At 41.3% G+C, this 231,812-nt stretch overlaps 4 protein-coding genes and 1 pseudogene across 15 annotated transcripts; 4 read left to right on the top strand and 1 right to left on the bottom strand.

Moving 5' to 3' along the window:
• Positions 1 to 17,411: 17,411 nt before the first annotated feature.
• On the top strand, positions 17,412 to 19,890 carry LOC105865385 (signal peptidase complex subunit 2 pseudogene; annotated as a pseudogene).
• A 5,386-nt stretch (positions 19,891 to 25,276) lies between these two features.
• On the top strand, positions 25,277 to 70,937 carry TMEM156 (transmembrane protein 156). 3 transcript variants are annotated; one of them, XM_076001181.1, is made up of 7 exons: positions 25,277 to 25,439; positions 42,946 to 43,215; positions 46,791 to 47,051; positions 49,387 to 49,506; positions 51,785 to 51,868; positions 69,737 to 69,809; positions 70,733 to 70,937. In XM_076001181.1, the coding sequence occupies exons 1-6, from the start codon at positions 25,352 to 25,354 to the stop codon at positions 69,760 to 69,762; spliced, it is 849 nt and encodes a 282-aa protein (XP_075857296.1). In that variant the 5' UTR covers positions 25,277 to 25,351; the 3' UTR covers positions 69,763 to 69,809; positions 70,733 to 70,937. The 3 variants fall into 3 exon arrangements, with proteins under 3 accessions (XP_075857296.1, XP_012609443.1, XP_075857295.1); XM_012753989.2 differs by adding an exon at positions 67,654 to 67,759 and having other exon boundaries at positions 69,737 to 70,937; XM_076001180.1 differs by having other exon boundaries at positions 69,737 to 70,937.
• FAM114A1 (family with sequence similarity 114 member A1) lies at positions 49,334 to 180,090 on the bottom strand. 4 transcript variants are annotated; one of them, XM_076001177.1, is made up of 15 exons: positions 179,987 to 180,090; positions 173,222 to 173,574; positions 146,968 to 147,055; positions 134,971 to 135,084; positions 134,748 to 134,848; positions 132,325 to 132,459; positions 127,252 to 127,404; positions 121,942 to 122,059; positions 116,090 to 116,181; positions 113,869 to 114,030; positions 112,892 to 113,031; positions 110,492 to 110,564; positions 106,210 to 106,263; positions 104,352 to 104,494; positions 101,815 to 102,258 (listed from the first exon to the last, which is right to left on the bottom strand). In XM_076001177.1, exons 2-14 carry the CDS (start codon positions 173,564 to 173,566, stop codon positions 104,393 to 104,395), a joined length of 1,677 nt encoding a protein of 558 aa, XP_075857292.1. In that variant the 5' UTR covers positions 173,567 to 173,574; positions 179,987 to 180,090; the 3' UTR covers positions 101,815 to 102,258; positions 104,352 to 104,392. The 4 variants fall into 4 exon arrangements, with proteins under 4 accessions (XP_075857293.1, XP_075857292.1, XP_075857291.1 ...); XM_076001176.1 differs by having other exon boundaries at positions 101,815 to 104,494; XM_076001178.1 differs by lacking the exons at positions 101,815 to 102,258; positions 104,352 to 104,494; positions 106,210 to 106,263 and adding an exon at positions 49,334 to 52,401.
• A 7,882-nt stretch (positions 180,091 to 187,972) lies between these two features.
• On the top strand, positions 187,973 to 207,556 carry TLR6 (toll like receptor 6). 7 transcript variants are annotated; one of them, XM_076001170.1, is made up of 4 exons: positions 187,973 to 188,060; positions 190,857 to 190,918; positions 194,861 to 194,983; positions 202,943 to 207,556. In XM_076001170.1, exon 4 carries the CDS (start codon positions 203,006 to 203,008, stop codon positions 205,394 to 205,396), a length of 2,391 nt encoding a protein of 796 aa, XP_075857285.1. In that variant the 5' UTR covers positions 187,973 to 188,060; positions 190,857 to 190,918; positions 194,861 to 194,983; positions 202,943 to 203,005; the 3' UTR covers positions 205,397 to 207,556. The 7 variants fall into 7 exon arrangements, with proteins under 7 accessions (XP_075857285.1, XP_075857287.1, XP_075857288.1 ...); XM_076001172.1 differs by lacking the exon at positions 190,857 to 190,918; XM_076001173.1 differs by lacking the exon at positions 194,861 to 194,983.
• Positions 207,557 to 218,739: 11,183 nt separating this feature from the next.
• On the top strand, positions 218,740 to 226,182 carry TLR1 (toll like receptor 1). Its single transcript, XM_076001168.1, is given in 6 exon segments — positions 218,740 to 218,841; positions 219,355 to 219,440; positions 220,629 to 220,721; positions 222,613 to 223,209; positions 223,211 to 223,334; positions 223,665 to 226,182. Coding segments are annotated over 3 exon segments (2,361 nt in total). The 5' UTR covers positions 218,740 to 218,841; positions 219,355 to 219,440; positions 220,629 to 220,721; positions 222,613 to 222,679; the 3' UTR covers positions 225,372 to 226,182.
• The last annotated feature ends 5,630 nt before the right edge of the window (positions 226,183 to 231,812 follow it).

Genomic DNA, 231,812 nt, shown 5'->3' with positions numbered 1-231,812 from the left:
ACCTCCGCCCGGCCAATATCTTTGCATTTGTTTCACTAGTTACCCCAAACACATGGCACTAAAATTTCTTTTGTAATTAAAAAACTTACCGTTTGAAATACAAAATTAAGATTTCTAGCACAATGTTAAATCTTTCACTGTTAAAAAGAGTTGAGAAGGGCCAGGCGTAGTGGCTCACGCCTGTAATCCTAGCTCTCTGGGAAGCCGCCGGAGAATCGCTCAAGGTCAGGACTTTGAAACCAGCCTGAGCAAGAGTGAGACCTCGGCTCTATCAAAATTAGAAAGAAATTAATTGGCCAACTAAAAATATATAAAAAAAAATTAGCTAGTCATGGTGGCGTGTGCCTGCAGTCCCAGCTATTTGGGAGGCTGAGGCAGGAGAATCGCTTGAGCCCAGGAGTTTGAGGTTGCTGTGAGCTAATTAAGCTTATGCCACAGCACTCTAGCCTGGGCAACAGAAGTGAGACTCTGTCTCAAAAAAATAAAATAAAATAAAATAAAATAAAATAAAATAAAATAAAATAAAATAAATAGAAAGAAATTAGCTGGACAATTAAAAAAATATATATAAAATTAGCTGGGCACAGTGGCACATGCCTATAGTCCCAGCTACTCAGGAGGCTGAGGCAGTAGGAACGCTTGATCCCAGGAGTTTGAGGTTGCTGTGAGCTAGGCTGACGCCAGGGCAGTCTAGCCCAGGTAACATAGTGAGACTCTGTCTCAAAGAAACAAACAGATAAAGAGTTGAGAAATATTTCTGATTTAATCACTAAGTGAAAATTAAAAATAGATAGCAAATTAAAACTCAGCTGCAACAAGTTAAGAGATATGGCTTTGTAAGCCTCGTGGTAGATCGAAAACTCAGCAGTCAAGAACACTGGATATACATTGAAAATGGAGTATGGTTTCATGGTAACAGTCATCTAATATATGGATTTTATTTCCATATAAAATCCGTATATCCTAAATAAAAGTACTGTGATGTGTGTGTATAAGATCAAGGTAAAAAATGTGGAGTACATTTTAAACTAAATTATATCCCCTTACCATACCACTTATAATACAGGAACTGACATTTAATTTAAAAATTACAATATAACATGATAAAGATACACAACGCATGCATAGCATAGGCTAAGCTAGCAAGGCAGCTAAGATAGCTGCAGAGTTCAAAGATATATTTCCAGTCAACCTCAGATGAAGAAGTTGGCCCATTAAGTGAAAACATCAGTAACTGCAAAAATATTTACCTTTCCTTAAAGATGTTATTTTAACTTGAACATGTAAAATGCACATTAATTTACAAATCTTTTCATATACAGTCAATGCCATATATTTGGCATGGGTCCCCTACTGAGTGTGGGTCCTCTTCTTGCACAAGCCATGCCCATAATGACCCACCATCTATGATTTCCACTTAAGGTTTTCATGAATGGAAAGAGAACTTAAAAGGATATGAATAGGAAAGGATATGAATACAGAATCCTTTAGACGACTGGTCTGTCCACCATAGGAAAAAATTTGTGCCAGATTGTAAATTAATGCATTACTTTCTTCAAGGAGAAAGTCTTACCATGAAAAAAAAAATGTCAGTGGAACCAGTGTGCTTAGTGATGTAGTTAATTTACATTCTGGTGTGAGCTCAATAGTCTGAAGACTAGGTAGCTGATCGATGGACTTTGACAGGCACTGCTTTAGACTTTGATGACTTTTTCCTTAGTCTTTTACAATTATCCAGGCTTCATCCTATTTGATAGCAAGTTTTTTAATAACATATTTACACTGAGACATCCCAAAGCATTCAACTTAATTTTCATAGAAAGAATTCTCTTGTTTTTACACTTTCATTAATTTACATGTTTACTAATGTTTTATAATTACTATAACAAATATAATTGTTAAAAACAGGTTTGTGAATAAATACAACCAATTCTTGGTAAGCACCTAACTCAACAGGTAAGCACAGAAATGTGCAGGTCTGCTTACTTAGCCTACTTAGCCATGAGTGTTCAATTGGCCCTTGATATCAGTAAGTACATTTTACAGAGAGGAGAGGGCATAGGCTAAAGCCATGAGTCACTTCAAAGGTAGTTGGTCAAAAGTGCTTCTGCTGTTATTTTCCCACATTATCACTTATTAATGGTAGCCTAAGTGACACAGCAGAAAGAGCCTGAGTAGCTAGCTAAGCCACTCACCAGCTTGCTGTGTAATTTGGGCAAATCACTTCATCTCTCTGATCTTCAGATTTCTTTTCAGTAAAACAGGATTAAATAAGTAGCATGTGTAAATAATGACTAAGCGTCAGGATTTGTATCAGCAGCTACTATTTCCTAAGTGCCTAAGATAGTAGCATTTAGTGTACAAATAATATGTGAAATACTTTACACTGAATGGAGCATTTAGTTATCAGAAAAACTCTGGCAAACAGGTGCCATCCTCCCCTACCCTGCTTAGAGATGAGGACACTGGAATGAAGTGAGAGTAACTGACTTGCTTTAATACATATATCTGGTTGAGTAGTAGGGTTAAATTTGAATCCAGGATGGACTCTTAAGACCATGTACTTTCAAGCACACCACATTGCTCCTTGCTTTCAAAATATTCTCATTTGCTACTCACAACTACCTTGACAGTCAGGTAGAGTAGTTATTGCCCCCACTGTACAAACAAGAAAGCAGACTTAGAGTACAGGGACTTGGACAAGGTTATATGTCTAGTAGAGAGAGCTGCAGAGCAGACTGGAATTCGTTGTTGATAATATCTGACCAAACTAAAACAAATGAGGCACTGAGACAAAACAAAATCAAAAACAAAAAACAGTACTTGAGGGACATATCATTTCTTATATAACAAAACATTAAGGTCATCATAATTGCAATTAAATGCCAAAATACATTTATTTACCAAGTACAAGTGCTTCACAGATTTTTCCCTACTTGGCTCCCTTCCAGTTTGTCACTATTTCTTATAGAGCAAGTGCTGAACTAAAATAACATCAAAAGTACTGTTTTATCCCTCAACTACCTATCAGCATTAATATCTGGTAGTAAAGCAAAGAATATTTGTATAAATCAGCTAAATTTATATAGCCTTTTTTCCAAGTTTACCTATAAAAGTTACCACAGTTGATACTATGATGACTATAATATGATTATAACAAAATATTCACTTTTGAAAATATTCTGGCTTCATAACTGGTAAAAAACAAAGGTTCCCTTGCTACCTACTCCTTAGATTTTGTGAATGTAAATATATATTTGTGGTAGCACAAGGATAAAAACTGAAATTCTATAAAGATGATGGGAAACCACTGCGAAATTCTTGCCTGATCTATTATAGGTTGGCTTGTGCTTGAGATACCCTATCTTATGTGCCATAAAAAGTAACAATCTGGATAACCATAATTTTGTCTTTTACTGACCTGAATCAAATCCAGAAGTATTTCTGTCTTGCATGTAACTTTATGGTGATGGAATTGCAAAAATTATCAATCAGTACTCTCTCAACACAAAAATAATCAATCAAAGTTGCCTGGGCTCTCTTAACACATAATGAGCCAACCACAGATCAATTTGATTCTTCTGCAGGATTAATCAAATTTTATAAATTATATATTTATGTTAGAACAGCATAAATTGGGTAGGGAAGGGGTAGTAAAGGACAATGTTAGTAATCGAGAGAAAATGTGAAATGCTGTTTCTCAGTTGCTCGTAATTAGAAATGGTTAATTACTACAAATGTCCATTAAATCAGTTAACCATTAAAGAAACACCCTGGCTTGTCCTAAATCTAGACCTAAAAAAAAAAAAAAAAGCCACCAATAAACTGTTGTATATAATTTAACTCCAGCAGAAAGCAAAATAAGGGATGCTCCTGGTCAAATGGAGGTCAGTGGAAATCAGTGCAGGAAATTTCTCAGTGTTAATTGTACATTAAATTAAATCCAATGTTCTTAGGAGGCACTTCAGGGTAGTCATCCCAAATTCCAATGGGAAGAAGGAGATGACAAATTTACGACAAACTGGTTCAGGCCCCTCCATAGAACCATGCTGAACCTGGCCAGCAATTCTAAACTTCTGTAGAGCACAGACTTGAGTATCCCTTCTCTCTGCTTATCAGAGAAATATCTACCCAACGAAAGCCAAATACTAAGTAGAAATGAACTAACCACCCTCAAATCTAAATCTCCTTTTAACTGTTTTCCACACTACAGCCAAAGTAACCTTCGAAAGTGCAATTCTTGACTACATCACTCTGTTTAAAACTTTTTGTTTTTGATCACCTACAAGATAAATAAAAACCAAGATCTTCAGTATGGAATTCAGAGTTTTTAATGATCTAGTAGTCCTTGCCTACTTTTCTGCCTCACCTCCCTTCAACCTATTTCACACTTTATCCATTATAAAAAGAGTTAAAACACACTACGTCAAAATAAGCAAAATAATTATTGAATAATTCCCAAATGAAAGTATAATTCATTCACTGTGGATAATATGAGTTAAGCTTCAGTTAGTTCTCTTGGCTCTCTTCCCCTGGCAATCTGCAGAATTAGGTGTGTAAACTATGTTACTAGGCAAGATTGCTTATAGTAAATTTGCATCAGGACTCAGGAACTATAAATACCTCATATGGAAGCTATAGCTTTGACTTCTCTGACTGTGACGGCTCTTTTAATTGGCATATCCTTTCCAGGGACTTTGGAAGGTAAGTCTGTGGAGCTGTATAAGAGATATTGGATCCTATGGGACATGGATTTTGTTTTTTTGAGACAGGGTCTTGCAATATTGGCCAGGCTGGAGTGCAGTGGTATGAACACAGCACACTGCAGCCTGGAACTTGTGGACTCAAGCGATCCTCCTACCTCAGTCTTCTGAGTAGCAGACTTATGGGACTACAGGTGTGTGCCACCACTCTGGATTAATTTTTAAATTTTTTTTGTAAAGACAGGGTCTCACTATGTTGCTCAAGCTGGTCTCAAACTCCTAGCCTCAAGCAATCCTCCTACCTTGGCCTCTCAAATTTCTGGGATTACAGGTGTGAGCCACCATGCCTGGCTCGGACATGGATTTTTAAAGCAAAGGTGGCTCTTATACCCACCTATTATGAGCTTATTCTGAGATGCCGCCCAGATGGCTATGTGAGCTGCTTGCATGGACTGCTGTGAAGATCACTCCCACTGAGGAGGAACATGATTTCTGTCTGATAGCCTTCTGAGCAAACAGATCTATGGTAGTTTTCTGAATCTGAATGTTTAGTTGAACCTAAGAAGACCCTTCATTTCCATAGCTACAAGTCTTAAAATGACATCCCAAATCTTCTACAATGGGAATTCAAACCCCTTTCCCCTTTTGTCTGCTCCTTTAGTCTAACATATATCCCTAACAAATCCCACCTAATCTTACACACAGCATTTACTTACCTTCCTCTGTTGTTTTCTTTTTCCAGGGATCCCTGTTCCAAGTAACATATACCACCCTCCCCATAGTTCATCTTTTGGTTACTGATGAGGTGAAGCTAAGGATATTTTTCAAACAGGAAGAATGGAAATACTGCATAGTTAAAGAATGCAAGGGAATTTTGTTAGTGAAGCTAAGTAAGTACAGCTAACAGAAAAAGAATGGAAATTTACTGAGAATAAAATTAGACTGAGTTGAAGAGATACGGTAATAGCATATTAAAGTGTAAACTGTCCATATAAACAGTGTCTAGGAGAGCAGTCTGGATGGGAGAAAAGAGCAGAGCTAGGTAGTATATTAAGTACTTCCTTCTTCCTGCATTATAAACCATGAAAAGCCAGGAAGCCCTGTATCAGGATCAAAGCAGGTGAATTGTTCAGAACTAGACAATTCAGCAGTCTGTACCCTGGGAGAGGAAGAAGGGATAACAATGGAGAAGGTGTTTGCCAGTGTTTGAGGAGGGAATATTGATTATAGCTACAAGTCAGCTCCAGTTCCACCTTCTTATCCTGATTATCGTAACCAGCCTATGCCACTAGAATTTGCAAGCTGATGTGAATTGTTCAGAACTTCAATGGCATCTCAGGTTTCTTTGACTGCAAGCTGTTAGAACTGCCTCCTTCTCTACTATAAAGTTGCCAGTCACCCTAACTTGATATACCTTAGGGCCAATCGCATTATTTCCAAAGTCTGATAGTGGTTAACTTAAGAGATTACCAAGATGTAGCACTTTAAAAAGTGTAGATCTTCTAAAATTGCTAAAGCCCTGTAGTTAGTTTCAAGTTTGTAACATGTAACAGCAAATAGAGAAGAATTAGTCAACAGAGAAAAAGAAGAATGAGGTATATGTGCAGAGACACTAGCAAGAAATAATATAGACCTGCAGAGAGAGAAAGTAACCCTAATTCCTAATTTTTTGATGCCAGTTGCCTCTGAGACTCATCGGCACTTCTTGCCCTTGGACTCCGTGACATAAAGCTATATTCATTTTCTAACAAAATGCTCTTTTTGCTTAAGCTAGCTGAAGTAATTTTGTTTGTGATGAATTTGTGAATCCAAAAAAGGTGGGCGGGACAAAGTGTAACAGTTTATACATATGCACACACACACATATTTTCAATCATATTGAAAAATTCTGTTAATGCTGCCTTAAAGAGAAAGAGAGAGCAAACTCAATTATAGCTATTTTCTATCGGGACTGTAAACTCCCCATTCATCTTTTTATCCTCACATGGTGCCTAACACAGTGCATTATACACATTCAACAAATGTTTACTGAATGGACACACAATTCAAAAGGAATAAAATTCACTTGGTCAAAATAGTAAATCTAATTATGGAATTTTCCAAAGCATTTCATTTCAAATTAATAAAAGACATTCTTTATAATTCTCATTAGCATAATTCTGTTTAAACATACACATACAAAGAAATGCTGTTTGCTATTTTCTAAATAGAATATTGTACTGGAAAACATAATTTGTGTTTGATTTATTCAGATTTTGTGTTAATTCATGAGATTGCATAATAGTAAGACTGTTAACAGACTATTCCAGTTCTCCAACGTCTAGAAACATGGTAGAACTGCATTTCCCTACCTCCCTGAAGTTGGATGCAGTCATGTGACTTGTATGCCCAATGAAATGGCAGCGGAAGTTACACCTGTCACTTCTAGGTAGAAGCTTTTACAAGACAATGTTCAATTTATCACATCCTTTCCCCTGTCCTAACAATCGTGGAACCATGTGTTGAGATGCAGCCTCTGAGAGCCTAGGGCTCCAAACGACATGTAACAGAGTCTCCAGCTGACCCTCACTGGACATGAAATGCAACAGAAATAAACCTTTATTGTTCTAAACTCATAAGACACGAGGGCTGTTTGTTACCACAGCATAACCTATCCTACCTGATATACTCAGCAAACCCCTTTCTCATATATGCAGTGAGACAATGAATAGCTCTGGCCCTCATTTTCAGAACGGTAACATTTTGTATAGCAGTGCATCATTTAGAGAATACTTTTGTATAGAACCCTCCCTCATTATCCAAACACAAGAACTGAATGGATTCAGATAAATTTTTAAATCAACCCTTATTCTCTCAACTTTCAGTACTTGCCATCTGAACTTCAGGAACCAAATACACCTGGATAGGTGCTATCTCTTGCCTTCCAAATTCTTGCCATCTGCTCTCAGGAATGGAATACATTTAGACAGTGAAGGATTCTTGATACATTATTTCATTTGCACCCTTCAAACAGTTTTTCAACTACCCAGTACCTAGTAGATGCTCAACATTTATTCCACGAATGAATTGTGTGCTGTCATCATTCTAATTTTACAAATGAGGAAACATTCAGAAAGGTTCATAAACTTGTTGGAAACAACCCTATACATTAGTGGCACAATCCCAAATTTTCCAGCTCCAAATCTTTGCTCTTTCTACTATGTACTGTGCTTTCTTAGGTTTCTTACAGCTACAGAATTTAGGATTTGATAGTAAATTGCCCGAATAGTGTTTTAATAAAAAAGAACATGTCAATCGCATAGTTATATCCAAGACATTATTCAAGGATTTTTTCTTGTCTAAACCTAGTCTAATTCACAAAGTACCATGAAGCCCTAGGGGCTCTTTGGTCCAATAAGCAACCTGCAAAAGAACAATGAAGAAACATGAAAGAATTCAGGGGGAAAGTAGCCTTCTCCTTTGATACATATATATAAAAATCCTGATTTCTAGATTACCTTCACTTTGGTCCTTACCAAATCAATTAACCTTAAACTCTTTGCTATCTAGTTCTCATTAAACCTCAGTTGTAAGAAATATGAATTGCTGAAGCATAGACAATCCATCCATTTTTATAGTTTCAGTGGTTCTCGATTTGTGTTCCATAGTCAAATAAATTTGGAAAAGATCACAAAATATATTCCTCTTTAAAAGAGCAACTGGAATATAAGCATAGTAAACCTTCAAGAAATTCTGTAGTAAAATCTGAAGTTTGTCTAACCCAGCTATCTCAAACTTATTTGAGCTCAGAATTTATTTCAAGAAATAAAGTATTAATTTCTCATTCCTTAGAACAGTTTAGGAAATAGTTTTAGATCATTCTCAATGTTATGAATGGATCAAGTGAAGCCTTCAGAGAACTTGTCTGTAGTTTCGTTACTGCTTTATAGTAAAAAAAAACACTTGTGCAGAATTCACTGTTTTCTGTAGAGATATTTTAAAGATGCTGTCAACTGCATTATGCATCTCCCTTTTAATTAGGGCCCGTGAGAAAATATTCCTCTCAGACCTCATTACTAGAAAAATTCCTTGCTTAAGCGAAACTGGTTTGTTTTTATCTTGGAGTTAGAAACACACTGAAACTTACTTGGTTTCTTTTCTCTACTTCCTGCCTCCTAGGAATCCCAAAGCCCAAAGTGTTAGGCATCTCTAGTACAGGATCTTGTAAGTATCCACTTGGTATTTTCTTTTCCCTTGACTTTGTATTCTTTTTTCCTGCTCTACCTTAATTTTCTCAGTTTGTTTTACCCTATGGTACATGGACACTAACTTGCTTCAAATCATTTTTGTAACTACACATTGCAGATATTAAGTCCTCTCTTACAATTTCGTGTTGATTCCTCCGTCCCTGCCTCATTACCCCCAAAATTTCAGTGCATTCACCTTTGTGTAAAAGTCTGCACGTAAGTCTTAACAAGCCAATAGAACACCATACACACTCACAACGCAGTCAAACCTGTCAATGCTTAAAACCAGAAAAAAAAATGTCATTATTGTCTCTTTTCAGAGATCTAATAACCAGAAAGACTTACTAAACTGTTTCCTAAGAGGAAGGAGAATTCACATTTACTGCGCATCAGTAACTGCAAGGCGCTTAGTAACAGCAGCTCCATGTTTAAAGGAAAGCAGGAGGGCATCTGCATACACTTAATCTCTGAAGGGACACACGAGCAACTGGTACACTGCAAGGGTGAAGGGGTGGGTGGGAGACTCGGTATATCCCTTTTGTACTTTCTGACGGTTGTGAGTGCGTCAACAATTCAAGACTATTTTTTTAAAAAATCAAATGAAACAATAACGCTCTACTCTTTGACACAGCAAACTTTTTCCGCCAATTTCTGATCCCAGAGTATGCACAGAAAGAAATAACTAAATGCAAAAGTTCCCACCTGGCACACCAGATCTCATTAAAATAAAGTCCTTTCCTTATTCTCCACACTCCGAGGGTGAGGCCATTATGTAAAGACAAATGGTTAGGAAAGCCTGCAGGTAACGACGAGGAAAAGACCCGAAATGGTTTCCACTTTGTTTTATTAGCAGGCACAGCCCGCGAACGCAGCTACAACGGCGACTGCCGCCCGCGCCTCAGCCGCAGGCCGACACCGCCGCGGCCACAACTTCGAGCAACTCCAGGCCGCCCGGCCGCGCCTGCAGGCTCAGGCTGCGCGGCAGGCGGCCGGGACGGGTTCGAGCCCCGGGCGCGGCTCGGGGAGGCCCCGCTCGGCCCAGCCCCGCCGCCAGGGGTCTCGCGCCCGGCCGCGTCGCGGGTCGCGGGGCGGGCAGCCCTCGCGGCGCGGTGGGGGAAGTCGCACTTACTGCGTCGGGCTCCGCGGCGCCAGGGGTCACGGCGGGCGGGGGAGGGGCGACGGCGGGCGGGGGCCGCGAACGCGCGAGGGATGCTCAGCCCCACGCGCGCCCCCAACCCCTACCCGGCAACCTCAGCCCGGCGCCGACCCGGAGCGAGCCACTCCCGCTCTGTCAGGCAGCGCCAGGCCGGGGTCAGCCGGGCGGCAGCCGGGAGGCGGTCGGGACCCGCGCTCGTCAGTCCCGGCGCAGCGCGCGGCTGCTGCCCCGCCCCTCCGCCAGGCCCCGCCCCTCCGCCAGGCCCCGCCCCTCCGCCAGGCCCCGCCCCTCCGCCAGGCCCCGCCCCTCCGCCAGGCCCCGCCCCTTGCGGCCGCCTGTCCAGGCTAGCGGTTTCTTTCCCCGCGGCGTGCGTCGGCGACCTGGGCCCGGCGCCGGGGGCGAGGGGCGCCGCAGCCCGCGCCCGGCAGAACCGGACCGGGATTCGGTTCTGCCCGCCCCTCGAAAAGCGGCGGCGGGAATTCCTGGGGGTGGAAGTTGGGAAGAGGTCCCTCTGCAGGGCTGGCGGGCGGGCGGAGAGCGGCGCCGCTCGCCTCAGCTCTGAGGAAACTCGCCGAGGGCCGTCTTTCTTCTCCAGTCCCTGCAGCCCTCCTAGCTGGGATCCGGTGATTGCGGTGCTCCAGGCGGTGGGTTTGTGCCATCGCGGTCACAGTCCTCAACGGTGTGGCCATAATCTTTGTTTTCCAAAGGTAGATAGTAAGAACCTCAAAAAGTAGATTCTTTATTCATTCCTCTAGCAACGGATATTGGGCTACGTGCAAAGTTGAGAGAATGACAACTAGTCAGTTCAGCGCCTCGATGGCGCTTTACATGTGTGGACTCGCTCACCACCAGGGGTGAGCGAAACACCTGTGGTCTCTGCCGCGGGGAGCTCGTGGTGGATAAGGGAGGGAAGAGGTTTCCTTACTGTCTCAGAGTGATGTGTAAACGAAATGCCCACCTGCTTTTGGTTCTCAAAGTAAACATTTGCAAATTCAAATAATACTTTGTTTAATTATTTGCTACTGTGAACTACCTGTATGCTCCGCGATGGTCGAGTATGGTCATTTCCCCAAATGATACTTGCTCAGGAGATTTACATACAGTATGTCTCCATAAGAAAAACCCCATGCAAGCAACCCAAGTGGTCCAGACGACTGATAATCGAATAACCAAATTGTGGTAGCAGCCTGGGGTGGCTGAGAGATCTATTTAGGGATGTACTGTGCACTCCCACTTGGGGAAGTGGTTAGAAAAAGCAACATAATTGAAAACAATGAAGCATTGACATGGACTGCTGGTACAAAGGGAAGCGGATGGGATGATTTAATATCGTTACAGTCAGGAAGGGGATACATCACAAACTTTCTAGGAGGGCTACAACCACAAAGCCCAGGATACATTTTGTATCTGAGCCATGTGGAAGAAACACCTTTTCACCCTCTATGCAATGTGATACCTACACACCTAGGTAAAAATTACTTCAGTAGCATTGTCTTTAACTACAAAAAACATTTGTGTAAACAAACTCATAACCTGTATTTTTGAAATTTGGTGTTGTGTTTCAGTCCTCGTTTGATTTTTCAATGTTAACATTTGTGCACACTAACAGCAAATGACATTCTTCATGTTTTTCTTTTTCTTCCTGTTCATACTTGTTAAGTTTTAGACTTTTAATTCAATATTTTTCTTTTAGATTTATAATGAGAAAGACTAGAAAAGTATTGCAATCAAATCAGATTCAAATGGCAGTAAAACCTAAATCCTAATTTAAGAAATAGGAATTCCCACACACCCTCTCCTTTTTGCATGTTCAATATATTGTTTGTCCTATCCTGAAACCTGTTCTCTTTGATTTACTAATCTGTATTTTCTGTTTATTTGCTTCATTACCTAGTAAAAGCAATTAAATAAAACATCCCTTGTAATCTGGCTCCCTGGGGCTGGCCTCCTCGCCCATTCTAGTAACCTTTTAAAATAGTAGTACAATAGAAAACTGTACTCCCAACACTGGCCACCTTCCTCTTTGCCAACAAGGCAAGCACTTCCTGTGCAACCTTTGCATGCCCCTTGTCTGGTAGGCTCTTGGCAACTCAAACAACTGGCTCTTCTTCAAAAACGTCACCTTTCCTGACTATCCTATGTAAACCTGCAAACCCACCACACCCCATCTCCTCACTTCTCACCTGACGTATTTCTGTTTGTCTTTTTATTCCCACCAGAATGTAAGCTCCATGACAGCAAAACTTTGTTTTGTTCACTGTTACATCTCCAGTATCTATTACTGTGTTTGCCACATAGTACACACTCAAAAAATATTTTTTGAATGAATGTATGCCTTCACATAGGAGAGAGAATTTGTATTCCTTTATGTAATGGCCAATGGGTTTTCATGCAACTCATCTTTTAACTGAGTCATAAGATTTAGATGGATTAATAAGATCTAAAACGCAGCCCACTTTTACTGTATTTAAAGTTAGAATTTGAAAAGGCTTTTTATCTCTCATTCTGGCAATACTAAGGAGAAGGATTTGAAGAAACATTCACAGCTATGAATTTATGCTGAGATGTTACAACTTGGCCCAGAAATGGATCCAAAGAATCAGAGAGTAGTGATGGATCAATAAATGCTGTGAAAGTCTTAATATTTCTTCCTGAGAGGAAACAGCAATGATCGGAAGTGGAATAATTGAACCTAAAATTTCATTACTCTACTGATAATTTGTTAGATGGTGTCAGCATGATGTCTTTTCTGAATGCTTAAATAATTTTAATTGACAATAATCATGAGGGTAAGGTTAACAATTAATGTTTTAATCTGGTTCAAGTGTAGTACTGATAGTCAGTAAACAGAACTTACCTCTAATGTGTAGATGCCCTTAATAAAGAAAGGGTTTGACTTTTCATTTTCTGCTCTGCTTACTGAGTATGTGGGTGGGGAGGATTAAAGGCTTAAACTACGATTATATACAGTATATAAATCTGGATCCCAGGAATGTGATCTCTTTAGGGGATTTAGGATTTCTTTTAGCAGTATTTCTGCTATCCAAGTTTTGACATGAACAGCCTCATTAAAATACAGAGCTATCTGAGGCATGACTAGATCATACCCCTGGAAGGAGAACCTCCAGACCAGGAGAAAAAGGTGGCTGAGTAAACTCAACTAAAAATCTGTCCCCTTGAAGTTTACCTCAGATTCTCACTCCAGTTTCTCTTGTTTCCCCAGGATAATTTGTTCCTCCAGTCAACTTGGCACAAATATTTAAAAAAAGAAGAAGAAAGAGAAAATCTCCTTGACTGTCTTTACCACAGCTAAGCCAATCTAGAATTTTCAAAATGAACTTTACTAAAATGTAAAGAAGAACGAAAATGAAATTATTATGGAAAATATAAGCAACACCAATAACTTCATTCATTTGTTCAGCTACTCTTCTCCAGTTTCCATTCTTCCAGGAACAAAATTCCATCCCCAAGGGCAGGTATAAATTTGCAGGCAATGTGCCTGGTTTCCTTCCCTCTAGGCTCTCTTTCTTTCTCTGCATAGTAAGGTCATTTTTCTGTCTTCCCCTTGGGAGCTACAGCCTGACCCAATCACAGCCAAAGCTAAAAGTCCCACTTGCACTCCCGTGCCATTCTTACTTCTGGTGGGAGGAGTATGGCCTCATTCCAGTCAAATTGCAGGATGGTGGTGACTGATACAATGGGTTGAGACTCCCTCTTTACCAATGTTGGGAAGGTCATTACCAACCCACTGGGAGGCCAACTCCTTTGCAGTCCCCAGAGCAATCCTGTAAGAAGTGTCCAACACAGTGCTGGGGGCATGAGCTAGGAATGTGCATTCTCTCATGCACGTATTTCCATTCACCCATTCACAACTAGGTCTCCTATAATCAGGCCACACTTTCTGACTGAAGAAATGGTTTATGTAAAATGACTTTTACTACTTCCTGCCAGTCTCTCTCACCTTTCTGAAATACAAACCTAATTCTGTTCATCCTCCAGAACCCTGCTTAACTCAGTTTAGTGGCTCTCCATTGCCTTCAAGGTGAAGTCCAAACACCTTAGCATGGTTATAAGGCCCTTAATAATCTAACCTCTGCTTTTCTAGCCCTGTGCCCGTTCTGAGCTATCTGCAGTGTCCAGAACATATGGTGTGTCCCACAGTTGTGCCTTTAAATGTTTCCTCCATCTGGAACACCCTCCTTTTCCGATGTCTGCTGGCCCTCAAGACCCAGCTCCAAAGTCACCTCCCCTGGCAATGTTTATCCTGAACTTTCTGGGCTGAGAGTTCCTCCGCTGTACTCCCATGGTTCCCTGGGTGCTCCTTGATTCTAGCAGCTACTCAGTGGGCTGTGAACATTGGCTGTCTCTTTCTCCGACTAGCTTGAGAAGTCTTTGATGGCAGGAACTCAGAAATGTTTTCTGAATGAATGAATGAATGAGTGGAAAAAAAAACCCTTCCCTACAAAGCTTTGAGAAACAACAACTTATTTCAGTATGGTCATATTTTTGCTGAGCATTATAGCATATACAGAGAGGACCTTCCCTCTAATTTATAGTATCATGCTACCAGTTTCATGAAACTTTAGAAGGTCTTTAATTTAGTATTCCAGAAACTTACAAGTGCAAGGGAATGAACAGGAAGTACTTGTATTTATTTCCATGCATTTAAAAAAATTCTTCTAGCATCTTAATATACTTGTTTTACATTTAAAACTAATAGTTGCAAGACAACTAATTGATGTCCTCCTGGGTTAAAATATTGTTCCACAATGTATCTCTGTATTTGATGTATTACTTCCTGATTCACTAACAGATAGGAACCACTCAATTTGGCTTCTATTTTCATGTTCTCAGAGAACAAATTCATAACCACTATACAAGTTTAAGCATTTAGGTTTGTTACTGTTCTGATGGTTTGCTTATGGAATATTCATTCAACAATATTTACTAAATACTATAAAGAGGCCTACAGCATGGAAGACACTATGCTACTTCTTTTGGGGGAGAGAATGAACAAAGATGAATCAGATAGATATGAAAACTGAAAAGCTCTTAACAGTCATTATGCTTCCTCTTCTGCCTCCATTTGGTTCATCTTTTTAAAAGCACCCATCCTCTGTTCGCACTTGCATTCTATATTCGGTGACTATACCTAGCACAGCCTTCTTGGGGAAAGATTCTGGCTGAGTAACAAGCAGTTGACCTGAGACAGAAAAACAGTGAGTGATTAGAAGGTGGAATGCATTGAAAACATTTGAAGACATTCAAAGTCATGATCTAAGCCATGTAAAGAGGGGGAAAAGCAAGCATTTCATTTTCTTCCACTCTATACCCAATATAATCAAGAATAGTATTACTTAGATTCAGATAGGCTCTCCTGTTGCAGTCAGTTCTTTCTATCTGAGACTGGAACTGTTGGACCGAATACTTTCAGACTCTGAGCAATTGATTTTATTTTATCTCCTAAAGAGTCAAATATTGTTATATTTAGTATTAGGAAGAATGTTTTGATTATGCTTTTCTTTCTCTTTATGCATGTAATAAACAAGATAATGAATTTCATTGTTAAGTTGTCAGACACTTTGTTCCCAGAGTCTGAAATACTGCAGTGGTCCTAGGAATCCATTTCAGGTGGTTTTCCCTTCGTGCCTCCCCCCTCTGAGTGTACCTGCTTGGCAGACAGGACTGACTCATAGTCCTTTTAAGGAAAGTGGCTCCAACAGGTTATTTCTTGCATAGGCTACTGTCTTGGTGCAGCAGGTTTTGTTAGTAGAAACGAACAAATGGCCTTTCCAGTCACAGGTGATTGGGGTGGGATCAGTGTTGGCTAAGCAGCCACTTAGGGGCTGGGCACCAGCCACCTCTTGAGTGTGAAGGCCTGGGGTGAACTCTGCCCAGTTCTAAAAATTCTAAATCCAGTTAAGGCAGATCAAAGCACATTTGCCCCTCTGAAGAAGAAATGCATTAAGTGAATGAAGAGTGGGCAGCTCAGTGGACCACAGCCTGCGGTCTGAGCACTGCTGAGCTCCTTTTCTGGTTCTCTGAGGGGCTGGCTGTCTGCCCCAGGTTGGCCTGGCTGGCTTGATTTGGCTGCTGAAGGGGTGACCTCTTGTGTGCCCTCATGCCTGGGGTGCATTGCAGCAACCTCACCACAGCCCCTGGAGGTAAGCAGAGAAGTACCAGGGCTGTCCAGAAAGCATCCAGGCATTGTGAATAGAAAGAGAATGCTATTACCCTGCTGGATGCTTCCTGCCAGCCCTCGTAAGCAGAGGCATCGTGGCCATCCCCTGCTGGCCTGCTCCGAGGCTCTCTCTGGGTTCTATTAAGTTGAAGCTGCCACCCAGGGAAGAGCGGCCAGCCTCAGAGACACCACAGCCCCTATCTCAATTATCTCTGTTTCTAAAATACCAAAGAGGTTATATGAGAGAGAATTGTGTTTATATTGAGTTATAACTTAATATAGTAAAATTCACCCTTTTTATGGTCCACTTCTAGAATTTTGACTAACATACAGTGGTATAATCACCTCCATAATCAAGATATAGAACATTTCCATCACACTAAAATTCCCTTGTGCCCCTTTGTCATCAACCCCTCCCTCTATCCCCAGCCTCTGGCAACCACTGATCTATTTTCTGTCCCTGTAGTTTTGCCTCTTCCCAAGTGTCATATTAATGACAAGGCCTTCACTAACATCTTTATGTAAGCCAATATGTGTCCTGCCCAACTCTGTGCTAGCACGTCACACCCTCATACTTTGCCTTATTTTTTTCAGGACACTTAACATTAATTGAAATAAATTATTTTCATTATTTACTTGATTATTATCTCTCATTGGAATGTACATTCCTGCCAGAAAGTGAGGGCAAGGACGTGGCCTGTTTGCTACCAGCTCTCCAAGGTGTAGACACTGCCTGACATTTTGTAAGTGTTCAGCAAATATTTGTCAAATGAACCACAACATGAATGAAGAGATTGGAACTTTCAGGCCCTCTCTCCATACTCAGGCAGACCTCGTTAAAAAGAGATTATATTTCTCCACAAAATGTGTTAATCTAAGTATTGCTGTGTTGCCAAAGTAGATGGTTATCTGCCAGTAACAATTAGAAGTAATTAGGCTGATCCGGATTATGGATTGTCTTTTAAATTCACTTTCTGGATGATTAGATCACCTACAATAGAACTGGCCTAAAGTGTGTAAAATGGAAATAATGACAGTAATGAATTCATAAGGTTGTTATGAGAATTAAATGACCTAATATAAGTGAAGTGTTTCATGCAGTGCCTTAACTGGGAGCTCTTTTGTCCACCCAGGGACATCTGGCAATGTCTGGAGACTTTCTGTGGTCAAAATTGAGGTGGGGAGGGCTGCTGCAGGCTGAACATGCTACAGTATATTGGACAGCCCCCGTGACAGAGCAGGACCCATCCCGAAATGTCAGCAGTGCTACCAGTGAGGGCCCTGGGTCGGTGCAGTGTCGGGCACATTGCAAAGCTATATTTGTGTTTGCTATTATTGTTTTATAAGTGACCCTTCTTAGCAAATTTTCTCACCCAGCCTGAGGGTGGAGATGTAATTTGGTACTGGGTTGAGAGCACTAAGTCTGCATTCAGACTCTGTGGGTTTGAAACCTAGCTTTACCCTTTATTAACTACGTGATTCTTGAGCATGTTACTTAACTTCTCTATATCTCATATTCTTTGTCCGTAAAATTGGAATAATAACAGTAACTCCCTCAGAGAGTTGCTGGGGGATTGAATAAAGTAATCCATATAACACATTCCATACTGCAGTAGCACATAGTAAATGTTCAATAAATGTCATCGATCATTGCTGCTATTGCTATTGACCCCAAAATAGATCTTTCCACAGACTATAGTGAAAAGATTGAGGATAGTTTCAACTAGGGGAAAAAATAGAAAATATTTTGCTCATATAAAGTATATACAAGTGTATATTTCATATAATAATAGACAACTACATAGAAGTTAAATTTAAACTATCCTTTTTAAGTTTGCTATTTATTATTTTCTAAAAAGTATATTGCTCTTGCTTTTCTGGTAGATTATCTCTTGAAATAAAAGATTCTTTCATTTTAAAAATTTGTATATAGCACACGATGTATGATTATTTAATTAAGACATTAAATCTTGGTTAGAAGTATAAATACATTAAGTATTTAGAGAACCTGGATCTCAGATATGAAATGTAAGACCTGGGAAAGTTAAACAATGTAGTAGAAACAACCTCTTGTGTTTTAGGTTTATTAATCTCTTATTCCTTGATTAAAACAGAAGGGAGACGCTCACAGTGGGTAAGTAATAGCAGATTTGTAGCCATTTGTAGCAGTTCCTAGATTTTGTTTTTATAATCTTACGTTTGTGAAGGTGCTTGGAAATTGTAAGAAAAAAGAAAAAACTCTGAACACGAGACGCCGAGGCGAACAGGCCGGCGGCGGAGGCCGTGGCGGGGCTGGCGGTGGTCCCGCTGCAGGGCGGGCAGTAGCCGTAGCGGCTTGTTGGATAAGTGGAAGATTGATGACAAGCCTGTAAAAATTGACAAGTGGGATGGATCAGCTGTGAAGAATTCTTTGGATGATTCTGCCAAAAAGGTACTTCTGGAAAAGTACAAGTATGTGGAGAATTTTGGTCTAATTGACGGTCGCCTCACCATCTGTACAATCTCCTGTTTCTTTGCCATAGTGGTTTTGCTTTGGGATTATATGCACCCCTTTCCAGAGTCCAAGCCTGTTTTGGCTCTGTGTGTCATATCCTATTTTGTGATGATGGGGATTCTGACTATTTATACCTCATATAAGGAGAAGAGCATCTTTCTCGTGGCCCGCAGGAAAGACCCTACAGGGATGGATCCTGATGACATTTGGCAGCTGTCCTCCAGTCTTAAAAGGTTCGATGACAAATACACCCTGAAGCTGACCTTCATCAGTGGGAGAACAAAGCAGCAGCGGGAAGCCGAGTTCACCAAGTCCATTGCTAAGTTTTTTGACCACAGTGGGACACTGGTCATGGATGCATATGAGCCTGAAATATCCAGGCTCCATGACAGTCTCACCATAGAAAGAAAAATGAAATAGCCAGTTCTAGAAGCAGTCCTCTTTCTGCTGGGTCATGCCGAATTACCGGGTGGGTGGGGAAAAGAAACAGAAATTAAAATGGGTAAAGCAAGAAATGTTAAAAAAAAGTCCCTGTTTTGTCCTGAAATTTTAGTCCATTCTGGATGAATGGGAATTTTCTAGCACAGATATGAGAAGTTGTAGCTCTGATGTCTAGCTGTAGCCTCCTTGGTCTGCTGATTGTGTTGTTTTGATTTGCTTTTCTAGAAAAGCATTTTTGCTAAAATCTGTACAGACTTTTCCTTTGAACCTAGTAGTACTTTATATAGTATAGCTTTGTGCCATGCAGCATTTGAAGACTCACTTTAAGAAAATTGTCAACACTGTTGCTGACTCTGTGTTAATTCCTATTTCAACAGCTATTTCCCTTGAAGAATTCAGGATACAACTTCTTGTGTAGGACAGCTTTCCTTCACACACCATTTTTGTGGGTGTGTATAAATCTGACTTGAGGAGAATTTAACAAAAAACACAGCTTTTTAATTTAAAACAGACCTTCTGCCTGTTACATTTTGTGCTCTTAACCAATTAAAGAAGCCAATGGCATTTTTAGTTTTATATTGTCTGTTTTCCACCAATATATCCCTGTTGATTTGTTTGTGCCCTTTATTAACTGCCATTTTCTAAAATTTTTTTCAATAAAAGGAAAGAAGATGTGAAAAAAAAAAAAACTATGAACATGTGCTATTAGCATTATCATCAACACTACCAAGTTATTAGAGAGTGAAATGTTTCCACTGCAAGGGGTAAGGCCAAGCTTTTTATGTTTGTTAGTATGTGTTCCAGGCAGCCAAAATCAGGCTGCAAATAGATTTTATATTTAAAAATAAACAACTACTTGTTAAATAACTACTGATAAACTATAAATTATTTGATACAATATTATAAATACAATGAGGAACTATGTTTCTCAGCATAACACTTTTAGGTACACAAACCACCGTGTTTTGTAATGTGTTACAAAATAATTGGGTGGGAAAACTCTACCGTATACAAAATGAAGAGGCAGATGACAACCTGGGGAAAATGTTTGCAACATAGATGCAGAGGACACAGTCTCAATAGAGAAAAGAGGCCTTTAACTCAACAGGAATGATATGAATGCTCCAGTAAAAGACATGAACAGGCTATTTGCAAAAGAAGACATTAAAATTGCCAGCAAATATGAAAAATGTTCAGAATTACTATCAAACAAAGAAATATAAACTAAACACTTTCTTTTCTTTTAAATTGGCTAGTGGTAGGCTGGGCATAGTGGTTCATGCCTGTAATCCTAGCCCTCTGGGAGGCCGAGGCGGGTGGATCACTCAAGGTCAGGAGTTCGAAACCAGCCTGACCAAGGGCAAGACCCCGTCTCTACTAAAAATAGAAAGAAATTAATTGGCCAACTAAAAATATATAGAAAAAATTAGCAGGCATGGTGGCTCATGCCTGTAGTCCCAGCTATTGGGGGTTGGGGGAGAAGGCTGAGGCAGGAGGATCGCTTGAGCCCAGGAGTTTGAGGTTATGTGAGCTAGGCTGACACCACGGTACTCACTCCAGCCTGGGCAACAAAGTGAGACTCTGTCTCAAAAAAAAAAAAAAATCGGCCAGTGTTGAAGTTTGGTGATATATGGGCTCTCGTACGTGGCTAATAGAATGTGTATAGACACAATTTTTCTGCAAGTCCGTTACAATATGAATTAAGAACTTCAAAAACCTTTATGCTCTTTGTCTCAGGATTCTACTGTATAATCAGACTCACACAAAGATTTGTGTGTGTTCACATTGTGGTGATATATATAAAATTTGAAAAATGACATAATTAGAATATGGTTCAAGGAATTATGATCCATCTGTGGGCCATTAAAAATTGAACGCAGTCCTCAAAAATAACTTCTGCATTTTTCAAGTTTGGGTGACTGAGAGATATGGTACAGGTAACAGAGGTTACTGGAGGAGGAGAGCACAGGTGTAAGGGGATCCATCAAAAGAAGAGTGCCAGGCTCGGGGGTGTGGCCCACACTTGTAATTCCAGTGCTTTGGGAAGCTGAGCCAGAAGAATCCCTTGAGGCCAGGAGTTTAAGACCAGCCTAGGCAACATAGTGAGACCCCATCTCTCTAAAAAAAAAAAATAGCCAGGTATGGTGGTGTGTGCCTGTGATCCCAGCTACTAAGGAGGTTGAGACAGGAGGATCTCTTGAGCCAGGAGTTGGAGGTTGCAGTGAGCTGTGATGATGCCACTGCTCTCCAACCTGGGCAGTGGAATAAGACTCTGTATCATAAAAAAAAAAAAAAGAGTGCCAGGCAGCAGGGGAACCTTTGGCCCTTGGCTGCCCACAACTCCTCGAGGTAAATATGTACATTAAATTCTAACAATAACCCAGAGTCATACACTTAAAGGTTTAGCATTTTCTACAACTCTAATCTTCATAATACCTAAATCAAAGCCATAAATAACATTGTTAAAGAAAATTTCTTACAAAACAAGAAACTTTCTACTCCAGGTTTATGTTTATGTTTCTTTTCCGTTGCTTCAGTTTTATCTTCAAAATAAAATAAGTTAAGTAAAACAAAGGTTAGCACAACTTATGTTTATTTATTTCTGAGGCACTATCATTTTAAGATGGATTACCTACAAGAAACTGCAGCTTAATTCTTAAATTTCTGGTGTTTCAAATGCAAATATTTAATGATGTATTTTATGTGTTTAGTGATTTCAGTTGTAAAACATTTTAGTGGATGAATTAGGATAATCAGAAAAAAACAAGACATTTTGAGCCTTTTGTTAGTGGATAAAAAGCCAAATTCTGTAAAATAATTTAAAGAGGTTTATTCTGAGCCAAATGTGTGTGACTGGCTCGGAGCACAGGCCCGAGAGGTCCTGAGCTGGATGCAGTTTGGTTTCGTGCCTTCACGGAGACAGGAACTGCATGTAGGGCCCTAAGTCAATACGTGGAGGGCATAGATTGGTTTGGCGAGAAAAAATGGGACATCTCAAGGAGGGAGGGAGTTACTGGTTATAGGTGGGTTTAAAGATTCTTTGATTTGTAATTGGTTAAAGAAATGAAACTTCATCTAACAGCTTGGAGTGTTTTAACTTAAGATAAGGATGTCTGTTAATCAGAGACAAGACACTGGACATTTAACGAAACTCAATTGACCTGTTGGGTAAATTGGTGGCCTGCAGGTATGGTTTAAGCTTTGTCTTGTGTAGCCTTAGGCCTACAAAGGATGTCTCCAAGAAGGAAGGGACGCATGATGAGGCCTGTCTGACCCCCCTTCTCATGTCAGCAACTCAGCTTTAGGGTATTTCTAAGGCCCCCTTGGCCAAGAGAGTCAGTCAGTTAGGAGGCTTAAGATTTTATTCTAGCTCATACTTTAATTTTAACCTTTGTGATTGAATCTTGGAAGATTTGACCCAGCATATATTTGAAATTTGTCATTAGCTATTATTCTGTTAATACTTTAAGCAGTTAGTAACTGTAGGCATAAGGATCAAAAGTATTTCTAAAAATTGGATTAGTGTTAGAGTGGGGAGCTTAGGGTGCAGGCTGAGAAGGAATTCTTGACACAAAGATTAGAATAGTTTTAAAGAAAGAAAGTTTATTTACTCCCCAAAGGAAGTAAAAAGGAAGGGCCAAGCACAAGAGAAAAAAAAGGAGAGGTGCTGGCCCCCAAGGCTAAGGGGCTTGTGTTTTTTTATCTGGGCTTGTGAAGGGTAAAGAAAAATGTATTGTTGTAGGCTGATTAGCAGGAGACAGCTGTGAGATGTTAGGATGTTCATTTTTTTTCCCCTTGAGGCTGTTTTATCAGTTGCCTCTGGAATGTGGTCTGGCCAGTCTGGCCTGGATGTCCAGGAGGAGGATTTACACTCCCTTTCTGTCTGCTCAGATCTTTTCAAAAGCTGTAAAACACAATCTCCACAAGTGGTTAATCTTAAAGACAGTGATTTAAGACCCAGGTGGTTAATCTTGAAGACAATGAGTTACTGTGTGTAACTCTTAACAGCCTGTTAATCCAGGCTGTTACTCAAACATGGGGCAGTGTTACATAATTTATTTTTCTCCATTAGACAGTTTATTAGCAAGGCCATCCTATCAATTAGCACTCTATAGAACAATTGTGGAAAATAAAAGATTCCTGAAATATTTGAGGGCATATCATAATTTTCTCATGATTTGCTAAATCAGAGATGACACACTGATGTCCAGCAAGTGCAGTACAGGCTGACTGTGAGATACTGATTCCTATATCTGCAGAGCAGCCAGGCTGGGGCCTGGGGTTTAGGGTCCCTGGGCTGCTCTCCTGACATCCACCATTGACATCACCAGAGAAGCCAGCTGCAGAGCACGCGGGCCAGCCCATCAAAAGCAAAAGGCTGCTAGGTAAATTTGTCTTCCAGGTGTCCAAGAATAGGTGTCAAAGTGACAGGAAGTGTGTGTGAGGGTGTAGATTTGGAAGAAATACTACCACACACACACAAAAACCCTTACAAATCAATAAAATTTGATATGGACAAAAGAACTAATAAACGAACCAAAGTATTGTTGGAAAATTTACACAGAAAAGAATAAGTACTAACAAAACTAATTTAAAAAGTAATCAAAATGAATTAAAAACTAGTGAAAATTAACTAGAAACTAAAAATTAAAAACTAATCAAAATTAAAATGGAAAAAATAGAAGTGGTTTTACTACCTTTTAAAGAAAATTGATCAGGAATTAAATTGAATTAATGGTATTAAGTCAGTACTTTCTTAATAAATTTCATTTCATTGGCAAAATTATAGTTGTAATGTTTATTTTAAAAAATAAGAGTCAGAATGCCTGGGGAATCGAAACAGGGTCAAATGGGGCATAGATTATTCAGTGACCACTTGGTGAAAACTCGAAAATGGGGAAGGATTAGGGGACAGGGCTTCCCACCCGTCTCCATCAGCATTTCCACAGAGACCACCACCTGGCCTATGTTTCTCATTCAGTATACATTGCAAGCCATGACTCCCAAATTCCTCCCCTCCTTAGAGGGGTCCTTGGTGCTGTTCTTAAATTAAGTCAGGTTTGAAGTCCTTCTCCCATGTTGACCGTTCTTAGACTCAGGCCCTACTGTCTCCTAACCTGTGATTCCCATCTGTCCATCAAATTGCTGTGCCCAATCAGAAGAGAACACAGTTAATTCTTACTTAGTCTATTCACAGCACGCCTTTATCCCCTGCGTCCTACTCCCTATCCACCCACTCTTCCATAGAGCCCAGGTTTGGGTGAGAAGAAATAGGATAGTTAAAAGATGGGAGGTGGAGGTGCAGGAGTCAGTGAGCAGGGAGAAAATGATTAGAGATATTTGTTGCCATTTTTTTTAAGACCAGGAAACAAGAACAGTGGAAACACTGGATATCTGGATTTTCTAAGTAAAAATATTTGTTTGCATATACACTTTATTCACCACAAATTTTCCCTACCCTTAGTATTTTATTTCACTGGGATTATCATAATGAAAGATCTTTTTTTGAAATAGGAACTGACAATGTGAATTTTATAACAATAATCATAGTGATTATAGGCTTAATGTTAATGAGTTCTATTCTATTGCTGTATACAGTAAAGTACAACCAAAATTTTGCATGTGCCTTTAGTTTATCCTCACATTTTGTACTGTTTACTGTCTTCTACATATACTGTTTTCTGAACACCAGAATTCAGCACAGCACCTGGCACTAAAAAGGGATCAAAAGTCATTTAATAAGTAAATAAATGTGTGATATCCATACAATCTAGACATGACTGACATTGATCATCTTATTTTTGGTAAGTATATTGTGGGTTTATATTACTCACACACATTGGTAAACATAGGGAAAGAGCTTCAGATTTCTATGAGGACAAGACCCCCTTGCTTCTTGAGATCATTTATTTTTCTTGTTTAGAAGATAGTTTGAAAGTGCTTATTAGAGGGTAGTTTTTTTTATAATGGAAAGTGGCTCAAAAGTGAAGTCTCAGTTTACGGCCTCTTTTTTCTAAAGACTTACCCAAAAGGAAGTAAGTATGAGGTGAATTGCATTAACTGGAAGTACCGCAGAGATGAAACTTAAAACAGGAAGCCACATACCATCGATGTACTGGGTGGCAGCACATTTGTGTCATGTGAATAGACATGACAAAAACAGCCCTCCTTAAATTATTTGTGGCAATAGTGATCACATTCATTTTAATTTTGCCGGAATATTTCAAGACATCAGAAGGTGAGTGTATGATTATAATCTAGCTTTCCTTTCTTAATTTTTAAAAATGGTTACAGCTGATGGTTACAGGAAATATTTTTGGGTTCACGCTACATGGGCTAAAATTCTGTGTCTGAAAAACTAATAAAACAAGATTGCAATTTTAGTTACCTGTTAAATAGCACAGTAACCTTATTCATAGTACTTAATTAATGTAGCATACATAAAAATGAAAAGAAATATTTAAAGTCTGGAGTCTTAGATTTGAAACATTGAGTTTACAAAATCTTATCACATGATTTTGCTCTTTGAAAGTTTCCTTCGAAACAGTTTTAAGTATGATTTTATATTGTGGAATTATTTAACAAAGAAAGTAGCATTTATTACATTAAAATTTTTTGAATTCCTTTGCCACAACTATTTCACACAAATAGTTTACTGTCAATTTTTGAAAAGTAAGAGTATTTACATATTTTGAAATAAGGTGAGTGCAAATTTAAGCAGATGTGCATGTGTATTTGTGACTAGAGAAAAATGGAACAAAAGTAAATTCTGTGAACATTTCTGAAAATTGTGATATGATTGCTGAGACCTAGATTATGAAAAAATATATATAAATTTAAACTATTTTTATATGTTAATAGAAGATTTGAAAATGTATTAATGTGATTGTTTGGATGGCAGTTGTGCTCCCTCATAGTTTATAAGGACAAAAAGTAAAAAGAAAATGCTGTATTCTAGCCTCGAATTTTTATTATATGAGCATGATTAAAATCAGAGAAAAACTTATATTTAATGACTTACTGCAATGAATATTTATTGTTGCATATATATGATGCTAAGTAGCCAGATAAAAATATTCTTGCTAATTATATTGATGACATATTTCAATGATTATTTAATGTTGCATCTACATGATACTAAGTAGCCAGATAAAAATATTTTTGCAAAATAAACACTATGACTGCAATTTGGTTTTCTGGCATTATATTGCTTAGATTAAGTAATTATAGCACATATTTTTAATGCTTGATTTCACTGGGTGAAAATGTTACTACAGTAATAGTTAGAATAAAGATAATCTATTTTTAAGATATTGTGGGCTGAGAGTAAGCTCATTTAATAGTTATCGAAGGTAGGTCCTATATATATACATACATATACATATATCTATGTATTTATAGATAGAGAACCTACAGATAGATATAGGACCTCTCTCTCTCTCTCTCTATATATATATATATATAGAGAGAGAGAGAGAGAGAGAGAGTGTGTATATATATGTGTATATATATGATGTGTGTATATATATATATACATACATCACCTCCAAAAAAATCAGGTTGGATCTAATGAAAACTGGGTAATCATCCCCAAAAAGATTTAATAAACTTATTAGCTAACTATTGGCTAGTATTTTATAAGAACTGGTGCCTATAAGAGCATGTAAAGATTTTCCTTTTGGGGGCGGACATATTTTTTTTTAGTTCTTATTTCTCAAAGTGTGAGGCATGGCCTTCTGGGCATGGAGAGCAGAAAGAAGACATGAAACATGGGGAAATTCATAGGAAGGGACAGGTGGAAGCTGAAGCAGCACCTGGTATTGGTGGGTAGAAGATAGAGCTCTTATAAAATCTACCTTAGCCAAATTTCCTTGGCTTAATAGTGTCATTCTTCATTTTGACAATAGTTACCCATCATTTATAGTGATGTTTGTTCTCCTTTTAGTAGGTTCATGACTGATGACGTCAGCTCCCAATACTGAGTTTACTGCCTTCCCCCAAATTTAAGATAGCTGTTTCTCTTTTCCTGGTCCAAGAACAGCATAGATATTTCTTCACACTATTCTTGGGGTGATAGTTATTTTTGTTTGTTTGTTTTAAGAAAATAGGTCTCACTATGTTGCCCAGGCTGGCCTCAAACTCCTGGGCTCAAGCAGTTCTCCCATCTCAGCCTGGCAAGTAGCTGGGACTACTGGCCCTTACCACTGTATCATGTTGGATTTATTTGGGAATTTTGTTTCAAAGAAGCCCTGCTTGAGGCTAACAAACAAAAATGTTTGGAAACCATTGCCTTCTCTTATATTATTTAGTGGGAGAAATTTTGCACAGAGCCACCATAAACAAAAAGTTGATTTAGGAAAAATGTTTTACATATGCAATCATGTAATAATAATGCTTTATATTTTTATAATGGCTTATGGATCACCAGGAACATATTTCTATAGCCTCGTTTCGTATAGTCCTATATTGGTTAAATTGAGGAGACATAATGAACATAATTGTTTTGCTTTTTTTTATTCATTTTTAATCACAGTTCTAGTTGTGATTAAATGAAATGAGTTGAATTGTCAACCAATATATTTCATAAATATAGTATCTAGTAAAATTATTTGATGATAAGCTAAGAATGTTCTAAAGTGTTACAATTAACCTTGTGAAATTCCCGTTTAGGCTTACCCTATCAGTTTCTTGTGGCTTTCCCCCCCCATTTTTTCTTATGTTCTATTCACTTTAATTTCTAAGATAAATACTATAAAATGATTTTGACTTATAAATTATTCACTGATATCCTGTCTTTAACATGTCAAATGAGTTCGAAAGGAATCTTAATGAGGAATAATGTATTCACAAGGTTTAATAGATTTGATTTCAAAATAATAAACCCTCTGAAGTCCTAAGTTAAAATTAGAGCGCTGTGTCTGATCATTTTTCATTAAGGATGTATCTGAGTCTCTGAATAATCTTTAGTAGGAATATTCAATTATCACAATTACACAGAGTAAGCTATTAATATTTAGTCTAACTTTACCAAACAAGGGGAACTTCTTTAATGTTTGAAAGTTTTAATGAGTTTGCATTAGGTATGCACTACTCACAAACTAACCCATTCTACGGCAGTGTTTTTAACCTTTCAGTGTATTTTAAAGGCAGATACAGTAGTGACTGAAATGGTTCAATACACTTATGTTGCATGTAAATAATGGAGATACAAAAGGAACAGGAGATTTATTTTGATTCAGAGCTTCTCAAAATTAAGGGAGCTATGTTGCTCCAAAATACAAGATTTTACTAACCTCTTTTTGTTGGACTTAAGTTTGAGAGAGACTTGGTTAACCCTCGTGTAAATCCAAGTCATCTTTTATTTATTAATTCTTTCACTTATCAATAGTGTCCACCTGTACTAGGAATCTGAGACCACAAAAATGAAAGGCAAGTCTTCCTTCAAGGAGTCAGGGAGGACTGACTGGCAAATAATTAAATACAAGACCTATGACTAAAATAGGGATGTAAACAAGGTGCAGTGGGAACATAAATGCTCCTTCAAGGTGTGTCTTGGGAAGGATGTTCCTTCTATTTTCATTTGCAAAGAGACATAACCACTGTCAGAGTTTAAATGTCCACCTAATATTCCTCCTTACCTACTTGCAGAAGCACTTTCCAAGAGAGGAAATAATAATTATTATTGATTTTAAAATAAAATGTTCTCATATCAATATCTCAAAAGTTCCAGAAGCTAGAAATTATGGTGAGTTACATAAGTGTACTCCCAGGGTTTGTGGCAATGCAGGACAAGAACAGCACAGATGAAAACACCTCAAACCTAATTTTATCTAGCTATTTTGACCGCCTTACTTTCTCTTAAGAGACAGATTGACATAAACTATGTTCACCTGCTTTTATTTCCCCTTCTTTTTCACACGTTCTGATGAAATGGTAGTATAATGAACAGGGAAATTGAAGGAAACAAAGGATAAAAGAACTTTAAACCCTTAGCAACTATAGGATAACCCCTGATTGGTATGAGCAAGTGTTCACATTATTTATGTCTATGTAAAGACCAGCATATCAAGGGTAACTGAAATTCATTTCCGGAAAGTGTTATTCCAGCTCTCAAAAAGGAGTACTTTATTTTCTTCTCATTGACTGGTTCATAAAATTTAATCAGAAATCCCCAGTTATGACTATTTACAGTTTTTAAAAATTTTAACAAATGCTCATATTTACATGTACCAGGTACTATGTATTGTGCCAAGTATTTTTACATATAATAACTGATTTTAATTCATTAAATATTTCAACTTATGGTGAATTCTCAAGAATGTTCTAAGCACCTTCAGAAAGAAGGAATAAAACTAGATGGATAAATTTACTTTGCTATAAGACTTCACTTCTTACTGAATTTTCTGAATCATTATAGTTTTAATATGGTTACTAATGGAGATGATACTGCTATGTATATATTTTAGACAATATGTGCTGGCAAAAAGAAAGAAAGAAAGAGAGAGAGAGAAAGAAAGGAAGGAAGGAAGGAAGGAAGGAAGGAAGGAAGGAAGGAAGGAAGGAAGGAAGGAAGGAAGGAAGGAAGGAAGGAAGAAATGTGCGGAATATAATGATTTATTGCTTTAGGAGACCTGGCCTTACTCTTTAATCTGTCAGATTGCAATAGCAACAAACCTTGCTTGGGCTACTTACTACCTGCTTGTCTCATTGTTTTGGTGGATAAATGCTATCTTAGGATATCTTTTTTTTTAATTTTTAATTTAATTTTCTTATTTTAGTGTATTATGGGGGTACAAATGTTAAGGTTACATATATTGCCCATGCCCCCCTCCCCCCTTGAGTAAGAGCTTCAAGCATGTCCATACCCCAAATGTTGCACATCTTACTTGTGGTTGTATATACCCATCCCCTCCTCCCCACTCCCACCCTCCCAACACCCGATAAATGTTACTCCTATATGTCCACTTAGGTGTCCATCCGTTAATACCAATTTGCTGATGAGTACATGTGGTGCTGGTTTTTCCATTCTTGAGATACTTCACTTAGTAGAATGGGTTCCAGCTTTATTCAGAAATATACAAGAGATGCTATATCACCATTGTTTCTTAAAGCTGAGTAGGATTCCATGGTAAACATATACCACATTTTATTAATCCACTCATGAATTGATGGGCACTTGGGTTGTTTCCACAGCTTTGCAATTGTGAATTGTGCTGCTATAAACATTCGAGTGCAGGTGTCTTTTTCATAAAGTGACTTTGATCTTTTGGGTAGATGCCCAGTAATGGGATTGCTGGGTCAAATGGTAGATCTACTTGTATTGCTTTGAGGTATCTCCATATTGCCTTCCACAGAGGTTGAACTAGTTTGCAGTCCCACCAGCAGTGTAGGAGAGTTCCTCTCTCTCCGCATCCATGCCAGCATCTGTTGTTTGGGGACTTTTTGATAAAGGCCATTCTCACTGGAGTTAAGTGATATCTCATTGTGGTTTTGATTTGCATTTCCCTGATGATTAGAGATGTTGAACATTTTTTCATATATTTGTTGGCCATTATTCTGTCTTCTTTTGAGAAGTTTCTGTTTATGTCCTTTGCTCATTTTTTGATAGGGTTGTTTGATTTTTTTCTTGCTGATTTTCCTGAGTTCTAAATAGATTCTAGTTATCAGCCCTTTATCAGATGTGTAGCTTGCAAAAATTTTCTCCCATTCTGTGGGTTGTCTGTTTGCTCTCTTGACAGTTTCTTTGGCTGTGCAGAAGCTTTTTAATTTGATCAGGTCCCATTCATTTATTTTTGTTCCTGTTGTAATTGCCTTTGGGGGTCTTGTTCATAAATTCTTTGCCTAGGCAAATGTCTAGAAGAGTATTTCCAATATTTTCCTCTAGGATTCTAATAGTTTCACACCTAAGGGTCAAGTCTGTTACCCAGCATGAGTTGATTTTTGTGAGAGGTGAAAGGTGTGGGTCTTGTTTCAGTCCTCTACATGTGGCTGTCAGTTTTCCCAGCATGATTTATTGAATAAATTCTTTTCCCCAGTGTATGTTCTTGTCTGCTTTGTCGAAGATCAGTTGGCTATATGAGGATGGCTTCCTATCTGGGTTCTCTGTTCTGTCAATGTCCCTGTTCTTGTGCCAGTGAAAAGCTGTCTTAATTACTACAGCCTTGTAGTATAGTCTGAAGTCTGGTAAATTGATACCTCCTATTTTGCTTTTATTGCCTAGGATTGATTTTGCTATACAGGGTCTTCTCTGGTTCCATACAAAGTGTAAAATTATTTTTTCTATATCTGTGAAAAATGATGATGGTATTTTGATCGGGATTGCATTGACTCTGTAGGTCACTTTGGGTAGTATAGACATTTTAACAATGTTGATTTGCCAACCCATGAGCATGGTATATTCTTCCATCTGTTTACATCCTCTGCTATTTCCTTCTTCAGTGTTTCACAGTTCTCCCTGTAAAGGTCTTTTACTTCCTTAGTTAAGTATATTCCAAGGTACTTTATTTTTTTGTTGTTGTTGCTATTTTGAAGGGAATTGAGTCTTTGATTTGGCTCTCACTTGTGCAATATGTTGTTGGCGTATATGAATGCCTCTGATTTCTGTGTATTGACTTTGTATCCTGAGACTTTACCAAATTCATTTATCAAATCAAGGAGTCTCATGGTTGAATCCTTGGGGTTTTCTAGGTATAATATCATGTCATCAGAAAAGAGTGAGAGTTTGATCTCTTCTGATCCCATTTGAATGCCCTTAATTCCGCTCCCTTGTCTGATTGCTGTAGGGAGGACTTCCAGCACTATGTTGAACAGAAGTGGAGATAGTGGGCAACCTTGTCTTGTTCCAGTTCTAAGTGGGAATGCTTTCAATTGTTCCCCATTCAGTATGATATTGGCTGTGGGTTTGTCATATATGGCTTGTAACATTTTTAGGTAAGCCCCGGCTATGCCTATTTTGTTGAGTGTTCTTATAATAGGGTGTTGAATTTTGTCATATGCTTTCTCCGCCTCTATTGAGAGGATCATATGGTCTTTGTTTTTGCTTCTGTTTATATGGTGAATTACACTCATAGATTTGCATATGTTGAGCCATTTCTGCATCCCTGGGATGAAGCCCACTTGGTTGTGATGAATTATTTGCTTGACAAGCACCTGGATTCGATTGGCTAGGATTTCGTTGAGAATTTTTGCATCTATATTCATAAGGGATATTGGTCTGTAGTTTTCTTTTTTTGTTGCATCCTTTCCTGGTTTTGGTATCAGGGTTATGTTTGCTTCATAAAATGTGTTGGGGAGAATTCCATCCTACTCGATGTTGTGGAATAATTTCTGCAAGACAGGCACCAGTTCTTCTTTGTAGGTGTGGTAAAATTCAGGTGTGAAACCATCTGGTCCAGGACGTTTCTTTTTAGGAAGGTCTCTTATTGCTATTTCAATTTCAGTACTTGATATTGGTCTTGTCAGAGATTCTATTTCTTCCTGGTTGAGCCTAGGGAGGCTGTGTGTTTCTAAGAAATTGTCCATTTCCTCCACATGTCTCAGTTTGTGTGCATAGAGGTTTTTGTAGTATTCATAAATTATAGCTTGTATCTCCGTGGCATCAGTTGTAATTTCTCCTTTATTGTTCCTGATGGAGCTTATTAGAGATTTTTCTTTTCTGCTTTTCATTAGTCTAGCCAATGGTGTGTCAATTTTGTTTATTTTTTCAAAGAACCAACTTTTTGTTTTATTAATCTTCTGTATAGTTTCCCTGTTGTCAATTTCATTTAGTTCTGATTTGATCTTAATGGTTTCACTTCTTATGCTGGGTTTGGGGTTGGTCTGTTCTACTTTTTCCAGCTCTTTGAGACAATTCATTAGGTTGTCTATCCATGATCTTTTTGACTTTTGGATATAGGCATTTATGGACATAAACTTTCCTCTCAGGACAGCTTTAGCTGTGTCCCAAAGGTTTTGGTAACTTGTGTCACCTTTGTCATTTAGTTCAAAGAATCTTTTGATTTCCATCTTGATTTCCTCGTTTATGAAGTGATCATTCAGCAGAAGGTTGTTTAGTTTCCATGACTTTGTGTAGAAATGAGAACTCTTGTTAGGATTGATTTCTACATTTATTCCATTGTGGTCTGAAAAGATACATGGTATAATTTCTATTTTTTAAAATTCTTTGAGACGTGCTTTGTGTCCTAGGATATGGTCAATCTTAGAGAATGACCCATGAACTGATGAGAAGAATGCCTGTTCAGTGGTTTTGGGGTAGAATGTCCTGTAAATGTCAGTCAGGCCCATTTGTTCTAGAGTTCTGTTTAAGTCCATTATTTCTTTGCTGATTTTCTGTTTGGAGGATCTGTCCTGTGGTCTCAGTGGGGTGTTAAAGTCTCCGACTATTATGGTGTTGTTGTTTATCCATTTGTTTAGATCAAGTAGAGTTTGATTTATGGATCTGGGTGCACCAAGGTTGGTAGCATATATATTTAGAATTGTTATGTGTTCTTGTTGAACTGTACCCTTCACCATTATATAGTGACCTTCTTTGTCTTTTATTACTTTTGTTGATTTAAAAGCTAAGTTATCTGTAATCAGCACCACCACGCAAGCTTTCTTTTGTCTTCTGTTTGCTTGTAATATTGTTCTCCACCCTTTTACCTTTAATCTAACTGCATCCTTGCAGGTTAGATGTGTTTCCTGAAGTCAGAAGATACTTGACTTGTATTTTTTTTATTCATTCGGCCAGCCTATGTCTCTTGAGTGGGGAGTTCAAGCCATTCACATTTATCGAGATAACTGATAGGTGGGGCAGATGTCTGTTCATTATGTTGGGTTGAACTTTGTTGCTTTTTTTTCTCTCTTGAGCCATTGTAGTATCTGTGCTTTGTTCTTTACCTTTGAGTACATTTACATTCGTGAGTGTTTATTGTGCTGATCCGTGGGTAACACTGTTTTGAGTACTTCTTGAAGGGCTGGTCTTGTCTTGGTGAATTCCCTCAGTCTTTGCTTATCTGAGAATGTCTTGATTTCTCCTTCATATACAAAACTTAGTTTTGCAGGGAATAATATTCTAGGCTGGGCATTGTTCTGTTTCAGAAGAGTGAGAATGGGGCCCCAGTGTCTCCTTGCTTGTAAAGCCTCAGTACAGAAGTCCGGTGTTATTCAGATTGGCTTTCTTTTGTATATTACTTGCTTCTTTCATCTTACAGCTCTTAGAAGGGCCTCTTTAGTTGATATTTTGGTCAGTCTGATGACTGCATGTCATGATGTCTTCCTGTTTGCATTGAATCTCCCAGGGGTCCTCTGAGCTTCTTGAACTTGTATATCGAGATTTTGAGCAAGGCCTGGGAAATTTTCCTCTATTATATCTTCAAATAGCTTGTCCAACCCTTGAGTGTTGTCTTCTCTCCCTTCTGGCAACCCTATGACCCTCACATTAGGTTTCTTCACATAATCCCACATATGTTGTAGGCTTTGCTCTTTTCTCTTGTTTCTCTGCTCTATCTCTGTGACTGATTTATTTAATTGGAGGGTGTTATCTTCAATCTCTGAGATTCTTTCTTCTGTTTGATCTACCCTGTTCTTGAGGCTTTCCACTGAATTTTGTAGTTCCCTGAATTGATTCTTCATTTCCAGGAGTTCGGTTAAACTCTTCTTCATTGTATCAATTTCTTTAGTGAATTTTTTTTCCAGGTCCTGGAGGATTTTTGTGGTTTCTTTGTGTTGGTTATTGAGTTGTTCTTGCAGGTTGTTGAATTTTCTTATGATCCACATTCAAAATTCCTCTTCTGTCATTTTGGTTGCCTGATTTGGGTTGGTGTCCGTTTCTAAGGGGCTGGTGCTCCTCTTTGGGGGTGTGTTTTCCGGTTGGTTCTTCATATTGCCACAGTTCCTTCACTGATTTCTTTTCATGTCGATCAGTTGTTGCTTCTTTCCTTTAGGTTTTTGTTTGGGTGTTCACACGTCTTGTTTAGTTTCTGTGCCAGAAGGTGGTGTCTGTGTGCGAGATTCGACCACTCCCTGTATGATGGGTCAGTCAGTGCCATGAAAGGGGTGTGCAGAATGTCCTCCCTGTCAGTATGTGGCGCTTGCTTGGAGGAACAGGCTATGCTGTTGTTTTTGTGTCCTGTAACCAGCTCTTGTTCCTCTAGAGAGGCACTCTAGTGCCTCAGGTGGTCGGTTCCACGTGTGTCCTCTTCTCCCCCTCAGTGAGGGCTGGTCTAGGAGAGAGTCTGGGTGGAGCTGGGTTGGGTAAGCCTGCCCTCAGGCACCACCAATGCCATTAGCAGAGGTCAAAGTTCTGTTCTCTGCTTCCGGGAAAAGCTGTCAGGGAGGGGCTGGAACGGCCCAGCTCAGTCAGAAAGTCTGTGTGTGGGGGTGGGGCTGTCTGAGACCCGCAGTCTGGAGCAGGCCTCGCTTCTTTCCACCCTCCCCAACTCCGCAGCTACTCCTGGGCCTCTGCCAGCAGGCCAGACCACACGCCACCAGGCCTCCCCTGGCTGTGATGCCGGCCAGGAGGTTCCCTGTTCAGGAACGCCACCTGGGCTGGGCGCAGGGCCTCCCTTTGGGAGGAGGGTTGCCCTCTAGGACGCTGATCTGCCCCTGAAGGCACACACACCTCAGCAGGCTGTTCACGAATATCCCTTCTGTGCCCCAGTTAATGTGAGACCTCGGTGCACAGGATCTGGTCTGCTGGTCTGACCTCTGGGTCCCAGAGTTCAAACTGTGTCCCCACCAGTGAGAGGAGTGCTGGTCTCAATTCACCCACAGGCAGCCCAAGCTGGGTCTATGTCTCTCAGCCTCAGGGTCTTCCCCGTTCTCCTGGGATCACCAGGCCAGCAGTACCTGGGAGGGCTGGCAGGTAGGGAGCTCACGGTCTGAGTTCCCCTCAGTCAGCTGTAGGGCCCCAAAAGGGAAAGTCCTTTTCCCTGGAGGTGCCTTGGCTGGTGTCTATATTGTCTCTCTCGGCAGCCGCGGATAGGGTCGGCAAAGGGGAGAATGAGGCAATAATGCACCTGCCCCACGGCCCTGGTCTGTGCACAGGGAGGTGCCCTGCAGGAGTTGGGAGCCTGGTGCCGCGTCCGCTACAGGCTCACCGCTCGCTGGCGGCGGCCGTCTCTGGGCTGGTGTCCGCAGGTCTCTCCATCCGCTGGGGAGCCACCAGCTGTTCCAGATGCAGGGGAGGGGAAGTTAACCACTGCACCTACCCTTCCCGCTGATCTCCAGGCTGCTCCGGAGGTTTCTGCTTCCAGTTCTCCTCCGTGACCTCCTCCCGTGGAGTCTCCCGTCGTCTCAAGTACCCCTCCTTCCGACCCTCTTCCAATGCAGGCTCGTCTTCTTGCTTCTTTCTTCTAATTTCTGCTAGAATCTGTCTTTTCTGCAGAGACACTCTGTCTGGCGGCGTTTCTCGTCAGCCGTCTTGATCTTCCCTCAGGATATCTTTTTTGCCATTTTTTTTGAGAGAGATGGGGTCTCCCTTTATTGCCCAAGGCTGCATTCTAACTCCTGGGCTCAAGTGATCCTCCCACCTCAACCTCCCACAAAACATCGTTTTTGCTTTTATAGAAAAATATCATTTTCTTGAAGACATTCATATGGTGATCTCTCTTCCCCTTATACTGTTCTCTTTTCTCTTATCACCTATGTTTTATCACCCACATAATTTATTATTATGCCATTTTTTGGTCTCACTTGTCCAAATGGAAGATAAGCTCCATGCAACTGAGGCTTTTGTCTGTTCACTGGTGTATTTCAGGCAGTTAGGACAGTACCTGGCCTATTATGGGGCACTCAGTGAGCATCGATTGAGCAAGTTTTCTGAGTCATGGTGTTAAGGAAATAAAAAGAAAAGCTTTCAAAGGAAGCATTTCTTATCTGATCTTCATAACCATCTTGTAATTTAGGCAGGCCAAGTGTTAGCCGCATCTTTTTTTCTTATAAAGGTAAAAGTTCATCACAAACCTAGAATTTTAGGTTGTGCAGCCTATGCATTTTATTTTATAGAATATTTTACTTAGAAGATACTTGCCTCTTTACCCTGAGTCATTTTCCTGCCATTTTCTTTATCTATGGGGAATTTTGTAATGTGCTTTTACTTTCCTTATTTTGACAAGTAAAATGAGCAGTCTCTTTCTCATGTTTCAAACCTGTCTTTCAAATACTGCTGCAATAAGTTAGAAGTTACCCACAACTTTGCTCCCTGCCTCCAGCAAACACTTTAAATGGTCTTCCCCAAATGTCCTATGAATAAATCCATACCCTCTCTAGAGTCCCTTGGTCCTGATCTGTTTGGCTCCACAGATATGTCACCCATACACAACATGATATATTTCCCCCCTTCCCCCACTCAATATTACCAAAGAGGGTTCAACTGTTCCCCCCAAACTGAGATATAATTATGTCTTTGCTATTTAAGTTGATACCCTTTTTGACTTTATGCCAATTGTTAAAGAGGCAGACCTGTGACCAAAGGAAAACAGCAAATGTTAACTAATGTCTCTCTAAATTAGGCAGCTAAACCATAGGTTCTATCCTATTAAGGCAGCTAATATTTTTAAATTTCTGAAATATGCTATAGAATATCCAAGAATGATAAAAGATCTTTAGAAACAATTGGCTATGTTTTTAAAAGGCATAATTTACATATAATAGAGTGGAAAGATCTTAAGATTCAGTTCCATGAATTTGACATTTGTGTGCATCTGTGTAACTACTATTACACACAAGGTACAGATTTATACCACCCCTAGAGAGATTCCTCCTGCCCTTTCCTGTCAAATCTTTTCCCGTAACCACACGACAACATTCTGACCTGCATCACCGTAGATTAATTTTGTCCCTTCTTGTGTTTTGTATAAATGGACTCATCACACAGTATCTATTTTTGGTTTGGGGCAAGAATCACCAAGACACTCATAAGAAAAAGAACAAGGTGAGAGGATTTTTTTCTATCAGATATACAAATGTTTATAAAGCAAAATTAGTTAAATCAGTATAATATCTTTGCAAAGGCAGAAAAATGGACTAGTAGAACAAAGTCAAAAACCCAGAAACACACTCAGATATACGTGGAAACTTTATATTTGATAGAGGTGTCTTTACAAATAAGTGAGGAAAAAATATACTATTCAATAAGTGCTAGTATCATTGATTATCAGTAAGGAAAAAATAATTTGGTTCCCTGCCTCACACTGTATACAATTACAGGTGTATTAAGAGCTTAAATATGAAAGGCAAAATTCTAAAATTTTTGGAATATAGGTGAAGATCTTTTTAACTTTAGGGGAGAAGGGGCTCTTAAACAAGACACAAAGCTCAAATTATAAAGAAGAGGATTGATACATTGACTACATTAAAATCAAAAGCTTCCTTTAACTAAAAGGTCACAAAGAAAATGAATAGACAAGGTACAAACTCTGAGAAGATATCCAAAATGTAAAGAACTTCTTCAAATTTTAAACTGAAAATTTAAATAACTTCTGGACATTAATAAGAAAAAGACAACCTAACAAACAATGGAGAAACAGAAAAAAAGAGAAAATTGGGAAAACATACACTTAAACCATGATGAGATTTTATTTAACACTCACCAAATTGGCAACACTTGAAAACCATTGTCCGTAATGTCAATCAAAGAGAACCTTTGTACATAGCGGGTGCTAGTATAAACTGAGACAACCTCTTTGTATAATGATTTGGTATTTTCTAGTAAAACTGAAGATGCACTTATAAAATAGCCAGCTATTTCACTATGCTAGAGACATGTTCATGCATATTCATAGTAGTATTATTTTAAAATAAACATCATTGAGATATAATTTATATATAATAAAATGCACCCACTTTAGGTGCATTTAGTGTGATGGATTTTTTTTTTTTTTTTTGGAGACAGAGTCTCACTCTGTTGCCCAGGCTAGAGTGCCGTGGTGTCAGCCTACCTCTCAGCAACCTCAAACTCCTGGGCTCAAGCGATCCTCCTGCCTCAGCCTCCCAAGTAGCCCTTTTCATATTGTCAATGCAGTTTCTATTTTCTTGAATTTCGCATAAATGGAATAAAACAATATGTAGTTACTTGTGCCTGGCTTCTTTCACTTGTCATAATGCCTTCGAGATTCATCCATGCTGCTGCTTGTTGTCTCTCCCTTTCCGTTGCCGAGTGGAACCCTATTATATGGAGACGCCAGAAGTTGTTTATGTATTCATTAGTTGTCAGGCGTTTGAGTTGTTCCCAGTTCTTGGCTATTATAATTTTAAGAGCTGTCATAAAAATTCATGTAAAGATCTTTGTGTGGACATATGTTTTTATTTCTCTCGTGTAACTTTCTAGGAGTGGAATTTTTGGGTCATATGGTAAGTATATGTTTAACTTGTAAGAAAATCTTTTTTCCAAAATGGTTGTACTATTTTACATCTGTACCAACAATGTATGTGAGTTACAATTCATAGCAACATTATTCAAAACAACAAAAAATGGAAACAACACAAATGTTCACTCTTAGAAGAATGAATAAATAAATTGTGGCATATCCATTCATAAGAATACCACAAATAATTAACAACTACAGATCTATGCATCAACATGACTATAACATATTAAGCAAAAAAAAAAAAAGAAAAAAGAAAATCATAGAAGAATATATACAGTATATTCCGTATGCATGTATATATTTCTAAAATATGCTAAGCTGTAGGGGTGGGAAGGGATGAGATGCATCAAAGATATTGCTAATATTCTGTTTAAATCTTGGTATAGGTACTTGGGTGTTTGTTATTTTTATTATTCTTTAACTGGCACAGTACATTTTATATAGATATGTATGATATATTTTTATAATGTAAATTAAAAAATAAAGATAGTTAGTATTTCTCTAGTTTTACTATTTGCTTTTCTTTAAAAAGAGAAAATAATTGACTTTGGCATTTATCCTATCTTTTCATATATTTTCCTACTTTTATTTAGTATTCTATATACTTCCCCCATAGTATTCTATATATTTCCCCTAAAAGGCAGCAGTCTTATTACTGGAGTAATTCTGGAATGCATTTCCATCTCTGAGAGTGAGAATGTAGATGTCAGACTTCCAGCAATATTAATGACAGTAGTTAAATTCATAAATCCTTATTTATGGAGATGAGAATATAGCTCACCTGATAGCAAAAATGATTAAGTAGAATTTATTTCTTAAAATTATACCAAGGAATGATGTGTCCTCTATTTCTTTTCCAATTTAATTATTTAAAACTAAAGTTTAAAAACCATCATAAGATGACCTCACAGCCAAATATAAAGGATGTATCATCAATTCTAGAAAGCCCAGTTGGTCACTTATTAGATAAGAAGACTGCAATATTGACAGTAAAAATTTTCTATCTCCCTTCTAGGTCATATCATAGCAATATAAATTCAAGAAGTTGAATATTTCATAAGATAAAAAGTGCCAGTAAGGAAAATGGAAAGATGGCAAGAAATAAGTTTTTCATGTATTTTAGTGATATTAAAAAAGCAATAGATTACAGAGTTCCAACAGATGGTGCATTTTCATATCCTCCTGGGACATTACTGCTGAATACAATATTTTTTTATTATATTTACAATTTTATTACAACTTTGATTATAAATATATTAAGACAATAAGATTGTGTGTTTGAGTAATTTTTTTATAGCTGGAAATTAAATGTGATTGTTACAGAAGGAATTTTAAATATAAAGGGCTAGTAAATGAGCCTTTGATCACATAGTAAAAAAAATCACCGTTGCCGGGCGAGGTGGCTCATGCCTGTAATTCTAGCACTCTGGGAGGCCAAGGCGGGCGGATTGCTCTAGATCAGGAGTTCGAAACCAGCCTGAGCAAGAGCGAGACCCGTCTCTACTATAAATAGAAAGAAGTTAATTGGCCAACTAATATATATAGAAAAAATTAGCCGGGCATGGTGTTGCATGCCTGTAGTCCCAGCTACTTGGGAGACTGAGGTAGCAGGATTGCTTGAGACCAGGAGTTTGAGGTTGCTGTGAGCGAGGCTGACGCCACGGCACTCACTCTAGCCTGGGCAACAAAGCAAGACTCTGTCTCAAAAAAAAAAAAAAATCACCGTTAATTAAACACTTATGGAGTTACTATTAAAATACAAATTCTAGAAATTAAAAATATGCTTTAGTGCCAATCACTAGCTTGATTTTCTTTTCTTTCAAATTTGAACCACAATGTATGACTAGGAGTAATCATTCTAAAAAATGAAGTCATTCTTTTGTTGTGCTTCACATTGTTTAGAAACCTTAAAAATATGTTTGCCCCATATGGTTATATAAGAGATGGTAAAGAAGCCACATAAAGGTAGAATTGACCATGTCAGTTATTTTCTCGTACTAACAAATAACTGTCAGACTGTGATCTTCTGAAAGAGAGGTCACCTATTTCTTAGTTGATCATTATTGCTAAATAGGAATTCACAGTTTTTACATCGTGAGGTTTGATTATTTATGTGAATTAACCACAGATAATCCTATCCTAAATGAAGGATGAATTTTTAATTTTTACCTTGAAATGTGAGTTTGCTTTTTAAATTATATACATTTTGTACAAAGTTCTAAAGTGTTTTCATATTTACTGTACCACTTAGTGCTACTATAACCCCCTGAGGTTAGCAGGATCCAGAGTTATTGTCTTTATTTTGCTGGTGGGAAAACTAGACTCATGGAGATAAGTAAGTTGTTTAAACATCTTGGCTAATGACAGATATTACAGTCTTCATCTTTTGTTCCTGAACTCAATAGTCTTTCTTTTATACCATCATTTCCATAGCTGATCTCTGCCTTCAGACAAAGGTAAAAATTACGATGTCATCTTGTAAAATTTCATCTTTGGAGGGTCTGGTAGGCTGAATAATGGCTGCCCAAAGATATCACGTGCTAATCCTTGGAACCTGTAAATGTTACCCTATAAGGAAAAAGGGTCTTTGTTGATGTGATTAAATTAAGGATCCTGAGATGGGAACATTGTCCTGGTTACGAAGAGGGGATTATCCTGGTGGGCCCTGAATCCAGTCACAAATGTCCTTTATAAGAAAGAGGTGGAGGGAGAGTTGACACAGACAGAAGAGTAGAAAACAGAGGAGAAGGCAATATGACCACGGAGACAGAGAGATCAGGATGCTATGGCCACAAACCACGGAATACTAGGAGCCACCAAAAACTGGAACAGGGGTAAGGAGCAGATCCTTCCCTAGAACCTTCAGAGGGAACACAGTCTCGTGGACATCTAGATTTCTGCCTGTTGAAACTGATGTTGACCTTCCGGCCTCCAGAACTGTGAGAGAATGAATTTCTCTTGTTTTGAATTAGCAAGGTTGTGGTAATCTGTGACAGCAGTGCTAGGAAACTAACACAGAGACACTGTCCACGGTTTTCATTCCCTGTTCAGCTCCATGCATTTGAGTTGAGTCTCTATTTTAGAACCGATGTATTCAGAAGAACCTAAGGTTTATCCATTAAAAATTCTCCAAATAGAGAATGGTTAAAATACTAGTGTTTCCAAGCACTTCTCTACAAGGAAATCTGTTCTCTGAAAAGTATTAGGGAATGTTGACAAGTTTAAAAAAGAAATTCTTAAATGCAATATGGTTAATTCATGTTAAAAAAAAGGTCTTGACACTGACAAGCTGAAATATACTAAATCCTAAGAAAAACTGGGAGTGTATCATGTATTTATTTGAATGCCCAAAACTCAAAGTTTTACAGTAAAAGAAGTTTTTTTTTTTCTTTGCAGAAAGAATTTTGGAGCTATCATGTCTGGAAGTGTGTTTACAACCTAATTTCAACTATTCTCTCTCCTACCTAAATTTTTCCTTTGTAACTTTTCCACAACCAGTAAGGGAAACTCAGATTATCATGGGAATCTTTCTAAATCACTCCAACTGTCAAAACTTCACTAGGATTTACCAAGACATCACAAGTGAATTTAAAATGTGCTCCTCGTGTTTGGTTTGTGAATCCAAAGGAAACATGGATTTTATTTCTCAGGAACAAACATCAAAAGGTAAACACAAAGTGAAAATGAGAATAAAATGTATCAAGTCTAAATTAACTTATTCTGTTACAAACATATTAATAATACATTCCATTTTTAAACTCATGGCATTGGAACACTCTGTGGTGTGGCTGTTGATAAATGACCTGCTGGGCTTCGGGATATTACTCATTTTTGGTTTACTTTGATTTATTGATAACAAAATATCTATTCCTAAAATATGTGAAAATGCCACTACAATTCTCATATGTTTGATGGTTAAAGGATTATTTAGCATGTTCTCTTTAAAGGTAGTAAGTTAAAAAAAGAAAATTCTAAGTAAGCCTGTAGTTTCTTATAGTAAAATCAAACTTTGATTCTTCAAGGAATTGAACCCTTGATGCATTTGTACTTGCTCCTGCCTAACATCTATCCACTGTATATGAATTGGTTTTTTTACTTGTTTGACTCTCCCATGAGCCTATGGAGGGCAGGGCCTTTGTCTTGTTTACTACTATATCTCTAGCTTTTAGCATAATGCCTGATGTAATACATAGTGGATACTCAATACATTTTTGTTGAATGAATGAATGAACAAATAAAAGAACTACATATTAGCTACAGTGCCTACCTGAACTTTGCATTTATTATGAAATCAATATATATTATTTAAGTTGAATCAAATTGGATCATTAAGAAATTAAATAATTTATATACAGCCATAAAATATGCTGGTGGTCGCAAGTGCAAGCATCAAATACATTGCTTATACCTATTCAGAGAGGTTATCTCTAATATCACTAGATATTGGCACTTTTTCCCATTATTTGAGAATAGGAGCAAGATTTCTTGCCACTGGCTTTGGATGAGGTTCTTACTCAGGTAGTGCTGTAACTATTCCAGGATTCTGGGTTGAATTCATCAGAAAGCAAATTGTGGAAATGCCTCTATAATGAGAGAGAAATAGGAAGTGTTTTAAGGGTTGCTAGCTCACAGATGTTACCTCTCTGCCTCCTTGAAAAGTGAAAATATTGCATTCACAAGTTGTCCCAGTTGCAATGGCTATACAAAACTCATCGGCTTAAAACAACAGCAACCATTTTATTAATTATTTTCTTTTTATGTGGGTCAGGAATTCAGAATAAGCATAGCTGGGCATTTCTGGCTTGGGGTGTTTCATACTGTTGGAGTTAGACAGTAACTGGAGCTAAAACAGAGGGAAGCTGGAACAGCTAGAGACAGGTGGGCATCTCTCTCTTCATGTGGTCTCAGTTTTTCTATGTGGTATTCTATTATTATTCTTGATTATTATATTTTTTTAGAGATGTAGGTCTCACTCTGGCTGGAGTGCAGTGGCACAATCAAAGCTCATTGCAACCTCCAATGTCTGGTCTCAAGTAATTCTCCTGCCTAAACCTAACCAAGTAGCTGGGACTACAGGTGCATGCCACCATGCCTGGATAATCTTTAAAATTTTTTGTAGACACGAGGATCTTGCTATGTTGCCCAGGCTGGTCTCAAACTCCAGGCCTCAAGCAATCCTTCTGCCTTGGCCTCCCAGAATGCTGGTATTACAAGCATGAGCCACTGCACCTGGCCTTGTTATTCTTATTGTGGTAAGAACACTTAACGTGAGATGTACCCTCTTAACATATATTTAAGTGCAAGGTGCAGTACTGTTAGCTATAGGCACAATGTTGTACAGCAGATCCCTAGAACTTACTCTTTTTGCATAACTGAAATTTTATACTCATTCAATAGCAACTCCCCATTTCCTCCTCCTCCCAGCTCCTGGAAACCACCATTCTACTCTCTGTTTCTAATAATATGACTACTTTACATACCTCAGATGTGTGGAATTATGAAGTATTTGTCCTTCTGTAACTGGCTTATTTTACTTAACAAAATATCCTTCAGTTTCATTCATGTTGTTGTATCTGGCAAGATTTCGTTCTTTTTAAAGGCTGAATAATATTCCAGTGTGTGTGTGTGTGTGTGTGTGTGTGTGTGTGTTTGTGTGTGTGTGTGTGTGTGTGTGTATTATAGTTTCTTAATCCATTCATCTATCAGCGGACATTTGGGCTGTTTCTGCATCGTGGCCACTGTGAACAACGCTGCAGTGAATACGGGAGTGCAGACATCTCTTCAAGGCCCTGGTTTCAATTCTACCAAGAAGTGGGATTGCTGGATGGCAGGGCAGTTCTGTTTTAAAATCTTTGAGGAACTTCCATAGTGTTTTCCATAGTTTGGATGGGACCACTATACATTCCCACCAACAGTGCAACAGCACCAGTTTCTCCACACCCTAACCAACACTTGCCTTTTTTTAATGATGGCCACCCTGACAGGTGTGAGGTGTATCTGACTGTGGTTTTGTTGTTCATTTTCTTGATGATTAGTAATGCTCAGAACCTTTTCACATTCCCTTTGGCCATTTGTATGTCTTCTTTGGAAAAATGTCTATTCAAGTCCTTTGCCCATTTGTTAAGTTATTTGGTGTTGTTTTTTTCTATTGAACTGTAGGAATTCCTTATATACTCTGGATATTAACCTTTATCAGGTATGTAGTTGGCCTTTTCACTCAGTTGATTGTTTCCTTCATGTCATCTTTCTACTTGGGCTACTTCACAGCATGGTGGCCTTAAGTTGTTGGACTTTTCCACAGTGATTAAGGCTCCAATGCTGGTGTTCTGAGGATCAAGGTGAAAATTGCTTCTCCTTTTCAGCTTAGTCATGCAGTGTCACTTTCTCTGCATTTGACTGGTTATAAGTGAGTCACCAGCCCTCCCAGATTCAAGAGCAGAGGAAAGGAGTTAGGCTCCACTTATTATGGAGAGGATGGAAAAGTTTAGAATAACGTGTGTGTTGTGGATTGAATTGTGTTCCTCCAAAATTCATATGTGGAAGCTCTAACCCCTAATACCTCAGAATGTGACATTATTTGGAAATAGGGTCACTGTAGATGTAACGAGTTAAGATGATGTCATTAGAGTGGGCCCAAATTCAGTATGACTGTTGTCCTTATAAAAAGGGGAAATTTGAATGCAGACACGCACACAGGGAGAATGCCATGTGAAGGTGAAGGTGGAGGTCAAGGTGATTCTTCTATATGCCAGTGAATGCCAAAGATTGCCAGCAAACTGCCATTATCTAGGAGAGAGGCATGGAATAGATTCCCCTCACAGGCCTCAGAGCGAAATGGCCCTGCTGATGCCTTGATTGCACCCTTCTAGCCTCTAGAACTGTGAGACAAATTTCTGTTCATTAAACCACCCAGTTTATGGTGCCTTGTCATAGCAGCCCTAGAAAACTAGTACAATGTGAGATGGGAAGTATTGTGACCACTTTGGAAAAATGCACTCTGTCCCACAAGTCATCAGGGAAATATCTGTATTTTCTTTGAGATGCTCCAGTACTATTTTGACCCTACCACCACCTGGTTTTCATGACCTTAAAAAATGCAATCACTTTAATAATTATTTTTAGTGCAGGTAACTTCTTATTTCCATTTTCTTGTATAGAAAGGAGATTTAGTTTTGAATTGAATATGTTTTCTTATTATGTATTAATATTGTGCAAATAACATTTTCTTAATTTCTTTCTAGTTCTTATCATGAGAGGATCAACAGAAGTGAAAGCAAATGATTTTCATTCGCCTTGTCAACATTTTAACTTCACCGTAGCTCCTCTAGTTGACCACTTGGAGGAATATGACACTTTCTGTAATCTAAAATCCCACACTAGAAAGTCAGCAATCATGGAAGAAGAGCCAACCAAGGAAAAACCTACAAACGATACTTGTAGAATTACGAAATACCTAAACAATTGTATACATGTTTCTTTGCACCTAGAAATGGATGTAAAAAGTAAGTTTTTAAGGAAATGAGAGAGAAAAGGAATAATCAGATATAGGCATAAAATTAAGTTTTTTATTGTTGAAATGATATGACTTGAAAGAATGTTAGTCTTTTTATCTGTTTATTTTTCTTTCAAAATGTGACTTTTATGGGGCCCAGCTGTAACCTGAGGCAGAGGAGGTCTTTATGGGTCAGGATTTGAGGGCACTAGAAAGATGCTCTGCCCGGCAAGAACTTCCGGACACTCCTATTAGCCATGCTTGAAGTAGTAATACCACCACACGTGGTACTAACGGGTGAGATTTCTTTTGAAATGTAAATATCTGTGTACATTGTAACGTACTATTAAATTTTTATTTTGGGTTGATTTAATATGTCCTCTGTTAGAGCTGAGAACCAGGTCTAGATGATATGGGATTTTTGACGTAATGCTGGGAAGAGGGTGAGGTACAGATTAGGTACCTGGAGTCACTAGATGACTCTGCAGGAAAAGTCGGAGGCTGAAAGAGAAATCTTACATGTATCTTGATTCTGTTGAAGGCTGGTTAACTTCCTAGTTTACCCTATTCTGAATTATCACAATTTATCCTTTACGCTAAGCAGTGAAACCCCACTTCACCCATAAAAATCCACTCTTGGAAAGCATCTTATGAGATATTCATTTAATGAGTGCCTGCTGTATGCCAGGCAGCGTGGTAGTCATTGGAGACGCAGAGTTAGATGGACGTGAAAGAATCTCGAAGAGGCAGGCACCTCACATACACGAGCAAGGGCCCCCAAGGCCACAGTGCTGTGGGGGCGTGATATGCCATCCTTTTTGGCGTTCCAGACATATGGAAGTCTTTCACATTGCTTTAGAATGCTTATCTAAAGCTTTAATTATTTTAAGGGTAATTCTTTCAAAAATACTACATTTATTTTAAAGGAAACAGAAATATGTAAAGTATATGCATTTTTAAAGTAAAGTATGACTTCAAAGAAATTTCTCCTGTGAGTTAGTTTGCCCAGGGCCCTATAGCCTCTGCAATTGAAGGTTGTTTCAAGGTGCCTGTCTGGCAGGGGGTGTGGAGGAGGATCTGAGAAGACCTGAACAAGGAGGTCTGTTCTCTTTGGTTCAGAAGTGAGGCTGGGAGGTGGATTAGAGAAAGTGACTATAGTGAAATCTGAAAGATACAGAGGTTTGGATTATAGATATGAAAAACATTTTTTCAATGTTTTCATGTTTTCAGTTAAATGTATTCATTTAATTGCTTTTTATATTTTTCTAAAACATAAAGAGAAAATAAGCACTCCTGTAATTATGAATTTAAGAGACTTTTGTGTTAATGACAAAAATTCATAAGTTCTAGATTCAGAATGAAATGATAGTTAACAGCTTTTGGGCATCTACAACTCAGAAAGATAACAGTGGTACACAAATATGTACTGTTGTGTTCTGGTAAAAGTATATCCATTTTGCTATGTGTAGGCTAAAGATTTATTCATAGTTTACACTGCAGTGTAAAGACTAATTTGATCTCCTTTAGAAAAGCCCTCTCCATTAGGAGGTGAAACTAAATTCAGTCCAGTCTGGTAAATTCACTCTGAAACAATAATTTAAACTGTCCCTTTAGATTTTTTTCCAGAAGGCTGCAGAAGTGGGTGGGCAGCCTGGGAACCAAGGGAGACTGTGCTAAGCTACTGATTGATGGTGACCATCCTTCCCATGTTGCCTCACTATCATCCAAATGAACACGTTTATACCTGTATTCTTATTAAATTTAGGCCAGGGCAATCATGTTTAATTAATGCATGCACTATGTAATCATTGTCATGCAAGCCAGTGTACTGCCTATTACCCTGTGGAAAGGGGGTGTGATTATTCCTCTGCTCTGGCCATTTACACATGTCGGTCCAATCCTTTGTCTTTGCCTGCCCTTCTCTTTCCTCCCTATCCTCTTTGTACTCGCTGCATCTTTTTTGATTGGAGGACATATTTTTGGGCTGCTTGGTCTAGGGCCAAATTGTTAGTGACAAATGGCTCTGATTCTGGTACTCTGTTGTGCTGTGGTCTTACGCTAGTGATAGCAATGATAGTGAAACTAATATCAGTACAACCTGTAAGCAGAATTAATCCAATAATTTTGGAACTAAACAGGTCCCTGGAAGCTACGGGGTCAAGTTTCCCCATTTAACACATCAAAAAAGAATTCAAGAGATCAAGTGACCCTGTCATAGGGACGGCCATACAGTCAGATTCCAGCTCAGGGAAGAATGTATAGTAGAACTCAGCTACACCACCACTTTGCCTCTTACCTGTTACATAATTTTATTGTATTTTTATAGTATTTTTTTTCCTTTACAGATGTCATTTGTTCCATGAAGATCACTTGGTATGTTTTAGTTTTATTAGTTTTTATATTTTTGATCATCCTCATTTTCCACAAAATACTCGAAGGCCGCAGGAGAGTGCAGAAGTGGCAGAGTAAGTATTGAGAAATAAATCTGTCGTTCAGGATAAACCATTTAGTGTTAAGCATCTCCTAATATTCTCTATGGATTTAATTTCTTTCTTAGTTCAATTTAGCATTTATTGTGCACCTACTGTGTGTAAGTGGCGATCTAGGTAATTGAGGAATAAAAGTGTAAGACACAGCTCTGGCATTCAAGGAGCTTCATGTGTCTGTCTTCTACTCAGAGAAGTGACTAGGAGGGAGCAGCGACTGGGTGAGCAGGAAGAAGTTGGCGGGCTGCATGGCAAGCAGGGTCTTGGCAGAAGTGAGGGCAGAGAGAGGTGGGAGAATAGGAAGTGGTGAGAAAGAATTTCAGAGTTGGAGATCTTGAACACCGTGGTTGTAGGTGAGGAGTGTAAGCCAGAGTTAATCCTTAGTAAGTGTGAGCCTGTCAGTAGATTTTCAGCAGGGCAGAATTATTCCTTTTAAGGAATAATTGGAAATCGGGATAGTAGGAGTAAAGTTAAAAATATCTAACAACGGCCGGGCGAGGTGGCTCACGCCTGTAATCCTAGCACTCTGGGAGGCCGAGGCAGGTGGATTGCTCGAGGTCAGGAGTTCGAAACCAGCCTGAGCAAGACTCCATCTCTACTAAAAATAGAAAGAAATTAATTGACCAACTAAAAATATATATACAAAAAGATTAGCCGGGCATGGTGGCGCATGCCTGTAGTCCCAGCTACTCGGGAGGCTGAGGCAGGAGGGTCACTTGAGCCCGGGAGTTTGAGGTTGCTGTGAGCTAGGCTGATGCCACGGCACTCTAGCCTGGGCAACAAAGTGAGACTCTGTTTCAAAAAAAAAAAAACAAAAAAAACCCTAACAACTAGTGTGACACAGGTACCCACCTATCAGGATGGACACTGATTGTAAACTACAGGCATGGCACTACTGGTGTTGACCCACGCAAATAATGGCTCTGCTGGTGTGCCCATGCATATAGTGGCTTAATACCAGGACTTATCGACAGTTCATAATCTGAATAGTTGGTCTCTTACAGACAGTATAACATGTACCACTATGAGAATAGGCTTTAAAGACACATGGACTTACGTTAGAGTCCTATTACTACCACTTACTAGCTATGTGATATGGAGCAAATTACTGTATCTGACTATCCCTTTTCTCCTCTGTAAAATAAGGATGATCACTATTACTACACAGGGTGAGGTAAGGATTGAAATAAAGAGATTACTTAAGAACGTTAACACAGTGTGTCTAGTGTATAATTAGTTTTCAATAAAGGACAGTAGTGTGGTGGTTGTATTATTTCCCAAGTCTCTTCTGGGCTATATCAGGCAAGGCTGTGTTTGTCATTTGGTAGGCATAACAAGTGTAAGTGGCTGCCTCCAGGTTTGAGTAAAGCTGCCATTAATTCTTTTGACTACATATTTGTTGCAGATAATTTTGAAGGCAGTTTCATATTGTCTTGTCATTGATAATTTAGTAATAAAGCCATTAATGCAGTGATTAATAACATTATCAATACTGTATATTTGTATAACCATTTTCAGTAATTATTAAAGTACAGAGTATATGCTCTTATTTTCATTTTATAGAGGAAACCCCCCATCCCTGAAACTCAGAGAGGTTAAGTGTTTTGTCTAAAGCGATACATCTAGTAAAATGTCAGAACTAAGACCCCGAGTCTTTATAGTTTTGAAAATTAAATTATTTTAAATAAATCTGTGTTATTTGTAAATAGTGCATTGTTCTGAGTTTCTTGACGAATTTGTCCATGTGAATACATGTTAGGAAAGAGACGTGAGCCAGAAGAGATGTCTAGAAAGAGACCAGTAGTGGGGAGTCACATTAAATTCTTATGAACATTTTCCCAAATGATAGACTTAATGTCTTTCAAAAGCTTGCCTTGCAATCCAAGCATATAAAGTAATGAAAATTTCACATCACTTAGGACATTATATATTATTGAATATTAAATATACATTAAATATTCTATACATCATATCTATGCATACAATAATATAAATAATACTCTGTACATAGAGCTAATGCTTTCCATCAGAGAAGATGGCACAATGGCATTTATGGTTGTGGAGAAGCCACTGGTGTTAGAAAGAAACTGACTTTGTTAATGGGAAATAACAAAGAAAAGCTCTTAGTGTCCTGTTACTCCGCATCCTGTTGTGAATGGCCCATTCTTCTTGGTAATCCTTTGAACTGACGTGGGGAATATATATTAAAAATGTGCTTGTTTATCATCTAATTATTTAATTTCTTTTTGGGGAATAGGTCATCGATACAAAACTCCATCCGTTCTCTTAAGAGGAAGTGACTCTGAGAAGCCGAGAGCGCGCGCTGCGCGGGTCGCCCCAGGTGAGCTCCGCGCCGGCCGCCGAGCGGCGCTGCTCCGTTCCAGAGCAAACCGGAGGTCTGAGATGAGCCCATTTAAATTGGCCTTGCGTTTGGAATAGAGGAGCTGTGGGCACAGGAAATCCAGTTTAATATGCCTTATTATCAGGGGATGGTCATGGTCCACACTACCTCCTCCAATAATGGAAAGTTTGCTTAATTGGCAAGAAGAAATTCATGTGGGTAGGCAGAGGAGAGAAAGCAGTAAGGAATAAGCCTCAGATTTATTTTTAAATGAGACGAGTTACCATTATTCTTCGGAATCGCAAGAAGTATTGCAGAGTGAGTGTGGCTTTGGCCGCAGCCTTCGGTCAGCAGAGGTGTCACTGTGTAAAGGGAGCCGAATGGCGCCAGGTAGAAAGCCCCTTCCCTCCCGAGGAGAGACGGAACCAGGGACTCCCAGTCGGAGCAGCTCAGGGGCTGCTGGCACAGGTGCTGTGGTTCAGTCTTTCTTCTAATTGTGAAGCCTCCTTTTGAATCCAAGCTGTCAAATCACACTTAAAAAAAAGAGAGGGAGAGTGTGAAATGGACAAAGCCTGTTCTTCATCAGAGAGAAATAATATCCTTCACTCTGAAACTCACAGAACCATGAGTGACATTACTAAAGCTCCTTGTACACGGCCAGTGCCAAGGCCCCTTCGTACTTTGTGAGACGTTAGAAAAGAAAGGAAGCTTCGCGTCTTGTGCGTAAACAGCTTCAAAAACGAAAGGACACCGACAGCGCGGCGCCGCCCGCGGCCGGGAGGCCGCACGCCGCTCCGCTCGCGCTTGGCGGGGCCTCGGCCCTTGCCAGGGCCTAAACCGCAGGTGATCAGACTCCTTGCTTGAGAAAACATTAGATTGGGTGTGCCTAAAGAGCTCAATTTTTAAAAATTTAGACGTTTTACTCAGTGTTATCAGTAAAATGATTATGCTCTGGCTGATAATAAGCGTTAGTTAAATAATCATTTGATGCCAGTTAAATGGGGGGTAAGTGGATGGAAATTCTGTGTGATCAATGAAAATTTGTTTGATTAATAAAACAAAAGCTACGAAGTTGTTTTAAATGGCAAATGCCCAAACTCCAGGAATGGTTCTGTTTCAACACAGTTCTGTTGGGCTTTATGGTTGCCTTAGGAATTCTGGTCATTTCTTTTTCAAGTCATAATTTTGAGCACTGCAGTCTTGTATGAGAAAAAGTCCATAGTTCCCCTGTCAACCTGTCTAATTGAGGGAAACACAAATTTTAAGTGCTGGCTACCCACAAGTCTAACCTCACAGGTTGCTTTTATGAGCCTGTGATTTTCATTCATAAAAGAAACCTGTCTCAGCCACCCTTTCCCTTTGACAGCTAGCACTAAAACTCCTCTGGCTTTATTACCAGTGATATAATATTAATGTTTAGTGCAGGCCAAGGGGTGATGGCGTGTTTTTAAAACCAAGAATCCTTTTGAGGCTTAGCATGGTAAAGGGGGAAAGAGGCATATTCTTACTTATTTTCCTTTAACCTAAGTGTAATCTCCCCCCCCCCATTATAAATTGCTCTTTCTGAGAGAAAAATGGAAAAGAAATCATGTCTCCCTTGAGTGCTGTTTTTAGTGATGTGTTCCTCTCTTTGTAGTGATGGGTTAGAGGCAGCAGTGAGAATGTAAGGAACAAATGTGCCAGCATGCTTCTCTGGAGAGGCAGTTACATGGGCATCTATGAAGAGACATGGTTCAAAGCGGCAGTGACTGTGCCTCGCATTCAGCAGAGCAGCTTGTTCACTCCAGCCAGACATCCCAGAATGTCTATCCAGTTGTTCACATGTTATAAAGTTAAGTGTTGGTACACACACACACACACACACACACGGAGATACAGATAGGCTCACCCTCTCCAAAAGAAGTTGATTCATTCTCCCAGGGAGAAATATGGACAGATTACCAGGACGCTGGCAACGCATTCTGCCTGGCACATACTAGGGCACAGTGAACACTGATAGAGCTACTGTGGCTCATTGCTACAGAAAGAGAGGTCATACAGAATCAAAACCTGGCCTTTTATATGTCTCCAACATTTTCCTTCTTGCTTCGAGGAGTGTGAGAGCTTATGTTGCCTGTCTGTGCATTAATACACTTTACATCTTATTCATTCAACTATTATCTTCACACAGCTGCCCACTCTGTCTTATTCATCTTTGTATCCTTGTCCCTGGCATAGTGTTTGGCACATAGTTCATGCCAAGAAAAGCTTATTAAATGTCACAAGTGCTCGAAGGAAATGAGTATAAAGTAAAAAGAGCAGATGAGCAAGCAACGGATCTGAGGTTTGGGAAATGAAGAAATGAAGTCACTACCGGGAACGTGATTCCACCCCACTGAAGAATGTGTAGCACACTGTGTGAAATTGCTAAGGAGGTCAAAGAATAATGCCATCTTAAGGAAAAGATTTAAGATCTATATACAAGTGACTTTAAAATGTACCCCTAGAAAGGGTGCTTAATAGGGCGGCCATATTGGGGAGCAAAGGCCAGGGGCAGGAGGAGTGGACTAGAGCCTCTGAATCACTGGACACAAACAATAGAAACCAACTTGATTGACTACAGAGAGGAAATTTATTGGAAAACTGGTAGGTAGCCCACAAAAGCAATAGGCAGGTCAGGGAATCTGAACTTGGAAAATAAACAGGCATTGAAGAGGCCAGGAAGCCAAAACACAGTGCAAATCGCACCGCAGGAGCGGCTCGGCGTGAGCGGCCCTACTGGTCTCGCCTCATTGGAGGTCGCTCCGAGGCGCTGGGGCTGCCCTGGCTGCCTCGCGGCCTGCTTCTCTGCCTGTGGTTGCTGGCCCAAGGGCAGCATCTGATTCACTGAGCATGGGCCACAGACTGGTCCTCTGCCTGCCAGGAAGCAGGGAGAGGGAATACCCGACCCCCTGGCTTTCTGCATACTTGAGATCACCTCTGACATGTCCTCACGGTGGACAGGCAATAAATAAATATCTGTAACATCAGGTTTCTGGAGTCAAAGCTCTCACTCCTGCTGCATGGGTCCATGAAGGGGTCATTTCTTATCCCCCCTCTATTCTCCATCAAAAAGAGTAAAATCTTTAAAACTTGAAATTCTTCATCTTTAAATATTCAACATAGTTTATTGGACACTGACTATGGGCCAACCACTATGCTGAGCACTGGCGCTGCAGTGGCGCTCACCCTAGGCATAGGCCCTGCCTTCATAGACCTTCCGGCATGGTTCAGGAGACTCTACCCCTGCTTGCCGCAGGAGAGGGAAACCAATGTCTCCTTAAGCACCTTCCACAGGCAATGTGCTTTTGCGCACATTTCATTTAATTTCATAAGAACTTAACTTTTTTTCCTGATGAGAAAACTAAAGCTAAGAGAGTTTAAGCAACTGGCTCACAGCTTGGTTCCTACCAGAGTCAGGGTTCAAACTCAGTTCTGTGCAATAGATGCACTTTCTAGCACACCACTTAATGGCACTAGTGAACTGGAATCTGCTGGTTCAAGCCACAGATGAAAACTCTTCATGCTCTTTTACACTTAAAACTGGAAACTGAGATGAAACATCTTCTTTATGTAAAGTTGTAGGAGCTGTATGTGACAATGTGAGTCATCTGCAAAGAAACATTTCAACATTGGCTGAAATATATTTTGCAGTTAAGGTGGGTGGGTTCTCAGGGAACATGAAGCAAAGAATACGGAATTTTATTGTGAAAGAGAATTACTAAATGTCAAAAAGAAGTGGATGACCCAATAATTTATATTACCCAAAATAAAACTACTGGCATTGTAAAATTATAGTTTGCAACATGTTTATATGGCCAGCATAAGAGAGAGTAAGCAGGTTTCAATTTCCTACAGAAGAAGAGATAAATTACAGATGTCCTGCAATGAAGCAAGATAAGATGAAACTTTAATTTTTACTTGCTGAACTATCATAAATATCACTATATTCTTAAAATATAGATTTAGGTTCATAAAATAAGAAAGGTTACAGCCATCTGCTTGGTTACAGAATGGCTCAAAATGAAGAGGATGGTTCTCTTTGCAGGAAAACATTCACCAGCATGAAGACTCTATAGGCAGAATAGGATGGTTTATTCTGTTCATTCATTGAATACCTTTATGTGACAGCCATTTATTCGAGCTCTGGAAGAACTTACAGAACACATGCACAAATGCAACTACTCTGTCTGTAAACAGAGTGTCCCTGCCAGGACCATCCTGCCTCCCCCATGACTCCCTAGAAACCTCCCTCCTGCCACCCTGACTTTGTCTAGTTAACTCCAACCTCCCCTCTGATCTTAGCTTAACTAATACTTCTGCAGAGAAAGTCATCTTGGACCTCCTGGACAGGTGAATGCCCCTTATTACACACCCTTACAACCCTGAAAATCTGTCTTTGTAGCAATTATCCCTGTCGCTGTTTGACATTTTTGTGTTATTTGATTGATGTCTCTCCCACAAGCCAGTTAGCTCCTTGAGGTCAAGGACACTGTCTGATGACATTTATCACTGCATCCCCAGCTCATAGTGTAGTGCATATTTATAGGCACATAGTAGGTACACAGTCAATATGTGCCAGGTAAATATAATTCTACATTGACCATGTTGAAAGAACAGCTGTTGCTGTCTCACAAAGACCTTTCAAAATACTTTCCCTCCCTAAATCATAAATAATAAAAAAGAAAATGGCTAAAGACTTCATCAGTTTTATTCCTTGGAGTAGTCTTAAGGATATCTGCAGTATTAATTAACTAGGAACTGAGTCAATTCTCAGAATGTTGGCAGATGCCAGTTCAAGGAGGTTTTTTATTATATTTTTCTTTTTCCCTTCAGTTGTTAATTCTAGATCATTTTGCAGTCATTTATTTTCCATCCTCCTTTGATTTTCACATTGACCAGATTTGGAGCAGATAAGTTTGTTTTAGGATCATTGTTAATAACAGATGGAGCTTTGGACATAGTAGGGAGTTGGCACCTTGAATAATAAAATCTAATTTAAGCTGCCATAATTGGTTTTGTTGGCCCTAACAGGCTGCTAGCTATCTTGGGCTTGCACGAAAATGCCAATGTTTTTATGTGATGAAAGGTCAGAATGATATATAGCAGTTCTAAATTCCTATGACAATATGAAGAAATAATTAAGACTGGAAGGTTTTTTGAAGCCCGATTAGAAAACTGAATAAGAATCACCAAATGGTCTAGAAATTTCTACAGCTGTCTTGACCAACGTAATCTGTGAAGGTAACCTGAATTCCTCCATTTTTGGAGAAGCTCTTGTGAGGAAACCAAGTACTTTGTGGACAGCAGTTTAGATATTCATTACTACTGTTTCCATCAAGAGTCATGATGTAGTGCTGGAAGTCCTCGCTACAGCAATCAGACAAGAGAGCGGAATTAAGGGCATCCAAATGGGAGCAGAAGAGATCAAACTCTCACTCTTTGCTGATGACATGATATTATACCTAGGAACCCCAAGGATTCAACCAAGAGACTCCTTGAATTAATAAATGAATTTGGTAAAGTCTCAGGATACAAAATCAATACACAAAAATCAGAGGCATTAATATATGCCAACAACAGTACAAGTGAGAACCAAATCAAAGACTCAATTCCCTTCAAAATAGCAACAAAGAAAATAAAGTACCTTGGAATATACTTAACTAAGGAGATAAAAGACCTCTACAGGGAGAACTATGAAACACTGAAGAAGGAAATAGCAGAGGATGTAAACAGATGGAAGAATATACCATGCTCATGGGTTGGCAGAATTAACATTGTTAAAATGTCTATACTACCCAAAGTGACCTACAGAGTCAATGCAATCCCTATCAAAATACCATCATTATTTTTCACAGATATAGAAAAAATAATTTTACACTTTGTATGGAACCAGAGAAGACCCTGTATAGCAAAATCAATCCTAGGCAATAAAAGCAAAATAGGAGGTATCAATTTACCAGACTTCAGACTATACTACAAGGCTGTAGTAATTAAGACAGCTTTGCATTGGCACAAGAACAGGGACATTGACAGAACAGAGAACCCAGATATAAAACCATCCTCATATAGTCAACTGATCTTCGACAAAGCAGACAAAAACATATACTGGGGAAAAGAATCCTTATTTAATAAATTGTGCTGGGAAAACTGGATAGCCACATGTAGAGGACTGAAACAAGACCCACACCTTTCACCTCTCACAAAAATCAACTCATGCTGGGTAACAGACTTGACCCTTAGGTGTGAAACTATTAGAATCCTAGAGGAAAATGTTGGAAATACTCTTCTAGACATTTGCCTAGGCAAAGAATTTATGAAGAAGACTCCAAAGGCAATAACAGCAGAAACAAAAATAAATGAATGGGACCTGATCAAATTAAAAAGCTTCTGCACAGCCAAAGAAACTGTCAAGAGAGCAAACAGACAACCCACAGAATGGGAGAAAATTTTTGCAAGCTACATATCTGATAAAGGGCTGATAACTAGAATCTATTTAGAACTCAGGAAAATCAGCAAGGAAAAATCAAACAACCCTATTAAAAAGTGGGCAAAGGACATTAACAGAAACTTTTCTAAAGAAGACAGAATAAAGGCCAACAAACATATGAAAAAATGCTCAACATCTCTAATCATCAGGGAAATGCAAATCAAAACCACAATGAGATATCACTTATCTCCAGTAAGAATGGCCTTTATCAAAAAGTCCCAAAATAACAGATGTTGGTGTGGATGTGGAGAGATAGGAACACTCCTACACTACTGGTGGGACTGCAAACTAGTTCAACCTCTGTGGAAAGCAATATGGAGATACCCCAAAGCGATACAAGTAGACCTACCATTTGACCCAGCAATCCCATTACTGGGCATCTACCCAAAAGATCAAAGTCACTTTATGAAAAAGACACCTGCACTCGAATGTTTATAGCAGCACAATTCACAATTGCAAAGTTGTGGAAACAACCCAAGTGCCCATCAATTCATGAGTGGATTAATAAAATGTGGTATATGTTTACCATGGAATCCTACTCAGCTTTAAGAAACAACAGTGATATAGCACGTCTTGTATATCCCTGGATAAAGCTGGAACCCATTCTACTAAGTAAAGAGTCTTAAGAATGGAAAAACCAGCACCACATGTACTCACCAGCAAATTGGTGTTAACGGATCAACACCTAAGTGGACATATAGGAGTAACATTTATCAGGTGTCGGGCAGGTGGGAGGGGGGAGGAGGGGTCGGGTACGTACAAACACAATGAGTGAGATGTCCAATGTTTGGCGAATGGTCACGCTTGAAGCTCTGACTTGAGGGGAGGGGCAACGGCAATATACGTAACCTTAACATTTGTACCCCCATGATATGCTGAAATAAAAAAAAGAGTCATGATGGCTGAATCTGCCGAAGTCGGAAGGAGGGGAGGGAGAACTGAGGGCCGTCGTTTCTGCAGCACTCCCAGATGAGCACGTATATGGGTCTCAGCAAATTCCGGGCAGACTCCTTGAAAGGGCTTAAAAAGATGCTGGTAAAAATATTCTGTTTTGTACTTGGTAAAGCTTCCTATGTTTCAAAGTATATAAAAATCCACCTTTCTCACCTCATTTTATCCTTACCTTTATTTTCCTCCTTTTAGCCTCAAGGTAGCCACACTAGTTTTGCTAAAATCACAGGGAAATGATCTCAGGAGTGCAGGTGTCAGGACCCACTGCCAAAACTTAGAGCAGAGTGTGTGGGGCAAGGCCAGCGCCCTGCCAGGATTGGCTGCCTAGCCTCTGCCCCCCACAAGCCACACAGGTGCCTCATGGCAGTGAGCTTTCCTTTGCATATGTGGGCTGAGCCCCTACAATGGCAGCCCATTAAGAAGGATCCATTGTATAACCCAGCTCACACCAATAGGTTTCTAAAATCTGAAGGCAAATGTATTAATTCACAAAGGATGATCCAATTGAGAAAAATATGGGCCCAAATGCTTCTGCCAGCAAACATGTGTATTCTTTCTCTTAGACAGACAGAACCAGGTGGGAAGGCAAACTACAGACAAGAGGTGTTTGGTGGCTTTAAAATGCATTCCTTTGCCAGATAGCATGAGACCTTCCTCCCCACCTTATGGGTAGACTGACTGGCTCATTTAACATAGCACTTTTAAGATTTAACAGGTTTTGGATTGGGAATAATTTTTTTTGAAGGTGACTTTGTGAGTTTGTGCTGTGATCATGGATTGATTTTATAGGTTAACTCTCAGAGGACCATGTATTTTCCTTACTCTCAAATTCCTGGGCAGCACTCCAGAGATGGTTTCTTGTACTGCCTGGACCTGTGCCTGGTTATTCAGAAAAGTGAGGCATAAAAAGAGGAGTTGAATGGCGTTCTTTCAATCATTCAGCACATATTTATTGAGCACTTATTATGGGGTCATGCTTTAAGATGGGTTCTGAGGAATAAAACAGTGCATAAAACACAATCTTTCTGCTAAAGGAGGCAGACAGATGAGTGGTTATAATAGAACAAAGTGGGGAAGTCCTCTATTGGAGAAGTGGAGGGCACAGAGAGACACCTGTTGTGCAATCACCTAAACCTATTTACTCCTTATTTTGTTTTGTTTTTAGCTATTTTCTGCTTTCCAGTTTAATAACCAAGTAAAATGTAGCTGAACAAGCAGTTTCAAAATTAAGAATATAAAAAATTGGAGGGGAAATTCCCGTAGTAGGCGAGGGAGGCTGGCTAGGGTGAGGAAGTTTTAGATGTGCCCTCATGGTGGAGGATGGACCTTGTCTTTGACATGAAAATCATCAGAACCAAAGTGATGAAAACACCCTGCAAGTTTTCATTATTCGGTGGGAATCAAAAGTTACTTTGGAAAGATGAATTGAGGTTAGATACCAGATATTATGGATATAAAACACCTTTGAAAAGCAATAGAAATCCTTAAAAAAAGAAGAAGAAGAAAAAAGCAGCATCAGAGGGGACCTGGATATTGTCATGGATAGTGTGATAGAGGCGCTATTTGAGAACATAAGGCATGGAGTTTTATTTTTAACCAAAGTTTCTATTGCTGGAAATCCATTTTATTCACTAAATTCTGTCAGGTCAAAATTCAGACTGGAATTCTTTTTAATTATTTAGGCTTTTCTGAAGTTTCTGGGGAAAAAAAGGTCATAGACATGTTTGGTTCAGAGATTTGACAAATGTGTGAAAATACTCTTAAGTTTTAGAAGATTTCTGACTGTTCCTTCTGCCTTAACCAATATTAGTGAATTAATATTATTTGAAAGAAGCTCTATTTCCCAGTGTAGAAATATATTCTACCTGTTTAGCTATTCTGAAGAAGGTATTAAAATGACATATATCCTACCTTTTTTTTTTTGCCTTTTAATCAAGTTTTTAGAAGTTTTGCTATTACCATATAAGTTACATGACTTTGGATACCAGGAGAAACTGAAGATAATGCACCACTAGAGAATTACTTCAGACTACCCATCATTTTGACAGGTAATAGCTTGCCATAGTAAATTGCAGTTATACTATGGTATAAAAGGTGAGCAAACCAAACGAATAAGCAAATGATGAGCGGTTTCGTTTTCCAACCAAAAGAACCCTGTTAATTTCCTTTGATAATTAGTTAGTTTCTTGAGTGGGCCCTTCTGATATTTTAACCTTTAAAAAGAACAATCCCCAAATCTCAAATTCTGGGTTATAAGATGCTGTGTCAAAGATTGTCTGAGCAATTATTTGCATTGAAAATTCATTCTGAAGCTTTAATGTGCATCAGAATCAATTGGGATGTCTATAAAAATTCAGGCTCCCAGGCCTCTACGAAGGGAGATTCTGATTCAACAGATCTGGGGTAAGACCCAAGAACCTGCATTTTCAATTACTTACTACCTCTGATGATTTTCAGGCCAACGGCCTGTCGATCACTCTATCAGCTTTCTGTAGTTGTGTAACCAATCAGCACAAACTTAGTGGCATTTATTATCTCACAGTTTCTATTAGTCAGAAGTCTGGGCACAGCTTAACTGGATCCTCTGCTCCGGGTCCCATAAGGCAGAAACCAAAGATGTCACTTGGGCTGCATTTCTCATCAGGAGCTCTGCTTGCATGCTCATTCAGGGTGCTGGCAGAATTTATTTCCTTGGGTCTGGATACCAAGGGCCTTGGCTTCAGGCTGGCTGTCTGTTGGAGGCTGCCCCCAGGTAGTGGAAGCGACCTGCCTGAGGCCCTCCACAGGCAGTTCAAAACATTCCAGTTTGAGCCTTTAAATCCAGCAAGAATCTTTCTGGCCTAGTGTCTCTTTCAAGGGCTTTTACCTCTTTAAGTCAGGCCCACTCCAGGTAGTCTCCCTTTTCATTGATCTGGTATGTTAATTACACCTGTAAAATCTCTCCGTCTTTGCCTTCTAACCTCATCACAAGCCAGAAATCCCATCCTGTTCACACTCTGGGGGAGGAGGTTTTCGGAGCATGCATAGCAGGTGGGAGTCTTGAGGACCACCTTAGGGTTCCGCTTACTGCAGCCATCCTTTGAGAAACATGGATTTAGAAAGACAAAAATCACAGACTGCTAGGAGCTTGCAGTGTGAGACTGGGCTGGCAGAGCTAGCCCCATAGGTGTGTGTGGCACTGAATAACAATGAAATAGAAGTCGAGGGTGCTGCGGGCTCTAACAACGAATGTGCGAATGTGCGTGGAACAGCACAGGTGAGGGGAGCTGTGCGCCCAGGGGAAGGCTGTTCTCAGGGCTCATTGTCTCGCCTGTGCCCTAATCAGTCAGGGAAGTTTTGTCATTTGCCCTTGAGGAGCCTAAATGCTGTGTAGGAAGAAATTCTGACTTCAGTGGTGATTTTAGCATTTCCATAGACGCACTGAAGCGTCCTCCTTATCTGCTGGAAATGGCCTATCTATTCCTGTCCCCTAAAGTTACTATCTTAATTTTTAAACTCTTTAGTTAAAATAAATAATTTTCTGGGAAAATTTATAAAACCTGACACCAAAAGAAAGAGAAAATGTAGACAAATCAATGATTGGCATAGAAGAAATAGAAAAATATTTTAGTTATTCTTCAAAAAGTAACAGGAAGAGCAGTTCCCAGAAGAATTTTACTAATCTCTAAGAAATGGATTATTCCAATGATATTTAAACTATTGCAAGACCAAAGAAACAAAGAATGTTTCCTAATTCTATTTATGAAACAAACCTTAATAGTAATATTCAAACCCAAGAAATACTGAGTCTAAAATGAAACCATCAAGCAATCTTATTTATGTATATTCATGTAAAAATCCCAAACAAAATATTAGCAAAAGCATCCAGTAGCACGGTTTTAAAATAGTATGTACATATACACATACACATATATACTTGTACCCCTACCGTGATCAAATGGGGCTCATCCCAGGAATACGAGGACAGTTTAGCATTAGGAAATCTTTAATGTCACTCATATTTATAGATCTAAGGGGAAAATGGTTTGATTATCTCTATAGATGCTAAAAATGCATTTGACAAGATAGAATGTTCATTCTTCATTAAAACTTCCAATAAAAATAAGATAAATATATACTTTCTTAACATGATAGAATACATTTGTTTCAAACAAACAAAAAGCCCAGATATATGCTTAGAAAAGAAACACTAAAAGCAAGCCTAGCTAAAGCCAGAAATTTCCAAGGATGTCCACTATTGCCACTTTATCTATCACTCTATTGGAAGTACAAGTCAACACAATCAGCTAAGAGACTAATAAAAAGTTTCAAAATTTAAAAGAATAGGTAAATGATCACTTATTTTGCAGATGATATAATTATATATGTGGAAAATCTAAGATAATTCCATAAAAAAATCTTTAAAAGATTCAGCAAGGGACAGGGTACACATTAATATTAAAAAATCAATAGGATTCACATATTTAAACAATAACCAGTTAGAAGATACACCGCATTTAAAACAACTACAAAAAGATAAAGTAACTAGGAATCAATTTAGTAAGAAATGCACAGGATTTTTCCAAAGAAACTTCAAAAGAATGTTCCTGCAGGACATAAAAGTGACTTGTGCACAAGGAAAGCTATGCCATGTTCTTGAATAAGAAGGTGAGTACATAAAAATGTCAATTCTTCCTCAAATATTAATAAATATAATATTTTCGAAATAAACAAGTACATATAAGTATTCCTATAAAAATAAACTGTCAATAATAGACAGGAAAAAATTGAAATAGAAGAATAAAGAGAAGTAGTCATTTCAGCATGGTTTTGGTACATGACTAGATAAACATATCAAATGAAAAACAAGAAAGTTCAGGACTTTAGTAAGTGATCAAAGTGGCATATTAAATCAGTAGGAAAATGAAGGATTACTTAATGAATGATGTTGGGATAACTGAATAATCATTTAAGATAGAAAGTTAACTTAATCCAGATCTTGCAGTAACGTTAAATTTCAAACGGCTCAATGATTTTAAAAATTTATTATCTTTTATGTTTTATTTTTAATTTACTTTTTATTCTTAAATATTATAGGTACATAATAGTTGTATATCCTTACAAGTTACATGTGATGTTTTGATATGGGCATACAATGTGAATTAATCAAATCAGGGTAATTGGGGTATCCATCACCTCAGGCATTTGTCATTTGATTTTAATGGAAACATGAAACCAGAAAAGTAATGGAAGAAACAACAGTAGAATTCATTTATAACTGCCAAATTGACCTTTCTAATCATGACACAAAACTCAGATAAGAGTCTGATAAATTTGACTATGTGAAAAAGTATACACACCAAAGCCCATCACAAGCTAAGTGATAAACAACAAGCAACCAATGGGGAAAATTATTTGCAGCTCATCAAAAATAAGTAGATAAATCTCTATCATATACAGAGCTTCTATTATAATAATTGATGACGAAAAGACCACAGGAGACAAATAGGTAAAGGGTGAGAATGGACTGCTTACAGAAAAGGAAAACAAATGGCTTTTAAATATATGAAAGATTGCTCAGTCTCACTCAGAATAAATTCTTTCAAAAACAAATTTTTTTGTGCCTACAATGTGCCAATAATATTGGCCTTCTGGGTACAGAAGACACAGCAGTGAACCAAAGAGAGCAACCAAAGATCTTTGTCCTTGTGGAGCTTACATTCTGGTGCAAATGCAAATTAAAGCTATACTGAAATGCCATTTAATTAATTTTTTGAAATGTAATTTTTTAGTGGACAAGATTGGCAATATCCAGAAGTTTGACTAACATTCTCTGGCAGAGCACAATAGCTACTCACATAATTTATGCATCGGAAGGTCAATCTGTACGACGTCTGTGACAAGTCATTTCTCAATAACTATCAAAGCTACAAACGGACAAGCCCTTTGAGCCAGCAAACCTATTTCTAGGAACTTATCTTATAGACATGCAAGAGAGAAATGACACATGTACAACGTTTACTGCTAGAGTGTTGCAATATTAAAAGATTAGACACATTCTAAATAGGAGGCTGTGTAACCACTCTGGTACGAGCGTCAGCTACAGTCGGCAGCCACAGATGAACTGAGCGGCGACTGTGGCCGGCAGCCGTGATATGACTTTCCTAATTTTTCATTTATCAAAATTGTGAACATTTAAAAATAATGTAATGAAAACATATATGTATATGTTACCTATTCTGATTTACATGACAAGTAAAGCTGCCTGTGAAGTAAAACAAGCTTCAGTGCTTTCCCGCTTCCCCACCACCCGAGAGCAAGACGGACCGTGGCGCATGCGCGCGCAGAGCGCTGCGGGCTGGGCGCGGCTGTGGGCCAGGCTTCGCGGCCGGTGAGCGCCGTGCCCAAGTGGTTAAATGCTCGATGACACATCTGTGCAATGAAATACCAGGGAGTTGTAAAAAGGAATGAAAAGGTGCTTATGTGGAAAGATCTCTAAGAGATATTAGTAAGTGTTTATATGCATATGATATGCTACCAATTATGTAAAAAAGGATCAAAATAACACACATATAAGCATAAGTTATATATACAGTATATAGATTAATATTATATATGCATATACAGTGTATATACATAGCATATATATAGACATATACACCGATTTAAAAAACTAATAACCTGCTTGCCTTTGACAGAGGAAGATTAAATCCGCCAAATAAAGTTTTTGTTATTAAAAGAAATTTCCTAATTACCATGTTTCCCCCAAAATAAGACAGGGTCTTATATTTATTTTTCCTCAGGAAGACACCCTAGGGCTTATTTTCAGGGGATGTGTTATTTCTTTTTAAGCACGGTACAACAATCTACATTTATTCAAATGTAGTTAAGTCGTCTTCTTCTGGAACATCATCATAACTCCCCAAACCCCGAATTCCATCCTGAATTTCTTGCGACTCTATTTCCTTTAGAACCATTGGCCCCAATCTCTCATGTGGAGCAACAGAGCTCTCACGGGGCAGATGAGAAGGGCTGCTCGTCTTCTTTACCGCTTCGCGACTAAATGCACGGGTTGTGCAGACACACTGCGTAGCCACACCCGTCACTAGGCCTTATTTTCGGGGAGGGCTTATATTGTGCAAATGCTTAGAAATCCTGCTAGGGCTTATTTTATGGGTAGGTCTTATTTTCGGGGAAACACAGTAAAAGAAAAATTTCTGAGAGAAGGTTCCTTAGTATTTCTATTTGGGTAACCTGTACCAGTGTTTGATCATCTTCATGGAGAAGCAGCATTTTATTTTTGAATACATTTAAGTACATCACCCACACTCCCCTCCTTTTTTTTGAGACAGAGTCTCACTCTGTTGTCCGGGCTAGAGTGCAGTGGTGTCATCATAGCTCACTGCAACCTCCAACTCCTGGGCTCAAGTGATCCTCCTGCCTCAGCCTCCCAAGTAGCTGGAACTACAGGTGCTTGCCACCATGCCTGGCTATTTTTCTATTTTTTGTAGAGATAGTGTCCCACTCTTGCTTAGGCTGGTCTTCAATTCCTGGCCTGAAGCAATCCCCCTGCCTCGGCCTCCCAGAGTGCTAGGCATGAGCCACTGCGCCCGGCCTTAATTCCTCCTTTCTGATTTCTCTTCTTAAAACTTCTCTTTAAATTGTAGGTCATTTCATTTCCACACATGTTCAGGACTTTGTACCTAAAGCAGAAATGTCTATGAAAGAAAAACTACATACAATATAAAAATGAGAAAACCAAGACCCCAGATTTCAGGTGAATGAAAGAGTTGCTATAATGTAGAAAATAAAGTTTCATCTTCTACCTTGAAGTCAGCTGAAGATAATATTAGAAGAATTTTATAAAGCAACATAATCACAGGGTAGGAAAACAGATGATAATTCATCTAATATGTAAGTTTGCTTCTTGGTAAAATTGTCCCTGAAATCAAGGATGTTATTAATGTTCTACTTAGGGACATATTTCAACAAAATGTGATAGAACAAAATGTTTGCAGTCAATTTCCAAACTGAGATTCTTTTCTTGCTACTTGACATTGTACTTGAAATTTTTTCCCTATGCTGCTCCTCCTTAATTATGCTTTAGGTTTTATGCCCAGGAAATGGGATGAGCAGTTGAGGGAAAGAATGAAGGGAAAGAAACAGTTGAGAGAAATAGGTTTAAAAGTGTCAGAGTTGCAGCCAGTTGAGCAGTAGAAACAGCCCCACTCCTTCTAGATGTGGGCCAAGCTTTTCCTACTACACTTAGTACATTAGAATATAGCAAGCCTCTTTTTGCATTGCTATTAACTAAACACAGACTAAAACAATTCTTCTTCTTAAACAGTAGAGACCACACAGAGGCTGCCTTTGGCTCATGTCAAGGAAAAGCTACCCCCATTACCAGAACTATAAGTCGCTTCCACAGTGCACCAGCGAGATCAATACACACGGTGAGTGACGCTTGGGCCTTATTGACTATTTGACTTTACTCGCTACAAATAGAAGTGGGTTCAAGGAGACACAGTTTACCTCAAACTACATTTCTATCTGTGGGTAAGAGGTAGAAAGTGATAATTTGCAAAGTCCATTCATTGAATTAAATGACATGAAATAAAATCACTATTTTATCCAAGATCTAGGAAGGATTAAGTGAATATCTCAATTCATTAAATAACTAATCTCTTAGTCTGTTACACTGGACCTGAGATGTCAGCATATCACTTGGCACTGTTTTTCCTGGAGTTGAGTCATCATTTAGTCAGAGCATGAGAAAAGCGAGAATGAGATGTATAAAGTAGAAATACCTCCCCCGTTACTGAAATAAGAAACTCCAAATCTAACATTGATTTCAACATATTTGAGTCTAAAACTGTGGTCAGAGGGTCTTTGACAGTTTTTCACTCATTCGACAAATATTTATTAAGCAGATATTATGTTATAGGTATTATGAAGAGCCACTGTAGGGAGTATAAAATATATAACAGGGAAGAGAAGGGAAACTAGCATTTATTAGTACCCTCTTACTGTGCTTGGCGGTGACTGGCTATATCATTTACTCTTCATGATAACTTGGGTGGTTATCAGTCAAAGTCCTATCAGGAGACCGATGTGGTACTCAAATCGAATAATTTGAGGATAGTTTAATGAAAGGTGTATTGAGACAGGGTGTGGGAAAGCTGAAAGGGAGAGTGTAGCACTCTAGGACTAGCCATGTGGGACTGTGCTGCTGTTCTTAAGACTAGAGGGGCAAGGCACCCAGGGGACACAGACAAAGACAGGCAGACACACAGAATGACTATGCAGGGAGGGTTGTCTGACAGGAGCTATGGTCTCGGGCCAAGGGATACTACAGCCTGTGTTCGCCATGAAGAGAGAGGATGAATATCCCCACTACGCGGGCACTAGTGTATGTGCTGCTGCTCCCCACTGGCCAAGCCCGGCCAGAGCCAGAGGGCACTAGAGCCTCACGGAGGCAGGCGTGCAGGCTGGCCTCGCAGGCACCACGCAGGTGAGGCGAGCGGAGAGCCCGTCAGAAGAGACAACCGAGGGATCCAGCAGAGGTCAATAGGCCAAGGGTACATTTGTGCTCAGAACTAAAGTGAGGTAAGTCTTAGTGTGTGGGTCTCAGTGAAACCAGGCTCTACTGTTGGCTCAGAGATCCCTAGGTAGACTTATACTGTAGTCACACGGTTGTGTCAATGAAATATCCCTGGATATTATGCTTGATGGCTCTCATTCTGGTTTTCATTCTTGGATTGCTCAACTTTGCATTTGAAGAGCTCCCCTTTGTTCATTCTCCAAATGATTTTTGAGTACCTATGTGTGTCAAGAGTTCTGTTCATTGGCAAAAAGAACAACACAGTCAGTGGAGGAATCAGATTAGGGAACACCTAACTGTAACAAAAAGTGTCAAGTAACATGGCAGAGGAATTGACAGAGGACTAGGAGAGTGTATCAGAGACCCTCCTTCACTGGGAATGATGCCTCACGTCCACCAGGTGTTCAGTAAGTATCTGTTGAATGAATGAATAAATCACAATTTCTGTGTCTCTCCACTAGAATCATGAAATGTTATATCAGAAAGAAACCTGCATGAACACTTACACTTTAATAGATGCAGAAAACAAGCTGAACATACTATAGTAGTAGAGGCTGGAGGAAATGCTAGGTTTCCTACATGCTGGGCTGAAAAGTTTATAATTACAAAGCATACACTGTCTTACTGTCTTCTTAGGGAGTTTTTCCACCATGTAACAGGATCAGAAAGTACCCCGCATCAGTAACTTGAAGTTTTTTGGTGTTCTTATAATAGACAGTTTTAATAAATAGTTTTAAAATTGTTCTCTACCAATTCTAATTCAGGTAACACTTAACAAAACTTTTGTGTGAATAATATTTGCTTGCTTTTTTTTTTTTTACATCTTCAGACTATCCCTTGGAAAATTTGGACTGAAGCCTTTAGAAGAATACTCATAATTTATTTCGGGAATGACCAGACTGGTAAATGTTTAGATGCACCATAGGAAAGCAGTAGAAATGCTACTGATTAATGAAAACTAGCTCAAGAGCATTCATTTGACCCGTGAGATCAAGGGAATATGAGCTTTTTCAAAAACTCCCTTATGAGTCATGGAAAACAAGCTGATGAAATTCATGGAAACAGCAAGAGAATGCATACTCTCTTTTTTTTTTTCATCTACCATTTTACAGCTTAGAATGGACCTAAGATTTAGTTTTGAGGAAACAAAAAGAGGATCAAAAGGATGAAAATCTTTTCTCTCATCGGGCCACATTGCAGATGCTGATTTGATGGTTTTTCCTATACAGATGGATTGTTTCTATTAATATTTAGCAAATGATTTAGAAGAGCCTGGGTTGTTTGTTTACACATTCATTTGTATTTATAAATATTGCCTTCTTTTGCACCAGGATGGTTTTTAAAAAATACAAAGACACCAAAATACAATGAATTTAAACGAAATATTTGAGTATTTAAACCTAATAGCAAAAGATCTCCTCTGATTCTTTTGGCTTTCCTATTTGTTACAGCCATCATTGATGTTAAGGATAATTATAGCTATTACTATAATAAAAAGCACATTGGACAAGAGGGAAGCTCTTAACATTGAAAAATATGAAAATACTTTCCTAGAGTTAAGGTGGAACTTAATCTCCTGGTGTCATTATATGGCTAAAATTGCTTATCTGCGTAGATTTACAGAATTCAGCTGTAGGGTCAGATTTAACATTAAGTGATGGGGTTCAGTACATGCTACCCCATAATGTGGCACCTTGTCATAGTGAATATTGTAAGCTGAAGGAATTTGAGAAAATGGAAGAAGCAGGAAGGTCACTCTGACCTTCCTCTGCTACTCTTCTCTGAAGAAGATAATAAAACCTTTCCTGACCTTCCTCTCATACAGATCATGTGAAAGGTGTCCTCCCTATACTCAGAGGAAAAGAGCTTCCTTACCTCTGAAGACTGGACACAGAGAAGGATCTGAACAAACCGGCCTTGCTAAGTTCCCCCAGGGTATTACTATTAGATCAAACTCTTTTTGCACAATTATAGATCTCTATAACTCTTCATTCTTCATCAAACCCACAATAAAAAATACTCAGGTCTAACTGTTTCTTTGGCTCTTCATTTCCTTGTGAGGAGTCACATAAAACGTATTTAACTAAATTAGTATATCTTTGCTTGTTAATCTTGTATTACAGAGGCCTCAGCTATGAACTTAGAAGGAAAAGATATTTTTCCACTCTATGTAAGTAACCTACCATGAATGAATGTTCCAGTACACAGAGGTTTTTCTGGTACTCTGTTGTTGTTGTTTTTTTTTTTTTTTCCTTCTAGATCACAAACTGATTGTAATTCTAATTGTATTCTAATTGTAAAATTTAGGGACTAATGATTTGGCAAGTGGAATTCTACCAGTCTCACTTTTTCTTGTCTGTGTATTCTAATTAATACCGCAGGTGAGTCGAGCTTGGGTCTGGGGTTTTCAGCAGGAGTGCAGTCCATGTGGTATGAATCTTATGCAGTTTCTGCAAAGCCCAATTACTGTTTCCCTGCACATACCTGTTGTGTTCTGACAAACGACTTGGAAATCAATGGGAACTTGGCTTACGAAAGGCATAAATTAAGCTTCAAGTTCTGTAAAATTGTGGCAGCTCTCAGGAATTTCACTTATTTATTAAAATAATAGACTTCAACAGATATTGGGAAGCGCACAAAGATGTGGATGGCCTACGCTCTGCCCACAAAGGCCGCACGATCTGGTAGAGGGGACAGCATGTGCATACCACTGGTGAAGATTCTAGACACACTAGGGTGGGAGAAGCGTCGTTTACAGGATGCACACTTCCTGCTGAGCATTTACGGGCGCCCAGGATCACTCACAGCTGTGGAGAATTAGGGGAGGCTTTTGGAGAAGGTGGCTTTTGAGCAGGGTCTTAAAGACGGCGTCTCCTGGTCTCTCAGAGTATCCAACCTCCCAAGTGTACATGCTCTTAGCCCTCATAGCCCTTTTCGTATCTGTCATTTACAATTATTTTCCTGGCTATTAATTAACCTCTGTCTCCCTCTCTAGTCTGGAAGCTGCATGAGGGCAGGGGACGTGTCTGGTTCTGCTCACCACAGTGTCCCTGGCAGCTAGTAGGTGTTTGGCTCACAGTAGTTTCTTCATAGATGCTTTCTGGGTGAAGAACTATTTTTGAGCCCCCTTATACATCTGGCATGAGCCACGTGTATTCTCATTTCTTCCTCACAATGACGCCTCGAGAAAGGTGTCATTCTCCTTGAAGAAGCTGAGGCCAAAGGAAGCCTGCAAATCCTATTGATTGATGGGGTCCAGCCCCCAGTTGGTAGGGCTGCAAAGCTTGTGCCGCTCCTACTGCCTCCACTGTGGGGTAGAGAAGGGCAGGGCGAGGGGAGCAGAATGGATGGCGGGTGCCGAGGGAAGGGGCTGCCGCCTAGAGCACCGGCAGGGCTCTCTCCTGGGAGTGCAAGGAAGCGGGGTCACTTGTGCCCTAGAAGAAGATTACTGGCTGGAATTGCTGCATGGTCTCTGTTTCTGCATGTCTTGCTTAGCCTGACATTCTGCCCCTCCCCTCCCAACTGACCCTAATAAAACCAACCGTGGGCCTTGGTGTCTGGCATGATGCATGGCTTCCAACCAACACCATGGAACCTGGCTTTTAGTGCACGCTGCTTTTCAGCTGGTCCCACATCTGACCTTGACCCACCCTGCCCCCGCTCCCTGTGACTTATAGCTTAGTGCTATGTCTATGGCTCTCTCTGCAGGCTTTTCTCCCCACTTGAGACCCATACTCGCCTCCTTGACCTCTGTGTCCTGCTGAGCAGCCAGGACCCTGCCCTGTATTCAAAGAATCCAGGTCTAGATTACGGAGGGGATAGAGGAAGCATGGCAGCATGCCCGGAGTGGGTGGGCACTAGCATTGGAGTGGTGGAGAGAGGGATGGCTAGAGGACAGGCTCCAGGGAGAGGGCTGGTGGTGCTTCCTGAATGACCTGATGCAGGGGTGGGAGTGAGGTGTGCAGTGAAGGGAGGAGAGAAGGGACTCAGATGGCAACCCTCCAGGCTTCCGCATGCAGAAAAGAACATTGCCCAAGCTTACAGCTACTAGCTTTGGTTCCTGGAAGAATTTTCCTTTCCCAGGAGATTCCTTCCCAAATTTGTACTTTCATCCTATCCTTAAGTTCTTATCTTTCCTCTCCCGTACTTAGTCATCCCTGATGTAGCAGTCATGCAGACAACCTTCCCTTCCCTGCTGTTTTTCCACATTACATTTCTGTTTCCTACCCAGTTTAGAAATCTTTAACCCTCCAAGTGCAGGTAGGCCACCTTGTCCGTGCAGTTTCCCTGCTCACTCCAGTTGGAATAATGTCTGTTTTTTTCTGAGTTTTTCTTGGGTTCAGTCTACTTATCACAGTATTTCTGACCTCCTGCCTTGTGCCACAGCTAGTTATATTCATGTCTCTTTCCTGACCAGACTGTGGATGAGAATGGGAACCATATCTTCTCCAGCTTCTCACTCCCCAGTGACAGGTGTTGCTTCTCCTCACCTGCTGCCCTGCAACATTTGCCGTGGCTAGTGGAGTTCAGCAGGTGTTGGCTATGAATTCAGGATGGGGGTTACCTCTAAAAGGATGCAGTGGGAGATCTATACACCAGAACCTTCTAGCACAATTATACTTTTTTAAAAAAATAAACTTGGTAGTGGGTAAATGAGAGTTCTTTAGGTCATAATTCTAAATAGCTTGCACATATTTTAAAATATACTTTGTACCTACTCAATATTTTATAAAATCAAATTTAAAAATAGACAAAATATTGTATTGAATTGCATCCTTTCTTCCTGCCTCTCTCTGTTGGTAGATAGCTTCTGTCTGTCTGTCTCTCTCCCAACTACATTCCTTTCCTTTCTTGTAAGACATGGTAGAACAAAGACTTGAACTCAACTTTTCGACACGAAAATTGTCTATTTTACTTCTCTTTTCTTCTTTATCTGTCTACATATTTCTTAACTATCTCCAAATGTTTGTGTTATTCTGATGGGTAGTGATATTAGGATAATGAGTAGAAGGGAGTTCTTACATTTTAAAAATCTAAATAAGACATAGTATCAGATTAACCTATAAGCATGACAACTAAAAAATACATTTAAAAAATCCTCTGCAGAGAGAAAAAAATGGCAGAGTAAAGGTAACCCCCTGGATCCCTGCTCCCAGAGAAAGAGGCGTAGACCTTGGTCTCCTACATGCGAGTGGATCTCCCTCCCACAAGAACAGCATTGTGAATCGGCAGAGGTTCAGCCCTCGCTGACTCTCAAAAATGGAAAAAACAAGGTGATTGGGAGATAAGATCCCGTTCTCCGGAAAGTGCAAAACAAACAATAGGACATAGAGCAAGTGAGGGCACCAGCCCGCTGGGCCAGGGGGTGAAGTGGGATCAGACCCACGGGAGGACTTCTTGCTTCCCCACTGACCTCAACGCCCACCCAGCCAGGGACCTGTCTGAAGCTGGTGCAAAATCGCGGAAGAAGAGGGTGCTGTAGAGAGCAGTCATTAGTAGAAAGCACTGTGAACTCCCCCGAGGCCTGTGCTAGGACGGCACCAAGAGGGGAGGACACTGGACTGAGCTGACAGGGGAGGCAGTTAGATATCTTGCCTCTGGTAACGAGTGGGGCCAGCCCTATAGAACTGTTCACTAAGTCGGGGACTCTAAGCTGGAACTGCCTCCGGCGAATAAGCCCATCCAGGGTGAGTCAGTAAGAGTGAGAACCATGGCTGAACAGGCGTGAGTCAGAGGGGAGGCAGCATAGAGGAGGCCACGGGGCGTCCTGATGACCCAGACCCCAAACCCGGCACCTTCCATCTCCTAAACAGTCGCTCCCAGTGCTGGTACCCTTGGAGTGGGCAAGTGGTCGCCATTGAGGGGGTCCACAGCCCCGTCACTGTGGTGTGATATGGTGCGGTGGGCAGACCCCCTCCCCCAGCCTAGAGACTCTCCTGACAAATTCCTCTATTACACAATAATACAGCCTGTGATAGGCTGGCCAGGAATGGCTTAACCAAAGAGCTACTGAGAAGACTAATGCCAAAGGGGAGTTATAGCCACTGGGGCACCGGGGTGCAGGGCAGACTGGGGAGCTACCTCCTCCCCCTAGCCAGCATCTCTCCTGCCAAAAGTGGTAGGCCCCACCTCTGGAGGCCGGGTGAGACAAGAAAAGCCACTTTTCCGTGATCTAGGGAGAATCCACTGGGACTGCACAGATCGAAAGTGGGCAGCCAAAGGACTTTACTTCCCAGAACAGTATAGGTCACCCAGTCGATCAAAACGCTGGGGCTGGGTCTCCTCCCCCAGTCAATGGCCAACAGTCAGGGCCATGGTCAAGGAACAAATCCCCTGAAAGTGGCCACAATGGGCTCCACAAGTAACCCCTCCCATCAGGGGTAGCCTTCCAAGTGTGGTGGAAGAGCTCCCCGCAGTGGCAGATCAAGAAATTACAGAAGAGAGGACCCCTGGGCACCATAGGAAATAACAACAGCTGATCCAGACGGGGAGGGCTCAGTGAAAGAATTTTGGAACTATGAAGAATCTAACCAAAAACACTCCCCCAAAGAGATATACCAGCTCTCAAGAAATGGATACTAACCAATCCCCAAACACTAAAATGACAGAAGAAGAATTCCAAAATTGGGTTGTAAGAAAGTTCAATGATACACAAGAAAAAATGGATAACCAAACACAAAGAAACCACAAAGAAAATTCAGGACTTGGAACAAAAATTCACTAAGGAAATTGAGATCTTGAAGAAAAATCAATCCGATCTCCTGGAAATGAAAAATTTATTCAGGGAAATGCAAAACACGGTGGAAAGCCTCAAAAATAGGGTGGGCCAAACATAAGAAAGAATCTCAGAGATTGAAGATAACACCTTCAAATCAAATAAGTTAATCACAGAGATAGAGCAGAAAAATAGGAGACATGAGCAAAGCTTACAAGAATTGTGGATTATATGAAGAAAAATAACTTGTGGCTCCTCTGGATTCCAGAGAAGGAAGAAGAAAACATGCAAGGATTGGATAAGCTATTTGAAGAAATAATTGAGGAAAATTTCCGAGGTCTGGCCAATAATTTAGAATTAGAAATACAAGAGGCACAAAGGACCCCTGGGAGATACAATGCAAACAGGAAAACACCATGACACATAGCATCAGACTGACCAAAATATAAACAAAAGAGACCCTCCTACAAGCTGTAAGGTGAAAGAAGCAAGTTACATACAAAAGAAAACCAATGCAAATAATGCCAGACTTTTCAACCGAAACATTATAAGCAAGGAGAGACTGGGGCCCCATTCTCACTCTTTTGAAACAAAATAATGCCCAGCCTAGAATCTTGTAACCTCAAAACTAAGCTTTATATATGAAGGAGAAGTTAAGACATTCTCAGATAAGCAAAGACTGAGGGAATTCACCAAGACCAGACCAGCCGTACAAGAAGTACTCAAGACAGTGTTACACATGGACCAGCATAATAAATACTCAATAACGTAGAAACACCCCAAAGCTAAAGATTAAAGGCCAGATATCACAATGGCTCAAGAGAGAAAACAAAGCAGCAATGTCCAGCCCAACAGAATGAACAGTAATCTGCCTCACCTATCAGTTATCACAATAAATGTGAACAGCTTAAACTCCCCACTCAACAGACATAGGCTGGCTGAATGGATAAAAACATACAAGTCAAGTGTCTGCTGTCTTCAGGAAACACATCTAACCTGCAAGGATGCATATAGACTAAAAGTAAAGAAGTGAAGATCAGTATTTAAAGCAAGCGGAAGCCAAAACAAGGCTGCCGTGGCAGTTCTGATCTCAGATAATTTAGTTTTTAAACCAACAAAAGTTGTGAAAGACAAATATGGTGATTATATAATGGTGAAGGGTACAGTTCAAAAAGAAGATATAACAATTTTAAATATATATGCACCCAACTTAGGTGCACCCGGATTCATAAAGCAAACCTTACTGGATCTAAGCAAATGGATTAATAGCAGCTCCATAATCACCAGAGATTTCAACACCCCACTGACGGCACAAGACTGATCCTTCAAACAGAAAATTAATAAAGAAATAATGGACTTGAACAAAACTCTAGAACAATTGGGTCTGACTGACATTTACAGGACATTCTACCCAAAATCCACTGAATATACGTTCTTCTCATCAACTCACATTCTCTAAGATTGACCATATCCTAGGACACAAAGTAAAGCTCAAGAAATTTAAAAAAATAGAAGTCATACATGTATCTTCTCAGATGACAGTGGAATAAAAGTAGAAATCAACCCTAACAGAAACTCACACTTCTACACAAAAACGTGGAAATTAAACAACCTCCTACTAAATGATTACTTTATAAATGAAGAAATCAAGATGGAAATAAAAAAATTCTATGAAGAAAACGACAATGGAGAGACAAGTTATCAAATCCTCTGGGACACAGCTAAAGCAGTTCTGAGAGGAAAGTTTATTTCCATAAATGCCTATAACCAAAAGTCAAAAAGATCACAAATAGACAATCTAATGAAATGACTCAAAGAGCTGGAAAAAGAAGAACAGACCAACCCCAAACCTAGCAGAAGAAGTGAAATCAGCAAGATCAAATCAGAACTAAATGAAATTGAAAACAGGGAAGCTATTCAGGAGATTAATAAAACAAAAAGTTGGTTCTTTGAAAAAATAAACAAAATTGACACGCCATTGGCTAGGCTAACGAAAAGCAGAAAAGAGAAATGTCTAATAAGCTCCATCAGGAACAAAAAAGGAGATATCACAACTGATTCCAAAGAAATACAAGATATAATTTATGAATACTACAAAAATCTTTATGCACACAAACTGGAAAATGTGGAGGAAATGGACAAATTTCTAGAAACACACAGACTCCCTAGACTCAACCAGGAAGAAATAGATTTCCTGAACAGACCAATCTCAAGAGCTGAAATAGAAACAGCAATTAAAAATCTCCCTGGAAAGAAAAGTCCCGGTCCAGATGGTTTCACACCCGAATTTTACAACACTTACAAAGAAGAACTAGTACTTATCTTGCAGAAATGATTCCACAACATCAAGAAGAATGGAAACCTCCCTGACACCTTTTATGAAATGAATATTACTCTGATACCAAAACCAGGAAAGGATGCAACAAAAAAAGAAAACTACAGACCAATATCCCTAATGAACATAGATGCAAAAGTTTTCAACAAAATCCTAGCTAACTGAATCCAGACACTTATCAAAAAAATAATCCATCACGACCAAGTGGGGTTCATCCCAGGGATGCAGGGATGGTTCAACATACGTAAATCTATAAATGCAATTAACCACATAAACAGAAGCAAAAACAAAGACCATATGATTCTTTCAATAGATGCAGAAAAAGCTTTTGACAAAATTCAACACCCTTTCATGATATGAACACTTAAAAAAATAGGCATAGAAGGGACATACCTAAAAATGATACAAGCCATATATGACAGACCCATAGCCAATATCATACTGAATGGGGACAAATTGAAAGCATTCCCACTTAGAACTGGAACCAGACAAGGCTGCCCACTATCTCCACTTCTATTCAACATAGTGCTGGAAGTCTTGGCTACAGCAATCAGACAGGAAAGTGAAATTAAAGGTATCCAAATAGGGGCAGAAGAGATCAAACTTTCACTGTTTGCTGATGATATGATATTATATCTAGAAAACCCCAAAGATTCAACCAAGGAAGTCCTGGAACTGATAAATGAATTCAGTAAAGTCTCAGGATACAAAATCAATACACAGAAATCAGAGGCATTCATATACGCCAACAACAATCAAATTGAAAACCAAATCAAAGATTTAATTCCCTTCAAAATAGCAACAAAGAAATTAAAGTATGTAGGAATATACTTAACCAAGGAGGTAAAAGACCTCTACAGGGAGAACTATGAAACTCTGAGGAAGGAAATAGCAGAGGATATAAACAGATGTAAATCCATACCATGCTTGTAGGTCAGCAAACTCAACATTGTTAAAATGTCTATACTACCCAAACTGATCTACAGATTCAATGTAATACCTATTAAAATCCCAACATCACTCTTCACAGATATAGAAAAAATAATTTTACGCTTCATTTGTAACCAGAGAAGATCCTGCATATCAAAAGCAATTCTAGGTAATAAAAATAAAATTGGAGGTATTAATATGCAAGATATCAAACTATACTACAAAGTTGTAGGAATTAAATCAATTTGGTATTGGCACAAAAATAGGAATATTGACCAGTGGAAACAGATGTGAGAATCCTGATATAAAACCATCCTCATATAGCCATCTAATCTTTGACAAAGCAGTCAAAAACATACACTGGGGAGAAGAATGCCTTTTCAATAAATGGTGATGGGAAAACTGGATAGCCACTTGTAGAAGGCTGAAGCAGGACCCACACCTTTCACCTCTCACAAAAATCAACTCACGCTGGATAATAGACTTGAACCTAAGGTATGAAACTATTAGAATTCTAGAGAAAAATGTTGGAAACACTCTCCTAGATATTGACCTAGGCAAAGAATTTATGAAGAAGACCCCAAAAGCAATCACAGCAGCAACAAAAATAAATAAATGGGACATGATCAAACTAAAAAGTTTCTGCACAGCCAAAGAAACAGTCATGAAAGTAAACATACAACTCACAGAATGGGAGAAAATTTTCGCATCTTACACACCTGATAATGGGCTGATAACTAGAATTACTTAGAACTCACGAAAATCAGCAAGGAAAAATCAAACAACCCTATCAAAAAGTGGGCAAAGGACATTAACAGAAACTTTTCTAAAGAAGACAGAATAATGGCTAACAAACATATGAAAAAATACTCAACATCCCTAATCATCAAGCAAATGCAAATCAAAACCACAATGAGATATCACTTATCTCCAGTAAGAATGGCCTTTATCAAAAAGTCCCAAAATAACAGATGTTGGTGTGGATGTGGAGAGATAGGAACACTCCTACACTGCTGGTGGGACTGCAAACTAGTTCAACCTCTGTGGAAAGCAATATGGAGATACCTCAAAGCAATACAAGTAGATCTACCATTTGACCCAGCAATCCCATTACTGGGGATCTACGCAAAAGATTAAATGACACTCTACAAAAAAGACACTTGCACTCGAATGTTTATAGCAGCACAATTCACAATTGCAAAGTTGTGGAAACAACCCAAGTGCCCACCAATCCATGAGTGGATTAATAAAATGTGGTATATATATACCATGGAGTACTATTCAGCTCTAAGAAACAATGGTGATCTAGCACCTGTTGTTTTTTCCTGGATAGAGCTGGAACCTATTCTACTAAGTGAAGTATCCAAGAATGGAAAAACAAGCACCACATATAATTACCAGAAAATTGATATAACTGATCAGCACCTAAGTGGACACATAGGAATTACACTAACTGGGTATTGGTCAGGTGGGAGGGGGGGAGCGGACGGGTATATACATACATAATAAGTGAGATGTGCACTGTCTGGGGGATGGACACACTTGAAGCTCAGACTTGTGAGGGGGTGCAAGGGCATCATTTGAAACCTTAATATTTGTACCCCCATAATATGCTGAAATAAAAAAAAATCCTCTGAAAATTGGAAATTAGGTACTTTAGTAAAGACAGAGTAGTTAGTCTAGAAGCTTCTGTGATATGAAGGAAAAGAAGTGTCCATGCACAGGCAGGGGGAAAACAGAGCAATTTGGCAAAAACATCATACTTGACAAAATCATTCAGAAAAGTTCTTTTTCCCTGCTGACAATTGAGGCTGTTGCCAGTGGGGACTATGGAGATAACATTGTTGCTGACTGGAAGGGTAGAGATCTGTGGGTTATCACTTAAGATCCTTTCATCTGAAAAACATCAAGATGGTTGACTAGAGGCACACAGCACTTGCTTCCTCCACAAAGAAAGGACCAAAACAACAAATAGATAATCATATGTCAAATATAGAGTCTAATGGAGAACATTGGAATTCGGCAAGGAAATGACAAAGACCCTCCCAGGCATAGAAACTGGAGGTGGCTGCATAGAGAGGAAAGTGAAGCAGCTGGCTGGGATGGCTTGACCAAGAGGAACTCCCCATTGTGGGAAAAAGCATGTGGGAGATCTCTAGCAGTCCACATTACCACCGCAGACACCTACAACCCTGGCTCCAGGGGAGCCCTTCAGCCCTCACAGGTTCTGAGCCTAGTTAGGAAACTGCCTGGAGTCCACACAACTGCATTATTCCAGAGAGAGAATTCATGCTGGATTCCCCCAAGCCCTGGTGCCCAAGCTGCTGCAGCACACTACCACAGTGCCATTTTGGGAGTAGAGCCACTACGAAAGTATATCCAGCCCTGGGGACTAAGGAACAGGTGCCTACCCATGAGCACTACCCAGGGACCTGAGGAATAGTCTGCCTGGGAACTGGCACCACCACTGCCCATAAACACACCCCCTCTAGTGGTGAGGCAGTGGCATGCCCGTGCCAGCCTCCCAGGGATCCAAGATTGGCCTACTTAGCCTCCTTGTTCCCAGCAAAGCTATGCCATAGCCTCCACAAACAACCACAGGCTAGGCCACTGAGGAACCTGCAAACACTGCTGACATTGATTACAGCCAAGGAAATGATACAGAGACCACATTACTGCACCCATCCAGAACCAAGCCAAAGCCTTTCTCAGCTGATGCTGTATATAAATCTACAGGAAGAAGTCTTTCCCTGTGAAAACTATCCATAAAATTGGATGAAGTGACTACTATACCAGTTGCACAGATATCAACACCAGGACACAAGAAACACAAAAAAGCAAGGAAACATGATACCTCCAAGGGAACACAATAACTCTCTAGTAAAAGATCTCAACAAAAAGGAAGTATGGCTGGGTGTGGTGGCTCATGCCTATAATCCTAGCATTTTGAGAGGTCAAGGTAGGAGGATTGCTTGAGGCCAGGAGTTCAAGGCCAGCCTGGGCTACCTAGCAAGACTCTGTCTCTACAAAAAAATAGAAAAATTAGCCAGGTGAGGTGGTGTGTGCTTGTTGTCTCAGGTATTCAAGAGGCTGAGGCAGGAGGATTGCTTGAACCCAGAAATTTGAGATTGCAGTGAGATATGATGATGCCATTGCTCTCTAGCCTGGGCAACAGAGCAAGTCCTTGTGTCAAAAACAAACAAACAAACAAACAAACAAACAAGTACAAACAACAACAAAAAGGAAATCTATCAATTTTCTAGGAAGTAATTCAAAATATGATCTTAAGGAAATTCAGTGAAAGACAAGATAGCAAGATAGACAATTCAAAGAAACTAGGAAAACAATTCATGATCTGAATGAGAAATTCAACAAAGAAATAGATATCATAAAAAAGAACTAAACAGAAATCTTGGAACTGAAGAATTCAATGAATGAAATAAAAAGTATAACCAAGAGCTTCAACAATAGACTAGATCAAGCAGATGGAATAATTTTTAAACTTGAAGGCAGGTTTTTTGAAATAATCCTGTCATACAAGAAAAAAAAAGAATAAAAAAGAATGAAGAAAGTCTACATGACATTTGGGATACCATTAAACAAACAAACATTTGCATTTTGGGACTTCTAGGAGAAGAAATGAGAAAAAGTATAGAAAACTTATTTAATGAAATAATAGCTGAAAATTTCTCATGTCTTGGGAGAGACAAATACATCAAGATATGGAAAGCTCAAAATCCCTGAATAGGTTTAACCCAAAATTGTCCACCTTGAGGCACATTATAGTTAAATTGCCAAAAGTCAAAGACAGAGAGAATCCTAAAGACAGTAAGAGAAAAGCATGAAGTCACATATAAGGTAATTCCCGTCAGACTAACAGATTTATCATCAGAAACCTTACAGGCAAGGAGAGAATGGGATGATATATTCAAAGCGCAAAAAAAAAAAAAAAAAAAAAAAAAAAAAAAGCCGGACAAGAATACTGTATCCAGCAAAGCTATCCTTCAAAGATGAAGGAGAAATAAAGTCTTTTCCAGACTCACAAAAACTAAGGAAATTCATCACCACTAGACCAATCCTACAAGAAATGCTTAGGGGAATTCTACATGGAAGCAAAAGACAGTATCTGTTATCATGAAAACACATGAAAGTATAAAACTCACTGGTGGAACAGCTACCTAAATGAGAAAGAGAAAGGAATCAATTGTTGTCATTACAGAAAACCACCAAATTGCAAGATAAATAATAAGAGAGAAAGAAAAGAATTATGGAAATACAAATCAATGAGAAAACAATTAAGAAAATGACAAGAATAAGTCCTCACCTATTAATAACAAAGTTGAATGTAAATAGTTTAAATTTCCCAATTAAAAAATATAGACTGGATGAATAGTTAAAAAAAAAAAAAGACCCAAATATATGGTGCCTCTAATAAACTCACTTCACCTATATAAAAGCACACATAAACTGAAAGTGAAAGGCTGAAAACACAAACCAAGAGCATGCAGGAGTAACTACACTTATATCAGACAAAGTAGATTTTAAGTCAAAAAACATAAAGAGACAAAGGAGGTCAGTATATAATCATAAAGGGATCAATTCAGCAAAATCATATAACAATTATAAATACATATGCATATGACACTGGAACACCCAGACATATAAAGCAAATATTATTATAACTAAAGACAAAGATAGACCCCAATATAATAATAACTGGGGACTTCAACTCCCCACTTTCAGCATTGGACAGATCACCTAGACAGAAAATCAACAAAGAAACATCAGACTTAAACAGTAAGATAGACCAAATGGAACTAACATTTACAGACATTTCATCCAACAGCTACCAGAATGCATATTCTTCTCATCAGTACATGGAATATTATTCATGATAGACCATATGTTAGGCTACAAAACAAATGTCAACACATTTTAAAAACTTGAAATCATATCAAGTATCTTTTCAGACCACAATAGAATAAAAATCCACAATGAAGTAGAGGTTAATAACTTTGGAAACTGTATAATACATAGAAATAAGACAATATCCTTTCAAATGATCATGAAGTCTATGAAGAAATTAAGAAGTACATAAAAAAATTCTTGAAACAAATGAAAATGGAAAAAACATGCCAAAACCTATGGAATATAGCAAAAGCAGTGCTAAGAGAGAATTTTACAGTAATAAAGGACTACATCAAAAAGTAAAAAGATTTCAAATAAACAACCTAATGAGGTACCCTTTTGGAACTAGCATAGCAAGAACAAACCAAACCCAAAATCAGTAGAAGGAAATAAACAATAAAGATCAGAGTAGAACTAAATGAAACAGGGATTACAAAAATAAAAAAGATCAACAGAAGGAAAAGTTGGTTTTTTGCAAAGATAAAATCAACAAACCATTAGCTAGATTAATTAAGAAGAAAAAAGACCCAAATAAGTAAAATTAGAAACAAAGAAGATAACATTACAATTGAAATACACAGAAATACAAAGGGTCATTAGAGATGCTTACAGACAACAAAAGGCCAACAAATCGGAAAACCTAGAGGAAATTGATAAATTTTTGAACACATGCAACCTACCAAGATTGAACCAGGAAGAAATAGAGAGCCTGAACAGACCAATAATGAATACGATTGGATCAGTAATAAAACATCTCCCATAAAAAGGAATGCCCATGACCAACTTTTACTAAACTTTTAAAGAACTTTTAAAAAAGCATTTGATAACATTCAACATCCCTTCATGATAAAAATTTTCAATGGATTAGGTATAGAAGAAGCATACCTTAACACAATAAAAATTATATATGACAAACCTAGAATCGGGAAAAGCTGAAAGTTTTTTTTCTAAGAACTGGAACAAGATAAGGATGCTCACTTTCACTACTCTTACTCAACACAGTACTGGAAGTCCTAGCCAGAGCTATTAGGCAAGAGAAAGAAAAAAAGTGTATTCATGTTGGAAATGACAAAGTCAAATTGTTTCTGTTTGTAGACAACATATATAACAGATCTTATATATAACAGATCTTATATGTAGAAAAACCTAAAGACTCCACCACAAAAACTGGTGAACAAATTCAGTAAAGTTGCAGGACACAAAATCAATGTAGAAAAATCAACAGCATTTTTATGCACTAATAATAAACTAGCTAAAAGAGAAATCAAGAATGTAATCCCATTTACAATAGCTAGGAAAAAATACCTAGGAATAAATTTAACCAAGGAGGTGAAGAAAAACTACAAAAAACTGATGAAAGAAATTGAAGAGGATACAAACAAATGGAAAGACACTTCATGCTTATGGATTGGAAGAATTAATATTGTTAAAATGACTATGCTACACAAAGCAATATACAGATTCAATGCCATCCCTATCAAAATACCAATGATGTTCTTCACAGAAATAGAAAAAAAATCCTAAATTTATGTGAAACCAAAAAAGAACCCAAATAATAAAAGCAAGCCTGAGAAAACAAAACAAAATAAACAAACAAACAAAAAAAAAAAAAAAACAAAGCTAGAGGCATCACACTACTTGACTTAATAGTAACCAAATTAGCACGGTATTGGTATAAAACCAGACACACAGACAAATGAAATAGAATAGAGAACTCAGAAATAAATGCATACATTTATCACTGACTGATTTTTGATAAAGGTGCCAAGAACATACATTGGGGAAAAGACACACTCCTCAATAAATGATGCTCCTAGCACCATATTGCATATCCATGTGCAGAAGAATGAAAGGAGATCCTTATATTTCACTACTTACAAAAATCAACTCAAAATGGCTTACAGACTGATATATAAAACCCAAAACTATAAAACTACTAGAAGAAAACAGGGAAATGCTTTAGGACACTGGTCTAGGCAAAAATTTTATTGGTAAGATCTCATAAGCACAGGCTACAAAAATAAAAATAGACCAATGGGACTATGTCAAAATATAAAGCTTCTGTATAACAACAAAAAGTCAGCACAGTGAAAGGACAAACAAGGGACTAATATCATATACAGAATATACAAGGAAGTGAAGCAACAGCAAAAACCAAACCAAACCAAACCATCAACCCCCCAAACCAAACAATCCACTTAAAAAATGAGCAAAAAGGATCTGAATAGACGTTATGCAAAAGAAGACATACTTATGGCCAACAAGTATATGAAAGAATGCTCAACATCACTAATTATCAGGGAAATATAAATCAAAACCACAGTGAGATATCATCTCATCAGTTAGAATGGCTAATATCAAAGACAAAAAATAAAAAATGCTGGCAAGGATGCTAAGAAAAGGGAACTCTTATGTACTGTTGGTGAGAATGTAAGCTAGTACAGCAATTAAGGAAAACAGTATGGAGATTTCTTAAAAAACTAAAAATAGAATAACCATACTATCTAGTAATGCATTCATCCAAAGGAAAGGAAATCAGAATATTGAAGAAATATTTTTGCCCTCATGTTAATTGCAGCACTATTCACAATAGTCAAGATCAACCTAAATGGAATCAACCTAAATGTCCATCAATACAGGATTGATAAAGAAAATGAGGTAGGTGTACAAATGGAATATTATTCATCCATAAAAGGATGAAATCCTGTTACAGCAACATGCATGAGCCTGGGGGACATCATGTTAAGTGGAATGTCAGGCACAGAAAGATAAATTTGGCATGTTCTCACTTATATGTAGGAGCTAAAAATGTTGAGCTCCAAGAAGTAGAGAGTAGAATTGCAGTTACTAGAGGCTGGGGAGGGTGGTGGGGAAGGATAGGGAGAGGGTGTTTCATGGACACGAAATGACAGCTAGAGGAGAGGAATGAGTCCTGATGCTCTATAGCACTGTTGGGTGAATATAGTTCACAATTATTTATTATGTATTTTCAAACAGCTAGAAGAGAGGATTTTGAATGTTACAACACAAAGAAATGATAAACGTTTGAGGTAATGGATATGCTAATTACCCTGATCTGCTCGTTACACATTGTGTACATGTATTACAATATCACTATATGCCCATCAATATGAACATCTGTTACATGTCAATGGCAAATATTAGATAACAGGAAAACAAGATACTTTCATCTGCAAATAATAGAAGGCATAAGTCAAAATGCTTTAAATGATGAGATGATTTTTTAAATCATAGCTAAGAGGACATTCTGAATAGGGTGCCTCCTGGGATGGCTAATCCCAGGCTCACAGCATCGAGCACTCGAGCTCTGCTCTCCTCCCTCCCCACCACCTTCGGCTTCTGGCTTCTGTCTTCAGGCTTCCCTTTCATGCTTTCAAGGAGATTGTATTAAATGGTGGTGCCACAGCACTAAAGAACATCACATCTTATACATGAGGTCCTTTTTAAGAGTAAAGAAACCTTCACACGAAGCCTCCTCTACCCCCAGAGATGTCTCCTCGTGTCAGAGCACCTATAGCTGGGGCACAAGGCCACCCTTAAACCACGCGGTGGCAGAGGCATGGGATCATCACCACTAGTTCAGACCGATCAGGATTGACCTGATTCTCAATTGGGAGAGGGGAGTTGATCATCAGAATAAAAACAGGAACAAGGAAAAAAGAGAAAAATGACTATTGGGCACCTCTGTAAATATTACTCCTCGATGTGCAAAGAGAGAAACATTAAAAACAAAACACAGACTTGGTTTTCTCCCCTACCATGCTGTCTTAAGGCAAGTTAAGGCTGTTCTGCAACAGCCTCTATCTGAGGTTACTTCTGTTTCCAGATGGGCTGTGAGAATAGTCCGTCTAGTCTCACTCGGGAAAGTCCCGTCCGTGCGTGGTGTCACACAGACGCAGCCTGCAGCGAAGGGCTGCACAGGCGTCATCGCCCTCTCACGGCCCGCCCGCGTCCTCCTAGAGAGCTGCCTCCTGCTTGCTGCATGGTGTCGTGGTGGGCCTGTAAATTGAGGTTTCTTGTCCACCCACTGAACAGTGGCATGTGACCTGAGCTAGACCAATTTGATCCTCTATCCCAGGATTTGGAAGTTTGGGTGCAGTGACGTGAGCATGGAAAAAATGATTGGAATTTATTCATTCCAGCAGCAGATGTCAGTTGTTCCTAATTCTAATCACACAATGTCTTTCCCCTCCCCCACCAGATTGCCTTGATTCTGAGCCCGGTTTTCCAACCCTTTCCTTGGATTCTGTGCGCTACTGGCAATAGCCATGCAAAATCCGGCTTCAGTTTCCACACTTAGTTTCTGTTGCCTGCTGGATGCAACTTCTGACAACTGTTCTATTTTACAAAGTCATAGGATGTCTTAGCTGTAAGAAATCTTATAGGTCATCTAGTCTAACTTCCTCTCATCTTATAGCTGAGGACCCTGGTGCCCCTGGAAGTTGGAGGTTTCACCCAAGGTCACAGCACAGAGCTCAGCAGCAACAGAACTGGGAACAAAGACAAGGTCTCTCCACCCCCCAGGGTAGTGCAGGCTGCTGCTGCTTCTTTTATTTTTATTAAAGAACTTCCTTTTTAGTGTAAAACTCAGCTCTCTCTCTCCCTCCCCCACCCCTGTGTGTGTGTGTGTGTGTGTATGTGTGTGTGTAACTGCAATATTAAATAGAAGATGGTGACTTAAAAATCCTCATTATTTCCCCAAACTGACAATTACCTTTGTGTAGTTTTAAAGAATTGTTTCAGGAGATAGTCCTTTCAGATATTTAGCATCTGCTAAAAACAGGTATCAGTTTATATCCTTATATGGATCCTTGCTTCTTTCCAGCTCTCTATACATGTTTATTCTCTTACAGGAAGTTCATGTTTGGAAAGGAAGTGATTTGCTCTAGGGAAATATATGGGCTAGTTCTGAAAGTGACTATTTCCCATTTCTAAGTCTTTCCTTTCTAGCTGTGTGTATTTGGGGAGGACTTTTCTCCACTCACTCTAAAAGATGTATATCTGCTCCAGTTTTTCAGTTGTTTAAGGGCAGTCATAGCTCCTGAGCCACTGCCAAAATAGCCCCAGGCTGAGGTGGGAGTTGGGAAGGGAATTAATAACAGTACTGTGTATATGCCAGGCACTGTTTGAAGCACTTAGATATGTATTAATTAATTTTCTCTTCACAAGGCTGGGAGGTAAGTACTATTATCATTATTTCCTTTTATAGGTAAAGAAATTAAGGCAAAGAGAGGTTAAGTAACTTGCTCAAGGTTACATAGCATTTAAGCTGCAGAGTTGAAATTTGAACCCGGGCAGTCTGGTTTCAAAATCCATGCTCTTGATCCTCTGCTCTGTTGCATCTTAATCACCGAATCTTACCCTATGGAGGTACAAGTGGATCCTTTTTCTCAGGGCAAAAAATTGTCTGAGATAGGCAAAGGCCTTTCCGTAAACACTTCTAGTAGGGAGTTATGTATTCCCAATCTTTTTTGTCCCAACAATGCCTGGCAGTTCTGCATACAAACAATATTCTTCCACAAGTACCTTTGTTGTCTCGACGCATACAACAAAGTACCTCAAAAAACTCAATTATTTGGTAGCTGTGAGAAGAATTGCACATTCTGAAGCTTTTTGCTCTGGATTCTCATAAAACAGGATCAATAGGGAATGTGTTAATTGATTTTTTTAAAAGAAATTCTTTTAAACCACCTCAAAGTCCCCTGTGGTAAAAAATCTCTCTCTCTCTCTCTCTCTCTGCCCCCATCCCCCCTCTCTTTATTTCAGTAGATTTAGGGGATACAAGTGTTTTTTGTTACGTGGATGAGTTGTGAATGCTGAAGTCAGAGCTTTTAGTGTACTTGTCACCAGAATAGTGTACACAGTACCAGACAGGTAGATTTTTATACCTCACTCCCCTAACTCCCTCCCCACTTCTTGGTTTTCAGCGCTCATTACATGGCTTTATGACCATCTATATCCTTTGTTTGGCTCCCACTAATAAGTGAGAACCTGTTGTGTAGGGCAGAGGATGGGCAGAGGAATTTGTAGGGCAGAGGAAGGGCAGAGGAATTTTTCCAATTGTCGGGAATCTGCTTGGGTGGGGCAATAATGAGCTAACCGCAAACCTTTGCTTCTGGTCATTGCTTGCTTGCTACACCGCTGTAAGGGGAATTATGGGATGAGGTCATTGAAGCACGGGCGACTGGCCCATCAGGCAATAGAGGGCAACCAACCCGCCAATTATTTCAAAAGGCAGTAGTGGGCAACCAATCATTTTAAAGGTCAACGCATAATCCACGCACGATTAGCTTGTGCGCAGCTTGTGCACCATGGGGATAAAAGGCATGCCGTTGTTCCGGCCGGGGTCCTTGCCTGCGAGAGTGGCCACTGCGCTGGTGCTCTGGGGCCTGGACCCTGGCTAGCCAGAAAATAAACCTCCTCTTGTGTAATTGCATCCTCAGTGACTCTGGCTCTCTGTCCGGTAACGCTGTGGGTATTCCGACTCTAACATTTGGGGGCTTGTCCGGGATTTCCCCACAGACTACCAGACAGAATTCAGGGCTGAGGGAGGAGTGTGAAAATCCACCCCGGACTAGCCGGGTGTGGTGTGGGGCAAGGGACGCGGAATCCCCTTGCAGGACCCCGGATCAGGACGCCGGCACAGGACCTAGGCGGATGCCCTGGTGGGTCGCCGGTCGGAGCCAGGTGGAGACGTCCTCTGGCCCCGTTGGGACTCCGGAGCTGACCTTGTAGCCTAAGGCTCGGTCAGGAGGAGACCGGGGAGCAGGTCCGGACCAGGTTAGGTTGTCTGTTTACCTCACTGTCCACTTGTCTGTTGTCTGCTTTGTTTGTCGCCGGCTTTCTGTGTGTGTGTGAGTGAGTGTGACATCTCCCGTTGGCTTATTGGGGTCTTTGGGTTCTATGGTTTCAGCCAGAGAACCCATCAGGGTTGTGTGGGTTTTTGGGCTGGGGACCCACGAAAAGATCCGCGGGGGCGACTAGAACTTCCAGTGACCTCTATAATTGGAAATCTCAAAACTCGAACATCTCCAAGAATCTGAGAGACCTAATTAATCTTTTAGACTCTGTTCTGTTTACTCATCAGCCCACCTGAGATGATTGCCAGCAGTTGCTTAAGGTGCTCTTCGAAGAGAAAAGATTCAGGGGGAGGCGCGGAAGCTGGTTCCGGGAGGACGGCAGACCTACTACGAACCCGAGAACCATCGACCGAACTTTTCCCCTTGAATGGCCACCCTGCGACTACAATGAGGCTGAAGGTAGGGAGCATCTCCGGGTCTACTGCCAGACTCTGATGGCCGGTCTCCGTATGGCGGCGCGAAAGCCGACCAATTTGGCTAAGGTAGGAGACGCTCGTCAGGGGCCGGAGAGCCCGGCAGCATAGTTAGAGAGGATCATGGAGGCCTTCCGGCAGTACACCCCCATAGATCCCACAATGGAGGAGAATAAGCCGCTGTTATGATGGTTTGTCAATCAGGCGGCCCCGACATCAGGCGCAAGGTGCAGAGAATAGATAGATTAGGCGAGAAGACTCTGCAGGACCTATTAGAAGTGGCGGAGAAGGTCTATAACAATAGAGAGATGCCAGATGAGAGGTTAGAGAGGATCAGGATAGGAGATAGGAAATTCCAAGCTAGAGGAGCATGTAAAGCAAACAGAGAGATGGCTAAAATCCTGCTAGCCGCCACAAGAGGGGGGCAGATAGGGTCAGAGGATAGGGAAAGGCCCCGGCGGGAGAGGCTAGGAAGGATCAATGCACCAATTGCAAGGAGCATGGGCATTGGGCCCAAGAGTGCCCCAAAAAGAAAGGGGGGCGAAGACTTGGAGGTCCTGAAAAAGTCATGGTTGCAGGACAGGTGACAGACGAATAGGGAAGACAGGGTTCGGTCCCCCTCCCCGAACCTAGGGTAACTTTGCAAGTAGAGGGGAACCCAGTCAGCTTCCTCATAGATACAGGAGCAGAACATTCGGTACTAACGGAAGACACAGGAAAATTGTCCAGTAAGACCGGTTGGGTGCAGGGGGCAACAGGAGCCAAACTATATCGGTGGACCACACGGCGGAGATTGGATTTGGGTTCAGGACAAGTGAGTCATGCTTTATGGTCATCCCTGAGTGCCCCACACCGCTACTGGGAAGAGACATCCTTACCAAGCTTAAGGCTCAAATTCATTTTGAAGAAGAGGGAGTAATAATAACTGATAAAAAAAGGCAATCTCATCAACAGCCCCCGGGTCACTCAGATCCTGACCCTGACACAGGCAGATGAATATAGACTGTACCAGCCCATAAAAAGCAGAGAGGAAGGCATGGAGCAATGGCTCTGTGAATTTCCCATGGCATGGGCTGAGACAGGGGACACAGGATGGGCAAAGCACCAGCCAACTCTTTACATTGAGTTAAAGCCTGGAGCCGAATCAGCCCAAGTCAGACAGTACCCCATGTCCCAGGAAGCCAGAGTGGGAATTACGCCCCACATTCAGAGACTCTTGGACAGTGGGATTCTCCGGAAATGCCAGTCGGCCTGGAACGCCCCCCCCCCCCGTTGCCAGTGAAGAAACTGGGGGGTAAGGACTATAGGCCTGTGCAAGACCTCAGGGAAGTCAATACAAGGGCCCTGGATATCCACCCCACAGTCCCTAACCCCTATACTCTGTTGAGCTCTCTCTCTCCCACGCTGTCTTGGTACACCGTCCTAGACCTAAAGGATGCCTTCTTTAGCCTGGCGGTGGCGACACGCAGCCAGGAGATTTTCGCCTTTGAGTGGTGGAACGATGAGAGAGGAATTCATGGGCAGCTGATGTGGATGAGACTGCCCCAGGGGTTTAAAAACTCGCCTACCCTGTTCAACGAGGCCCTCCATGATGACCTGGGTGAGTACCGAACTGATCACCCAGAGGTGACTCTGCTGCAGTTCGCGGATGACTTGCTGTTAGCTGCACCTAACCCCCGGGCCTGCCTAGAGGGCACCAAAGACTTACTCAAAGTATTAGGCGAGTTGGGGTACCGAGCCAGTACAAAGAAGGCTCAAATTTGCAAGGATGAAGTCACCTATTTGGGATATAAAATAAAAGGTGGCCGAAGGTGGCTAACCGAGGCAATGAAGCAGACTGTGTTAAAGATACCCACTTCAGCCTCGAGCCGAGAACTGAGGGAATTCCTGGGGTCGGTGGGTTACTGCCACCCCTGGATTCCAGGGTTTGGGGAAAAGGCTCGACCTCTGTATGAAGGGCGTAAGGCGGGGTGAGCAAGGGAGTGGACTGTGCAAATGGAAGACGCTTTTCAGGCCCTGAGGGCAGCCATGCTGGAAGCCCCAGCCCTAGCACTCCCTGATCCTACAAAAGAGTTTCACCTGTTCATAGACAAGAAGAGGGGAATAGCCAAGGGGGTACTCACGCAGGCCCTGGGACCCTGGAAGAGACCGGTGGCGTACTTGTCAAAAAACTAGATCCAGTGGCTGAGCAACAGCTGAGCAGTGTGGGACCTTCCCATCATCTCAGGACCCAGACCTAGCTTAGTAGAAGTTTTTTCAGTGAAATTTAGTTGAAGATTATTATGTATTAAAGCCCTGGATGAGCCCCCTTTTGATTATTAAAATATTGCTGAAGTGGAGGTCTTTTATTTATCCATTTATTTGTTAATATAACACCGACTGTATGCCAGGCACAGTCTGATACCAGAGACAGGTTATCTCAGACAATTACAGCAGTCTGGAAAAGGGTAGGCTAGGTCTTTTTTATTTATTTAGTTATTTTGAGACAGAGTCTCGCTTTGTTGCCCAGGCTAGAGTGAATGCTGTGGTGTCAGTCTAGCTCACAGCAACCTCAAACTCCTGGGCTCAAGCGATCCTCCTGCCTCAGCCTCCTGAGTAGCTGGGACTACAGGCACAAGCCACCATGCCCGGCTAATTTTTTCTATGTATATGTTAGTTGGCCAATTAATTTCTTTCTATTTATAGTAGAGATGGGGTCTCGCTCTTGCTCAGCCTGGTTTCGAACTCCTGACCTCCAGCAATCCGCCCGCCTCAGCCTCCCAGAGTGCTAGGATTACAGGCGTGAGCCACCGCGCCCGGCCTAGGCTGGGTCTTAAGCACTTGAGAGACTAGTTTCGTCTTTCTCTGAATTCCCAGTACCAGGCCAGGTCCCTGATTCAGGAATTACCCAGTAAGTGTTGACTAAATGAATGGAGTGCTGCGGGAGCCCAGACAAGGGCATCTAAATCCAGGTAGAAGATAGAAGTGAAGGAAGACTTCCTGGAGGAGGAGACATGTCTAATTAGGATAAGTTAAAGGATGCTTAAAGGATAAGTTTGCCAGCGTAGAAAGGACACATAATAAAGACATTTGGGTGGGGGTGTATAGAAAATGAAGCCCTAATTCAAGGCCTGCATGTCCTCCAGCACACACACACACACACACACACACACACACACACACACACTCACACGTCATGCACACACGCATGGGCTCTTGACATTCAGGAGACAGAAATATGCTCTCTTTGCAAATAATAACTATGCTGTTCTCTATTCCAAGGACATTGCAGTAATTAATGTGAGACGAGAAAGAGAGAGGTGGGCTTTGTTAAGCTTGAAAATGTCAAAGTTCTGCAGGGGAAAATTGATAATACTGTGATCTATTGTAGTGTTTTTACACTATATAATTTGAGCTTGTAGCTGGTTAACCAATTAAAGATTAAGCAGACAGGCCTTAAATGCTACTGCACAGCTGAAAGAATGATTTATTATGCCAAATGTTTTTGGAATACAGAGAAGCCAGATTGCATTCAGAGAAATACCACTATAGGTAGCGGTTAATTGGTATTCCAGAACCAGTTTCCTTGTTCAACCTGGAGAAGAGCTGCTCCCTAACTCTCTTCTTCTAGAGTCCAATGCACAATAACAAACTAAGTCTCTATGGTTAAAGGAAAATAAATGCATTAATGGTTAAGCAAACACACTTCCCTGAAAAATCTTTTGTGTTTTCTTCCTAGTTTTCTCCAAATACCAGTTCTTGAATCATAACAGTAAGAATATTGAAACACCGGAGGACTTATAGAATTTCATCCACTCTTTTGGGGTGATACTATAGCCAGATTTTAAAAATCCAGTCAAAGATAAATTCCAGTAAAGCACAATTTCATTTGTGCTGATGACGCTTACGTTGATTTTAGGAGTGCGGCTCTCATCAATGCATGGCAGCAGCTGCAGGAGGTAAATGCCACTGCACAGAGGTGACAGGGAGCACGGTGCAAGGGCAACCCACAAGGGTTTCTGTGGGGCTTATACTTGAGTTTTGTGGGGAGAATTGATGAAGGTGCCTAAAAAAATAGGCAGAGACCAGACTGTAAAAGGTCTTGTTTGGGAATTTTCCTAATTGCTTAGGTGAGCCAGTGAAGGTTTTAATGAGAGGACTGAGACTATGCCAACACTACTGTCAGGGATGAATCGGAAGGGGACTGAAACCTGTGCTGAGACCAGGCTGGAATCAATCACAATAGTTTGCAGGAAGAAGGAGAAAAAAGTGAAGAAAAACCAAGCAAGGGCATGGAGGAAGATGTACAAATAAGGAGTAATTGACAGCAAACGGAAACTGATTGGGTGTTGAAGGTGAGAAAAAGCAACAAGCGAGGGTGGTAGCTGGACTTCGGCAGAGGTCACCCTATACAGTGAACTAAGACAGAGAATTTAGGAAGAGGGAGGTACATGATGAATTCAATTTGGACATGTTTAGATGAGGTTCCATGGAGTAGCCAAGGACTGACGTGTAGAAGTCTGGTAGGAAGTCCACGATAAGGCTGGAATTCAGGAGTGATGTCCAGGTTCCACAGAGAAACTTGGTCGCCGTCAGCACATGGGTGGGCGGTCGCCAAAGCCATGGATACGTCCAGTGGATTTCTGTGCTCAAGGTGAGTTACAATTTTAGATGAAAGAAATGCAAAGTGAATTTCAAATTGAACCTTATTTTACTTAGGAGAGTGTAAAACAGTTGCAATAAATGCTGTGGACTGACTGGATGGACATGTGGATGGGTAGTTGACTAAATGAATGGACAGTAGAGGTTTATGAAAATCGGTAGATGTTCTCTTTTACTTTATCTTGAGATTCATTTCAGTTTTGGCTCTGGCATGAAAAAAACATGACTAAAAGAAGCAAAAAAGGCAACATTTTGACGCAATACATGGAGAACTTTAAAAATCAATGAGCCTTTCATTTTTTAAGCCTACTAATTTCAGACCATTTGATATGCATTATTCTTCCCATCTGGCACTGATGGCCTAGCAGTGAATGACCACCTGCTGCCTGTGCAGCAAACCCAGACGGAGATGAGCAGCGAGTGGCAGACGCGGCACAGTTCAGCAAGCAAAGACGTGAGTTTGTGCATGACTCCCCTGAGTAAATGTGAGTCTTCACTCTACATTTCTTGCCAGACACCACGTGGTTTTAAAATAAAGAGATGTGTGATACCAGGCATTGGCTCGCAACACCCGCACCCTATAAGAAATGGCTGCTCTGTGGTCCCAGGGGCTGCAGAACAGGCTGTGACTCCCTGTGGGCTGCTCCGTCTCACTGCCATCAGGCAGCAGACAGAGCAGTTGGGAGCGAATCTTCCACTGTCACTGATGAAAAATTTTACCTGAGGTAAAAGGTAGTTATGGCCCTTCATGAGTCATTTGAGGAAATGCTAAAACGCACAGTTGTGGCCCCAAAATGGCCCAGATGCATTAACACCCCAAATCAGACACCAAATGGCTTGGGCAAGGCCAAGTAAATTACAAACCCACTTTGCAGTTCAGGAAGGTCATTAGGACTCAGATTTGTTATGTGGTGAGACTTTCACTTCCCATCTATTACTCTCCTTTGAGTGAAATGAAGCCGTGAGAGCAGAGCAGAGACCTCAGTTCATCAACCCTGACACATTATTAGTGTCTACAATTTCACCATAAATTTGGAGAGGGAGAGACAGACATTGCAAACGCAGGGATTTCAACCCCCTTGTGCTACATTTGCAAAGATGAGCAGATTGTAAACTGCCACTTGCAAATATGATATGCATCTGGACATCAACCTAATAACTCTGAACCATAGAACCATTCATATTTCTCTCCAGAAGTTTCTGAAATTGCTTCTGTAGTCATTACGTATCCCAGAGCTGTTCAGGTTTGGTAGCAAGATTGGAGAGACTGTCTGGCTAAGGAAGTTGGAGGCATTTTCCAATGAGATGGAAATGACAAATTTTTCTGTTTACATCATTCACAATCTTCACAAATTATATATTTGGAATACTTGGTTTGGGCTTTTCTGAGGATAGCAAGGAGAGCTTTGTATAATCAACTTTGTCTTAGAAACTTACAGGAACATTGATGGTAAAGAAATTCAAATCATTTAGACACTCTCACTGATAATTCTGGCTATTTTATTGAAGAATAACTTGTGTATTTTATACTTTACATCTCTGGCAGGGGCCGAGCCTCTGATCTCCCTGATGAGAAGCAATTTCTTTTGATTATTGTTTTGATTTTTTAACACTGAAGTCCCCTTTGATCACTGTGTCTAATTCTGACATTTTGCCCCACATATAATACCCCCTTCCACCTCTGGTTACACTGTTAATAGTTTTGGGTGTACCCAAGTAACTTCTTGAGAGGTTTTGATACCTTGAAGAGTCTTAAGTGTATTCTTCAAAGTAAAATATATACATTTTATTCATCTTAATGGAAAAACATTTATGCATTTCTAAGCCTCCAAATCATACCCATTTATGCTACAAGGCCAAATACCATTAAAATGGACATACCGTGTTTCTCTGAAAATAAGACAGGGTCTTACATTTATTTTTCCTCAGGAAGACACCCTAGGGCTTATTTTCAGGGGATGTGTTATTTTTTTTAAGTATGGTACAACAATCTACATTTATTTAAATATATTTAAGTCTTCTTCTGGAACATCATCATAACTCTCCAAACCCTGAATTCCATCCTGAATTTCTTGCGACTCTATTTCCTTTAGAACCATTGGCCCCAGTCTGTCATGTCGAGCACTAGAGCTCTCGAGGGGCAGATGAGAAGGGCTGCTCGTCTTCTTTACTGCTCTGCGACGACACGCATGGGCCGTGCAGCTAGGCTGCGCAGCCACGCCCACCACTAGGCCTTATTTTCGGGGTAGGGCTTATATTGCACAAATGCTTAGAAATCCTGCTAGGGCTTATTTTATGGGTAGGTCTTATTTTGGGGGAAACATGGTGATTACTTCATAACATTTTGTAATTTAACTCTACCAGACATTTTCCCATCAATTACCCTATAATGATAATGGCTGCCTCCATTATCTCAGTCAACATTTACAGATTGTACATTGAAGACTATGACCTATTTATTCATGTGACAAATAATTACTGAGCATTTATGATGTGCCAGGCACTGCTTTGGGTGCTGGGAATATGGTAACACACAAAACAGAGGAAAATCTCTGCTCTCAGGGAAACTACATGCTCCACCAAGGCAGATAACAGACAAACAGGTAAGATACAAAGGGTGTTACTGATACTTCCTAAAGAGCAAAACAATGAAGCAGAGAAAGGTGCTTTATTCAAAAAGTAGCTTTTGAATAAAGCCCTGAAAGAAGTGAGGGGGGGAGCCACAAGGTGTCTGGGAGAAAAGCACCCACAAGACGTGCTCTGGGACCGATATTCCCCACTGGGAAATGGCTGGAGTTTTCTGTCAGACAGTTCATCATTTGGTCTTGTCATTTATCACTTCCTAGAAGTGGGATTTTTTCCCCCAAAGATAGTAGACTAGAACTTTCCTGCAGAAGTGTCAAAAAGCATCTTAATTTTCAGTAAGAAATGAATGATTCTACGTATAAGGTTTATAACATGAGAGAGAATGTGGCGTACGGGCTACTCTCTCTCCTGGGATCACAGGAACTTGAAGGAAGAATGTGGTTAGCCTTCTGACTGGGAGATTTGTGAAGAAATCTGTCTCTGCTTGAGGCCACAGGATAGAGAGGGGAGCCCAGGTATTGGCTGAAAGAGGAGAACTCGGACCAAGTAACAATGAGCAACTTTCCTTTTTTATGACCAAATATCTGCTCTTCTGTGGGCTTTGTCTAGCATTTTATATACTGCTTAGATGTAAATCCCAGCTCTTCTAGTTATCAATATCAGCTGTATAATCACAGGCAGATTACTCAATCTCTCTGAGCTTCAGTTTTCATCTGTGAAATGGGTATGACAGTAATAGCAGCTATCGCATAAGGTAGATGTGGAGGATGACATCAGACCACAGACGTGAAATGCCTGTGCTCTGTGTCCGAAGCATACATAGCACATAATCAGCAAGTATGCCATCATCCTCATCATCACTGTCACGACCTCCACAGGATCATCATTTCCTGGGCTTAACAAAGATCAGCACCAAGTTCAGGGGCAAGAAGGCATTATTCAATACTTCTTTAAAATACTAATCATTATCTCGCAGGACTTGGAACTGATGATTCAGCTTAAAGGCTGTCTAGACAAGTCTAATCTTCAAGGAAGTAAAAGCATTAAAAACAAAAACAAAAACAAAAACCCATGCTCCAGGAAGGCAGTGGAGGGTTAAGGATTTTCAGGAATGGTGGTGATTTACCACGGGCTTCCCTGGCACCAGAGAAGGGAGAGGGAGGAGGAAGTGGAGACTAGTGACATCAAGGCACTCGTGAGACAGCATGCTGTGTGAGTGGCCGGAGGCTGCTGTGTGGGCGCCTGGGCCATGAGGAAGAGGAGGCGGCAGTGAGAACCGCCCAGGGCAGAACGACCTCACTTGGCTTCATTGCTTCATTCTTTGTCTCTTTAGTCTCAGTTTGTTCTCAGTTGCATGGAAACAACCAGAGCTGACAACCACATCTTCCAGCTACAGATCTACCTTACCGCTCAAAGACAGCTAAACATATAAACCTGAGCGCTCAGATGGCTCTAAAAATAACATGTTACAGTTCTGTTTTGTTGGGAAGCCTGTCTTAAAAAGTCTTAAAAGTTAAAAATGCTTGCTAGTCAGGTTAAACTGACCCAGGTTTGAATCCGGGCTCTGTTTTACTGGTTGTGTAAATCTGGACAAGTCATATAACATCTCTGGGTCTCAATGTTCTCATTTGTACATGGAGATTATAATAATATCTATGCAATAGGGTGATTATGGAGATTAAATGGGATAATGCAAATGAAATACTCAATACGATGCCTAGCATATAGTAAATGCATATTAATGATTATGATTGAAATCTTTTGTACAGATTGCATTCTGGCAAACGGAGAAAGCAGAGTAAAAATGTAGAGAAAGAGAAGGGATATGGAAAGATATGGAAATGACGGGCAGGATTTTAAAAGCTGATCCTGGAAGTCAGGTACTTGGTGACTGTCATGAAACCTTGGCAAAAAATTCCTGAGAGAGAAAAATGAGACTCAAAGGCAGAAGCTCAGCTTTGTTTTTTGCCAAGGTTTCATCCATCTGGCCTTGGCTTCTACGCTGGCTTTTTCCTCCAAATGGCAGCTTGCAAGCCTAGCGTGAAACCGAGGGCAGGGAGATAGGACATCTCTGGATTGCCCTGATCTGCTGCACTCAGTGAAGGCATTTAAGAAATATACATATTCTTCTTCTGCAATATAGAATTCCTTTGAGACTAGTAGAAGAGACAGGCCTGTCTAGAGTCAGCAGTGACCACAGGCTGACATAACCCTGCTGCTTTGTGGCTGATAGCTCATGCAGAGAAAAATCCTCTCTGATCTAGACAAAGGTAAATGTAGTTTAAATCCCAACATAAAATTCTGACCCTCCATAATCAGCATCTATTCCCAGTCTGTGATGATCCTGGACGCCAGAACAGCAGAAGCACCACCCATACACTTCCTGCTGTCTTGGGTGCCCTAATTCAATCATTACTAAAGGTGAAATGTTCAAAGGGTAGAATAATTCAGATTATTTTTAGGGTCTAAGAAAAAAATGAGTAGAATGGTGTCTTTCCTCAAATTTGTTTAACAGCACATATTCTAGGGTAGCATCTCATATGAATGAATACATAGAAAATGAACATAAACCTGCCTAAGTGATACCTAGAAAAATAAAACACATGCTTAACCACATCAGTTTTTTCTTTTATGTGAAGAATGGCTGATCTGAATCCACTCCTATGGTATTATGAATCCTAATCATCTACAAAACCAGAGCAGAACTGCAGTTCTGAGACAGATTTTCAGTATGATCTCTTTGATGTGCCTTTATAAACATGGTAATTTAAGAAACCAAACAGAAGCCTGGATCTGAATATCAGAATGTAGGGCATGCTCAAGAGGAGGATCAAAGGATTGTTTTTACATTATTCAAAAACTTGACCTTCAGCTTGACCCTGAAGGATAATTGCTTTATAAAATTAAATACCATCTGAAGTTATATGTTGTGATCACACACACACACACACACACACATACACACACACACACACACCCCCAACCCCGACACAGTGTTGAGGAAGAAAGAGAAATAAAATGTTTATTTCAAATTTTTGCTAAATTGCTTCCCTGAGATGTTATATCCTGGACTTCTGGATGGCTATGATTGAGATCTGCCTGCCTTTGTTGCTGACGTACGCACAGCACGGCCTGCCTGTGGAGAAGGCGACCTTCCAGATCTTTGGGTGCTTTTGGGCAGCTGATTCCTACAGAGTACAAGTAAATGCTCTCACTTCTGTGCTCAGGCCTCTCTCCTGAACTGCCTTCCTCCCTTTGAGCTCTGCAGCTGAGGCCCACGGTCTGCAGCTGGCGCTGCTGCAGTGCTGCACACTCTCATACCACTCCTTTAGCTCTGAGCTCCACGAGCAGCCCCGCCCGGGAGCTGGACACAGAGCCAGTCTTCTCAGCGGCGCAGCATGCGTGAGCTGCCCTGTGCTTTGCGATCGGGGACTCAGTTTTGCCCTTTAGATCTGTATGTTGCAATACCTGACAACAATTTTTCTTGGACATGAAATCTGCTTTTGATGCTTTTTATTTAATAAGGCACGGGCACAGGCACAGGACATTCATTATTTAGACTAGACCTTACTTTGCACTTGATGTAAAAAAAAAAAACTGGCACACTTGTTCAGGGTAATTGCATACAGTGAAATGAATCCAATTTATGTAAAGGATTATTGAAGGAATACAACACTTCCAAGGGAAGCCTGTTAAATCATTCATTCAGTAATTGATTGACATTTGCCCAGGTCTGAATCCTGTGTTTGCCAGGTTAAAGCAAAACAAAGAAGCAGTTACATTATTTAAAAGTGATGGTGAAAAACAGTATTGAAAGATATTTTGGAGGGTGGATATATTTTTAAGTGATTATTCTCTCTTAAAGAATGTCATTCACAGACCACGGAACTAGGCCGGGGAGTCATCTCTCAGCCTGCGTCTCCGCCTGGCAACCTTTGATACCTGCCACAAAGACATACACGCAACGTCAATAATGCCAGCCACTTCTTTTTGAATAATTATCTTTCTTATTCTTTTAAAGATTTCCATTTTATTTTGGTTAAAATTTTTGCTATGTACTAAATGGGTGGAGTTAGGCAAAATGTCTAAGTTTGGAAATTTAGCTCCTTAGAGAAAATCTGTTTTTCTTTTACATTTCCAGTTAATGTCTAAACTAATATGATGCTAAAAAGAAAACCTGATGTGAAGAAATTGTAAATCTAAATCATTTCCTCTACTCTATACATTAAAAAGTCTAAAGTTTATGAAGAGGTAAATAAAACATTTTCATTAGTTAATCATTCTCTGGAATTAATAAGAGAAACGTTTCAGGCAATAAAAAAGGAGGAAAAAAATCTTTAATTGATCCCTCAGAGAATTATTTTCTAGGCTGTAAATAAATTGTTCTTATGTTTCTATGGCTGTTTCCGGAGATACACACATAAAATACAGGACACAGAAAACACTAATAATAGTAGGGGGTGACATGAAGATGCCCCTACCTTGCCTGTGTGGAACAAAGGCAGTTTCTTCTACCAGGGGAACAAAAGCAAATATGAACAGGAGATTCTCACTCTCGCACAACTGCAAGCTTCATTTGTCCTGGAGAGAGCTACGGGGCAAGACTTCTGGGCACAGTGCCCGTGGGGGTGCGGGGCAGCACACAGGCCCTGCGACCCGCGCCAGGGCGCCCCGCGCAGTCTGCTGCCCGCCTCGCCTTCGCCGGCTCCGGCTCCCAGGCGGCCCCGCGGGGCGCGGCGAGCGCAGTCTGCGGGGCAGACTTGGAAATGCAGTCCTGGGATTCTACCGTGTTAAAATCCCTTTGATTTCCTATTTTACTACTGCGGGGTCAAGAGTGACTTTATTTTTTTTAAATGCTAATCTGCCTGGCTAACCTCGAATCTGGGAATCCTCCCAAATGCCTGGTGGGCTATTACTGTTTACATAGGAACACCTCCCCGCTCCGGGCTCGCCTTCCTCCAAACAGCCCGGCGCTGCCGGCCGAGCCGCCTGCGCATTCCTTCCAGAGCACTGGTGCTTTTCCCCGAAAACATAAGCCCTGGGAGTGGGGGCTTGTGGTGCGGAGATCTACCTGTCCTGTGGCCACCCAAGACCATGCTTCTGTCTGTAAGTCCCCCTAATAAATCATCCTATGGCCACAAACTGGATTTGTCTGCCTTCTTCTTTGGTTTCTTGGCTCCTCCAGCATTTGGGGGGTCACTTTGCACATATGACTCTTTCATGGGACAAATACCTCCAAGCTTTGTAATTCTGCCATTAGAATAAGTCAATTGTAAACCAAATACTCCTCAATACCCCTTTTCATACATATTTTTACCCCAAATATGAAGTTTGGGATAAAATAGTTCAGACAGTGTGGGAAAATATAATGAAGTGAAAGGTAAACCACCAATTTTTTTAAATAACCAATTTACCCTGTTCTTAACATTTTGTAAGTTTTTGAAAATTTGTTAGCATTTTAAAGCATTTTAGGAATCATCATAAACCCTGCTATCTGCCTCTACTGGAGTGAGATCATGCTCCTTTGTTGTGAACTCACAGTAGGTACTCAATAAATGCTTTTGCAAGAATGAATGACTATAAAGAGATACTTATGTCCCTCTTTTACCATAATTGGTAAAATCTGTCAGTAGTGTTATTTTTGCCCATGACATTTATGTAATAAAAGTTTAATATAAGAATTGATTTAAAGTAATACTATAAGAATGGGACATTTAAAGGTAGAAATTTAAAGAATTAAAAATCCTAGGGTCTGCCTATGAATTTTTAAATATAGCATGTTTGACCAGGAAAGTGGACATGAATATTTGTGAATGAATTTCAGACTAAAGAAAATTTTCAATATAAGCCATGTAACATAATTAACATAAAGAAAACATAATTATTTGTCAAAACAACCATATACATTAAGAGAAATGACAGCTCTCTTTAAACGTGCATTCTCAGTGCTGTCTGTGCAAAATTGCTTGTAGTGTCCTCAAATGGGTGTCTGTGGCCAGCTGTATAGAAAACATCCGCTTAGATATGAAAGCAACCTGGCCTGCCATGTCCTTTGGCTCCATGGCATCTGGTGGGGTCACAGCTGTGCTTTCAAACAGCTGGTCTGGATGTGCGAAACCTGCAGAACCGGCAGCAGCAGCTGGAGGGCGCCCTGCACGTACGTCGTGCTGTTGCAGCCCTGTGGACAGGGACAAGGAGGCTGAAGGTTACTTTCAAAGCTCAATCTTGACAATTCTCCTAATTTGACAATGTTCTCTCTCCTCAAACTTCCCAACATTGGATTATATTTTTCTTGTAATATTGGTGCATAAAGCCAGTGTGAACACATTCTCTTGGATGGAGTATGCCCAGCTCTTAATTAGCTGCACTACCAGAGAAGACTTCACAGTGTGAGTCTATTCATGGCCCAGTATGTTCAGTCTCATCTACCCTTCCCCCAGATCAACCCTGCTGCCCCGAAATAACACAGAAGCACAGTACGAAGGAGGTCAGTTTGTCCTGCCCTACAGGTAAATAAACAAGAGTGGTCTATATAAAGCTAATTGGAAATATTATTGGGTAACCATTCATGGCAAATCCTCGAATACTGTCATGCTCCTTTGCATGGTCCTTTCTGCTTAGTCTGTGCATCTGATAGCACTATTCACTAGTTTGTTAGCGTGTGGTACACTAACAAACAGTATTGGAGAGGCCATTAAAGGGTAGGGTAACAAAAACATGTGAAAACTTCCACTGGGAAAATGAAAAAAACACTTGACCTAATATTCTCATGACTGACATGGTAAATTAATTTGCTAATGACTTCTGGGTGGCCAGGGCAGAAATTTCCTCTTGCCATATTCTACCTCTGCCTTTCAGCGTTTCCTGTTAGCTGTGTCTGTCCCTCTAGGACCTGCCCTGTAGCTCCTGTCCTTTCTGATCGACTCCATCCCACTGTATGTCTGCATCCTAAATAGTAACACTCAGTGCCACCACTTTGCTATTTTTGTACCTTGGTAGTTTTCCTTAACAGTAAGGTTAAGGAACAATTCCCCAAAACCCTCTTGAAGTTATGTAATTTTCAAATTTTGCAATCAATAGCTACTTCATAAAGCAAAAAACTGCATATGCATTGCCCATGTTCAAACTTAGCTTGTTAACACCGTGTGGCTTCAGTGGGGTGTCCTGTGGCTACAGATGTGCCAGTTTCTTAAAGTTTGGCCCTTCATGGAAGACTTTGCTCCACCGATCGTCTACCCTTTCTCTGCAGGTAGAATACAGTACCTATGCTGCAAGAATGAGAGGGCCTCCTGGGCCCCTTTTCTTCTCTTACATCATGGTTTCTGGAAAACCTACAGCAGTGTTGAGGCAGCTTCATTTCTATGCAACTGATGCCACAAGGTACTGGTGAGTGGGCAGGCCATAGAGTGAATGGTCATAGATGATGGTGCCCCTTGTCACTGAAGGGGCAAAGGCTAGACACTCTACTTGTCATTTTTGCCAGCCTGGAGCTTGGACCCAGCTAAACCAAAGGTTATTGTGAATGGGGGGGGGTACTCATTTTGATGAAAATCACCACTGAGCAATAATCCCTCACTACAGCCAATAATCACAGTGCTACATCTCGTGTCAAATTGGCAGCAGAAATCTGCTTCTGCTGGAGGGAACAGTTACAGAAATAACATGCAAGCTTAGCATTTCTTTTTATAATCAGGAATTCTTGAAAATTGTTGCTTCACCAGAGGGTTTACAGCTGGTCGAGCTACATAAATGTACTAAAAAAACCTGTTGACGATAAGATTTAGAATTGCAATAACATTGCAATAACATTTGCTGCTGGGAGAAGGACAAAAAACAAAGGAGCTCTAACATTTGCTTTGATTCAGAAGTACTTTCTCTCTGGGGGCCACTTACCTCTAACAATACACTATTGATCATGGGGTTAAGGACCTCAGCCTTCTTGTCACTCTGTGGAATCAAAAGTATGAAATTGACAGATTAGGTGCTCATACTGCAAGGCTGGCCACATAGAGTGTAACACGCTGGCTCTGCTGAGGGATCTCTTAGAGAGGAAGAGGAGGAGAAGTGGAATGCTTACTACAGACTAGGCTTTGTCTGGTGTTACACTATATGGTCTCATTTAATTTCTACAGAAATCTTAGGGGGTAGTTAGATATCATGATAACTCTAAATTAAAGAGAAGAAAATAGGGTTCAGGAAGGTCAGATAACTTGTTTGAGTTCCCACAGCTAGCAATTTCAGACCTTTTAAACTATTTAAAGTTTGTAGCAAGTCTAAGATTAGGGTGAAGGGAGTGAGGATAAGTTGTACAAGTGTGGAGTTGGATCCTGTCTTTACTTAAAATTTTGATATTTTGTTGATAGTTTTTTTTGCATTTTAATTTTTTTAAAATATTGCCTTAAAATATCTATCTAGATTACTGGGTTTTTTTCTTTTTCTTTTTTGTGCTCCTTTCAATTTTACAGGTGAGTTAAATCCCTCACTTGTCTAACCTAGTCCAAGCCCTGGTTTAGTCTTTTTTTCTTTCTTCTTTTAAATGTAAACAGGGATACTTGGTTATAGGGAATCTTCTAGAAGAGCAGCAAATTTAAAACATTCTTAAGTATAACTTGCAAACAGGTCTACAGATCCAAATTTGAAAAACACGAATATATGTAAAGCGTGGAGCACAGAACCTGGTATAAAGTAGGTGCTTAAAAAGTGAAAGCGGCCGGGCGCTGTGGCTCACGCCTGTAATCCTAGCACTCTGGGAGGCCGAGGCGGGCGGATTGCTCAAGGTCAGGAGTTCAAAACCAGCCTGAGCGAGACCCCGTCTCTACCATAAAAAAATAGAAAGAAATTAATTGGCCAACTAATATATATATAAAAAAAAAATCAGCCGGGCATGGTGGCTTGTGCCTGTAGTCCCAGCTACTCGGGAGGCTGAGGCAGGAAGATAGCTTGAGCCCAGGAGTTTGAGGTTGCTGTGAGCTAGGCTGACGCCACGGCACTCACTCTAGCCTAGGCAAGAAAGCGAGACTCTGTCTCAAAAAAAAAAAAAAGTGAAAGCTAGTGTTAGTATTATTACCCTTATTGATGGTATTGGCCTATCAATCAAGAGTCTTCTCTATCTAAAAATGTTCGATCTACTCTTAGGCCATAAATGATGAAAGAGATTGGAGAGAGAGGGCAATCTTATTTGGTTGGTTTCTTTTACTTTACCTGGAAGAGTTTACTGTAAGCAAAAATGTGTAAATTAAAAATATCTTCCCAGAGCAGCGCACTTTTATTGGCATTACTCTACCAATAAAAGGGTGAAGTAACATCTTAATGGGGAAACCATAATGGAGTCTTGGGAAAAAACTCCTTAAAATCTGAGACATTTTAGTAAGTGACCACAAAATCCATTATAGTATTTGCTTTGATGTTTATTTGATTATCAATAAACCTCTAAAATATAATCAAAATGAGGGCAATAAAATGACATTGGTTTTCAGAATCAATGAGATGTGCAAGCAATTTAAATGGGGTCTGGAGAGTAACACACACTCATTAACTTCAAGTTATGAATAATGGCTGTTTTAGAGAACAGAAACAATGACGATGTGAATGATTCATCACAGCCCAACACCAGAGGCACTGTTGTAGTGAGATGGCATTTCAGTAAACTCTAATTTAAAGTCAGCTTTCTCTTCTTCAAAATGATAACCATGTGTTCTTATTTTGTGCATGTAAACATTTGTACACATGTGTATATACGTACACGTATATATATAAGTTCAAGTACACACTATCTGCCAGAGTCTTGCTACGTAAGTTGTGGACTGTGGTTTCGAACTCCTGACCTCGAGCAATCTGCCCGCCTCGGCCTCCCAGAGTGCTAGGATTACAGGCGTGAGCCACCGCGCCCGGCCAAGTTGTGGACTGTGGATCTGGAACATTGTCGTCACCTGAGAACTTATTAGAAATGCCAAATCTCAGTCCTCATCCCAGACCTATTGAGTAAGAATCTGCATACCAAGATCTCCAGGTGATTTGCTTGCACATTAAGGTTTGAGAAGCACTGTGCTGGAATATGACATGTTAAAAGGAATGGAAAGCAATACCATGAATATTATGCACTAATGTAGATAAATGTTTAACATCAAACACACACAAATACACACACACAGACACACGTGCAGACACACACACCCTCAACCCCAGACAACCATAGAGACCCAGACATTTGGCTGTCTGTCTGATGTACCTGACAGGCAGCCAACTGCAAGCTGGGAAATCAATTGAGAGGCCGGGATGGATCAATTCACCCCTCTGGGCCTCAGTTTCTTCATCTTGTAAACTATGACCAGAGTGACAAGAAGGTACAATAGAGTCTTGGGAACCCGGGACCTCTCTGCAAATCTAGCATTTACACCAAAGTCTGTGGGCATCAGGTAACTTAGACAACACTGGACACACAAGTGCATTTATCCAGACCACCATGTATCGGTGAGCGCCGCCTCCCCCGGCACTCTGCTTGTACACAGTGAAGCTCTATTGCTGAGGGCTCAACACTAGACAGCTGTGAAAGCGGCTGCTTCACAAAATGGGAGAAGCAAACCAGATTTCATGACAGCAGACTAGGTGGTATGTACCTTACCCCTTACTAACTAAGTCACTTACAGAAGAGTGGGGGACAGACCTCTTTTGGGGTGACAGCCAGGCCCATGATCATTTCTCACTTCTTCTGAGAACAGCTCTTGGCCTGAGGAGGGGAAGGGGTGTACCTCAGCAGCCAGGTAGCTCTGCAAGATGTGACCCTGTCCCTGGTTGCAACTGAGGGATACCAAGGTGGACATCTGACCCATGCTGATGAGCTTTTCAAACCTCCTTACCCAGGAGCCAGGAATTTGAACGGAGCGACACATGGGGCTGGAAGCTGCCACCACTGAGTCACCCTGACAGCAACACTTGAGACAGAGGTGCGTGAGCCGTGGTGCTGGGTCCCCACAGCTGCTCACGCTCCTCCTCTGCTTCATGAAGCTCCTTTTCTCTTTACATTATTTGGGACTTGTTTCTGTTGCTTCCTGTTATGGGTTGAACTGTGGTCCACTCAATTAGATATACTAAGTCCTAACCTCCAGGAGCACAGACTGTGACCTTACCTGGAGCTAGGGCTGCTGCAGGTGCAGTACGTTAGGATGAGGTCCTGTTGGCCAGGCCCCAACCCAGCAGGACCGGTGTGCTTGTAAGAAAAGGAAGTTTGGACACACACAGGGAAGGAAGTGAGGAAGAGACACGGAGGCAATCTGGAGTTCTGCAGCCACAGCCAAGGAATGCTGGGGCCACCACAGCAGGAAGAAGCAAGGAGAGAGGACACAGAGGCTCGGAGGGAGTGTGGCCCTGCCAACACCTTGATTTCGGACATCTAGTTTCCAGAACTCTGAGAGAATAAATCTTTGCTGTTTAAGCCACACAATTAGTGGTACTTTGTTACGGCAGCCCTAGGAAATGAATACACTCACAACCAAAACATCCCGCTAACTAAAATAGGAAGTAAACCTGCTGTTTCTCATGGAAAGAATCATCAGAACTTGCATTGAGGGCTTTAAAAGAAAAAAGTAGTAAGGTCAAAGGGAATACTTTCCACTTGTCTTTTCTGGCACCACTAAGCTGATTTTTAAAGAAAACAGCTGGAAGCCACACCTCCAAATGAATGCTGAACCTTTCAAAGTTGTTACCCTGAGAATAGAAACACTTAAGCCAATCAGTGACATTGTCTTTCCATTAAAGTTGAAGTGTGACAATAAAACCAAGAAACTTCTTGTATGGCTTATAAAATAGGCTCTGAGAACAACAATGAATGAAAATATTCAAAATTCACTATTTTAATAAAGATTCCTGAATTATATACATCACAGATACAGCTATCTATCTGTACTGGAAGGAACCTTCATCTGACACTTAAAGAAAAAAGGAAAGAAAATGAGGCCCATGGAGGCTTGAACCCCCTACGGCGTGCTGCGGAGGCCGGCCAGGCCCCAGGCAGAGGGGCCTGTACTGCCTGCAGGTGCCCGTCTGATTTCAGCTCGCATCGCTGTGCAGCTTCCGTAGCACCTTTAAAGAAGGCGCTACATCTTCCACGTTTCCTCAAAACCCTTGCAGATCTACTTCCCTTAAAAAAGGTGAAAAAAAATCAATATTGTAATCTTACCCCAACAGTGGTTAAAGAATTCATAAACTTCTTTGATAAGGAGGCCACTTCATTGCACATTGCAGTAGTTAATCTGAAATAAGAAAGAAGAGGTTTGGGGGTTTTCAATTAGGTAAATAATTTAGCTGTTTGACAATTACTGATACTAATACAGTCTTATGTTTAAAAGAACAGCAGACTCTCTTTAAGATGCTATTATACAGAAATGGGCAATCAGACAGTTTTCCTCAATAATCTTCTATGATTCACAATCGTGGTTTAATCTAATCCTGGTTTTCTCTCTATGCTTAATTAGAGAATAATCATCTAACTCACTTGACCTCATTTTGGAATCAAAATGAAGTGCAGGAAAATGCCAGGCTGGAGCTCCACACATACAGAGGCACGAACTCTTGCCAGGTGGCTTCTCTCCAGCTTCCTGGTCATTTTAAAATAATAATGAACATTTATTGAGGCACTATGTTCAGTACTTTCATTTTTAATACTCATAGTGACCTTATGGGTTATATGATCAATAAATACATCAATAAATACATGTAGATGAAAAACTGACATTGAAGGCTGAGTACCTGCTCAGGACATGCAGTGGTGAGCAGTAGAGCCAAACTCAGGTGTCTCTTGTTACTTTCATTATGTCTTTATTGATATGCCTCAAAATAGAGATCTTATAGAATATGTTTTTATAAATTATATCAAAATTCCAAGTTTATTCTAGCACTGCATTTCTAAGACTACGCCAAGAAAATAATGCAAGATGGACACACCTATTTAACCAAAACAATATTTATCCTAATATTATGGATGACAAAAACTGAAAACAATCTAATAACCTAATACTGTAGGTACTGTCTGATATTTTTCTAACAATTAGTATATATAACTTTTATAAAAAGTGATTAAAATGCTATTAGAAAAAACAATAACCCCAAGTTAAGAATCTTAATTATTAGAAGATACAGTAAAGTCAGTAGAGGTTAAGTTTTGTTTTGATAAGTAGGGGCCTATCTAACCTACGTACTTAGGTTTGATGAGCTATATCCATCCATCAAAACTTGTCTGCAGAAAGGGTTGAGAGCAAGGCCAGGGTAGCCGAGGGACATTCTGTCTGTGCTCTCTGGCAGGTGAGTGTGGCGGCACCTACTGTACAGACCAATCAAGGGCTTAGTGCAGCTTGGTAAGGTTGGGAGGGAAAGGAGCTAAGAGTAAGGTCCTCATATCCTACCCTTTCCTACTCTATCCTATCCTATCTACACTCAGGGACTTCTGAAGTCCAGCCTTCCCCTTTCAAATCAGTACTGCCAAGATAAAATAGTGCCTAGATATTGTCCTCAATATTTTAAACTTTTCCTATTTTTCCCTTTCCTCTTCCTTCTATATGTTAAGGTGAGTACGTATTCTTTCTAGGAATATTAAGGGAGGTATTATGTGGTTCTTATATTTGATTTTTATATGCTTAGATATGAAAATCTAGATAAAATTACCAATCTTTACAAGTGAGGAAAAATGCTACCAGTACAAAGACACTAACACTGACCTTTCCAAAGGTCCTTCCACTAAAAACTTACTCCCCAACCTACAATGCCAAATGTGGTAGTAAGCAAAGACTAGTTAGCTAGCAAAGTGAATGAGTGTGCTGAGAGATGTATGTGTGTGTGTATGTCCCCATATATGTTCAGAGGGCTCTGATTTTGGCTCCTGTGTCTGTATAATAGCAACAGGGTACTTGGACCTGTGCTAATTTTCTATATTATAATATATAGTCACGTATATAAAAGTTAAGAACTTATTCTTAACTCCATACCAACTATTTTCATGTATATTCCCTAGATCTCATATACATATATGTTACATACATACACATTTTTATGTCACTCAATAAATTATAACTAGCTACTCTTATTGAAGAGCATATTGAATGACCCACACAAGCACACGGGGGCAGTCTGCAGCGAGCTGCTCACATCAGCGACCATCACTACCAGGGTTCAGACGCAGGGCTGGTGTCAGTCCCTAGGGACAAGGCAGTGTGTCTGTCTCTGCAGAGCTAGCTGACAAGCTGTGCCAGTGTTCCCTTTCTATTCATGTGGTATGTTGGAAATGTAATTATCCTCAAAAGTCTGTACTTCCAAGCCTTTGATTTATTAAAATAAATACTTTTGGGGGTCTTCACTTTAATCTCTTCATAAATAATTCCTAGTTAATTCTTCTTCTTCTTGTTAACATAATGCATTTCTTATTTCTTAAGATGACCATGGAACAATGGAAGACTTGACATCTGAATCTTTAGTGGCCTCGGGTATTTGTGTGTGAGTGTGGATCTGAATGGCACATAAATATATGAGATTGGAAAATTAAGAATTACATGTAACATTTATCAGAAATAAAATAACATTTATTTACTTTATCAGAACTTTTGCTTGGTCCTGAGCTGGTTTTTCCTCTTCTTGCCCATGAAGAATCAATTCTGCCACTTTATGAAGCTGCTCAATACAGCGGGCTGTCACTTCTGCCAGACTTCCGATGGACAACACGTAGACTTCCTGAAATAAATAAATACAAAGAAGAAAACGGTCCCTGAGCAGGTGCTTTTTTTTTAAACCCTGTGATATTAAAAATGATAGAATTCTTTTTAAATAACCCAAATATAACATGGAAAAGTTTACCCAAAGATTATGGGCATGGCTAAAACTTTTCTAAGTAGAATGTTGTTATAAAATGGAAGTGCCACCAGGTCCCCAGGGATGGGCAAACCTATTCATGGCTGTGTCCCCAGTACTGAGAGCTACGCAGGGCACACAACAGACGGGCACCAAGGAAGATGTGTGGAAGGGAGGCTGAATGAATATACCTCAGTGGACATTTTTCCTCAGAGTGATCTAATTTAAAAAACTTTTATTACAGTTACAATTCAATGTAAGATGAAGTTATTGCAAACTTATTTTTTGAACACAGGCAGGGTATAAATTATGCACACATAAATTTATTAAACTACAGAATAAAAGCTGAAGCAATGAAAATATTTTTAAAAAGCTTTAATTACTTCATTAGTTATAAGGCATAAAGACATTTTATAGTAACACATTTGCATATAAGATGGAAATCTACCCTAAAGATAAATCAACTATGTTCTTAAATATCTTTTTCCCTTTAAATTATAATTGTAAAGCTATGAAAAAAAGCTATAAAATCTTCACTAAGCCACGAATTGTCTTGGCATAGAGAAATTTTAGCGTTTATCACATTCCTACTCATATTTCTATGTTATGGAACAGGGTACACATGAAAAAGAAATGGCCTCTCCTCTCTTGTAATTAGGCTGCTAATAAAATGAATATAATATTACTGTCCTGTAGGTGGACAATCTAGAATAAATTTACCTCTATTGTCTTAGTTCTCTTTTCTCCCTTTTTGTCTTCTTGAGGGTCTTTAGGTTTCTCTTCTTTTTCTTCCTTCTTCATTTCCTCCTCTGGGTCTTTTGCCACATTTACCGACACCGTGGCTTGATCCTCCTCCACCCAGGCATGAGCTTTTTTCATGGCCTGCAAAGGCCCAACAAGCAACACATTTATTGTGCAAATATGGAAACTAAGTACTGCCAACCCCCAGACTAAAATCAAGTGTCTCAAAATCTTCAAGGAAGAATCGCTGTGTCTTGAAGGGTGAAGTGGCAATTCCTCAACCCTCTTAAAAGATAATCTTAATGTTGATTTACAGTAGATATAAAGTAGGAAAAAGGAGACAGAATAGAAAGTATGGAGGGAATATAGGAGGACTGGAGGATTTTTTAAAAAGCATTTTAAAATAATGTTCAGATAAGAATAAAAATGACAGTCACATTGAAAAATCTATGGTATATTTTTCACTTTTCATGACTAACTATAAAAGAAGAACAGTATTTAAAAAAAATACAGGTTAGAAATTGAGACAGGGCCATGGCTAAAGCCACATCTGATATATCTCATGAAAGTCTTAATGTTTCATGAACCTAACAACGTATCCTGCTGGGCGGGCGAAAGCTGCCGCTGTGCGGTTCGTGGCAGGCCTCCCACCCTCGAGAGGAAGAAGGGAAGGGCTGCAGGGAAGACCAGGTGCTGCTCTGCGGCTAGTTCAGTTTCACACGAGTGCAGTTTAAGCAACCTGTGGTATTAAAAATCATGGCTGAATTAAAGCAGAAACCACCTTCCCTGTTATTTCCTCAACTTAGAAAGGGCAGACTCATCTACATTTTTACTATTATAGTTTAAGCTGTTTACTTAAGTAAAAATTGTTTCTGAGCTTATGCTGAACTTACTTCTCACTGCAAAGCTTAAATGTTGAAGTATATGTCAGAGTGCTGAATGGCAAATTAATAGTAAGAAGATATGGGGAGAGAAAACCCAAAAAAGCTGTCCTTGGTGTGTTCTTTGTTAGGGCAAACGTTTGCCCTGACAATGCAAATAAGCCCTAGAGCCTGGGAGCCGCCAAACGCCCTCTGAGTGTCGGCAGGTGCTGCCGAGACAGGAGTCAGCGACTGTCCTAGATGAGGGACTCACTCACACCACCACCCCCCTGCTTCCTCCTGCCTTTCCTCGCCCACCTTGATAAGTGAATGCTGAGATAAACGCCACTGGCCAACTCGCATAGAAGAAGGAAGGGGGAGAAAGAGAGAGAGAGAATGGAAAAACATCACACAGTTTTGTTTTGTTTTGTTTTTTTGAGACAGAGTCTCACTCTGTCACCTGGGCTAGAGTGCAGTGGCGTCAGCCTAGATCACAGCAACCTCAAACTCCTGGGCTCAGGCTATATCCTCCTGCCTCAGCCTCCCGAGTAGCTGGGACTACAGGCACATGCCACCTTGCCCAGCTAATTTTTTTTCTATTTTTAAGTTGACTAGCTAATTTTTTTCTATTTTTTTTTAGTAGAGACGGGGTCTCGCTCTTGCTCAGGCTGGTCTCGAACTCCTGACTTGGCCTCCCAGAGTGCTAGGATTACAGGCGTGAGCCACTGGCCAATCACAGAGTTTTAAGTCAGTAACGATCAGTGTCCCCTTAAGAAACTTCACGGCAAGACCTTGTACTGTCATACTGTGGTGCTATTAGGGCAGCCCAGACTGCAAGAGGCGGAAGCTTCTCAGACATGACGAAGCGCCTCTGCCCCAGGTGGGGGTGCGTGGCTAACCTGGCCAAGGTGCTCCTCTCTGCCCAATTCTGGCGTTTCTGCTTACAAGGGGGACGGGGAGGTGGAATGTGGAAAAGCCCCTTGGTGATTCTGTCCCCTCATCCACCCCCATCCTGATAACCACTGCTCTGATATAACATTCTATTTTGCCACAAAAAGGTGAGTGACTTGCTCAAGGTCACAGGCAATTAATTATTAGTAAAATTACAACTAAAATGCAGGTCTCATAGCAGTATAGCATGTTCTTTAGTATCACATTTTATTATGTTGCCTCTTCAAATCTTAACTACTGACCTCAAAATCCCTCTCCCCATTGTGCCATATGGGATTTTTCCATTTCAGGTGGGTGTCTGGAATTTTACAATTTTTTTACAAGAAATTTTACAATTTTTACAAAATTTGGTAATTTTTCCCAATCACTTTGAATCAAATGGTGCTGACCTTATTGAGTTTGTCAGGTGTGGCCGCGATATGTAATTCGAAGAGAAGCTCTGTAAGCATGCTGGCAAATTCTTCTCCCTTTTCTTCTAAGCCTGGAAATGGAAGATGACAGAAGAAAGAAGCATTATTTATCCTTCATCCTTCCGAATGTGGTGGCTTCCAGCTCTATCGCCACCGCCCGCGGCGCAGCAAAGACGGAGCAGAGCAGGAGGCCTCGAGGGACACCGGCTGCGGGCGGGAGATGGGACACCAGACACGGGACACCGGACTCGGGCGGGAGACGGGACACCAGACACGGGACACCGGACACGGGACACCGGACTCAGGCGGGAGACGGGACACCAGACAAGGGACACCAGACACGGGACACTGGACACAGGACACCGGACACGGGACACCGGACGCGGGACACTGGACACTGGACGTGGGACACGGGACGTGGGACACTGGACACCGGACGCAGGACACTGGACGCGGGACACTGGACACTGGACGCGGGACACTGGACGTGGGACACTGGACACTGGACGCGGGACACCGGACGCGGGACACTGGACGCGGGACACTGGACGTGGGACACTGGACACTGGACGCGGGACACTGGACACTGGACGCGGGACACTGGACGTGGGACACTGGACACTGGACGCGGGACACCGGACGCGGGACACTGGATGCGGGACACCGGACACGGGACACTGGACGCGGGACACTGGACGCGGGACACTGGACACGGGACACCGGACACTGGACGCGGGACACCGGACGTGGGACACCGGACACGGGGCGCCGGCTGCGGGCGGGAGGCCGGACACGGGACACGAGACACCGGACACTGGACGCGGGACACCGGACGCGGGACACTGGACGCGGGACACCGGACACGGGGCGCCGGCTGCGGGCGGGAGGCCGGACACGGGACACGGGACACCGGACACTGGACGCGGGACACCGGACGCGGGACACTGGACGCGGGACACCGGACACGGGGCGCCGGCTGCGGGCGGGAGGCCGGACACCAGAAACCGGGCACCGGACGCGGGGCGCCGGCTGCGGGCGGGAGGCCGGACACCAGCTGCCTCACAGCAACGGGGGCCGTCGCGTGCACAGCGACAGGCGGTCAACGGCTGCGCGCCGACAGAATGGCTGGACGAATACACGTTGCCCTCGCAGGCCTGGAGACCCGGGACAAAGCGGGCTCAGGACCCGCGGCCCGCACGCCTGCCCCGCCGGGCGCAGGGCTGGGCCGCGGCACCGGTCCCGCCGCGCTCGGGACAGCGGCCCGGCTCCCCCGCCGCCTGGTTCTGCAGTGCGCCTTAATGGCCTGTCTCCCCTTCACACCGCTGAAGGACAGAGACAGTATTTGCCTTGCTCGTTCCTGAATTCAGAGCATCTAACATAGTGCCTGGAACATAGAAGGTGCTAATGAATATGTAATGAATAAATAATTTATGAATAAATTCCATGACATACAATGATGAATTAAATATACCCGATGTTATACATGGTGCATTAATATATATCATAAAATGAAAATAAATTAGTGTCAATGGTGGGCAATAAAGAGAGAATCTAATTTCTCTCATTTTTATCTACATACAGAGCAATGCCATTTAAAACGTTTCTGATAGGTGCCAAAGAACTGATTCCACAAGGGGTTTACTACCAGTTTGAGGGAGGATGAAAGCATCACTGACCTGGCCTGATGACATGATCCCAACCTCTGGGAAGAAGACACTCTGTCGTGCCCCAGCGGGGGAGGCAGTGAGCACCGAGCCGGGCAAGGGAACTGTGTCAAGCACCTGTCTAGATGTGCTATTTTGTTGTAGAGACAAAACGGCTAATGAGCAGCTCATGCAGATAGCCAGGGTAGCTTGTAGGGCTTTGTTCAAAACATCTGGCTTAGGTCAGTTTATTATTACCAATAATGCACATATTCTCAGGAGGGAGACACATCAACCATCAAAACAGATAAGTGAAACACACCTGTCAAGTGCAAGTTCTATGGAGAAGGATGAACCGAGGAGGAAGAGAGGCAGCTGGGTTTAGGACGTGTAAACAGGAGGAGCTGTGGTTGGAATGTTTGCGCCTGCCCAGATCCACGCACCGAACCCTAACCACCTGTGTGATGCTGTTAAGAGCAAGGCTCTGGGGAGGTGATGAGATGGTGAGGGATCAGCACCCAGTGTGAGTCCGCACAGTGCTAACTGGTTCCTTGAAGGTGCTGTCTGCGAATCATAGGGCAGGGACCCTCCTGGATATGGAACTGGCCGGCACTTAGATCAAATAAATTTTGGTTGTTTATAAGCCACCTAGACTGTGATATTTTGATATAGTAGCCTGAATGGACTAAGACAGCAGGGAGCTAAGCAGGTGACATTTGAGTAATGACCTGGAGGGGGACAGTGGTGAACCACGATGTCCAGATGTCAGGTGGGGAGGGGTAAGAGCCTTCTGGCAGCAGTGAGTGGGAGCAGAGTCCAGGAGGGAGCGTGACCAGCAAGTTCAGGGAGGAGCAGGTAGGTCCACGTGGCTGCAGTAGAGGGAGGGGTGTGGGGTGCATGTGTGTGTGTCTCTCGAGGGTGAGGGGTGCAGAGAGAGATAATTGTCTTTGCTCAAGATGAAGTTGCAACAAGCAAATGATTTTAACCCAAAGAGGTAGATGCTCTGAGGGGGCTTTTGCAGCACTTAATCCAGTTCTCAGAGGGGTGTTAAGAAGGTTTCCTAGAGGAGGTGATGCCTGAACAGAACCTTCAAGAAAAAGAATGCATTAGCCATGCAAAGGGAGAGCTGCAAGGCTAGAGTGTCAGAGACACAGATAGACAGAGAGGGAGACAGAGAGATTCCATTAAAAGCTGAGATTCTCTCTGTTGGGCAGAGGTGTAGACAAAGTTAGACGGGCAGGGCCACACCTGGGTAGCATTGACAAGGTCTCCTACCTACACCTCCTGCTCCTTCTCATTCTGTATGAGGCACTGCTGCAGGGCACAAAGAGCCCTGGACTGAGACTTGGGAGGTGTGGGCTCTCCCTACCTCTGGGACCAGTCACAGGGCTTCCTCAGCTTCCATGTCCTCCTCTGTAAATAGAGGATAATGAAAACCCCCTCTCTCCTAGGTAGAGCTGTTATTAAGACCAGCTACTACAACAAATGTGAAAGTGCTTTGTAAACATGAAAGGTTTATATAAATAAATGATTATGTGCTACACAGATATAAATATAGGGGAAATATTTAGCAAATATTTTAGGGGAAAAATCATAGAGAAAAATGGAAGTAGATAAAAACAGATGATGATATAAATGTTGCATCGAAGAATACCTATTACTACAACTTTGGATCTATGCACAGAGCCAAGAAGATCTTCACCAAGGCAATAAAAATAGAAAATGGCCTTTTAAAATCTCTTCTCAGCCATGGTAAATCAAATTAGAGACCTACGAAAGTGTGATAAAATTACACTCTGCTGGAAAGACAAACATGCAAACCATTAGCTAACATTATTAACTGCAAAGGAGACTGATACTAAATTTATCTAAAAATGACAGTTTATTACATTTTCTGAGAGTATCAAATAAATTATTTAGTTGTTAGAAGGCTTTTAGGAATATAAGTGCTTACAAGGAAAAAATTTGATGAATATGCTGTTTTCTCCCAGAATTTTCCTCCTGATTTTCTGTCCATTTCCACTGATAAGATTCTTCTCTATAGCTTTCGGGTAATCTTCGACCTTTTTGGAATTGTAACACTCTATCATAGCTGGATTAATGTAATGACAATGCCTCTATTCAATTTTCCCAATTTGTCATTAAGTGTTTGAATGACATTTATTTATTAAGTTAATTAAAATTAATAGTGTTTTGATAATCTGGAGATGCCCTTTGGGAAAATGCATATATAATGGGAGATAATAGGGTTTTGTCACTTACGGAGAGACAAATCTACCATTTCTTAAAGCATGCTGTTTAGCACTTCAATTTTTGTATGTGTTTGTACATGTGTGTGAATGAGACATTCAAAAATCCTGATTTATTAAATGTCTACAATTAGACTAGAACATATCACCTACAGCAACTGTTTGTATTTAATAGCATTAAGTTTCCTCTCCCCTACTGCTCCAAGCAGGGGTACTGCACTGCTTGAACTTGCATTGGCAACAGCATCTCCTTGATGTCAGGGGAGAATCTGGGATATTCTTTTATCCTAAGAGACATCCCTAACAGGACCAAGGTCTGCCTCAGGTATCATGAGACTTGAAGAGGAACAGCCTGATTCTTTTTGGTGATTATAAGTCTGGGACAGGGCATCTACTGGTTCGTCTTGGGTCCACAATGCAAGCTTCATGACTTTTAACAGCTAGTGTTTTAGTTTCTTCATTAGGGAAAAAAAAAAAAGACAGGGCTGTCATCAATCCGTTGTGACTTTTGTAGAAACATAAAAATGCTCAAAAAACTTATTCCCCAACTGTATCTTTGATACTGACTTCTTTGTATGCTTCAGAATAATTGATTTTTTCATTTTGAAGCAATGAAAATAAATCTCATTAAGCTGAAGGCACCTAAGGTCAGTATGTGGGCTAAAGAGGGAAATGATGTTTAAATGACAGTTTATGAATGCTTAGAGTAATTTTGCCCTCAGCACTGAGGCTCAAGCATTTGAACTCGGATAAAAGGATGTAACACACTTGGGCACAAAACACTGCCAGCAACTTATGAATGCACATTATTGTTAATAATTGCCTACTTTGCATGGTAGGTAATGATAAGTAGAATAATAAATAAAAGCTGCAATTTATTGCACCTTTGCTATTTTCCTGACATTGTGTTAGCACTTTAAATAATAAGAACAGCTAACATTCTGAGCAGTTTTGTGTGCAAAGGCACTGTTATATATGTGTTTACAAATATTCTCTAACATATGTAAATAGCCTTTGGGTATATATATCATTGTTTCCATTTTACAACTTTAAACACTGAGTTTCAGAAAGGCTACGTAACTTTTTTAAGGCCATACAGCAAAAGAGTGGTGACAATGTTTCAGATGGGACCCTTCCTAGGGTTCTAGGAGAGGCCAGCCTGTGTCTGTGGTTGCGGCCCTTCCCCATGATCTACAGGAAACAGCTGTGGCAGGCGCTTGGCTATGCTATCGGTAGAAATCACTCTGCTCTCTAATGGAAAACCTAAATTAATCATTAAGCACGCTCAACTTTGAGAATAATTTTTCCCCTCTGAAGGAAGCGTTGCTTCTCACAAAGCAGGATCTAGTCTCCTTGGGGCACGCCACCGTCTGGCTAGGAGACTGCCCGAAGTCAGGCCTGGGCGCTCCAGGGGTGGCCGCCCGCACGCCACACCCCGCTGCACTGCAGAAACGTGGTACAGCCTTTATCAGGACTGTTCTTCGGTGGAGTGTAGGACACTTACTGATACACTCTGAGCCCTAGACATATACATTAAAATAAGAAAAATATGCAAAGAAATCATTGAAAGATTTTCCCACCATTAACATGAATCATATTAAAGAAGCAGATAAAATTAGAAGCGGAGCATAAACTCTAGTCATCAGGGCCCTGTTTAGCACACTGCACTTTTTGCTCATTTGACCATACACCTTCATTGTGTGCCTGGGATATGTCAAGGATTGTGCAGAACATCAGAGAAATAACAGGCGTTCCCACCCAGCGAAAAAGAGGATTTAAATCAATGTAACATGAGCAGATGCCAAGGGTGTTTTAAGAGCATGGGGTGGGGGATGCTTGAATGAAATAATTCCACCCTGCTCAAAGGGCTGTGTTTGTGAACAGCAGTTTCATAAGGATTGTGCCAACAGATCGTCTTATTTAACTTATTTTCCTTTACCTTCTTGATTCTCTTGAGTCTCTAATTCTTTGGCTGCAAAGATGTCTTTAATGGAAATTAGGTCATTTTTTAAGAGTTCCAGCTTCTCTCCATCAAGTGATGCTAAAAATGACTGAACCTGAAAAAAGAAATAGGTCAGCATAACTGTCATCTTTTCTTCTCATTAATGTTTACATACAGCTGTCCCCGGTTTTCCCTAGGACAGAGGTGATTCACATGTGGGAGGTAAGGCTGTTGGCTTTACTATGTATTAACTGTGCAACTTTGGACAAGTTACACAGTTACACAAGTTACACATGAGCCCTCTGGGCCTCAGTTTTCTTATTTTTCAAGCAAGATCCTTTGTGTGGTAAGTGAGATAAAGAATATGAAATACACTACACTAGTGTACACAATAGATGCTAAATAAATGGTGGTGGTAGCTTCTCTATCACACTTTGGCATCAATCCTGGGGTTAAATATCAGCTCCTCACTTACTACAACCTTGGATAATTCATGAAGCCTTTCTTCCTTGCTTTAAAATGGGGATTAACCACATCTACCTTGTAAGCTTGTTTTGAGGGTTATGTAAAATAATGTACTTAAAATACTTAGAGTGATGCTCAATATTTACATATGTGTGTATATATGTATGCACATGTAAACACATAAATAAGGGTTATATATATCCACACACACACTTGCTAGATGTCGGTTACTGTGCCAGGGCTACAGGAATGCACACACACGCCTTCCTTCTCTGAGATGTTGCAGGTTGAAGGAGGCGGCGTGTCCACCAGGAATGGCCACGACGGATGTGAATGGAGAGCACCTGGGGTGCTGGGGGCACGGGGTGGTGGTGGTGGTGGTGGTGCAGGGAGGTCTTCACAGAGGAGGTGGCACTTGGGCTGATGTCATCCCTGTTCATTGTCTTCAGAACCCTTCTTTTAAAACTGTCCTCTGTACCCACTTAAAAATTATTTGTACAAAGGGCCAGTCACCTTCTGAAGATTAATCTGAATTTTTAAAATGGTCAAACAGCATGGAGCACCATATAAAAAGTGAAGTATGACTGCCAAGTAGTAAGGTTTTTATTTTTTCATTCTACAGGTTGGACACTTGCTCTGGAGGCAGAGCCAGCAGAGGAGCTGCAGTCCTCTCTGGAAAATGTTTGAATATTCATCATGGCAGTAGACACGCACCTTGCACATGGGGGTGAGTGAGAGAGTTAGGGCATGCGATGCCAGAGTGCCATTTCCCTAAAAGCTGCTAATGTGTGTCTCCATAGTGCACCGGGGCAGAGGCTATAGGAGGCGGCTCGGCAGGAAGTCATCAATACAAAACCCGATAGCGTAGAGCTCAGCGAACGCGCCCTGCATGATGGCGCCGGACACTCCTTTCTGCCCTGACCTTCTTAAAGGCTTCGTTCCAGCTCACCAGGCACGTCTGGCTGCCAGGTCCCAGATACGTGCACATCACATGCCTGCGCTTCACGCGGGCTTTCTGAACCCTGGTTTTCTAACAATGATTGTAAATGTGTCTGAATACTATGCTTAGTGAAAACGTATGTAGGCATGTGGGACATTTTGGTTTCCTGTGTTCTTGTGGCGATGGCAATCTTCCTGGAGGGAACACACTGGGGTTTTATGTTTTGGGCACCTCCTGGGAAGGGTCCTTTTTATCCTAGGACTCTTGTTAGCATCTTTCTACTAATAGTACAGCATCTGTTGCTTCCTCTTAGTTCATTCCATTATGCCAAGGTGATATGCACTGAATCTTTAGTTCAATCCAATAATAAATAATCACACATTCCTTAATAAATATTGGTGGAATGGTGACTATATGCTTGGCACTGTACCAAGTATTGTTCTGGACACAAGGGTAGACAGTCTGCCTTATAAATCTTTTCCTTGAAAGGTGGTGTGTTTTGTCATTTCGAAGATTTTGTTTACTATTTAACTAGTGAGTATAACAGCAATGAAAATGATGTTTCTATAACTTTTATTAAACACCACTTGCCATGCCTGATTGATTCCCATCCTAGAATCAATCTAGTCAAATGGTAATAATTATAGTTCCTTATATTTCCATTACAGTGTCTGAGTTTTAGCCAATGGAATGTCAGCAGGGATGATGTGCATCATTTCTGGGCCAAGATTTTAAAAAATGGGAGTGTCCCTCTACACTGTCTTTAGGACGCTGATGCAATTCAGAAGATGATAATGCCCTAGAGGACGGTGAGATCCAATACTGCCTTTAGACCTGGACACAGGAGAGCCCACAAGGCCCAAGGGATGTGCCACCAGAGCCTGCACTCCTGTTCCAGAATACGCTCCAGGTCACTGCAGCTTCTCTTTCATGGCCTGTGTGGGCCTCTTCCCCATGCTGTGCTCCTTATCGGGGGCCACGCCACTGGCCTGAGTCCCACTAGGCCCAGGGGGCAGCCAAGAGTGGCTGTCTGCAGGGGGTATGGGTGGAGCTTGAACTAGGGCATCCTCACACACACACACACGATTCCCTGAGGGGAGAGACAGAGCTGGAGACACAGGAAGGGACAGGCTGCAGGACGTGTGGAAATTTGAGGAGTCTGAGAGTTCTGAATGGGAGGGTGGCCTTCCAGGTCATTAGGAAAGGATGTTTGTCAAGGCAGGAGGATAAAATATATTTTCTTTAACAGCTTGTTTCAAAAGTTCTTTAACTTTTAAATATTTGGTGTTTGTAGGGTTGCCAGATAAAACATAGGATGCCTAGCTGAACTTGAATTTTAGATAAATAATGAATATTTTCTCAGCATAAGTATATGTCCTAAATACTACATGGGATATATATATAACAAAAAAAGATTCACGGTTTATCTAAAGTTAAAATTTAACTAGTCAGGCTGTATTTTTATTTTTTAAATCTGGCAACCCAGTCTAGGTCTCCATGCGTGTTCCTGCTGGCAGCCTGTGCACACAGGGGGCCTAGTGCAGCCCAGGATGGGCAGAGCCTGGTCCCTCAGCCCATACATGCAGGGAGCCGCCCGCTGACCAGGTGCTCCTACCTCGGACTGTTACAGGAGTGAAGACTAAATTCTACTGTTTTGTACCCACACGTTTGCAGGACTGTTTATTATAGCACCCAGTCAAGAAAAACATTCTACATCCCTCACTATGAACACCACGAAAACCTCCAGGCTAGAGAAAGAAAGCTACGAGCTAGGAAGCAGCGTGTAAACAGAAGGAAATGCCCCCGGACCGAACTCCTTCCCAGCAACACAGGGCCTTTGGGCTCTTTTCCAAAGGGCTGTCCCAGAGCTGAGGCCTGTGACAGAAACAGTCAGAATGGAATCTCTCTCCACCATGAAAGTTTGTGATGTTTTTACAGGGGCCATGCTCCCTTGTTATACATATATTTTTAAATTTTTGTAGACAGTGTCTCGCTATGCTGCTCAGGTTGGTCTTGAATTCCTGGCCTCCAGTGATCCTTCTGCCTTGGCCTTCCAAAGTATTGGGAGCATAGGTGTGAGCCACTGTGCTTGGCCTCTGTGATATTTTTAATAACAATAACAAATACATATAACATAAGAATGTACATAAAAATAAAATGTCATCAACATTATATATACATTGTCAAGTGCTTATTATGTTTTAGGCATGCTGCTACTAGCTTCACCAGATTATCTCATTTGATTCTGTTAATAATCCTGTGAGGTAGGTTTCATTATTATTCCTATTTCATAGATGAGGATATTGAGGGAAGAGGAGTCCAAAATCATACAGCTACTGCATGGTGTTTAATAATATAATGTCTGACTCTAGACCTCACTTTTGTAGGGAGAACGTGTGCTTCAGTGGAGAACTGCACTGTCTGGAGCACGTGCCACTGGACTATCAGATTCTGACTCTAGGGAGCAACATGAAGCTCCACGTCGCAGACAGCTGGTAGCAGTGCAGAGTCACTGCCTGTGGACATGTGTCTGAATTCTGGGCAAGAGGGCAGCCTCCCCTGCGGTGGGAAAGCAGGCTCCTCGCACATTCGTTCCAGCATCCCTTCACTCCAAATACTCTGCCGTTTCTTTGGCTTTTCCTTTGGACCGGCTATAATATCTGCCTGGTTTCCTCATTCTTTACACGTGGTCATTTTGTATCTGTATGAGAATCACATGTTTTTCTTTTTTTTTGAAAATTATCTTTGAACAGTTTTAACCACAAGATTCTCACTGAAGGCTCATGGTTCACAAAAAAGGAAACACATGCAGAGAGCGGCACGTGACTAGGTCCCATGGGTAGGGAGGGCATCTCCACCCTGTCCGGGGCTTGCGGGCGCTCTGTGCAGAGGCGTCTTCCCTGCTTGGGCTCCAGGAGCTGCTCGGCCTCCTCAGAGCCCAGGGAGAGCCAACAGAGACTCCAGTGGGAGGCTCACTTCCAAATCCAGCCCCTGTCTGAGGACCTGGCCTCTGCAGGAAACGTCACCAGAATGGCCCAAGGCCTGTCCCTCACAGGAGGTCCAGAGGGTGCTGCTCTGTGGCCTCCACTGGAAACTGACCCCAGAGTGCAGTCAGCCTGACAGGCACATGAAAGAGCCATATAAAAAATTGAGTTTATAGTTTTGTAGTGTTTAGAATAGTGACTAAATAAGTGCCACGTAAGTGCTCACTAAATAATCACACACACACACACACACACACACACACACACACACACACACACACACACCTCACTATAGATCCTTTGAGGAAAAAAAATCGCCAAACCTTGCTGGCTTCCACTATTCATCTTTTGTTTTCTGGAGGTTGCAGTGGGGGGTGTGAATGAGCGAGGCTGGGTCTCCCAGGCTTCTGCATGGGAGAATTCTCCAACAGAACTCTAACCCTCAGCAACATAACTCTGCCCTTTGTGGCCCAGGCATTCTAACAGAAGGCCAAATAAATAACTATATAGACCATAAAACAAAATACGTTAAAATCTTGCAGTCTGAAAGCAGTATCAGGTGCTTTGTTGTTATTGGGCAGAACGAAGACGTGGGCTCTCGGGCATCTCTGATCTGAGTGGCACGTCCCCAAGTAGAGGCAGAGGGCCGTGGCTTTGAGCAGCCACAATGCAGGGTAGTGGTGACTCTTCCGGTGCTGGCTTTCTTGGGGCTGGGGTGGGGTAACAGGCTGGCACACGCCAGAGAGGAAATTACATGGGGCCTGAGGGGAATCAGGCTGGAGTGTATCTGTGACCTCAGCACAACAATAATGAGGCTCTAAAAATGAGATATTTTAATGGCAGACTTTTCTAGCTTCTTTCATGTTTAAGAAAACACATTATAGAACTTGCTATTTCAAATGAGCAGGGCAGACATACCTTGCTTTCGCTTTCATTGGACAGAATTTCCAGGGCTTCCAGGTGTGACAAACCTTGGTATTCATCAAACAGCATCCCGTAGTGCGCAGTTCTCTCCGCCGTGAGCTGCTGTGCCCGTCTCTGCTTTTCTTTCTCTTTGGCTTCCCTTAACATCTGCAGAAACACACACTGTCTGTGCACTGGATGGGGAGACTGGGAAGGCGGACTTTGCATTTAAGACGGGTGGATTTTGGTCAGCTTGGAATTTCTAAAAAATGATTTTTTGATTGATGCTATTGATCATTTTTACATAATGCTCCACTTTGAATTTTACATGTTCATAATGTGCAAGGCAAAACAAAGCAAAAATTCTATGCCTGGGAACAAGTTGGTAAGAAGCACACCACAAGCTGAACAGTGGTTTCCACTGCAGTGTCCCCACGTGTGTGACTGACTTTCTTAGTTTCTAAAATGCCTAAATTTTCTATCATGACCTAGTTTTACATACACTGGGAAAGTTTAATCTCTTATGATAGGATTAATTGCAACTTTTGCACCTAGGCAGACTTCAAAGCAGAAATAAGCTGGTCTGATTTGATCTGAGTTCCATTATTTTTGAAATTTTGTGTGTGTGGTTATTGAATATCTTCAATGAAAAAAATATAAACTCATAATATATTTGTTATCAGATACTTAATACAATTAAGACTATATGCTTATTGATTCTTAGCCTGGTTTCCAAAAGTATTAATGGTTATCCAAGTTCCTATCCACATTAATAATTTTTCTCTCATTATTTTTTGGTGATTAAATAAAAAGACAACAAAATGAACTTTAACTTGAGTTTATCAGTCACTCCCAATTTTCTGCACTTACTTTCTTTGATTCTAAGCATCTTTTATTTGATTTCTCATTAAGTTCACTAGGGCATTAACTTTATAGAGTTCTTTAATTTCTGTAGAGAGCACCATAAGTATACTGGCCACCACTACAAGGTCACAAGAGGAAGAACACTGAAGAACAGACTCTTATTTTATTGTGTAGCAATAAAACAATCAGCCTCATTCTCCTTTTGGGTTCTTTAGGATGCTAGCCAATAACCCACTGGGCTTCAGAGAGATTTCTCTTTCCTGTCTGTCTTGAAGACTAAATTAGTACAGGCTCTTAATTTTAGAGTGTTCCAAACAACCCAATAAAGTCATCACTGTGAATTTTTTAACATTTACAATAAAACCCAAGTACCCCACTGATCTCAGGGCTTGGTGGTGGTAAAATAAACTAACAAAGTGACAATGAAATTGCTTCCTTTCTCCACACTGACTTCTATCTCCAAATCTGTACTTTGGGGTAGAGGGAAGAAGGGGTAGAATGGAAGGGAAAAGGAAAACGTCACTTTGGAATGAGCAGGATTCACTCAAGGACAGGGAGTGAAATTAAAACTGTCTACAGGATAAACAGCTTGACAAAGGATGCTGGATCTATTTTCCCTCTGGAGAGAAAAGGAGATGGGTTTCAACAGCAGTGAGTGTGATTCTGGCCTGGAAGAATTCCTGAGAGAGGAAAGCCACGGAGATGTACACTGGTGGGATTCCAGCACCACCTGTCCCCGTGTTGTTCAAAGAGTGTTCCCTGTACCACCATGACAGCATGCATGAGCAATTGAGGTAGTGCATGTGTGCAATTTAGGGGTTTTGTACAGTTATGCATTTCTTTAGTGTATAAAGGAAAAATATAATAGACTTCCCTATCTCAGTGGATGAGAGCTTCATCCTTCTAGTTACTCAAAAGACTTAAGAGCCATCTTTGATGACTCCTCTTATCTCATAGCTCACTTTCACTCCATTGGAAAACCTGGACCTATCTTCAAATTATACCCGGAATCAGGCGTTCATCACTACCTGCAAGCCCTCTATGCTGCTGTGAGCCACCATTATCTCTTGTTTAGATACTGGCAATTGCAATTGCCCTGGGGAGTGTGTGGGGGTGCACCCTGCAGACCACCCTCCTATTCCCAGGAGCATATGTGATCAAGGGCCTGGTGGCTGGGCTTGAAATCCATCCCTGAGTCTGCCAGGACTCCTCCCTACCAATCACTGGTGCAGTAGAGACACCGAGGCAGACAGTTCCTAGGAGAAGGGGAACTCCTTTGTCAGCATTCTTTACTCCAGGACTCTCCATGGCTTCCCCAGCCTTCCTCAGGCTGCATGCCAGTCTGGGACATGCCACCCAATCCTCTCTCCCTCTCTCCTTCACTGGGGAGGGACCTGCATCTTGGTCTAATGGTTCTCCCAGCCTTCCTGGGCTCCCTCCCCATCTTCTCTCACATAGGCAATTCTCCTAATGAAATTCTTGCACATTTAAGCCCATGTTGGTGTCTGCTCCTGGGAAGACCTAGGCTGAGACATATCGTAACTGGTTTCTTCAACAGTCTCACCCTGGCTCCCTCCTCCTCCCACCGTGGAGCACGTTCTGTCCCTTGTTCAGACCAAACACACAGTCCTGTCTCAAGGCCTTTGCATGAGCTTCTCCCTTTGCCTGGAATGAGCATCTCTCAGGTTTCTGCATGGTCAACCCCCTCTCCTTTGAGTATTTGCTCTAATGTCATCATCTGCATAAGACCTGTCATCGTCCTACTTAATACTTAATCTGCCCCTCACCCCACCTCCTGACTGCCTCTTCCTGCTCTACTTTGTCTTTTTTTCCAACAGCACCCATCATCTTCTATAACACTAAATAATGTTTGTTTGTCTCTCCTTGCTAGATCAAAAGCTCCTTAAGGGCAGGGATATTTTATCCATTTTGGCTACTGATGTATCTCAAGTGCTTAGAACAGTGCCTGGCACAGAGTGGACCCCCAGGGTGCACCTGTGGAATGGCTGGCTGGATGGCCAAAGTGTTACTGTTTGGAAAGAGCCTGGACTCAGCAGTGTTGTGGTGATCTGGCTTAAGCCATGTGAATTGCAGCTGCAAAGCTTAGGGGTGCCCCAGAATGTTCTGCGCCACACTTCCTGCCATAATGGCTCAGATGTGTGCTTAGAACACACATTGCTGATGGCTTGTGTGGTTCCTGGGTGATACATTGCTATGAGCATTGCTACTCACATTTCTACGACAAGGCTACTTTTTAACAATAGATTACATGCAGATGTGATAAAAACTGTGATGGTAGCACAAAAATTACAGTAATCTGGGAAACTAACCTAGTCCAATTCTTCATGTTACAGCCAAACAGGCCATGGAGTGAGCTAGTTTGTGGACTCAGTCTCATTTCTCTCACCTCATCACCATCTTATCTAGAATAAGATTATATATATATATATATATATATATATATATATATATATGAAATCTGGTGGCAAAAATATTCCCACATGCTCATCTAATACTCTTTTGCTCCTAGATACATGGCTAACCAGTATTTCTCAGCCCCCTGAAGTGAGTTAGGTGGACCATGTGACAAGTTTTGGCCAAGGGCATGAGGGTGAAAGTGATGTGTATACTTCCAGGGCTGGTCCTCAATTGTCCCAGGTGGCCCTCCACATCTTGCTCTCTCCTCTGTGAGGGTGGAATTAAGGATTTCAAGACAAAGAAGCCAGAAGATGTGGGCTTGGAAGAGAGCTACCCATGAGAGCCCCCTGGGACAGAGCCTCCCATGTGAGTAGGTATATTCATGCTGTACATTGTGGGCACAAAAAGTAAACTTTTTGTCTTAAGCCTCATAGATATTGGGGGGGGGGTTGTTCTTTTACAACATGTGGTGTTAATTACCTCATTAATACTAATCTGTTTTCTTTTTTAAGGAAGAGGAGGGTGATGGTCTGGATGATCCTGCAAAGTCCCTACCTGGGCCATAACATCAGAGTGGTCATAGCTGGGTTATTTTAGAAGAGATGAGAAGAAACAGCCTGAAGCTGGAGCTTTCGGGGAGCTGCCGTGCACATGCTCTCAGTGAGAGCTCTCTGTGAAGACCACCTTCGTGGGCTCCCAGTGCCGAGCCATGGAAGATATTCGGGTCCTGCCTGTGACGTCTACAAAATCTGCTGCTGCATCAGCTGCTCCTGATTTTAGCAAGGCACAGAGACCTGGTGTCTTAGGCTCTCACAGAGGAAGGGACGGGGCATGCCTGCATTGTGGGGTAAGCTGGCATGTGCTATCTTGAAGAGCAAGTTCAATGTTAGAGCTTTATATTTAGAAAATAAGATAAATATTATTTTTAATTTTCTTGACTATCGTGAGTAAGCAAAGAGATTATTATGTTTCTTAAGGAGGGCTGGAAAACTTTAGTGCCATGCTGAAGGTGTGAGAGGAGAAGCCCATCCTTGCACATATAGAGAAAAATAGAAATCAAAATTTGAGTGAGATACCATTTCCACCTCATATATTGTATTTCTTTTTTTCTTAGATACATGGCATGCAGCTAACCACCTCATACATTGATACATAACAATGACCACAGCAACAACTAACATTTCTGAGTGCTAAGTATGAGCTGGGTTCTATTCTAACTCATTTAATCCTCATAACAAAGTTATTAGTAAGTACTGTTGTTATGCCCAGTGTACAGATGAGTAAACTGAGGCACAGAGGAACTAAGTAACATGTCCAAGGTCATGCAGCTAATAAATGGTAGAGCTGGGATACATACAATGGCATATATGGAACAATCTTCAAGAAATTATTAAGTGAATAAAGCAAAGTATAAAAGAGTATGATTAGTATGCTACCATTTGGTTGAAATAGTATGTGTGTATATATGTGCATACATATACACATGCATAGATATGTATATATGTATGTATGAATAGCTATATATGCATTTACATATCCATACGTATAAGAATACCTGTATCTCTTTTCATATATCCATATCTAGATGACATCTCTGATATAATCCATAAGACAACAGTGGTTGTCTCCTTTGAGGAATTAAGTGGCTGTAGAAAGAGGTGTATCAGAAATTCAATTTTCATTCTCTACTCTTTGGCGCCATTTGAATTTGGATTATGTGCTTTAAATCCTCTATTCAAAATGATAAACTAAAATTTATTTACTTTATTGACTGGAAGAGAATATCGCAACAGTATACAGTCCAACCTGAGACAAGGAAACGGTTCTCTCCATGAGGGTCTTGGTCCGTTTAAAGCCTGGGTCGCTTTCTGCAAGGACATTCATGGTTTTCTTGCCGATGAACTCCAAAGCATCAAGACCTCCAGTTAAGACGCTTTTGCCCTGCAGAGGAGATAACTTCATGAGACTAGATTTTCAGGTTTTGCTGTTTCACAGCAGTCAACAACTCCTAGGTAACTGACACTAACTATCTTCAAATATTAAAATCAATATAAAGTCACAATTTTTTCTCATCAGGAGATTTATCATCCATTTCACCCTACTTTTTTCCTTTGGAAAAGCATATGTTATATAATTTGTAGGACATACAATGTTATTAAAAATGATGCTTAGAAAAACACATTAGGGGTGAAGTTTACTGACTCTATGTATGAACAGATGTGTATTTGAGACATAAAATTAACAGGTGACCCAGTTTTTGTTTGAAAAATTTTAAACCAAGTAACAGAATTATTTGGAGCAGTCTATTAAAATGTCAAATACTCTTGCTAATTTAGGGAATTCTTTAAGGCCTCAGAGCATACGCCCTTCAGGCTGTTTCAGACGGCTCTGGCATGCTTACGGAAACTAGCAATAACTGCCATTAATTAGTACATTCATGAAATAAGACAGGTTGATTTCCACGTACTTCTGGCTTTAGAAACTGTTCTCTTATATAGTTATCTCCCTACAAATCCCTGTCAGTCATTGTCTTCTTGACAAAAAAATTAAGATAACCAAGACCTACTCACATAAACTATTCAAGTGAACAAAACTGTGAACATTTCTTTGCAACCTCTTCTGTATATGCATCTCAACTGTATAACTGTAATTACAATATGCATACATCTGTGTTTTTCCCACCATACATAAAAAGATATAAATTATATTTTATTATATTATTAACTATATGCATTTCCAGTCTTCATAATTATTAAATAGCAATATTCAATTTCATTGAATTAATATACTTTATTAGTCGCTTCCATCTTGGGCATTTAGACTTTGTTTTCAGATTTGGGAGATGATCAATAATCACACTGTAAAATGGATTTTCAAATGAATGTACTTTGGGAGGATGAGGGGTATCAGTAATTCACACTTCTGTGTAATTTGACGTATTGTCTACTAAGATCCTGTGAGGGTCACTTTAGTAGGAAGTAAAATGGGGACTTTCAGTAAGGCAGACCTGAGGGCTGGGTGTCTGGCACTTGGGAAAAGGGGGTCATGTAGGCTGGAGAAAGTACAGAGAGGAACATGAGGATGCCAAAGGCAAACGCAGAGCGCCCCATGCCATACAGCGAGGCTGTGAATTCGTGTCGTATGCCGGAGACACTGACAGAGCTTCCCCATCCTCATTTCTACAAATTCTTCCACGGGGCGCCATACTGGGATTGCTACTCAACTCCCAAACATACTTGCTGCTGCTCCTTCACTCTACCCAGCCCCGAGGTCCTCCAGCAGCAGGGAGTGGAACAGTCATTTTCTGTACTTCTGCCACGCCTGCCCCCAAAGTCTGTCCATAGCCCTCACTTCTTTCCATGGTTCACTGCGTTTATCTGCCGAGCTGCCTCAGTCTCCCAGGATATTGTGCCCTCTTGTTTGCATAGCTCCTGGAGCACAGTGAGGGCTAATCATGTTTGTGTTTTCATAAATGAATGAATGAATGAAAAATGGGACACAAACAATATTTTATAAAAACTAGTTGGTTGGTTCTATGTAGCAGAAAATCAACCTTTTCCTCCTGATCCCGAGCACCGGCAAGCTGCCTCTTCTCAGTTGAGGTGCTTTTTACTTTTTTCATTGCCATCAATGTGCTGTTGTCAGTATCGAGCTTCTTTTTAGAGGCAGGCAGGTATCTGGGGGGATAAACTTAGGGTGATGCGAATTGGGGGAGAGTGGGAATTAGGAGGTAGGGATGGAGGAAGAATGTTGATCTATGTCTGGAAACACTTTAGAAACATATCCGAGCTATTATTCCTGACTCATTACTCATACTTTTTTATTTGAATGGTTTTATGACTTCTCATAAAGGTTATGACTTCTCTTAGAGTTAAGAGAAACAGACCATTTAGGAAAAACAGTTGTCCCAGCTCTGACAAAGAGTTCTCTCTCCCTGCAACCAGAGGCTGACCTTGCTGCAGTTAGAATGGACACTGTTAAATCAGACTGCAAAATTTTCCATTAAATAGATCCTTTCTTTTAAACCTAAAACATACTTCATTTCCCCTTTATTATTCTGGATACAAGGTTATTCCTACTGTGCAGCAGAAGCATTAAAAAGCCCATAATCCAAAGTTATGAGCAAGGCCATCTTTTCTCTGATATGTCTAGGTCATTGGTAAATAGAAATATCAAAAGAAGGCCCTGGGAAATACACGGGGAAAGAGAGGAAGAGGCCAACGACTTACTGTGTTTTGAACCACATGGGTGAGGGCGGACAGCATGCCCCGGGAAGCGGGTGAAGTGGGTGGGCTTTCTGCAGGGCCCTGATCTGAAGTCACATCTGTTACTAAAGAGGAAAAAATCCTTTTAGAGTTCATTTTGCAGATCTTAACTTGGAAACCTTTTAATCGTGCACATGGTATAATACAGCCCAAGTCCAAGAACACCCAAAGTAAACACACCACTCACTTTCAGGGACTTTGTTTTCAGTATCAGTTTGGGCCCCTTCAGAAGATCCAGAATTTACACTATGAATCTGTAGGGTGACTCCTGCTTTTTCCCTGACTGCTGTCAATCCATGACCTGTTGGGAAATAAAAATATGGTTCGTGGATAAGTTAGAAATCTATGGTCTGTAGATTCTCTAGCTGTTTATTTATTTAGTTATTTTTGAGACAGAGTCTCACTCTGTTGCCCTGGCTAGAGTGCTGTGGTGTCAGCCTCGCTCACAGCAACCTCGAACTCCTGGGCTCAAGCGATCCTCCTTGAGGATCCTGAGTAGCTGGGACTACAGGCACAGGCCACCATGCCCAGCTAATTTTTTCTATATATTTTTAGTTGGCCAATTAATTTCTTTCTATTTTTAGTAGAGACAGGGTCTTGCTCTTGCTCAGGCTGGTCGAACTCCTGACCTTGAGCGATCCACCCGCCTTGGCCTCCCAGAGTGCTAGGATTACAGGTGTGAGCCACTGTGACCAGCCTCTCTAGCTAATTTTTATAAAAGCTGTAGATGTACATCTTTATTGAAAGAAAGTGGTCAAGAGCAGAGGAATCCCTGCTCCCTCAGACGTTGGTTCCGATATGAGCACAGCTTCGCCAGTGGCTGGGTGAGTGACCTTGAAGAAGTTACCTAGCCTCCCTGTGATTTGGTTTCCTCATGGGGTTACTGTGAGAAGCAAATGAGATAAATGTACGTAAAGTCCTCCCAGATGTTCTCCTGTTCTCTTTTTGCTTCTCAGCCACCTAGCCATCTACCTGGGGCTCCAAGCTTAAGATACAGTCTTTGCATAGTGGACCTGTCTCATTCTCTTTACTCCTTTGAGAGTTCCTCATGGCACATCGTCCTCATCCACTTTTTCATTCCTTGCAGGCCTAGCACATCACGGGTGCTCAGTTAATACTGGTTGAAGTGAAATCAGCTGAGCCTCAACACACTCCTTCCAAGGGTTAGGCGTTCTTTTGGGCATGGAGAGCAAAGGGTCTGGAGCCCACGTCCCCAACTCAAAAGGCAAGTCAGTGAGGAAACTAGGAAGGTCACTCAGTAGCTCTGATAGTTGTCTCAAGCAGTAATGGCCCAAACAAGCTTCCATAGTAGTTGGCCAGGCTGAAGGGCTGTTTTACTACACCTGAGCAGGCATGGTAGCTATACTCTCCAGGGCCCAGCAGAGTATTCAATAACTATTGGGGTGAATACAGAGTTGACCTTACTACCCACACAGAAAAACCCCAACCCTTAACCTAATAGGGAAATAGCCTTGTCTACCTTTTATTCTGGAGGGATTCTTCCCCCTTTGAGACCCTTATGATGAGCTATAGCTTTTCTCAGTTGCCAATCCCAGTGAAGGCATTAATAGCCTACTGATGGTCCTAAGTGGCTCTCTGAGTTCTTGAAGGAGAAGCAGCACAGGCTGCCATCGTCACATCACATTCCCCTTAGGAAGACTTCTTTCTCTAGGGACCCAGGCAACCTCAGGTTGTGAAAACACAAGGCAGCAGGAGTATTAGTAAGTCCTAAGTCACAGTAGGACTTGAGAGCTAAATAGAACCACCTAGTCTTAGAAGGCACTGTTAAAATGACAAATTAGTTGTTCATCTCTTGAACAAGAAAGAGGAAAACATAGATGAATCCCAAACCCAAAGAGTATTTTATCAACTGTAACCTTATTTATTAGAGGGTCTTAACATACACAAGACACTGATATTTACCAAATATAGGACTAATTATATTCAATGGAAACCACCTGTCATTATACACAACCCAGGAAACCCTGAAACTTAAGAAACATTTCTTACCCTATCTACAACTTTAATCACATATAGAAATAACTCTCTATTCATGATCATCAGACACAATCCAAACCCATTAAGCAGTTACTTGAAAAACTGAAGATGTTCTATAACTGCTAAAATTAAGACTTGAATTCTCTCTAGCTTCCAAGCATTTCAATGGAAACTTAACTAAAGTTTCAGTAACATATTTAAAATCATTTAACTCTTTTACATACTGAGTTTATACTTCCTGCCATTAAAAAAAACCCAAAAACATGTTTTCCAAAAGGAAATGATGCACATCCAAATCTCAACCCATGACTCTCATCGAGATTTCTGAGAGCCGAATCAAGGACAAATGAGCCTGAGGAGGCCGGGAGGCACTGTCTGCTTCATCGTCTTTGCTTAAGTTATGCGAGAAAGATGATTACACATCCCCCCCCCCAGATCATTTTAGGGTCCAATGAACCTCATATTCATTATCTTCTCCTTCACCTCATTCACCCCTTGCAGGTTAGGGCCATGTCTGGTCCTTTTTGAAGGGAAAAACAGCTTCTCACCATCTCAGAACACAAATGATCATGAATATGTATGTATAGCTGCCTCTAGAAAAACCACCTTGTTTCTGGAAGGAAATACCATTTTTAGGTGCATACAAATAGGATGTGTCTGTTTACCAGGCATGAAAAGAAGCTGCTACTCCAACTATATTTTCTGATTAATAATTCTTTTTCTGATTTTTTTTGTTAGCCAAAGTATCTCTTCACTGCATTCTACTAGAAATATAAAGCTAGGCTTTATATTTATGTATAAGCTGTAATTTTTCATAGACACTATGCCACAGCCTACTCTGAAGAGTAACTTCTAAAAACTTTACTTAGTGTGACATCTAGTGCCCAGAACAAGAAAATAATAATATGGACTCACTGTCACCTTTTGATTGGGAGTGATTCATTTCCAGAGATATTGATTGGGTTCTACCAATAAGAGAAAAATAACAAATATGAATACTAGCATATGTATAGTTCATGGATTAATTTCTTCATGTCATCATGAGACCTAAGTATCCTCAAACTATGAAGCCCCTCTAAATTCCATGGTTCTAAAGATGGAATATCCTTCCTCTTTGACTTATTGCAGTAAAAGGTGATTATTGCAATGAAGAAAGTAAGAATGTTGTATAAATGCTGTTACACTGTATCATTTTAAAATAAATGTTAAACAATTGGCTGGTGTTTACTTTATCAGCTATACTCTAGTGGAAAACATCTTAAACTCAGGAGCCAGGAGTCTTGTGGGGGAACTCTGGTGGCTCCCCTTCTCAGCTGTGTGGTGTTGGTGAGCTGTGGCACCCTCTCTGTTGCTGTGTCTTCTCTGAGAGGGGAGTCGTGCACCTGCCTTCCAGGGTGTGTGAGACTGGGGAGAAACCCCTGCCACAGCCAACACTTACTGAACACTTACTATGTTCCAGGAACTGTAGTAAATATTTTTAGCAAAGCAAACTATCTCATTCAATAATCTCACCAACCTTATGAGGTAAGGGATAATATCATACCCATTTCACAACTCAGAAATCAGAGACCTGGTGAGATGAAATCACTTGCCCAAGTTCCTGAAGCCAATCAGTGACAGAGGCAGGATTCTGAGCTAGCCATTCTGACTCTAAAACCCACATGTTATATAAAGAAAGTTTTATATGTCATTTATAGTTGATTAAATGTCATTTCAATCCCATGTCTATAACTCCTTGGTAGGGGTGTCCTCCTTTTTAAAACACTGTTTTATGTTTTAAAACATAAAATGAGCTTGACTTACTTTACCTTGACCAAAAAGCAAGGTGAAGGTCCCTTCCACCGTGAAACCTCACCCTGACCCCCTCCCTTGTGCCCTGTGGTAGCACAGCCTGGTGAGTTTAGGGCCACCTCTGTGCTGTGCAGGCTGAGTTCTCAACACACTGGGTGGTGCTATCTTATCACATCCACTTTAATTTTTCTTCTCAAAATGCACTGTGGTTTTACCAAGCCCTCTTCTTGTTAGTTCCACCAAGATAAAAAAGCCATTGAAGGAACATCTCCCCTCTTTCTGGAAAGATGAAATAATTTGCTAGTGGCGGGAGGTTCTCTCTGACCAAGTGCTAACACAGGGAAGTGACAGCAGTTCCGCGCAGTGCCCTGTGTGGCTAGGGAGCTCGGTGGGCATTCCCCATGAGTCTCGCATGCTGGAAGACACCAAGAAGGCACCAGCTAATTCATTAGGAGAGTTTCTCTTTTTTAGATTACTTCATTTAATAACACATTTCCTTCTTTTTCTTACTTTGTTTTTCTTCTTTTTAAGAATTGTATATACAAAAAAGAAATTAAAAATAAACCCTATAATATCATTTCCCTGATACATCTGGATGAAATTTTTCCCTAATTTTTTGTGGTGAAATGCACATAAGATTTATCATCTTAACCATTCCTAAGTGCACAGGTCAGTAAAATCAAATATACTTACAATGTTGCATAACCATTACCACCATCCACCCCCAGAACTCTTTTCCTCTTGTAAAACTGAAACTCTATGCCCATTAAACAGTAATTCCCAATTCCCCCTTCCCACCAGCTCCTGGCAACCATCATTCTTTCTGTCTTTCTGATTTTGACTACTCTGAGTACCTCATGTAAGTGGAACCATATATAGTATTTGTCTGTTGTGACTACTTATTTCACTTGGCATAATGTCCTTAAGGTTCATCCATGATGCATCCTGTGTGAGAATTTCCTTCCTTTTAAAGGCAACATTCCACTGTGTGTGTGTGTGTGTATGTGTGTATGTATGTGTATATATATATAGAGAGAGAGGGGGAGCACATTTTGTTTATCCTCTCATCTGTGGATGGTCACTTGGGTTGCTTTCATGTTTTAGCTCTTGTGAATGCTGCTTCTGTGATCATGGGTCTCTTAGAGACTGTGCTTTCAACTCTTTTGGATATATACACAAAAGTGGCACTGCTGGATCATATTGTAATTCTCTATTTAATTTTTTGAGGAACTGCCGCACCATCTTCTACAGTGGCAGCACATTTTTTACTCCACCAACAGCACACAAAGGTTCCAATTACTTCCCATAAGCACCACCACTTGTTTTCTGCTTTTCTGATAGTGCTCATCCTAATGGGTGGGAGCTGCTGTCTCCCTGAAGTTTCGATTTGCGTTTCCCTAGTGACTAGTGATGTTGAGGCACCTTTCCATGTGCTAATTTTTTTTTTATTTTGGCATATTATGGGGGTACAGATTTTAAGGTTTCAATAAATGCCCTTTCCCCCCCTCCCCCCACAAGTCTGAGTTTCCAGCATGACCATCCTCATGTGCTAATTTTTAACATGAAAATATTTATAATATTAGCAAATCCAAAGAGTACAGAAACACAGACAGCAGAAGGTGAGCCAGCCTCTTTCTGCTTGGGCAGCTTCTAGGGACATAACAGGCGATAGGGTGTGTGAGCTTTTAAGGGCTCATGGAAATAATTAAAACCTGGAAAAATTGTTGGCTTTAAAAGACAAAAAAGAGAATTGCAGATTAGAAATTAATATTTACTTAAATGTATTCAAAATATAACATTGGATCAACTGGTCAAACTATCATTCAAATAAATTAAACTCTTATGTAGTTTTTTATATTTTTAAATTATATTTAATGAGAGATGTGGGTGTATTTTAATGCATTTGCTGTAATATAGGAGGGACTTCCAAAAGGAGGAGTGCTTAGAGCTTTTAAAAGACTTAAAGTGGCCCTGTCTCTCCCCTCAACCATTTCCTTCTGAAGATAACAACTCCAATTTATTTCTTGTGATTCCTTTCAGGGAAAAAAGCACATATACCCACATATAAGTATTATGGACCTGTCTTTTCCCACTGGCAATATATAGTTGGAGTCTCAGCATGCACAGATAGTGGTAGATGCTGTGTGCTGCCTGGGACCACGGTGCTCATTCTCCCTGATGCTGGGAGTGTAGTCTACTGACAGCTCTCAACTAAATGCCTCCTTCTGAATTGCCCTTGATCAAGGCAGTTCCCAAGGTTCCCACAAGAGTGTGCTACTGATGAACGGGAGACTTGGTGATACAAAGGCCCTGCCCCATTAATGGGAGATACCTCTGAAGAGTCATCCAAACCCCAAGATCCCTCCAGGACAGGCTGAGACCTCTGCTGTGACGGCACTGGAGTCCAACCTCTCCCTCGGCCCGGTGCCGCTCCCAGTCCTCCACTCCCTTGCAGAGCTTCTTCTTTTGGGAGTTGGTGTATATGGAATGTGTTAACATCTGATGTGTTTATTTACTTTTCGAAATTATTGTTGTTCCCCTTCAAAGCCCTGGGGTTGATATTATGAGTGGTATGTGTGTTTGTGTATTATATATATATATATACACATACATTGTGTTTCAGACTCTTCTGTCAATGAATTCAAGATATTATAAAAAGTTGTGAAGAGCAGTTGTTTAGAAAAACATGGTTGCTATTGCCATGCTCAACTAAAAGCAAACTATAGTGTAACAAAAAAAGGAGCTGATGAACCTTCCTTTTGGAAATGTCTTCCTTCTCCATAATCATGGTTGATGTCCACTCTGTAATCAAATGCTCACTTCCCCTTAGGTTCAACATTGGCAACAAGTGTTACTACACTGATAATGTTTGCTTAGCAGTCCCACAGAAATTCATTAACCCCTGTGCCTTATTCACAGATTCTACAGGATTGTGGACAAACTCCCGGTATTAATCCTATTATCTTTGTATCAATGATCCTTGACAATTTCCACATCATTAGCAATGTCACCTTCAAAAATGAATCTAGGCGCAATTGATAGTGATTTACACAGTGAGGAGTTCTCATCATAGTACCAGTTTGACAAGTTTGCCATTCTCTGTAATAAACGCTATCATTATTTCTGACAGGACTGGTAGAAGAGTTTCCCTACAATGTGCAGAAGGAAAAAACTGTGGAGAGGGTGGCGAAAAGGAACAGTGGTAATTTTGAAAAGTAAATAAACAGATCAGATATATTCCATATACGCTAACCTCCAACCTTAGGCACTCTTGCATAAGGTGTTTAGACTCATAAACCTGTCAAAGCTAGAATTTCAAATTAACATTCAGGCCTTTGGTAGTATCTAGAAATAAATTACTCTGTTCTACTATTGAGTTTTTTATTTGGTATACTTGCATATGTTACAGCATTATTGACTTTCATTTTCATTATTGGTTTATCACTCTCAGCTTAGCAATATATTTTAGAAGTAAGTGGAGAGTATAAGATACTTGTGGGAAATCAGCTGGTTCTCACATCACTTAGAAATTACCATCAAAATTCCTTTTTTTGTTACATTTTTAAAATATTTCCCACTGTGGTTTTTGTCTAGAAAAAGTAAGCATTTTTATTGTATTTTATGAGCTTGTCTAAAGGCACGAGTGGCAGATGATCAAGTCTTAGAAGGTGGTGATGGTGCGGCTGTGGGTGAGCCTAATGCAAAAGTTAAGGCCTCTCGGAAAAGAATTGCAGACTGGAAATGTTTGATTTCTTGCATGCATTGAGTAGGTCACTTTTTCTCACTTTCCCTTAACCTTAGGGTCAAAGCAGCGAGGCAAAAGATAAACTATAAAAATAAAGAGCAGCTAAATGTCAATCAATTTTCTGTATTTTTCCACTCAGCACAGAGGTTACAAATATCTTTCTCCTTCTAACATAGCCACATGGAATCATGGAATCATCATATTCCGGAAGTTGGAAAAGACCTTAGAATTTCCCAAGTTCCCCTACCCACATTTTTCCATATAAAGAACCTGAGTCTCACAGAGGTTAAGTGCATGGTGTAGCTAGTTGGTGACAGTCTCTTGTGATGACAAGGTTAGTAGTATTCAGGACCTGGCCTCGGGTCTTATGACTTATGGTACAGTGCTCATTCCCAAGAATACCACCTTCCAAATGTTTCTATTCTCCAATTACTCTCCTGCCAACTCTAAACAGTTCTAACTAATCTAACTGCAGTTTTTCAACAACTGTTAGAAGTATTGGTTTCTATTTCTAGTGCTCAACTGACAGCTTTGTGTTTTGTTAAGGACTGTGTGTTTCACACTCCTGTCTGCAACTGGAATTACCGTGGGGGTAGCATGAGCTTTCTGAGTAGAAATCAATTGCAACTGAACATGTGGTTAGTTTCTTTCTTTACTTTCCACAGGCAATTTGTAAATCTTCATGAGCTTGTCTATTGCTGTGAGTGATCTGTTTTCCAATAAGTTTCTTTGCCCAATGATAACAAACTGTTAATGCTGCAAAGCCCTGGGGTTGATATTATGCCTGTACATAATGGCATCTGTGTCTAGCTTGCCTCTCTCAATCCCAAGATAGCAGCTCAGTACAGACCCAGTCTAGGAAGGCATCGCCAACTTCTTAAAGCCTGTGTGTACAGATGGTTGAGCTCCATTCCAACCTCTGCTTCAGGCTATGGGACTGGCTACAGCATCTCCCCATGTGTGGGATAACTGCGATCCTATTACCTTTTGGGAATCAAATTCCCAGCCACTACTTCTTGTTTCTGGCCTTGGAACCCATGACTTTGGCCTCTTCTTATGCTACATGATTTAGTTCTGTATAAGGTCCACAAAGATGCTTATCTAGAGGGCAGCCTCTTGGAGCTGGGAGTGACCCCTGGCCAATAAGCAGGAAGAGAATGGGGACCTTGCCTTACCATCGCAAGGAACTGAATTCTGCCAACAACCTGCATGGCCTTGAAAGATGACTCCTTCAATGCAGCGGTTACAGCTGAGCAGGCAGAGCCACTGGCCTCCTCTTCCTGGGCCCCTCCTAGCTGCACCACCCGCCTGCCCACTTATAGCTGCCACCTGCCTCAGGCAAAGGCGAGCCTCCCACGAGAGCGCAGCTGGCTGGCACTGTGCCTTCAGCCTGGTAAGATGCCGGGCAGCTACCCCGTACCTGGGCTCCTGACCCACGGAAACTGTCTAATAATAAATGTATGCTCTTTTAAGCCTCTAAATTTGTGGTTATTTCTTACACAGCAACAGAAACTAATACAAGAGGATATACTGAACTTCACTCTGATATTGCGTGGGGCAATGTGCAAATGTCATGTGATCTCAGAGAAACCACATCTTTACCAACAATAGGAGGGAATGTGGCAAGTGACTGGCACAATGATCACATTACTTCACAGGCAGTTACCTCTTTAGGCTCTTCTGGATCAATTACTACACAGAGCCAGGTGAGAACCACCAGAATTTTTAAGTTGTTGGGAAGGTAACAAGATGCAATTTATCATCTGCACGGTGCCTCAGACACAGGGAAATTTAAAGAGCAACTCCAAACACAAGCATTGACTTCAGATCAAGCCCAACGGGACCTGCCATGGAAATAACACCCTGCTTTTCAAGCAGGACAGTCAGCACCATCTACTGGCTCTATCTGATCAAGACATCAAAACCCAGAGGCCTTGGAGCACAGTGCACCGGAGCCCGGCAGCACGTGTGCGAGGGCAGATCACAACAAGACACCTAAGAAGATGCTGGAAAGCAAACTCGACAGAAAGCTGTCAGCTGGCAGATGGAAAACCTTGTGAGGATCTAGCAAAGCCAAAGTCAAATGACAAGCTGCAGCCACTGACCAATGAGAAGCAACAGCAAACGGTCTGACAAACCGGCGGTGGAGCAGTTACAAGCAGGTGCACCTTTAAGTGTGAACAAAAAGCACTTGCAAGTGCTGCCCACAGGGCAGATGGTTTCTGTGTCTACTATGAAAGAAACCTACATTTAAAATTTTAATGAAAAAGTAAATATCTATAATAGAGCCTTCTAAAGCATCCAATTCACTATAAACCAGAGTGGTTTGGGACACCATTATAACGGCAGCATCAGGACACTTTATTGTTTTATGATATAAACCATGAAAGCTGTATAATTTTGGTGACCATATTATTTATTTTTCCATGACTTGCTCCAATTTAAAAAATATTTTCAAGTCCCCATTTTGAGTGTTTGGTTCAGAGGCGTGCTCCTCCTAAGTGCTGCCAGCAGCAAGACCCTCCACTTTCAGGAGGAGATGCCTTTGCTGGGTTCTCCTAGACATGTTGGTGTTCTGCCGTCAGTTTCCATGAGGAGTAGACATAGGAAATGGCAACATGAATACCTTAACAAATTTACACTGATGAAGACACTGTCCAGTATACTCTTTGTATAGGAACAAATACAGAAAATTTCTTTAAAAATTTAAAACCTGGAAAATACACTTATTTAGATAATTAAATTTTGTTTTATTATTCAATGACAATAAATAATGTACCGGCAGCCAAGAAGCTCAGGGTTAAGGTCAATGCTCAAGCACAACTCTATTAGCCTTGGGAGATACATTAATACGTATAATACATACATATATTTATGGTCACAAAATATGAAATGTCCGATTTTGAATCAAAAGTATAGTTTCTTATATCTCAAAAAAGCAGTACAATTAATCAAAGTATGCACCTAAACTATTGACACAGTTTTGGCATTTTAACAGTAGCTTGTTTATACCAGCAGTGAAGAAGCCTGGAGAGTGAGTGGCAATGAAATCGTGAAAGGTGCTTTCCACAGCTTGTTGAGAATTGAATATTTTTCCTTGCAAGAAGTGGTCCAAAGCCTGGAAGAAATGACAGTCAGTTGGTGCAAGGTCTGGTCAATACAGTGGATGACAGAGAGTTTCCAATTCCAGCTGCTGTAGTTTGAGCAGCGTTGTTTGTGCGACATGTGGTGGAGTGTTGTCTTGCAAGAGGACTGGCCTGTCCCTATTCACCAGTCTTGGTTGCTTAATCACAAGCATCCTCATCACTTCATCCAATTGGTTGCAGTAGACATTTCCTGTAACGGATTGACTAGGTTTCATGAAGCTGTAGTGGATCATACCAATGCTGGACCAGACAGACACCAAAAGCTTTTTTAGATGAATATTTGTTTTGGACTGTGTCTTGGTATTTCATCTTTATCCAACCACTGTGCCTAATGCTTATTGTTAAAAAGAATCCATTTTTTTATCACACGTAACAATACGGTATAGAAATGGTTTACCTTTACATCGTGACAGCAAAGAAAGCCAAGCATTGGGACGATTTCTCTTCTGATACTCGTTTTATTCATGGAATACTAACATCAAATCTTGCTGCTAATTCACACGTAGGTTGAGATGAATTCGCTTCCACTACAGCTTTCAGCTCATTGTTATCCACCTTAGTTTCAGGTCACCCACATGGTTCATTTTCAAGATTAAAATCACTAGAACAGAACTTCTCAAACTATTGTTGTACTGTGTGTTCACTGGCCACATCCTTCCAAATACTTGGAAGGATTTGATAATTGATATTTTGAGCTGTCTGTACTGCATTAGTTCCATAATGGAGCTCATAGTTGAAAATAACCTGAATTTTTGACTTATCCATGATTTCACAAAAATGGCTCTTAAAAAAATTTGAAAGATAATCACAAGCCAAAACATGCATTTGAAAGACTGAGGAAATTGAGGATGTTCCTTCATAATAAAAATAAAATAAGAGGTGTCAGAGTGAAATATCAGAGAAATAAACTGTCACATTTAGTACTTAAGGAAATCAGACATTTCATATTTAATAGCCATATATATTATATATGTTTTATATGTGTGTATATAAACTATGTCCCTCCTCCCTGCATATTTTTCCTGTTTATATTTTAATGTCCTGTGGATGAAATGACTTTTGTCAAGCTACCTCAAATCCTTTCAGGGAGTAGGTGAGTTGTACATGAAAAGAAAAGATCAATTTTAATGATAAACACAAAGCTTTAAGAACATGTTATAAAAGCCCAAATCTTATATGCTAAAAGACAATATAAAACAGTGGTTAAAAGCCATACTATTTGGTTTTCAAATCCCAACCCAGACATTCCTGACTTTGGTCAACGTCTTAGTCTGTGATTCAGCTTGCATACCTGTAACATGGAGAAAATGTGAGTACCTCCTTACAGGGTTATCTGGAGGAATAACTGTATTTGAGGAATAAATGAAGCACTTAGAACAGTAAGCACTAAAAATGGTTTGCTTATGTGCCAATGTTAAACTCTATTGGAGTATGGTATAATCAAAACACCCACCCCAGTAGGCTTGGGGATTTAGTCTATTCCAGCACAACATGAGACACTTACCTACTGTGGCCGTAGCAGAGGAGAGCAGAGACTTGCCCCAGGAGCCCCAGCCTGCCCATCCTCCTCCACTCGGTGGGGAGTCCACAGCCTGTAGAAAACACATCAGCCACAGGTCAGCAATTCAGTTCATCCCTAAATGGAAAAGCACCTACCGATTTGAAACAAAGAGAAGGCTTAAAAAAAAAATCACCCACAATCACATCTCACTGGCTTCTAGTTTATAAGGGTCATAAAGGAACATGCCAACCCACACTGCAATGTGTACTTTGGAAGCAAACTGATTAGTAGTGGTGTTGCCTTCTGAAGGCTTGGTTTGAAGTGAGAATGGAGTTTGATGTTGACTGAGCTTCAATTCTCTATTTACATGCATGACAGGGACAGGGGCTGCCTGAGGGAAAAGATACACACATTAGGGCACAAGAGTGATTTGAAAAAGTTCAAGATAGCCTGGACCCAGGCAATTCTTACAGAGCTAAACAAATGTGCTCTTCAAGGTGGAGTTAATGTTCAAACCTCTGGGGTGGCAGGCGGGAGCCTTGGTGTGGATGATGTCCAGAAAAGCAACCACAAACAGAGCACAGGAAGCTCTGTGCCCTAGACACCTTTGATTCGAGGAGTCTGCTCCACTCTCAGTGACCCCTGTAACACCTGGGGAAGACTGTCCCTGGCCTCAGTGGATGCAAATTCTTCTGCCTAGGCTTTTAAATTGGGACTGAGAGACTGTGGTTCAGTGTGAGCTGCCTGAATGGAAGATGAAAACTTAGGCTATGTGGGTGACTATGCAGAATAAATATTAAGAGAAAGCGAGTGTGCAGAATGGAGGAGACAGGTCAGGGGAGCCAGCTGGATTTCTGATGGCTTCTCAGCCCCTGGTTTCTGCCCACGCCCAAGGCCTTCCTGTATTCTGTCTTTGGAGTCTGTGAGATTCCCTCATGTTTTTGCTCACTCTTTTTTTTTTTCCCAATGTTTTGGTCACTGATATATCCCCAGAGCCTATAACAGTGCCCATAATATAACAAGTGCTTCATAAATGTCTGTTGAATAAATGACTGAAATGCATCCATTTTCTCAGTTAGATATGTATTCATCTCTGTTACTTGCAACCAACGAGTTCTGACTCAATCAATGAAACTACAGCTTTCCGCTTCTATCTGGGAACATATTCTAGAAAACAAGGCAAGTATAAATACATTAGGAGTTAACTATATGAAGAATCATAGCTCTTTCATTCAAAAAAAGACAAAGAAAAAGAAGGAGTTAAGGAGGAAGTGGAAAATTCCTATAGAGCTTATAGATTTTGCAATGTCCTACCCACAGCGGGCCCCTCCTCCTTTCTCCCTTGCAGTCTTCCACCCTTGCAGACAGGGTGGCCGTGAGAAACAGTTTTCGACCAATTCAGTGATCCCCAACCTTTTTGGCATTAGGGACCATTTTCACAGAAGACAATTTTTCCACAGATGGCTGGGGGTGGGGGAGATGGTTTCAGGATGATTCAAGCACATTACATTTATTGTGTATTGGGAGCTGTCCCGAACACGGGAGAGTTAAAGTGCGGTTGCCGCCCGGAACACTGGGGTCCTTGAGACACAGCACCTGGCGCCTTAACTCAGAGCTCAGACGTTCTTGGCCTTTCTTCCAGCTCACAGAGGGTGCTGGAGATAGCAGCAGCAATTATAGAAGGTCACTGAAGTAATCCTGTGCTTATACCCCCTCCCCCACCCGGAAGCCCTGCACACTCCTTTCCCAGAATTGTTAATTACGCTTGGGTGCTCTTTTCCTTGAACTGTCTGAGTGATCATAGTTGAGTATTTGTAGCTTTTTTGATATCAGAAGAAAGTTAAGTTGTAGATTAGAAAACTTCTTAAGCAAGGAAAGGGGCTATCAAAGTGACACATGGTTGAGAAAAAACAAGAACTGTTTTGGTTTCTGGTTTAATGAAGACATGTACCACCTGTTCCTTTGCATTTTGCTTCTCCTTTGTTCTTATCTGTATAAATATAGCAACTGAAATAAATGAGGCGCGGCAGTCACCAAGGACTCCGTCCTCCCGTCCCCATCTTTTTGTTGTTTCTTCATTTCTCAGCCTCGCCCCCTAACTCCAGGTGCCGCCGGCTGGCTCCGGCAATTGTGTACTTTATTTATGTACATTATGTATTTTAATACATAATAAAATAATTATACAACTCACCATAGGTTGGGGACCCCTAAGATATACAAATGGGAAAGTTTTTGCTTTCCTGATAAATTACATGGTTATGGCTTAAGTAATCATTTCTCTGCTGGGAGGGAAAGGCCAGGGTATGACAGAGTCACTGGTCCCGGCTCTGCGGAGCTACTAAACCAGCATGGCCAGCTGCCTCTCTCCACTCTTCTATTAAGTGAGAAAAAAAATGTGTTTGTAAACTACTACATGTTAGATTTTTGTTATTTCTACCTAAAAGCATTCCTAACAGATTCACCTAGTAAAGTGAAAATGCAGAGTTCTACTCAAGAGAAAAGGTTATGGAATTAAATTGCTTGGATTTGACTCCAGGCTTTGCCATTTTGGACAATAAAGTACTCAAGTTCTTTTAAGCTTCATTTCCTCATTACAAGAAGAACTGTTGTAATGTAAGAACCAATAATCTCAGAGGGTTATTGTGAAGTTTGAAAAAAAAATTTATATAAAGTTGTAAACATAGTGTCTGGTATATAATAGATACTCCATAAATGTTAGCTAGTAATAATAAGAAGAAACTATACTTTTAAGACTCAGAAGCAAAAAGCTTTGAAAGTTGGCTCTCATTATTTTCTTTCTTTTGTTAACACGAATGGAAATACTCATGACTCACGACTGTCTGCTTTCATTTTTGGTGTCTACACTGATTTACTTACTTCAGCAATGGAACCCAGTGGCAATTTTATACCACTATGAAGACAGATGGAAGGTGGTGATTAATATCACTATTTTAGAAGACAAATCACTACCTATGATTAGGAACAGTTAATACAGTTATGGGTGACAGCTTCTGACTCAGATTTACAATATTTATTATGCTCTGACAGCTGGTAATTGACTAGCAAATGGAAATAAATGTTAAATGAATCTAGAACTTTTTGCTGTATAATAAGTGACTACTTCAATTGCTTTATTAATAAAGTCCTTTGACATTGAACTGTAACTTCTTCATTAGCTACAAAGAATATTTGTTATCAATGGCAAATACTCTAATGACTAAATATACACATGTAATATAAAAACATCAACTAAATGTTAAACATGAATTACAAATATCTCATCATGTATATTGGCTCCACTTTAAATGGCCTTAATGCCACATACTTAGGAGACTATAAAATAGGCAGCATAGATCTCAAATCTCCCATTATCAAATATAGTTATTTTAAAGCTTTTTTCTCACTCTCCCCCTTGTAACTCCAACCATTTTTAACAGACAACTTACATGCTAATTCACAGAGAAAACAGAAGCCATCAGATGAGAGCTCTCTCAACTCCCTGTCTATTCCTCATAAACGCTCAGAAGAATGAACTCATATGTTAACAGCTAATCAGACTTGGCTTGGTCAACAGGGATATCCAAAGCTCAACTGGGGATCATTTAAACACTGTGTGCTTCTAAGAATGTGAAAGAATGCAGGATTCTATCATATTCAAATTTCTTTAAATAGAAAAGATATTTACATATCTAGCATTCCATTTAAAGGTCTCTATCATTAAATATAAAATACATTCATTTATTTTATTTATGTATTTTTATTTATTTATTTTGAAACAGACTCTTGCTCTGTCACCTGAGCTAGAGTACAGTGGTGTCATCACAGCTTACTGAAAACTCAAACTCCCGGGCTCCAGAGATCCTTCTGTCTCAGCCTCCTGAGTAGGTGACACTACAGGCATGTACCACCATACCTGGCTAATTTTTCTATTTTATTGTAGAGATGGGGCCTCGTTCTTGCTCAAGCTGGTCTTGAACTCCTGACTTGAAGCCATCCTTCCACCTCAGCCTCCCAAAGTGCTAGGATTACAGGTATAAGCCATGGCATCCAACCCATTTATTTATTTTAGGCTAGCAAGTTTAAAGGTATCATTAGATAGAAACAAATTTACAAATCGTAGTATTCTATCAAATTCAAAGGTCTTTAACATTTAGATGGAAAATATACGTACCTATCTTAAAGATCAAAGATCAACCTAGTTGTCCTGATCCTATCTGCTTGAGCAGATTGAGAATCAGGTACTAAGTATAACTTGCATCCCAGGATGTAGGCAATTGGACCTATGAGACCAAACCCTTGCTAAGTTTTGTAACTCGTGACAAAGCTACTCTAAAAAGGGGCTCAGTATGATGGTTGGGAGGATGTAAATTGTTCTGGAGCCTGTAGCTCCATCAAAAGATCTGATTAAAAATGGCCTCAGTTATTTCCAAGTAATTTTCTTCCTTGGTGAGTATGCATCATTTAACTCTATGAAGATTTAAGAATTAAATATAGAAAGAATATCCTATTAATATTTTTATGCATAATTGGTCTTTTCTATACTACTAATATTTAAGGAATCTGATCTATTAGGGTGACAATTTTTAAAAAGTTGAAATCTTTCTAAGTTTGTGCATACTTTTGCAACATCTAAGGGGTCTATAAATTTAATTCAATGGCTTTATAACCATTATTAAGTACTCAACACGGTTTTACATAAGCAGATAAATTAGGTACTTACAAAGGAAATAGAATGTATTACACTTATACATTTATACAATTACACACAAATGCAGTTTAAAATGGTAAGTTAAGTTGGCAAAAAGGATCAAACCAAACATTAATCAAGTCCCTTGAAAGTGACTGTTCAATTTTGCTAGACACCTAAGCAGGGTAAGATTTGTGAGATGAACATAAAGCCTAAGGAAGAACCAAGATTTTGAATTTGTAATCTTAATAAATTGAACACTAATTGTTTAAACCAAATTAAATGTCCAAGTAGTTCTTTTTATACACTGGCTTACACCAAAAACCCATCTAAACACAAATCTAACTGTACTATGCTCTGACTTGCAATGACTTCCGCCCTTTTATTATTATGGAAATGATGTCTTCCTCTGAGTTACCACTATTTTTTTGGTTATCCTCTCTCCTCCTTTCTCAACTGTTCTCTATACAGGCTACTTCCCACATTTAATCACGCACATACTTCCTCCATCTTAAATCCAACAAATGAAAATCACAAGGACAAAACGTTTCTTTCAAATCTATCTGGGGTCTGCTCCAAATCTTTCTTCTTTACCTCTTGAGAAGGGTGCCTACCTTCTGTATCCACCCCTCTCCACTCTACCACCACAGCAAGACTCCCTCAGATTCTTATCAAGGTCACAATGGCTTCCTGTTGTCAAAACCCTGGTCCCATTTTAGCCTTTTTTATTACTAGACCTCTCAGTAGTTCCAAAGCTTAACTATTTTTCATCCTTAGAGCATTCTGTTCTGATGGCATCCATGTCCTATCTTCTGACTCTTACTTTTTTGCCATCCTTTAGTATTGTGATCTTAGTTGTTTACTTCAGAATGTTTCTAAATGAACATTGTGATATTATGGGTGCTTCATAGATTAAGCTACAATCCAAGTGCTGGAATCCCAATAAATCATACACATAATGCACGGTCCAAGGTGGTCAGCCAGCATTCTAATCAGGAAAGCTGGACTCTGCAGGCAGCTGTAATGAGTGATTCTGTATCTCTAGGAACATCTGATGCTTTGCTATTTAGCATACTGAATTGCAAAAATGAGTTTTCATTGATAAACATGGTGAACTACTTACTAGCATTCTCAAAATCTGAAAGGGTTCTAGATGGTGTAATTAAAGGTATTCAAGATTTGTAGATGGCTAAGCATATTTTAGAGACTTCCTACCTTTGCATGAATGGGTGTAAGAAAGGATTTTGCCCTGTGTGTAAATGGTCTTCCACCCAGCTTTGAGCTCTGGGGAACTCTGGTTCCTTGATGCCAGCTATCAGGGAAGAAAGCCTACCTCTAAAATCCAGGTAGGGACGGGCGCGGTGGCTCACGCCTGTAATCCTAGCTCTCTGGGAGGCCGAGACGTGCGGATTGCTCAAGGTCAAGAGTTCAAAACCAGCCTGAGCAAGAGTGAGACCTCGTCTCTACTATAAATAGAAATGAATTGGCCAACTAATATATATATAGAAAAAATTAGCCGGGCATGGTGGCGCATGCCTGTAGTCCCAGCTACTCGGGAGGCTGAGGCAGGAGGATCGCTTGAGCCCAGGAGTTTGAGGTTGCTGTGAGCTAGGCTGACGCCACGGCACTCACTCTAGCCTGGGCAACAAGTGAGACTCTGTCTCAAAAATAAATAAATAAATAAATAAATAAATAAATAAATAAATAAATAAATAAAAATAAAATCCAGGTAGGTGCCTTGAGTGAACCTTTCACTCAAGGTGGTGAGCAAAGCACCTATAAGAATATGTTTATAGCAAGCCTACATGAGAAATATTCTCATGAACTGTTTTTAACTCTCTTGTTAATTAATGTTTCATTTAAAAATGTCAGTGTGGTACAATGTGATCTGAGACTTTCCTCTGAGAGTACTTTTAGTGATAACATTGGAATTCTTTACCTTCTCCATAATTGGCCTTATGTACTGGTGTTGGGCAGTAGGGATGACATTTTTAAATTCTGGGTAACATTTCTTGGTGTTAAGAACTTAGAGAAATTCCATCCAAATTGGGTCTTAAAAGAGTCAACAGGTTAGTATTTCATAAGGTCCCATAAGATCTTTAGAAACAAATGTCACTCCCAACCAGTACTGAAGCACACATCTCTGAAGTGAGGCTAAAGATATCCTTGATTCGTTCAGATTGATTTACGTGCTCCACCTGATGTGTCCCTTGTGCCTGTCCTATCTAGTACAATAGGACACCATAATTGCTTTCCTACAACACTGCCTTCCCCAGCTAGTCCGTAGGCATCCTGAAGATAGTTATACCGCTCAGATTCCTAGACACACTGCATGCTGTCATGGGCTGGTAGAGGCCTTAAAGCAGGGGTCCTCAAACTTTTTAAACAGGGGGCCAGTTCACTGTCCCTCAGACCGTTGGAGAGTGTGCATTGCGGGCCTGGGAAGAGTCAGCTTCTAAGGACAGGCAGCAGCTGCAAAAAACATGCCGCGGTCTGGATAAATGTCCTAGGCGGGCAGCATGTGGCCCGCGGGCCATAGTTTGAGGACATCTGCCTTAGAGGATCAGGTCCAACCCCCAATGTTTGAGCGAGGCTGGGGACCATTTCTCATGGATATTATGGAGTGGATTCCTGGGGAAGGCTCAGCTCAATGGCTCTGAGTCTGTGCATCAGAATGACGAGAAAGAGGAGGCCCAAAAACAGAGATAGCTTCTCTGAGTGCATAAATGGTGTGAGCCTTCAAAGCAGAGGTGCCAGTTAAGCAGCTGGCAGAGCTGCTGCCCTCATCCTCATCTCTAGGCCCTTTCCCAGTTGCACCGCCCTACCTGCTAGGTTACAGCCACTGTGCTGCCTCAGGCACAGGTGAGCATAATAGTATGGATTTTAAGGGGGCCCAGACCCAAAATAACTGTGCAGATACAAATCACTTATAAATATATATATATATTTTATGCACATTATCACAAAACCTAATGTGTCCTAGAAGATTCTGGTTTGTACTTCCTCAAAGGCTATTCTGCCAATTTCTTCTTCTTTTGTAGTAAAGCAGGCATTTTCCCATATGAAATTTTTTAAACAGATGATGTGACTTTATCAGGCTTAGATACACCTGGGATCAAATAGGCTTTTGCTGTTGGCTGTTTTCCTACAGAACCTGCCATTCCTTGGGCCTCTATACAAGACTTAAACACTCAACTTGTAAATGAACTTTTGATTAAAAAAATTGTTTTATAGAATTCATTCTCTTCTGGATCAACAGATAAAGAGTTGTTTCATCACAGCAAAAAGATTTAAAGCAACTATATAAGCTCCACTAATTCAAAAACACTTAAAGGGAGAAGCACGCTTGCCCCGAGTTGCCCATGGGTGCAGATACAGAATATTTTATTTGCCCTTTGTTGGATCCAACAAAATAGAGTAAATGAATAATACTCGATACACTTGATGATGAGGCACAAAACTGACTTCTAATATTAACTTAAGGTAAAAGGATATGTCACTAAGAAAGATAGCAAAATCCCCCCTTTTCTAGTAATTTCTAAAAAGAGACTACACAGAAGGGTTTAAATATGACCTGGGGGAAAGAGATACCCTCTCCCCTCAAGGTCTTCCAGCCAGTGGCATCAGCTTTCTGCCCTTCTTAGAACAAACACACTCACAAGTGTTGGCCCTGTGCCTCAGCTCTCCGAGCTCCTGATGCAATGCCACACACATATATTCAGACCCACAGACGCAGCTCTGTGGCCAGCGTTGGCACTTCCATCCAGATCCTTGTGACGCTTCATTATAAGGAAATGCTCACCTTTCCAAAGTCTCTGAAATGATGTCAGTGCCATGTGGGGAGGCAGGGAGTCTCTGATGCCAATTGGCTTTATTCCTATAGCATTAAGGAGGGTGGGGAGGTGTTTTCAAAATAGGATCAATTAAATTTCTTCAAAAAAATTTAAGAAGGCAGATGTGGTAGAAAGATGCTGATTTTTTACTGTGCTATCATCATTAACAATCCTGTTATAATTATGAGAAGTCAGGAATTGTAATGTTTATCTCTCAGCAACACATGGATTTTGAATTAGTGGAGCTTGAATTGTTCCTTTAAAGTCATCTCAGGTCAGGATATACCTTTCATACTATGCTGAGATATTTACTAACAGTAGCATTTATAATAAAAGTTGGGAACCATAATTCCCCACAGGAGAAAGAGTGTGGAGGCAAAACAGGTTCTCCAGTCAAGAAGACTCGGCTCAAATTCTCGCTCTGCCATTTCCCTATTTTGGGTGGACTCTTTGACACATCTCTTTACCAACAGCATGCAAATTGCCAAGCTTGAAGTTTATAATGTCCAACTTCTATTTTCTGTGTGGTTGTTGTTGCTATTGTTGTTTCTTTTTTAAAGATTAATGTATGAAAAAGGATCCCAGTGTCCAAAAGAACAGACTTGTTCTCCAAATGCTTTTGAAACATTATTTAAGCTCCATAGAATTTTGGTACTGAAGATGGTACTGAAGATCACCGAGTCAAAGAATCATAAAAAGGACCTTGAAAGTTCTTTAGCCTGGAGCAATTGATTTCAATTCTAGATGAACATTAGAACCACTTGGAATACTTTCAAAAAATACTGATGGGGCACCAACTGCTGGAGTGTCTCAGTAAGTAGTTTTAGATGAAAGAGAAAAAATGGACAGACAGATATAGATGGGATGGAGGCCTGAAGGGAGGGTGCCAAGGCCTTGGGGAGACTCCACGGGAAGAAGCTGTGGTGCAGAACAAGAAGGATCAAGGCATCAGCAAAGACTGACCCCTGCGAGGCTTGCAGTCTGGCGAGAAGGGCGGGTGGAGCGGTTCCTCTCTCCCTCCCTCGCGCCTCGACAGGCGGGGTCAGAGCTGCTGGAGAGACTTTCTGCCAACACAAGCCCAGAGGCTGCCGCCACCAGCGAGCCGGCCTTCCTGCAAACGAGGCACCAGGCTCCCAGGTCCGGGACCGCCTGCGGCACAGCCCCGAGCTGGGCGCGCTGCCTCTCCCGCACCGCGCCCCTGTCCTGCCCGGGGGCTTCCACTCCTCGGCTTCGTCCGTCCCGCAGACGCTTCCCAACTCCCGCCCAGACTGCGGGAGCCACAGGGGCCCAGCGGCCGGGCCCTGTGACTCGGGCCTGGGCATTCCGGGCGGACTGCGGGGAGGGCGGGAGATGACCGCAGCGCGGCGCTCCTCCACCCGGACCTCCCTCCGTCGCGCCCACCGCAGCCCCATGGGAGACGGCTGCGCCGCCAGGGAGCGGCTCGGGCCTTGCTCCCGGTCCTGCGGGACCGAGGGTGCCCAGACGTGGGCTCCCTGCTCGCCCGCCTCCCGGGCGCTCCCTGCCCCGGGCTCCATCAGAGCAGGGCAGGCGCCCGGGCAGCGGGACGCGATCCTGCTGGGGCGCCTGCGGGCGGCTCAGGACAGGCGGCTTCTCCCTGGTGCTGTCAGGGACTGACCGTCCTGGTCTGGGGACGCGGGGGAGCCGCGGGCAGATCACGGGAGAGTGCAGTGCGGGTCCCAGCTCTGATGTGCCGGGCACCCTTCCCCGCGGAGGGCCGACTCGGTGCAGGCCGGGATCCGGGTGACCCCCGGCCCCGGCTCAGTCGTGGAGAGCCCCCGGCCCCGGCTCAGTCGTGGAGACCCTCCCAGCCCCGGCTCAATCGTGGGGACCCCCGGCCCCTGCTCGGTCGTGGGGACCCTCCCAGCCCCGGCTCAATTGTGGGGACCCCCCGGCTCCGGCTTAGTTGCGGGGAGCCCCCGGCCCCTGCTCAGTCGTGGAGAGCCCCCGGCCCCGGCTCAGTCGTGGAGAGCCCCCGGCCCCTGCTCGGTCGTGGAGACCCTCCCAGCCCTGGCTCAATCGTGGGGACCCCCGGCCCCGGCTCAGTCGTGGAGACCCTCCCAGCCCCTGCTCAATCGTGGGGATCCCCGGCCCCTGCTCGGTCGTGGGGACCCTCCCAGCCCCGGCTCAATTGTGGGGACCACCCGGCTCCGGCTTAGTTGCGGGGAGCCCCCGGCCCCTGCTCAGTCGTGGGGACCCTCCCAGCCCCGGCTCAGTCGTGGGGACCCCCCGGCCCCGGCTTAGTTGCGGGGAGCCCCCGGCCCCTGCTCAGTCGTGGGGACCCCTGGCCCCGGCTCAGCTGTGGGGAGCTCCTGGCCCCGGCTCAGTCGTGGGGACCCCCCACCCCAGGCTCAGTCATGGGGAGCCCCTGGCACCGGCTCAGTTGTGGGGACCCCCAGCCAGACTCAGTTGTGGGGACCCCCGGCCCCAGCTCAGTCGTGGGGAGCCCCGGCCTGGCTCAGTCGTGGGAGCTGGCTGGCCTGGGCTCAGTCGTGGGGACCCCCTTGCCCCGGATCAGTCGTGGGGACCCCCAGGCCCCAGCTCAGTCGTGGGAGCTGGCTGGCCTGGGCTCCTGCCTACAGGGACACTGAGGGAGACCCGCAGCAGGTGTGGGGGGCGAGGCCCACTGCGGAGGCTAGTCTGTGACTCCCGGAGTGACCCGCCCGCACAAGCAGACTTTCTGGTTGGGTGGGGCCCGCAGCCCTCCCTGGCAGCTCTGCCCAGGAGCGGGCACCGACCTTTGACCCCCGCCAAGGCAGCCACCTCGCCAGCTTGGGCGGAGCCCGAGGGCAGGCTCCCCCAGCCCCACCCCCCTCTGTTGTGGCAGACAGTGAGGACTCCCCGAAGTCCAGGGCCCCACCCAGCACCTGGGGCGTCACTGCTTCCCCGGAGGGGCTAGCGCTGGTCACAGGACCCAAAATAGCACTGGGCTTGTTGCTTCTGGCAAATGCCAGTAGTGACAGGGAGGGCAATTTGCGTGCCCTTTACAGTATTCACCGACTTAATTTCAGGGTGTTTGGGGGTCCAAGGGTGGCCATGTAGGGGAGAGTCTACCCTCTCCACAGAAACACTGCGCTACTAGATAAGGACAGAAAGATCCCAGCCCCGGCCTTGGCATGCAAGCCTTTGGCCCCTTCCCGGTGAACAGCCCTCAGCTCGGAGAGCCTGTCCCCACCCTCCTACCAGGGCCTCCCGCTAGTCCCCGGAAAAGCAACCGTGTGACCCACGGAGGCTTTGCAAAGCCCTTTGGGCTCTCACAATTAGCCACGAACTGCCTCGCTCCTCCCCCACCGCAGTGTGTGGGGGGAGAATCAAGACCCCCCTGGGAGCTACAGGGTCTCTCCTAAAGCTTGGGGCACTCGAGTACTCCACCTGGGGGGCCAAAGTCCACCACAGACACAAAAGAACATCTGGGCAGCTGGCTGTATCACACAAACATCAACCAATGACAGGGAGAACAATGACAGAGCCCATCATAGCATCTTCCAACTCAAGCAAACAGGGTTGGCTGATTCACACTCACCACCCACCATCACCGAGAGTAAGCTGGGGACATAACTCACTACATACTGTTGGGAAAAGGTGAAGACAGCAAATCAGAGGTGACCCAAGAGGTACACTACACCTGCTAGAACACTCCTTAGGCAATTCAGAATCAGCACTCCTCTCCCTGGCATGCTCAGGGATTGATCCTTGGGGACCTGAAGACAGGCTGGTAAGCCAGGCCTAGCACCCCCAGTTCTCGACTGAGAGGTCGGATGGGAAGGAATCAGCAAAAGAACTCTGGAAACATGAAAAATCAGAATGAAAGAACACCCCCAAAAGAAAACAATAACTCCCTATCAATGGATACCAATGAAAACAAAAAGATTGAAATGACAGATGAAGAATTTCGAATATGGATTGTAAGGAAGCTCAATGAAATACAACAGGAAATAGAAACCTGACACAACCAAACCACAAAAACAATGCAGGAAATGAATCAAAAATTTACTAAGGACATTGAATTATTAAAAAACAAGCAGTACTTCTAGAAATGAAAAATTCATTCAAAGGAATACAAAACACAGTGGAAAGCCATAAGAATAGGCTAGATCAGGCATAAAAAAGACAATACCTTTGCATTAAACGAGTCAGTCAAACAAAAAGAGCTGAGAAACAAGAGGAATGAACAAAACCTACAAGAAATTTTGGACTATGTAAGGAAGCCCAGCATAAGAATCATAGGCATCCATGAGGACCAAGAAGAAAATATACAAGGGTTGGAAAACCTATTGAGCGAATAATCTAAGAAAATTTCCCTGGCCTTGCTAGAAACACAGATATCCAGGCTCAAGAAGCTCAAAGGATCCCTGGGAGACTCATCACGAATAGGCAAGAGGCAATCACCATGACAGATAGTCATTAGACTGGCCAAAGTTACCATGAAAGAGGCACTCTTCCAAGCCATAAGGTGAAAGCAGCAGGTAACTTATAAGGGAAAACCCATTAGACTAACTGTAGACTTCTCAACTGAGACCTTATAAGCCAGAAGGGATTGAGGGATTAATCTCAATTCTTAGTCTTCTCAAACAGAATAATGGCCGGTCTAGAATTTTGTATCCAGCAAAACTAAGTTTTTTATGTCAGGGAGAAATAAAGTCTTTCTCAGACAAGCAAAACTGAAGGAATTGTCAAGACCAGACCTGCCCTGCAAGGCATACTCAGAACTACATTAATAATAGACACCCACCAGTGTAAAACTACCCAAAAGCTAAAGGTCAGAACCTAGATACCACAGACTTCAAATCAGCAAAAGTAAATAAAGACAAAGATGGTCATTATATAATGGTGGAGCGAATAATTCAATAATTTGACATTACAATGCTAAATATTTATGCACTGAATACAGGTATGCCTAGATTCATAAAACAAACCCTACTTGATCTAAACAAAATGATAAACAGGAGCATAATAGCTAGAGTCTTCAACACCCCACTGACAGAATGAGACAGATCCTCCAAGCAGAAAAATAAGCAAAGAAATGAGTGACTTAAACAGAACTCTAGAACAAATGGGTGTAACAGATATCTACAGAACATTCTACCCCAAAACCACATTCTTCTCATCAGCTTATGGAACATTCTCTAAGACTGATCACATTCTAGGCCACAAAATTTGCCTCACAAATTTTAAAAAATAGAAACTATATCATGTTATCTTCTTATACCACAGAAGAATAAAATTAGAAATCAATTCCAACAGAAACACTCAACTCTACACAAAGTCATAGAAATGAAACAACCTACTGCTGAATAGGTATTGGGTCAGGGAGGAAATTAAGATGGAAATCAAAAGTTCTTTGGACTAAATGACAAAGAGGATACAAATTATCAAAATCTGTAAGACTCAGCAAAAGCAATCATAAGAGGAAAATTCATAGCCACAAATGCCTATATGCAAAAGACAGATCACAAATCAATAATCTAATGAATCATCTCAAGGAATTGGCAAAGGAAGAACAAACCAATCCCAAACCCAGCAGAAGAAAATAAATACCTGAGGTAAGAGCAGAACTAAATAAAATTGAAGACAAAAGAATTATACAGAAGATTAATCAAACAAAAAGCTGGTTCTTTGAAAAAATGAAGATTGACAGACTTCTCAATAGATTAACCAGAAAGAGAAGAGAAAAGACCCTAATAAGCTCAATCAGAAGTGAAAGAAGAGATATTAAAACTGATACCATGGAAATCCAAAATTTCATCTGTGAATACTACAAAAATCTCTATGCACATAAACTTGAAAACATTCAAGAAATGGACAAATTTTTGGAAACACACAACCTCCCTAGGCTCAATCAGGAAGAAATATAACTCCTGAACAGACTAATATCAAGTAACAAAATTGAAGCAGGAATAAAAATGTCCCAACCAAAAAAGTCCCAGACCAGATGGTCTCAAAGCCAAATACTACCAGATCTATAAAGAAGAACTGATAACTATACTGCAGAAATTATTTTATAACACACAGAAGGAAGGAATCCTCCTCACCTCATTCTACAAAGCCAATATTACTCTAATACCAAAGCCAGGAAAGGACACAACAAAACAAACAAACAAAAAACTACAGACCAATATGCTTTATGAATATAGATGGAAAAATTCTCAGTAAAATCCTAGCAAACCAAATTCAGCTGCACATCAAAAAAATAATCCACCACAATCAAGTGGGTTTCGTCCCAGAGATGCAAGGATGCTTCAACATACACAAATCCTTAAATGTGATTCACCACATAAAAAGAAACAAAACCAAAGACCATATGATCCTCTCAACAGACTCAGAAAAAGCATTTGACAAAATTTAGCACCCTTTTATGATAAGAACTCTTAACAAAACAGGCATAGATGGAACATATCTCAATATCATAAAAGCATATGTGACAAACCCATAGCCAACATCATACTCAACCGGGAAAAACTAAAAGCATTCCCACTTAGAACTGGAACCAGATAAGACTGCCTACTGTTACCACTTTTATTCAACAGTGCTGGAAGTTCTAGCCAGAGCAATCAGGCAAGAGAAGGAAGTCAAGGGTATCTCAAAGGTATCAAGGGTATCTCCAAATGGGGAAAGAAGAGATCAAACTATTGATCTTTGCTGATGATATGATCTTATATCTGGAAAACCCAAAAGATTCTTCCAAGAGACTCCTGGAATTGATAAATAATTGAGCAAAGTCTCAGGCTAGAAAATCACTGTATACAAATAACTAGCATTCCTATACACCAACAACAGTCAATCTGAGAATCAAATCAAATACTGAATACCTTTCATAATAGCAATAAGGAAAATAAAATACCAAGGGATATATTTAACCAAGGAGTTGAAAGACCTATACAGGGAGAATTATGAAACACTGAGGAGGGATATCACAGAGGATGTAAACAAATGGAAAAACATATCATGCCCATGATTGGCAAAATCCAATTAATCCATTCAGCCAGCCTATGTCTCTTGAGTGGGGAGTTCAAGCCATTGAAAGAATTAATAAGTTGTGTGGATTTCTGTTCATCCTCTTGAGTAGAACTTTATTGCTTTGCTTTACCTTTTGAGCCATTGTGATACCTAGGTTCTGACCTTTAGCTTTTGGGTATTTTTACACTGGTGGGTGTCTGTTATACTGATCTGTATATTATGTAGTACAACATTGTTAAAATGTCTATACTACCCAAAGTGATTTACATATTCAATGCAATTCCCATTAACATATAAATGTCATTTTTGGAAGATCTAGAAAAAAACAATTCTATGCTTTGAAACCAGAAAAGACCCCAAATAGCCAAAGCAACCTTAAGCAAAAGGAACAAATCATGAGGCATCACTTTACCAGACTTCAAGCTATACTATGAGGCTATAGCAACCAAAATAGCAGAGTGTTTGCACAAGAACAGAGACCTAGACCAATGGATCAGAACAGAGAAACCAGACATAAAACCATCATCATATTGCCATCTGATCTTTGGCAAAGCAGACAAAAACATACACTGGGGAAAAGAAACCCTATTCAATAAATGGTGCTGGGAAAATTGGATAGCCACATGTAGAAGACTGATACAGGATTCATACAACTTACCACCCACAAAAAAATTAATTTATGATGGATAACAGACTTAAACCTAAGGCATGAAACTATAAAAATTCTAGAAGAGGCTGGAAAAACTCTTATAGATATTGGGGCCTAGGAAAAGAATTTATGAAGAAGACTGCAAAGGCAATCACGCAACAACAAAAATAAATAAATGGGACCTGATTAAATCAAAAAGATTCTGTGCAGCCACGGAGACAATCAATAGCACAAATAAACAATCTATAGAATGGGAGAAAATATTTGCATGCTATATATCCAATGAAACGTTAATAACAAGAATCTACAAATAGATTCCGAATCAAGATGGCGGATGAGAAACACCGCCAGACAGAGTGTCTCTGCAGAAAAGACAGATTCTAGCAGAAATTAGAAGAAAGAAGCAAGAAGATGAGCATACATCGAATGAGGATCAGAAACAGAGGTACCTGAGACTCCGAGAAAGGAGGTTGTGGAGGAGAACTGGAAGCAGAGACCTCTGGAGCAGCCTGGAGACCAGCGGGAAGGGTAGGTACGGCAATTAACTCTCCTGTCCCTTGTATCTCAGACTGCTGGTGGGCACCCCAGAGGGTGGAAAGACCTGCGGACACCAGCCCAGAGACAGCCACAGCCAGTGAGCGGTGAGCCTGTAGTGGACGTGGCACCAGGCTCCCAACTCTCGCAGGGCACTTCCCTGTGCACAGACCCGAGCTGCGCAGCAGGTGCCATATTGCCTCATTCTCCCCTCCCCCGACCCTATCCACGGATGCTGACAGCCACAGTAAAGACACCAGCCAGAGGCACCTCCAGGGAAAGGGACCTTCCCTTTTGGGGCCATACAGCTGACTGAGGGGAATTCAGATGGTGAGCTCCCTATCCGCCTGCCCTCCCAGGTGCGGCTGGCCTGGTGATCCCAGGAGAACGGGGCAGACCCTGAGGCTGAGAGACATAGACCCAGTTTGGGCTCCTCGTGGGTGAATTGGGATGGACATTCCTCTCCCTAGTGGGGATATAGTTTGAACTCTGGGTCCCAGAGGTCAGACCTGCAGACCACATCCCGTGCACCGAGGTCTCGCATTGCCTGGGGCACAAAAGGGATATACACGAACAGCCTACTGAGGTGTGTGTGCCCTCAGGGGGAGATCAGTGTCCTAGAGGGCAATCCTCCTCCCAAAAGGAGGCCCTGCGCCCAGCTCAGGTGGTGTTCCTGCGCAGGGAACCTCCCCGCCGGCATCACAGCCAGGGTAGGCCTGGTGGCGTGAGGTCTAGCCTGCTGGCAGAGGCTTAGGAGTAGCCGTGGAGTTGGGGAGTGTGGAAAGAAGAGAGGCCCACTCCAGACTGCGGGTCTCAGACAGCCCCACCCGCACATGCAGACTTTCTGACTGAGTGGGGCCATTCCAGCCCCTCCTTGGCAGCTTTTCCTGGAAGCAGAAAACAGAACTTTGACCCCTGCTAACAGCACTGCTGGTGCCTGAGGGCAGGCATACCCAACCCAGCTCCGCCCAGACTCACTCCCAGACCAGCCCTTACTGAGGGGGAAAAAAGGACACACCTGGAAGTCCCAGGGCCCCACCCACCACCTGAGCCACTAGAGTGTCTCTCTAGAGGAACAGGAGCTGGTCACAGGTCACATAAACAACAGCATAGCCTGTTCCTCCAAGCAAGTGCCACCTACTGACAGGGAGGACACCCTGCATACCCTCTTCACGGCACCTACTGACTAATCATACAGGGAGTGGTTGAATCTCATCCACAGATACCACTTACTGGCTCAGAAACTAAACAAGGCATGTGAATACTCAAATGAAAACCTAAAGGAAAGAAGCAACAACTAATTGACATGGGAAGAAATCAGTGAAAAAACTCCAGCAATATGAAGAAATAAATGGAAAACACACCCCCAAAGAGGAGCACCAGCCCTTTAGAAAGGGAAATCAACCAAAATCAGGCAACCAAAATGACAGAAGAGGAATTCCAAATGTAGATCATAAGAAAATTCAACGACCTGCAAGAGCAACTCAATAACCAACACAAAGAAACCATAAAAAGCCTCCAGGACCTGGAACAAACGTTCACTAAAAAAATCGATACAATGAAGAAAAGTTTAACTGAACTCCTAGAAATGAAAAATCAATTTAGGGAACTACAAAATTCAGTGGAAAGCCTCAAGAACAGGGTAGATCAAACAGAAGAAAGAATCTCAGAGATTGAAGATAACACCTTCCAATTAAATAAGTCAGTCACAGAGATAGAGCAGAGAAACAAGAGAAAACAGCAAAGTCTACAAGAGATATGGGATTACGTGAAGAAACCTAATGTGAGGGTCATAGGGTTGTCAGAAGGGAAAGAAGACAACACTCAAGGGTTGGACAAGCTATTTGAAGATATAATAGAGGAAAATTTCCCAGGCCTTGCTAAAAATCTCGATATACAAGTTCAAGAAGCTCAGAGGACCCCTGGGAGATTCAATGCAAACAGGAAGACATCACAACATGCAGTCATCAGACTGACCAAAATATCAACTAAAGAGGCCCTGCTAAGAGCTGTAAGACGAAAGAAGCAAGTAACATATAAGGGAAAGCCAATTCGAATAACACCAGACTTCTCTACTGAGACTTTACAAGCAAGGAGAGACTGGGGCCCCATTCTCACTTTTCTGAAACAGAACAATGCCCAGCCTAGAATCTTATTCCCTGCAAAACTAAGTTTTGTATATGAAGGAGAAATCAAGGCATTCTCAGATAAGCAAAGACTGAGGGAATTCACCAAGACAAGACCAGCCCTTCAAGAAGTACTCAAAACAGTGTTACTCACGAATGAACACAATAAACACTCACTAGTGTAAATCTACTCAAAGCTAAAGATCAAAGCCCAGACACTACAATGGCTCAAGAGAGAAAAGAAAGCAACAAAGTTTAACCCAACATAATGAATAGAAATCTGCCCCACCTATCAGTTATCTCAATAAATGTGAATGGCTTGAACTCCCCACTCAAGAGACACAGGCTGGCCGAATGGATAAAAAAACACAAGCCCACTGTCTGCTGCCTTCAGGAAACACATCTAACCTGCAAGGATGCAATTAGACTAAAGGTAAAGGGGTGGAGAATGATATTTCAAGCAAATGGAAGCCAAAAGAAAGCTGGCGTGGCAGTGCTGATTACAGATAACTTAGTCTTTAAATCAACAAAAGTAATAAAAGACAAAGAAGGTCACTATATAATGGTGAAGGGTACAGTTCAACAAGAACACATTACAATTCTAAATATATATTCTCCCAACCTTGGTGCACCCAGATTCATAAATCAAACTCTATTTGATCTAAACAAATGGATAAACAACAACACCATAATAGTCGGAGACTTTAACACCCCACTGAGACCACAGGACATCCTACAAACAGAAAATCAACAAAGAAATAATGGACTTAAACAGAACGCTAGAACAAATGGGCCTGACTGACATTTATAGGACATTCTATCTCAAAACCACTGAATATACGTTCTTCTCATCATGGGTCATTCTCCAAGTTTGACCATATCCTAGGACACAAAGCATGTTTCAAACAATTTAAAAAAACAGAAATTGTACCATGTATCTTTTCAGACCACAATGGAATAAATGCAGAAATCGATCCTAAGAGGAGTCCTCATTCCTACACAAAGTCATGGAAACTAAACAACCTTCTGCTGAATGATCACTTCATAAATGAGGAAATCAAGATGGAAATCAAAAGATTCTTTGAACTAAATGACAAAGGTGACACAAGTTACCAAAACCTGTGGGACACAGTTAAAGCAGTCCTGTGAGGAATGTTTATTTCCATAAATGCCTATATCCAAAAGTCGAAAAGATCACAAATAAACAACCTAATGAATCGTCTCAAAGAGCTGGAAAAAGAAAAACAGACCAACCCTAAACGCAGCAGAGGAAGTGAAATCATTAAGATAAAATCAGAACTAAATGAAACTGACAACAGGGAAACTGAAGATTAATAAAACAAAAAGTTGGTTATTTGAAAAGATAAACAAAATTGACACGCCATTGGCTAGACTAAAGAAAAGCAGAAAAGAAAAATCTCTAATAAGCTCCATCAGGAACAATAAAGGAGAAATTACAACTGATGCCACGGAGATACAAGCTATAATTTATGAATACTACAAAAACCTCTATGCACACAAACTGGAAAATGTGGAGGTAATGGACAATTTCTTAGAAATACGCAGCCTCCCTAGGCTCAACCAGGAAGAATAGAATTCCTGAACAGACCAATATCAAGTATTGAAATTGAAAGAGCAATCAAAAACCTTTCTAAAAAGAAAAGCCCCAGACCAGATGGTTTCACACCCGAATTTTACCACACCTACAAAGAAGAACTGGTGCCTATCATGCAGAAATTATTCCACAACATCAAGAAGGATGGAATTCTCCCCAATACATTTTATGAAGCGTACTTAACCCTGATACCAAAATCAGGAAAGGATGCAACAAAAAAAGAAAACTACAGACTAATATCCCTTATGAATATAGATGCAAAAATTCTCAAAAAAAATCCTAGCCAATCGAATCCAGGTGCTTGTCAAGAAAATAATTCATCACAACCAAGTGGGCTTCATCCCAGGGATGCAGGGATGGTTCAACATATGCAAATCTATAAACATAATTCACCATATAAACAGAAGCAAAAACAAAGTCCATATGATCCTCTCAATAGACTTAGAGAAAGCATTTGACAAAATTCAACACCCTTTTTTGATAAGAACGCTCAACAAAATAGGCATAGACGGGGCTTACCTAAAAATGTTACAAGCCATATATGACAAACCCACAGCCAATATCATACTGAATGGGGAAAAATTGAAAGCATTCCCACTTAGAACCGGAACAAGACAAGGTTGCCCACTATCTCCACTTCTGTTCAACATAGTGCTGGAAGTCCTCGCTATAGCAATCAGACAAGAGAGCGGAATTAAGGGTGTCCAGATGGGAGCAGAAGAGATCAAACTCTCACTCTTCGCTGATGACATGATACTATACCTAGAAAACCCCAAAGATTCAACCAAGAGACTCCTTGATCTGATAAATGAATTTGGTAAAGTCTCAGGATACAAAATCAATACACAGAAATCAGAGGCATTCATATACACTAGCAACAGTAAAAGTGAGAACCAAATCAAAGACTCAATTCCTTTCAAAATAGCAACAAAGAAAATAAAGTACCTTGGGATATATTTAACTAAGGAGGTAAAAGACCTCTATAGGGAGAACTGAAGAAGGAAATAGCAGAGGATGTAAACAAATAGAAGAATATACCATGCTCATGGGTCGGCAGAATCAACATTGTTAAAATGTCTATACTACCCAAAGTGACCTACAGAGTCAAAACAATCCATATCAAAATACCACCATCATTTTTCACAGATATAGAAAAAATAATCTTATGCTTCGTATGGAACCAGAGAAGACCCTTTATAGCAAAATCAATCCTAGGCAATAAAAGCAAAATAGGAGGTATCAATTTATCAGACTTCAAACTATACTACAAGGCTATAGTTATTAAAACGGCTTTTTACTGGCACAAGAACAGGGACATTGACCAGTAGAACAGAGCAGAGAACCCAGATATAAAACCATCCTCATATAGCCAACTAATCTTCGACAAAGCAGATAAAAACATACACTGGGGAAAAGAATCCTTATTCAATAAATGGTACTGGGAAAACTGGATAGCCACATGTAGAAGACTGAAACAAGACCCACACATTTCACCTCTCACAAAAATCAACTCACGCTGGGTAACAGACTTGAACCTTAGGTGTGAAACTATTAGAATTCTAGAGGAAAATGTTGGAAATACTCTTCTAGACATTTGCCTAGGCAAAAAATTTAAGAAGAAGACCCCAAAGGCAATCACAACAGCAACAAAAACAAACAAATGGGACCCAATGAAATTAAAAAGCTTCTACACAGCCAAAGAAACTGTCAAGAGAGCAAACAGACAACCCACAGAATGGGAGAAAATTTTTGCAAGCTACATGTCTGATAAAGGGCTGATAACTAGAATCTATTTAGAACTCAGGAAAATCAGCAAGAAAAAAAATCAAACAACCCTATCAAAAAATGGGCAAGGACATGAACAGAAACTTCTCAAAAGAAGACAGAATAATGGCCAACAAGCATATGAAAAAATGTTCAACATCTCTAATCATCATGGAAATGCAAATCAAAACCACAATGAGATATCACTTAACTCCACTAAGAATGGCCTTTATCAAAAATTCCCCAAACAACAAATGCTGGTGTGGATGTGGAGAGAGAGGAACACTCCTACACTGCTGGTGGGACTGCAAACTTTAGTTCAACCTCTGTGGAAAGCAATATAGAGATACCTCAAAGCAATACAAGTAGATCTACCATTGGATCCAGCAATTCCACTACTGGGCATCTACCCAAAAGATCAAAAGTCACTTTATGAAAAAGACACCTACACTCGAATGTTTATAGCAGCACAATTCACAATTGCAAAGCTATGGAAGCAACCCAAGTGCCCATCAATTCATGAGTGGATTAATAAAATGTGGTATATGTATACCATGGAATACTATTCAGCTTTAAGAAACAATGGTGATATAGCACTTCTTGTATATTCCTGGAAAAAGCTGGAGCCCATTCTACTAAGTGAAGTATCTCAAGAATGGAAAAACCAGCACCACATGTACTCACCAGCAAATTGGTATTAACGGATCAACACCTAAGTGGACAATATAGGAGTAACATTTATCGGGTGTTGGGAGGGTGGGTGGGGGGAGGAGGGGATGGGTGTATACAACCACAACAAGTAAGATGTGCAATGTTTGGGGGATGGGCATGCTTGAAGCTCTTACTGGAGGGGGGATGGGGGCATGGGCAATATAAGTAACCTTAACACTTGTACCCCCATAATACACTAAAATAAAATTAAAAAAAAAAAAAAAAAAAAACTGTGCAACCTTCTGTAAGGCAAAAGATTTCTTAGATATGACCCCAAAGTCAAGAATCATAAAAGAAAATAATGATCATTGGACTTCACCACAACAAAAACTTTACTCTTTGAAACAAAGTTAAGAAAAAGAAAAGGCAAGCCACAGATTGTGAGAAAATACATGTAAAACATATATTACGCAAGGGACTTACATCCTAAATATACAAAAAATTGTATAGCTCAGTAATATAAACAAATAAAAATAAACAAAATAGTTGAATAGGCAATACACTAATGAAGGTAGATGAATTTTTAAAAATGAGCCCTCGAAAAGATGCTCAACAAAATTAGTTATTAAAGAAATGAAGTTTAAAAATACAGGGTACCACTGGGCTCCTACTAGAATAGCTCAAATTAAAAAGATTAACAATACCAAATGTTGGTGAATATATGGAGATGACTGGAGCTTTCATATATTACTGGTGGGGGTGCAAAATGCTTCAACCCTTCAGAAAACAGTTTGGTAGTTTCTTATAAAGTTAAAAATACATTTTCTGATATGATATAACTATTCCATTTCTAGGTATGTGTCCAAGAGAAATGAAATCTTACGTTCACACAGACTTGAACAAATATTCAAAACAGCTTAATTCATCATTGAGTGTTGAGCCAGATAAACAAAACAAAACAAAACAAAACAAACAGCTGAATTCAAAATAGCCCAAACTTGGGAGAAGTACAAATGTCTACGGACAAGAGAAAGGATAAATGAATTGGGCACAACCAGACAGTATAATATCTCTCAGTAATATTAATAAAAATGAGCAAACTATTGACCCAGCCATACAGATGATTCTCAAGAACATTATGCAAAGAGAAAGCCAGACACAGAGTTCAGAGTGCATGACTATATTTACATGAAATTCCAAAAGACACAAATATGTAATCAATGGTAGCACAATGCAGTCCAGTGGGCCCCGGGAGCCCAGGTGTGTGGGACAGTCTGTGTTGGAGGCGGCAATTTCTGAGGAGATGGAAATGTTCTGTATCTTGATCATGGTAGTGATAGATAAATGTGTCAAAACTCATCAAAACATCCACTTACAAATGTGTCCATTTTATTGCAAGTAAACTATGCTTTAATAAAGTTGATTTTTAAAAAAGAATCTACGAATAACTCAAGCAAATCAGCAAGAAAACATCAAACAATCCCATTAAAAAGTGGGCAAAAACATGAACAGAAGCTCTTCAAAAGGAGATAGATTAATGGCTAATATGCATATGAAAAAATGCTCAACCTCTAATCATCAGGGAAATGAAAACCACAATGAGATATCACCCAACTCCAGTAAGAATGGCTTTTATCAAAAAGTCCCAAAACAACAGATGCTGGTGTGGATGCAGAGAGAGAGGAACACTTATACACTGTTGGTGGCAAACTAGTACAATGTCTATGGAAAGTAGTATGGAGATACCTCAAAAAACTAAAAGTAGACCTACCATTTGATCCAGTAATCCTACTACTGGGTATTCACCCAAAGGAAAAACAGACATTTTATTAAAAAAAGACACTTGCACTTGAATGTTTATAGCAGCAAAATTCACAATCGCCATTATGTGGAATCAATCCAAGTGCCCATAAATACATGATCAATAAAATGTGCTATATGTATACCATGGAGTATTAGCCATAAAAAAAGGTGAACTAAGACCTTTTGTGACAACCTGGATGGAACTGGAGACCATCCTTTTAGTGAAGTATATCAAGAATGGAAGAACAAAAACCTTATGTACTCACCATTAAATTGAAACTTATAGATCAACACTTATGTGTACACAGGGTAGTAAAATTCAATGGAAATCAAGCAGGTGAGGGGGGGATGATTAAATTCACACTTAATGGGTACAATGCACACTATATGGGTGATGGACACACTTATAACTTTAACTCAAACTGTACAAAAAAAATTCATGTAACTAAAATGTTTATACCCTCATAATATTCTGAAAATATAAATAGATAAAATCTAAAGTTCAGTTTTGCTCTTGGAGATTTTAGACAAGAAAATTTTATGTTTTTAGAACCATAAATGTTGGCGGATTTCTAAGAACAAAAAACACTGATGTTCAAACTCCATTGCTGAATCAGAATCCTTGGGATGGGTATCCTGGCATTAGTATGTTTCAAATCTCCCCCAGTGGTTATTATGTTCAGCGAGAGTTGAGAACCTCTGGTCTAGGGGCTCTTGATCTTGTAGGGGGTCTATGGATGGCTTCAAAGGGTCTGTGAACTCTCAGAATTCACAAACAAAATCTTGTGGATGTTTAGCAGATCTGGTCCAAACTCCCCGCTGAGGGCAGACCCCAAATCCCTATTCTTGTACCATCACTCAAGAAGGCAGTCCAGACAGGATGACGAGGGCAGCCCATCTACTCTTTTCATGCTGACTGAGTCCCGCCCCTGCCCATAACCATACGGCTGGAGGTAAAGGCACCAAGAAAACAGCTGGCACAGTTGTACTGGTGTAGTACAAGGTACCAATGGAGAGATGCTGGCCTAGCTTACCGCCCAGAGAGACAGGTGCAGGCACTGAGAGGAAGGAGCAATCAGTGTGCTTTGCCTCTGGTCCCTGGAAGGTATTATGTGATGATAAATTAGGGACCTGAATGGTGAAGATCTCCAAAGTGGATTTGTAAATATGCATTAGAATTTAAATGGTCTTACAGAAACATTGACTTGTTTAGGATTGAATCAGGCTTGTTAGTCATCCAGAGGCATTAGTCTGATATTACAGTATCTTCAGTTTACTACCGAGTAGGCTAGGGCAGGCTAACATCTCTGAGCCCGGTTGCCTCATCTATAAATCGGGGTTAATAATACCAGCACTGATGGCTAGCAGAGGGCCTGGCACTCATGTTTTATCCAATAATTGGTGGCTGTTATTATTGTTAATAACACAATTATCAAAATGCAAATATTACGACAAATTATTCTCATATATATCTTACCACACAACATGTTTTTTGATGATAGAGGTGATATCATAATACATTGTGAACTTCTAATTCCCATCCACAGAGCTTGCTGCCAAGCTCTGCACGTGGTATCAGTAAGAACTCAGGTGGAAGTGAATTGAATGCATTACTCTTACCGGATCATTCTGTTCTTTCAAGGGTATTTCAGATCCAGGTTCTGCCTCAAGGCTGACGGAGTCAATGCACTCAGCAAATGTATCCTCAGTCACTTCTCCATTGGGAGGGGGCTCTGTGGCACTGGTGTCTCTGGGCTGCTCAGGATGCCCAGTGGCAGCAGTCTCTGCACCCTGAACAGCTGCATTGTCATGCACTTCTCTGGGGTCAACTGGCGTTGGCTCATTTGAAATTGTGGCTGAATCACAGTGTACGTCTGCATCTTCAGGTAAAGAATCACTATTGGGCATCTCAGTAATTTCTACTTTGTCTCCAGTGGCTAAGGTGTCACCAGCATCATCAGACATTTTATTATCTGTCAATATAATCACAAACACTTTATGCTTTAACCTGAATTCTTAAGCTTTAATTTAAAGCCCTGCAAAATTAAATTAAATCTAAGGCTAAGCTTTAAATTAAATCTAGGGCTAAGCTTTCTTCTACTAATAGGAAACTTTATGCAATCTTGTGGGAGCCTGAATAATGGCCCCAAAGGTATCCATGTCCTAATACCCAGAACCGTGAGTGTTACCTTACATGACAAAAGGGACTTTGCAGATGTGATTAAGTTAAGGATCTGGAGATAGGGGGATTGTTTTGGATTACCTAGGTTGAGCCTAAATGCAGTCACAAGTGTCCTTACCAGAGGAAGTCTTCTCAGACTACAAGAAAGGGTTATTTGATGACAGAAGCAGAGGCTGGAGTGATGCATTTTGGAGATGAAGGAAGGGGCCCCAGGCCAAGGAATGCAGGCAGCCACCAGAACACGGAGAGTGGCAAAGAAACCACTCTCCCATCAGAGACTCCAGAAGGACCTGGCCTGCCGACACCCTGACTTTAGCACAAGGACACTGATTTCAGACTTCTGACCTCCAGAACCACAAGAGAATAAATCTGTGTTGAAATGTGCTACAGCCACAATAGAAAACTAATGCAAACCTACATACAGTGCTATCTTTAAACTTTCCCAGATCTCTTACTTGGCATGAAGGGATATGCACATGGGAACTAAGATATTATCTGTAAAATTATTTAATCTGACTTTGTTAATTATATTTATAGCAATAATGAGAATAAGCATAGGAAATACCCAAGTGCTTATCAAAAAAATACTTGCTACTTGGCTTTGCAATGTCATCAGAGATTCAAAGGGAGAAAGAGACATACATACACATAAGTGTGCTTTGTTGGGGACCAGCTGGTGAAGGCCTGGGACAATAGTTTAGTCAGGGAAACACAAGGATGAAATGGAAAGAAGTGAGTGCTTTGTTTTCATAGCACTTAACACGGTTTCTCATACATAGTGGGAAGCTCAACAAATATGCCTGCTGAGTTACATTAATGTTTGTATAGAGATACTCAGAAGTGCTCTTACAGGAGGTGGTTCCAAATGACTCTCTATTTCCCTATTGTCTTTCTTTTGTTCCCTCACTTCCCAGTTAAATGTTAGAATACATTTTTTTTTTTTTTGAGACAGAGTCTCACTTTGTTGCCCAGGCTAGAGTGAGTGCCGTGGCGTCAGCCTGGCTCACAGCAACCTCAATCTCCGGGGCTCAGCGATCCTACTGCCTTAGCCTCCCGAGTAGCTGGGACTACAGGCATGCGCACCATGCCTGGCTAATTTTTTTTGTATATATATTTTTAGTTGGTCAATTAATTTATTTCTATTTTTGGTAGAGACGGGGTCTCGCTCAGGCTGGTTTCGAACTCCTGACCTTGAGCAATCCGCCCGCCTCAGCCTCCCAAAGTGCTAAGATTACAGGCGTGCGCCACCACGCCCGGCAGAATACATTTTTATAAACAAAAATATCTGCCAGACCTTGAATTCAGTGATAACACTCTTATAAACAAGTCTATGGGTAAGAAAGGCAATGAATGTATATTTCCCTCTACCTGGTATGTTAGGGTTAGGATATTCGAGGTTGGCCACGTGATGTCGAGGAGTCTGGTCAAAGCCTAGCTGACACAGTAAGGAATGATACAGGCGGCTACTGCACAGGAAAGGGTAGATATTGTGGTTCATGGGAGGGGAATGGAATTGGCTCGGGGCGGGGGGGGGGGACTTGAAAATCACTGAGAAGTTTATCAAATCTTTGTGACAACCTCTGAGTCAAGACTGGCCTAGGACATGGGATTGGCAAACTACCACCTGTTGGCCAAAACTTGCCCTCTGCTTGTTTTGATAAATAACATTTTATTGGCCCGTTTGTTTACATACATGCTGTTAGGGCTTCTCTAGCACTACAACAGCAAAGCTGAGTAGTTGTAACACAGATTATGACATACAAAGTTGCAAAGCCCAAAATATTTACCATCAGCCTGTTAAAGAAAATGTGCTGACCTGTGGCCTAGGACAGCAGTCCCTAAACTTTCATTTATGTCCTAGGGGTGTTTAACATCAGAAGTGCTCAGTTTAAGAATATACTATCCAGGTCTTTAGTAAGCACTTCAAAATTTGTAATTGGGTGTTGGCCTCTAGAAAGGGTTTAACTACTCTCCTGAGTGGCACTCCAGGGTAAGCTAGTTAGCATAAGGAATATTAGAATCATTTTTCACTGGTGAAATGGAAGGTGTTTAAGATACATGGAAAAGTGAGAAATAATGAACAGGTGCCTTCTGTCCTTCTATGACCAGAGCACAAGATAATAAGAGTCCAGCAGCCAACTGCCCTTTGGAGGAGGGTTTTTCTAGTGCTTCTGGCCAACTGCAGAACTCCAAATCCTGAAGGTGACCTAGAGTCCTGCCCCTAGAACACAGGCCTAAAAGGACAGCAAGTTAGAACTTCAAGCTTATCAGGACAGGCTGCATAACTAAGCCTGGTCGCTAATATTTGTGTATGTGGCAGAATTCCATCAGAGAACTTGGATTCATGGTAATGTAGCTCTTGGTAGTGAGGTCGCAAGGAAGGAAACCTATAGCCCTCACCTACCTCTGATGGCCAAATTGCCTTAGATCAGTTTACCTCAAGTGTAGAAAAATCACTGCAATAAAACTTGTCTTCTCTGCAGTTGCTCTGTATTCAACCAGCAACATGAACCATCCCTTCAAAAATACCCCCAAGGCCGGGCGCGGTGGCTCACGCCTGTAATCCTAGCTCTCTGGGAGGCCGAGGCGGGCGGATTGCTCGAGGTCAGGAGTTCGAAACCAGCCTGAGCAAGAGCGAGACCCCGTCTCTACTATAAATAGAAAGAAATTAATTGGCCAACTAATATATACAAAAAAAAAATTAGCCGGGCATGGTGGCACATGCCTGTAGTCCCAGCTACTTGGGAGGCTGAGGCAGGAGGATCCCTTGAGCCCAGGAGTTTGAGGTTGCTGTGAGCTAGGCTGACGCCATGGCACTCACTCTAGCCTGGGCAACAAAGCGAGACTCTGTCTCAAAAAAAAAAAAAAAAAAAAAAAAAAAAAAAAAAAAAATACCCCCAAAAAGCAGCTGTAAGGTGTTGAACTGATATTGCTAAAAAATATTTATGGATAACTCATAAATTTCAGAAAGACTAGATTTTTATATTTATTTAAATAATAAAAATGGTTACCATAAGATGAGCCCTATTTCAACTTCTAATTTTGTATATCTCTAATCTATATTTACTTCTACCTGTTACAGGTTTAATTTTCCCAAAATCAAAAAAAAAAGTCTTTGTTCTGGTATACCTTTATCGACTGCGGATGCTACTGTGATGGGGGAAAGGTAATCATCTTTACGACTGCTCCATTTTGTGTGAAACCATTAGAAACTGTGTTCTGAATACGCAGCTGTCTCTGTTCAGGGACCGCTGGAGTGCACCAGGACCTCAGCTGCGATTTGCACTGCGTTTCCCGGGGTGGTCCCCTTCTCGGTCTGGAGGCCCCATAAGCAGTCGCACTTAGAGGCCTTTCCTGATTTGTGGTTTGGAATGTTGTCACTGCACCCATGTCCCATGGCTGTGAGGCTACGGAGACTCAATCCACAGAAACAGGGAGGCTGCTTCCAAGGAGAGGAAGGGTGGCATATAAAGAAGCCTTTGTAGGCTGGGAATAAGTTAGCTTCTCATGAATATATTCATTCATCACCAAAATGCTCCCAGAACATTAACAGCAACCTTAGAGGTCCCAAAATAAGTGTCAAACAGAAGACATGGTCACTATCCTTCAGAAATGAATAACCTGAGGTGCTAACACAAACAGTTAAAAAGCCATGCAAAACAGCATATCGGAAATGGATAGATGTGCCTGAACCAGACTGACCATGTGCAAGGGAGAACCTTGAAAGTGGCTGTGATATGGTTACTCGGGTATCATGGGACAAGAAGGTGTGCAAATGGCCAGCATCAGAAATTAATTCTAGACACTAGGACAGACATCCGTGTGAGCAGGAAAAGAGGCTGCACGGAGAAATAACAGGGCTGGTACTGTGAGGTGAAGAGCCATGCGCTCCGGGGTCAACACCCGTGGCCTCTGGTCCCACTGTCCCTTTGCAGGCGGACAGCCTGCTCATTCCCACTGGGCTTCCTCGCTCTACAGCGAGGCTGGACAAAATGGTCTCTGTACTTTGTTCCCAAACCCCAACTGCAGGACCGGGGCCAGACCAGGATGATAGAGAAAAATGAGGACAAGAGTGCATGCACGTTTTTCATAAATCTAAATTTATTAAATGTACAGGACTCCTTCACCTTACAAGTTTAGCCTTTGTGCTTTTCTTGGTATTAAAATAGCTTTCATTTTATGTAGTATGGGTGACAGTGGATGGATGTTTTTAAAATGGCCTCAATTGGCAAAACAGAAATTTGGTGAGATCATCTTCCCCAATTAAAAAAAGTGCCAGTCAGTGAAGGGCCAGGAAGAAAAACCGCGGAAGCGCGGCTGAGCTGGGCAGCAACAGTTCCCATGAAGCCCGCCAAGTGGCGAGCCTAGCCCGCCTGAAACCGAGCGGGGCCGACTGCTCCCTTGTTTGAAAGCCTTTAGGTGCAGACACCTTCGCACGCGCCCCGCCCCTCAGACTCCAGCCCCGTCTCCGTCCCGCCCTGCGACTCTCGCGCCCCTCCACTCCGGCGCTCCCCCGCCCGGCCTCCGCGCCCCCGGCCTCCGCGCCCCCGGCCTCCGCGCCCCCGGCCTCCGCGCCCCCGGCCTCCGCGCCCCCGGCCTCCGCGCCCCCGGCCTCCGCGCCCCCGGCCTCCGCCGCCTGGCAAACTCCGCTCCTCCAGAAACCCGCTAGCGTCACCGTCGACTCTGAACGCCCCCTCGCTCGCCCCCCTCGCGTCAACCGTCCCTTTTCTGTTTCGGGCCCGCACCGGACTGCGGGCTGGAGGACTCGCTCCTGCGTCCGTCCGCGGGACTGTGGCCGACTCCGCGCATGTGCCCGGGCCGAAAGACGCCCTGCTTGGCATCAACTGAAGAAACGCTGCTTGACAGAGTCCTGGCCTTACAAGTGAGGGGCGACTTGCGCGCCCAATCTCTGAGATCAGGAAGGCGCTCCCGCGGCGCCCTCGCCGGCGCCCCCCGCCGCGCCCCTCGCCCGCGCGCTCCCGCCGCGCCCCTCGCCCGCGCCTCCCGCCGCGCCCCTCGCCCGCGCCCCCCGCCGCGCCCCTCGCCCGCGCCCCCCGCCGCGCCCCCCGCCCGCGCCTCCCGCCGCGCCCCCCGCCCGCGCCTCCCGCCGCGCCCCTCGCCCGCGCCCCCCGCCGCGCCCCTCGCCCGCGCCCCCCGCCGCGCCCCCCGCCCGCGCCTCCCGCCGCGCCCCTCGCCCGCGCCTCCCGCCGCGCCCCTCGCACGCGCGCCGGCGCCACGGGGAGACCGGCCCTCCGAGTTCAGGTCGGGGAGCGAGCGCGGGCAGGTGGGCGCGGGCAGGGCCGCCCGGCGGCGGAGGGGCCACATCTGAGCGCAGGCTGCCTCCTCAGGCACCTCGGGTGGGCTGAGGCCTTATGAGCTAGAGAGGCTGTGACTAAAAAGCCACCTGCTCGCCGCCTTCGAGACGTTTGGGACGGCGCCGACGGCTCAGCAGAGCCGCGCCCTCACAGCCGCAGACACGTCTTCCCACCCGCGGACCGCAGTGGCGTTCGGGCGCCCGCTCAGGGGCTGGGACGCCAGGCGCCGGGCGAAGGCGAGCCCACCAGTGGAGGCCGGGCGTTGGGAAGGAGCGGGACCCGCCCGGGGCTCCGCGTGGAGGCGGCGCCGGCTTGGCGCCGGCCGGGTCGGCGGGAGGACTGGCGCTCGGCGCGGGCCGAGGCCGGAGCGGGGCTTTCCGAGGCCAAGCGCAGGACCCCGGGAGGCCTTCGCCGCGCGGACCCCGCGCCCCGCCCCGGCCCGCCGGCAGGCCCGCCGCTGCCTCGGACTCGGTCACCGGGAACTTTCCAGACTGGCCCGGTGCCGGGACGGGCACTTGGGGGTTCCTGGCCGGCCCCGGGAGGTCCGCGCCGGCCGAGGGGGCAGAGCCGGCGCGCGGGCGTGCGGGTGTGTGCATGAGCGTGGACCCGAGCGACACACACTCACACACACACACTCACACGCCCGCGCGCACGCGGGCCCTCGGCCGCGCCGCCCGCGCCCCGCGGACCTTCGCCCCCAGCCGCTGTCGCCGGCGCCCGGCGCCCAGTCCCTGCCGACGGCCGCTCCTTGACGCACGCGGCGGCCCGAGCTCCTGCACCGGCGCGCAGTGAGTCTCCCCCGCCCCGCCGCGCCGCCCCGCCGCCCCGCGCCTCTCCGCCCGCCCACCCGCCGCGGGAAGGGACGGGGACAGGGTGCCCGGCTCTTACCGCTCCGGCGGTCCAGTGCGCGCGGGAGCGCCCGGCGGGTCCCGCCCCGCCCCGCCACGTCGGCAAGGCTGGCGGGGACGCGGCCCGGGGGCGGGCAGGGAGGGGCCGCGGGCGGCGGGGCGCCCCGCCCCGCCCCGCCGGCCAGAGAGGCCACGCCGCCTGCCCCGCCCCGCCCCGCCCCGCCCCGCCCCGCCCCGCCCCGCCCCGCCCCGCCCCGCCCCGCCGGCCAGAGAGGCCACGCCGCCTGCCCCGCCCCGCCCCGCCCCGCCCCGCCCCGCCCCGCCCCGCCGGCCAGAGAGGCCCCGCTCCCTGGCCCCGCCCCGCCGGCCAGAGAGGCCACGCCGCCTGCCCCGCCCCGCCGGCCAGAGAGGCCACGCCGCCTGCCTCGCCCCGCCCCGCCCCGCCGGCCAGAGAGGCCACGCCGCCTGCCCCGCCCCGCCCCGCCCCGCGCCGCCTGCCTCGCCCCGCCCCGCCCCGCCCCGCCGGCCAGAGAGGCCACGCCGCCTGCCCCGCCCCGCCCCGCCCCGCCCCGCCCCGCCGGCCAGAGAGGCCCCGCCCCGCCCCGCCCCGCCGGCCAGAGAGGCCACGCCGCCTGCCTCGCCCCGCCCCGCCCCGCCGGCCAGAGAGGCCACGCCGCCTGCCTCGCCCCGCCCCGCCGGCCAGAGAGGCCACGCCGCCTGCCTCGCCCCGCCCCGCCGGCCAGAGAGGCCACGCCGCCTGGCCCCGCCCCGCCGCGTGGGGCGCTCGGACACCCTGGGGTGCGGGGCGCCCCGACTGCCCCGGAGCTCCGCCCGTCCCGGCTCTGCGCCGGGCTCGGGGTTCGCTGGAGCCGTCTCCTTCCTTTGAAAGCGCCTGGTAACCCCACGGCTTCCCCGGGAAGGGGTTGCTCAAGTTCGGCGGGAGAGTTTGTGATCTTTCGATTCGGCGTTAAGCTGCATTCCCTTCCACGGCCGGTGGGAGTGCAGAGTGATTTTAAAAAGCCAACGAACCAACCAACCAACAGAACCCAAACAACAAAAGAAACACTTTCTAAAAGGCCAGTTTGGAAATGTGGATCAAAACTCAAATGCATTAGGTTTGGCCCAGGAATTCCTCATCTGCGAATTTGTCCTAAGTAAACAGTCAAATGTACAAATATGTATGTAAAAGGATGTTTATTGGAGTTGTTTGTGCCAGGGAAAATCAGAAGCCAAATGTCACACAATAAGGGATTGGTGAGGAAAGACTGTAGTAATTTCAAACAATAAGATATATTGTAGCCATTCAAAATTAGAATTTGTTGACATGGAAGGAAGGCCATATTTTAAGGCCTTCCTCAAGGCTAAATATTAACTCTGGGGCGGGGGGAAGCTTAGTATGTATGCTATGAACTAGTTTCATAAATGTATAAGTGTACATACATTTTATATAAAAGTTGGAAAAAATATAATTTAAAACCAGTGATTCTTTCTGAGTGTTGTGTTTAAGGCAAATTATCTCCTCTTTCTCCCACTCCACACCCTCCTCTTTAGAAAAAATTATAAATTCAAAATTAAAGAAAAAACAGTTACGGCCTCACTCTCTCACCATCAGTTATCACTACCATTTTTAATAGCGTGCAGATCCCACTGTGGTTTTTCTAAGCTTTTATAAACACATGCACATGGTTTTATGTTTGCTTTTTATAAAAATGACAAGATATTGACATATATTATACATTTTTTCCTATTTATATATTATAATCATCTTGGTCAATATGTATCATTCTTCTAAGACTTGCATCATATTTTGTAATATTTTTGTATTGTAATTTTTTCAAGTCTTCTCCTAGTGATGGGACAATCAAGTTATTCCTTATATTCCAGTTTCTTCCTTAAACTTTCCATATTAAATAAAAAATTATATTTGTTATTTTTATACTCATAGAAAAACTGGAAAGTTATCTTAATGTGTGTGTGGGGGGGGGGAGTGGAAACTGCTTTAAATTGAGATCAACCTTTTTGAATTGAGCCAGAACTTTGAATCATAACTAACACTTGGCTTCTGTACCTCAGTTTATTGCTTCTAAAATAGAGAGCATTGGCCTGTACCATCCTTCCAGTTCTGATGTTGTGAGCGTTATCAGATTGGGTTTCGATATAACAGGTGTGTTTGCAAACACGCATGCCTGTGATTTCTGTGCCTGCCTAGACACCTTTGTGAGCACCTTTGCTGCACCTGCCTTCCCTGCCCTGCTGAGTGACAACAGTCCAACCAGCCAGTGCCTTTTTAAAGGGCTGGTTCCTCTTCTCCTGTGATCCAAAAACATACCTATCTGGTAAAGGATATCAACCAAACAATCCTAGCAACAAGGTGTTTTTTCCTTTTTGCTGACTGCACATAACGCCCTTTTACTCAAATGTAGCTGCCTCCAAGCCTGCCAGGTTTTATTTCATCCATTTTGTTTTTCTGCAACTAAAATTTTAAAAATTCATTAAAAAATTCTGGAATATTTAAAACATATTTAAAAAGTAGAGAATAATATGACAAATACTTATTTGTATAAAGATGTAGAGAATAGTATGAAGATACCCAGATTTAACAATTTTTTTGCCGTATTTCTTTCAGAACCTTTTTATTTCTTTTGTTTATTCATTTTTTTCTTTAATCTCATGACAGGTTAGAGAACCTTCTTTTGAAAGAAAAAAATTGTTCTAGATGTGTCTGAAACCCTGTTCCTTCCATTTCCCCCCTTCCCTGCAGGTAACCATTGTCCTGAGGTGATTGTATATGCCTCCCACCTGTATTTCTGTATGTTTACTGCTTATATCCTAATCACCCGTAAATGTATAGAGAATTGTTTTTCAGTGTTCTAAACTTTTATAAATAATATCCTGTATGCTTGTTTACTCAACATTGTATTTTTGAGAATCATTCAGACATGTAGCTCCAGTATTATTACCTTCATTTCAAAGTCTTCATAGGATTCCAGTGTATGAACATGCCACGATTTATCCATTTCCCAACTGAAGGACGCCTTCTGGTTTCATATTTCACTCGGTGCTGCAATGGCCACATTTGTATATATTTTCTTGAATCCTAGGCTAGAAATGGAATATCTGGGTCACTTTTACTAGACATTGCCACATTGCCTTTCAGTGTGGTTCAACCATTTATTCGACACAACTTTTCAGAAAGTGTGGACCAAGTACTGCTTTAGGTGCCAGGAATACAATAAGGAACAACACAAAATCCTGCCTTCAAGAACTTATATTCTACAGAAAGGGAGATAGACCCTAACTAGGTCATACATCAAGTGGTGGAATAAAGCAGGCTGTGGAATCTACAGGTCCAGGGAATGATCATTGTGAGTAACTATGGGCTGGGAGCACCTTGCTGATAAAGTGACATTTCAGTGTAGACTTTAAGGAAGTAAGGGAGGGAACCATGGTGATATCTGAGGACAATCTCAGGCAGAGGGACTGCAAGAGCAGTTGTGGATTCAAAGGGAGGGGGTCCTTTTGTAAAGACGGGGGAAATGGCAGCATTATATGGTGGGTGAACTCACAGAAAGGTAAAGTTAATGGGGCTGGAGCAGCGAGTGGAAGAAGGTGAGGCCAGAGAGGTAGTGGAGTCTGGGAGGGTTGGGGCAGGGGAAATATGGGGTCCAAGAAGCCAAGCAAGAAAACTTTTCAAGATCTTTCAACTCTGTTCAATGCTGCTTATAGTTTACATAAGATGAAAATTGAGAATTGACCATTGGATTTGGCAATGTGGTGATCTTTGGTGACCTTGAAAAGAGTGGTGGGGACGGAATCCTGTCTGGAGTAGATTTGAGAGAATGGGAGGAGGATAATTAGAGACAGTGAATGAAACAACTTTTTCAAGGAGTTCTGGTGTATAAAGGAACAAGGAAGAACAGGTTGTGGGAGGGAGGGATTTCTATAAAGATGGAAGATATTGTGGCATTATATGATTATTGGAATAATACATGAGAGCAGAAAAATGTTGATACAGTAGAGAGAGGATAATTGCAAGAGTGATTTCCTTGAGTAGATGAGCAGGACAGCGAACCAGTGCTTAATGGGGAAGGACTGGCTCTGACATACAGAGTTTATTCAGAAGGGCAGGGAAAGTGCAGGCAGGCTGGTAGTTTTGGGGAAGTTTGTGGAAATGCTCTCTGGTAGCATTTTTTTTTCCTTGTGAAAATGAAGCATCATCAGCCAAAAATGAAAAAGGAAGGAGATTGGGGAGCGTACGAGGTGGGAGATAAAAGAGTAGGAGAGTGAAGGGGCTGGGGAGGGGTGGTAGGGAGGGCAGTAGAATTGCTGCTCCCTCTTCTCTCTCTTGAGTTTGGGAACCAGGGATAAACTCCAAGTGAGACAATCAGCCTGGGCGTGTATTTCTCCAGGTCTGTTCGGCCACTTAAATTCAGCATAGTCCAGGGGAGACTTGGATTCAACCTGGGTTAAGTAGGGAGGAGTGAGGTAGCTGAGGGTGAATGCAGAGAATGATTAAAAAGAAAGATCATGATCTTGCAGTCTGATGCAGTAGGGTTGGGGAATTGTTTACATCAGAGGGAAAGAGTTGGATGTGGGAGCTGGAAAGTGGAATGCTGGCAATAGAAATTATTGAAGCGGTGCAGGCAGTGATAATAACAACATCTAGGATATAATAAGAGAATGTGCGACTGAGGTAGGATGCAGGACAAGAGGGTTAGATGAGAGAATATTCAAAGAATTGAGAGGCCAGAGGAATAGAAAAATCTCTACATAGCTATAGAAATCACTAGAATTATGAAAGGGATGTTATCGGACTTAAGAGTGGTGCTAGAATACCTGATGAAATTATGGAGCTCAGTAGATGATTGCAATCAGAAGGAGTGGGTTTCCGGGGGTGGAGGGAGGAGCAATGATCTGGAAGTAGCAGTGAGAATGAAGAACACCTGCACCCCTGCAGGCCCCTGAGGTGTGAGAGGTGCCCTGGGGAAAATAGTGACCACCAGAGGGCGCTGTGCTTAGGCTGACGTGTAGGTCTCAGTGCCCTGATCCTCGAGGGGCTGGAATGCAGTCACCTCACGGGCTTTCAAAATAATACTTATGCCTGGCCCCTCAGGGGTGTACAGTGGTGTCTCCTGGTTATCTGAGTGTCTTTTCCTATGTCCTAATGAGGATGCATGCCTTTTCATATGTTTGAGCTATTTCTATTTCCTTTTCTGTTATCCGGCTGTTTATATCCTTTGCTCATCTCCCCCCACTGGGTTTGGTAGTCATTTTTGTATTGATTTGTACGGAATCTTTATGTATTTTGGATATGAGCCCTGTTGTGACTGTATGTGTTATTAGTATTTTCTTCCAGCCTGTAGCCTGTCTTTTTAAAAATTCAGCAGAAAAATCTTAGTTTTAATATCAATATTCAATATATACATTATCAATCTTTTTCCTATGGTTTGTATATTTTATGATAGTGATATTATAATTGTCATGTAACTCATTTCAAAGCTGTTGGTAGACACTAATATTTATTTATTCATCTGGAGAAAGATGAAGGGCAGTTTTTTAAAAAGTGAAAATTATCAAAATAATGTTTTGCCTCTGCATAGGGATGCTATATTTGCTGGCAAATTATGTTATTTTACTTATCCCAATGTGACACTATTTTTTAAAAAAATTAAAGTAAAAGTGTATAGAATAAAAAATTCAGACAGGACAAAAAGGCATAATATAGAGAATAAAAATCTTTCTCTCTCCTTTTCTCTCTCTTTCTCTCTCAGTTTTCCTGCTCAAAGGTAACAGTTTCTTACATATCCTTTGAGAAAAAAATGTTTTTATTCCTATATCCACATACATAGGTAAACCCTCGCATGTTTTCCTGTGGCTGCCATAACTAATGGCCACAAATTGTGTGGCTTAAAACAGCAGAAATCTATTTCCTCACAGTTCTGGAGGCCAGAAGTCCAAAATTGAGGTGTTGGCAGGGTGATGCCCACTGCAGCCTCTGGTGGCTCCAGACATTCCTTGGCTTGTGGCTGCAGCGCCCCAATCTCTGCCTCTGTTTGCAAAGGCTCTGCGTCTCTCTGTGTCTCTCTTATGAGAACACAGGGTGTCTTCTAAGGCTGCATGGGTAATGCTGAATCACATAGACACTGGGGCCCCACTACTGACTAGAGTGCAAACCTTGCGCCGTTTCCTAACTGTTCTTGTTCTGCTGTTAAGTGACAATACTTATCTCATAGCACCTTTATGAGGGTTAAGTGAATTAATGCTTGTTTAATATAATATATTAATGCTTGTATAACATAATAGTGCCTGGCAAGAAGATAACCTACAGGAATGTGTGAAGGCCAGATTTTATACAAATGATGTCATATCCTCCATACTGCTCAGCACCTTGCTTTTCTCAACAGTATATCCTGACATCTTTTCCACTTCAGCACATGGAAACATATGACTTGCATAGAATGCTAAACTCCTTACTATTATGACTTCTCTACTGTGTCAATTACTGTTCGAGCTACTTTAAATTCAACATCTTCCCTAAAACACCGTAAGTACTACCATTTTGTGGATGAATAAGTGGAGTCTCAATGACTGTCAGGAACTTGCCCCAAGCTGCACAGTTGGTCAGTGGCTGAGTGGGGAGTTGGACCCAGTACTGTCTGTTTCTTTGTTTGTTCCATGACCGTGTTGTCTTCCCTATTACTTGATTTTTGTGGTTTTTGTCATCCCCTTGAAAACTCTTCTCAGAGTTACGACAGCCTTCACAAGAATAGTCTCCTTGTTCCCAAACACCAGTGTTATTAAGCAATACCCCAGTGAGACGTGTGCAGTGTGGCCATGTCTGCAGTGATGTGTGTGTTTTCTTAAGCCTTTAGTCCAATGTTGCTTAAAATTCCATCAAAGTCACAGCTGTTCCCTTTCTCCTCTGCCTGTTTCACAAATCTGGTGTCCCAGTGCCACAGATACCTGTTGCATGCTAGCTGTCTGTCTCCTTTTGCTGGTGGAGCAGAGATCCACCTACTCCTCACAGAGCCACCCAGGCCTGAGCAGACTTCCTGTCATGTTTGATGAGTAAGGATGAATCTTAAGAAGCTGGCTTTTCTCTTCCTCCCAAAAGCAGAAGTGATTCTTCCCCAGATGTGCCACTTTGTCATTGGCCAAATTGTAGGGTCTTAACTTGTTTTCTGTAAAGATAAGACAATTCCAGGCAATGGGATTGATTATTGAATGATTGTTTAACTCATGTGTTCAGTTCTTCACAGAACCTCAATTAAGAGAGAAGTCTGGGGAATAGAATATTCTCTCTCCCTGAAGTCTTTGGTTAACCAGACACTTTCTTTTTGTATCAACCCTTGTTGGTATTATTCTAAACTTATTCTATTCAGGACAGCAGAGTGAGATTCTGTCTCAAAAAAATAATAATAAAATAAAATAATTCTAAATGGTCTTTAGAAGATTTTTAAATTAGTCCTGCAGGATCTCAGTGTTATTTATTACTCCAGAATTAAAAATGAACACAGCTAATAAAACCAAATATTGATCATAATGTAAGGAAACAAGATGCAGTTCCTCTTAGGTATGGCTAAATATGTATCAACCTCTAAACTTTCCTCGAAAGTTGATTTAAAAAAAAATTGTGGACCTAACCTATTTTAAAGTATCTCATCTAGCTAAAATAATGCTCAAAAATTGCTTGATAATGGTAATAGCAATTATTTTGGAAATGTTAAATATGGTGATGATAGAAAATAGGCTAAGTTTAGTAACTTTCCACTCTTGTGACAATTTAATATTCAGGCTGCAAACTCCTGCGGAGAAATATTACTTTAGAAAAATGTCTTTTTCACACCGAAGTTTTCATAAGCTGTTTGCTCATATGAATTTAAAATTTTGATTACTGGTTTAGTCTGTAGCAGAGAAAAGCTGCCAGCCCATATGCTCTGCTCCGACCTTTGAAAGTGAAATTTATTGGGAGGAGTAATTCCCGTGGGGGCCCCCAGATGGCGCCACACCGTTCCTAAGACAGAGCTTTACTTCAGGACTTGCATTTGCCAAGCCTTTACAAACGTATTTCCGTGCATTTACAGGTTATTTTCTCTTCTGAAAATGAAATCTTGGTAAGTAAAAATGCTGTTGTAGCTTTTCAAATCATGGCGTGAGTGTTTCAAATAAGCAAGAAAATGCTAATTATTATATAAGAAATAGGTAACATTTCCTTGAAATTTTTGCAGAATGATTTGAAGTGTTATTTTAAATGCTGTGAATGTCCTTTGACTTGCACAAGAAAGATGAAAAGTAGCGAATCTTTATGGCTATCTTGAAAAGATAGAAAGCAACTAGCACTTAAAGTGATAGTTGAGGAAAAAACTCATTTATTTCTTTTGCTTTGATCGACTACAGTTTCTCTTGTCACCTTTTCCTAGTTTCTCGTTTTTAATAACATTTAACAGTAATTTATGCCACTGATCAGCACCTTTATGTTATACATTTTTATAGCAAACGTGTGTTTCATCTCCCCTGTCACTTGGTACTGTAATAGTTTGTTGGTCTGTATCTGTCACTAATTCATAAGCTTTTTGAAAGCAGGAATTATGTCAGTGCTATTCGTATTTATATCCCCAGCACCTAGTGCGGAACCTGGACGCTGGCACAAAGTAGACTCTGAATAAACATTTATTAATGAAGGAAGTGGCAGGAACCAGCTCTTTGTGATGTTGAATACTGCCGGTGCCTGGCTCTTGCCTTCCTACAGGTCTCTAACCTTAAGTTTGACAAATGAACAATGTTTCTCTTGCAAATTTGTTGACTTGATTGTGCAATCTCCTCCACTTACCTCACTTAATGTTTTTTCAGCTCTCTCCCTTCTTGTAGTTATAATTTTATAGGTCTCGGCCCTCATTGTTTTTTTCTGAAATAGAGTTTATTTCATCTTTTATTTGTGCCCTTTTCATTTGATGCATAAAAAAAGACAGCTTTTTCCTGTTATCTTTTTACTTCCTTTAAAAACTGTGAACTCTTTAATCTTTCACTCTTATCTTCCTCCTTTCCCCCTGCTTTGTTTCCCTTTTAAAGGTAAAAGGTACTGGCTTGTTCATTAATATTTGTGCTTTTGTGGTAGGATGTTGGAAGGAAGCTGATCAACTTTTCACATGGTGGCTGAATTTCAGTCCCTTGAACACAGACTTGTAAAAGTCAGTTACCTACCATCATGTAGAAGGCCTCTGTCTTCATATTTTAATATTCTAAATAATATAAGCATATTTCTTTATATATAAAATATTTTTACATTTGCTGTATTTAAAGACAACTCTTAAATTGTCTTAAGATAACTTTTTTCAGATCATAAAAGATGTTGAAAATTAGAAATTTTAGAAATATTTAAAAGTATAAGACAGAAAATTAAATTCATCTATAATTCAAGAGATTCAGAGATAACTACTATCAGCATTTGGTATATTTTCTCATATTCTTTTGTCCCCTAGGCTTTGTGTATATGTCAGGTTTTAATCATATTTTATGAAATTGGAGTCCTACTACATATGCCCTTTTGGTATTCTTTTATTCACTTAATAGTATATAGTTGTTTTTTTACCAACATGCAATGTTTGAGGCTGCATGCTATCCCGTGTTGTGCGTGTACCATAACTGATTTAACAATTTTCTACATAAGACATTCTGATTTTTTCAATTTTTCATGTTATGAGTATCCTGGTAGTCATATTATATTTTTGTGTATATCTCTATTTCTTTAGAAAATTCCTATGAGTAAAATTGCTAAAATAAGAGGAGGCATATTTTTAAGAAATTTATATGAACTACCAAATTGCCCTTTAGAAAGGTTGTACTCATTTTTCATTCCCGCCTACGTAGTAAATGAACATTCTTGTTTTAGCTCTCACCTACCAACACTGGGTATTATATTTTTGAATTTTCCAAATTTGGTATGTGAAAAAAATAATACCTTTTAAAAAAATATTTTAAGGATCAAAAATTCTCATTTGATTCACTTTATCTTTTTATACTTAAATATCTGAAAGTAAAAATTATAAATATTCTGAAAACATATTCCTAAATTTATTTTATATCTCTAAAATAGTATATTTTCCTAGATAGCCAAATAACATTATAAAAAATTAAAATTTATTCTTAATAATACCTAATAACTGATCCATCTTAGAATTCCCCCCTTTGTTACTAAATAGCATCTAGATGTTATGTGCTATTTAGTTTTAACATGTGTTTTTATTTTTTGTGAGATTGGACATTATACTGCCATTATATAGCCATTATACATTGGCTAATTTTTTTATAAATTAGCTGAGCAAATAATATGTTGTACTTAATTTTTCATGTTGAAAATTTGAGAAATATAGGTAAAAACTAAGAGGAAAACAACACTCCTTTATAATCTTATCATGCACAGATAATCACTGTTAATATCTTGGTAAGTATCTTACTAATTTTTTCACATGTGTGTACATATTTACTTAGGTCATTTTTTTGTAAACTGTTTTTTGTCACCTACATATAGTAAGATTTCTCTCATGTAATTAGATTTTTATTTTATTATTTTCAAAGGCCACTTAGTAATACTTAATTACATAGAGATAGTATAATTTGTTTGACAACCTGCTATTTTAGGACAATTAGCTTAATTTTTCAAAAATAATTTATCTTGTGCTGGCCACTTTATTGTATTCTTTTACTGGTGATAACAGTGTTTCAATTGCTTCTCATGTGTTTTCCTCATTGACAATCTTATGATCTAAAAATAATGATAATTTTATTTCTCCATCCCAATATTTCTGTCTATCATTTCCCCCCTTATTACAGTGGCTAGAACTTATAGTAAGAACAGTGTTTTTTCTTTTATTATTCTTCTTTTTTTTTTTTTATACACCTGCACTTCTCAGTTCAAAAGAACAGTGTTGACAGTGCACCCTCTGGACGCTGACTTTAACAGGAAGGCCTTGGGGTACGTATTGGTTGAAGTTAAATATTTGAGATATTCTTATCAAGTATCTTTTAAATATCTAATTTAAATTTATATATATATGTATATATATATATATATTTTTGAGACAGAGTCTTGCTTTGTTGCCTAGGCTAGAGTGAGTGCCATGGCGTCAGCCTAGCTCACAGCAACCTCAAACTCCTGGCTCAAGCAATCCTTCTGCCTCAGCCTCCCGAGTAGCTGGGACTACAGGCATGCGCCACCATGCCCGGCTAATTTTTTTATACATATATATATTAGTTGGCCAATTAATTTCTTTCTATTTATAGTAGAGACGGAGTCTCGCTCTTGCTCAGGCTGGTTTCGAACTCCTGACCTCAGCAATCCGCCCGCCTCGGCCTCCCAGAGAGCTAGGATTACAGGCGTGAGCCACCACGCCCGGCCAAAATTTATATTTTTAATCAAAGACGAGTGCTAAATTTTGTCAAGTAGATTTTTAACATTTATGGAGATGCTCATCTGTTTTTCTCCTTTGACCTACTCATGTGAATTATAGTCATAGATTTGCTATTAATAGACCATTTTTACAATCCCCAAAACGCCCTAATTACTGAATGGATTATTCCTTTAGAACACAGCTAGATTAATTGGGGTTTCTTCATTCTGAGCTTCTACCCCTTCCTAAAAATTGACTGAAATTTATTCCTTTTATTTGTTTTTTCTAATAATTACTCTTAATTTTATAACATGCATACTCAAACTTATGTTTTCTAACCTCTTGAGTTAATTGGTATCTACAGCTTCCTCTCAGTCAAACAAGGATCTTAGCATGCTTTTGGAGTATTCTCTCCTTCTCTTCCCACCATCTGCCAATTCCCTAATTATCATGAGCAGTTTAAGCTCCAGATTTTTATTAAAATTGTTGTCATCAATACTTATTGGTACTTAACAGTAAATTTTACTATTTTGCTAAGTATTCCTTCTTGCATCTTTTTTTTTTTTTGGAGTCAATTTCTTTTCAGAGGAGAGACTCTATCCTCCGGGAATTCAGATATGGATCTGTCTTCCATGTCTCTTAGCATTTCTTTTGTATATTCCATCTCTTTGGCCTCCTGTGCTGAGTTTTGGGAAAATTCCTCTTCCTGATCTTCACTAGTTTTCTAATCAATGGTGTCATTTTGCAATTCAACTCATCCAATGAGCTTTCCATTTCAATAATTAAGTTTTTAATTTTCATGATTTCTACTCCATTCTTTTTTTAGAATCTTGCCTCTTTTTGCAGATTATCTATTTGTTAGAAGTGCCTGTTCTGCTCTTTTATTTCTGTTTTGTTGGGTGTTAACTTCTGTCATATCTTGAGTTTGGTGCCTTTCTATCACAGTGTCTGCTTTCTGCAGTGTCACACTTCTTGACTCTGCAGCCCAAATTGTGCTCACAGCTCCTTGTGAAAGTGTTTGTTGATCTGTTTTTGCAGCCTGTTTGTTAGGATGGTGGATCAAACCAGTATGTACTAATGTTTTAGTACTGCTATAACAAATTATCACACAGTTTGTGGCTTAAAATAATATACATTTATTATCTTACAGTTCCATAGGGTAGAAGACTGACAGCTCTTGTTAGGTAAGGCAGGGGGTGTCAAGGCTGCATTCTTTCTGTAGTCTCTAGGGGAAAATCCATTTACTTGCTTTTTTGAGCTTCTAGAAGCTGCCCACATTCCTTGGCTCATGGCCCCTTGCTTGATCTTCAAAGCCAGCAATTGTGGGTCAAGTCCTTCTCTTATTATATTACTCTGACATTCTTTTTTGCCTTCCTCTTCCCCTTGTAAGGATGCTTGTGATTACAGTGGGCACACCCAAATAATCCAGAATAATCTTCCCATTTTAAGATCACCTGGCTAACAACCCCAATTTCATCTGCAACATTAGCTCCCCCTTTCCATGCAACACAGCATGTTCACAAGGTCTAGGGATTAGAAAGTAGACATCTTTGGCAGGTTGATATTCTGTCCATCATAGTCCAATCCCTTTCTGAATCTCAGAGACTTTTCCTGATTTCAGTTCCCTAAGATTCTCTTGCTTTTTAGTATATGATGGAGATTTTATTTATATATAATTTAAATGTATATTTAAATTAATTAATTTTAAAAATGTTTAAAAAAATTTTTGGTCATTTCAGGGATTTAGGGTAAGAAGAGAAGGCTGTAGCATGTGCAAACCACCCTCCTGACTTCCATAATTTTTAACGTTTGTATTTGAAAATGTGATTTTCTTGATCCAGAATTTATTTAGAACATTTTAAAAAGTGGTTTAAAAAGCTTCTCTTGTGGTCAGAAATATGCCTTTTATAATATCCATTTGGGGATATTTATTTAAAAATATATTTGACATGGGCTTGTAATGGTGGCATGGTGTCATTGACACCATGACATGGGGTGTCCACAATGACATGGGGTGTCATTACAGGCATGGTGGCTCACGCCTGTAATTCTAGCACTCTGGGAGGCTAAGGTGGGTGGATTGCTCAGGGTCAGGAGTTTGAAACCAGCCTGAGCAAGAGTGAGACCCTGTCTGTACTATAAATAGAAAGAAATTAATTAGTCAACTAAAAATATATATAGGAAAAATTAGCCAGGCATGGTGGTGCATGCCTGTAGTCCCAGCTACTCGGGAGGCTGAGGCAGGAGGATTGCTTGAGCCCAGGAGTCTGAAGTTGCTGTGAGCTAGGCTGACACCATGGCACTCTAGCTTGGGCAACAGAGTGAGACTCTGTCTCAAAAAAAATACATATATATATATATATTTGACCTAATAAACAATTTTAGTAAATGCTTCTATGTACCCTAGAACTTAGATATACAATGTTTTATTTTGGTAGAGTACAAAGTTTACAAGTTTCTGTTAAATATTTTATTAATTATTTTATTTGACCAATAGAAATATACTAAATACTTTCACAATTAATGTCTCCTTGTGTTTTTAACATGTTTTACTTTGTAAATTTTGATGCGGTGTTATTTGCTGCAGAAGTGTTCTTATATATTATGGCTTCATTTTGAGCTATTTGTTTTGATTGTATAACCAGTAAGAAGTAGTAGCTTATTCTTTCCCCATTGTCCCATTCTCTGTTACTTCAACCTAATGGAGTATTGTTTATACAAACTGCAGTTACTGGTGAATACAGCTGCCAGCGTTCCTGTCACCGCTCCTAGGTACAAGTATTGTTGTATGAGTTACACCTCTCAGAATGCAGTGTGGCCTCCTTCCTGCCTCTCATTCAGTTCTTGCCTGGCAGAGTCCGTCACTGACTAAGCGCAGACACTGAGAGGGCTTGGAGTGTGGCAGTCCGTAGAAGGAATCGCAGCATGCCGATCCACGCATATCAGTGCCAGTGGGGTAAAAGACATGCTGCATAATTACTCATGAAGTACTGGTTGCTACACATCCTTGGTGTATGACTCAGACAAACAGAGAGAGGGACAAAATTTCTAGCTGCCTTTCATCAGGGAGTCTGTCTTCCTGAGACAAAGCTTGAGTATCCAGGTATTCCTTAATACAACTCTAGTTACTTCTGCATGCGTGAAGAGGCCCCTGGATCCTGCCATCAGGTTTCCATCCTTGTTTGCTTTTGGTGGCAAGGTGGATTTTCAAATGTTTGTGTGTCTTCATGGGTGTTTTGATGGGCAATGGGGGGAGGTTATATAGGGGAAGCTTTTAACCATATTCCATTTTATAATAAAAGTTCCCCAATTTAGAAAGTTTTCTTTCTTCCAAAAAATGTTTGGCTGAAACTCTCCTTATCTCTTGACTGTTTTTAGTATTTCCAGTATATCCTCTGGTGGTGAAAAGTTGGTCCTTTTGTAAATAAAACTGAGTAACAGTGAGCAGTGAGAATCCGCTGGCCACTATTCCTGCAACTCAAAAAGGCCCTGCTTAAGAAATGCTGTTTCCTGCTTTTGTCCCCCAGGAACACAGAGATGCTTTTCTCTGCAGAACAGAGTCTGGAAGGAGTCTAAGCCAGCCTGGAAGTTCCAGCCCTTTGTCCAGTCACGAACATTGGCTTATATACCTGCCTCCGTGCCTCAGCCAGGTCATCTTTTCTTGTCCACTGAGCGTTGTCGTGAACATCAATGTCTATAATCTGTCGTAATGCAGTGAGGCCTTCTGTGCCCCGAGAAAGTAGTTATCTCTTACATGTAACAGCTTTAGCCTGACATACCCTCTTAGTTCGTCAGTGTACCTTTTTTTTTTTTGAGACAAGGTCTTGCTCTGTTGCCTGGGCTGAAGTGCAAAGGCATCATCACAGCTCACAGCAACCTGAAACTCCTGAGCTCAAGCAATCTTTGTGCCTCAGCCTCCCGAGTAGCTACAGGCACATGCCACCACACCTGGCTAATTTTTTTCTAATTTTTTGTAGAGATGGGGTTTTGCTCTTGTTTAGACTGGTCTGAAACTCCCAGCCTCAAGTGATCCTCCCACACGGCTTCCCAAAGTACAAAGATTATAGGTGTGAGGCACTGTGCCCAGCCTCAGTGTAGTTTTTAACATCTCTCTGTCTTCTCCCATTTTGTCACTATGTCAACTGTTGGAACTTGAGGTTTTCAGATTATCAAGTGCTGAATCATATCTCCCTGAATTTGTTGCTTCTGGTCCAAGGTAGGCTGGAAAAATGCTTATCCATTTTTATGGAAATTGTATAAAAAAATGAGATTCCATGACTAAAGAAATTTTCTGAGATTAAATACAGTGGGGTATATGTGTCTTTGCTATGGTCTGAATATTTGTGTCTCCCCAAAATTCGTATGCTGAAACCTGATCACCAATGTGATGATATTAGGAGATGGGGCCCTTGGAAGGTGATTAGGTCATAAGGGTGAACAGTCCAAATGCCACTGTGGGATTTAGACAGCCACTGGAGCCTTGTCTGGCTGTGCGGGCTGGGACACGGAGGAGTGCTGGCTTCTGTCCCCTGTGAGGGCTCGCAGACGCTTTTCTATGCACATCAGAGCCTGAATAAAGCAGACTCCTGAGTGTGTGTCTGAGTTTCTGGGAGTAGCTCCTTGTTTCCCTTTTGTACAGTTTTAGTCTCACTCCCTTTCCCAGTCACAAACATGGGCTCTGGGTTCATGTGCCTGCTATCATCCCTCAGCCAGCCATAATGCCAGATTCGATCTGCATTAATTGGATTTCTTCCAATGGCTCCGTGAACAGGGTTATCATCTCTGCCTGGCCACCTGTAGCTAGTTTTGGTCAGGCCCACTTCATGGAGGGGAAGAGGGTAGGTAGTTCTTCCTTGTGATGTGAACTCGGACTCATTGCAGTCCTCATGTGCCCTCATGAAAGCATTATCCATGTCATCTTCCACAGGGCTTTAGCCAGCAAGCTGCAGCTGCATCCGCCTCCTGGCTGGGCCTCAATGTCATGTCAGCCACCTTCTTCCCTGTACCTTTCTTCTCATGCTGGCTTGGCAAAATGAGCTGAGGGTCTGAAAGTAGGATTTGAGCCATAATTCCAAAAGACACAATCCCAAATGCCATAATTCTGAATGTGGAAATCCTGGAAGATCAAAATCCCAAAAATATTATTCTGAAAACAAATTTTAAAGATTCTTTAAAAGACATTTATTTAGATTTTGAGAAGCATAAAAATACAACAGAACACTTCATAGACCACATTACACAACAAAATAGACAATAATAACATACATAGTTTTACAAACATAAACATTTAAATGTACTAATGATAGTCACATGGGTATAGGAGTTGAGTAGCTTTTCCCATTCAGTGTGATGTGAGCTGAGGGTTTGTCATATACGGCCTTCATTGTGTGAAGGTATGGTACTTCTATACCTAATTTGTTGTAAGTTTTTATCATGAAGAGATGTTGAATTTTATCAAATGCTTTTTCTCTGTCTATTGAAATGACCATGTGGTTTTTGTCCTTCATTGTGTTGATGTGATGGATCACATTTATTGATTTGTGTATGTTGAACCATCCTTTCATTCCTGTAATAAATCCCACTTGATCATGGTATACTACCTCTTTGATGTGCTATTGGATTCAATTTGCTAGTATTTTGAGGATTTTTGCATATATGTTTATAAGGGATATTGTCCCATGGTTTTCTTCTTCTGAGTATGTGTTTTTGTCTGGTAATTGTAGACTGGCTTTGTCTGGCTTTGTAGAATGAATTAGAAAGAATTCCTTTGCCTTCAATTTTTTGGAATAGTTTTAGAAAAATTGGTATTAGTTCCTTTTAAAAGTTTAATAGAAAGCAGCCATCCAGTCCTTAGCTTTTGTTGGCAGACTTTTTGTTACTGCTTCAACCTCATTATTTGTTATTGGTTTGTTCAGGGTTTCTACTTCTTCCAGCTTCAATCTTGGTAGGTTGTATGTGTCAAGGAATTTGTCTATTACCTCTAGGTTTTCCTATTTATTAGCATACAGTTGTTCTTAATTGTGTCTAATTATCCTTTGTATTTCAGTGGTATCAGTTGTAATGTCTTCTTTTTCATTTATGGTTTTATTTGTTGGGTAGTTTCTCTTTTTTTCTCTGTTATTCTAGCTAAAGGTTTATCAATCCTAATGTTTTAAAAAACCAATTTGTATTTCATTAATTCTTTGCATTTTTTTAGTCTCTATTTTGTTTAGTTCTGCTCTGATCTTTATTATTTCTTTCCTTCTACTAATTTTGGATGTGGTTTGTTCTTGCTTTTCTAGTTTCTTGAAGTGCATTACTAGGTTGTTTATTTGAAATCTTTCTACTTTTTGGGATGAAGGTGTTTATTGCCACAAACCTCCCTCTTACTTCTCCTTTGCTGTATTGCCTAGGTTTTGGTATGTTGTGTTTCCATTGTCATTTGTTTCAAGGAATTTTTTTATTTCTTTAAAAATTTTTTCATTGACTTAATGGTCATTCAGGAGCATGATGTTTAATTTCCATGTGTTTGTACAGTTTCTAATGTTCCTTTTCGATTGATTTCTAGTTTTATTTCATTATGGAATCTGTTTACATTCAAGGTTATTATCAATAGGTGAACATTTATTTCTATCATTCGTTTGTTTTCTGATCATTTCGTGTATCCTTTGTTCCTTTTTTCCTCTTATTCCTTATCATTGTGGTTTGATGGTTTTCTGTAGTGGTAACATGTGACTCCTTTCTCTTTCTCATTTATGTATATGCTCTACAAGTAAGTTTTTATGCTTTGTGTGTTTTCCTGATGGTATATAGCATCGTTTTGCTTACAGGTGGAGGGCTCCCTTATGCACTTCTTATAGGGCTGGTCTGGTGGTGATGAATACCCTCAGTTTTTGCTTATTTGGAAAAGACTTTATTTCTCCTTAATTCATTTTTTAAGGCTATCTTTGCTGTATAGAGTATTCTTAGTTAGCAGGTTTTTTCTTTCAGTACTTTGAATATGACATCCCATTCTCTCATGGCCTGTAAGGTTTCTGCTGGAGAAATCTGTTGGTCTCATGGGGATTCCCTTACAATTGACTTGAAGCTTTTCTCTTGCTCTTTTTAGGATTCTGTCTGTGTCTTTGACTTTTGACAATTTGACTGGAATGTGCTTTGGATAGGACATTTTAGGGCTAAATCTATTTGGGAAATTTTCAACATTCCTATATCAAAACATTGGAAGAAATAGCCTATATATTTCATTAAATAGTTTTTCTGTGCCTTTTCCAATCTCTTCTCCTGTAACTCCCCAAATGTGAATTTTGTTTACGTAATGGTGTGTCATATGTCACATAGGCTTTTTTCATTCTTTTTAATTCTTTATTATTTTTGTTTTTTCTTTTTGTTTGTCTGACTGTGTTATTTCAAAAGACCTGTCTGCAAGTTCAGAAATTCTTTTGCTCAATCGAGTTTCTTATTGGAGTTCATGATTGTATTTTTTATTTCATTCATTGAATTCTTCTGTTCCAATTTCTGGGGTTTTTTTTATGACATCTATCTCTTTGTTGAATTTCTCATTCAGATCATGAATTGTTTTCTTGATCTCTCTGTACTGTTCGTCTGTGTTCTTTTGTATCTCACTGAGTTTCTCTAATATCATTATTTCAAATTCTTTTTCAGGTATTTCATAGATTTTCTTTTCATTGGGACCTATTACTGGAGAATTATTGTATTCCTTTGGAAGTGTCATGTTTCCTTGCCTTTTCATGTTTCTTGTGTCCTTATGTTGATATCTGTGCATCTGATGTAATAGTTGCCTCCTCTCCCTCACCCTCTCCCTCTCCCTCTCCCTCTCCCTCTCCCTCTCCCTCTCCCTCTCCCTCTTCTCTTTATGGTTTGGCTCTGATATGGAAAGATGTTTTCCTATAGATGTATTTATAGTGTTAGTTGGGAAGGGTGCCATGGCTTTGATTCTGGGTGGGCACAGGAGTGTTGTCTTCATATGATTACTGAACTCCTCAGTGGCTTAGGCAATTGTTAGCAGAGGCTATGGCAAGGCTTTGCTGGGGACAAGGATGACAAGGGGGCCTCTCCTCAGGCACAGTGGTGGTGGCATTAGGCTGGGCATATTGGTCCTCAGGCCCCTGGGCAGGAGGTCTTTGGGCCTCCAAGAGGCTTACTTAGGTGCCTTCAGTGGCAGTGATGTGCCAGGTATTTGAGCAGGTCCTTGGGCCCCTGGGTGATGTACATGGCATTGGCAGTAGCAGCAGTGGTGGTGGGCCAACCCCTGGGCCTCAAAGTGCATGTATAGGTACCAACAGTGGTGGTTGCAGGCTGGGTGGGCCAATCCCTGGTGCCCCAGGTGGCATGCATGGGTGAGTATCATAGCAGGGGCAGTGTGCAGGTGCTGGCAGTGGAGGGTGGGGAAGACTTGTCCTCAGGCCTCCTGAAGGTGCATGCAGGTTCGCAGTGGCCTCACCACATGGAGGGGATAGGGTTGTTTTCAATGATAGCAGCCCTGAGCATGTGCCTCTTAGGCTTTGGGGAGTGTATACTTCAGCTCCCTTTGTCCTAGGGGCAGCTTCACTAGAGTACTGCACTGCCTATTCTCAGGGGTGTAGAACATCACATGGGCTAGAGTGCTGGGGACTTGGTTGTACTACTGGGTTAGCTGGCATCATGATGCTTCAGCCCTCTGAGTGGATATAGGGGGATGTCAGTAAGGCTTCAGGAATGTGGAGATTTAGGAGCTGCAGGGCTTCAGAGCAGGATATAGTCTGATGGAGGCTGGGCTCTCAAAATGGCATCATGCTGCAGCTGTTTGGGTGTCCGGGGGTATGTGTGGGACTCAAAGTGAACTCCCTCTCTGGAATTTGCATGGAATCCAGGCAGCTTCCTGTATTATTCTCAGGGCCCATAAAGGCTAAGGGGCTCTCCCGTGGCTCAGATTGCAGGACTCCATGGTGGGAATGTGGACTACTCAGGGTCTCTCGCTTACTCTTTCCCTGGAATGGGGAGTTCCTCCTGGCTCCAAGCTGATCCTGGCTGGGCTGGCTACTTTGCTCCCTCTTCTTCCATGCCTCAGAGGTTCTCTGTCACTTCCCTGCTGAATTCCAGTGTTCTCTCCTAGAATCTCTATTTGACATGTGGTTATCTAATCACTGTTTTGGCCTTTATTTGTGGAGAAAGCAAGTGCTGGGTACCTCTAGTCAGTTATCTTGAAGCCCTTCCAGTTCATTTCTTTTTATTGTTGAATAATATTTTATTGTACGAATGTGCCAGTTTATCTTTTTATGTGTTGAAAGATATCTGTTGCTTCCAATAAGCTTCTATAAACATCCACATGTAGGTTTTTGTGTAGACAGAAGTTTTCAATTCGTTTGAGTAAATACCTAGGAGTGTGATTGCTGGATCATATGATAAGACCATGTTTAGCTTTGTAAGGAACCATAAGATTGTTTTCCAATGTGGGTATGCCATTTTTCTTTCCAACCAACAATGAAAAAGAGTTCCCGTTGCTCCACATCCTCACCAACATTTGATGTGTGTTTTGGGATTTTAGCCCTTTTCATAGGTATGTAGTGATATCTCATTGTTATTTTAATTTTCATTTCCTTAATATATGATGTTGAATGTCTTTTCATATGTGTATTTGCTAGTTATATATCTTCTTTGGTGAGTTGTCTGTTCAGAGGTTTTGCCCATTTTAAAATTAGGTTGTTTGTTTTCTTATTGTAGAGTTAAGAGTTCTTGAGTTTAGAATCAAATGCTTATCAAATATATGTTTTACAAATATTTTATCCCAGTCTGTGGTTTGTCTTTTCACTCTCTTAGCAGTGTCTTTTGCAAAGAACATTCTAATTTTAATGGAGTACAACTTAACAGTGTTTTCTTTCTTGGATTATGTTTTTGATATGGTATGTAAAACATCATCACCAAATCCAAAGTCACTTAGATTTTCTCCTATGATCACTTCTAGAAGTTTTATAGTTTTACATTTGATATTTAGGTCTATGGTTTATTTTGAGCTAATTTTTGTGAAAACTGTAAGGTCCGTGTCTAGATTTTTTTTTTTTTGGCATGTGGATGTCTAATTTTTCTAGCACTGTTTATTGAAAAGACTATCCTTTCTCCAGTGAATTGCCTTTACTCCTTTGTCAAAGATTGGTTGACTGTATTTGTATGGATCTATTTTCTAGTTCTCTGTTCTTGTACATTGATCTGTTTGTTTATTCCTTTGCCAAAACCACATTGCCTTGATTACTATAGTTTTAGAGTAAGTATTAATGTTAGGTAGTGTCAGTTCTCTGTTTTGGTTCTTTCAATTTCTTTTCTCCCTTATGAATGGGCAACACTTTCTTGTTTATTTGCATAACTAATAGTTAATAGTTTTTTTTTTAAAGCCAGACATTTTGAACATTATCATGACATAACTCTAGAAACCAATTTTCCCTCCTTTTCCCAGGGTTTATTGTTGTTGGTTTTTGTGGCTTGTAGTTGTTTATTTGTTTAGTGACTTTTCTAAATGATTTTTGTAAAAGCTATATTCTTTATCATGTGTGGTCATTGATCCTCTGTTCTGTTAGCTTAGTGGTCAGCTAGTGATTTTCTTAAACACCTGGAGCAAAACCAAGAAACAAAACACCAAAATCAAAAACCAAAACTCTTCTGATCTTTGTAGATGGGCTCTGTGTTAGAGCCTCACTGCTTATTCAGTCTATTCACAACTCTGCCTTGGCCTTCACTTTCTGCTTGCATGGAGCCTAAAGCCAGCCAGAAGTGAAAGTTTTGGATTTTCTCAGGTCTTCTGTGAGCATGTGTCCTCCCCTGGCCATATGTGTGGGCTTCTAGATTCCTTGGTAAACACCAAGCTTTCTAAAGTCTTTTTTCTCTCATTGATCTCCTGTCCCAGCGCCTTCCTTCCCTGGCTTTCTGGTGTGTCTACTGTTTGCCCCATCTCTTGTCCCTTGCTTCATTTGCCCTTAAATGTTTTTAACAAACTTCCCAGGAGGCTGCTTCATCCCTGAGAAAGTTCAGAGTTGTATAAAATAAAAGTAAAGCCCTGAATGAACCCCTCAGGCAGCCACCAGATAGGTCAAAACACGTAACCATGGCCAGGCATGGTGGCTCACACCTGTAATTCTAGCACTCTGTGAGGCCGAGGCGGACAGATCATTGGAGCTCATGAGTTTGAGACCAGCCTGAGCAAGAGTAAGACTCTGTCTCTACCAAAAAAAAAAAAAAAAAAAGAAAAGAAAAGAAAAGAAAAATTTAGCTGGGCATGGTGGCACATACCTGTAGTCCCAGCTACTTGGGAGGCTGAGGCAGAAGGATTGCTTAAGCCCAGGAGTTTGAGGTTGCTGTGAGCTAGGCTGACACCACGGCACTCTAGCCTGGGCAACAGAGGGAGACTCTGTCTCAAAAAAAAAAAAAAATCACACACAACCACAATTCTTTGATAACAAGGTCTATATTGTCCTTCTGGTATGAGTAAACTGCATGAGTGACGGAAAAATCACATTAAATTATAGAGAAAAAAATGACTTTAATATTGAATGAGGAAATAATTTAGATTTTATGTTTAGTAAGTGGAGGTTTGAAAGAAATCATTCAACCTTTACCTATCTTAATGTATATTATATTTTTAGAATTTGAACTCATATCAAGATTATCTGAAGAACAACAACCCTCTGGACAGCCACTGCAACATCATGGACAAAAACAAAGAACCTACTGTCAGAAGCTTCCATTTTGTTTGTGTTATGACTGTAATAGTTGGAACCATAATCCAGTTGTCTGATGAAAGTGAATTTGCAATAAATAGGTCAAAAATAGGCCTTACTCACGTTCCAAAAGACCTGCCACCAAAAACCAAAGTCTTAGATATGTCTCAAAACAACATATCTGTGCTTCAGATCTCTGACATCAGCTTTCTGTCAGGGTTGAAAGTTTTGAGACTTTCCCATAATAGAATCCAGCGACTTGATTTTAGTATTTTCAAGTTCAATCAGGATTTGGAATATTTGGATTTATCTCATAATCAGTTGCGAAAGATATCCTGCTATCCTATTGTGAGTTTCAAGCATTTAGACCTCTCATTCAATGACTTCGAAGCCCTGCCCATCTGTAAGGAATTTGGCAACTTGACACAACTGAATTTCTTGGGATTAAGTGCTATGAAGTTACAACAATTAGATCTGCTGCCAATAGCTCACTTGCACCTAAGTTATATCCTTCTGGATTTAGGGAATTATTATGTAAAAGAAAATGAGGCAGAAAGTCTTCAAATTCTAAATACAAAAACACTTCACCTTGTTTTTCACCCAAATAATTTATTCTCTGTCCAGGTGAACATATCAGTTAATACTTTAGGGTGCTTGCAACTGACTAATATTAAATTGAATGATGAGAACTGTGGAGTTTTAATTAAATTTTTATCAGAACTCACTAGAGGTTCAACCTTACTGAATTTTACCCTCTCTCACATGGAAACAACTTGGAAATGCTTGGTTAGAGTCTTTCAGTTTCTTTGGCCCAGATCTGTGGAATATCTCAATATTTACAATTTAATAATAGTTGAAAGCATTAATAAAGAAGACTTTATGTATTCTAAAACAACATTGAAAGCATTGAAAATAGAACATGTTACCAACCGAGTCCCTCTTTTTTCACAGACAGTATTATACAGAGTGTTTTCTGAGATGAACATTATGATGCTAACCATATCAGATTCACCTCTTATACACATGCTTTGTCCTGAGGCACCAAGCACATTTAAGTTTTTGAACTTTACCCAGAATGTTTTCACAGATAGTATTTTTCAAAATTGTACCACGTTAGTTAGATTAGAGACACTTATCTTACAAAAGAATGGACTAAAAGACCTATTCAGTGTAGGTCTCATGACTAAGGATATGCCATCTTTGGCAATACTGGATGTTAGCTTCAATTCTTTGGGATTTGATAGATATAAGGAAAATTGCACTTGGGTTGAGAGTATAATTGTCTTAAATTTGTCATCAAATATACTTACTGACTCTGTTTTCAGATGTTTACCTCCCAGGATCAAGGTACTTGATCTTCACAGTAACAGAATAGAGAGGATCCCTAAAGATGTCACCTCTCTGGAAGCTTTGCAAGAACTCAATGTTGCTCTCAATTCTTTAACTGACCTTCCTGGATGTGGCGCCTTTAGCAGCCTCTCTGTACTGATCATTGACCATAATTCGGTTTCCCAGCCATCCACTGATTTCTTCCAGAGCTGCCAGAAGGTTAGGTCAATAAAAGCAGGGAACAATCCATTCCAATGTACCTGCGAGCTAAGAGAATTTGTCAAAAATATAGGCCAAGTATCAAGTGAAGTGGTGGAGGGCTGGCCTGATTCTTATAAGTGTGACTACCCAGAAAGCTATAGGGGAACCCCTCTAAAAGACGTTCACATGTCTCCATTATCCTGCAACACAGCTCTGCTGATGGTCACCATTGGGGCCACCACGCTGGTGCTGGCCGTTACCGTGACCTTCCTCTGCATCTACTTGGATCTGCCCTGGTATCTCCGGATGGTGTGCCAGTGGACCCAGACCCGGCACAGGGCTAGGAACATACCCTTAGAGGAACTCCAGAGAACTCTCCAGTTCCATGCTTTCATTTCTTATAGTGAACATGATTCTGTCTGGGTGAAGAATGAGTTGGTGCCTTGCCTAGAAAAAGAAGATATACGGATTTGCCTCCATGAGAGAAACTTTGTTCCTGGCAAGAGCATTGTGGAAAATATCATAAATTGCATTGAGAAGAGTTACAAGTCCATCTTTGTTTTGTCTCCCCACTTTGTCCAGAGCGAGTGGTGCCATTATGAACTCTACTTTGCCCACCACAATCTCTTCCACGAAGGATCTGACAACTTAATCCTGATCTTGCTGGAGCCCATCCCACAGAACATCATACCCAGCAAGTATCACAAGCTGAAGGCTCTCATGGCACAACGGACTTATTTGGAATGGCCCAAGGAGAAGAGCAAACATGGACTTTTTTGGGCTAACATTAGAGCTGCTTTTAATATGAACCTAACACTAGTGGCTGAAAATGATGATGTGAAAACTTAAAAAAAACAGAATGTCCAATTTAAGCAACCCTTATTAACTTGGATTCTGATGCAGACTATTGTTCTAAGTCACTGTTTGGGGGTACCAACATCATCTGCATGCCTTCAGGAAAGACTTAATGAAAACTGTGTTTCAACTGGGGAATTAGGGTGGGGCAGGAGGTGGTGCTCAACTTGCCAATTAGAGGCAGCTCAGTGTTTTCTGGCTTAATCATTCTTTTTCAAATTGAAACCATCTCTTTTGAGCAAATGCTCATTCTTTCAAGGGTTCCCCTCTCCTTTCCCGAGTGGATTCTGTGTGAGCAGGAATTTATGTGCCTTGATGGCAGCAAGGCAACCGGCGACCTCAGGATTGTACGCGCCGGTTGTTGGGGTGTCCTGTGGATCCCCAGGGGGCTCTGGATGAAACTGATCATTCTGTTCAACTTTGGGGCTTGGGAGAAAATTAGCTATGGAATATAGAAAAGTATTTTGTTTTATATCTGTGTAAAAGTTTATGTAATTTTTTACCCTGCTACACAAATATGTAATTAACCAGTGGGACTCATGGCATAATAAGGTACATGTATAAAGGGAAATACAGACTTCGTCATAGGTTATTGAGGTGAAAGACAAGGAAACTCAGAGCCAAATTTATTTGTAACTGAATAATGATTGGGACTTTCCTGATTGTGTTAGGATTTTGGCTAAAACCCAAAAGCTGTCAAAAGACAGTAAATGCTCCCACATTTTAAACAGAGATACTGGACACAGCCCACAGAACTTACCAAGGAAGAGACTGGTAACTATCAATCTGTATTACCCATCTCCACAAGACAGGATTCAAAATGGTGATTAAAGAGTCATTAAGTGGAGATTCTAGACCTGCGGTCCCCAACCCCAGGCCATGGCCCAGTACCAGTCCGTGGCCTGTTGGAAAACAGGGCTGCACATCACCGCCTGAGCTCCGCCTCCATGCCCTCCCCCGTCCCCCCACCATCCATGGAGCAATTGTCTTCCCTGAGACTGGTCCCTGGTGCCAAAAAGGTTGGGGACTGCTGTTCTAGACCATGGGGAGATTGCTTTGCATTTCTTCCAAAGAGGGCTCCAAGCATAGTAGAAAAGCAGCCTGGTATCTACTCTGAGACTGGAAGCTTGCAGAGTAACAGAAGTGCACAGTCTCAGTGTAGCAGAATGGGTGTGGGGTGAGAGCTTTTGAAAGAGCTTGATGAGTGTCTACTGAAGTTTGGGGTGGGGATGGGCACTGTGACATAGAGACTGGTGATAGGGCTTGGCAAATATAGGTGCTTGGTAAGTATTTGTTGAATGCTTGCCAGCTGAAGATTCAGAAGGTGAGAGGTTGGCTTGGGCAGCCCAAAGGGGCGGGATGAGAGAAGGGAAGCAGTGACTGCAACCTGCCTTCCATTGTTGGCGTGGCAGAAGTACATGAATTTTTTCACATGGCCTCAACCATGGAAAGGATAGCTGGGCTTGAGTTGTCATGATGGGACCTCAGCAAATCAAGCAGCCTGTTGTGCAAAGGGAATATAGCAGTAAGAGGCCATGGGGTCAGGCAGAAGAGGGTTATTGCAGGGAGTGGGGAAGGGAGATTGCTTCAAGAGGTCAGCCAGATAATGTGCCATTAGCACCAAGGAACTGTGCAATGTGGGGTCCACCCCATGACAGAGCCAGTGTGTGGGCTCTGCCACAACAGGAGGACGGGCGTGATGGCCACTTGCCTTATCCAATATTAACTGCAGGCGGATTTGCTCTTCTTTGTGTAACCCCCTCTTCCCCTGCAGTGGCCTGGGGACATCCAGGATATAGAGAAGACAGAAGATGGAGGAAGAATAAATAAACTGACCACATTCATTCCTCACTTCACTGCAAGAAAGGCCTGAGCTAGGGCCAAGCAGAATTTTGAATGAGATGTGCGATTGCTCTTAGGTTGGATTGGGCTGGACATTTCAGTGCCTGAAACAGAGGTGCAGTTACTAAGATGAGACATCTCACTAAAATTTATGGCATCTGCCCAGGATTCAGGAGTGACAGAGGGAGATCCAAAAGAACCTGGTTGTCAGGCAGTGGATAGAGAAAAATAAAGCCCTTTCTTTCTGGATTTAGCTCATTTAATCAATTAGTTTCATAATGAATAATTGTAAATAAATAAGCCTTAAAGATATTTTATTAGAGTCATCATCTGTCTGTGTTGCCCCTTCCTTGCCCTTCAGGAGAACATCTGTTTCCCTTCCTAGGCCCTACCCTAGGTGGTAAATTCTACGTAACCTCTGTTGAATAGATCTGTCTAACTATTTCCTAAATGAAAAGCAACAGCAACAACAAAAAACTATGTCCCAGATTCTAAATGACCAAATATTTTAAATGGTATCAATATAGTTCTCACAAAATATTGTTGACATTGAAAATACAGAATTTTAAGATTTAAAAGGAGAATGGAACAAAACCTACATTTTCGTTACAAAGGAACACACGTGCATCTCGGACATACAAAAATTCTATCATAAGAAATTCATCTCTTCAAGACAGCAGACGAGAAACACCGCCAGACAGAGTGTATCTGCAGAAAAAACAGATTCTAGCAGAAATTAGAAGAAAGAAGCAAGAAGACGAGCATACAGCGGACGACGGTCGAAGTGAGGGGTACCTGAGGCCACGGGAGACTCCACAGGAGGAGGTTGCGGAGAACTGGAAGCTGAGGCCACCAGAGCAGCCTAGAGACCAGTGGGAAGGGTAGGTGCAGCGGTTAACTTCCCCTCCCCTGCATCTAGGACAGCTGGTGGCTCCCCAGCGGGTGGAGAGACCTGCAGACACCAGTCCAGCGACGGCCACTGCCAGTGAGCGGTGAGCCTGTAGTGGATGCGGCACCAGGCTTCCAACTCCCGCAGGTACCTCCGTGTGCACAGACCCGAGCCGCGCGCAGGCGCCATATTGCCTCCTTCTCCCCTCCGCTGACCATACCCAGCTGCCCAGAGAGACAATACAGCCACCAGCTAGAGGCACCTCCAGGGAATGGGAGCTTCCCTTTGGGGGCCCTACAGATGACTGAGGGGAACTCAGACTGTGAGCTCCCCACCCGCCAGCCCTCCCAGGTGCTGCTGCCATGGTGATCCCAGGAGAACGGGGCAGACCCTGAGGCTGAGAGACATAGACCCAGCTTGGGGTCCCTGTGGGTGAATTGGGACCTGCACTCCTCTCACTGGTGGGGATACAGTTTGAACTCCAGGGCCCAGAGGTCAGACCTGCAGACCAGATCCCGTGCACCGAGATCTCGCATTGCCTGGGGCACAGAAGGGATATTTATGAACAGCCTACTGAGGTGTGTGTGCCTTCAGGGGCAGATCAGCGTCCTAGAGGGCAACCCTCATCCCAAAGGGAGGCCGTACGCCCAGCCCAGGTTGTGTTCCTGCACAGGGAACCTCCCAGCCAGCATCACAGCCAGGGCAGGCCTGGTGGCGTGTGGTCTGGCCTGCTGATAGAGGCCCAGGAGTAGCTGCGGAGTTGGGGAAGGTGGAAAGAAGCAAGGCCACTCCAGACTGCGGGTCTCAGACAGCCCAACCCACACCCAGACTTTCTGGCTGAGCGAGACCATTCCAGCCCCTCCCTGACAGCTTTCCCTGGAAGCAGAGAACAGAACTTTGACCCCTGCTAACCGCATTGGTGGTGCCTGAGGGCAGGCTTACCCAACCCAGCTCCACCAAGACTCTCTCCTAGACTAGCCCTCACTGAAGGGGAGAGACACACCTGGAAGTCCCAGGGCTCCACTCACCACCTGAGGCACTAGAGTGCCTCTCTACAGGAACAAGAGCTGATAACAGGACACAAAAACAACAGTGTAGCCTGTTGCTCCAGGCAACTGCCACCTACTGACAGGGAGGGCATCCTGCACAGCCTTTTCACGGCACCCACTGACTCATTATACAGGGAGTGGTTGAATCTCACCCACAGACACGACCTACTGGCTCAGAAACTAAACAAGACATGTGAACACCCAATCAAAACCTAAAGGAAAGAAACAACAACTGATCCACATGGGAAGAAATCAGTGAAGGAACTCCGGAAATATTAACAACCAAACGGAAAACACACTCCCAAAGAGGAGCACCAGCCCCCTAGAAACAGACACCAACAAAAATCAGGCAACCAAAATGACAGAAGAGGATTTCGTATGTGAATCATAAGAACACTTACCAACCTGCAAGAACAACTCAATAACCAACACAAAGAAACCACAAAAAGCCTCCAGGACCTAGAACAAAAGTTCACTAAAGAAATAGACACAATGAAGAAAAGTTTAACCAAACTCCTGGAAATGAAGAATCAATTCAGGGAACTACAAAATACAGTGGAAAGTCTCAAGAACAGGGTAGATCAAACAGAAGAAAGAATCTCACAGATTGAAGATGACACTCTCCAATTAAATAAAACCGTCACAGAGATAGAGCAGAGGAACAAGAGAAAAGAGCAAAGCCTGCAAGAGATGTGGGATTATGTGAAGAAACCTAATGTGAGGGTCATAGGGTTACCAGAAGGGGAAGAAGATAACACTCAAGGGTTGGACAAGCTATTTGAAGATATAATACAGGAAAATTTACCAGGCCTTGCTCAAAATCTCGATATACAAGTTCAAGAAGCTCAGAGGACCCCTGGGAGATTCAATGCAAACAGGAAGATGTCACGACATACAGTCATCAGACTGACCAAAATATCAACTAAAGAGGCCCTTCTAAGAGCTGCGAGACGAAAGAAGCAAGTGACATACAAGGGAAAGCCAATTCGAATAGCACCAGACTTCTCTAATGAGACTTTACAAGCAAGGAGAGACTGGGGCCCCATTCTCACTCTTCTAAAACAAAACAATGCCCACCCTAGAATCTTATTCCCTGCAAAACTAAGCTTCGTATATGGAGGAGAAATAAAGACATTCTCAGACAAGCAAAGTCTCAGAGAATTCAACAAGACAAGACCAGCCCTACAAGAAGTACTCAAAGCAGTGTTACACACGGAACACCATAATAAAAACTCACGAATATAAAAACAACCGAAACCCAAAGATTAAAGGCCAGATAATACAATGGCTCAAGAGAGAAATCAAAGCAACAACATCCAATGCAACAGAATGAACAGTAATCTACCTTACCTATCAGTTCTCTCAATAAATGTGAATGGCTTAAAGTCTCCACTCAAGAGACATAGGCTGGATGAATGGATAAGAAAATACAGGCCAAGTATATGCTGTCTTCAGGAAACACATCTAACCTGCAAGGATGCGTATAGACTAAAAGTAAAAGGGTGGAGATCAGTATTCCAGGCAAGTGGAAGCCAAAAGAAAGCTGGCGTGGCAGTTCTAATTTCAGATGATTTAGTGTTTAAACCAAAAAAAGTAGTGAAAGACAAAGAGGGTCATTATATAATGGTGAAGGGCACAGTTCAACAAGAAGAGATAACAATTTTAAATATATATGCACCCAACTTAGGTGCACCCAGTTTCATAAAGCAAATCTTACTGGATCTAAGCAAATGGATTAATACCAACTCCATAATCACTGTAGATTTCAACACCCCACTGACGGCACAAGACAGATCCTCCAAACAGAAAATTAATAAAGAAATAATGAACTTAAACAAAACCTAGAACAATTGGGTCTGACTGACATCTACAGGACATTCTACCCAAAATCCACTGAATATACGTTCTTCTCAACAGCTCACGGGACATTCTCTAAGATTGACCATATCCTAGGACATAAAGTAAATCTCAAGAAATTAAAAAAAATAGAAATCATACCATGTACCTTCTCAGATCACAGTGGAATAAAAGTAGAAATCAACCCTAACAGAAACTCACATTTCTACACAAAACATGGAAATTAAACAACCTCCTACTAAATGATTACTTCATAAATGAAGAAATAAAGATGGAAATAAAAAAATTCTATGAAGAAAATGACAATGGAGAGACAAGTTATCAAATCCTCTGGGACCCAGCTAAAGCAGTTCTGAGAGGAAAGTTTATCTCCATAAATGTCTATAACCAAAAGACAAAAAGATCACAAATAGACAATCTAATGAAACGACTCAAAGAGCTGGAAAAAGAAGAACAGACCAACCCCAAACCTAGCAGAAGAAGTGAAATCAGCAAGATCAAATCAGAACTAAATGAAATTGAAAACAGGGAAGCTATTCAGGAGATTAATAAAACTAAAAGTTGGTTCTTTGAAAAAATAAACAATATTGACACCCCACTGGCTAAGCTAATGAAAAGCAGAAAAGAGAAATCTCTAATAAGCTCCATCAGGAACAAAAAAGGAGATATCACAACTGATCCCAAAGAGATACAAGATATAATTTATGAATACTACAAAAATCTTTATGCACACAAACTGCAAAATGTGGAGGATATAGACAAATTTCTAAAAACACACAGACTCCCTAGGCTCAACCAGGAAGAAATAGATTCCCTAAACAGACCAATCTCAAGAGCTGAAATAGAAACAGCAATTAAAAATCTCCCTAAAAAGAAAAGTCCATGTCCAGATGTCTTCACTCCCGAATTTTACCACACTTACAAAGAAGAACTAGCACCTATCTTGCAGAAACTATTCCACAACATCGAGAAGAACGGAAACCTCCTGGACACCTTTTATGAAGCGAAATTTACTCTGATACCAAAACCAGGAAAGGATGCAACAAAAAAAGAAAACTACAGACCAATATTCCTAATGAATATAGATGCAAAAATTTTAAACAAAATCTTAGCTAATTGAATCCAGACGCTTATCAAAAAAATAATCCATCACGACCAAGTGGGCTTCATCCCAGGGATGCAGGGATGGTTCAACATACGTAAATCTATAAATGCAATTCACCACATAAACAGAAGCAAAAACAAAGACCACATGATTCTTTCAATAGATGCAGAAAAAGCTTTTGACAAAATTCAACACCCTTTCATGATACGAACACTAAATAAAATAGGCATAGAAGGAACATACCTAAAAATGATACAAGCCATATACGACAGATCCATAGCTAACATCATACTGAATCGGAAATAATTGAAGGAATTCCCACTTAGAACTTGAACCAGACAAGGCTGCCCACGATCTCCACTTCTATTCAACATAGTGCTGGAAGTCTTGGCTACAGCAATCAAACAGGAAAATGGAATTAAAGGTATCCAAATAGGGGCAGAAGAGATCAAACTTTCACTCTTTGCTGATGATATGATATTATATCTAGAAAACCCCAAAGATTCAACCAAGAAACTCCTGGAACTGATAGATGAATTTAGTAAAGTCTCAGGATATAAAATAAATACACAGAAATCAGAGGCATTCATATACGCCAACAACAATCAAATTGAGAACCAAATCAAAGACTCAATTCCCTTCACAATAGCAACAAAGAAATTAAAGTACCTAGGAATATACTTAACCAAGGAGGTAAAAGACCTCTACAGGGAGAACTATGAAACACTGAGGAAGGAAATAGCAGAGGATGTAAACAGATGGAAATCCATACCATGCTCGTGGATCGGCAGACTCAACATCATCAAAATGTCTATACTTCCCAAACTGATCTACAGATTCAATGGAATACCTATTAAAATCCCATCAGCATTCTTCGCAGATATAGAAGAAATAATTTTACGCTTCGTATGGAAGCAAAGAAGACCCCGAATATCAAGAGCAATTCTAGGCAACAAAAACAAAATGGGAGGTATTAATATGCCAGATATCAAACTATACTACAAAGTTGTAGTAGTTAAATCAATATGATATTGGCACAAAAATAGGAATATTGACCAGTGGAACAGTGTGAGAGCCCTGATATAAAACCATCCTCATATAGCCATCTAATCTTTGACAAAGCAGACAAAAACATACGCTGGGGAAAAGAATCCCTTTTCAATAAATGGTGCTGGGAAAACTGGATAGTCACTTGTAGAAGGCTAAGGCAGGACCCACACCTCTCACCTCTCACAAAAATCAACTCATGGTGGGTAACAGATTTAAACCTAAGGTATGAAACTATTAGAATTCTAGAGGAAAAAGTTGGAAACACTCTCCTAGACATCGGCCTAGGCAAAGAGTTTATGAAGAAGTCCTCAAAGGCAATCACAGCAGCAACAAAAATAAATAAATGGGACATGATCAAACTAAAACGCTTCTGCACAGCCAAAGAAATAGTCATGAAAGTAAACAGACAACCTACAGAATGGGAGAAAATTTTTGCATCCTACGCATCCAATAAGGTGCTGATAACTAGAATATACTTAGAACTCACGAAAATCAGCAAGAAAAAATCACATAACCCTATTAGAAAGTGGGCAAAGGACTTGAACAGAAACTTTTCTAAAGAAGACAGAAGAATCGCCAACGAACATATGAAAAAATGCTCAACATCTCTAATCATCAGGGTAATGCAAATCAAAACCACAATGAGATATCACTTAACTCCAGTGATGATGGCCTTTATCAAAAAGTCTCCAAACAATAAATGCTGGTGTGGATGCGGAGAGAGAGGAACACTCCTACACTGCTGGTGGGACTGCAAACTAGTTCAACCTCTGTGGAAAGCAATATGGAGATACCTTAAAGTGATACAAGTGGATCTACCATTTGATCCAACAATCCCATTACTGGGTATCTACACAAAAGATCCAATGACACTCTACAAAAAAGACACCTGCTCTCGAATGTTTATAGCAGCACAATTCATAATTGCAAGACTATGGAAACAGCCCAAGTGCCCATCAATCCAAGAATGGATTAATAAAATGTGGTATATGTATACCATGGAGTACTATTCAGCTCTAAGAAACAACGGTGATATAGCACATCTTATGTTTTCCAGGTTAGAGCTGGAACCCATACTACTAAGTGAAGTATCCCAAAAATGGAAAAACAAGCACCACATATACTCACCAGCAAACTGGTATTAACTGAGCAGCACCTAAGTGGACACATAGGTACTACAGTAATAGGGTATTGGGCAGGTGGGAAGGGGGCGGGTATATATACATATATAATGAGTCAGATGTGCACCATCTGGGGGATGGTCATGCTGGAATCTCAGACTTGTGGATGGAGGTGGTGAAAGGGCATTTATTTAAACCTTAAAATTTGTACCCCCATAATATGCTTAAATAATATATATATATATATATATATATATATACATATATATATATGAAATCCATCTCTGTTTTAGATAAAAAGTTTCTATCTCCAGGACTCCTCTGTAGAATTCTTCTGATTGCAAGTAACAGATATCAGCTTGAGAATGAGGGTGTTTATTTCAAGGATATAGAGGTATCTCACAGAACCAAAAGGCAGGGCTGAGTTCCATAAAAGTTTGAAAGCAAGAAGATAAATTGCCCAGCCCAGACCCGTTAGCTGTGTGTGGGCAGGAGGTCTCGAGGAAGAGGAGGGGGAATGGTGTTGCCTGCCCCATGATCATTCTTGAGAAGGAAGATGTATTGATCTGCTCGGGCTGCCACAACAGAATATCATAGACTGGGTGGTTTAAACAACAGAAATTTATTTTCTCACAGTTCTGGAGGCTGGATGCCCAAGATAAGGGTGCCAACAGGCGTGGCTTCTCTTACGCCCGCCCCTTGATTTGCACGTGAGAAGGCAGCCTCCTCACGTGTCTTCACACTGCCTGTCCTCTGTGGGGCACTTCCTTGGTGTCTCCTCTTCGTCTTATAAGCATACCAGTCATATCAGAGTAGGGCCCAATCCTTATAACTGAATTTAACCTTGATCACATGTGTAAAGGCCCTGTCTCCAAATGCAATCACATTCTGAGGTCCTGGGGTTAAGGCTTTGACAGATGAATTTGGGGTATGAGGGACACAATTCAGACCAAAACAGATGGTTATGCAGAAAAATTGAAAAATATTGTGACAGAGACAGTTAGTTGTCATTAATATCCATTCTCCCCTTATCATATCCCAGAATGCTTAAGTTTTATCTGGTACCTGACAACTCATCTAAAAGATTACATTTCCCACCCTGGAGCTTGATGTGGACATGTGGACATGCTAAATTCTTGGCAATAGGCTGGATTGGAACCCATGTGCCGCTCTGGGCCATGTATCTAAGAAAGATGAGTGTGAATTCCTTTGCCCCTTGCACTTTTCCACTGGATGAGAGATAAGAATTGAAAGAACCATCTAGAACCTGGAGATGAAAGCCACATGTTGAGGACATGCTCCTCCTCCTACCATTTCATGCTGCCCACGCCAGCCTCTCCACATGTCCTGGGCTGCTCATCTCTGCCGAGTGAGAGAAGCAGATGTCTGCCTGTGTAAGCCCTGTACTTTTAGATGCCTCTGCCACAGGTGTTAGTCTTTGCCCTCCAGCCATCTACAACACCCACTAGAGGTACAGACCTCCCATATCTCCTACCTATGTGCATCTATGATGAGAGGACAGAGTGCGTGTCCCACTCTGCCCTCGACTGAGCACAGCACACACCTTCCTGACTGAGCCACCAGATTTCTCCTGGTCTATTACAGTTGCCTCCAGACTGGCCTCCTTGCTTTTACTCTTGCCTCACACATTCTCCAAACAGCAATCAGAGTGGCGGTTTCTTTTTAAAGTATAAATTAGCCAGGTCATGTGTACCTGTATGCACGCCTGAAATCCCAACTACTCGAGGCCAAGGCAGGGGAGGATCACTTGAGCCCAGAATTTTGAGTATAGTCTGGGCAACAAAGTCAGACACTGTCTCTGGGTGTAAAAAAAAAAAAAAAAAAGTGAAATTCGGGCGTGGTGGCTCATGCCTGTTATCTCCTAGCACTTTGAGAGGCCAAGGCCAGGAGTTTGAGGTTGCAGTGAGTTATGATGACACTACTGTACTCTAGACTGGGTGACAGAGCAAGACCCTGTCTCAAAAAAAAAAAAAAAAAAAAAGAAAAAAAAAAAAGAAAAGAAAATGAAAAAGACTACCCCCCCAATCTTTTACAAATCATATATCCAATAAGGAATTCCTATCTAGAATATATATATAACTCTTACAATCATTGTGATCAATGATTAAAAAGACAAATTATCTAAAGAATGGGCAAAAGCTTTGAATAGACATTTCTCCAAGAAGATATACAAATGGCCAATGCACACATGAAAATATCCTCAACATCATTAATCATCAGGGAAATGCAAATCAAAACCACAATGAGATACCACTTCCTATCCAGTAGGATGGCTATAATAAAAGTCAGATAATAACAGATGTTAGCAAGGATGTGGAGAAATTAGAACCCTTATATACTGCTGGTGGGAATGTAAAGTGCTGTAGCTGCTTTCAAACAGTCTGGCAGTTCCTCCAAAAGCTAAACATAGAATTACCATGTCATGCAGCAATGCCACTCCTGAGTATATCCTCAAGAGAAAATATGTCTATACAAAAACTCATACATGAATGTTCATGGTAGCATTATTCATAAGAGCCATAAAGTCCACCAACTGGTGAATAGATAAATAAAATGTGGTATATACATGCAACTGAGTATGATTTGGCAATAAAACATGAAATACCGATTCTTGCTATAGCATGCATGAGCCCTGGAAGCATCATGCTAAGTGAAAGAAGCCAGTCACAAAGGACCACTTACTGTATGATTCCATTTATGTAAAATATCCAGAATCAACAACTCTATAGAGACTAGTGTGATCTATAGAATAGATTAGTGATTGCCTAAAGCTGGGACACATGGGGGAGTGGAGGGTGATGGCAAAGAGGTGTAGTGTTCTTTGTGGAGTAGTGAAAATATTCTAAATTGATTTGGTGAAGGTTGCACAACTCTGTGAATATACCTAAAGTCATTGAATTGTATGCTTTAAATGGGTGAAACTTTTTTATGGCATGTGATTTATGCTTCAACAAAGGTTTTGTTAAAAAAAAAAAAAACCCAACTAACAACAGATCACATGTAATTGATAGCATATTTATACTGCCCTGGATCCCAAAAGAAATGCCTGGTTATGAGACAGGGGTGGGCAGAGAAATTTCTATGGAGAGAACTATAGTGTTGTCTAGAGTATAAGATATGGAAACTTTATTTTGAATTAGCTCTGTGGAGTACTGTTAACTGGACTTGCTTGGGCTTCTACTTGTTTGCATGGTTGCAATAATTCCTTCTAGACCTGTGTTGTCCAATATGGTAGCCACATGTGACCATTGCACACCTGAAATGTGTGTAGCCCAACTGAGATGTTCTGTTACATGTAGAACACACACTGAATTTTGGAGACTTAGAATAAAAAATATAAAATGTCTCGTTAATAATGTTTTATATTGATTGCATGTGAAATCGTATTTTGGATATATTAAGTTAAATAAAATGTTAAATATTTTTAAAAAGAAGCCATGCTCTCTGAGAATTAAGGTTTCTTTGGGAGATGTGGCTGTATTGATGCATGCATGTATGCGATTCCAAGTGGGTGTGTATGTTCAGTGGTGACCCTGTCGACAACAGGGGAAAAAAAGAAGCAAGCGTGCAACTCAGAGGGATGGTGAGAGATTGTGGGGAGACACGGATTTTAGAGTGCTTAGGTGCTTCACTTACTGCCCTGCAGAACCACCCCCCCCCTTCCCGGGCATTACTCTCTACACCGAGATTCACAAAGTCAATGCCTTGGGGAGCCAAGAACTCATCTCGTAGTCAAAGACCACCCTCAAGTCCAGTTATGCATTTCAGGGAGGAAATGGTGGCCGGGTGGGTGGGGGAGTTTCATACTTTCAGTTTCAGAAATGTATTTATAGACAAACCTCAAAATTTTAAACAAATTCTGAGGTGGGAGAAACAGAGAGAGACAATGATAATGCTCTAGGTCAAAAAGAATCCCAAGGTTTTAGCTTAGAGGAGTTGGCCCGGCCTGTGTGGAGACAAGCTGGTGGCGGAGGGCTGTGCAGGGACGGAGGGAAGGGCGCACGTCCGGTGTGAGACTGGGCGCCTTGGCGCGCTGGGCTGAGGACGCGACCCGAGACAGGCAGCTGGCAATCCTTAGCTTCATTTCCCATCTGTTGTCTTGCCATTCTTGTTGTTGTTATTGTAAAAGACAAGAGTGGAGCTATCAGAATGGCTCCCTTGAACATGCTGACAACAACTAACCCAAGGCAGCGTCTTGGACCTTATCTGAGAAAAGAGATTCTCAGCATTTTTTTCACAGAGCTTTTAAAAATCACGTTACTTGTACTCCCATAATACGCTAAAATTAAAAAAAATAAATAAATAAAAAAGAAAAGATTAGCATAAATAAAACACACACAAAATCACGTTACTTACTTCATAATGTAATACCAGTGGAATTCAGTAGATGGCATAAAAGAGCTGTTTTGTTTTGTTTTCAACACTAAATGTGGTTAGCAATGAAACAAGGAAGTGCTTGAATTCCCTACAGACTGCCAAACGGAACAGAGGAGCAGGTTGTCTTGGTAAGTAACATTTTATTTTGTAAAAGAAAATTAATTGTATAGCTAGTTATTGGGTACAGAAATCTCAAGAGTCTCTACAACCAAGTTCTGGGTGCTTTTCTATGTGGATTATATTTCTGATAGATGCATAGCTACCGTGTGGTTTGAACTGGCATTTGTTTATCAGCTCCTAGTCCTAAATCAGAGAAAGTTTTTTGTTTTTTTTTTTTCTGGAATAACACCTCATGCATGATTTGCTTTCAAGAGATTTTTTGAGTTCAGAGATGAATATTTGGGTCACAAACATCTTCTGATTTTCTTCCAGAGCAGCTGCTACCGGTACTTGTTGCTTTCAGAGGGTATTTCTCTTCGCCCTGCACCTGCTACCCATGCTCTCTTCGCAATGATAATGTTAAGGAAGCTGAGATATAAGTCAGTGACTCCCAGAGGCAGCGAACAACTCCTGTGTTTTATGGGCAGTTTATTTTAGTTTTTTCTCTGGGCCATTCCCACTGTTCTTTTCTGTTTTCTCAGCCCACTGAAAATGTTCTGGGAGCTGGAAATCAGGTGGCATGGAAATGTTTCCCAGGCTACATCCAATTTGGTCAAAAGACTTGAAAGTGAGTATGTCTTTATAACACACAAAAAACAAAAGTTCACAAAACCATGTAGGAAACGAAGCAGAAAAGCTCTTGAACTACTTCCAATCCTTTCACCTTGTGGTTAATAGTTAGTTGGTCTGATGCAGAGAAGATTCTTAATGAATATTTGCAGGACTGAACTTAAATGGGCCAGATTGATTGTATGGGCATTATGCATTAAGACTAGTTAAAGACCTGATTTGATGCTCCCAAACAAAGGCAATTCACATGCTTTCAATCAGTGCTCTGGGACAGGCAGTTTTATAAATTTAAATCATTTGTGGTGGTGCTGGTTGTTAAGGGAACAAGAACAACTTTCATCTTGCTCATGGTGGGCTCTGTGAGCTAAGCTCTTACGTCCATGCACAAGGTCCTGTCTGCCCCTTGTCTCTCTGGTCACTCTCTGCATGCTACACCTGACAATGCTGATCACTGCTTCCTTGAACATGAGCTGGCCGGCAGGTAGAAGAGGGCCTTTAATTTGAATCCAGGCATAGGAATAAATAGGGAACTCCATTTGGGCCTTAAGCTCTAAACCGTTTTCCTTTGACCCAGCTTATAACGGATAGTTCTGTTTTGAGATATTAAGCACTGGCCCAGGGATTATTGGATATTATTTTTATTCCTATTGTCTTCATCAGTTTGGGTTGCTGTAAGGAAGTACTATAGACTGGGTAGCTTATAAACAACAGAAATGTATTGCTCACAGTTCTGGGGGCTAAAGTCCAAGTTCAGGATGCCAGTATGGTTGGGTTCTGGTGAGGGTCCTCTTCTGGGCTGCAAATTACTGCCATCTTCTTGTATTTTCACATGGTGGACAGAGAGCTAGAGAGCTCTCTGGGGTCCCTTTTATAAGGGTACTAACTCCACTCATGAGGGCTCTACCTTCATGTCCTAATCACCCCCCAAAGACCCCATCTCCTAATACCATCACATTGGGGGTTAGGATTTTAACATATGAATTTGGGGGGACATAAGCACTCAAGTTATAACATCCATTTAAGTATTGCTCAGGTATTGCTCCTTGTGTGAATAGCTCTTTTAGGAAGCTGGAGAAGAAGAATCGGGAAATTTTTGGGTCTTTCAGCCAAATACGATCAATACCATAAAAAGACCACCTTGACTTTTAACATGAACTTTAACTTCAGTGTCATCTTCCTTGTTTAGGGTCTTCGTGAATGCTGGCGGGGCTCCCTGGCCCTCTTCTATATTAGAAGACATCAGGATGACCAAGGCATCATTGGGCACCTCTACAAAAGGGTAAGTTCAAGAAAAGCTCTGAAAATCAAACAAGTTTGCATATTTAATTTGGGGAACTTTTGCAACCCAGGGTTGTTTCTGGGAGCTGAATTATTTATGTCCTTCTGTGCCTGTTGAGATACAAGAGGGAACATGTGAGGAGGAATTCAGTGCTTTGCTGGTATTGACAGTGGGTGTGCTTTCCCAACAGTCCTAGGGAACAAGGTCCTTGAGAAAGCTGGGCAGTCCCAGATGAAAGGGTCTCTGGGGCAGGGGTGTGCACTCTCTAGGGCTCATCCCAGCACAGCTGCCTCTGGTCTCATGTGCCACTGGAGTGCTGGCCACAGAATGGTGTCTGAGCTAGAGTGGTTTGACTGCTAGTGCAATAGGCATAACCTAGAACAATGTCTAGCACTGCATAGGGAATAAATACATATTTGATGAATGAATGACAGTTTTCTGAATAACAGAGAGGAGGAAACAACTCCCGTCCTCAAAACCTTCCAGTCTCCCCACCCCCTCAGCACTCTTGGAATGGAATCTCAACTCCTTGCAAGGCCTGTGCGATCCTGGCCCTAACCGCTCACCTTTGCTCACTCCGTGCTTATGCCGACACTGACTGACCTCTTCTCTCCCCTCAGACAAGCCGACCTCAAGTCCATCTCAGGACCTTTGTACTTGCCTTTTCCTTTGCCAGAAATTCTCTCCCTCCAGATCTTCCCAAAGGTTACTCATCCACTTCATTGTAATTTCCACCCCACTATCATCTTCTCAAAAAGGCCTTTTCTAACTAATCACTCAAAAATAGCTGCCACCAAGCACCATCCCATGACCACGATTTACCCTGTTCTATTTTTCTACATAGTACTTATCACTCCATCAAATTAAGTTTAGTCATTTATTTATTTTCTATCTCCTCACTAGATAATAAGTTCCTTGACAATTAGGACTTTATCTTATTCACTGCTCTTATGCCAAGTTCCTAAAACATGGCCAGTCGGTGATCAATAAATATTAGTTGAACAAATAAATGAATGAGTGAATAGATCTTCTGAGAGACCTTTTATCATGACCCAATTACCTCTTACCAGGTCAAGCCCAAGCCATGTGTAGGCAGTAAAAGGTAATGCAAGAACAGTCCCAATCCCACCACCTGGGAGAACTCTGAAGAAATGTCCGGGGAGACACGGTCAATGTGTGCAAGCACACCTAACCAGAGCTCTAAATGGTCTTGAGAGGGTTGGGACCAGAGGATTTTCCATGAACCATCTATATTGTTCTCCTATGGGTGCTGTAACAAATTGGTGGCTTAAAACAGCAGAAATTTATTCTCTCATAGTTCTGGAGACCAGAAGTACAAACTCAAGGTGTCGACAGGGCTGCAGTCTCTCCAGAGCCTCCTCTCGCCTCTGGTGGTGGCTGTCAGCATGCCTTGCCTGGCGGCTGCATCACTCTATCTCTGCCTCCATCTTCACATGGCCTTCTGCTGTGTCTCTGTTGTCTTTTCTTTTGTCTCTGTCAAATATCCCTCTGCCTTTCTCTTATACGGAAACTTGCCATTGGATTTAGGGACCACCTGGATAATTCAGGATGATCTCCCCATCTCCAGACCCTTAACATTATTATCTATGTAAAGAGCCCTTGTCCAAATAAGGTAACATTCATTTTCTGGGATTTAGGATGTGGTGAAGATGTAGACTTCTTTTCGGGAGTCACGCTTCAACCTATTACACCAGCCACATTAAAACTCACCTGAGTAGAGCTAGCATGATCATTTGTCTGTATGTATATTCCCCTGGCTTCAGCCCATGTAACCCAAAAGAATGCAGCCTACATTTCATGTGTCTCTAATAAAAGATGTTTAATAGCCATACCTAATTTAATATAATCATTTAATGTATTTTTTTTTTAGAATCTGATTCTGTGTCAAGATGCTCTGAAGAATAGCTTTTACCTTTAGGAATGTCTAGTGTTACAATATGACAAACATCTTCCATTTTGTCATTAACTTCATGTTAATACTTGATATTAGAATCCAATTATCTGATGAAAGTGAATTTTTAGTTGACAGGTCAGAAAAAGGTCTTATCCATGTTCCAAAAGATTTATCCCTGGAAACAGCAATCTTAAATATATCATACAATTACATATCTGAGATTCAGACTTCTGATATCTTATCACTGTCAAAGCTGAGGATTTTGATAATTTCTCATAATAGAATCCAGCATGTTGATATCAGTGTTTTTAAATTCAACCAGGAATTAGAGTACTTGGATTTGTCCCACAACAAGCTGGGGAAGATTTCTTGTCATCCTGTGAACCTCAAGCACTTAGACTTCTCATTTAATGCATTTGATGTCCTGCCCATATGCAAAGAGTTTGGCAACATGTATCAGCTGAAATTTCTGGGGTTGAGTGCTACACAGTTAGAAAAATATGGAGTGCTTCCAACTGCTCACTTGAATATCAGTAAGATTTTGCTGGTGTTAGAAGAGCCTTTTGGGGAAAAAGGAGAGCCTTCAAGACTTCAACACAGAAAGTCTGCACATTGTTTTCCTCATGAAAAAGGAATTCCATTTTATTTTGGATGGGTCATTCAGTACTGTAGTAAATCTGGAATTATTTAATATCAATGTATCTAATTATCTAATATCTAAATTATCTAATATCAATTATCTAATATCTAATATCATTTGTCTGTATGTATATTCCCCTGGCTTCAGCCCGTGTAACCCAAAAGAATGCAGCCTACATTTCATGTGTCTCTAATAAAAGATGTTTAATAGCCATACCTAATTTAATATAATCATTTAATGTATTTTTTTTTAGAATCTGATTCTGTGTCAAGATGCTCTGAAGAATAGCTTTTACCTTTAGGAATGTCTAGTGTTACAATATGACAAACATCTTCCATTTTGTCATTAACTTCAGATAGATAATATATGAAGATATTGATCTATATAGATAGATGATAATGCATGTTCTTATTTCCTAAGTATTCTGGCAAAACTTCAAAGAAATCCAAGGTTATCAAATCTTACTTTAAACAACATTGAAACAACTTGGAATTCTTTCATTAGAATCCTCCAGTTGGTTTGGCATACAACCATAGAGTATTTCTTAATTCCAAATGTGAAACTAGAGGGTCAGTTGACCTTCAGAGATTTTAATTATTCTGGTACTTCCATGAAGGTCTTATCTGTACAGCAAGTTGTCATTCATGTGTTCAATTTTCCACAAAGCGCTGTCTATAAAATCTTTTCGAATATGAACATCCAAAATTTCACAGTGTCTGGTACACCCATGATGCATATGCTTTGCCCATCCCAAATTAGCCCATTCCTATATTTGGATTTTTCCAATAATCTCTTAACAGACATGGTTTTTGAAAATTGTGGAAGCTTAACAGAGTTGGAGACACTTATCTTACAAAAGAATCAATTAAAAGAACTTGTAAAAATAGTTCATATGACCAAGGAGATGAAGTCACTATGACAATTGGATACTAGCCAGAATTCTCTAAGGTATGAAGAAAATGAAGGAAATTGCTCTTGGACTAAAAGTTTCTTAAGCTTAAATATGTCTTCAAATATACTTACTGACTCTGTTTTCAGATGTTTACCTCCCAGGATCAAGGTACTTGATCTTCACAGTAACAGAATAGAGAGGATCCCTAAAGATGTCACCTCTCTGGAAGCTTTGCAAGAACTCAATGTTGCTCTCAATTCTTTAACCGACCTTCCTGGATGTGGCGCCTTTAGCAGCCTCTCTGTACTGATCATTGACCATAATTCGGTTTCCCAGCCATCCACTGATTTCTTCCAGAGCTGCCAGAAGGTTAGGTCAATAAAAGCAGGGAACAATCCATTCCAATGTACCTGCGAGCTAAGAGAATTTGTCAAAAATATAGGCCAAGTATCAAGTGAAGTGGTGGAGGGCTGGCCTGATTCTTATAAGTGTGACTACCCAGAAAGCTATAGGGGAACCCCTCTAAAAGACGTTCACATGTCTCCATTATCCTGCAACACAGCTCTGCTGATGGTCACCATTGGGGCCACCACGCTGGTGCTGGCCGTTACCGTGACCTTCCTCTGCATCTACTTGGATCTGCCCTGGTATCTCCGGATGGTGTGCCAGTGGACCCAGACCCGGCACAGGGCTAGGAACATACCCTTAGAGGAACTCCAGAGAACTCTCCAGTTCCATGCTTTCATTTCTTATAGTGAACATGATTCTGTCTGGGTGAAGAATGAGTTGGTGCCTTGCCTAGAAAAAGAAGATATACGGATTTGCCTCCATGAGAGAAACTTTGTTCCTGGCAAGAGCATTGTGGAAAATATCATAAATTGCATTGAGAAGAGTTACAAGTCCATCTTTGTTTTGTCTCCCCACTTTGTCCAGAGCGAGTGGTGCCATTATGAACTCTACTTTGCCCACCACAATCTCTTCCACGAAGGATCTGACAACTTAATCCTGATCTTGCTGGAGCCCATCCCACAGAACATCATACCCAGCAAGTATCACAAGCTGAAGGCTCTCATGGCACAACGGACTTATTTGGAATGGCCCAAGGAGAAGAGCAAACGAGGACTTTTTTGGGCTAATCTAAGAGCAGCCATTAATATTAAGTTGATGGAGCAAGCAAAAGAAATAAGTCACATGCAGAGCTAAAAATATTTCTTCTTCCCACTGCAAAATATGCCAAAATAAACAAAATTTCCCATTGTCAATGTTGCTACTTTTGGAAGTTCCAACAATGACTTTATTTTGCATCAACACAAGTCTAAACCCAATTTTGAGTTTATGATGTAGATAAAAATATGTGCCTCCTTTCAGGTCCCCGTTTACCATGGTAATAAAAATTAATGAAATAATGTAATTTTGATTTAAGCAGTTAATTTCTGACACATGTTTCTTTGCTGTAACTGAATTCATCAAATTTATCTTGAAGTCAAGAGAAGCACTTGTTTGTCTTCAGTGGTGTATGTTCCTGGGTGCCAGGGTCAATATTAGAAAACTCTGTGACTTTTACTCCTACAGCTGGGTTTCTGTGGGAGATTTATGTAGCTCTTGGTGCCTTCCCCATTTCCACTCAGCATTCACCTCCACATGCTGAAGGCTGCTCATTCCCACTGCTGGAGACTATGTCTGAAGGGGCTTCTTCCTGGCTATGAGGTTCATACAAAGGGCAATTCAGAAGTGATGGGAGAGCTATCCTTGGAAGCAGCCCCCAATCAATGTCAGAAAGAAAACCGGTGGATAAATAGGTCAACTTTCTCACCCAGTGTTTGAGATAAATCTGGGGTGTACTTTACACTCTCCCTGACTTTCTCTGTAAGATAAGATTCTGGTTGTCCACCATAGAAATGGCTTGATAAATACAGTATTCTCTACTTGGCTCCTTCGTAATTTTTTCTCATTTATTCATTCCTCTATGGGTGTTTTCTGGGATTACTTCTGAAATAAACTACTTGCAGCTGAATACTTGTCTCAGAGTCTGCTTCCAGGGAACCCAAACCAAGAGTGTTTTCTACCTCAATCGAAATGGAAATTTGGAGTCTAGTTTTCTGTGGCTGGAGATCTTGCTGAGATTCTAGTTGTCTGAACTAACACACACAAGAGCCTTTGCTCTTTTGCTCAGAAGGAAGAATATAGTTGATATGTAGTACTTCTATACATAGCATCCCTCTCTTCGGGGAACTATTAAAATAGAGGATGAGTGGATTGGGCAGTGCAAGGAATGGACTATATCAGATGTTTTTATACTCATCAAACATCTTCTCAGTCTACCTTTCTACTCTGGTAGCCAGCTCTGGACAAGTGTAGCCTGACAAGCACCTTGTCATAATTGCAACATTTAACTTTCACATGACTTCACGAATAGCACTGCATGGGATGCTTACAGAAGCCTGTCCAACCATTCTGAGACATTCACAAACCTAGAAGTGCCAAGGATATTCTGTGAGGTGACCCTTGACCACTTTGTGATGGGAGCCATTAGATAAATATTCTTCTATTCTTGGGTAAAAACAATAACAAAATAAAATGAGGCATAGTCTACATTGCTTCTCAAACAGTCCCCAATGGCACTGAGCTTTACTTACCCATGGAATAATGAGCTCAATAACTCACTCCTGGATTGGTTTTCCATTCTTCCTTGTTTTACTCTTCTCATTCTCCTCACTCGTCGTGAGCCCTGAGATTACTTCTCCAAACAAAAGACCTGCATACACCTGTCTCATTCTCCACATTTTTGGGGGGAGGGAACCCAAATAACGCATATGTATACTATTAGCTTCTTGCTCTAAGGAACTCACAGTCAATCAGAGGATGTTATATGTATCCAAATAACTAAAATAAAAATCAATGCAACAAAAATATACAATGGAAATTCAGAGTGGGAAAAAAAAGTATTCTTAGAAATGATGGTTTTTCCATTAGTGCCTGAAGGAAGATTTTAACACTGCATTTTTCAACATATGATGAAGAATGGGAAGGCCATTCTAAACAGAGAAAAGACAAGAGCAGAGGCAGGAATACCCAGGCCTATTCTGAGACTGGTGTTCCAGTTTGACTGTACCATGAGGCTTATGAAAAATTACAGTAGGATATGAATATGGAGAGTTATATTAAGAACATATTAAGGATCTTGAAAGTCAAACGATGGAGTTAGAGCTTGAGGATATAGGAAAGTCATCATTAAAACTTCTGTGAAGCATGATAGTGGAAAGCAAATTCAAACCATGAAATGTATGCTAAAAAAAAGTATGAAAACTCTTGTTCTATAATGGAGTTACAACAGCTATTAGAACTGGATTTTCCCATTTTTTCTAGGGTGATTGCACTTCCTATATTGAACTTCATGATTTCACGACCAAGTTTCAACTGCTCATGAAGCACCTGTATATTAGTTTTCAAGGACAACTGTAAAAAGTACCACAAACTGGGTGATCTGAACAACTGAAATTTATTTTCTCATAGTTTTGGAGCTAGAAGTCCAAAATCAAGGTGTTGGCAGGGTTGGCTTCTTTTGAGAAGAGAGAGGGAAGGATCTGCTCCCAGCCTCTTCTCTCTGTAGATGCTATCTTCTGTCTGTGTCTTCCCTCCATGCCTCTCTGTCTCTAGGTCCAAATTCCCCTTTCATATAATGACACTGATCACATTGGATTAGGGCCACTCTAATGACTCATCTAACTAACTACATCTACAGCAACCTTATAGCCAAAGAAGGTCACATTCTGAAGTACTGGGGTTTGGTATTTCAACATATGAACTTTAGGGGACACAATTTAACTCATAACACCTTATAAGTCTAAAAAAACATCTGTGAAGAGAGGCATAATGTCACTTAGAGTTGTCTAACAAACTCAAGATTTTGAGTAGGGAAATTAGTTCAATCTTATATATAAATAGCTGATCTCACAAGTGGTTTTAAGGAAGCTGGTAGGAAGATGAAATTGTATTGGTGGAATCTCCTGCCAAACAATTCCAAGTTGGGAGATGAAGAATTCAGGCAAAAGCATGGCTAAATATATAGTAATGAAAATAAAAATGATTTACTTCACAGATAAATGAGAGGAAGTATTACAGAATGGGGGACAATGCACCCTCTGAATCAGAAGATCTGGGTCTCAATTCTAGTTCTTACACTTATTTGTGGATGTCCTTGGACAAGTTTCTTAAAACTCCCTAAGCCTAGATTTCAATATTTGTAAAATGTAGCTACAGTAGCTAGTGAAGACCTTTAGATTTCCAGGTGTGAATTAAAGATTAGACCAATATGTGGTCCAATCTACAAGTTCACACAGCAAGCTTTCCAAGTGGTTCTGGTGAAGCCCTTTTGCCTGCAACTGAGGTAGGAGGGAGCACACCCTCCATCCCACTCCCGTCATTCTGGAGAGTAAATGGAACTCATAATACACAAAAACTTCCCTCTAAAATCCTCTTCTCATTTTTAACTCCTCTCAGCCTCTCAACGCCTTTTATTGGCTAGAGGTGGGTGGTCAGCAAAGGTTGCAAAACCAGTTATATAGTCTCATACCTCACTCAAGCACCTCCACCAAAATTTAGGCCAACATAATTCCATTTTATCAGCTTGCTATACTTGTGAGACTGCAATTGAATGAGCATTTTATATGGTGATAATAAAGGTAAAGTAATACGGCAATATATATTGAGAGCTTCAAAGTATTCATGCTCTTTTACCTCATAATTCCACTTTTAGAAATCTATCCCAAGGAAATAAGTTGAAATGTGGAGAAACATTTATTTACAAGTATGTTGATTGCAGGGTCATTGGTAACAGTGAAAAATTGGAAACACTCCAAATTTCCAACAATGGAGAAATGTGTTGTGCTCATTTAATGACACATTTTACAACCTAAAATAATGTATAAGGTTAATATGGTAAGTTTTATGTTATGTATTTTGTTTGTGTGTTTGTTTGTTTTTGGAGACAGAGTCTTGCTCTGTTGCCTGGGTTGGAGTACAGCAATGTCATCATAGCTCATGGCAACCTCACACTCCTGGGCTCAAGCGATTCTCCTGCCTCAGCCTCCCGAGTAGCTGGAACTACAGGCTTGTGCCCCCACTCCCAGCTAATTTTTTCTATTTTTTGTAGAGATAGAGTCTCGCTCTTGCTCAGGCTGGTCTCGAACTCCTGACCTCAAGCATACTGTTATGTGTTTTTTTACTACATTTAAAAAATGTATAGGAAATCTTTTATTAACATAAAAGAATGCTTATATTGTTCTATACAAAATTAAAAGCATAGGATACAAAATTATATGTACAATATCATCTCATAAAGATATGTGTAGGAAGAAATATAGGTAAAATAAAAACATTATCATTATTTGCCTGTAGTTGGTGTTGGTTTTTGTTTTTATACTTTTCTGTACTTAAAAAATTAACAACCGAGACAGGAGGAGGATCAAGATGGCGGGCAAGAAACACTGCCAGACAGAGTGTCTCTGCAGAAAAGACAGATTCTAGCAGAAATTAGAAAAGAGAAGCAAGAAGGCAAGCATACAGCAGACGAGGGCCGGAAGGAGGGGTACCTGAGACCCCAGGAGACTCCACAGGAGGAGGCTGCGGAGGAGAACTGGAAGCTGAGACTGCCGGAGCAGCTTGGAGACCAGCGGGAAGAGTAGGTGGATAAGTCACCTTTCCCCTCCCCTACATCTGGGACGGCTGGTGGCTCCCCAGCGGGTGGAGAGACATGCAGACACCAGCCCAGAGATGGCAGCCGCCAGCTAGCAGTGAGCCTGTAGCTGACGTGGCACCAGGCTCCCAACTCCCTCCTGGCACCTCCGTGGGCACAGACCCAAGCTGCATGGCAGGCGCCATATTGCCTCCTTCCGCCGACTCTACCCCCGGCTGCCCAGAGAGACAATACAGCCACCAGCCGGAGGCACCTACAAGGAACGGGACCTTCCCTTTCTGGGACCCTACAGCTGACTAAGGGGAACTCAGACTGTGAGCTCCCTACCCACCAGCCCTCCCAGGTGCTGCTGGCATGGTGTTCCCAGAATGGTGCCGACTCAGAGGCTGAGAGACACAGATGCAGCTTGGGCTCCTTGTGGGTGAATTGGGACCGGAACTCCTCTCCCTGGTGGGGATACAGTTTGAACTCTGGGACCCAGAGGTCAGACCTGCAGACCAGATCCCGTGCACCGAGGTCTAGCATTGCCCGGGGCACAGAAGGGAAATACTTGAACAGCCTACTGAGGTGTGGGTGCCTTCGGGGACCGATGAGCCTCCTAGAGGGCAACCCTCCTCCCAAAAGGAGGTCGTACGCCCAGCCCAGGGGGCCTTTCTGCGAAGGGAACCTCCCCGCCGGCATCACAATCCGGGGAGGCCTGGTGGCGTGTGGTCTGGCCTGCTGGCAGAGGCCCAGGAGTAGCTGTGGAGTTGGGGAGGGTGGAAAGAAGCAAGGCCCGCTCCAGACTGTGGGTCTCAGACAGCCCCACCCCCACAAGCAGACTTTCTGGCTGAGCAAGACCATTCCAGCCCCGCCCTAACAGCTTTTCCTGGGAGCAGAGAACAGAACTTTGACCTCTGCTAAAGGCATTGGTGGTGCCTGAGGGCAGGCTTACCCAACCCAGCTCTGCCCAGAACAAGAGCTGATAACAGGACACAAAAACAACAGCATAGCCTGTTCTTCCAAGCAAGCGCCACCTACTGACAGGGAGGGCATCCTGCACAGCCTTTTCACGGCACCCACTGACTCATTATACAGGGAGTGGTTGAATCTCACCCACAGACACCACCTACCGGCTCAGAAACTAAACAAGACGTGTGAACACCCAATCAAAACCTAAAGGAAAGAAACAACAACTGATCCACATGGGAAGAAATCAGCAAAGGAACTCCGGAAATATTAACAACCAAACGGAAAACACAGCCCCAAAGAAAAGCACTAGCCCCCTAGAAACAGACACCAACCAAAATCAGGCAACCAAAATGACAGAAGAGGAATTCATATGTGGATCACAAGAACACTCACCCACCTGCAACAACAACTCAATAACCAACACACAGAAACCATAAAAAGCCTCCAGGACATAGAACAAAAGTTCACTAAAGAAATACACACACTGAAGAAAAGTTTAACTGAACTCCTGGAAATGAAGAATCAATTCAGGGAACTACAAAATACAGTGGAAAGTCTCAAGAACAGGGTAGGTCAAACAGAAGAAAGAATCTCAGAGATTGAAGATAACACCCTCCAACTAAATAAAACCGTCACAGAGATAGAGCAGAGAAACGAGAGAAAAGAGCAAAGCCTGCAAGAGATGTGGGATTATGTGAAGAAACCTAACGTGAGGGTCATAGGGTTACCAGAAGGGGAAGAAGATAACACTCAAAGGTTGGACAAGGATTTAAGGATATAATAGAGGAAAATTTACCAGGCCTTGCTCAAAATCTCGATATACAAGTTCAAGAAGCTCAGAGTACCCCTGGGAGATTCAATGCAAACAGGAAGATGTCACGACATGCAGTCATCAGACTGACCAAAATATCAACTAAAGAGGCCCTTCTAAGAGCTGCGAGACGAAAGAAGCAAGTGACATACAAGGGAAAGCCAATTTGAATAGCACCAGACTTCTC

Source organism: Microcebus murinus, chromosome 3 (assembly GCF_040939455.1).
Source record: "Microcebus murinus isolate Inina chromosome 3, M.murinus_Inina_mat1.0, whole genome shotgun sequence".
NCBI lineage: Eukaryota > Metazoa > Chordata > Mammalia > Primates > Cheirogaleidae > Microcebus > Microcebus murinus.
The sequence above is the reverse complement of the archived record's forward strand: the minus strand, read 5'-3'. Positions and strand labels throughout refer to the sequence as shown.

Excerpts from the sequence above, each read along its gene's own strand:
- FAM114A1 (XM_076001176.1), bottom strand. The coding sequence starts at position 173,566 with ATGTCTGATGATGCTGGTGACACCTTAGCCACTGGAGACAAAGTAGAA. Across the intron at positions 147,056-173,221 it reads TGAAAGAACAGAATGATCCG|GCTGTGGACTCCCCACCGAG; the intron begins GTAAGAGTAATG and ends TGTTTTCTACAG. Across the intron at positions 135,085-146,967 it reads CTCTGCTACGGCCACAGTAG|GTCATGGATTGACAGCAGTC; the intron begins GTAAGTGTCTCA and ends ATTTCCCAACAG.
- TLR6 (XM_076001169.1), top strand. The coding sequence starts at position 194,834 with ATGCTGTTTCCTGCTTTTGTCCCCCAGGAACACAGAGATGCTTTTCTC. Across the intron at positions 194,984-202,942 it reads TGCCTCCGTGCCTCAGCCAG|AATTTGAACTCATATCAAGA; the intron begins GTCATCTTTTCT and ends TTATATTTTTAG.
- TMEM156 (XM_012753989.2), top strand. The coding sequence starts at position 25,352 with ATGACAAAAACAGCCCTCCTTAAATTATTTGTGGCAATAGTGATCACA. Across the intron at positions 25,440-42,945 it reads ATATTTCAAGACATCAGAAG|AAAGAATTTTGGAGCTATCA; the intron begins GTGAGTGTATGA and ends TTTTCTTTGCAG. Across the intron at positions 49,507-51,784 it reads GAGAGTGCAGAAGTGGCAGA|GTCATCGATACAAAACTCCA; the intron begins GTAAGTATTGAG and ends TTTGGGGAATAG.